Source organism: Vicugna pacos, chromosome 12 (genome assembly GCF_048564905.1).
Source record: "Vicugna pacos chromosome 12, VicPac4, whole genome shotgun sequence".
NCBI lineage: Eukaryota > Metazoa > Chordata > Mammalia > Artiodactyla > Camelidae > Vicugna > Vicugna pacos.
Window position 1 is genome coordinate 15,615,110 of NC_132998.1, and position 271,875 is coordinate 15,886,984.

A 271,875-nucleotide genomic window follows, 5' to 3' on the forward strand; every position below is an offset into this window, starting at 1 on the left:
AGAGATATAACAACCAAATACAATAGTAAAAGCTTGATTGGGTTCTAGATCAGAAATTAAATAATTATGAAAGACATTTTGGTGTCAAGTGAAAAAGTCTGGTAATACTGAATTACATTTCTTGGTTGTGATATTGTTATTGTGGGGTTATGAAGGCGACTATTTTATTCTTGAGATAAACATGCTGAAGTATTTAGGGATGATGTGTTATGTGTTGTGATTTCTTCAGTTTAATTTCAAACGCTTCAACTCAAAATGTGTGTGTGTGTGTGTCCGTGGAGAGAGAGGATTAAGCAAGCAAATGTGGCAAAACATTAATAATCTGGGTGAAGGGTAGAAAGGTTTTTGTATATTATTATTCCAACTTTTTGTGTTTGAAAATTTTCAAAATTAAAAGTTGGGAGGAAAAAATATAAACACTGAAGTTTTTAACCATTAAATAAAGCAGCAACGTAATATTCTAGCAGCAAAGCTAAGCAAAGATCAGGTTCCTTCCTTTGGTTCCAGGAAGACTCTTCCTACCCCATAGTTCCCACGTGTACATGTCTCCGCTTCTACTGGTGGACAGAGTTTAATTAGTGTCTCTGTTTCCGAATTTCTGAAAGGCAGAATCTAGTTAATCTGACTTTTAGTTCCAGTTTCATCTGGTTCTGGATCACTCAGTGGCAGTCAGGGTGTTTGGATCCTTTTTCGGTTCAAACAACTGTGAGGTGGGGCCCTTCCCCACAAATGGGAGGGAAGATTGAAGGTGCTTGCTGGCCAGGCTCTGTGGAAGGAGCCCACTGTGATGGAGCGTGGCTCCTGAGATTCACTGACATCAAGTATGGGTACGAGTTTGCCAGAAAAGGACAGTTGAGTGAGTAGCGTACTCAGATACCAGTAGGCTATGCTTAGGCATTAGCCTCCAAGGGGCTAGTGTCTCTACATTTTAACAAGATGTAACTCTCAGAAAAGAAAAAAAAAAATGAACACCCAAACAAACATATGCATATTTATTTATTAATAAGTTTCACATTTATTCTAGTCTACTGGTATCTTATAAAACACCTGCAAAGATAGAAATTAACATGTATGAGATAAAATTAAATAGAAATCAAATTCCATATACTTCCTTCTCTCCGGTGTTTTATGTGCTCCATTTTACAACCACTTTGGTGGTTGACGGTTAACACTGGGACTCCTTTATGGGCGTCTACATGTCTATTTCCTTATTGATACCTGAAGAAGCTTTTAATTTGATTTTATAAAGCAAAAAAAATGAAAATTTTAAATTTATGTACTTTAAAATAAATTGTATATAGTTTTCATAAATAATGTTTCTTTTCCCCCATCCACGTCTCAAGGTCATTGATATCTGTATCCTTTCTCAGAATGAAATAGGTACCTTAGCTTGCTCTTCCCCCAATTAATCTCTACTTCTCTCTCCCAGCTCCCCTCCATTTCGGTATGAACTTTTCATTACACTTTCATGATGTACTTTTATGGGAGTATTAGTTGGTCATTGTTTAGTCTAGTGATCTGCAAACTTTTTTGCACTTGATCTTAGCCAAAAAGTTAAGAAGTGATTGTTTGAAAACTTTTTTGATCATATGTCTTTATTAGTTAAAAAAAAAAAACTATGACCATGCACATGTACATACACTTAATTTTAAATTATATTATGCTATATTAATAGATTGTATACATTGTAAAAATTTAACAAGGATAGAATTTTTTAAAGAAAGTAGATTAAAAATAAATGCAAGTAAATGTTTTAATATCTTCTTATAGCACATCACCTGTTTTAGTCAAGGTATTGGCTTACACAACTGTGAAGGTTGGCTAGTCCAAAATCTTCAGGGAGACTGGCAGGCTAAAGACTCAGTGAAGAATTGATGTTGTCTTTCAAGTCCAAAGGTAGTCTTCTGGCACAATTACTTCTTCCTCAGGGGAGGTCAGTCTTTTTCTTAAAGCCTTCAACTGATTGGATGAGGTCCACCCACATTATGGAGGGCAATCTGCTTTACTTGATATCTACTGACTTAATGTTAATCTCATCTAAAAAATACCTCCGAAGCAACATCCAGACATGTTTGACTGAAATTCTGTGTACTGTGGGCTACTGAGATTGACACATAAAATTAACGATTATACCACTGTAACCTCTTATGTTGGCCTGGCTCTCATTTGTCATGCTCTGGAGCCCTGGTTTGACAAACAATAACATTTACTTAGTTATTGATGTTACTTGTTTTGATCTTGGATTGATTAATCTTCTCATTGGATTGTTTCCCCTGAGTGTGATTTCAAAGTGGTTCACGTGGTAAACTTTTTTTTTTTAACATTTTTTCATTCAGTTATAGTCATTTTACAGTGTTGTGTCAAATTCCAGTGTAGTGCACAATTTTTCAGTTATACATGAACATATATATATTCATTGTCACTTTTTTTTTTGCTGTGAGCTAACACAAGATCTTGTATATATTTCCCTGTGCTACACAGTATAATCTTGTTTATCTGTTCTACATTTTGAAATCTCAGTCTGTCCCTTCCCACTCCCCATCCCTTTGGCAACCACAAGTTTGTATTCTATGTCTAAGAGTCTGTTTCTGCTTTGTATTTTATGTTCCTTTTTTTTTTTTTTTTTTAGATTCTACATATGAGCGATCTCATATGGTGTTTTTCTTTCTCTTTCTGGCTTACTTCACTTAGAATGACATTCTCCAGGAACATCCATGTTGCTGTAAGTGGCATTATGTTGTCAGTTTTTATGGCTGAATAGTATTCCATTATATAAATACACCACCTTTTCTTTATCCAGTCATCTCTTGATGGGCATTTAGGCTGTTTCCATGTCTTGGCTATTGTAAATAGTGCTGCTATGAACATTGGGGTGCAGGTGTCATTTTGAAGTAGGGTTCCTTCTGGATGTATGCCCAGGAGTGGGATTCCTGGGTCATATGGTGAGTCTATTCCTAGTCTTCTGAGGACTCTCCATACTGTTTTCCACAGTGGCTGCACCAAACTGCATTCCCACCAGCAGTGTAGGAAGGTTCCCTTTTCTCCACAGCCTCTTCAGCATTTGTCATTTGTGGACTTTTGATGGCCATTCTGCCTGGTATGAGGTGATACCTCATTGTAGTTTTGATTTGCATTTCTCTGATAATTAGTGATATTGAGCATTTTTTATGTGCCTGTTAATTATTTGTATTTCTTCCTTGGAGAATTGCTTGTTTAGGTCTTTTGCCCATGTTTGGATTGGGTGGTTTGTATTTTTCTTATTAAGTCGTATGAGCTGCTTATATATTCTGGAGATCAAGCCTTTGTCAGTTTCATTTGCAAAAATTCTCTCCCATTCCGTAGGTTGTCTTTTTGTTTTACTTCTGGTTTCCTTTGCTGTGCAGAAGCTTGTAAGTTTCATTAGGTCCCATTTGTTTATTCTTGCTTTTGTTTCTATTGCTTGGGTAGACTGTTCTAGGAGAACATTTTTGAGATGTATGTCAGATAATGTTTTGCCTGTGTTTTCTTCTAGGAGGTTTATTGTATCTTGTCTTATGTTTAAGTCTTTGATCCATTTTGAGTTTATTTTTCTGTGTAAGGGAATGTTCTAGCTTCATTGATTTACATGCTGCTGTCCAGTTTTCTCGGCACCATTCGTGGAAGAGACTGTCTTTATTCCATTGTATATACTTGCCTCCTTTGTCGAAGATTAGTTGTCCGAAAGTTTGTGCATTCATTTCTGGGCTCTCTGTTCTGTTCCATTGGTCCATATGTCTGTTTTTGTACTGTTACCATGTTGTTTTGATGACTGTAGCTCTGTGGTATTGTCTGAAGTCTGGGAGAGTTATTTCTCCAGCCTCTTTCTTTTTTTTCAGTAATGTTTTGGCAATTCTAGGTCTTTTGTGGTTCCATATAAATTATATTATGATTTGTTCTAATTCTGTGAAATATGTCCTGGGTAATTTGATAGGGATTGCATTAAATCTTTAGATTGCCTTGGGCAGTACGACCATTTTAACAATATTGACTCTTCCAATCCAGGAGCATGGGCTATCTTTCCATTTTTTTAAAGTCTTCTTTAATTTCCTTAATCAATGTTTTATAGTTTTCCATGTATAAATCTTTCACCTCCTTGGTTAGATTTATTCCTAGGTATTTTATTACTTTGGGTGCTATTTTAAAGGGGATTGTTTCTTTACTTTCTTTTTCTATTGATTCATCATTAGTGTAAAGCAATGCAACTGATATTTGAACGTTAATCTTGTAACCTGCTACCTTGCTGAATTCTTTGATTATTTCTAGTAGTTTTTTTGTGGACCTTTTAGGGTTTTCTATATATAGTATCATGTCATCTGCATATAGTGACACTTTTACCTCTTCTTTTCCAATTTGGGTCCCTTTTATTTCTCTCTCTTGCCTGATTTCTGTGGCTAAACTTCTTAATTATGCTTGAGAACATCTTTATTATGCCCTCACATCCAAACAGTAGTTTAGCTGGATATAAAATCGTAGCTTCAGTAAATGTTGTTTTCCACCAAAACTTTGAAAACATCGCCCATTACTGTCTTGCACTGAGCACTGTTGCTTTTGAGAAGTCTGATATCAGTCTGATTCTTGTTTCTATGCAGGTGATCTGTCTTTCTCATTAGCAGACCTTTTATAATATTCCCTTTGCCTTTGACGTGCTCAAATTTCACCGTAATGAATTTAGTTGTAAGTTTTTTTCTGGTGCTTTCTGTGAGTTCTGGTCTCTGTGAGTTCTTTAAATTTGAGGTTTTACATATTTTTCATTCTCGGTCATTATTTCTTCCAATATTTCCTGCCCTGCCCTTCCATTCCAATCAACTTTTATCTCCTTCTGGGGCTACTGTTATATAGATCTCGACATTTTTACTGCTTTCCTCCATATCTTTGAAATTTGTTTTTTATGCTTTCCCTCTTTAGTCCTTTATGATGTTTTTCAACCTGGTTTTTCAGCTCACCAATTTGTTCTTTGGTTCTGTTTATTCTGCCACTCAGTTCATTGATTGAGTTGTTTCTTTTAACAGCAATATTTTTTATATCCAGTGTCTCCAATTGGTTTTCCTTCAGATTGCCTTTCCTGCTTCATATTTCTAGGTGTCCTCCCTTTCTAATATTCTCTCCCCTCTCTGAGGATTTTTATTTTGCATATTTAAAATTCTTGTTCTGTCTGATCAGTTAATTCTACTTTCTCTTACATAAGCTGTTTACTTTGTCAGCTTTGTTTTGCAGAGTGTGTGCTCCTCAGGTGTCTTATTTAATTCTCCCGGGAGTTCATATTCACTGTGCTCTCCAGGTACCCCAGCTGGTGCTGTGTACGTGGAAGCAGACAGGCAGGAAGCCCAGGCCTTAGCTTATGTCCACCTAAATGAATGAATTCAGATGTAGAACCACTGGTATTGTAATCATTCTCTTTTATCTCCCCCTAAATACACAGACATACATACAGACACACTCCAGGGGCCCCGCCATCAGGGAGCACAACCTCCCAGTAAAATCCTACCTCTTTTCCCAAGGCTACCCCCCGCAATATTATAATTGACTCATAGTGGAGAGAAGATGCTTAGGGGCCAGTGAGCCCACCTGTATCTGTGATCACCCACCCCTCACCCCAACCAGGATCTGCTACTGCCCTGACTAGAGTTGGGCTGATGTGACTGTTTGCAGCTCCCACAATGGCCATGGGACAAGTCTAGAAGAATGTGGGGCATGCAAAAAAAGCACAAACACAAACCTACTTCCAGCGTATCCCCATCCCTGCTATCCGGCTCTCCTTTGTGCTAGGCTGTCACTTCATCCTCAAACTGGGATTCAACTACATGTGTCTCCCTGAAGATTTCTTACTGTCCCAGGATCCATTAACCAGTCTCTTGGTGGTGGAAAATTTAGAGTTGAGGGTCAGAGGAGGGAGTCGATGCTCTTGTGCCATCTTGCTTTGCTGGTGCCAATCGTCAGAAATCTGCATTTAAATGCAGAGTGGAGGCCAGAAATACTGTGGGATGTTGGTGTTGGTGGTGCACAGGTTCTCCTTCTTCTATGTTGCACTAGCTCTGCCTCGTGTCCTTCCTCCTACGTTGTACTGAGTCTGCCTCGTTCAAGGACTTGTTCGGTATTCCAGGCTTGGCTACACGAGGCCCATCACTTCTTTTCTTAGGGAGCTCTGTCAATCTCTGTAGCCACTGTTGCTCAAAATCCAGTCCTTAATTTGGAGCATTCCATTGTATTCAAATTCATCTGGTTCAAGAGCTTTTGTCCTGACCTCTGGAGAAGCTGTGAATGTTCTAAAGTTACATGTAAAATTTGTGACTATGTGGAGGGGGTTTGTAGCTTTCATCATATGCTGAAAGGAATTTGCATACTTTGAAAAGATAAGCATTAATACCCCCAATTGTTTCCACTCCTATTTGCTATTTCACAAATGGATTAGCTAGAACTCCTGGAGGTGTGGCTCTTCTCTGCAAAATGTGGGGACAGATTAGCTAAAGGAGGAGGGGAAGAGAGGAAGGCAATGAACAGAGGCGGGCGGCCTAATGGCGAAGAGCATGGACTTGTGAATGAGATTTCCTAGATTTTGAACCCTGCCTTGCTGATTTACTAACTGCATAACCTTTGACAAATGACTTAGCCTCAGTTTTTGTAAAGGAGACATGAAAATAGTGACTTTTTTTATACATCATAGGGTTGTTTTGAAATGAAAGGAAATTAAAAAATTAGAAGCACATAGCATGGTGCCTGGCATCAAGTATGTAACTGCAATTATTTTTATTACTACCAAACCTCCAGAGTTTCTCACTTAGGGGACCTAGAGGATAATGATGCCATGAGTATTCATTCTTGTATCATATGTAGGCCCACCCCAGTGCCTTACACATCAAAGGAATTCCTGAAACGTTTGTTGAGTGGAACACAATTAAATCTGTGTCGAACTTCTGATAATCTCTTCCTTTCCTTTCATTCAATTTGCAAACCTTTTTCTAGCTCCCTCTCTCTACTTTAGGACATTCCACTGGATCTCTAAGAAACCAGAAATCCTGGGATCCAAGCTGGTGCATTCTAGGAGATGAAGAGAAGAAAACTAGGGAAGTCCATGTTTACACATTAGCCAAAGTGTTTTTTTTTAAAATCTCCTATGGGGTGAGAGAGGAGTGGAAGTGTCTACCAGCAAAAGGTGAATCATAAAAGTTGTAAGTAGTCTAAGAGAAAAATGTATTTATTTTTAATGTTTCCTAGAGAGAAGTCTACAAACAAGCATTTTGAGTACTTCTTGTATTCAGAAATTGCTCTGGGAAAAAAAAGTTAAAACAGAGGATACCAAAGAAATTGAGAACTTGGTTTCTGTCTGTATGAGTCAGGGTTCTCCAGAGAAACAGAACCAGTAGAATGTGTGTATATTTAGAAAGAGATTTATTTTAAGGAGTTGGCTCATGAGATCATGGAGATTGGCAAGTCCTGAGACTGCTTGGTGGGCCAGCAGGCTGGACCCAGAGAAGGGTTGATGCTGTGAAGTCCAAAGGCTTGTCAGACTTAAGACCCAGGAAAGAGTCAATGCTGTAGTTCAAATTCAAGTTCAAGTCCCTTCTCAGGAACAGGTCTATTCAGGCCTTTAACTGATTAGATGAGGCCCACCCACACTATGGAAGACAGTATGTTTCACTCAGAGTCCACTGACTTGAATGTTAATCTCATATAAAACCCCTCACAGAATAATGTTTGATCTGGGCACCTTGGCCTGACCAAGTTACACATAAAATTAATCATCACACTCTCTTAAAGTAGATGAAGAGAAAAGCTTGGGGTCACACACAGAGCAATAAAGAAGAATGAATAAGGGCAGGTTTTAGATTCTGAAGACTTGAGTTCAAATCCCACTTCCATCCATTGGTAACTAGGTGGGGACCTTGAGGGAAATATGACAGATGCTCAAATCAGGAAAACTTGAAATTAAAGTGAATTTTCACTTTTCTAGTCAGAGAACCTCAAAAATGTGTTTTTGGTCAATTTTATGTAAACATAGGAAAAAGGATTCAGTAGTAAGATATAGTTTGTAATATTTACTTATTTAGCTACATGTGCCTATTTAAATTCTATTATATATGAAATAATATTAATTTAGAAATATTGCTTTTTTTCAGTCTTCATGAAATACTGTAATTCAGACTCAAAGTATCTTTATTGTTCCTTTGGCCATTTTCTGAGCTGCAGCACATGGTTTTTTTGTTTTATATCTTCCCATCAATCCAAATTGTGCAAGAATCCTAAGCTTACTGAATCTGTTTGATCCTGTCACTAGAACATCTATCCCATTCTGTGAGTGCAAATTTGCATAACATTAGGGAAGTGGATTTTTAAATTCATTAGGTGAACAAGCATTATGTTTACAACATAACCTCTCAGAGTGATTAAAAAGACTTGAATCATGAGTTTTATTAGCTGTCTTCCTGGAGTAATTAATAAATCTGGGTTAAACATCTTTTCTTCTTTTTTCAAAAAAAAAAGCAATCTTATCACATTACTTTCACAAGCATCCCAAACTAGCAGCAGTTGTGATCATTTCAGGTAAATATGTCCTTCTCATACTGTTTTGATGTTCCAAATTTAGTACTGAAACAGTACCCCATAGTATAGGAAGACTTTCTATACAATTGAATATGAAGGGACTTTTTTGATGGATCATTTTGGGAAAATGGGTATTTGGATGTATATAGTTTTTATTTTTATTTTTTATGGGGATAATGGCAGTAATCACCTCATTGGGTTGTAATGAAGATTAAATGAGATCATTTAAGTAAATCTATTGTACAGCATCCAATACATTGTAAGGGCTCTAGAAGGTTAATTATTATTATTATAATTAATAATAAGCAATGTGACAGAATATTATAGATGCTCCCTTCTTGTTCCATAGTGAGTGAGAAACAAGCTAAAACATGGGCTTGGAATGCTACTTTCCTCCTTTCTCCAGGGTACGTTAGTTTCCAGCCTTGGTTTGACTCTGCAGCCTCCCTCAAAGCTGCTGGATTTCACCGGGGTCCATAATGCACCAAGGATGTCACCACCATTTGCATCCTTCTGCCTGTATCTCATCAGGAAGCAATAAAATCCGGTTTTGTCCCTGTTTGTCTTGCCATATTCGGACAGCTGTACTTCCTAAGTAACCCCTGCTGCGTATAGGCGGCTTGGACTTCTTAACACAACCCAAGATCAGGGTCCTGGGGATATGATTAGTTAGCGGGAAATAATCGTGCCTCCTTTGAAAGGGCACAGACGTCTTTCTTTTCCTCAGCCCCATTGGCAAAATTGAGCTAGATAACACCACCTTCAGAAATCGTTTTTGGTTAAAACTTCTCAAAACACAGAAACAGAGAGAAAAGAACCCTCCAACCTCCTTGGTAAAAAATATTAGTGGCAGAGTCATTATTTTAGCACTTCTGTAGTTTCAGTTTTCAGGGGAAGGGGGAAATATCTTGTGTCACCCTGTTGGTCTCTCTATTTTTATCCTGAAACTATGAAAAGACCAGCCAATTACAAGAATGACAGCCAACTTGGAATTTTTCCCATAACTGTTACCTTCTGCATTCCATAAATTTAAAGATCGATCTGAGAACAACTTGTGTTGCGGTGTGATTCAAGGAAGTGCGATTATTAGGGTGAATCAGGAGAACCTGACGATGTGATTTCTTGTCACATTAAAGGAAGTACTCTCCTTATGGTTTATAGAATGAAGGGTACTTTCAGGCAATTTGGCTCAAGTTTGGAGAATATTTCACTATGAGAATGGATTTTAGCTTGACATGGACAGCAGGCAGACAGATGTGTATCAAATAGCTCTACCGCATGTGAAAATTAATTTTTCACAACCAGAAAGATATAAATATAGTAATGTTTCTCATTTTAAAGTGTCATTTACATCAACTAGAAATGTGATATTTTAGGGGAAAAATTCACAGTCTATGAATAGCATTGCCTTGGAGTTCTCAGCTGTGGGTAAGTGGACAATGGTGGTGGAGATTCCTTTCCCTGAATATAAGCTTCAGTCTCGCTGTCCGTGCAACATTTGCTTTTGGTTGTCTTGAAGGCACATTTCACTCATCCTTCTCTCTTCCAGACTTGGTCCTTTCCCCTGCATTTCCCCTCTTTGTACAAGGCATATTTATCCATTTGACTGAGCAAAGCATAAACCCAGGAATTGTCTTAGACACCTGCATCTTCCTCACCTACTTATCCAATTCATCTTTCCTCTTCTGTCCACTTTTCTTCCTCTCCACTGTGACCATCCTAGTCCAAGTCACCATCTAAAGTCACTGGACTTACTGCCTTCCCCTTGTGTGTTGAAATGTACCCAGGATTTGTGTAAATCAGGTATAAGACCTGCAGACACAGAGAGCACTGCCACAAAGAAGCAGTGGATAGTCACAGGTCTCTAGAAATAGGAAGCATGACACACCACTTGGGGGCCCCCATGGGAAGCATCAGGACTGGCTGGGAGGCAAAGGGAGTGAGGGGAAAATGTGGGCAAGAGTCTTTATTTTGGTTTCCGTAGGAAGAAATCAGCAAAGCAGGGTAAGCAGGCTTAGGATGGGCTACTGTGAATAATTTCAGTGAGTTCTGGGGCACAGGAGCTGTCCCTGGGTATCTGTTACCTGTCCCTGGGGGTGATTAGGGCAGGTGGAGAGTGGACCAGAGTCCAAGAGCTAGCAAAGGTGGTGGGGGGTCCAGGCTTTGGACTGGTTGCTTTGCACGGGAGAGGAGCACCTGCAGCGGAGTCCTTTACCATCTCTAGAAATTGTCTAGCACTGGGAGGGGCAGTCTCTCCAGGGTCAGCAAAGCCCAAATGTCAAAACGTCAGAAACACCTGATTCATACACCTTGTAACTAGTCTCCTTGTATCTAACCTCACCCACCAGAGTGAGAGATCCTTCAAAAATACAGATCTGAAGACATTTACTTCTTGGTCCCAAATCCATCAATAGCTCCCATTGCAATTCCTAGAAGTCCTGAAGGAGATGGCCCCTACCTACCTACCTATTGGGCCTCATTTGGCAGCCTTCTCCCTCATTAGACCCCAGAATGTGAGCTTGCTTTCAGTTCTTTAAATGTGCCGTATTCCCCACCCCAGGCCTTTGCTGGTATAGTTGTCTCTGAGTGGAACATTCTAACTCACTTCCTCTTCCCTGATTGCGCTGGAGCTCTCAGCTGAAGCATCACTTCCTCAGTGCAGGCTTCCCCTCCATCCCCGGGCCAGGTCATGCCATGTCCCCGGTTTTAGACTCTCACAGCATCTTATGACCCTCCTTCAGCGCACTTGTATTCATCAAAGCTTGGGATTATATGCTATTTGTATCATTAATTTCTGCTCCCTTGGATAAAGGCAGGACTGTGTCCATTTGACTCCCGTTCTGTTCCTGATTCCTAGCAAAGTGTCTCTATAAATACTGAAGCCTTCAATAAATGTATGTTGAATGATTGAATAAATGCCAGTCCTGGTTTAGGATCTAGACAATGTTTTCAACTTAAAGACTGAGTTGGATAAACAGAAATGGCCTTCCTTAGACTGCTTTAGAAAAAGCACTCAAAGCCGGTGCATAATTGCTCTGAGTGATGTGTTATCGGAAGTGATGGGAGCCATACCAAACTGTGTCTACTGGGCACTGTGTGTCGTGGCAATAAGACATTGGACATGATTTGGAACCTGAAGGAAATAGACTGTGAAAAGTCATAAATATAGGGAAGTTTTTTCCCGTCTCATGAGGCTCATCGGAAAATTGCTCTTAGTGGCCAATGGTATGTTTTATGGTCTCTTCAGGGAAGATAAGATAAAGTGGTCTGCAGGAAGATCTTTTTAGATCATGTACAGAGAAGGAAAGTTTGACTTGCTTTTCTTTTAATCATGCTTTATAAAAATTTATAAAAGCCTGACACAATGTTAACCATTTCCTAGATGTTTATTATGAGGAAAGAACCCTAAAAAAACAAGCATCTATACACTGGGTTAGTTACAATCAGACTCGGGCTCTGGATTGTCTAGAAAGAGTGATCAGATTTCAAATTTTAAAAAAGACAGAGGTTGTCAAACGAGTAACCGAGAATAACTAAAGTGCCACAGGACAGAGCAGACAATTCCCTGTCAAGAAGGCTTTACTCACCGAACGGGAGATGTCAAAGCTCTTTCTTTTATATCATTCCTGAAGGCACGATGGCATTTTAGGACCTTTTTTTATAGTACGACTCTCCTCTTCCCCAATTACCCACTTCTTCCTTTCCAAGGCTTATCTTCTCTTTGCGTAGAGGAAGCCATACAAAAACTTGATCAGGTGAAGCAGAGAATTGAAGTAATGAACCAGATCAGATGTTGCAACTGGCTGGTCAGTGGTGGCTGTGGTGAATATGTGATCTGCAGAATACTTTTGCATGCCCTGCAAAAGGTGTTAAGTTTTGTGAATAGTTTGCAACACTTAAAATTGAGACTCCACATGAACATTCATATCTTTGTTTGAAAAATGGGGCCCCGTGTGAGCCCCGAGCCTACGCTCCTTCGTGGTCCTGTTGCTCCTGCTGAGCAGAGCCGTTCTCCAGGGCACACACCCAGGGTGCCAGTATCCCTACTTGTTACATTTTTTTTTTTGTATTAACTTTCTGGCCCCTGCAGGCACTGGTCTTCATGAGTCTTAAAATATATGATACATTACATTAATTACATGACAGTTACATTGATTCTCCATTTGCTCTGACTGTAGAGAGGGTCTTTCTCCAGCCTAATTCACATACAGGGGTCCTTTCTGAAATCCAGGAGACCAGCACAATTTACAGTCAGAGGAATGCAATGCCATTATCTTGTGGGTCACCTCTCTGTGAAACTTACATCACTCTCTGATATACATCCCACATAATAACACCTTATTCTCGTAAAGATTTAAAAAACTTACTTCTTGTAAAATTGTCAAGTGTTCTCTTGATATTTATGGCAAAAGAAGAAGGGTGACTGGGTTACTTAATTCCTAAGACCTAACAGATGGCATGCAATGGCTATTTATAAATGTCACTGGACTGTCACCTTATTCTTTGAATACCCTAGGTAACTTAGCTTGTGAATACCCTAAAGTTCTTACAAGAAAAATCACCAATGGGCAAGATACCTACGTAGAAGCTAGTTTGTGACTGTCTGCTTTACCTTCCACTTCTAGATTCTCTGTCAAGTAGCTGGCATAAAATTAGAGTAATTAGGCAACTTAGGACCATAAGGAAGTGAAATAAAAATATGGGTCAGGAAAATCAGTGTATAAATAAGTAAATCAAGAACTACACTGTATCTTCAGCTAGTATTCCGTGGGACAAAACCTTTCCAATGTTAGTATGTCCTTACTCTTCTTACTTACTTACAGAGTGATGAGAAGTCGAGTTCTGGAAATTGGATTATTTTCCACTGTATCTTTAGCACAGAGAAACTAGTACACATAGGCACCCAGTGAAGTGGGAAACTAAAAGTGACTTTTTAGACACACAAACATATATACACACAAATGAGCTATAGTCATTTTTTGTGAAGGACACATCAAGGTTATTGAAGTAAACTTAGAGGTAACTTAGACTACTTTAAAAAAAATACTGAATTTAATAATTGGGTACATTGGCTTGATTTATGTTAAAAACTCTTAAGCTCCCAAAATGTACATTTCTCCACTCTTATCCATGGACCTATGATTTTGTGTCAAACCATAGCATCTCTCCTTCTTGTGCCATTCTTTACTTTCAACCTTAGAACATTGCTCTGCATTCAGTAGGATTTTTTATCTCAATATTTATTGACTGGCAAACTATTCTCAGCCAATTTGAATAGTTCTGTCAACAAAATACTTATGTGCAGGGCTGCTGATTTGGTTGGGTCCTGCATAAAACTGCCTGGCCCAAAGAGCTTGAAATGCAGTGTCTTGGTGGTTGCAGGGAGCCTCATCATCTGATCTGTCCTTCTAACTGGTCACCTTCCTCTCCTCCTGTTGTTACTTCTCTTCCACATTGACCAGCATGGCCGCCTCACTCTATTTCTATAACTTATGTGCTCAGGTGCCTACCACAGACTTGGGCTGTCTTCCATATTTCTTTTGTTCAAAAACATAAAGATTTCCAGTTTCTAGTTCCACACGCAAGGCTTCTAGGATCCTTAAGAAAAGAGAGGACACATGGCAAGCTGCTACCTCCAAGTTTGGAGAGACATGCAGGCAAATACAGGCTTACTAGAGCAGAGACTCACAAGTGGAAACTGCCACAGGAACCAGTGCTGGAGCAAGAAAACCTGGGCTGTAATGGATAGATATTAATCCAGCTACATCAATAATCACTTCAAACATTAATATTCTAAATGCATTGGTTCAGGGTGGAGGGTATAGCTCAGGGATTGAACACACACTTAGCATGCATGAGGTCCTGGGTTCAATCTCCAGTACCTCCATTAAGAAAAAAGAAAGAAAGAAAGAAAGAAATGTAGTTATTAGGGATGGGGGTAAAGCTCAGTGGTAGAGTATGTGCTTAGCATGCACAAGGTCCTGGGTTCAATCCCTGATCCTTCCATTTGGAAAAAAAAGATATTCAAAGAATAACTGAAAATATAAATCCATCCCTAGGGGCAATATTGTTTTCTTTTTAAATTCAGAAACAAAATCAGTCATCTCAGGAGGAAATAAAAGAAGTGTCTTAATGGGGACCCACTCCCATCTTTCACAAATTTCCCCAGAATTTTGTTTTAGATAAGATGAGAGACTATCACAAAGACAGTTTCTTTCCTACTTAGCAGCAAGTTAGAATAAGTTTTGTGATCTTTTTGTTTTCTAAAAATGCATCATTAATTTCACATTTTAAAGAAGACACTGAGCCCTAGTGGTTACGAATAGAATTAAGTGTATTTTCAAAGACTCAAATTCCAAGAACTGAGGCCAAGGTAAATTCATTCTTCTGGATCATGGTTGAATATTTCCACTAAGTAATTTTCCCAACTCTACTTTTGCCTTAAAGAAATAAATGTATACCTGGTAGATGAGCCAGTGCACTAGGATCATTTTATCTTCTTTTAAAAAAGGACCCAAATATCTGGATCACGTTGTGGACAGGGAGTTCCTTGAGTTTAGCTTCATAATACTTTTTATGTGCTTTTCCTTCTGTACATTTCTAGCAATATTTGAGCCTTCTTTAAGTTTTATACACTCGAAAACTTACTATAATGTATAATCAACTAATTAAAGGGATTAATTATAAAAAGCAATCTTATGAATTTCACATTTTCATTGTTTCTAATTAAAAAATAATATGTTCATTGTACAAATCTCAACATCTGTATAGTAAAAAATAGAAATTTCCCTTCCTTTCACTCCAATTTTACATGCCAGAGATAACCTGGTTAACATTTTGACATGTTATCTTTTCAGATTTTGTTTTCCTACTCACATAGAAACATATATATAAATATATTTTAATTTAGTTTAATCTTTATTGTGAAAATTTTCAAAGTTGAGGAAATCAGAATATTATAATAAGCCAACATAAACCTTTCACCCAACTTGAACTGTTTCAATTTTTCCTCAGTCTTGCTTCATCCACATTCCCACCCACTTACTTCCATCCCTCACTGGGTTATTTGTGGAAAAAAAAAATAAGGCATAGTATTTCATTAGTAAATACTTTAGTATTTATCTCTAAAAGATAAAGACTTTTAAGAACCACACCTAAAATTTTCTAAATAAATAACTTCAATAACATGAAATAGTGTTCAAGTATTCCGAACTATACTAGATATAATGCTAGTTTCTTGCAGAAAAAATTAAGTAAATAATAGACGAAAGAACATTGTTGGGATCCATTGGGATCTTTGAGCTTATGTTTTACACCCCTATTAATTTATAAACTTCTACTATCTGAGGCCAGTCTTAAAGCTCACTTCTTCCTCCATAAATGACTATTAATATCACCTATCTTTTCATTTGAGTATTTTCCAATCCTATATCATCAGTGAAATGCCTCTTAATTCCTTCTGCCCGTTTTTTTGATTGAATTGTTTTTCTGTTTGTTCCTTAATTTTACTGTGGAGTTTTGCTATGGGCTTAAGATATGAGTCCTTTGTCAGATGTGTGGTTTGCAAATATTTTCTCCCTTGCTCTAGCTTGTCTTTTTAGCCTCTCAACAGGTTCTTTCATATAGCAAAAGTTTTTCATTTTGATGAAGTCCGACATGCTGATTTTCTTCCTTTATGGATCATGCTTTTGGTGTCAAGTCTAAGAAGTCACCACTCAGCCTTAGCTCCCCACGGTTTCTCCTAAGCTATCATCTAAAAGTTTTATAGTTTATGTTTTGCATGAAGGTCTATGATTCATTTTGAGTTAATTTTTGCATAAGGTGTAAGACTTCGGTCAAGGTTCATTTTTTCTATGCCTATCCAATTGCCCCAGTACCATTGGTTGAAAAGACTACTTTTTCAAAAATAGCTTTTTGCATCTTTGTCAAAAATCAATTGCCTGTTCTTGGGTGGGGCTGTTTCTGGGTTTTCTATTCTGTTCCATTGACTTATGTGTCTATTGACTAATATACATTTTATGTAATGTTTCTAAATATTTCCTACTATACAACCTAGTCTCCTGTCTATAGTTCATTGCTGTCCTCACCAGGGACTCTTAGCATTATGTTCTTGGTGTACTTTTTTTTTTTTTTGTCTATGAAGAAGATATAGAGAATCTTGAATATTCTATTTAATTGTATTTTGTGAATTTCCTCTTGAAGAATCTAGTCTCCTTATTAAGGTCTCACCATTGAGTATGTTAGATGTGGGCTTTTCATATGTAGCATTTATTATGTTGCGGTTGTTATCTTTTATTCCTAGTTTGTTAAGTGTTTATATCATGAATAGGTGTTAAATTTTCTCAGATGCTTTTTCTGCATAAATTGAGATGATCATGGGTTCCCTTCACCTTTATTCTATTACTGTGTTATATTTCATTGATTAATATTTATATGTTGAACCATCCTTGCATTCCAGGAATACATCCCACTTGGTCATAGTGTATAATGCTTTAAAATGTGCTGTTAAGTTCTGTCTGCTGGTATTTTCTTGAGAATTTTAGCAGCAGTATTTGTCAGGGATATTGGTCTGCAGTTTTCCTGCAGTGTCTTTGTCAGGATTTGGTATCAGTGTAATGCTGGCATCATAAAATGAGTGTGGAAGTGTTCCCTCCTCTTCAATTTTTTGGAAGAGTTTGGGGAGAATTAGTGTTAATTCTTTAAATGTTTGGTAGACTTCACAAGTGAAATCTTCTGGTCCTGAGCTTTTATTTGTTGGAAGTTTTTTGATTACTGATTCAGTCTCCTCTAACTAGTTTTGGAAGTTCAGATTTTCTATTTCTATATGGTTCAATCTTGGTAGGTTTTGTGATTCTAGGAATTTGTCCATTTCATTTGAGATATCCAATTTGTTGGTGTACAATTTTTCATAATGCTCTCGTTTAATATTTTTTAATTCTGTAAATTTTATTGTAATATCCCTTTTTATTTATGATTTTAGTTATTTGAGTCTCTCTCTCTTTTTTCCATAGTCAATCTAGCAAAAAGTTTATCCATCTTGTTTATGTTTTCAATGAACCAACCCTTGGTTTTATTGATTTTTCTCTATAGTTTTTCAGTTCTCATTTTGAATATATCTGCTTGAATCTTTATTATTAACTTCCTGCCACTAGTTTTGCCTTTAGTTTGTTCTTTTTCAGTTCTTCAAGGTGTAAATTGTTGATTTGGGAATCTTTCTTTTTTTAATATAAGCATTTGCAGGTATAAATTTCCTTCTTGGTACTACTTTTACAGAATCCCCAAGTTTTATATGCTAGGTTTTCATTTTCATTTGTCTCAATTTTTCTAAATTTTCTTATGATTCCTTCTCTGATCCATGGGTTGTTTAAGGCTTTTAGTTCCACACATTAGTGGGTCTTCCAGTTTTTCATCTGCTATTGATACCTAGTTTCATTCCATTTTGATTTAAAAGATTATTTGTATGATTTCAATCTTTTTAAACTTATTAAGACATTTTTGTGGCCTGACATATAGTGCAACCTGGAGAATATTCCATAGGTACTAGAGAAAAATGTGTTTTGCTATTGTGGAGTGGAGTTTTCTATATGTACCTGTTAGGTTCAACTGACTTATAATGTTGTTCAAGTCCTCTATTTCCTTATGACCTTCTGTCTTGTTGTTCTACCTGTTATTGAAAGTGTTATTGATGTCTCCTACTATTATTCTAGAGCTGTCTACTTCTCCCTTCAATTTTGTCAATGTTTGCTTCATCTATGTAGGAGCTTTGATGTTTGGTACATATATCTGTATAAACTATATTTGTATAACAACTCAATTGAAAAATAGGCAGAAGACCTGAATAAACATTTTGCCAAATAAGACATACAGATGGCCAACAAACACATGAAAAAGATGCTCAACATCACGAATCATCAGAGAAATGCAAATCAAAACCACAGTGAGGCATCACCTCACACCTGTCAGAATGGTCATCAGAAAGAACACAAATAACAAATGTTGGCAGGGATATGGAGAAAAGGAATCCCTTGTATACTGTTGGTGGGAATGTAAATTGGTTGTAGCCACTGTGGAAAACAGTATGGAGGTTCCTCAAAAAGCTAAAAATGGAACTACCATATGATCCTTGGTGTATACACACACACACACGTACACATACACACATACATACAATGGAATACTAATCAGCCATAAAAAAGGAAAAGTTGCCATTTACAACAACTAATACAACATAATACCCTGGACTTGCAGGGTATTATGCTTGGCGAAGTAAGTCAGACAGAGAAAGACAAATACTGTATGATATCACTTATACGTGGAATCTAAAAAATACAACAAGTTATAAACTAGTGAATATAACAAAAAAGAAACAGATGTATAGAGAACAAACTAGTGGTTACCAGTGGGGAGACGGAAGGGGGAAGGGCACGATAGGGGTAGGAGATTAGGAGGTACAAACTACTATGTACAAAATAAGTAAGCTGCAAGGATATATTATACAGCACAGGGAATGTAGCGAATATTTATAACAACTATAAACTGAGCATACCTTTTAAAAATTGTGAATTACTATGTTGTACACCTGAAATGTATATAGTATGTAAGTTAACTATACTTCAATTAAAAAATAACAATATACATTTATTTATATTTGTCCATATATTTACTTTCAACAAAGAATTTTATATTTTCATATGATTTCAAGTTACTGTCTAGTAGCCCTTAATTTCGATCTGAAGGACTCCTTTTAGGATTTCTTATGGAGCTGATCTAGTGGTAATGAACACAGTTTTTGTTTCTCTGGGAATATCTTGATTTCTTCCTCATTTTCAAAGGATAGATTTTATGCATATAGTATTCCCAATTGACAGCTTTTTTCCCCTATATTTAAATATATTATCCCACTGCCTTCTGGGCTGCAAGATTTCTGCTGAGAAATCCATTGATAATGTTGAGGACCCCATTTGTTTGTTTTCTATAATTTCTGTCTCTTTGTTGATATTCTCACTTTGTTCCTTTATGATTTTCCTGGTGGTGTTAGTCCATGCTCTCCTTTAGCTCACTGAGCAGACTGAAGACAGGTATTTGAAAGTTTTTGCTGAGTAGGTCTGAGGCCTGTGATTCTTTAGTTTCAGTTTCTGGAGTATTCTATTTCTTTTGAACTGGGCATGTTTCCCTGTTGCTTTGCATGCGTTGTCATCTTTTGTTGAAAAGTGGACATCTGAAACAGCATCACCTCTCCCAGTCTTTGTGGATTGGCTCTGTGGAGCAGTAAACCTTCGTCAGTCAGTTCAGTGTGAGGGTCCAGGGCTCAGGCCTTTCTGGAGGTGTGTCTTCCCTTAGCCTATGTGTGTGCTTTCCCCCCTCAATTTCCCCATGTACACAGCTGCTTCTAGATGTCTTAATTTTCTGCATCTCACCCCTGCCTCTTTTCACACCCTTGGATGTTCTGTTGTCTTCCTCTGCCCATAATCTCTTGACGCAGGCATCCACGGTTCTGCAGTCTTCCTGCAGCTCTTAGGCACCACAGTGTCCACCGCTGCTTCCAGAAGCCTCCAAGCTGATTTCCAAACGATGCCAACATTCCTGTCTCTGCCCCAAGTAACGTGAGACAGAAACCAGACCGCCAGGTATCCCCAGGACAAGCCAGAACAGCACAAGCAAGTCCCACTCTTTCCTTTCCGTCCCAAGGGAGGAACCAGGAACTGGTCATCTTCCTCCCAACCACACCGCAGCGCACTGGGGAGGAGGTAGGGCAAAGGTGGAAAGAAACGCCCTGACATTTCCTCCCCTTGGGAGTGTGACTTTTTCTTGGTGAGGCATTTTCTTGTTGCAGCTTTTTAGCTGGTGTAGAGAATTCTCCGAAAGCTACTTTGGTTTGTAAGTTGTTTATTTGGTGTTCCTGCAGGAGAATGAAGGCGTCAAGCTTACTAATCTGCCATCTTGCTGATGTCACCCTGCTGTATAAATCTTTTGAAAAAGTAAGTAACCTTCTATCTCTTTTGGAAATATGTCATAAAGAAATTGAATAAATAAAATTAAATTTGCATCATTTAAGAGGGAAACAACTTATAGGATATTGATGTATTTGTTGAGTAGAAGTTTTTCATGAGAGTTTAATGCTCAGAGAAAGTGCAAACAGGTACCAAAGAACCAGTAAATGACATTGGTTTAAATAACTATAGACATGGGGGACAAGATGTTTAAAAAGGACCTCCAGATAGTCTTTAGTTAAATAGAAAGTTACAAGGCACTATTTAGGGACTGTGTTGTAATATTTGGAGATTAATTAATTGGCGCTAAAGAGTTTTTGTGTTGCGAAGGAGGCTTTGTGTCAGTTAGGAGTATGTTCATTTGCAAGAAAGAAAATACTATCTATCAGTGGTTTAAGAAATTTGGTGACTTTTTCTAATACAGGAAGTCTGGGGATAGAAAGATTCAGGCATTGGTTCAGTAGCTCAATGATACCAGAGCGTGTGTCTGCAGTCCTCTGGGCTGACACTCGTGCTTGCAAGTAAGTTCCCGCTGCCCCTTGTTCCAAGCAGGAAGAAAGGGAAAGTTGGTCCAGTTATCAGACCCTTTATCAGGAATGCACACATTTCCCAGGAATCCCTGGGGGACTTCAGATTACAGCTTACTGGCCATAACACGGTCATATGGCCTTCTTTGCTACAGAGGACACAGGAAAAGTGAGTTTTACATTTTTTCAGCCCATGCTGTGAAAGATGGCAAGAGAGAAAGGGAGTGGGGATGGGTGTTGAGTAAGTTTAGAGCTTCCCCAGGGGCACTTAATGAGTAAGGTCCCACTGGTCCTCAGGTAAGTAAGCAAGAAATCCTATGCCTTTATTTCATCACAGTTTTCTTCCATGTCCAGCATATTCTGATCAAGAGATGCATACCCAAAGTGTGTTTCTCAGTGTCTGTTTTAAGATGAGGTTTTATAATTTGGAACAAAAGTATATATTACTTTCCTCCCTATTAACAATTTTAATAATATTACAACCTTTTTATTAACTCATTCAACCAACATCTACTATGCATTATCTATGTGCTAGAATTATGGTAGATACAGATAATTCAGAGATGAATAAGATAAAATCCAAACCTCAAGTAGTTCATAGTCAAGAATATAACACTTTAATGTAGACAGTTATATACATATAATGATAATTTATTTATAAAAAGAGCATCGATGATCGTATGTGATAGTATGTGTATCCAGCTCTGGTGAATACATATTCTCAGTCTGCAGACAGTCTTTTGAGTTTGAAGGTTTTGCTAGGAGATCCAGGGAGACAGGTTGAGAGATTATTCAAAGTTCCTTGGGTAAAAGTCATTTTGTAATGACACTTCTTTTCTTTAATCTTTATAGTGTCCCTGAAGTCACTGAAGTCTGTAGGTCTTTCAAATAAGTCTGGCTTACCCAACTCGACAATAATACAGTAGTTTGAATTTAGGTACCCACGCTATGCTTGAAAACTAACAGTGTGATTGGCATTGAGTTTTATGTCTTGAGAGAACTGTGCGTTACTCTGCCTGCTTCACTGGAGGTACCTGGGCTCTGAGTAACAGTAAGAATATGAGTCAGAACTGCACCTGGCAGCCTGAGGCATTCCTTTTTAGGGTCGCTGAGATCTGCTGCTCTCAAAACACGTGACATGGAATCGTCCCCCATTCTCTGATTTCAGCAACTCACAACTGCCTGCAATCATGAGAAACTTAATTCCTCTTCTTGGTTAGGAATCTTTCCCCCTTCTACATGAGACCAGGACATGGCATTAAAGCTTGCTGTTCTTTGCCTATACTTTGGGACTCTGTGTCTCTGTGGGAAAGTCCTTCATGCAGAATAGAAGTCCACGAACTCTAGCCCATGGGACAAATACTGTAGTGACATAACCTGTGAGCTCTTGAAGTGCAATGGTCGAGTCAAAGAGTTGTAACAAAGACTGTCTCATCTGCAAAGTCTAAAATGTTTACTATTTGGTCCTTCATAGGAAAATTTTGCCAATCTCTGATTTAGAAGAACAATCGCCACCTCTGGACATAGTAAAGAAATCTCTCATCACACTAATATACTTTACTAAGCAAATTGGGATTGCAGATCAGTTGTCAATCTACCTGGTGTTGGGACCATGACACCACGGCTCAGCACAGTGGGAAGCAAACATTTTTTGGCAGCAGGAATGTTTTTTTCTGGAATGCTCTCTAAGGTCCCTTGGGTGGTCTGTAAGTTCTGCCGCTGTTAAGTTGGCCTCAGTCTCAGCCTTTACCATCCACGTGTCCATGCTCCTGGTTTGAAGGATTCTGTGTCCTTGCTGGGAGGAGCTCTGTATGGCCCAGAAGGTTCACTGTTCCCATCTGAGTAAATGGCACTGATCATCCTACAAACCGAACACCTGCATGTCAGCCAGGACCACTTTTTCTTTCCCTTATCCACACATTCAGTCCACCACCAAGCTCTATCAGTACCATCTCCTAGAAGTCTTGTCCAAGTGTCCTTAGCGTTTCCTTCACACCGCCACCTCCCTACCCTAATGTTACTAGCACCTGGACTCCTGGGAAATCTTCCCAATGGTATCTTTATTCACTCTTGCTCTCCTCCCACCCTCCAGCGAGAGCTGGGGAAACCATAAAGCAGCTAGAATAGGCATTTAAGAACATGAATCTAGTGCGAGATTCCCTGATTTCATATCCCTCAGGGTTTTCCCATCGATTGCTTCTTCAGTGCATCTTGTACTCTCGCTGCCTAGAACCCAACCCCACTGGGCTCCATGCAGTTCCTACCTCAGGGCCTCCATGCCTGCTGTTCCCTGCCGTCTCCTTGCCATTGCCCAACTACTCCATTTTATTTTTTATTTCTTGGTTTTCATTTATAAAGCGAAATACTGAGTCCTTATTATGTTGCAGGTACTGTGTTAAGAACTCAGCAGACAGGTGGAAAGAAGACATAATAGTGTCCCATAGACTTTATAATCTGAGGATACAGACATGAAGCAGATTACCCTCAAAGAAGGAATTAATTACTAGTGAGATATGTGTTAGGAAGTTGAAATATAGGAAGATTTCAGAGAATAAAACAGCGGTATTGCTCTAACCTTGAGGGTACAGAAAACTCCTTGTGAAAGTGATATTTAAGCTGAACCTCATAGGATGAGTAATTCTCTAGGTAGGAGAGAGAAGAAAATTCCAAGCCAAGAGAAAGGCATATACAAAGGTCCTGAGGCTGAAAAGAATTGAAAGAGACCCAGTTCCAGAGCATGGAGAGTAAGAGAAACAATGGCTTATGATAAGCTGAACATAAAGGGAGGGTCCAGATGATGCAGGGTCTCGTAGGTCATTTTGGCCATTGAGGAATTTAGGCTTAATTGTCCCTTCCTCTGGAAACCTTCCTTTACTCCCCAAGTTGGGTGAGGCAACCAGCCCCATCCCCAGTTCTGACATCACACACACATTGTTCCATAGTTTCTCTTCTTCGCTGGTCCTGTTGCCTTGTCTGTTTTCCCTGCTAGTCCAAGAGCTCCAGGAAGGCGAAAACTTTGTGTCTCCTTCACTGCTGTTTCCTCTGTGCCTAGCACAGTGCTTGGAATATGACAGGAGCTCAATACATACGTGTTGAATGAATGAATGACCCTCCTTCTTTTCTGTCACTGTCCCATCCTGGGCTCTCCTAGGGCTTCCCAAAAGTATGAAGGTCACCAGCTATTCTGGCTATGGTCCTACCTGTTTTTGGATCTTTCTCCTTGATCATTGGGATAGCCTCTTATCTGCTTTCCTGATTTCCATTCTCTTGCCTCCCCAGCCCATCCTCCCCCCTGCTACTTAAAACTACTATCCTAGAGTAAAATTTGGAGCATGTCTTTAAAAAAAAAAACTTTTATCCTCAAATACCCTCCGTCACTCCTCACTGCCTCCAGAATAAAATTCAGACTCCCTTGCTGCTGTCCTAGACCCTCCATGCATTGGCGCTGGCCCATCTTTCCAGTCTCATCCGTTCCTCATTTCACATATCCTGAGCGCCAATCATAGCAGACTTCCCACAGATCCTCAAATATGCCCCATTCTGATTATTGTACCAACCAGGAATGCCCTTCTCTCCCTTCTCTGCCTGTCAACATTTGGCTCATCCTTTGCCCACCCACCTGAATCCTAGCATCCTGGTTTTTTTGGCCCTATGTCCATAACCCAGTGGTTCTCAGTGTGGTCCCTGACCAGCAGCAAACTTAGATGTGGAAATTCCCAGGTCCCACCACAGACTTGGAAAACTCTGGGGTTGGAGCAATCTGTGGTTAAAGAAGTCTTCCAGGTGATTCTTATGCACAATAATGTTGGAGAGTCACCGCCCAAAAACATTGCTGTATTTCTAGTTTAGGATTTTATTTTTTATTTTATTTTATTTTATTTTATTTTATTTTATTTTATTTTTTATTTATTTATTTTATTTTATTTATTTTATTTTATTTTATTTTATAGATAAGAAAACTGAGACTCAGAAAAGTTAGGTACTTTTGCCTAAAATCACTCAGCTAGGACCAGAATTTTAACCGAGGGGATCTGACTTCATTTAGTTTAGGATTTTAGATCACATTAAGTTGTTAGCTTCTCATTAGAATAAATGGCCTTAAGGCAAGGACCAGATCTTGTCTATTTTACCTCTACCACAGCGAACAAAGGGGCAATAAAGTACTACTGTGCTGAGTAGTTGAATAGTCCTTCTATTCATAACACAATTTAGGGTTTCCTCCCCTGCAAATAAATTTATTTGGAAAGGAAGAGATATTTTATATTATATTATATTATATTATATTATATTATATTATATTATACTATATATTATATAGTATATGTTACATATATATTATATTATATTAATTATATTATATTATCATACATCACATTGCAGTCTACTATATTACATACATATCTCACTATAGCAATTCACTCACTTGTAACATTCTTGATGTTGAATCCTGGACTTGAATTGCAGGAATCTAAGAACAAAGTGTTCTAAGGGGAGACTGATTTGTCTTGCCTAATTAGAATTTAGGAGTTTCAGCAGTGCTTCTCAGCCTTTAATGTGAATATGAATCACTTGGGTATCTTTTAAACTATAATTTCTGATTCAGAGGCCCGAGAGGCTGCATTTCTCTCAAGCTCCCAGGTGACGCTGATGCTGCTGGTCTGAGTGGACCGCGGAGGGAATTTTACACACACTCTATCTTCCTGCAAACTGGCTTTGCAGCTTAACTTCTCGCAAAGGGAGATTTAGTGTGAAGTACAACTTCCTTGTGGTATTTTTAATCAGGCGTGGGTCACAGGCCCCAGCCGATGGTTCTCAACCCTAGTTGTGCTTTTGAATCACCCGGAGGTGCTTTTAAAAAGCACCGGTGCCTAGGCCCTGCTCTCTGAGAGCCAGATTTAGTGAACCCCAGCCCTCGGCAATGAAGTAAAACAGATGCATAACTTGCTGCTCTGTTCTACACAGCAGATCCGTGAGAAATGCGCCCTTGAGAAGTTTTTCTAAGTAATAAGATGGTACCATGCATATTAAGAAGGTCTTAACATTAAAATTATTAAAAGGAAAAATAAAGGCAAACCTAGTTTTCAATATAAGTAGGTGGTGATAGACCATCTGCTTCTTAAGTTGAAAACCCAAGACTAGGGTGCTAGGATGTGCGCCTTTCTCTGGAAACACTCCTAAGGTCATTTGTAAGAGCAGAAATCTTGCATACGTGCCTGGATGATGAGGTGGGCCATCATTATTCGTGCAGCATGTCACATTTTCAGGTACTAAGTTGCAGTAGATTGGATTCTGCTCCAATTCTTTAATTCCCTCCTTGTTATAGAATTACGAGCCATCCATGCCCTCGCTTTGGGTTTGTGCAGTGCCTCCTGCAAATGCAGGGAGAGCATATTTTCTTGTCTCACTGATGTTGGGCCAGACCAATAGAAGGTCACAATAGAGACTTTAAATGTTCTTGAGTGGTTTTGCTTGGCTTCTTAGGCTGCTGCCAGTCCACAATAAGATCACACTCAGGAAAGCAGAGGTTCTGAATGACCCCCCGCCCCAAGATCTGGGGTGCAGCTCAGACATCTGCATTTGTTAAATGTAATGCATAGATAAGTCACTGAACTTTGGGTTTGAAGGACTAGAAAGTAAAACAGATAACGTAGCTACATTTTGTCCGGTATACTTAAGATCTCTTGACCAATTAAACATCTGAATTTCTGTGGTGAAGGCATTGTTTAATTGTAAAACAAAGTCATGGTGGTTAGGGCTTTGTAAAATTGAAGTATTCTATATAATGATTTTATTTTGAGAATGTGACTTTTTGTTTAAATTGTTGTTTCTTCTATGAAATGATAGTCATAGTTGGTTAGCTGGGTTTTTTTTTTCCTTACTTAGCAAAATTAAAATTTGGAAATTGACAGTTGGAAGTGTTATGTATGTTTCTGATTTGGTGGGGTGCAGGGGTGAGTGCAGATTTTTTACGATATATGAGAAACCAAAAGCTAGGGAACATCTTTACAGTCTGTTAATAACTTTGCTCAATGTGGGTAAATCAAACATAGAAGCAGAGGATTAAACCAACCTGTAGTTAAGCGTCCTTCCCCACGTCTGATAGGACAAGGACAAGCAAAATATGCCCTAAGAGAAACCCATGCTAATTAGGTGCTATCCCTTAAGGCCATATTTTGTCGTGTGTGTGTGTGTGTGTGTGTGTGTGTGTGTGTGTGTGTGTGTGTGTGTGTGTGTGTGTGTGTATGAACTTCATCGTAGTTGATGAGGCTTCTCTGCAGAAATCAAGGATGGATAAAATAGATTTTAGCCAAGAAAATGCAGCATTTACAGTAAACCACACCTAATCATGTAAGTGTCAAAATGAACCTTCTTAACAGTTAGTGTTACGAAGTTTTCTAAAATGATCAGCTGTTAATTCCTCTGTCTGGGCTGTCTTGCTGACTGTCAAAATAAAGGTAATATCACCTGATATATTTTCAATATTAAAAAAAAATTGGCAACCTCTTCACAAGTAGTCAGTGTGCAGAAGTGAGACAAACTGTACCTGCTGGCTATGAATAGATTCCCTTCTTTATTTTTTGGAGGGACGTGAACTCCTTCAAACCAGGCAGCTGGGGTGTGGCAGAAGCACACTGCACAGGGACGCAGGGACAGGCAAGGCCTGCCACCTCTGTGGCCTTGGATGTGACATTTAATCTCTCTGGGCCTCAGTTTATTTATCTACAAAAGGAAGGGTTTACATTAAGTGGTCTTAAGGACTTTACCAGATATGAAATTCTATGATATTGTATTCCATTTGTATAACAATATCTCCAGATGGAGAGGGAAAAAAATGAGGTTTGGCCAAGTTACTCCTCACCACCTTCTTAGTAAGGCAGTAATTTTGCAAATGAGGAACCACAGAAAGGTGAATTAACATGCCCCAAATCACACAAAACCTTTACACTTGGTCTTTTGAATCTAGAACTTTAAAAATAAATATAGATCTATTTTTTCAGAAGAGCAGATTCAAAAAATTCCTATTATCTAGATTTGGGGCAGATAGTAAAATTATTTTTACCCTTTTAACATGGATTCTTAGTTCTGGGGAAATTTTTCTGATTTACAATTAAAATAAACTATTTCTAAGTATTAAGTGTCCTGACTTTGAGAAGTCTTTACATCTTCCCTTTAAAAGATAAACAAAAACCAATTCAGTAAGCTAAGAAACTACTCCTTGGTTTTTTTTCCCAGTTGTTATTAGGTGTACGTGTGTGTGCCCGTGTGAGAGGAAGAGGTTAACATAATCTTGTTTCCTCCCATCCCTTTTTATTCACATTCATTATAGTACGGGAATTATCTGAGGTCTATAAAACGTGGTCCAAGGGAAACCCTGTCATCCTCAGTTTTCAGATACAGATTGAAACACAGAGGTGTTAACTGACTTTCTCAAGGTCACACAGAAAATTACAATCAAGGCTGGGATTAGGATCTAAGTTTCCTGACCCACATGCTGTACTCCATTAGGCTCTTCTTTCCCAGAGTCAGTTTAGACTCCCAACTCCTTTGCAGGAAGGACTTAGGAACTCTTAGGAAACCAATTTTCTAATAATCACTGGGGCACAGGTGGCATTTCCAGGAACAGACGATGGATTTTGAATAGGAACTTAGTTTATTCACCAGGAAAATAAACTAAGGTGTGAGGACAGCCAGGACTTTCACACTGATTCAGTTTTATCTCTTGGGCTGACCACGCCACTTCCAGCAAACATTCGTTTTTAATCTGGTGCTGTCTCTGGGACTAATGCTCAATGGCCTAAAGACCTTGTGTCTTCTAGATTTTTTTTTTTTTTTGGCTTAGTAAAAGCAAATTTCTGCATATTTTATAAAAACTCCTTTGCCAGTACGGCACACATGGTATTGAAACAAGCTTCCCCAACCCTAAGTAGAAGCTTGTTTTATTACACTGCACATTTCCTAAAGCTCACACTAATTAAATGTATTTTGTACTTCGTTAGTACAACAAACAACTATCTGTACTCAAGATTTATGGTCGTGTACTGCGGTGGTTGACGAGCGTATCAGCGTTTCAATTTTCAGATGCGTTTCAGAGGTTTAGAGCTTATTGAGAAAATTGACTGCAGCTGAAAACCTGGCCAAGCCTCCTCTTACACGGGCCAGCCTGGGCCCGCCCTCGGGCTTCTGGCTCCTTTTTCTGGAACAGCTGCGGGGGAGGGGAGCGGAGTGAGGAGTGGAAGGCGGGAGGGAAAGGAGGCTGGATGAGGAGAGTGGAGCGCATCCCTTTCTCAGCGCTCCCACCGGCCGCTGGAATCTGCCCTCGGTGGGGGAGAGGAACCTTCTTCTCTGCCTCATGCGCACAGTAAGTGGACGGAGGCCCAGCCTGGCTTCCCGGGCGCCCCATTAGCAAGGCGGCCAGGTGTTGGCTTGCGGAAAACCCTGGCAGCTTTTCCCCTTTGTTTATTATGTTTTAAGCAAAGATTTCAGGGTGGGTTGGTTGGTTGGTTGGTTATTTTTTTGGTTTGGTTTTCATTGGTTTCGTTGGTTTGGTTTGGTTTGGTTTCCCAGCTGCGGGTGTTCAAGATATAGATGTATTATGACCCTTGAAGGCATTGGGGCTTTTTCCTGCCAGCTTGTCCCTCAACTTTTCCGAAGGGAGGGCCGGGGACAGTAACACAGTTACTCTGACTAGTGGCCTCTCAACCCAGGTATCCGACATTCCTGCTCTGCGCGTTTAATTGTACTCTGCCTGGGACCGTAAAAAAGCCGTTTCCAAAAAACAAAAAAAACTGAGGAGAGTTGACCTATTATCTTTTTACTAGTTCACCAGGATGGTCCTGGTGGTAGACTAGGAACTCAGGAACTCCTGTAGCGTATCGTGAACGCTGAAAAGCAAAGAATCCCAGGGGCCATTTGGTTGCAAGCGGCAGGACCTGACGGACACCAGTTTAAGCAAATGGGATTGAAGACCTGGAAGTTCAGCTGAACCCAGTGAGAACGTGGAATTGGAGACGCTAGGACGGCTTTGGGAAGCAAGATTCCCGTTCTTCCCATCTCTCTCTCCCCCTAGTGTATGTCATTTCCCCTCTTCTGGGACATCTGCTTCGCCCTCTGCTTCTCTCTGGGGTCACTTTCTCTCCGTTTATTCATCTATTCACACAGCCCCCGAACTCCCAGCCTTGAGGGTCGCCACTTCCACTGGAGTGACTCTCCGCTTGCGGGGACTACCACCAATTACTACAGTTTTGCTCCCTCAGTTTATTAAGAGGCCCCAGTTAACTCCTCTTGGGTCAGATGTCCAGCCCACTCCGAATGGGTTTGGATGGGTGTGGCGGCAGCATGACTACTACATACACTGCCTACGTTTGCAGAGTCTGTGAGGGCAACCTCGCCAAAGAAGAGCTTGTTGACTGGGCGTCCCGTTTCCCATTCCAGTTGTGACATAGTGGGAGCCAGTGTTTCTCTCTCTCTCTCTCTCTCTCATACAGAGAAAGTGGTTTAACGACAAGCAAGTGGTATCACATGTGAAGTGTGGCTAATACGAAATAGTTGAGTTCAGTGATTCTTAAGCATTAGAGGGCATAAACACCCTTGGAGGATCTGTTAAAAATGTGTATGCCAGGGCTGCCCCCCCCCCCCAGAGATCCTGATGAGTGGCCTAGCAAACAGGAGTCAGTACTGTTTAATAAGCCCTTCAGGTGAGTCCACTGAAAGTGGTCCACGCACCTTGTTTTGAGAAGCCCTGGTTTCTCAGGTCGAGTCTTCAAGTGTGTTCAGGTGGAACACGTGGTAGTGATGAAGGGTTTCTTTGATACTTCGTTATGTTCGTACCTAAGGACTTCTGATTCCCTCAGAATGACCTGAACAGGTTAGGGAGTGGGAATGGATTGCATTGTACACCTGCACTTCAACTGGGATTTAGTGATGTGGGTGTACAAACAGTTCAGGAGCCAATTCAGAGAAACCCCAAGTGCTTTCATTTCACTAGATGTAGTTCCTGTCTGTAAAATGAAGAGTAAATTAATTATGAGGTAACATGGTCGTATTCCAGTCAGCGGCACAGTGAAACATGCCAGGGTTCATTTCATCTGCCCACCTGGGAGGACTGATACTAAACCATCAGGAGTGACGTGAGGGAAGTTTCAGTGCCATTACTCCTGTCTCACAGGAGCATCATCAGAAAGGATAATTTAATTTCTTTCATCCTGTTTCTAGGGTTTCATACCGTCCTGAAAATGCTAATTTTTTAATTTAAATTAAAAAAATTTATTGGTGTAGTTGATTTAGAATGTTAGTTTCAGGTGTACAGCAAAGTGATTCAGTTATGCATATATATATTTATATATAATTTTTCAGATTCTTTTCCACTATACGTTATTACAAGAAACTGAATATAGTTCCCTGTATTATATAGTAGGTCCTTGTTGTTTATCTGTTTTATGTATAGTAATGCTAATTTTAAAGAGCACAGATTTATAAGTTTTCACCCCTGAAGTTAAAAAATACCCTCCACATTTGCAAGCTTGCTGCTTCCCGTGTGTTTAAGAAGGGTTTCAAGTTTGCTGTTGGCTCGTGTATCTACCTTCTAACATCCAGGGTTCAGCTTGCTTTATTGCATGGAGAAAACAAAGCAGTGGAGGAAGAATGGAATTAAAAGGAAATTAAGATATGAGCTGTGTACAGCCAAGTACATCATCTTCCTTCCACATGAAGCACAGAGGGTGGTTTTTTCCAGGCACACATAGGCGCGTGGCACCTGTGTTCATTTAAATGATTACGCATTCAACACAATTTGAATGTGTGGCTGTGCAATCATTTGAATCGCTCATTATACATTAAAATAAACTGACACAAACACAACTCATTCTCTGCTGCTTTTGAGAAACCAAGTAAATTAAATGAAGGATCGAAATGTAGGTGATGCGAGGCTGAAGACTTGACATACAGGAGAGTCAGAAAATTCAAAATTCTGTCTTTGACCATGATCAGATAACTTCCAGTGCTGGTGTGCAGTAAGAAAGGCAGTAAAAGGAAGGAGTGTGTCTAACCCCTGCTGGGGACCACCAGGCCTGGGGCTCCCAGACTACTGATTCCTCAGTGGACTCGTGGCACTAGCCCAGAGGACCACGTAGCACAAAGGGGAACAGCAGGGGAAAACAGTAAGAAATAAAGGCAAGTGGAAAGAACATAGTCCTCAGGGGAAGCACAAGTGTCTGGCCAAGCTCTCCCATTGTAACTGTGGGTGCTGCTGCTTCTTTTTTTATGGCTCATGCAGTGATTTCTACAACCTACTTGAATGGGGCTTCCGACCGCATCGGTCCCCTGAAACTGTGTTTCAAGGTTTATCATTTTGCCAAATCCAAATGTCCCTTCTTTCTTACCTTTCTTGACCTGTCAGCATTTGAAATGGATGCCCCCCGCCTCCTACCTGGAACATCTTCTCTTGCCTTCTACAGTAACACACAATTCTAGTTTTCTTTCTTCCTCATGACAGTTCCTCCTAAGTCTCCTCCGCCTTCTCCCCTAATCAGTATTTAAATGATTGACAAGTACCAGAGCTTGGTTTGGGAGCTGCTGCCTTTCTCTTTCTAGGAGCTCATATGCAGTCTTAGGCATGCATGCAGATGAATCCAGACTTTTAAATCCAAGCCCAAAAGCATCCCTAAACTCCACATTTATATATCCAATGCTTGCTTGATATTCTGTCTCGGAAGTCTTATTGAGAGAGACAAATATCACATGATACCACTTATGAGGAATCTAAAAAAAGATGAAAATTTTATTTACAAACCAGAAATAGACTCACAGACACAGAAAACAAACTATGGTTACCAAAGGAGAAAGAAGGGGAGGGATAAATTAGGAGTTGGGATTAACAGATATACACTACCATATATAAAATGGATAAACAAGGACCTACTGTATAGTGCAGGGAACTATATTCAATTTTTTATAATCTATAATGGAAAAGAATCTGAAAATTATGTATATATATATATATATATATATATATGTATAACTGAGTCACTTTGCTGCACACCTGAATCTAACATAAATCAACTACACTTCAATAAAAAAAAAATCAAACTTAAAACCCGGTGAAAACAACTCTTAGTTTTATGCTGACCTCTTCTAAATAATATCTTCATCCACCTAGTTGCTCAAGCAGAAAATGTAAGAGTTATTCTCCACTCCTGTTTCTCCCTCTTCATCCCACATCCAATTCATTAGCAAGTCCATTCAAGAGATTTGCAAATATTAACTGCTATATATAAAAATAGATAAAAAACCAAATTTCTCCTGTATAGCACAGGAAACTATATTTGGTATCTTGTAATAACCTTTTAATGAAAAAGAATATGAAAACAAATATATGTAAATATATGCACGACGGGGACATTATACTGTACACCTGAAAGTGACATATTGTAATTGATTATACTTCAATTTGAAAAAAAGACTACATCCAAAATGGTTCCCCAATCCACTAGGCACCATTATCCTTCACTCATGACTGTGGTAGCTAACAGGTTTCTCTCCTTCTAGTTGTAGCCAGAATGTTCTTTCCCCCTAATTTTCTCTGTCTTTACTGATATCACCCTTGTCAGTCGGCCATCGGTTTTTCCTGGCTAATACATTTGCCTTTTAACTGATCTCCTAACTCTGCAACCAAAGGAGCCCTTTAAATACAAATGAGTTTTGACATTTCCTATAGCAGCTTCCTATTGCATTTAGAATAAAATGTGAGCTTATCATGGTATACAAAGCCTTGAAAAACCTATTTCTGAATCTTAGGACCACATTTTCTACAGTTCTTAATTTCACAGAATGCTCTCTTAAAAACCTAGATCAGATTTTGTCATTCCCCAGATTAAGAACCTTCAAAGTCTAGTTATCCTCGCCACATTGTACAATGTTATGTCTGTTAAGAATATTTTTGGCTCCAAGTAATGGAAAAACTGATTAATGGTCCCTTAAACAAAAAGGGATTATTTCTTCTCACAGAACAAGCAGGCTTAAGTAGGCAGTTGGTGATTCTGGTGCAGCAGTTTAATGATTCCATGAAGTGCTCAGATTATTTTTTTTCTCTGCCATCCTTAGTATGTTAGCATTTGACCTATGCCTGTTGCCTCATGGACCCAAGATGGCTCTTACAGCTCCAGACATCACATACATAACATCCATGTTCAAAGTAAGAGAAAAGTAGAAGAGACAGGAGCTTATCAGCAAACTCGTTCCTGCTCCAGGGCCTTTGCATGTACTATTTCTTCCAGCTGGAATGAGTTTTGCTCAGTTTTTCCATAAGGTTTGTGCCTTATAACTGCTCGAGTGGCAACACAAATGTCATCTCAGAGAGGTGAATTACTAATTCAAAGTAGTGCCTCCTGATTTTTTACCATAATTATCTGTTTGTTTCCTTATTGAAATCTGCATTAGTTTCCTGGGGCTGCTGTAACAAAGGATCACAGGCTGGTTGCTTTATTGTCTTAGTTAAGGCTGCTATCACAAAACAGCCTGAGGCTCTACTCTCAAGACTTAACTACCTTTCAAAGGCCCGTCTCCACATGCCATCACATCGGGGACCAGGGTTTCAATTTTGGAGGACATCAGTCCATAGCACCTAAACAACAGAAATACATTGTCTCATTCCGTCTGGAGGCTAGAAGGCCGAGGTCAAGGTGTCAGCAGGGCTGGTACCTTCTGAAGGCTGTGAGGGGAGGAGCTTTCAGGCTTCTTGCTTGGCTTGTCGCTGGCCGTCTTCCTCCTGGGTGGGGCCCTCAAATCATCTTCCCTTTGTAAACGTCTGTATCCAAATTTCCCATTCTTGCAACAACATCAGTCATGTTGGATTAGGGTTCACCCTAATGACCTCATTTTATCTTGATTACTTCTGTAAAGACTCTATTTCCAAATAAGATCATATTCTGAGGTACTGGGGGTTATAAATATGGGGAGAGGGCACAATTCAACCCCAAACAAACTCAAGAAATATATGCTGAATAGATGGACTTTAATCACAGCCGCCGTTTACTGACTTTACAACGTGCCAGGTGCTACCTGAAGTACTTTATCCTGTCCCCTTTAATTCGCACAGTAACCCAATGAAGAGGGATGTGACATGTATTCTTTTAGAAATGAAAAAGCCACAGTGAGAGATACAGTGAGTAGTTTAGCACTAGAGCGGAGGCAAGGAAGAAATAAAGACTGGGATGTCTCCAGCAAAGTGAGGAAAACGTCCTTTGAGACGTCTTCATTACCTTTGGTTGATTACATTGGATCCTGAGTAGACAAGGAAGACTGAAATGGAGCGTTTACATAGGGGTCAGCAAACTTGTTTCTGCAAAGTATGCATTTTAGATTTCCAAGCTGCGTGGTTTCTGTCACAGTCACTCCACTCTGCCATTGTAGTATGAAGCAGCCGCAGATAATACCTAGACAAATGACTGGTTTCATTCCAATAAAACTTTATTTACAAAAGCCGGCGGCTAGCCAGACTTGAACTGTGGGCCATAGTCTGTAAGAGCCATGGTTAAGGAAATTTTCACTTTGATTTTTTTTTCCTTTTGCTTTCCGGAAAGGAAATTGACTTTATGAATTTAGAAAATGTGTGCTGACCTGATGTCTTTAAGATGCCCAGCGTTTGCGTCCATCTTTTGGAGAAGGTTATACGAAAGCATACAAAACCTGAGAGGGCTACTCGGAGTCCTCAGACGTCCCCTGTAACGTTCTCCCCTCTGGGAAATTCTTGTCACCTCCTGTTACGGTGTGCACTTACTCCCCTGGCTACGGTGGAGGAGAGATCAAAGGACAGAGGGGCGAAGCCTGTCGATCCTGTTTCATTCCTGGCTGAGGGATGGACAGACATGGGGCTGGGGCGCCGGTTACTTCAATTCACCATGAGTTGTTTTCTTTCCTGATGAGATCAGAAAACAAATCTTACCTCTCTCAGGATATAGTCCTTCTTAAACCGTACAGGTAACCTGGATAAACAGACTTGACAAGAAGGCAGGTCAGAGCGACCTGATTTAGGGGTGCTGAAGAATTCTCCTCCCTTGCCTGACCATTTCTATATTTTGAATTTGTGAGTCCCTGTGCCCCTTGTCAGACTGATTTTTCCCCCTCTTCTCACTGTCTGCCCTGCACCACTCTGGTCTTTGATCTAGACTCAGAGCAAAATGAAGTTTCCCATCTGCCTTACCCTCCACCCCCAGGAGCAGTGTCTTTAAGGACCCATGTGTGTTTTTTTTTTTTAAATCCATCTCATTTTAAGTAGTTTACTATCAAAGCAACCTGGAAAGCAAAGAAGAAATAGCAGAAGTGAACATGGGAGTTATACGCCTAATAGTGGACCCTGATCTAAGACTCCTCTATGTTCCCATTTTCTTTTTTTAAAGAAAAAAAATTAAGATTTATTACAACAGTCACACGTGGGCCTATAATTTTGGCTGTGTGAGAGACTAAATATGTTGAACAGCCACCCAACACAGAACTGCTAGGAATGCTAGATAAGATATAACAAACACCCTTTAAACACAGAGCTGAAATCATAAGAATATGAGAGAAATCTCCAGGGGCCGGAAACAAGAGAGGAGCTGGACACCTGTGTGGCAAGTCCATCCTGAAGCAGTGACCTCCTGGGGAACACCTGTCAATTCTAATAAACAGGAGGCTTTCATTTTAACAGTTGAACAGGGGATAAAAGATGAGGCTTTAGACCCACGCAGGATGGGGGAATTGGAGCTTAGAGACTCCTTCACAGGTAGGACCTTATGGGATATATTCTACATGAAATAATGGACTAGAAAAAAGTTTACCTGCTGGCAAAGAGAAGTGGCAAGGACACTTGCTGATCGTGACCCAAGCTCCAGGTTGGAAAAAAACCCCATCTTTTCTGTTGTAATCAAGGCCTTCCCGTGTGTGGGCTTGGGACTTGAATTTTTACTACCTGAATGGCTAGGGAACTCTAGTTTGAGGAATTAAAGTGGTTCTGGTTTGAGAGGACCTCGGGGCATCTGGAAAAAGCAAGCGCATGTCCCTCAAGGAGGCTTGCCTCTCTACTCAGGCTCTGCAGGATTCTTACAGATTGAACCCCAAGTCTGACTTCAGAGTTCAGAATTTCAAAACACGTAGGAAACGAACCATTATGTGTGACAATGTTAGCAGAAACAACAAAAAGCAAAATTAGATCTCCAAGACCTTCTGATGTTAAATGATTAGATAAAGGATATGAGTTACACAGATTTAACGTGTCCTTTTGCCAGTACCATACTGATTACCGTACCTTCATAGTTAAGTTTTGAAATCAAAAAGTGTGAATCCTCTAACTTTGTTCTTCATTTTCAAGATTCTTATGGGTGTCTGGGGTCCCCTGAGATTCCATAGGAATTTTACGATGGATTTTCCTAATTCTACAAACAATATTACTGGGATTTTGATAGAAACTATTGAATCTGTACATCGCTTTGGGTAGTACTGACATTTTAACAATATTGAGTCTTTGAATCCATGAGAGGATCTTTCCCTTTATTGGTGTCTAATTTCTTTCAGCAGTGATTTCTGGTTGTCAGTGTATAAGTCTCACCTTCTTAGTTAAGTTTGTTCCTGCATATTTCATTTGTTTTGATGCTATTATAAGTGGAATTCTTTTCTTAATTTTCTTTTCAGATTTTTCATTGCTAATGCATAGAATGGCAACTGATTTTTGTGTGTCAATTTTGTATCTTGTAAATTTGCTGAGTTAATTTATTCTAGTAATTTCTTTGTGGCGTCTTTAGGGTTTTTCTCTATAGAAGATCATATCATCTGCAACCAGAGATAATTTTACTTCTTCCTTTCCAGTTTGGATGCCTTTGGTTGGTCTGGTCTTGTTCTTTCTCTCTTCCTCTCTCTTTTGCCTAGTTACTCTGTTTAGGACTTCTAGTGCTATGTTGAATGGAAGCGATGAAATGAGGCACCCTTGTCTTGTTCCTGATCCTGGAGGGAAAGCTATTAGCCTTTCACTGTTGAGTATGATGCTAGCTGTGGGCTTTTCATATGTGGCCTTTATTATATTAAGTTAGTTACCTTTTATTCCTAGTTCGTTGAATGTTTATGTCATGAAAAGGTGTTCAATTTTCTCAAATGATTTTTCTGCATTGAGATGATCATGGGTCCCCCCCCCCTTACTCTGCTGAAGTGGTGTATTACATTTGATTAGTAGTTGTATGTTGAATCATCCTTGCATTTTAGGAATAAATCCCACTTGGTCATGGTGTATAGTTTGTTTAACGTGCTGTTGAATTCTGTCTACCGATACTTTCTTGAGGATTTTAGTAGAAATATTCACAAGGAATATTGGTCTGCAGTGTTCTTTTCTTGTGTCTTTGTCAGGATTTGGTATCAGTTTAATGCTGACCTCATAAAATGAGTTAGGTAATAGTCTTCAATTTTTGGAAGAGTTTGAGGAAGATTGGTGTTAATACTTCTGTGTGTTTCTAGTAATTATTCCATTTCATCTAGGATACCTAATTTGATGTACAATTGTTCATAGTACTCTTTTATAACACTTTTTATTTCTATAAAATCTATTGTAATGTCCTCTCTTTAGTTAAATTTGAGTCTCCTCTTTTTAGTCACCCTAGCTAAAGTTTTGTCAGTTTTGTTGATTTTTTGAACAACCAACTCTTGGTTTCATTGATTTTTCTCTATTAGTTTTTTATTCTCTGTTTTGCTTATCTCTGTTCTAATGTTTATTTCTTTCCCTCTACTAGCTTTGGGTTTCACTTCTTATTTTTTAGTACAAGTTGTAGTTAGGTTTGATTTGATATTGTGTTTCTTTTTTAATATAAGCATTTACTGCTATGAATTTTCTGCTTAGCACTGTGTTTGCTGACTTGTATAAATTTTGGTATGCTGTGTTTTCCTTTTCATTTGTCTCAGGCTGTTTCTTAATTTTCCTTGTGACTTCTTCATTAACCCAAAGGTTAAAAGTGTGTTGTTAAATTTCTATATATTTTTATGTTTTTCATTTTCCTTCTGCTATTGATTTCAGATTTCATTTATTATTAGAAAAGATACTTTGTATGATCTCAATTTTCCAAAATTCATTAAGGCTTGTTTTTCGGGCTGACATATGGTCCATCCTGCATGTATATTTACAGAAAATGTGTGTTCTGCTATTGTTGGATGAAGTGTTCTATACATGTCTGTTGGATCCAGTTAATCTATAATGTCATTCAACTCCTCTATTTATTGATCCTCTGTCTGGCTGTTCTATCTATTATTGAAGGTGGGACATTGAAATAATCTACTGTAATTGTAGAGCTGTCTGTTTCTCCTTTCTGTTCTGTCACTGCTTCACATATTTTGGAGCGCTGATGTTTGCTGCAGATATGTTTGTAATTGTTAAATCTTCTTGGTGAATTGACCCTTTTGTCATTTTACAGTGTCTTTCTTTGTTTCTTATAAGAGTTTTTGACTTTAAGTCTATTTTTGTCTGATACTAGAATAGTGTCTCCTGCTCTCTTTTGGTTACTATTTGCATAGAGTATCTTTTCCATCCTCTCATTTTCAGCCTGTGTGTGACCTTAGATCTACTGAAGACATCATGTAGTTGGATCCTGCTTTTAAATTCATTCTGCCTATCTGTTTTTGGATTGGGGAACACAGTCCACTTAAGTTGAAAGTCACTACTGATGGAAGGATTTTCTATTGCCATTTTTTTGCTTGTTTGTTTTCTGAATGTCTTACGGCTTTTCTGTCTCTCATTGCCCTCCTTTGTGGTAATCGCTTTTTGTAGTGACACGTTTTGATTTCCTTCCCATTTTCTTTTGCGTATATTCTATAGATACTCTTTTTATGGTTACCATGGAGATTACATATAACATCCTAATATATAGCAATTTATTTTCTTTTTCATTGAATTATAATTAACATACAATATTATATTAGTTTCAAGTGTATAACACTGTGATTTGATATTTTTATACATTATGAAATAATCATACAACTATTTGAAACTGTTACTAACTTAAATTCAGGTGCATACAAAAACTACTCCTTTATAATCTGCCCCCTTTGTTATTTCTCAAAAATTAAATCTCTATACAATGTATTTATATATATTTATCTAATGTATAAATATATAAAATGTGTATATATTATATGTATATGTGCATATAATTATGTATATTATATGTATAAATATATAAATTTATACTGTTAAATCTTTATGTAATGTGCCTATTAACATAGATTCATGATAACTTTTTGTGCATTTTCTTTTAAATCTGTAGAATAATAAGTAGAATTATGAAACAAAATTTTGATAATACTGATTTTTATACTTGTCCATGTATTTACATTTAGCAGGACACTATTTTTTGTGGCTCTGAGTAACTGTCTGGTGTCCTTTTGTTTCAACTTGAACTCCTTTTAGCATTTCTTGTAGGGCAGGCCTAGTGGTAATGAACTGCCTCTGTTTTTATTTATCTGGAGGGTCCTAATTTCTATCTCCATTTTTGAAGGATAGTTTTGCCAGATAAAGAATTATGTGCTGACTGTTTTTCTCTCATAGCACTTTAAATGTATCATCTACATGCTTTCTGGCCTGTTTCTGCTGAGAAATCTGCTGGTAATCTTGAGGATCCATTGTATATGATACCATTTTTCTCTTGTTCCTTTCAAGATTCTCTGTACTCAACTTTAGACAACTTGATTATACTGTGTCTCAGTGTGAATGTTTTCTGGTTTTTTCAACTTGGAGTTCATTGAGTTTCTTATATTTGTATATCTATGTTTTTCCTCAGATTTAGGAAATTTTTGGCCATATTTGTTCAATAAGCTATCTGACTGTCTTTCTTTTCCTTCTGGGGTTTCCATCCTGTATATGTGGTCCGCTTGGTGGTACCCAGAAGTCCCTTAGGCTCTGTTCACTTTTCTTCATTTTTTTTTTTTTTGTTCCTCTTGATAGTTTTAAATGACCTATTTTCAAGGCTGCTGTTTTCTGTCTGTCTGGGCCTGCTATTGAATCTCTAATGATTTTTAAAGTTTCTTTTATTGTTTTAAGCTCCAGAATTGGTTTCTTTTACATAATTTTCATATCTTTCTTGATATGCACATTTTATTCCAGTATAATTTTCCAGATTTCCTTTAGTTGTTTGTACATCGTTTCCTTTAGCTTTTTTAGGACAGTTGTTTTAAAGTCTTTGTTTAGCAAATCCAAAGCTGTTTTTCTCTCTTCTCTTCCTCCCTCCCTCCCTCTCTTTCTTTCTTTCTTAACACAAAGCTGTTTTTCTTTAGGGTTGGTTTCTGGATATTTATGTTGTCCCCTTGAATGGCCCATATTAACCTGTTTCTTTGGTTTTTTTTTTTTCCTTCTTACAGCTGTGTTTAATCGTTTTTCTACATGATTTATAGAATGGTCAGAACATTCAGGGAGAGCAATGTTATGAACATGGAGAGCCAGTAGCACTCCTAGAACATTTTATTTTTTTAGCTTTATTGAGATATAATTGACATATAACATTGTAAGTTTAAGGTATACAAGATGTTGATTTGATATGCTGATATATTATAAAATGATTACCACCATAGTGTTTGCTAAAACCTCCATCATGTCACATAATTACCATTTTTATTTGTATTGAGAACATTTAAGATCTATTTTCTAAGCAACTTTCAAGTATATAATACAGGATTATTAACTATAATCACCATACTGTACACTAGATCCCCAGAATTTATTCATCTTATAACAGGAAGTTTGTATTCTTTGACTAACATGTTTTCACTTCTCCCACCCCCAATTCCAGCCACTGCCATTCTGACTCTCCATTTTTATGAGTTTGGCTTTCAAAAAAAATCCGTAGATAAGTGATATCATATAGTATTTATCTTTCTCTGTCTGACTTATTTCACTTCACATAATGCCCTCAAGTTTCATCAAAGTTGCCACAAATGAAAGGATTTTCTTCTTTCTCATGGCTGAGTAATATTCCATGGTAACTTTATACCACATCTTCTTTATCCATTAATTAGTAGAAAGACATTTAGGTTGTTTCCATATGTTAACTATTGTGAATAATGCTGCAGTAAACATGGGAGTTCAGATATCTCTTTGAGATCTCACTTTAATTTCTTTTGGATATATACCCACTTAGGTTGCTAGATCATGTGATAGTCCTATTTTAAAATTTTTGAGAATCTCCATATTGTTTCCCATAGTGGCTGCACCAACTTACATTCCAACAAACAGTGTATGAGGGTTCCCTTTTTTCCACATTCTTGCCAATGCTTGTTCCTTGTTTTTTATTTTTGTTTGTGTTTGTTTGTTTGTGTTTGCTTGACAATAACCATTCTAACATATGTGAGGTAATACCTCATTTAGTTTTGATTTGCATTTCTATGATGGTTAGTGATGTTGAGTACCTTTTCGTGTACCTGTGGGCCATTTGTATGTTTTCTTGGGGAAAAATGTTTATTCAGATCCTTTGCCCACTCTTTGATTGGGTTTTTTGTGTTTTTAATATTGAGTTGTATGCATTCTTTGTATATTTTCTCTGATACATGATTTGCAAAGATTTTCTCCCATCCCATAGGTTGCCTTTTCATTTTGTTGTTGGTTTTCTTTTGCTGAGCAGAAATTTTAGTTTGATGTCATTCCACTTATTAATTTTTGCTTATGTTGCTTGTGCTTTTGGGTTTCATATCCAAAATATTGTTGCCAGGACTGATTTCAAGGAGCATTTCCCTACGTTTTCTTCTAGGAGCTTTCCAGTTTTAGTTTTTAAGTTAGCCTTCAATCCATTTAGAGTTAATTTTGTAAGTGATATAAAATGAGGGTCTTAATTTCATTCTTCTGCCTGTGATTATCCAGTTTTCCTATTTGTGAAGAGACTGTTCTTTCCCCATTGAGTGTCTTGGCCTCTTTGTCAAGTATTAGTTGACCGTCTAAGTTAGAGTTTACTTCTTTTTTTTTTTTTAAAGAGCTTTATTGGATAAAATTTTTCTATGGTTTAGCCTATATACTGTGCATTTTGAAATATGGTACATACCTGAAAAGGATTCTGAGAAAAATAATCATTGTTTCTCTACATACATTTAAGTGAATGGGATTTAAAATAAATACTGTCATTCTGATTTCAAAAATCAAAGATCAAATGCAAGGAAAAACAGCCAATAAGTGACTTTCCTACAAGGGAAGAGTTTGATGATGACTCCCATTGACAGGAATGTGCTTGCTGTCCTCTTGCCTCCTTCTCTTCCTTTTTGTCCTCTTTGTTTTAACAGTGGTTCAGGAGTTTATTTCTTCTTATTAGATAATTACAGTTGCCCCTTGGTATTCCTTCAAGTTAGGACATACTTTCAGGGTCTCAATTCTGTTCCATTGGTTTATGTATCCAGTTTATCCAGGACCATACTATCTTGATTAATGTAGCTTTGTAGTACAGTTTGAGGTCAGGAAGTGTGATGCTCCCCACTTTGTTTTTCTTTTTCAAGACTGCCTTGGCTATTTGGGGTCTTTTGTGATTGCATACAGAGTTGAATGGGTTTTTTTTTTTTCTATTTCTACGGAAAATGCCATTGAACTTTTGATAGGGATTGCATTCAATCTATAGATGGCTTTGGGTAGTATGGGCATTTTAACAAATTCTTCTGACCATGAACACTGGCTGTGTTTTCATTTGTTTGCATCTTCATCAGTTTCTTTCTTTTTCATCAAAGTCTTGTAGTTTTCAGTGTACAAATCTTTTATCTCCTTTGTTAAATTTATTCCTATTAATTTTATTGTTTTTGATGATACTGTGAATGGAATTTTTTTTTTTTTGCAGTTAGATTGTTTATTAAGGTGATATTTCTCAGGATTAAAGAACCTGTAACAATTCTCAGTGTGTGGTTGTGATCCTGAAATTGTTGGCTATGTTAAACTAAGAAACAAAATCAAAAAGCACAGGTACTTGGCAGTTCTTTTTCCTGACTTCCTGCACTCATTCTGTATCTACTGTTATCTTCTTTAAGTTAGGAATAACTAGGCAAACTCTCTGAAAATTTATTATTCATTTCTTTAGTGATGTTCACAAGGTTGAGTTATTGTTTTCTCACTTTATAAATGTTACTTAGTCATGTGGCTTATGGAGAATTATGGGAGATCTAAATAGGTTTTTTTGCATGTTTAGGTCTAGTCATATTGAATAATCATGTGTTTAGTGTATGCGATAAAGTTCTAAAGCTGTGAGAGACATGTAAATAATACATTTTTCTGAAAAGGACTCCTTACTTCACCTCCCAATCCTCCCTTGAATGGAATTGTTTTTTCTTTTTTCAGGTAATTTACTCTTTATATATAGAAATATTACTGAGTTTTGTATATTGATTTTGTGTCCTGATATTTTACTTAATTTTTTGACTAGCTCTAACAGTTTTTTTGGTGGAGTCTTTAGGATTTTCTGTATGTAAGATTATATCATCTGCAAACAAAGACAATTTTACTTGTCCAATTTGGCTGCTATTTATTTATTTGCTTATTTTTCCTGATTGCTCCAATTAGGGCTTCCACTACTGTGCTGAATAGGAGTGGTAAAACAGGAGGGTAAAAGTGGGCATCCTTGTCTTGTTCTTGATCTCAGAGGAGAAACTTTCAACCTTTTACCACGGAGTATGATGTTAGGTGTGGGCTTGTCACGTATGATCTTTATCGTGTTGAGATACTTTCCTTGTACTCAATATATTGAGAGTTTTTATTATGGAAGGATGTTGCATATTATCAAGTGCTTTTTCTGCATTTATTGAGATGCTCATATAATTTGCATCTTTCATTATATTAATGTGGTGTATCACATTTATTAATTTGTGAACCATCCTTGCATTCTGGGGATAAATTCTTATTGATCAGAATGTACGATTCTTTCAATGTACTGCTGAACTCAGTTTGCTAATATTTTGTTGAGAATTTTTGCATCTATATTTATCAGGGAATTTGGTCTGTAGTTTTCTTGTAATATTCTTAACTGATTGTGGTATCAGGTAATGCTGGCCTTGTAAAACTAATTGGGAACTGTTTGCTCGCCTTCATTTTTTGGAAGAGTTTGAGGGGGATTGGTGTTAATTCTTTCTTAAATGTTTAGTAGAATTCACTAGTAAAACCATCTGATGTTGGACTGTCCTTTGTTGGGAGGCTTTAAATCACTTATTCAGTCTTATTGTTACTGGGCTGTTTAGATTTTCTGTTTCTTCATGATTCAGATTTGAAGATTGTTTCTAAAAATGCATCGATTTCTTCTAGGTTATCCGATTTGGTATATAATTGTTCATAGTAGCCTTATTCTTTCTCTTATTCTTTATATTTCTGTGGCATTAATTGTAATGTCTCTTTCATTTCTAATTTTGTATTTTTGAGAGTTCTTTTTTTCTTAGTCTATCTAAAGGTTTTCAGTTTTGCTTATATTTTCAAAAAAGCCCTTAGTTTTATTTACCTTTTAAATTGGTCTCTATTTCATTTATTTCTGCTCTGATCTTTGTCATTTCCTTTCTTTGTTAACTTTGGTCTTTGTTCTTTTTGTAGTTTATTTAGGTATAAATTTAGGTTGTTTATTTGAAATCTTCCTTCCTCCCTCCTTCCCTCCCTCTTTCTTTCCTTCTTTCCTCTTTTCTTCCCCCCTTTTCTTTTTTTCTTTCATGTAGTATTTATCTCTTTAAAGTTTCCTCTTGGGACTGCTTTGCAGCATCCAATAGGTTTTTGTTACGTTGCTTGTCAATTTTCATTTATTTAAAGATATTTTTGGATTAAAAAATGTCGTCTTTGAGCCACTGATTATTCAGGAGTGTGTTGTTTAATTTTCACATCTTTGTGCATTTTTCGTTGTTCCTTTTATTGCTGTTTGCTAGCTTCATATCACTGTCGTCAGAAAAGATACTAAGTATGACTTTAGTCTTCTTAAATTTCCTAGGACTTGTTTTGTGACCTATCATGATATATCCTAGAGAATGTTCCATAGGAAATTGAGAAGAATGTGGAATGCTCTGTTGAATGGAATGTTCTGTACATGTCTGTTAGGTTCATCTGATCTAAAGCATGGTTCCAGTCCAATGTTTTCTTCTTGATTTTTCTCCCCAGATGATCTATCCATGATTGAAAGTGGGGTATTGAATTCCCTACTATTATTGTATTGTTTTTCTTTTAGATCTGTTAGTATTTACCTAATTTATTTAGGTGCTCCAATGTTGTGTGCATATTTACTTACAATTGTATGTTTTTGATGAATTGACCCCTTTATCATTACATAAATGACCTTCTTTACCTCTTATTACTGTTTTTGGCTTAATGTCTGTTTTGTCTGATATAAGTATAGCTACCTGTGCTCTCTTTTGGCTTCCACTTGTATTGAATATCTCTTTCTATCCCTTCACTTTGAGCCTATATGTGTCCTTAAAGCTGAAGTGAGTCTCTTATAGATGGCATATATAGCATATAGAAACTGTTCTTGATATTATGCAATTAAGGTCAGACGATCAAATATTAAATGTCACAACATTTTATCCCTTAGGTAAGAAAGAAATTAAACTCAAACTACCTTTTAAGTATGAAAGTAGCATAAAGGCATTTTAGACTAAAAAGTAAAACAAAACTTAAATTAAACAAACTTAGAATGTAATAACCACCACACCAACCAACAAACAAAAACTCTACATGTAAAAAGTATGGGTTGCAGCTCAAATGAGATTTAGAAGGAAACTTAATGGTCCTAAATGCCAGTATTAGAATATTAGTGAGCCAAGCAACACTACTCTATCTCCAGTATGTAAAATAATGCCTGTCACACAATAGACACACAAATATTTGTCAAATGAATTGTCTAATGAATCTGACTTAAGAGATTAGATAAAGTAAACTTGAAGAAGATAGCAAAGAATAAAATAGACTTATTGAATAGACAATAAAGGCATAATAGAATGAGACAATAAAGTCAAAATTTGCTTCTTTCAAAAATCTGATTTCATGAATGAACATATGTCAAATATGGCAATCAAATCATATCTTGCATATCGTGGTACATACTGTTTCCAGCTAGGCTGAATGAAAATGAGAGCCAACATTCACTTTTTTTTAAATTGAAGTACAGTCAGTTACAATGTGCCAATTTCTAGTGTACAGCACAATGTCCCAGTCATGACATATATACATACACATATTCATTTTCATTAAAGGTTATTACAAGATATTGAACATAGTTCCCTGTGCTATACAGAAGGAACACTTTTTTTTAAAATCTATTTTTATATATATTGGCTAACATTTGCAAATCTCAAACTCTCAAATTTGTCCCTTCCCATGCCCCTTCCCAGTAACCATAAGATTGTTTACTATGTCTTTGAGTCTGTTTCTGTTTTGTAGATGAGTTCATTAGTGTCCTTTTTCCCCCTTTTTTTAGATCCCACATATGAGTGATATCATATGCTATTTTTCTTTCTCTTTCTGGCTTACTTCACTTAAAATGAGATTCTCCAGGTCCATCCATGTTGCTGCAAATGGCATTATTTTATTCTTTTTTATGGCTAAGTAGTATTCCATTATATAAATATGCCACATCTTCTTAATCGAGTCATCTGCCAATGGACATTTAGGTTGTTTCCATGTCTTGGCTAACATTGTAAGTAGTGTTGCTGTGAACGTGGGGTGCATGTATCTTTTTGAATTAAGGTTCCCTCTGGATATATGCCCAGGAGTGGGACTGCTGGATCATGTAAGTCTATTTTTAGTCTCTTGAGGAATCTCCATACTGTTTTCTATAGTGGCTGCACCAAACTACATTCCCACCAACAGCATGGGATTCCCTTTTCTCCACGCTCTCTCTAGCATTTATTGTTTGTGGACTTTTGAATGATGGCCATTCTGACTGGTGTGAGGTGATACCTCATTGTGGTTTTGATTTGCATTTCTCTGATAATTAGCAAACATTTGAGCATTTTTTCATGTGCCTATTGGCCATTTGTATGTCTTCATTGGAGAATTTCTTGTTAGGTCTTCTGCCCATTTTGGGATTGGTTGTTTGTTTTATTTTGTTATTAAGTTGTATGAACTATTTATATATTCTGAAAATTAAGCCTTTGTCAGTTGCATCATTTGCAAATATTTTCTCCCATTCCATAGGTTGTAGTTTTGTTTTGCTAATGATTTCCTTTACTTTCCAAAAGCTTTTAAGTTTAATTAGGTCTTATTTATTTTCGGTCTAAGTTTTATCACCTGGGTAGATTGTCTTAGAGAACACTGCTGAGATTTATGCCAGATAATGTTTTGCCTATGTTTTCTCCTAGGAGATTTATTGCGTCTTATCTTATATTTAAGTCTTTAAGCCATTTTGTGTTTATTTTTGTGTATGGTGTGAGGACCTGTTCTAACTTCATTGATTTACATGCTGCTGTCCAGTTTTCCCAACACCACTTGCTGAAGAGACTTTTTTTTATTGCATATTTTTGCTTCCTTTGTCAAAGATTAATTGACCATAGGTCTGTGGGTTTATTTCTGGGTGCTCTATTCTGTTCCATTGATTCCTGTGTCTGTTTTTATGCCAATACCATGCTGTTTTGGTTACTGTAGCTCTGTAGTATTGTCTGAAGTCTGGGAGGATTATTCCTCTAGCTTTGTTCTTTTTCTTCAATATTGTTTTAGCAATTCTGGGTCTTCTGTGATTCCATATAAATTTTAGGATTATTTGTTCTAATTCTGTGAAAAATGTCTTGGGTAATTTGATAGGGATCACATTAAATCTGTAAATTGCTTTGGGTAGTATGGCCATTTGAAAAATATTGATTCTTCCAATCTAAGAGCATGGGTTATTTTTAAAGTCATCTTTAATTTCCTTAAGCAGTGTTTTGTAGTTCTCTGTGTTTAAGTCTTTCACCTCCTTGGTGAGATTTATTCCTAAGTATTTTATTTGGATGCAATTTTAAAAGGGATTATTTCTTTACTTTATTTTCCTGTTATCTTATTGTTAGTATAAAGAAATGCAACTGATTCTGTATGTTAATTTTGGATCCTGCTACCTTGCTGAATTCTTTTATCAGCTTTGGTAGTTTTTGTGTGGAGCTTTTAGGCTTTTCTATATATAGTATCATGTCATCCGCATATAGTGACAATTTTACCTCTTTCAATGTGAATCCCTTTTATTTCTTCTTCTTGCCTGATTGCTGTGGCTAGGACTTTCAAGACTATGTTGAATAGACGTAGTGAGAGTGAGCATCCTTGTCTTGTTCCAGATTTTAGTGGGAAGGCCTTCAGTTTTTCCACTGCTGAGTATTATGCTGGCTGCAGGTTTGTCATAAATAGTTTTTATTATGTTAAGATGTGTTCCCTCTGTACCCACTTTGGTTAAGTTTTTAGCACAAATGGGTGTTTAATTTCATCAAATGCTTTGTCTGCATCTATTGAGATGATCATGTGATTTTTGTCCTTTCTTTTGTTGATGTGGTGTATCACACTGATTGATTTGCACCAGTATTTACTTTTGAGTGTTTGTTTGAAGGCCCAAATTCAAATGCTCATGTGCTCAGATGGATATAAAAAAATACATTTTCCTCCTTGTTTGAAGGAAATATATTTAATGGGCTTGCTCCCTGCATATGGCTTACAGGAGCAATGTACAAGATGTCTTTGCACTGGGCCTCTACACGGCACCAGGACTGGACTGGGAGTTCCAACCGCTGTTTTGCACGCCAGTCCTCTAATAGTGCTGGATCACCCATCCTCCTTGGGGACCCCAGGATTTCCAAGCAAAACAGCCTGGAATGCGAAATATATACACAAATGTGTGCTAACTGGGTTAAAATATACAAAAGAAGCTGTAGCAGGCCTCATCAAACTGTGCAGCCTAGGACAGACAGCTGGGGGAAAAAATGACTAATAAGAGCTCAGCAGGCTTCAGGCAGGGATGAGGGGTTTGTTGGAGCAGAAGCACCAATGCAGCCCTTATGCTGAAGTGAAGCTTCAAGAAAGGTCATTGATATTGGCCAGAAGATGAATTTTACATGCAGCTGAGAGTAGAAGGGGCATATTGGTCTTTCCTGCCACTGTCGCACTTGGAGTTTTATGGTCCAAATCCAACATGAATGCAATGGTAGGCTCTGGTTCCAATTTTTACTATGATAAAATAGAGTTTCTTATACTTTTAGTCAGTAACACCCTTCATACTGTTAAAATATTGAAAGCCCCCCAAAATGTTCATTTATATGAATAACATTGATTACTATTCAGTGTATTAGAAACTAAAACTAAGAAAATGGAAACATTTACTTAATTTAACAGTAACAGTAAACCCATTGCATGTGAAACATAAAATGCTTTAATGAAAAATAACTGTTTCAAAATGTGAGAATAGTGCATTGTTTTATAGTTATTTTTCATTGTTTTAGTTTGAATGTCTGGCTTAATAGAAAGCAGCTGGATGCTCATGACTGTTGCTGTGTTCAGTCTGTGGCCATATCTCACGTTCTGTAGCCTCTGGAAATTCTTCTGTACACGCATAAGAAAATGAGAGTAAAAGGGGCAAAAAGTCTTCATATTATTATGAAAATAGTTCTGATTTTGTGGACTTCCTGAAAAGGTCTCAGACAACCCCCCCCCCCGCAAAGGAACCTAGACCACACTTTGAGAACCACTATTCTAGAATCTCATGGCTGAAAAAGTGCTTTCAATGTATGTCAGTATTTCACATATGGGGAAGGGTATAGCTCAAGTAGTAGAGTGCTTGCTTAGCATACACAAGGTCCTGGGTTCAACCCCCAGTACCTCCTCTAAAAAATAAATAAGTAAATCTAACTACAACCCCCCCACCAAAAATTTGAGTTTTCCATCCAAGTTCCAATGAAGAGGGGAAAGCAAAGGTTATCACCTAGGGGTCTAGATGAGGCAGCTCACCATAAACGTACAATTCCTTTGAAGATTGTTATTTTGTACTAAGGATGCACTCACATTTGACATTCAATTATGTATCTGTGTTTGTCTGAATACAGTCATTTCTCCCTTAATCATTGAAACACCTCCAAGAAGATGCCTCATGTTCATCCTGTGGTCTCTCATACTTCCTGGCACACTGAATGCAGTGTGGGACATTAGGGACTTCAGAATGGCACTGACTGGTGGGAACTGTGTAGCCCCATTTCACAGATTAAGAAGCTGGAGCTGAGAGAGGTAGAAATGAAGACCAACCAAACGACAACAAGCAAGGGCTATGTATTCTGAGCTCGCTGTCGCGAGGGAGCCAGACACTTGTACTGTGGCAGACTCCAAGGCAGGCAGAAGAAGGGAAAACTTGATAGTGGACCAAAGAGAAGGCTTCAGGTGTGCCCCGCTTGGAGACTGTGTTGTGGGGAAGCTAGAGGTGGGCGACTAGAAGCAGTGCGTTCTGTGTGATTGGTGAGAGGTGCATATTTGGCTTTTTCCGGTTGGTCCTAAGTTGGAAGTACGGATAAAAATTAGGGATGCTGTCTGTTATTAACCAAGTCCTGGCCATTTGGGGCTGATTGTTTTGGGGGCTATCATTTGCTTCCTGGACTGACGATAAAACAGGCTAGGCTTCCTACCAGTGTGGCTGGCTTCTTGGTCTGATTATTACAGATAAGGGGCTGGTTTCCTGGGCTGGTCGCTGCAGGTTGTGGGTCAGCGTTCTATTTTCGTATATAGTCTGGCCATTGTCCACTTGTATATTTAGTGTCCCAGTGATGAAGGGTGACAAGGGAGCACATGGCCTAAATGGCTCTGTCAAAGGTGTCCTCGCAAGAGAAGGGCAGGACAAAGTCTGCGTCTCCTCCACGTGATGGCCTCTCGGCCACAGTTGGTTAGAAAACAGGAGTACTTAAAAAGGAACTGGAATGGCCAATTTATAACTGTTAGCTCGGATATTTTAAAGCATTTCATTAAGTTTGCAAGTGGTATCAAACATTCAAAGGCTTTTAAAAAGTGGTAAAATCTGCTAAATTTATGGAAATAGGATGTGGGCTCAACTTAAAAAACTGAAGGAAAGAACTAGCTTTTCTGCTCTGTAACTTTAATATACTGAGTATAATTCTTTAAAAGCAAAGCAGATCCCTGAAGTTTCTTTTGGGCAAAAAGGCTGCCCTTGATCCCCTAACTCACATGTCCTGGGACCTTTGGGGACTGGGCTGGGCTGAGGTGACAGCGGGACCTAGGTTTCCTGCACAGTCTTCTTACACAGCTGGGGATTTTTAAGCAACAGGTTGCATTTCTTTTTAAATCATGTATTTTATCATTAAAAAAAAGTTACTTAAAATTTCCTTGCAATAAAATTATGCTGGCAGTGAGATTATGTATAGGTGGACACCTGGCATGGGACCCGTTGGGTCAGATAAATACCAATTATTTAAGACTTCATCATCCCCACTAAATGAGAAGGGGGTACTCTGCTCAAGAAATGAACTTCTTGTGGCTCCTTTGCTGGATTTAAAAACGCTTTAAATCCATTTCTTTGTTTTCTATGGAGGGAAGAACAACAGTATTAGTACTCATCCCAAGAGCATCATTTATAGATCAGAAAATGCTTCTTCCTGTGGGTCCAGCTATAGACTATGTTTGACTTAGTTTTACTGGAAGCCTAATGAGGTTTAAGCTGGTCAAAGAAAAAAAAATTCACAGGATGGAATGAGTTAAAATCTGGATTCTATGTTATCCAGGAATTTTAAAAAAGAGGTTGGTTTTTGTAATGAGATTTTCCCCTTTCTATTCTTTTCCATTATGTCCCCTTTCTGTACCTAGGGCCACAGCAGGTCCCAACAGAGCCTTCTGAGCCTTCTTAGAGATGTGCCCTCTCTGGGTGACAATGCCCCATGTCAGGTGACATGCCCCAGGTACCACATGCAGAAGCATCTTCATGCAGTTAGAGAAAAGGACCTCTCCCCTCCTGGCTGATGCAGCCTGACCCTGGCACGCCTGGTCTCCAGGCCTGGTGCCCTGTGCAGGTCTCAATCCCAGCAACTGTAGGCAGCAGCCCTGGCTGAAACTCTGTCCCCAATTTTCCCCAGAAAATACATGTTTCAACATAATGCAGGCTATGAAAACTTTCAGATCTAATCCACATAAAAGTGCACATCTGTTATCTGAGTGACACATAATTGGTAAATAGCAGATACACATTTGTTCTTTCCTAAAAAAAATTAAGACAATTACAAATCCAACCATAGTATTTTTTAAAATGAATTTATTAAAATGCTCATAACTATAAAAGAATATTAAAATGCACAGAAACTTGCAAAATATTACAAACTTTACATCTTATGCCACAGTGTATGAAAAGCATCATAAATATTTCAGTTGTGTTTTCGTTAAGCCGCTCACACATTTTACCTTTTCAAACATCTTATAATATGAATGCGAGAAATAGTATAACAAGTGTTTCAACAACAGAGCCCATTCGGCTCCCCCAATTGTGAACGAATGTTTTCTGAAATTCAAGATGCACGTGCAATTCGAGGAGAAGGCTTTGGGTGACAAAACAGTTTACAAGATGGTCTTGTTTAGTTTCCAAACAAAAACAAAATCTTTCCCTTCCTAGTGACATAACTAAAATATCTGTGGGATATTTAAAGGAAGATCCCCTGAGTATTTTGGTCTGATGCTTCAATCCGTTAAAATTCACAGGCATCACAAAAGGATCAAAACTAAAATTTCTCTAGTGGTTAACACCAGGCAGGTCTAGGGCCAGATTTTCCTTTCAGCGGTCACCCATCTCACCCAGCCAGTTTTCCAGGGTGCAGCCTCTGCTCCCATTTACTGATCCAGCCCACAAGTGCCTGCAGACAGCCCCACTTCCTCACCACCGACAAGTCAGCAATAGACTTATGTGAACACTGTCAGTGCCACAGGTGCCCTGGGTCCCCGCCACAACCTGGCCATTTGGGGACTATTGGCAGTGTTCTACATCACATTCACTATCTTTAAAAATGTAGAGGTTAATTTTTTTCCCTCCTGTCCACAGAAGCACATTTTAAACTATGAAGGCGGTTTATGAAGGATGATTTATGAAAACATAAATGCACCATTCTTTTAAAGTTGTATTGTATACACAAGGAGATAAGGCAAAAACGTTTCCTTTCCTAGGAGTCCAGAAACAGCAGATCCAACACTAGCAGATAGTCCTACATGTCAGAGAAGAGGAGAGGTAACATGAGAAGCAGCAGCCCCAATTCCAGGAGCAGGATCCCAGGTGAGCAGGGGAAGCGACAGTGGTACCCATCTGGGCTGTGGTGGATGGAACATCTCCCCATCGGGAAGAAATTCATTTGTAGCTCCCTGTGCAGCCTGACCTCACGTGACCTGTCGTGAGCACTCTCTGATCGCATCCTTACCATTATCAGGAAAGTTAGTGAAATGCTGTCCCTGATCCATTGGGACAATTCCAAAGTCCGGAATACTGTTTTGATGGATCCTACATAAATACTGGGATTTTCAGGGTTTTTGTTTGTAACATTCTTGGCAGGCATTTAGAATTCTGACCTGGAATTAAGCTACTCTATTACTACAAGCCTGGAAATCTCACTTAAAATTCAGTGCCTCCTTTTTCTCCGCGGCTGGGATTCCAAGTGGCTTGGCTCTTGTGGCACCTGGGCATTTAGCAGCATCCCAGTGGGTGGCAGCCCATCTAGCGAGAGCCCAGCGCCAGACACCCTCTCCTGTACCCAGTCCTGCCCTGTTACCAGTCACACGCAGTAAAGACTGTCCAGCTGAATAAATCGAGGGCAAGATGTGCATGGTAGGGCAGGAGTTCCGCAGGAAGTTACCTCCAGCTGACGTCAGGGTTGGTCACCAAACCACTTTCTTTTCTCACCCTTAATTGCCTGATTAGCTTGAGGGGAGGCTGGAAATTCAAATCCAATCCAGTCTCTTTTCTTGATTGGGAATAATCTGGGTATATTCCATCTCTCCCTCTCGCTCCCTGGAATTCTCCTCTGGTGCAAACATGCAATTAGAACAAGTTCCTGGGCTGGGAGTAAGAGAAGGGAGGGTGTGCTGAGCAGATGCTCTGCTGTGCTGATCACTCGGACGGACATGCAGAATCCCAACGGAAAGGCAAGGCGCTCTCCACGGTCACACTGAACGCTGTTCTCCAGACATGTGCAGCACTGTCTGGTCACAGCGGTGCGCGTGGTTTGTAATGCTCTCCTTTCTGGATCCGATGGATAAAGGGCAACTGGTGGGAACTTGATGCGCTTATCTTTTCCAAACTGTTGATAAATACAGAATTTTTGGAAAGAAACTACAAATCCTTTAGAAGAGGTAATTATCCTGATCAGTATGAGTTACAATCCTATTCCAACCTGTAAACTTCCCTGCTTTTGTTGTCTTATTCCCTGGAGATCTGCAAAGCAGTCAACATTGAGTAGGCGCAGGACATTATACCAGTGCTCCTGGAAGATGAAAGGTGTCGCTGTGAATTAGCACAAATATGCCTCAGAACCTTGCTATCTTTATCCCAATCCATTATGAGTCTTTCTCTGAGATGGAAAGAGGCCAAGATGAAGACTGAAACTATTTCCTCTTATTACCTGAGGTTTCTTTTTCTGTAGGGATGTGTTAATACACCTAAATATTGTGAAGTCTTGAGTCTATATGCCACTTAATACAGCATTCAAGCTGAATTCTGCATTAGCTGTTTTTAATCACATGACAGCTAGCATGTCTAGTCTTTAATGATGGTACTGTAAGGGAAAGATAACTTTGGAACAGATCTGGCAAAAGTGAAGAACTGAAACCCTGCCTAAAAGTAAAAAAGATCATGTGCTTGAGAACAGAAAGGAATGGAAGTCATCAATGGAGGAAAAAAATCCATTCTGCTTTGAGTCATCAATGGAGGAAAAAAATCCATTCTGCTTTGGTAGGGGCTGCTTTTAAGCAAGTGAAGAAACTTTTTTTCTGTGTTGCTAAAAAATACCAATTTATCGAAAAAAAAGTAACATTTCAGGTTTTCCAGGTGATTAGCTTTATGCCCTTCTTGATCTAAATTTTGCATTTTCAGTTCCTGCATCGCTCGCTGAAACTGAAAAGTAAACTGCATGAAAATGGCCATTGTTAAGACTCATGTCTGCCAAAGTGATTTAACTTAAAACATTCTCATTAGTGATTCATAATATATTTGGACAGAGCTACATTCTTTAAAGTGCTTCTCAGAACATAAAGCTCTTAGTCTACTTTTGGTCGTAAATTGTTGTCCACCACTTCTACCATCCGCTCAGCTATGACCCCCATATTTTTCGTCATATCTTTGAGGTGGTTCTCATGAAGGAGCTTTTGGGTTAGGTATTTTTCTCTCTTGATCTTGCTCTTCGTGCTTTTCGAGACATCGGGAATCGCATACGAAATGAAAAATTTCACAGAGTAGATGATATGCTGAGGAAGGAGAGAAAAAAAGAAAGTCACACGCTGAGTTCCTTCCGTTTATTTTTGTCGGTCACTGTAGCAGTAAATCAGGACAGGGTGGTGGGCATTACACATCCAATCTCTCCCACCACGATGTGGCTCTGCCAAGGAGCTGCATTTTGTTACCTTGTAAGTTTTAAGAATACTATTTGATACATAGAAGATATCTAATATCTATAATATACTCACCATGACACTGACAGTGCTTTAATATTTTTGTGTTGCTTTCCTATCTCATTCCCAGGCCTATTCCCCAAAGATAAACACTAACCCATGTGAGTATGTATCATCTTCTTTTATTATATGTCCATATCCCCAAACAGTATCTTGTTCAGTTTTGCTATATTTGAGCTTTATAAAAGTAGTATGAGACTATATAGTACAGTCTTTTGAAAATTACTTTTTTCACTTGAAATTAGTTTCTAAGATTCATCAACATTATTGTGCATAACCGATGTCCATTTCTTACCACTTCTGTGTACTGTTCCACTGTGTTAACACACTATGGTTTGTTTGTTCCCCTATCAGGAGGTACTGGGTTTGTGTCTAGTTTTTATATTAGAAACAGTGATGCTGGGAATGTTTCTTGCACTTGGATTCTGGAGAATTTTGGGGGGGAGTTTCTCAAGAGTGTGCAACAAGGAGTGGAATGGCCAAGACCCTCTGTTACATGAATGTTCAATTTTACAAGATGGTACCAAGTATTTTCCAAAGCAGTCATGCAGGCTTACACACCCATCAGCAGTGGGTAACGGTTTCAGTTGCTCTACATCCTTGTCTGCACTTATTATCATCATTTTTTTAAAATCAAAATTGTGATTATGAAATGGACTCTCACTTTGGTCTGACTTTGCATTTTCCTGAAGACTCATAAGGTTGAAAACCTTTTTATTTATTGACTTCAAAAATCTCTAACCTGGCAAGACGATAGAGATAATATAGAATTAACATAATGAGAAACAAATTATACATAGTGTTCAGAAGTGATAAGAGCTATGGGAAAAAAAGTGCTATGAGCTAAGTAAAGCAGAGTAACAGTTATTCATGAGTGTTATGGTGGGAGGTAAATTTTATATTGATTTCATATAGATTAGTCTGGATATGCCTCACTGAGCAAAGACTTTAAGGAGGTGAGGGAGTTCGCTACGCAGACGTCAGGAGGAAAGACATTCTGGGCGTAGGGAACAGCCCGTACAGAGTCCACAGGGTGGAAGCCTGCAGAATGTACTCCAGGAAGGCTGAGAGAAGTGACATCAGGGAGGTAGCGTGGCCGGATTGTGTTGGGTCGTGTATGTCACTGTAAGGACTTTGGCTTTTCCTCTGAGTGGGCTATGAAGACAATAGGGGGTCCAGTTAGGAGACTGTTGCCCTAATTCTGGCAAGAAATGATGGTGGCTCATTCTGGAGGACAGCAGCAGAGTTGGTAAGAAGTGGTAAGATTTGTGATATATTTGCAAAGGAAAAGCCAACAGGACTGCATTTAGGATAAGCTGGGGAGAGAAAACGAGGAGGACTCCAAGAATTCTGGCCTGAGCAACTGCTGAGATGGAGCTGCCATAATTGGGGGGGGGTAACTGTGGAGCTAGGGAGGAGAACATTAGAAGTGGATTTAAGAACATATGGGAATTGAGGGCAGTCAGTCTGAGGTATCTGTTAGATAGCCAAATGCAGTTGGATTGATGGGTTGAGCTCAGAAGAGAGGTGTTCTGGAGATACCCATTAGTGAATCATGTAAGGTAACACTTAGAGCCTGCAGACTGCATGAGATCACCAAGGCTGGGAGTATCGAGAAAAGAAGGTGGCAACCAAGGAATGAACTCCAGATCATTAGTGAAGGAACTAAGAAGGGGCTGCCTAGTGAGGCAGGAAGAAAGGCAAAAGAAAAAAAAAGTGTTTTCTTAGGTGCCAAGTGAGGAAGAGTTTTGATGATCAGCTGTGTCAAGTGTTTCGCGTAAGTTAGGTAATGTGAGAGTGGAGAGGAGAGAGAGATTAGTGAGTATGAATGATGAAAATTAGAGTAAAGAGGCAAAAGCTGATACAGGAAAGAGGTTTTTTCCCCCATCTATTTCTGAGGTAGGTGACACTGATAGACATGCAGATTTTCTGTGTTACACCACCGTTGCATTTTTGGGAGAAAGCCAGTGTGGTATGGTGTCATCTTTTGAAAATATATTGCGAGATTCACTCTGCACATTTTAGAAAGATCTTTGCATCTATGTAATAAGTAAGATTGGTTTATAACTGTCCTTTTCTTTGTATTCTTGCCTGATTTGAGGATCTGAAGAGTTGGTATTTCCTTTTTCTGATCTCTGGAGGAGTTTGTATAAGATAGAAATGATTTGTTCTAGAAAGTTTGTTATCACTCTCCTAGAAAACCATCTGGCCTGGTGTTTTCATTGTGGAAAGATTTTTTTCAATTACACAAAAAGTTTTGCTCTAATTTGAGGTTTCCTGTTACCTTCCTTATCATTTTAAAGATATCAGACTCCTCCCTTCTGGCTTCCATGTTGCTATTAAAAAAAATCTACTCTCATTCTAATCTTAATTTTCTTTGTCAGTCATCTGTGTTTTTTCTCTGGTTACTTTTAAGATCTTATCTTTGATGTGCTGCATTTTCCTCATGGTCCATATAAATGCAGACTTCTTTGTTATCGCTTCTGCTTAATACTTACGCTTTCTGCTCTGTGAACAGATGTCTTTCACTGATGCTGGAAAAATTTTAGTCAATAATTCTTCAGATACTGCCTTTCCATTAACCATTTTTTGCTTTTTTTGAAAGTTAGTCCTCATTCTGTCTTCCATGTCACTTTTCGTATCTCCCTGTGATGTGCTAGTGGTAATTTTTTTCAGACCTGTCTTCCAGTATACTAATTCTTTTCAAAAACTATAGTTTTATTTCTAAAAGTTCTATTTAAATATTTTTCAAAACTGCCGTGAAATTTTTTTATAGTTTATTATTTCATTACTGTCATTTATTTCTTTAAATATTTTCATATATAGTTAGTTTATTCCTTACCTGGTAATTGAAACTCAAAGTTATTGAGGGTCCAAATCATTTTTTTTGGATGAATCTCATTCTTTTAATTTTCATTGTTCATCTTTGATTGTAAGCTCATATTTGATTATCTTGAGCTGAGAAGACACTTTTCTCTAGAGAAGATAGGCACTTCCTTCTGCTCTGAGACAAGTCTAGCCCTTTGTGGGGCCCCTGGCAGAACCCAGGAGTCTGAAGCTCAGCCGTCCCACCTCACTGCTGACCCCCAGCTCGGCCTCCCTGAGCTTTGAGGTGGAGACACCAGTAACGGCACTGAACTTCAGGGCACTGCTGCTCTAGTTTAGCGCATCATCTTTTTTTCCTCTTTGTAGATTTCTCTTCCCTTCCAGTAAGCTCAAAACTGCAAAGGAACTTATCTTTTCAGCTGATTCTAAATAGTGACATGGCCTCTGACAGTATCTAGTCCACCATGATAGCAAAAGGAGACATCTAAACATTTTGGCAGCTAGATACTTGAATATGAACTAGTGACTCTTGCTGGTATATTGGATACTGCACTTCAGGAATCCATTTATGGTGGTGAACTAATGATTATTTTCTTCTATAGCTGTTAAAAAAATACCAGAAAAATTATCAAAGCCTGTCCCACTCCTTTCTCGCTAACAGATTTTGATTTTATTCAGAGCAAACCAAATACCTCTCATCTCATCCTACTTTGCTGCTAGGAGGAACCAAGTGCTATAGATCTGGCCAATGAGATGTGGGTGAGTCTGCTCTGGGGGCTTCTGGCAGAACATTTTCTTTCCTAACAAATAGGAACGGATAAGGCTAGCATCACCTTCTCCTTCTTCTCCGCCCACCCGGAACTTATAATTGTTACCTGGAGTTGTGGTAGTCACACTGCAGTCATAAAGTGACACTCAGTGAGAGAGTTGGAGATACGGTCCTCACATCAGGGAGCTGGTACTGATTCAGGAACCACCACCTACCTCTAATGCAGTTTGTTATGTGAGAAAAATCAGCCCTTATTTGCTTAAGCCACTATAGGTGGGTTTTTTCTGTTTCCTGCAGCTAAATGTAATCCTAACTGACCACATCCATCAAGTAGCTTTTGAAGTTTCAGAATTTAGTATCAGTTATTCAGTCCGTGGAAGAAGCAAAGTTGGCTAGATCAATTTCAAACTTATAGCTGCCTTAAGTCACTTTCCAGAGCTAGTAAATGTAGGGGTATAAAAAACTATTGTAAGAAGGTATACTGTGAATGTGCAATAAAAAAATAATACAAATAAAACTGATACAGCAATAAAATTTCTTCAGGGTAGATATCACATCTTATTTGTCTTGAATAAGCCCCTTCACAGCCCAGTGTGCAGCCCAGTGCCCTCCATACTCCCCCCGCAAAAGGCCTTCAATTAATGCTAAATTGAATTGAATCCCCTAGTACACAACATGCTTTTACCTTTTAAAGCAGATAGCCTTCATTTAATTACTGAGAGCATTATGGGTATTCTCAGGTCAAATCTGATTAGTAAGTGTCCTAAAATAATTATTAGCAAGAGATAAGAGCATCCTGTATATTTTAAGTCAGAGTCAGCAATACTTAAAGCTAATAAAAGGTCTGCCCGTATATCTGCCTTGTGAACTATTTCAGAGGATACTTTTCCTACCTCCGTGACAATGATGAAAGCCAGCTTGGCTGCGATCACATGCCAGTAGTAGATGTTGTGTTTATACTCCTGTGGGTGTCCGGGAGGGTGCCGGAAATCACGATACCTGGAAACAAAGTGGAGGCGTATCAGGAGGTGATTCTTTTTGATCAGTTAAAAAGTTTGTATTTAATGCACCTCTTTTAAATCAAACATCATACACATTTTATCCAAGAGTTTAGTTTGATGACGAAGACTCTAGTAACACTTCATTAAACTTACAAGAGGAAGAAGATGATAATGGATAATGATGGATTTAAGAAGTATCTTGAGTTTTTTTTTGGCTGAGAGTTTTAACCCTGCTTTCTCGAGCAAAACTAAAACTGAGCATATTTTCAGAAACATGCTTACCAACGTATTTATATAATGCTATCATCAGAGCTCACTCAGCTGTGGGGCTATACTTCCCCAAAGAGAATCCTACCTACTTTTTATAGTTTCCTTACCTAATTTCCTTGGTTCAGATGTCATGTGCTTCAGGTAGCATAGCTCTAATTTTCTACCCGTAACCTATTAGACTTAGAAGTTTAATTAGTCTTTAGAATTATGTAAAGTAAGAGTAAGCAGAGGCAGTGTGGGATTCTGACGATGCTCCACTATGTGTGACTTGGAAACACTTTTCTTACTTGTGTTGTTGGAGAGTTTGAATCAGAGAAGGCTTTGAGGAGATGAACTCAGTAATTTTAAAGCCTCCATTAGGATTAAGACTCTGACTGGAAGAAAAAAAAGAAACCCTCTAAAACACGTAGTCAACAAACCTCATCAGTTGGTAATTTTGTTGATGTGCACCATCCACAATGGATCTTACCAGCCATTACAATAAATGCAGAGAGCTTTGGAATACTTGTAGAGAATGCTGCTAGGCTAGGCTGAGGTACTTACCTTGTTTGTGCTGGTATTGCTTTGTTAAGTGACTGCTCGTTTGTCATCATTCAGGATCATCAGGATGTGCTTAAATAACACATTAGTCATAACAACTGAGTAAGAGTTTTCTCCTGGATCCATCTCCCTGTAATCACTTAACTCTCATTTTAAAAGGTTGCTTTATGGTTTGGTTTGAAAGTTCTAACCCTAGTCTGTACTAACTTTTATACCTTACCCTTTTTTTTAAGTTTATTGAAAAGAAAACTAGGAAAAAAAAAAAACAAAACCACCTCTAGCAGTTGTGATACCGAACAGAATTATATTGCAACAAAAGTCCTATAAAAGATGAGGTGCATTTTTAAACACCAATAAACAGAACTTGCCTGCACGAGGTATGGTCACCAAGCCCAGTGTATGGGTTGTCCTTGTTTTTGTTTTTGAAGTCCACGATGTTGAAGTAGGAGAGGGTGTTGTTGATGTAGCCCTCCATGGTGTAGTTCAGGTGGTCCCCATAGGGCGGGACGGAGAAGGACCAGTAATACACCAGGCGGGGGATCATTTCTGATGTGAAAGCGATGATCATGGCCTACGTCGGGAGGAAAACAGTAAACGGAGCGTTAATTTAGAGCCTTTATAGTTATGGTTAACAGACATGCCAGAATTACATTTTCAGCAGTAGATTTTTTTTTTAAAGATTCAGAAACCTTAATTCTTTCTTGTCAAATGGATATAGATAGTGAATGTCTTAAAATCTTTGAGCAGCTGCTTTGAAGTAGAATAGTTACTTTGCTTTTGGTCTTTAACCTAAGGGAATATCCAGAAGTCCAGTGGCAGTTCAAAAGCAAGGGCCTGATCCTTGCCTATTATGTCTGTTAAGTACAGTAAGCATAATTGTAGACTAGGGTACTGTGGATAACTCAAGAGCTGCTTGCATGTATTAACTTCATTTTCAAAAATTAGAATATAATGAAAAGCAATCAACCTTGGAGATCTATTTGATATAACTTAATCTTTAAGAATATAGAATATGTAACGCTTACTAAAATAAGTTGGCTTTACAGAATTCCTTTGTCGATAAATGACTGATTTAAAAACTGCTTTTTATCATTTGCTTCTTAAAAATAGAATATTAATTACATAAAATATATTTTCCTTCAGATTCATACTTTTTCCCTGTACAATCTTGACTTGTTTAGATAAGTCAACCCATAGTCTGGTTTATTTTAAACACTCAGTATATGCTTCTGTCTGCTCCTGTATTAGCAAGAATTCTTTATTACTTTTAATAAAATGTAGTAGCAGGAAGCTGTACTGGGATTGATCCATCCACACAGTCAAGCAATGATACCTATTTTGTGAGATCTAGTGTCTAAGCCTCTCAACTTCCAAAAGATTACATGGATAAAGTTAAAAACATTATAAATTATTAACTAACAAAGTTTAGTGTGTTCCTGGATTGTCAGTCTTAAATTTGGATGTGAAGCTCTTATGAATTACATGAATTTTCTCCAAAGTTCTTTAATTTGCACTTTAAACTCTCCAGTAAAAAAAAATTGGGTTGAAGGAAGGAGAAAGTCGAGAACAGACTTCAATCCGAATTCTATGGGAATAAACAAAGCTAAATGTTTCAGTCATTTTTTGAAGCAGAAGAACAGACATGTTCTCTGCACATGATTTTAATAGTCTTCATCTGAACATATGGTTTAGACACTGTGAGACCACAAGCCAACAAACAAGATCTCAGGCAAAGCAAGAAAAACAACTAAGGGGCTTTTCTATTGCAAAATTTCCCCCCACTAGAACCAGCTTTGTCATTTCCTCTGATGTGAAATCTCTGGGTGTATGCGTGCTTGCCTGGTGGTGGTGGAAGGCAAAAATATTTCACTTTTCCCAGATTTCAATAGATTAAAATTTCCTGTTATCATTTAATTCAACTCTAGCCTTTTGCAGAATCACCTGCAGATGTGCTTCTGGAAGCAACAAAAATTCCAACAAGGAAGATGATTCTATTGTCTCCTGACAAGATACTTTTCCTCCCAAATTGAGCAGCTCTGAGACACACTGCAGGAGTACAGATAGATGCAGTGTGCTTCATTTCCCATGCTGTTCTGACACAATTTTCCATTTATATCAAAATAAATTAAAATCGGTCTTCAATAGCAGATGCTCTGGCATGATACCACAATGTCATTTCCGCTTATTTATCGAGCCAGCGCAGCTTTGGAATGAATGATTTTATACCAAACTCCTGCTTGATGCCCTGTCATCTCCCTGGTGGCTGTTCCCTTCTTCCTAAAAGTTCTCCTGTTATGGGCAGTTAGCCTTTGCTCTGCACATTTGATTGGAAAGGCACAAATTAAGTATGTGAGGGGGATGACACACTTACTTAATTCTTACTTACATTACATATATACAAACACACAGGACTTGCATCTTGTAAGCTGTAACTTCCTAATATGGGCAAAAGGATGGTCTATAGTTTAATCAATGATTCTAATAAGCGGTTTTTCTAGGGTGTAATAAACCAATGCCTGAGTTATAAGACAGAACAACTGGATAAGAATCAGTGGCACCCATCAGTGGGTGCACGTGTGCCTGTGTGTGCACACACGTGCCAGTGCACATGGAGCAGCCTTGGAGACACAGCCAGCACTCCATCTGTGCTGATGGAGCAAAGCCGTGCTGGGGAGATGAGGAAAAGGTGCCTAACACGATCAAGCCAGGACGCTTGAGTAATGGGGAGTAGGAGTCAATTGAATTTTCTGGTTAGCTGAAGGTCAAACAAAAACCCTTTTAGTTTCAAACCTCGTTGCTAAAAATTTTCTGAAAGCGCAGGAGCCCGCTTTCCTGCCTTGCTTAGTGTCGTATAGCATATTGAACATGACAGATTCATACTTTACTGACTATGGAACTGGAAAGGCCTCACTGTCATTTCTGAACATCAGTCTATGTTTTGCAGCACAGTGGATACTGAAAGTAGGGTGATTTGAGTCAGTGGAAACGGACATAACCTAGCAGTCATTTTCTGTGTGTGATTTGCCAACTTCCTCCAAGAAGTAGGGATAGCAAGCAAATCAGATAAATTGAGGGTTCTTGGGGCGGGGGCTGGGTTGGGGTGACAGCTGGGTGGTCCCAGGTAACTTGTGTTACAGTGTAAAACTGTGACTGTGATCTAGACAGTGACACATTGTCAAGTTCTTGTGCCTCTAGCTTTGATACCTGGCCAAGTCTACGCAGCCAGTGTTAAAGACGGTAACTAACATTCCCTGAGGACCAGGCTCTGTGACTTCCATGCGTTAACTCACTGAATTCCTTAAGTACCCTTTGTGGTACATAACAGTCTTAAAATATGGGGCAGGGAATTGTTCTGTTTGCAGAGAATGAAGTGAAGCCCTGAAATGTTAAAGCCTGGCCCGAGATCATGCAGCTGGGAAGTGCCCAGCACGTCCCCTCACCCAGGAGCCTGGCCCACAGCCACTGCCGGACTCTGTTCTGTTTGTACGAGTACTCGTGGGAAAAGGCCAGGGACTCAGGGCCAGTGTGACTTGATTAAGAAATTCAAACTGGGAGAGCCTTTTGTTGGGGACTGTGACCCGGGAGTGAAACTGGCAGTGAAGTAAGGGAGGAAATAGCTCTGGCTGAGCTCCCTGCTGCACTATGAGGGCAGGGAAGGAGGGAGGATGTTCAGACTGGTCCATGATCATTACAGGTTGTAAACAGTGAGTTCTGTTCCCTCACAGCTCAGACACACGCAGGGCATGAGGATGCTTAGCTAATGACCAACAGTGGGGTGGGGAGGAGAGACGGGACCACCTCCTGGAAGAGCCTCTGCCCCAGGGGACCAGGAAGGTAACGGATGACTGGGGATGCACAAAGTGTTTCTACCCCATCATCAGGGAGTTCCTACTTTAAACTGATAGTCTGGAATATATATATAGTAAGAGACGGTGGAATGACTGCTCTTGTTTTAGGTTCTTCAAACTCTAAGTGGATAGATTTCTATCTCCATTATACAAGCGCTACTGGATAACTTTTATAGTCATGTAAGGATTAAAAGAGTTAGTACTTATTAATGCTGTTACCATGTTTCTGTTGAATTAACACTTAAGCAATAGTATGATGGTCATGCTTCTTAGCTGCCTCTGTAAGAGGTCTTGTAAGTGACAAATAATAATTATAAAGAAAATACATTAAAAGTAGTAACAATTACAGTTATAACAACTATGTTGTTTATAAGGATGATGGTATTAGCATCTCCCTCCCATATTAAACAATCTGAACACTGGCTTCCTTAGGAAGCGACGCAAATGCATTTTTAGAATTTTCAAGGTCTTTACCCCGGGAAGCCTTCTTACTCACATTGGTCACCACAGCCAGAATTGCTATTCCTTGCATGATGGGCTGCCACGCTCCGATGTCCTGCGCTTTTTCTGGCACCATGCGTCTGTACTGGGTAGTCAGTTTCCATGCGTCCACTCTGATTTCCAGTATATTGTTCACCAGAGCCAACAGTGGGGCCAGTGGAAAAGAGGCCACAAATAAGGTGACGAACCCAAACTGAATAACTGTCAATGGAATGGACACACATCATGGAGCGGTGGATGGATGGAAGGACCACACACATTCCTTTACTCTTGTAAAGAAAGAGAAAGGCAAATGGCGAACTAAATCCCAAAGAGAAAAGACATTCATGGCAATAATAATGTTCAACAGTGAAAGAATCCAAACAAAAGACAAATATAAAATCTCTGGGAAGACAACTAATGACAGTCTGTTTCTTTCACACATATATGCTTAAGGGGAATAACATACTTAAAAATCTTTAACCAACCATAGTTATTTGCTGCTAATAAACTAGGGATGCTCGAAGCACGTTATTCATTCTCAGTGTTGAAATAATACAGTCTTGGAAGATGATTTGTAATTAAGGATTAAAAAAAGGAATATTGTGGAAGTATCTAACAATTTAAAAAGAAATAGGAAATGTACCTTTGGGAAAAGCTCTGCGTAGAGAATGTTGGAAATATGCTGAAAATAGGCAAGTGAGCACGCTCCCCTGAGCCTGGGAAGGCGAGTGCAGCACATTCAGAGTCTGTGAAGTTATTACAAGTCACAGAAATGTATGCAATTAAAGTGTCTTATTAATAAGCAAAATATCCTTCTTCAGGAATTTTTATCTTGATACTGTTGGTCTGTGTGGTCACAGGAAGTCAAGATTGTGGTGGCGGCTTAGAGGGTCTTACCTCTTTGTCTGTAGTTTACACGGCGTTGCTATAGATGGAGCAGCAGAGATGTGGGGTAAGCTGTACCACGGGGTGGGGTTAGAAATGATCAGGCCAGAGACCTAAAAGGCGTTTAAAGTAAACTAGTACAGGGATGTAACTAAGACAGTGGCTGAGAGGTAAATTTATAGTTCCTTTAGGGTTGTTGCTCAGCCAAGGGATAGGGACCACTCTGGCCAGGAAGGGCAAGACTGTGCAGGGGGTGGTTGGGTAGGAGAAGCTGATGTTTGCTTCTGACCTGAGAGGCAGGGATGTGCTGCAGAAAAGCAGACAGGCAAGGACCAGAACTGGTGATGCCATAGAGTCAGCAGCATGGCACCGAACAGTGATGTCAATATAACCCACCTAACCCTACATGAACTCATCCACCTACAGGGGCCAGGCAAGTAACAGAAATGCGTGGAGGGGGTGCAGTAACTGGCAAGTGGATATTCTAATGAAACGCACCACTCACAGTCACCATATTGGAACAACAGCCCCACGCTGTGGATATCCTCTTTCAAGAGAAGCCAGAAATTAGGACTTTCTTAGCAGTCAACCCAGTTCAGAACCCAGAAAAGACACCATTTATAATGACAACAAAGGCACACACTATTTAGAAAAAGTTAGTGAAAAATGTTAAGACGGTTGTGATAAATGACTTAACAAAGAAAAACAATGATGACTGGATGAACGGTAGGATGCACCATACTCTTCATTGAGCAGACTCAAGTTTGGGGACTGAAGCAAATTTATTTTCCAAAATAAAATTTAGAATTCAAATGCAAATTTAATTAATAATCCCAAATGGATTTAAGAAAAAAAGCTGAAAGGTGATCCTAAAGTTCTTCCAGAAATATACACAAATATACAAGTAAAATAATGAGGAGGGATGTCTGAATTCGTAGTGTTAGGGACATTCTGAAAAAAAGATAAAATAGGACCAGCTCTAGGAGGTATTAATCTATGGTCATGGAAACAGCTCAGAAATAGTGCATTGACAGTATGAATGAAATAGATTTCAAGAATAGATGCAGATATTTATAGGATTTTAGTAATATTGTAAAGCTGACACTTCAAATCAGTGGATTCAAGTATTGGAGTAATTAGCTAAATCATTGGAAGACCTGGTACAGAGTCCTCACTTTTGACATTAAAATAAATTCCAGATAGATTTTTTTAATTAAAAAAAATCAGGAAAAACCCCAACATGGTTTATTTTAATCTGTTCAGATTTTCAAGTGAGAAGAACTTTCTAAAAAGCTTTTGGAACCAAGACCAACAACAAAGGCCGATCAACTCAGCAAGGCCAGAAACACTCACTGTAAAAACAAAAATAACCCTCGCCTGACCCTCTCTCATGACCCTGTATTGCTCTCTGATACATTCTACACTTTCTTCTTCCCTTTAAAGTCACGTTTCTTGGAGAAGTTCCTACAGCGATGACTGAGCCAAAGCTCCAAGCTGGACATCCTCCGTGGCCCTCACTGCGGCACTCAAACAGGAGTTGCCCTGTTGGCGGCTGCGTATTCCAAAGCCAGTGGACATTTTCAGTCCCTGTTTATTTGATCACCAGGTAGCTATTGATATGGCCAAATATTTTCCTCTCTGTGGAATGTTTTCCCCTTTGATTTTTGTTTTACCTAAATAATTTTAAACAGCCAAGGGAGAAAAGTGTGTATGTACTTAGGCATACACACAGATCTGGTTTTTTAAAGGCTAAGTGTAGTCCTCCTTCTCTTTCTCCCTGCAGTCTTGGCAATTAAAGGTGGGCTTTAGCTCTTGCTTTTCTGACCCCCACACCCACCTTTCTCATTATGCTCCTTTTAATCAGTGTTCAAATCCCTCTTAAGCCAGGTTGCAGCCTTCCCTGTGTTGGCACGAGTCTCCACTAGTTTTCTCCCAGCTGTTCTGCTATTCCTCTTTCTCTTGGTGGATTTCTCTTCTCCCATTTGCCCTGTACATGTCCCTTTTCCCCAGGTCCTCATCGTCACTTCTCTGCTTAGCGTGCCTGAATCGCCCCGGGGCCTCACTCGCAGCTCCTCTGAGCTCCCGACTGGTGAATCCAGCCTAACAACGGACATCACCCCTCAGATGTCCCACAGACACCTCACACTCAAAATACCCATCATGGAACCATTTCCTCTCTTTATATACCACCCTGCAGATTCGGTCTCCGGAAGGTTAGCTCAGCGACTCTACGCCTCACCTGCCATTCCAGTCACCTCTGCAACACTTACCAAGTCTGTCTCCCGAATCTCCATTCCTATGCCCACAGCCTCTCTGCAGGCGTGCATCACTTGGTGTCTACGTTACCTGGGGTGGCCCCCTGAAATATCTTCTTCTCCCCAAATACAGGCCTCCTCCCAAAATAGTCCATTCTGCTTCCGGAATAATCGGCTCATTTCAACATAAACATCATGCAATTCTCTTGCTCACAAATATTCCAATATATCCCTGTTTCTTTAAGGGCAAGTTCAAGTCCCCCGGCTAAGCACACAAGACCCATCATGACAGAGGCCTTGCGTACCTGATCTTCCCACCTATGGATCCTTTGTTCTAGCCCTACTTGTCATTCTTCAATCTGGCCAAGCTGTTTCACGCCCGTGTACTCTTAAATGTCTCTACCTCTTTGCATGAAGCATTCATTCCCTCCACCACACGTTAGAGAGCTAACTTCCATTCACCTTACAAAATCCAGTTCAAATATCTCCAGCTCTAGGAAGTCTCATTTGTGTTCACATGCTTATAGTACCACCAACTACTCACCATCCTTCAGCTGGCCTGGTGCATGCAGACACCAAGTCTTACCTGTCTCGAGTCTCCCCAGCAATTGATACAGTGTTTGGCACACCAGGTGCTCAGTGTTTGTTGGATGGATGGATGGATGGTTGAATGAGTACAGAGATGAGAGGACTACACACCCTCCCCAGTTACTCAGCTGCCATTTTGGAAGGTTCATCCTGCAGAGACGAGGAAACGTCAGTGCAGGTGGTGGGCAGACGCAGAGCAGAGGTGAGGGTGTGGGGGAGACAGGCCTGGTCCTGGAGAGCGTGGGGGGGGCAGCACTGGAGAGAGACGGAATGAAGGGGGTGGGTGCAAGGAGATGCTGAAGAACAATTGATATTAACTGGAGAAAATTAAATGGAGAAAATATTACATGAAGCGAAGATCAAGTGAACTCAGCAAGGGTGGAAGAGGCAGTACCAGAGACAAAGGGGGCTCACTTCATCACTCACTGCATTTCACTTAGGGCACCAGCCCACGGGGAAGGCACCGCCAAATTCTCGAGAGACTGGTGTTTGCGCTGTGTAGTGAGTGCTCTAAGTACAAAACGGTATCTTATGGCTTCCAGATTTTAAGGCTGACAGACTATTTCTCTTATGTCCCATGTCTGAGTTCTCAGAAGTCAGGATCATTCGCTGGTGGAGCTGGGGGGAAGCAATTTTGGTTAATACCCCCAGGGTTACTCTAATCTCAAAGGATGGTGGGGAATTCATTAAAAAATAAAAAAGGAATTTCACTCAAAAAAAACATATGCCATATGGAACTTGGTGGGGGCCATGGAGGCAGTGTTACCATAAACTCAGCTCACAGTTGTATGTGTGTGTTAAATCTCCAAGCACAAGTCACTTAAACGTGTATGAGGACTAGGGTCCAGGCAGTGGTGCTTTGGACCAGGGCTGGAAGATGCAAAGGCCTGACTACTGTCTCCAACAGGATCAAGTCTAGCCAGGGAGCACAATGGACACAGGGACAGAATCACACACCATCAAGACAGGAGTCAAGTGCGATTAATGCCTAGAGAGGAGAGCAGAAAATCTGGGTAAAAAGTGGAGGGTTCCTGCTGAGGCTTGGCAGGAATCCCTCCAGGCAGAGGAGGAGACCAGGGCTGGTGGCTGGGTGCGAGGCCTAACTCAGCAAGGGTGGAGGGCTCCTGGGTTCATCTGTCCAAAGTGTTCCCCTTCAATAGCTGAGAGGTATAACTAAAAAGGCAGGCAGGGGTGTCATTAATGATTATGGGGAAAATTGGAAGGAGGAAGCTGTGGTCAGGAGATCACCACCAAAGGCACTCTATTTTAGAGGAACAAAAATAATTCAGAAAGCACTTGGAAATTCTATCTCCCACGAACCAAAAGAGCAAAAAATAAGTTTCACTCTGGTGTTGAATACAGAATAACTCAGAAACTGATTAATTTTTCTAGTTCATTAGCAATTATTTAGATAATAGGAAAACAATTTAATAAACCTGAAAAATGTCTCTATAATAGCTGTTATTCCATCCTTTCTTGCAGGGTAGGGGGAGGCTGATTTCTTAATTGGTAATTATTTTCATGAGACTCTGAAGTTCCAAAAGTCCTATCAGTTTCTCCCCAAAGCATACAACTTCCTTTCAATGCCCTTTATTTGACTAACTACAGAACAATAACTTTTTTCCAAGGCTCTTTTTTTGTGTGTGTGTTAAGATAACAAATGATATTCTGTCTCCAGAATGTTGTTATTATTAATGCTGATAATCGGTCCAATAAGAAATATTTACAATTATGACTCATTTTGGAAAAACAGGTCATTGGCTTACAGTCCTTTTGAAAATCAGCAGAATAAACAAATAGCTTCTACACCCTTAATGGAACCTAACAAAAGCAAAAAATGAAATTCAAATCAGACTCCAGGCTGCAAGGCATTGTTGACTGAAGACGCTGCAAGATGAACCTTTCACTCACTGAAGGAAGCAGATGCGTTTCCATGTATAATGTATATTTTTAAAAGCAATTATTTTATATATAGAATGTGATTTAATAATAAAACAAACAAAACCTCCCTCTATCTGCAGACTTATAAACAGGGAGCACAAAGGGGTGTCTTTGCAAACAGGAACCCCTATGCATAAATGCAAAGCCTGTCAACCAAAATCCTCTCCTGTTCTCCCAAGCTTAAAAAAAACTGTAATTCAAGGCAATGGTGAGCTGAAAGGGCACAGATACAAAACACGTACATTGTTAGCCTTCTGGTAGATAAGAGCGTGCCATGCATAATAGAAAAGATGACGTTTACTATGGAAATTTATTTTGAGATGCATCCATTTAAAGGCAACCGAAAGCTCAAAAACAAGTTCAACCGAAGAGAAAGAGAGACCAAGCAGATAGTACAGGAATGGACAAAGACGTTGGAGAAGGAAGGGATCTGTGCTCAACCTTAATTTCAGACCAGCAAATTCGTCCTGAGTTCAAGCCAGTGATGTGCCATGAGGTCACTCAAGGAACCAGGCAGAAACCATCGGCCAGAGGAAATAGGGACAATATCAAAGGCAGGTGTGAGATGTGGAAGGGGTGACCCTGTGACCCTTGCTGCCACGAGGCAGGCTGCTCCCGCGGGCTTTCTGCACAGGCTGGCTGGCTCACATGACTCTGCTTAGAAGGGTATCAGCCAACAGCTGTGCTGCATGGACTCCAGCCCGAGCTGAGTCACGTCTAATAATAGTTCTGAGTTCATTCTTAGACAACATGGTCAGAACGCTCTGAGAATGAACGGTGGAGACGTACCTCAATGAATATTCCATTTCATTCCTTGGCAGTAAATCTTCAGCTTTGTACAAAATAAATATTGACAGAGATACACACAGTCACCTTATTTGAAAGCCTGATTGTATAATTTTATCTAATGGAGAAAAACGGACTCCATTTAGCTATGCTGGATAATTATTTGGCTCAATGACAGATGCTTCTGAGATCTAAAACATGTTCTAGTATAATGGATAGCACCAAAAACTTCACTAATGACTTACTCATTTCAAGGTATTCATAAAATAATCCCAGCTTGCCCATGGGCTGCAGATGGTAGTCCTGTTCCCATCGTGGGGTGTTCTTTTCTGCTCCCGAAACTGTGCGATACCGTCCAATGAGATTCATGACCCAGCTGCCAGAAAGACCAAATTATAAAGCAGAGTATTATCAGATCAAGGTCATAAAAGTATTACTGATATTTCAAGCTGAACACATCATCTTCCCAAGAATTTAATTTCTTGTTTTCAGGCAGAATTTCTTTTTATTGCTGCCTCCCTACCCCCAAATACTCTGAAAAACAGTACTGACTACGTACCTGGGTTTATCGAAATTGTAACAACTGTTATTTTATCTCCTACCTCTTTTTCAGGTGGGCATTTTAGTTCTTAGAAGATACTTTCCCTCATTTGATTGTCTCCCCCCACCCCGTTTCTCTGCTACTATTCAACATGGTCTTTCCGGTCTGAAAATCATCAGAAAAAATAAAAGAAAGAAAGACGGGGTCCGTGAGCTGGTGATAAGTGCTGTGGGGGAAAATAAACAGGGCGAGGAATGGAGAGTGTTTGCACTTGTGGTAGGGAGGAGTGGGGACAGGGCAGTGATCTTCGAATAAGGCAAAGGAGGAGGCAAAGGGGTGGGCAACGGAGGGGGAGAGGGAACGGTGATCACAGGCCTGGAGGCCCCTCACGCTGGACAGACAGCACGTAGGCAGGTGTGGTCCAGAGCGAAGAGGAAATAAGTTTCGTGGTTTTGGGGGTGAAGCCTAAGAGACTGCAATGAGGATATGGGTGTTGTTCCCTCGTAAGGAAGTAGGGAGCCATGGAGGGTCACTGAGCAGAAAGGTGATACTCTTGACATTGGATCAAACAGGTCCAAGCCCCTAAGTTAAGCTGAACAAATCAAGGGCCAAAGAAGTGATGCGCCCCCTCGAAGTCAGCGCAGAGCTTGGAGGAAACACAGCCTCGACTCGCAGCCCCACGCTCTGCCCCTCCTGGATGCTGTCCCACACAGCTGTCAGGAGTCTCTTAGGTTATCTTTTTTCCTCTCTCAGAGGCTTGGGGGCCAAGTGAATGCTTCCCCCTTTTTCGAATGGCAGTTTGTCCTAAAAAGAAATTGGAGTTGGCAGTGAAACAAGGCGCGCACCTGTAGCCTACAGAGCTGTTGTCCCCGAAAGCAACAGCTGGCGCGTGGTTGCCTCGCGGAGTTCAGCAGAAGAGGCAGAGCAACAACAAACAACTTAGCATCGGCTGAGCTATGGCTGATTGCACCGCACATGTGTATGGATTTCAAATTTGGACAGTGAGGAGGCTTCACATGAAAGGCAAGTGTATACACTGAGCACACATGTGTGTATACATACACACACAGACACACACAGAGTATAAGCTGTGACTTGTAAACAGCTGACCCTGCTGGCTTCCTGCTGCCTCTGATCTCAGCGTTAACTGTTTGCTGACTATGCCCCCAGGTTCGCTGTGGGGAGATTTTTCTGCAACGGAACATGCCCTTGGCTTCACCACTTTCCCCACTTCTTTCATTGACAGTAGGGGAAGAGCAGGGGGCTCTGGGAAGTGGCGGGGGATACGGACTCAAGACACCGTTGAATCTGAATCCACACTTCATGGCTTATTCATTATTTGACTTCAGTTATGTTCAAAATGCAACTGTTGCAAATCTCAAAAGATGATTTACACTTACTGCTGAGGCAAAATTTTGGTAGTTAGTAGACCCACCACTGGATCCTCTAATTTAACATGTTCTTCCTGTAATTCAGATGTTACTCTATCACAAATTTCCATTTCTATATTTTGATATCTGCTTCTCAGTACAATTATCTTCCTTTTTTACCCTCTAAATTTTGTGATTTTAAGACATTTTTCTGAGAAGGGGTCTGCAGGCTTTTTACCTACGATAAATTGATAAAGAGATCCAGGAGACCAAAACCACATTTAATTCCTGAGATAAACTCAACTCTGTCATACATATGGCTAGATTTAGTTTGCAAATACTTTGTTTAGAAAATTTTTGCATCAAACAGCAAGGTCCTACTGTATAGCACAGGGAACTACATTCAGTACCTTGTAATGGCCTATATAAATGAAAAAGAATATGAAAAGGAGTATGTATATAGGATAAAGGAATATATAGGAATATATAAAGGAATATACACATATATTCCTGTAACTATTCAAGTCTGAGGTTTGGCCAGAAACCCGCAGCTTGACACACATTTCAGGGGCCCTGAGGGCCACACTTGTCCATCACCCTTCATGGCGCCCAAACTCTGGAGTCTCCTGGTTGACTTTTTGCTCTGCCTCACACTTCTTGCCTCAGCCTCTTGTGGAATCCTCTCCACGCCCCAGAGAAGCAGGTCTTTTACTATCGGGGACCCAAGTCCATCATGGTTTGGATTCAGGATGAAACTTCCATCCTGGCTTACACGGCTAACTCATCTGGCGCTTCCTCCTTGTACTGAACTGCCCTCCCCCGCCGACAGTATTAGGTCGTATTAGAAGTCCCGACTGGTTTGTTTTCCTGAGCTCAGACTCTGAGCCTCTTGTCCAGTCTTGCTGAGTGGGACCACTCATCTATGGCAGAATATCTTGGGTTGTCGTCTACCCATCACTGTCCTCGGTCTTTTGGGTTTTCTGATGGATTATGGTTCTCTTGCAGGGATATTAATTTGCACATGAGACTCACCTATAGACCTTTCAAAGAAAATACAGACACTGGATCCTTCCTCCCCTGGCCGAGACTGGAAGCGTTCTCCCTCTAGCAGGGGTTACAAAATCATTTGCTTGGGAATTGACCACACATATTAGCATAAACACAATAAATTGCCTTTTACTCAGTACTTACCGTGTGCTCCATACCTCATTTTGTCTTTGTACCTTCACTATCACATTTAATCTCTATACTATAGATAATCACCATTTCTGCTGAGGACATTCCCTTTTGCTAATCTTGAATACAAGTATCCTTGATTCTCTGAATCTATTTCATTCCTGAGTTTCCTGTTCCTGAATTTAAACAGTGGGCGAGGGACACCTGTATTTAAGATTTCTCGCATTATATGTCTCTGACTCATCCTCTAACCAAATCATATCTGGAGAAGAGAGATTTTCTCTTTTAAGCATTTGCCTCTTCTTATTATATAAGTAGTGATACCCATTGTGGAAAATGCAGAAAATATAATAAAGGAAGAAAATTACAGCCATACATTATCTAAACACCAAAGGACAATGCTATGGCATTCTGGACATTTAACTATTTTTCTTAACATTTCATCATAAAATTTCTCCAGGGCAAGTTGCTTAACCCTGAAATTGTATTAGCCTTTTGTCAAGTGCAGAATAAAATTCCCAGAAATGGCCCCAGTATCAAAATAGTATGTGAGGCCGGGAAGGCCCACAGGGCTCTGAGCTTATTCTGAGTCCAACAAACAATGCTATTAATTTACTAACGTCACACATTCGATGCCTGTGAGTCACTCATTCACTCAGCTGGCTCGGACGGAGCACCTACTAAGTACCAGGTGCCGATCCAAGTGCTGGAGAGACCCCAGAGGGAGCCTGGATCACAGCGTCACTGTCCTTCATTGCCCCCCGAATCCTAGTCAAGGACCCCATGTGGAATTGAGGGGTGGAGGCAGGTGAGTTTATGGTGAAATTCATTTCATGTTCCTTTGGACATATTTAAATGGCATGAAAATAGTCGCTGACTTTGATAAGCTTTCTTTTCCCTTCCTTTGTATTTTTGAGGACAGGTGTAGTTTTGGGGTAGCAAGAGTGACTGACAGATCTTTGGTATGTCAGGATTTTATATGAAAAAGTAAGAAGGAAACTGGCACCTTATACAAAGAGAAGAGGCAGTGATGAGAACACAGGCCACCCTCGAACTTGGCTAACATTCAGCATTCCTGGTTTTCAAACAAGGGAAACATAATTCAAAACATACTCCCTAAATATTTTAGGCCCCAGCAGAAACATATGGAGGCAAAATCCAGCTCACTGGAACCTACAACAATGTGCTTACTTAAGTGAAGGTATAAACAGACCACAGATACTATAATATATCCTTTACTTTAAACTATTTCATGTGAGCAAGTTTCATTTCACATGAATTTCTCAGGGCCAATTTAGGAAATATATCCTCCTTAATTGGTTAAAATAGCTCACTGACAACCAGAGTCATCAAAATTTAGTGTTAAATAATTAACCTGTTTCCTTCAGGAAATGCTTCTGAGTAATCTGAGTTAAGTATTTCCTCCATCTGATCTATTTCTTTTCACATAGAAACAGTATTATTTGCACACGACCTACTTTTAGTCCTCTGGAAAAATCTGACTGTGAGCTCAGGGTAAGGGTTGTCTACTGCACAGTAGGGCAAAAAAAGATTCATTTCACAGCCAAGATCACAATCTTTGTTTTTTTGCGGGGGGGGGGGGGGTGGTGAGCTGGGGGACAAGGGAGACATCATTGTTTAGAGACAGACCCCGATAATTCATACTGAAGCTGGAAGATGGAGCCCTTGTGAAGAAATGTGGAGGGACACACTGACACCCAAAGGTGTTTGCAGAAACAGAAAGAAAGAAAAAGAAAGAAAGAAAGAATTTAACTGCTCTATAAAGAGAATGGGCAGAAACTTGGTAATGAGGGAGACAGAAGAAAGGTTAGGGAAGGGAGGAGAAACAAAGGGAAGTTGGATGTGGTGGGCAGAATCGCAGGACTCTGGAGCCTACAATGAAGGGTGATAAGGAAAAAAAAGTTCAAAAAGTTTAAAAAAATAAAAAAGTTAAAAATAGTTTAAAAATATAAAAAAAGAAGTAAAAAAAAAAAAGAAATTCCCAGGTTTATAGTGGCACCAAAGACTTTAAAATGGAGGGTTTTTTTATTTTACAGTTCAAGATGTTTGAGTTTCTCCTCCATGCCCCGAACATCAGTAAGGCCTGCTTGTGTGAGTGGCTTTGGGGGACACCACGGAGAGGGCTGTGCTCTGCGTTCAGGTTGGCCAGGAGCAGAATGCTGGTGTGGAAGGCAAGACAAGAAGAGAGATTTAACAGCTTTGTGAGAATAGAAACTCAGAGCCAGCAATTACCTTAAAAAGGTTAGCGTGGTAGGCAGAAAATGGTTCCCCCTAAAGATGTCCATGCCCTAATCCCCAGAACATATGAAGATGTTAGGTTCCCTGGCAAAGGGGGACTAAGGTTGCTAACCAGCCGACTCTAAGAGACACGAGCTGGATTATCCAGGTGGGCCCAGTGTAATCACCAGGGTCGTTAGAGGAGGAAGAGGGAGGCAGAAGAGGGGAGAGGAGTGAGAGGAGACGTGACCACAGAATAAGAGTCAGAGGCACACAACCTTGCTGACCTTGAGAGGCAGAAAAGAGGTCACAGGCCAAGAGACGCAGGTTGCCTCTAGGAGCCAGAAGAGGCAAAGATACAGATTACCCCGGGGCCTTCATAAAGAAACAGCCCTGCCAACACCTTGACTTCAGCAGACTTCTGAGTTCCAGAACCATAAGAGATTAAATTTGTCTTGTTTGGTGGGGACTTTTCCTTTTTTCTTCCCACTACCGTAACGTTTCGGGATGTTTGTTACAGCAGCAATAGAAAACGAATACAGTAAGCTGCTTGAAATGCACAGAAACTGCAGATAACATTGGACTGTCCACTTTGATATGGGATTGGGCTTATGTGGAATTAAAAGGACAGTGTGACCTTAGCAAACATCTGTTTTTCTCATTTTTAGGAAGAGAACAGTAAGTCAAAACCTCTGTAGTTATTATTTTAGACAACTGTCTCTTAAAATGTTATGTAACCCTGCACCTTAGGACCCCAAGAGAGCCTCTGTCCTTAGAAGCACATGGGTTCAGAGAGATGGGGTCTTACATCTGAGTCCCACAGTGGCCTCTTATTGGCAATACGAGCTTGGGCAAATCATTTACCCTCTTTAAGCCACAGAATATTCATCTGCAAAAGGGGGACAAGAATAAGGATTGTTTGGATGCTTAAATTACACACACACACACGTATAGCACTTAATACAGTGACTGGCACATACTAGGCACTCAACAGATTCCTATTACTGATTTTTAAATGCATGTTTAAAAGGAGGAGAAAGCTGTGGGAAGTTGTGGAAAAACTTAGTTCATGGCCCCAACAAGGGCCATCTCCCAAAGGGCTCTGATCAGCCACCAATGAGCAATAAGCATTAACTGCAGCAGTTGGGGATTTAAGTCAAATATAAAGGGGGAAGTTTTTAAACATAACTGTGAAACACTGGGTATGTTTACACTGTTGGCTGGATCATCTCATCTGGAGACCTTTAATAAGCAGAGTGTCCCCTGTTTTAGAGATGGGCACGCAGCTACGTGGACCACGCAGGGAAATGACTTGGCTGGGTGGGCCGCTCTCACCCCACGATCACACGACTCAGTACTCACGGAAGTAACACCTCTTGTATGTTGTTCCAGATTGCTTTTCCTCCCATGATTATTGTCAGCTGTGTCGTCAGTTCAAGGAGACAGCCACCTGGGTCACACTGGAATATTAAAAAAATCTCATTTAAATTTTAGGTAGGTCTCACATGAAATAAAGTCATTCATTTTATTTTTTCTGATAATCTTGTTTAGGCTAAAAAATAATCCCTAGGGAATAGACAATGAAGACCCTTTTTATTGGACAACTGAGAGAAAACATGAAACAGCTTAGACTATCAACAGAACACAATACTGTATGCACACCTCTTCATTTCTGTATTTTCCCAGCCAATACACCGGATCTCCCGGATAACCCACAAATTTGCCCTTAAAGAACGCGATGTAGAAACACGAAGAGTAGTAGTTGACAAACTGGAATAGGAACATCTTCATGGTCAGGCTGTTCTCATAGTCAGTCTGGGTCCTTGGGAGCTCTGTAGTTAGAATGAAGCAAAGTTAAGACTGTAAAACACTAACCAGCTTTAAGACCCTAATCAAAGCCACCGATACATGGTTAACATGGTAAAAAACAAAAATACAATTCACACTGTTTCCATTTAAGCTGTTTTGAATTCCTTAACATAGCTACTTTGTTAATTCCAAGTGTACACACTGTTGTAAGAGTTTCTCCCCACCATGAACACCATATCCCACAAGACAAAAAAATAGTCAGCCGTTCCTTAGAATTTATAAGCACAATAGTATCCAATGGGCAAGAACTGTCTTCTCTCAGGTATAAGCTGACAGAAAATTACTTTTGAACATCCTGCTAAATGATATTCTCTTGTCCCCCTGAATGGCAATAAGGTAGGACTGTTCAAGAAAACAAAACAAAACAGGGGGCAACTTGCTAGAAGCATTCGGGGAAGACAAAATGGGTCATCCTCCTGGTTTCGAGTTTAAATCGGTCTTAACATTTTCAGAAGATGACCGCTGAGCAGACCTTTTGGAGAACGACCCAGCCACATGCAGCATGTGGGAAGCACTTAACTTGGGCCACTAAGCTGCTGCCTGGGATACAAGCCAGAGAGAAGAAACATTTATTATAAAAGCCACAGCTGATGAGAATGGAGCTATATTAATATGAACAGCATGGAGGGAAGACACGTAACAATGTCATTACTTGTCCTCTCCATAAGGCCGGAACACATTTGCCACTGGAACCATGACCCTCTTCCACTTATTTGCAATAAAGAGACTATTTACTTTCAACAATAGGGTACATGATCTAATGTAATTGAAAATATTATTCAGCACTGATCTGTTTACACAGAGCTTGGACATTATAATACTTGCTTTGTCCCTTTTACTAATGCAAAGCTGGAGCTAATTCACTTCTTGTACAGAGAAAATATGTTTACACTTGAAATTTTCTAAAGACTGTAATATACTGGAATTGAAGTGCCTAAAAGATACAGTCTCTGTTTTGACCTGGTTCTAAAACTGGCGTAGAAATGACCTCGGCTACAGTAGGAGCTTACCAAAGTTAGTAATCATGATTGCCACTTTCTCATATATGGTGTTCAGGATCATGATGATGATAAAACTGATGAGGGAAGCAGTGATGGACGTGGCCATCTGCGGAGTCAGGTACTTCTGGATGGGGTCTGTTCCATTCAGGTTCTTGGGAAGTTTGGCAGAAAATACAATGAACACTGAGAGCCTGTAGACAATGATCCCAATAACTGAAGCAATGATCAACAGGATCTGAAAGCACAATAAACACAGCAGCATGAGACTCACCAGTGATCATACTTGTACACAGAAAAATTGCCCCCGCCCCACGTGTAAACGGACAACGTGCATGTGCTGTAGATCTCACACAGATGTGAGAAGTGATGTACATCTTACATAAATGCCACGAGAGACGTGAATATCAGGCATGTTAAATTTCAGAGGAGGAGGAATGATGGACGTCAAAAAGAATTAGTGCATCCACGAACGTAACACGCTAACAGCAGGAGCAGCTGTGTGCAAGGCATGGGGAGTATGTGGGGACTCTCTTTTCTGTGAATTTTTCTGTAACCTAAAACCACTGAAGAAGTCCTGCTAGAGTATATCTTCGAATGGGGTGAAAATGGAGTAACTGGTGGCATGTTCTTTTGGAGACAAGTCTGTGATAGCAGAACCGATGAAAAACATCACTTGTACATCTATAGAATTACTTAGGTTATGAATGAGTTGTAACCCATGAAGGGGATATGCTTCCTTTCAAGGGAGAACCTGTCACTGATTTGGGGGCCAGCAGGTGCTAGCTGTCATCTTCATTCTGAATAGGACCAGTGAAGCTTCGGAGATGCCCTGAGGGAACCCCTGGAAATGGCAGTGGGGTCTCTGTTGATAAAAGCTCACGTGCTTTTCATACTCCTTGAGATCTTACACTGGCAGCTTATTCATAATACCTGCATTTGCACAGGATTCAGTTCCCTAATCCATTGTAGTTCTGACTGTGTGAACCCAAGGGCAGCAGGGGTGTCTGAAGTATAATTTGCACGTGGCTGGCAGGGTTTCACTTCCTCAGTAGGCAGGTTTTTTTTCTGGCCACTGAAGAACGAACATTAAAGGTTTCGTTTTTAAACTGTTTTCCCTCCATCTGCCTTCTTGGTCATAGTCCAGAAGCATGTGCTCAGTGTCCCTGGCTGCTCCTGATGGCTGCCCCGAGAGAGAAAACTACAAAGAACGTGAATTTCAGGACTAAGCGAACCTCATCGTGTTGTTTACAGTAACAGCGGAAGGCTGGCTTGCACCTGCAGGGAACAGCAGAGGGAGCGTTTACAAGCCCCTCCTGGAGCCACACTCCTGCATCTGGATCCCAGCTCCGCTGCTAGGCTGCTAGTTGTGTGACCTTGTGCAAATTACTTAACCTCTGAGGCCTTCGATCTCCTCACCCATATAATGGGGGGATAATAATAGCAACTTACAGGATTATTGTGACGAGTGGATGAGTTACTACAGGTGAAAACAATTAGAACATTAACCCCAGGCACGTGAAAAATTCTACCTAAGTATTAGCTACGATTATGGTGACCAAAGTGTTAAGAAGGTGTTTTTCTTACATTTTAAGCCATCAGTTCGTAGAGAAAACATTTTATTTCCTCCTCTACTCTCTCTCGTTATCTTCTTTTCTTCACAGTTAAGGCCTCATGCTTGTGAAAGGAGTAACGTATTTTTGGTGTGTGTATGATTAAATGTGAAAATTAGTTAAGGCTGAGAAAAATGTATTACAGAAGGTATATCGAGCCTTCCTCTCTTGTACAGCACATATAGTCTATTTAAATAGTATGTATTTTTTTAAAAAGTCTGCATAATAATTTTTAAAATTATATATTAAGTCATCATAATAGTTAAGATTCTTTAAACGCTTACTGTTGCTTCAGCACACATCTATTTTTTTAAATCCTCACAATCACCCTATGGGGAAGGTAGTATTATATATCTTTTACAGATGAGGAAATAGAGCCACACAGAGATGATGCAATTTGCCCCAAATGAAGCAACTATTAAGTCAAAGAACTGAAATACAGAGCCCAAAGACACATTAACCTCTGTATAGCACTGCCTCCTGCATGGTCTGTGAAATGAATTCTAATTCATTTCAGAACTTTTACCAACTTAACATGTTTCCATTTTTCTTCCGAGCACTTAATGGGTTCAGTATTTCTTAGGAGACACGAAAGCTTTTCATTCTCCTTCCTCAAGTTTCTTCTTACATATCATCTTTTCTGATCATAACTTTAATATCCACTCATTATAGAAAATTTGAAAGTACCCACTAGTGGACAGATCTGCTGTCTTGCATCTGTCCCCAGTCTCAGAAAAGGACCCAGATTTTGCTTTAGGATAAATAACCTCCCCTCTGTTTTTAGTCCTGTGGTTTGGGCTCAAAAAAATTGCCCCACCCTCCCCGAGGCGCCAGAGGTAGATCCTAGTTGGTTTCAAACAAATAGGTGTCTCATTCTATTGGCCTCAGCACACGATTTGAGGATTGGCAAATAACCCAGTAAGAGCCACTGCAGTGTGAGGAGATATATGCTGGTGCCCATGTGAATGATAAACTTCCTCTGTCAAGAGAGGAAGCTGCCAAAAGAGACCTTTCTCGGCTTGGAGGGATGTGAGATCTGGGATGCCGAGTTCCGAGAAGCAGCACGCTGGGACACCATTGGACAAAGAATGAATACAGGACAAAACCAGCCCTTGACATCATCTGGGCTACAGTATCTCTCCTTGCCTGAAGCCAGACCTCAGACCTGAGGTTTTCAGTTATAGGAAACAACAAATCCCACCCATCCCCATTTTTTGGTGGTTGTTTACACCCATTAGAGATTGATTTTCTGTCACCTACAGTTGAAAGACTCCAACTCAGAAAATGAAGAATAAAAAATAAAAATAAGAAAAATGTATCTACCTATAGGCATAATCCCTTCAGAACTACCTATTGTTTGCATATTAAAAATCACTTCACATAATTTTATTCCAAGCCTATCATAATCATAAAACTTTGACATGTCATAAAATATTTTTATGGACACACTTTTTCATGGCTGCATAATATTATACTATAAGAAAGGTTGGAAGGAGAATATTTTGGCTGAGATTTTATGTATATACATATGCACATATATAAAAATGTATATACTTTATATATATATATAAATATAAATATGTCTGTGACTTACATCCATACTGACTTCCCTGCCACTTTGAAATACTTCCTGATTGAAAGTTTTTCAAAGCTGAATTAGTAGATTAAAGCATATGAATATTTTTGACTCTTGATATGAACTGCCAGACTGCTTTCTAAGAAGGCTGGAGGAGTACACCAGAAACTAACACAGCATTGTAAACCAACCACACTTCACAAAAGATACCCAGTGGCCCAGGTATGAGAGCTGCTGATCACTGGCACTTCATCGTCATAAACACAGAGCCTTATCACTTGAGAGGTGAAAAACTGTATTTCATTTTGATGTGCACTGATTGAATTACCACTGGGGCTTGACATCTATTTTTCCCTTTGTAAGTGTGTATTCATCTTCTCTGCCTTCTTCGCTCCTGAGATTTTTTGGTGTTATCTTAGAAGTGATCTGAACTCTCTGTGTTGAAGAAATTAGCCCCTTGTCAGATTTGTTAACAAATACATCCTCTGGTGTTTTGTTTAAACTGCGGATGCTTCTGATGCATGGAAATCTTCATATATTTTCCTCCAAAACTTCTCCCACATCTAGAGATTGTATATTCATCCATATTTATTTCTAGTTGTTTTCTTTTTATCATGTTACTTTTTAAAATGTTTCTGGAATTTATCTCAGTATATGGTTCACTGTATGATTTCAATCTTTTCTTTTCCCGCCAAATAGCTAACAAGTGTTCCATTTACTGAATAATCTTTATTTCTCTCCCTGATTTGTAATGCCTTCCATCTCATATAGAAGTTATTATTTCTATCAGAGCCCATATCTGGACTTCCTATTCTCTGATCTGGCTATTCTTGAGCTAGTAAAACTCTCATTGTCTTACTAATTATTACATTACATTATATAATTTTATTAACAGTAAACCCCAAATTAATTTTATAAGTTCTGATATTTTTGAGATATGGTCTTTTTATCTAGAATCATGTGTTTAAAGCTTCTTTTATGTCTTTTAGTAGTTTCATTTATTTATTTTTTGGATAGTTCCTTCTAGCCTTCTGTTAGGCTATTCTTAGACATTTTACCTTAGTTGTTACTCTTGGAAAATTTTAGACTTCTCAATGCCTCCCATCTGGTCTCTCCATCAGACACTGGAAAATCCTGAACCACTGATCTGATTTAAACAAATGAGGTGGAAAAAACTGGGAGCAGCACTGTGAGCAGAAGAGACTGTGAAACCTCCAGAGTGGCTCTGATGTTCTCTGGAAACAATTTTCTCTCTGAGACTACATAGTTTCCAGCTTGACTTTTAGTTTTCTCAGCACTTAAAATTAGATATTAAAAAGCTTGTGGCAGGTTCTTACCCAGAAAAAGACAGCACTTGCACAAAGGGTTATACGAATACACTTTCCCCAGGTGGTAAAGGGAACACGCTCTTCTTCCTAATTAAAACAAACAGACAACAACAACAAAAAACAACTTTAGTCAATCAATGGATTACACCAATGAAATGATTTTTCTCCTAACTGGTCACTAAATCCTAAGCTTAATTTAAAAAAAAAAAATTAGTTTTCAGACAGCCTCCTTATCCACAATTGCATGGGTTTCTTTTTTTTTAATCTGTTAACGATGTCAAACATACACACAACAAAACACGTACAGTGTTCATTTTAATACTATTTTTTGAAAATGCACATGTGAACAGTAAACTGTTTCCCTGCCATGGTCTGAGCTTAGGGGTCTGGGTACCTGACGAGGCCAAGCCGTAAAGCTCTACTCCTGAGCTTGCCTTAGATTTCAGAAGTCAGTGTAATGACAGCCTAGAGTCCGTGCAGGATGGAAAGTTTCACAGGTGTCTGCAGCTAACTGGTCTCCACTGTGTGTTTCTTGGTTGAGCTTTATGTATAAACTAGCTACAACTCGCAATTTTTACTTTCCACTTTAGAGTTTAGATCTTTTGTTTTTAGAGATGAAATCAATTAAGACTCAAGATTTACCTGGGTATAAAAGCAGCTATAGTATAATAGCTGGAAATAAGTACCTGGCCTTTACTCTGTGCCAGGTAGTCTCCCAAGTAGATTCTGTACATTAACTCGACCCGTCCTTACCACAGTCATGAGGAAGCAACTCTCTTAATCTTATTTTATAGGAAACCATGGCACAGAGAAGTTAAGTTGCCCAAGATCACTCAGGCAACAAGTTGCTGTGTTCACACATTAATTTAGGCAATTTCATTCCCAAGGTCTCACTACCACACTGTTGGCCTCTCTAGACAATGGCACATGCATTCACAATTAAAGTAAAATACTTAAATTAAAAAACTAAAAAATATATATATAAACAACTTTTTAAATAAGGAAGAACAATAAAGAGAAATGAGCCTACATCTTCAATTTTTCAACAAGCATGTCCCAGTGGAAATTTAAACTTATTAGTTGGCAATTTTAAATTAAAAATTGGCAGTTTAAGTGACCAAAATGGTTTTTCTTCAGTATTTTTTGTATGCTGCCAATATGATACATTTTTGTTTTTTACTACTCAAAAACATTACGAACATCTAATTTTGTCTAACTTTCAGCTTTCATTTCTGAACGTACAATCTTTCACCAACACAACCTGACCATCTTCAGTCATAAACAATGGGGACTATTCATAATGGAGATTGTTAGAAGCTTGTTACCCTGTAAAAGACAAATGTCACCTTCTGTTGGTAACTGAACCTCATTTTTTTCCATTTATAAAAAGAGGAGGTTGAACTGCTCCCTCCAGACCTTTTCAGTGCCAACATTCTGTAAATCTGTGATTCAATTTATAAAATCTATAGTTGGAGACATTTTCAGATGCTCCTGGTAAAAGCATTTTCTTTTCAAGAGTTATTCGTACTCACAACATACTGTCCTGCTGCTGCTGACTGCAAATACCATCAGCTCTGAATTATCTTGGCTGATGGAAAGAAGCAATAATGCAGATGACTCAAAAAATCATCTTTCACGGCTCTGGAACGCTTATACAAAGATATGTAGGGTTTTTTTAAAATTTTGCAGCAGCAGTAAATTTACCTTTCCAATAATATAAAATGTCTAGCTCAGTGCCCGAACACAGTTGGCCTCTCAACAAAGGTTTCCCTACTTCCTCTACCCTTTTCTCCAACTTTAGGATGAGAGCCACGCTGCTCTGTGCACATCCCAACCAGAAGGGGGAGCAGTGACCGAGGCTTAGTTCAAGACAAAGGGGCAGCTAGTCTACGATGAAAAGGAGGCGGCAATAATGAAGGCACATGTGAAAAAGTGAGAATCAGCCATAAAAACCGTGTCTTTCCTTCTACATCTATGTCATAGAGTCTAATTTTTTTTGCATTTTTTTATCGGTCTTATGAAAGGACACCAATCTTTTCTTACACATTTATATCAGTCTTTTTTTTTAAAATTTTTGCTGTTATTATGAAGGAAGGACCACACTTCTCTTCTGTGTCCACCATTCTAAGCAGTGCTCCTTCACCTTGGCTGCACATTAGAATCACCAGGGGAGCTTTAAAACATTCCCTGTGCCAGAACGCACCCCAGGCCACTAAGTACCGTCTGAGTTTGTAGTGATGGAACCCGGGCACCAACATCTTTTAAGGTCTCCTGGCGATTCCGATGTGCAGCCAAGGCTGGGAAGCCCTGCAACCAACAGACTGAAGTGCGTCTCAGTAGCGCCCGCTTTACCTGGGTAATCTCATTTATCACCACGTGCGTACACCGCGCCTCGTATTCTGGCCGGGGTTGTTCTTCCTGCTGCAACTCAACTGTGTCCCATTCGTACTCAAGTTCTGCCTGGCGCCGCTTCCAGAACTCCAGAAACAAGGTGACTGACAGAGAGACCAGCAGAATGTGGATCTTCAGTGAGGGACCGATGCTTCAGACATCTGTACTTAATTATTACCCTTAACACTTCGGTACATAGTCAATAAAATCACATTTTATTTATAGGCAATACTAAAGAGAAAAATGAGTTAATGCTTTTTTGTTTTTAGAAAAAAAATGTAGATAATTTACTGAACTTGTGAAAACAGACTCTACTTCAGGGGAAAGGTAGTAATGTGATGGGCAGAGGCAGGTGACTGTCTAACGCTAAAGCATCTGCTAACAGCAGGTTATTGCCCACTAAAAACACAAGTATCAGGGGAATGGTGGGTATAGCTCAGTGCTAGAGCACGTGCTTAGCATGCACAAAGTCCTGGGTTCAAGCCCCAGTACCTCCATTTAAAAAAAGTTTTAAAAAAGCACAAGTAACTGTCATAATTTAAAAGTGGTACACGGTCCACCCTCCAGTCTGCTCCTCCTCACGTCCCTCTCTCTCCTGTCCAAAGGACCTGAGGTGGGGGGGGGGACAAGAATGCTTTAGTAGCCCCTGCATTTCTGTTTTCCACCACCCCAGTCACCCCAAGTTAAAATAATATTCTTAAATATGGAAAACTGCCATTTTTCTCAATCTTCAGTAAAGTATGAGTAATTTTTAGAAATCGTTTTTCTGTTTTAAGACTTGGAACTTCAAATAGTAGATAAAAACAACATGAAATGTTCGTTGAACACGTGGCTTCAGGGTAAATCCCCCAAGCCCTTCTTCCAACCAGACTGTTACCCCTGGACCCTTCCTACAGAGCAATTCCGGAATAACCACTGCCCCCTCCATCATTGTATGTGAGTCTCTACTCTCTGAGAAGAGAGAAAAAAGACAGTGCCCGCTTCCAGGAGCTCCTGGGCGCACAGGAGTCATAGTGAAGTGATGGTTATGGAAGCGTGGTAAGAGGGCTTTGGATAAGAGTCAGCACAGGGTGCTCTGGGCACAGAGAGCCAGAACTGTACCCAAGGCTGTTCCAGAGGGACCACCGTGCTGAGTTCTGAGATGCCCTAGAGGTGATCAGTGAAGGCAGAATGTTAAGGCCATTTCCCCCTGTGGAGCAGCACATGCAAAGGCGAGAGACGAGAGACAGCCAGGTCCCTTCCAGGATCCGCAGACAGTCTAGAAGTGAGCGCAGGGTGTGGCAGGCGGGGGAGGCAGCCAGGTGGAGAGATCGCAGGCGCACATCACAAAGGACTCTGTGTGCCTTCAAGGTGGAGGAGACATGGAAGGTGGTCTAGAAAGGAACTAGACAGAGGCAGGGAGACCTACTGGCAGATACATGGTGAGGCCTGCCTCGGCTCGGCCGGAAGGAGAGAGAAGACAGCATTTCAGCAGGTGGACGGATTGGCCGCAGGTGTGATGGAAGGGGGAGGAAGAGGTCAAAGATGCCGGCTAGCTTTCTGGCTTTGGCAGTGTCCTAAATTCTGGTGCCATTCCCTGAAAGAAGAAGGGCAGGAAGAGGGGCAAGTCATGAGAGGAGACAACTGATTCAGTCTGGCTGGGTGCCTGTGGGCTCCAGGACAGATGTCCGGTAGGCAAATAAAAGTCTAGAAATCGGGAAAAAGTCCTAGGCTGAGCCACAAACTCTTCCCATTTCAAGAGGTTAACTGGGGCGTGAGTGGACAAGCTGGCGAGATGAAGTGTGGAGGGGGCCTTTGTGTTGTTTCTTGTTTTCTAAATACTTCTCTTTTTTTGTGGGGGGGCGGTAATTAGCTTTATTTATTTATTTTAATGGAGGGACTGGGGATTGAATCCAGGACCTCGTGCATGCTAAGCACGTGCTCTACCACTGAGCCATACCCTCCCCACCTTTTTTTTTTGTTTTTGGACATTAGCCCTACTGAGCAGTCCAGGTGGAGCACCAACCCGGAGAGCCTTGGAGATAAGATGCAGAGAGCCTTGGGGCAGAGAGCAAGGAGAAGCCGCCTGGGGCCCTGCAGACCCCGCCAGGGGCGGCCGGAGACGCAGGGCGCCTCGGAAGGGCTGCGAGGAACGTGGACTCAACACTCCCCGGTGGCGAAGACAACAAACACGTTTAAAGCACCCGCTTCCCGGCGGTGTCTGTTCTGACTTTACTAATTTTCCAACGATACTGAGTGAGAGTAGAAATAATCGACACTGTAACCAAGTTCGAATGCTGGTTCTGAGCATTTTTAGCTGTGTGATTACTGGTTAAGAGGCTTCAGCTTTCCGAGCCTGTCTGCCATGTGTAAAACAGGGGACCTAAGACCTTCCTCGTAGGCTGTTGTGAGCTTAATGACATAACATCTATAAAGGCCCTCCCGACCCTCGGAGGTCACTGCTGTTACTGTCCCCATTTGGGACACCAAGAAACAGAGGCACAGAAAGCTTCAAACATTTGCCCAAGATTAAGGTTGGGGTCAGGAATCAAACCAATTCATCTTCTTACAAACAACATGGCACTGCCCACGCTCCCTGCTCCAAACCTCCCCTTGGCTCGGTCCCGTGGCGCCTGCCCTGCTTAGATGTCATCACTGCCTGCCTTCCCGGTGTCTGACCCCAGCATTCCTCCCTCCATCCCACACACCGCCTCTGTGGGCACACCAACCCTCAGGAGGCCATTGCTGTGGCTACTCGGATGTTTACAAGGAAACACAGGTGGCAGCCCAGCTTTTTCCTATAGATGCCACTGCCAGTGGAGGCAAAGAGCTCACAGTCAGTGGGGGAGGCCATTTCTGGTCTCCTTGGCTCGGGAACTGGACAGAATCTAGTCCCCCTCTGCAACTTTGAAATCCAGTATGAGAGCTATGTAAGGCCATCTGGCCTCTTGACATAGAAATGATGCCCCTGCAGTTGTACTGAACATTGTGATCTCCTGGCTCCACCAGGGAGCAGAGGCCATGGCCTGTTGTCCACCAAGTTCCGTCTCCTTGCACAACAGCTACAGTGGGATGAGTTAACGCTGGACTGGGAAATCTACAAAGCCCTTGGGTATTATTTCCCGACACTCTCAGGTCACCTAAATGCCCCAGATCCTCCAAGTAAACAACTCGTAAGAGAAACTGAGCTGGCTCGCCTGTCAGACCCCTGATGGCAGGACTGATCTGGCTTCTCCTGCTCTCTGGATGGTCCTCTTTCTCCTCCTGTGTGCCCTTTCCTGATTGAAAGAGCCTGTTCTTTGTTTATGGGTAAGGGAGTATTTGTGGCTCCCTGACCATAAATAAAACCCTCAAAAATAGAGCTCTTGGTGAGAATGGACGCGTGGCACCCACGTCTCATGAGCTCAGCTACCCCACAGCCTCATCTTGCCAAGACCGCAGCCAACGCCAGGGGCCCCTGCTGTTGAGCGCGGGGTCTGGAGAGCAATGCCTCCACCACTGAGAAGCTGCCCGCCACTTGCGCCCTTGGCCCCATCCGGGGGGAGGTGACGCATCCATGGGCTGAGAGCCTTGAGGGCACGAAGTGACGGTGGACCAAGCCGTGACTGGCCGGTCCTGCTCCCCACGTGACCCACGTTAGCCTCATGTGCAGAAAATCCCCAAAGAGGCCCCACCTATAAGCCAACTGTCCTCAGGCCACCTAGGAAGCAGCACATTATACACAGTGCGCCACCCACTCACTGAAGTCCCTGAGGCTCACAGCTCCTTGGCGTGACACTAGGCACCCCCATCCAACAGAAGACCCTTACTTTTCAAGTGGCTTGAGAATTCTACTGCTGACACTACCTTCCATCCTCCACCCATGAAGTCCTTTCCACTCTGTCCCCTGCTCTGCAACTATGAAACCAGTGCAGTGCTCCTTCATGAGACAGGAGGAAAGGGGGCCGGGCACGGCCATTAAAAGGACACAGCAGTTAGCACCAAGATGGTGGAAGATCTGACTCCCAGTAGACCTTGAGCTTCAATATACACTCACTGAAATACAGCAGGATGCTAAACGGCACTCCCACAGGTGCCAGGACGGTTCCAAGGCTGACCATGCAAGGTCAAAGGGTGAGTGGCCCAGTTCCTGGGAACCCCAGCCCCTGCCCCAAAGTGGTTGGAATAATCCTCCCACTTGTCGGCATATGAAGTTACCAAGCCCATAAAAACTAACCGCCCTACGCCTCGCAGCTGCCCTCCCTTCTAGGGAGACGCCCGCGCTCAGTCTACGGAGTGAGTATCTACTTTACTTTAAACTGGAGCACCCAACCCCCAAGCTTGTGGCCTTTCTCTTGCCTTCTGAGACAGCCTGCACTCTGTCTATGCAGTGTGTATCTCTCTGAATAAATCTACCTTTTCTGAACTGTGGCTCGCTCTTGAATTTCTTCCTGTGCGAAGCCAAGGACCCACACTTGGTGAGGCACATCCCAGGGACCCAGCTGAGACCTGGGATACGGCCATCCTCTCCCCCACATTTTCCTGTATCATACGTTCCTCCCCCAAAGGGCAGGCTTTACCCCCTATGCTGACCTCACCTTGTGTGCTCCGAAATAGACAGCACTCATGCGTCCTGACCTGGATCTGCTTCTGTGTGTATCATTTCTCATGTCCACCAGAACGCCACCTTCATGAGGGCAGGGATTTGCTTCTGTTCACAGAGGAAGCACCAGCACACCACACGTGCTGGAGAAGTGTCAGCTGAATGAATGAGCTGTGGGAAGTCCTGGGAATTCCACGTGGGACTCCTAGCCACCCAGGGGGCCCAGCTGACTCCAGCTGCTCCCTGCTCTGCATGACTGACCTCTAGCCACCACTCTCTGCTCTGCCCATCACTTGGGCCGGGATGAGCTGAGATGAGGATATACCCTGGAGAATGTGATGGCTGGTTAGTGAGGTTGTAGCAGCTCTTGCCCCTGGACTGCTGGGGGTTATTCAGGACGGACAGACTGAAGGAAGCGCCGTGTGCACTGCCCTACCCAAAAGTCACTTCAAGCACCAGGACCGCACACCTGGGGAAACACTGGTCCTTTCCAACCTAAGGAGAGGGACGACGGGTGAGAAGAGGGTCTCTGTCTATTAACAGTCTCTTTCCGAGCCCAGCCTGGAAGAAGCTCTTTAAGCCACTTTGAGTATCTTCCTTGTGTTGCCGTAATCCCTCCAGATTTTGTCATTTTGATCTAGGTATTAGAAATACAGGTGTTCTTGAAATTTGTATTGATTTTCAATGAAGAAAATCCTCAGTTTCCTTCTCTGCTAAGAAAATTACTGCCCTTCATGTAAAAAAGCAGCTTCCTTTCATTCTGTTTTACAAGAATCTGTGATGCGGGACTTGAAAGTTGCGCTGTGCTTTAGCACCGACAGGTGGGCAGGGACGAGACGACAGGACTGAGCTCGTACGGCGGGAAGGCTGGGACTGTCTTATTCCTGCTACAGAAGGACGGGTCCGTATCTGTGAGGGGGAGGTAGGACCAAGGATGGGAAACCAGCATTTTCTAACCCGTTTCTATTTTTCAGAGTCCCAGATAAGACACTGCAATTGTATCAATAAAAATAAGTACGTCTGCGTCCCTCGAAAAGCGCGCTGTGACTTTATTACTACACATGGCATTTTCTCACTGACCTAAGGGCTGATGACAGCCAAATCATTGGCACGGCTCTTATTCTGTGCTCATCCCCTTTTTGTCTTTGGAGCCTCAGGTAATTTGCCTCCTCTCCCTGAGTGTCATTTTCCTCATCTTTCAAATTGGGAGTGTAACTGCCATTCATTGGCTCAGTGTCCATCCAGCAACAGGAGATGGCTTATGAAAACAAAAAAAGCAATATAGCAATTCTAATCTGTGTTCCCTTCCTCCTCCTCCCTGAACTCGGACATACAGGGTAAAAAATGGCATCTTTTACTAAGTCCTGAACTTAAGAAGGAGCAGTTCTGATGAAGTCAGAGGAGTGCCATGTAAGCAAGAAATGACCTGGTGAAAAAGAATGAGCTGCCAGCAGATCCTCAAAACCCATAAGGGTGCAAACCCTGGGAGCTACAGGCATGGGTGGGAGTTTCTTAGTTCCCCATTTCACAAAGCCAAGAACTTTTCAGTGTCTTTCAGGGTCCATGAAAGACACTGATAGCCCAGTACAGCCGCGCCACGTCTTGGAGTACGCCGGGGCCACATTGCCGCGACTTATGATGCTGTGTGTCCCAGAGCGAGAGCCCTGGGGCCGGGGGTGACTGTGTCTGAGGCTGGACAGGAATTTCCTGTTCTGTCTCTTTTGCTCTCTCTCTTCCTGCAGCAAAACAACTGGGAGGACTCCAGTGGGGAGCACTGCACCCACGTTCTCTGGCCAACCACACACCATGCAGCTCTAGCTGATCGGGGAGAGAGAGGACTGTTCTATGAGCATATATACACCAAAGGCAGGCAGAAGGCTGCCCGCGACCTTGGGAATCCAAACCAGCTTGTCCTCTTAATCAGGATATTAGACATCTAAAGAAAGTATGCACCAGATAAAGATGACGCCCATAGACGGCGCTGCTGGTTATGTCCAGCATAAGTCCAAGGCACACTCTGGTAGATGGGAGCGTTCTGGTTGCTTTAAGAGTTTGCTGCTGAAGGGCTGGGACATTTCATCGGGCCTTGAGACTCTCCAGACCTCTTTACTCACAAAGGCAGACAAGGTAGATGACCCAGCTCAGCCTTTATTCCAGCTTCCTAACCAAAAGGCTACGAGGCTGAAAACACATTTGTCAGACTCTCCTGCAGCAAAGGTTCCAGATGTGGCTTTAAAAATGCCCATCAGAGTTCAACATATGCAAATATTAACTACCATATATAAAAATAGATTAAAAAATAAATGTCTTCTGTATAGCACAGGGAACTATATTCAATATCTCATAATAACCTTTAATGAAAAAGAGTGTGAAAATGAAGTCATACATATATATGTATGACTGGAACGCTGTGCTGTACACCAGAAATTGACACATGGTAACTGACAATACTTCAATGAAAAAAAATATATATATATCTATTAAAAAAAATGCCCATCAGCGGCATCTGAGCGTCACTGAAATCAGAAACCCAGATGAATGGAGGCAGAGGTGGTTGGAGGAGCTATGTTATTTTGCTAGGGTGGATGCAGCTGGCATGGGAGAGATCTAGAAGGAATGGCTGCAACAGCCATTTACTGATCTGCAGGTGACTTAGGGTAATTGCTTCTTGAAATCCTCCCCTCCCCTCCTGATGAGCCAGGTGTCTGGCGTTTTTCTGGAAATCACTAGGCCCAGCCTAGAACACAAAGGTAAAAATTAAAAACTGCAGTCAGGCAGTGAAGACGCTGGCAGGAAGCATCGGACAAAAGTAGGTCAGAAACAACAAGGAATGGGGAGGAGAGAGAATGTGTGCTGAGAACCCTGACTTCAGCGGTGGGTTGTCGGTGGTGAGGACCCTGAGTCAGTATGAGAAGATGGATTGGTGTGGGCTAAGAAGGTGGCCATTGTTCAGACAAGTGTGAGATGTGGACTGTATTTATTAGAAGAGGTTTTTTTCCCCTTCAACTTTGATCATTTCTAGGGAGCAGAAAAATACTCCGCCACAAACGTCTAAGTGCAAAAGAGGTGCTACGGAATGACAGTGGTATGAAAAATTTCAGTTTTGCAATTTCAGGCTTTCCTTAATGAGGTTCACAGCAGTAGCTCTCATAAGGCAGAGGTAACAAGAAAGGCAATATAAGGTACTTAAAGTCATCATCATACGTACATATCCTTGAAGATACACATATGGTGCTATGAGCGGGGCCGAAATGTTTTCTGCATTCTAAAATCCGATGAAATAAAATCACTAGCTCATTATGCCTGGCAGTTCTATAAACATGATGTAGTTAATGATCACAGAAAGCAAGATCGGCTAGGAAATTTGAGATCTGTCTTTTTCAGTGTCAAAGTTAATGTCTTTTGTTTTATTTAAAAAGTATTTTTTTAAATTAGGGCTGCCAGCATCCATTGGTATACAGGGTTCAATAGATGTGTGCAGGTGTTCTAGACTGAATCAGAGCGAAGACTGAGGTTTAGACAGTAGTTAAACATCTCGCCCGTGTGATCGGCACCTGCGCTCTTACTGGGGATTAAAAAAAAAACAATGTATTTTACAATGGAGGAGTACAGAGGATATTAGTTTTTAAACTTGATCTTTATTCTTCAGTGTGGCAAATATTAGCTAGTGTTTGGTCCTCAGCCAAAACATGCTAAATGTCTGAATGACACTGTGACTTGTTATGTAAGTTTGGCCATCTTACAGTTTACTCCGCAGGAGTGGCAACTGATAATCTCTTAAAAGTGTCCAAAATAATTGGCCTGTCTGTTCTGTGATTCATTTGGGGACCCTTCCTGGGCATAACCACTGCAGAAGAGAAATCCCATCAAGGACACCTAGAAAGACCGGTTATCCATACGTGTTGTGGGGGTTGATGTCTTGTCTTCTCCAAAATTAAGAGACTTGGTTCTGTTTCTTCCCCGACCTACCCACACCCTGAACTCTATTTTCCCCTTGACTCACACAGTGAAATTGGAAATGCATCTATCTTTGAACCTGGAAATTTTTTCTTCAGTGGTAGAACATTTACATCAGTTAAACATGCAAAAGTCTGCATTTAAAGATGATTATTGCCTTATTACATTAATGATGCTCTTCAAAGTAAATACTATAAACATAGAATTAAAGCTTCTATATACAAATTATATTCTTTAGGATCCTATCTGTTCTATGTATTAAACAGAATGTTATTATAAGAGTAGCTGCACACATTAACTATTCACTCATACAGACGTGTACAAAGAAGAATCCTGGAATCTGGAATCCTGGTGTTGCTGCTTTTCCCGAACTCCAACCCCATGAAAGTTAGGTTTGGTCACAGCTATGGGGGCTGTTCCAATCATGGTTCCCAATAAACATGGCCTTCCTGCATCCAAGCCCTCGGGCCGTCCCCCCACCTCCTATTGTTGGGTTGACCACGATTTGTTTTGGTTGATGGCAATTTTGCAAACTTGATGCAATCGCAGGCTTAAAAGATGCCTGCACGCTGGGGCTTCTCCTCTCTTGCTTCTCTTTGGAGCCCTAAAACCCCCCTGTGGATAGTCCTGGGCCAGCCCCCTGGAGGATGAGCGACTGCGTGGAGCAAGATGAAGCCAGTCCAGCCAAGCCCCACAGACCAAGCCAGGCAATTCAAAGCACTGAAAGTGGGTTACTTCGACAACCTAAATAAAACTGTACAATGCCATGAAGTCAGGTGCTTGTATGATCTTAGGGCTTGTTTGCTTATTTTTGGTTAAAAGGCGAAAGAAAACTGAAAAAAATGAACATAACTTACCCCAGACCCCCATGAATACTGCAAAGACTAGGGTTCCAAAACTGTCAAAGATGCACAATTTCTGGAAAACACAATAATGACATATAAATGAATCACGTCCTTCACTTACTGGAGTTCAGCAAATACGCAACGCCTTGTATGTGCTACAGTCTGGGAATTTCTTTTAAAGCCGTTTCCTAGTTTGACAACCAGCATATCTACTACACACTGACAGATGGGATTTCTTATTTTCTTGAAAGCAAGCAGCCTTTGTTGTATTTACCAGAGTACATTTTCCAAAGGCATCTTTCCATATCATGATACAGAAACAGGCACAGCTGCTAAGATTCCACTCGGTTTAAAGCCTCTCACAGGCTTTACAGACTATCATGGTGGATTTGAGGAAACAGAATGGCTTGATGAATACAACCAACTCCAAGCAACTTTTAGATTTACGATTTGTACCTTACCATCCCACCCTGGTCAGAGCGTAAGTTCCTGAATTCCTCCTCTTCACGAAGCTGGGGTTTGTTTTGAGATGGCTCTCTCCCAGAAAAGCTCTCTCTCCCTCAGATCCAATGATGAGTTTTCTCCCGTCACTGACAGATGCTTCCATTAGAATAAGGGAGCACGGGCGCTTTTCTTGACTTTGCAAAGACGGCAGTGATCATGAATGTGCCAACTACAAACTGGCACTTGCCATCTGCCCCCCTACAAGGACTGGATCACGCTGGCGCTTGCCTTCTACCTCTGCTTGGATTAAGTCACGAGCCGCTGCAGCCTCTGACCTCCAATATCCTGAAAGGTGTTCAGGGTGGAGTTCAGGAATGAGCTGCTCTGTGCTCTGGGAAAGCTGGCAGAATGTGCCTTCAGTTAGATATTTTCAGGAGAAGACTTTATAAGCCCAAATTCTTCTGTCTCCTCATATCTAGAAAAGCACTAAAATTATTAAAGGTGACATCTGCTCCTTGTGACCAGCAGGAAGCCTCTGTCTAAATGTGTGCTTAACTGTATGCACCCCCTTCACTAAAATCATGTATTATACTGAGTTCCCCCCGCCTCTTCAGGGCAGCTCCTCAGAGCTATCTGAGATGCTGTCTCCCGGGCTAGAGTCCTCATTTTGCCCCAAATAAAACTTAACCCACAACTCTCACGTTGTGTGATTTTATTTGTCAACTGATGAATACATGACATACTCTGTTTACTAGTTCTGCTAAGTTTCATCTTTTTATTAGTGTACAAACAGTCTATCTCCCTCTACAAATGCCTGGAAAAATCTTTCAATTAGGTACCAATTTTTCATGAGTGAGCATTTTTATATCTCCTGAAAAAGTCCATAAAGTTAACGGAAGAAAGTAGCAAACAAAATATCAACTTTACGCTCGATCATATAAAAAGTAAAGATCACATGGTAGAAAAAGAAGCTATAGGCTAAAAAAAAAAAGCAAACTTTTCAATGTTAAAGAAAATTCAAAGCTGATTCTAAGGAAAACTACTTTTTTAAGGTAAACTTTATACTGATGTAAAACGGGTAAACATTCATCTATGTAAAATATTAGTTAAGTTATTTTTGTAAAACAATATCCACCTACCCATCTTCTCATACATCCTATTTCCAAAGCATACAGATGCCGCTCAAACTTCCACTTACATCCTGGGCAGAAAGCACAGTCCCAGATTGTCTGTCATCCAATTACTCCTCTCAAAACTCCAGCTCAAGGAAGACAAAATTAACACACAAGTGACCTCTCTTGGGAGCAATGCTCCCCACCTATTCCTTCAGCCCTGGGACTCCACAGAACACAGACTTCAAATCTTGCAGCCGCGACTCTCACGGAACCATCTTTCCTAAGTTGTCGTTTAATGTCATGCCTTAGCCCTTATTGAAAATTATTATAAGAAAGTCCTATGAGACACAGTTCTGCATGTTGTAATTTATTGAGGATTCTAATCCAGTGTCACTCTTTTAGGCATCAGTGCAAGCCTCTCTCTACTCGATACCTCCCTTCTTGCCCTGATACGTCTACCCACCCACTCCAGAAAGAAACAATCCTACTTGTGATTTCTTCACCCTATTAGGCTGAGAGGAAAAAGAAAAAGAAAAAGAAAAAAAAAAAAAAACAACTGGAAGCACATCTGTCAGTGCTGGAGAGAAAAACAGGAGCCACAAGAAAAAGGAGGGTTTACTGCCAACGCCGAGTTCCTCCCAGCTGCCAGGCTCAAGACGAGAGGTGTGCCCTGCTCTCCGATGAAAGGGAGTTAGGGGGCCTGGATGGGGTCACCGTGTTTGCCACATGTGTAAGAATCAAGGAACCAAGAGAAAGAATAAGGTGGTCGACCTTTCTGCTCTACGTGCCTCAGAAGCAACATGGAGGCCAGAAGTAGGAGAGAAGATAAGCAGGGAGCCTTCTCGATTAAGACGCTGAGCTTGCCTCCTCGGCAGGATGGCAGAGAGGGAAAGCCAGCCGTGGTCACGACGGCCCCAGGCAGCACGCTGGTTCAGTCAGCTGGCTAGGACACGGTAATGGCAAGGAATGCCGATTTGCTGTCGGCCTCTGACTTTGTCAGTTACCAGGTGGGAGACCTTAAGCAGATTATTTCATCTCTCAGATCTCAGTGTTTTAATCTGTAAAATGGAGGTAACACCTCTTCTGCCTGTCTTACAGGATTGTTTTTTGTGTCAAAAGTGATAATACAGTCCAAGAATTTTGCTAAGCATAAACCATGAAGTGGCACCACTGTAATAGCAGTGTATCCAATTAAAATGTAAGACTTACATGGATTGAGTTTCTGATATGCTGAGGTCATAGAAAGATTCCTCAACTTTCATGGCAGAACTAGGGGATGAAGGAAAGATCAGGACAAGGGTGTCTACCACGTATGTCAAAGTTGTCAGGAAAACTCTGAACCAAGCGGACTACCTTTCTTCCTGTCTGGAGTTTCTGGCGTGCCTTTCAGTAAGCTCCCTCCAGTCTCAGTGCTTTTTCCTAAACCTCCTGGATTCCAAGAAGTCCTCTAGCTCAAGGCCATCTGCATGTTTAAGGGGAACCAGATGTGTGTTGTGGGAACATTTTTGAGACAAAGTGAATAACTTATCATTTGTAGACAAAAACTTTCTTACGCGTATTTATAAATTCACTTTAAATCTGACCAGCAGCGTCTTTAAAAATCCATGCAGAGTTTCAGCACGCTTTCAAAGAGGGAAAACACAGTACAAATTTCAGGTTTCCATCCACCTGAATTAAGGAAAATACTTACAATAGTAAACCTATTAAATAGTACTTATGAGATAAGACGGGTTTGAGATTTCTGCTTTGATTATTTGAAATACTCAAAATAGTTTCAATTCCACAGTTTCTCACTGACCCTCCAGGCAATTTTAGATAAGCCTTTTAATTTCAATTTGTTGTTTTCAAAAGAGGAATAAACACATGCATTTCGTACCTATCTTTTCAAATGAAATCTATCTTTCATATCTCAGTTGAAAATTACCTTTCTAAATTCCTCAGAGGAAAAAAAATTTAATCACTATGTTGTGCTAAAGTTATTAGAAGAATAAAAATCTTCCATTACTTGAAAATGTTTGGGAAAAAAATACCTTTGAGGACTCGCAAGTAGCATTGAGCTTCCAGAATGGACAAAGCCTGTCACACTGAGGACACATTATGATCTTGCCGCCAATATCAGGATCACAGACTTCTTTGCTAAAGAACAGAGAAAAATAAAATTTAATTTAAAAGAACTTTAATGAACAGGACTTTTCACCAGCAGGATAAAAATCCAACATCTGTTCATAAGAAAACGAAATTCTTGTAAAACTAGGAATAGAAATGCACTTCATTAACCTGATAAAATCTTGCTACATAAAACCTATAAAAAATCATACTTAATGGTAAACTGCTGAAAGTACTTCCTTTAGATCAGAAACAAGACGATGGGTCCTGCTATCCCCACTTCTTTGCAGTGGAGGTCCCTGCCAGCACAGTAAGTCAAGAAAAATAAAGATAGAAGGAATGGCAATGAAGAAAACCTGCTCTCCCTAACAGATTCCATAACTGTCGACACTGGACAACTCAGTAGAACCTGCAAATAAATTATGAGACTAAATGAGTTTAGTAAGTTTGCAGGACACAAAGTCAGTATACAACATATATACACGGTCACAAGAAGAAATTGGGTCTCGAAAGATCTACAACAATTAGGAATTAATTTTTTAAAATACCATTTTTCAATAGCTTAAAAAATGTGAAGAGCCTAGGAATAAATCTAATTCAAAATGTATGAAATTTATATGGAGAAAAATGATAAAACTGTTCTGAAAGAGTGAAGAAGACCTGTATAAATGGGTACATTATCATGCTCATAATTTGGAAGAATCAATATTTGAAGATGTCATTTCTCTCTTATTTGAGCTGTAAATTCAATAGACGAGCGTAGGGCTCAGAAGGGTCAAGACGCTCCTTAAGAACAAGGTGCTGTGGGGATGGATTAAGAAAAACCGACCTAGAGGGCAAAATCAGGAGTTAAGAAAAAGACCTCTGCATTCCCCAAAACTGACATATAACAGGCAGAGTTGGCCCAACAAACCAGTAAGGTGAGAACTGACATTTCAACAAACAGGGAATGGAATACCCATACAAAAAAAGGTGAAACTGAACCCCTAAATCCTACCATAGACAAACCAATTCCAGGTAGAAAATAAAAATGCAACAGTACCAACTTATCAAAAAAATAGATTATCTAGATAACCTGGGGGTAAGGAGAAATTCTACTAATGGAAAACAAAAAAGCATAAATCATAAAGGAAAATATCGATACACTGAAAATCCTTAAAAGTGAGAACTTCATTAAAACACCACAGAAAGGAAAAAAAAAATAGCCACAGACTAGTAGAAGTTTTGCAACATGTAAAAATGACCAAGAGCTATTCGTGAGAGCTGTTCTAAAAAATTCCTACAAATTACTAAGAAAAAAAACAGCGAACTGACAACAGGTTTGCACACTGCTCCCTGTAGGAGAAGCCATGCAGATGGACTCTTATGTGAATGGGGTTGGAGTTGTAGAATTAGTTAGCCTTGCAAATAACTCAGTTAAAAACAAATGCGCATGGGATACACGTCTAGATTATCTGAGTAAAGACCTTGGAAAACTTGCTCCTCTATAAAGCAATGACACTGGCAAAATTTGTCAAAATTAACCTCTGTAGAGCTCTGGAACTTAAACAAAGGCTTCCAGCAATCCAAGAAGTGTTTATTTGAGGGAAAAAAGCTAAATCTCCATAAGATAGTGAGCTTTGTGGCATTATAACTTGATCTATCACCATGTCCTCACCTAAATGGTGGCCTTTAGAAGCAACAGTCTCACAATCAGGGCAGCCGAACAGCCACTAAAGGGGCAGAAGTGGTTTGAAGTTGTACAAAAAACCCATCCCCAGTGAACTGTTGCTATTTGACCTATCTCAAACTCATGCTGTGCAAACAGCCCTATCCCCAGAGTGTTCGTTAAAAACAATTAGCAGAAATCATTTAATATTACAATTGCCTCAGGCAGTGGTACCAGCAGAGACTAACTAGATGCTGACTAGAAAACTTCGAGGCAAAATTGAGTAATGAGACATTCTAGGGGTGGAGGTAGAGTTAAAAAAAAGCTCCAAAAAATTCTGGGAATTGTAGAAGGCCATACGCATGTGTGGCACATGGCAAGGAAAGACCTGAGAAAACCTTAAGCCTTCAACTCTGGCTGACCTTGAGGTTCTGCATAAGTAAGAAGTAAAGGCTACGGAAGAGCTGCAGACTGCCTGCCGGTGCTGAGGGCATCCCTCAGCACGCAGACACACAGCCACCTGGCAACAGCTCAAACAATGATTGGCTCCAGGCATTTAGAGAAATCACTGTCCAATCGTTATTACAATGATGACAACCAGGCTTTCTGCACACATACAGATCTCATGGCCATGCATGATAAAGAATACAGACTTTACAGAATTTGCTCAGGAAAGTAACTAAATAAATTGCAGCAGCAGCAATGACAATGGAAGCAGCAATAAACCCTGAAGATGAGGAAAATCTGGCTTTCAGATCTGCCACGTTATAATATTTAAAATGCCCAGTTTTCATCAGAAAATGACAAGATACACAAAGAAACAGAAAAGTTTGGCCAAAACACAGGGGAAAAAGCAATCAATAGAAACTCCCTGAGGATGTCCAGACACTGGATTTACCACACAAAGACATGAATAAGCAATTATACATATGTTCAAAGAACTAACAGAAACCATGCCTAAAGAATTAAAGTATGTGAACATCTCATTGTACAGAGAATATAAATAGATAAAAATTATTTAAAAGAAATTCTAGAGATACAAAGAAAATGACTATAATGAAAAATTCACTGCAGAGTTTTCTCTGTAGATATGTACTGGTTGAAGAAAAAGTCAGCTAACTTAAAACTAGTGAGATTATCCAGTCTGTGGGAACAGAAAGAAAAAGGAATGACAAAAAATGAGCACAGTGTCAGGGATGGGTGGACACACACAATGGGAGCGCCAGAAGCAAGGAGAGGAAAACAAGGGACAGAAAGAATATTAAAAGAAAGAATGGCTGAAAAACTTCCCAAATTTGATGCAAACATTAATTTGTACCTCCCAGCAGCTCAACAAATTCCACGCAGAATGAACTTAGTTAGAGACATCCAAACACAGGCGTATCAGACTCAGTGTGTCAAAAGACAAGAGCAAAGAATCTTGGCAGCAGAAAGAGAAAAGTGACTCAGCATACACAAAGGCTCCTCAGTAAGACAAACAGTTGATTTCTCATCAAAAACCATGCAGGCCAAGGCAGTGGGATGGTATCATCCAAGAGATAAAAGGAGAAGATGGTCACCAAGTATTCTATATCCAGCAAAGCAATTCTTCAGAAAAATTAAAGAAGAAATTAAGACACTCTGAAAGAATCCATTGCTAGCAGGCCTGCTCTACAAGAAATACTAAGGATAGTCCAGCAGGTGTAAATGAAAGGACACTCACCTGAAAATATAAAGAGCACTAGTAGAGGTGACTACATGAGTGAAAAAATAGAACAGTATAAATATAGTTTTACAGGTAACTGTTTTCTCCTATTTGATGTAAAAGATAACTGCAGAAAACAATACTTATGAAACTGTGTGGACAGGCTTATAAATGCATAAAGATATAATTTGTATGACAATAACAGCACGAGGAGGAGGGACAAGACTGACACCAAAGCAAAGGTTTTGTGTACTACTGAAATTAAGCTGGCATTCATGTGAACTAGATTGCTTTAAAACAAGATGTCAATTATAATCTCCAGGGCAACCACTTAAGAAAATACCAAAAGAGAAGAAGAAGGAAAAAAGGTAAAATAAATAACAAATTAAAATGGTGTATTAGAAAATACCTATTTTGTACAAAAAAGGTAGTAATAGAGGAATGGGGGAAAAAAGACACAAGAATATAGAAAACAGACAGCAGATGTAACTTCAACATGATCAGAAATTACATTAATGTAAACGAATTAAACATTCCAATCAAAATACAAAAGGCAGAAATAAATGGAATAGAGAACAGATGAACAGAGAAAAACCAACAAAAAAGAAAAGTTGGTTCTTTGAAAAGATCGACACAATTGACAAATTTTTCGCTAGTACTGAAGAGAAAAAGAGAGAAGATTCAAATTGCTAAAATTAGAAATGAAAGGAGGGACATTGCTACTGACTTTACAAAAATAAAAAGGAATATAAGGGAATAATACCATGAATGATTGTATGGTCAACAAATGAGATAATCTAGATGAAATGGATACATTCCAAGAAGGACATAAATGACTGGAGCTAATTCAAGGAGAAACAGAAAACTCGAATAGCCCCACGGTAAGTAGAGTGACTGACTCAGTAATCCAAAAACTTCCCCCAGGGAAGTGCAAGGCCCACGTGAGTTCTATCAACTACTTAAAGAAAAAAAAAAATCAACGCTTCACTAACTTGTCTGAAAATAAAGAGGTGGGAACACTTTCCAATTCATTCTATGAGACCAGTGTTACACTGATACCAAAACTAGACAAAGGCGTCACAAGAAAACCACAGACTACTATCTCTTATGAATATAAATGCAAAAATCCTCAACAAAATACAAGCAAATCAAATCCACTAACACATAAAACAGACCACAATCAAGTGGGATGTATCCAGGAATGCAAGGGTAGCTCAACATATAAAAATCAATTCATGTAATATGCCATATTAATAGAATAATGGACAAAAACGAGGAATGGAAGAGAACTTCCTCAACTTGACAAAGAACGTCTATGAAAAACCTAGAGCAAAGATCACACTTAGTGGTGACAGACTGAATACTTTCCTCCCAAGATCAACATTGTACTAGAGGTTCTAGTCAAAGCAACCAGACAAAGAAAATAAATTAAAGCCTCTAGATTAGAAAGAAAGAAATAAAACTATTTCTATTCCAAATGACATGATATTGTAAATTGAAATCATAAGGAATCCACCAAAAAACCTATTAGAATTATTAAGCCAGTCCCCCATAGTTGTAAGACACAAATCAATATATAAAAAAGTAATTATATTTCTATACAACAGCGATGAATAATCTGAAAATAAAATGAAGGAAACACTTTCATTTATAACAGCATCAAAAAGAATAAAATATTTAGAATAAATCTGAGAAAAAAGTGTGAAACTTGTATACTGAAAACTATAAAATGCTATTGAGAGACGTTAAAGATGACCTAAAATAAATGGAAAGCTGTTCTGTGTTCATGGATCAGAAGCCTTATTATTGTTCAGACGGCAGTCGTCCTCAAAATGACCTATAGACTCAAGGCAATTCTGGCTTTTTTGCAGAAATGAACAAGCTGATCCTACAATTAATATGGAAATGCAAGATACCCAGAATACTCAAAACAATTTTGAAAAAGAACAAAGATTTGAAGTTTGCAATTTCAAAACTCACTAACAAAACTACAGTAATCAATATAGTGTGTTACTTGCCTAAAGGACAAACAAACAGATCGACAGGAAAGAATTGAGAGTCCATAAACAAACTCTTAGATGTAGCCAATTAATTTTTGACAAAGGTGCCAAGACAATCCAATGGGGAAAAAATAATCTTTACAAAAATGGTGCTGGGACACCTGAATATACGCCTGGAAAGAAAGTTGAACCTTTACCTTATGCTGTTTACAAAAATTAACTCAAAATAAATCACAGATCTAAAACTCCAAAACTTTTAGAAGATGAACACTGAGAAAATCTTCACGACTTTGTAATTACAAATGCTTTCTAAGAAATGACACCAAAAGTACAAGCAACAGAAGAAAAAAAATCAGGTAAATGGAACTTCATTAAAATTAAAAACTTTTGTGCTTCAAAGGACATCAAGAAAGTAAGAAGACAGTCCACAGAATGGGTGAAAATACTTGCAGTATTTTTCCCTGATAAGGGACTTTTATCCAGAATAGACAAAGAATACTGAAAACTCGACAACACAAAGACAAATACAATTCTTGTGGTAGCTCACAGCGAAAGGGAATGTGACAATGAATATATGTATGTTCATATGTGGCTGAAAAATTGTGCTCTACGCTGGAATTTGACACAACATTGTAAAGTGACTATAACTCAATTAAAAAAAAGGTTAAAAAAAAAGAATAAATGTAAAAACAAAAATTAAAGAAAAAGACAAATACAATTGAAACAGGCAGAGAATTTGAATAGATGTTTCTCCAAAGACGACATACGAATGGCAAATAAGCCCATGAAAAGATGGTCAGCATCAGTAGGCATTAGGGAAACAGAAATCAAAAACACAATGACATACCACTTCATACCAACTAGGATGACAAATATATATGATATGTAAATATGTAAATATATATATATGTGTGTATAATATATACATCTATATAAATATATATATTTATATATATCTATAAATCTATAAAATATATATCTCTCTCTAAATATGTATATATATGTGTATGTGTGTGTATACACACACACACACACACACATACACACCCAGTAATAACAAGTGTTGATGAGGATGTGGAGAGACTGGAATCCTCATGTATTACTACTGGGAATGTAAAATGGTGCAGTCACTTTAAAAAATACTTTGACAACTCCTCAAAATGTTAAAAGTAGAATATCTCCCAGCAATTCCATTTTTTGATATATTCTCAAGAGAACTGAAAACATGTGTTCACACAAAAAAACTTGTCCATGAGCATTCAGGGCAGAATTATTCATCATAGCTAAAAAGTGGGAACAATTCAGATGTCAACTGATGGATGGAGAGGCAATGTGGTGTATTTATAACAATGGCATATTACGTGAACACAAAAAGGAACGGTGTACAGATAATACGCTATACCATGGATGAGCCTTGACAACGTCACACTAAATGAAAGAGGACAATCACAAAAGGCTGCATACTGAATGATTCTACTCATCTGAAATGCCCAGAATAGGCAAATCCCTAGAGACAGAAAGTAGAGTGGCAGAAAGTAGAGGGGCTAAGGGAAAGGAAGGTTAGGGAGTGACTACTAAAGGGTACTGGTTCCTTTCGGGGATGATGAAAATGTTCTAAAATCAGTGGTGATGGTTGCACAACGCTGTGAATGCACTTAAAACCCCTAATGCACACTTTCAAAGGGTGCATTTGATGGCATGTGAATTACATCTCCATAAAGCTGTTATTCTTAAAGGATGCATAAGGTTTAAACGGGCCTTTTATAAAAGAGGAAACACCTCTGGTATCCTCTGCTTATGCAAACGTATTTTCAAAAGCACACAGAAGTCAGTCATATTTTGTAGGGATACAAGTATATGTGAAAAAGAATATACAGTGTATGCTAAGGAATGATAAAAATCAGTATTTAGTGTGGTGGTTACTTCCAGAGTGGAAAGTGAGGGGATGAAATTGAACAAAGCACTTCGTGGGTAACAGGTATGTTCTTTTTCTTAAACTGAGTGATGGATCATTATCCCTTACAGCTTAAATACATATTCTATTCTTGTGAATCTACTCAGTATGGAATATTAACTGAAAATTTTTAGCAGGTAGAGCTCAGCAGTAGAGCGCATGCTTAGCACACACAAGGTCCTGGGTTCAATCCCCAGTACCTTCATGGAAAAAAAAAAAGATTAAAAAATATTTAAAATGCATATATTTTAAATATTTCAACACCACTTAAAAATTATATAAACAGAGCCCAAATAGTTTTGAGCACAGGGAGATTATCCCCAAGACACCCCCCACCTCTACCCCCTAAATCTTCTGTAAATTAATCTGTGTCAAAGAGTAGGAAATTTGTGGTGTGACTGTCATTTCCTAAAATGAATTATAATGAGAACAACTGCCATGCAAGAACCTTATAAAAACACCACCTTTTCACTTTGCCGCTGTATTTCTGAGATGCCTTTTTCTGGTTGGAACAATATATGAGACAATGGAGAAGCCAAAGACAAATTTAGGCAAAAGACATCAACATTCAGCCTTTGGCCCTAAACTCTTTTTTGGTGAAGAGAGGAGAGTACTTCCAACACCATCTGCAGCTTTGTACCTAAGAAGCCATGCTGGGCACACACCCTCAGAATCCTGTTAAACAGAACAGATAATGATGCCTATACATCAGAGCTGCTGTGTACGCTTCTGCCTCCGGAGCCAGGCTGATCGGCTCAGGGCTAGAAAAATTTGGTCATCAGCTCATCGCTGGTGCCCAGAAATGTGGATCTGGCCGTCACATCTGGACAGAGGCCAGATGAACAAGAGACAATGCCCGGTTCGGTGCTGCACCCCTCTGGAGGTTGAGACCACCAAAAGCAAAGGACTAATCACACAGCTGAGAACAGTGATGGTGAAATTCAGTGTTCTGGCATCCACGTATTTCCCTTTAGACAGTGCAGCTGGTGTTTTAATTTCGACATCAGGCACAAACTAATTCTTTATCACTTTTTTCCCCTCCTAACACTTAAGGGTTATCATTTTGTTTTTCAAGTAAAACAAAAACAAAATATTGTTCATTTGAGTTTTTCAACATGTATCTCTTCATATATATTAAGAAGTCATTTCTAAACACATAAAAGCACCAGTTTGAGCAGTTTTGCCATTGAAACCGTGAGGAAATCAGAGCTGCTCTTGGCCCACATCTGTAAGGGCTGAGGGGAGCATTCCTCTGGGGGCCAGAAGTTCAAGGATGATCCTCCCTCAAGACCTCCTTTCTTTTTCAAACAAAGTCTTATCTTAAGATATTGGAGTGTTTCCTAAGGGTAATATTCCTGTCAGAGGTTGGGCTGCGTTATCTAAGAAAAATTTTTTTCCACTTAGTTATTATGCTCAGGACAAAAGGGATACATCATCCAAAGCAGAAAGTGCTCTGCAATGAGTCTTCTTTTACTAAACCAGTCGGAGACCCTGAAAATCAATTTATGTCTAGTCAACTTTTCAGCACAGTAACAAGGAATAAAGAGAAGTTACCTCCAGGTACAGTTATTTTGATTAAAATATCCGTAGAGAAAGCAAGCCACGCCCACGACTGCTGCCAGGAGGAGCATCTGAGTGTAATAGCCCAGCCAAGCAAAGTAGATTCCAATCTTCTCTCCATAGTATTTCCTGCAAAGACAGAAGGCAGTTTCAGAAGACACATAATCACTCTGTAGCTTCATCCTCATATTAATTTCTTTCTTCTTTTTTTTTTTCTTTGGGGGGGGGCGTAATGAGGTTTATTTATTTGTTTTTTAAATGGAGGCATTGGGGATTGAACCCAGGGCCTCATGCATGCTAGGCATGCACTCTACCACTGAGCTATATCCTCCCTCCATCGTATTAATTTCCGATTCTAAACAAAGGGGGCTTTAAGTTTAAACCTCTGACTCAATTCACACTTAAAACATATGCGTTTTCAGAGCAGACCCTGAATTCTACCGTGAAATAAGAAGTATTTTACACATCACGGAAGTACTGATCACTGGTTCGTGTGTGGAAGCAAGATAAATTAGAGCAGAGTGAAGGCGGGGACAAGGCCGACTATGGAGCAGATACAGAGTATCGTCATCACTCGCTGGAAAGGCTGGCAAGTTCAACAAATTCCCCCAAAGACTGTTCTTAACAAATGAAAGTCAACAACTGGCTCAGTTATCTGCTCTGCTTTATCTCGGGAACTTCCCTGGAGCCAATGCAAGGTAAACCACAGATAATAAGAAAAACGGCTAATAATGACAACAGCTAGGAGTGCAAGGTCTCTCTGAGCAAAATATTTATAAGACTCATTGTGAGAATGGGAGAGGGCAGGAGGGATGTGACTGAGGAAGGTACTGCCCTGTATTCTTTTTATCTAGCAAGTCTATTGTTCCTAGGTTTTAGAAACTCTTGGATGTTTCTCAGTTAATCTGGAGTAGATGGAAGAGGCCAGGGAGGCAAGATTAGAAGAAAGGAGGCAGGGCATGAAGCGGCGCCAGGCTGGTCCTGAAAGGGAGACGGACACAGACAGGCAGACACAGAGGGTTTAGGGATGAAGGGGAACAATGAGACAGCTGTTCAGGTGTCTTAGCTGGTTCACTTCTGACTCAGCAGTGGTCAGTAAAACCTGTGGATTTCCTCAGCTCTGAGGACTCTCTGAGGCTTCCGGCTCAGCCTGGAGCTGGGCTGAGCTCCGTGGGCTTAGCCTCGGGGGGACTCAGCTCTGAGAACAGCCTGGAGTCCTGGAACACTTCACGCAGGAACCCGCTTGGGCTGGACCAGCGCTCACAGGGCAGCTGTGAGACCAGCTCCATCGTCAGAGACCTGGGCGTGGACCATTCCATGGGGAAAAATTAGGGCTAAGCCTGATGCGGAAGCAGGAGATGGGAGGGACCAAGTGTGTTCATTCTCCTATGGCCGGGGCTTTGTGGCCTGGCTCACAGATGGCAGGCTCAGGATGGTGTCTGGGAGAGAAAACCCTGGCAGTGGGTTTGAGATGCCTTGGACTCTTTCCTGATAGGCTTTTTGTAATACATTCTTATCAACTATCCGCCCTGGAAATGCCACAGTCAAAACTGAAAGCATGTTAGAAGTTGCCTGCTCCAGCTGCCCAATGGTAAACACATCCTGCTACAGTTAGAGAGCCAGTCAGGCAGCCTCTGTCTGGATACGTACAGTGACAGGGGGTTCATTACTTACGAAGGTTACATCGTCAGTACGAAGGTCAGAAAGAATTTTTGAATCTTAAACAAAACAGATGCCTGCCTCCTAAATCCTTGCTGAAAGGCTGGGAATAATGAGGATCCCCTCAAATGTAGTACTGTCTGATCATTCTCTCTCTCTGCCAAAAAAACCCCAATTCTTAACATCAATTTTTCAAAATTCAGCTTTGATTTGTTTTTATCAAAGTTATACCATACATTCATTAAAGAGTCCAACAGTTCTAGAACACCGACTGTAAAAAGGAGCAGTTCCCAACAGCCTCCCCCACTTCCCGGCCAGAAGCAACCACGTTCAGCTCCTACTGCTGACTCCTGGAATATTTACCCCCTAGCTCTAAATAATGTACTTGCAGTGTACCCTACGGACTTTTTCAGTTCTACGTATGACCTACATGACTCTGTTTTGGAAGATGAGGATCAAGCTCTCTGTCAAACCCCATCTCCCATACACACCCAAACCTCCATTCTTCCATCCTCTTGACACAATTACATTATAATTTTGATCAGCTCAATATCCTTGCTTTACACTATTAGGACTCAGTACAGACCGTTCACAGCTGTAGCAAGCTGTCTGCTAGGTTTTCTTTTTTTCTTCCCCACTTCGTTTTTCCAGGAGTTAATAATTGTCTTGGTGGTTCATAGCTTAGTTTTCTGTGCCCTTATAAACTATTCAACCCCAGACCTCCCCCTGATGGATAACTTTCTCACTGCTTTCTAACACATTGTCTATAAGATTTCATCTCCTTGAATAAATCTCTTCAGATCTCCTTCAACCTGGAGTAATGACATGCTAGTCTTGTCAGAGAGCTCAAGGGTCACTGGTGGGAAGCAACAAAGGGAGCATGTGGACCAGGAGCAGGGAGCAGTTCAATGTACTTTCCTGAGCAAAATATACTTAAAAAAATGGGAAAATTGTTTTCTTTACTTACAAACACACACACACACACACACACACACACACACACACACACCCTGAAAGACCATAAAGAATGATTAAAAAGCCATCAAACTCATCGCCCGTCAAATACTATATAACAAAAAACAAAAATAACAGAATGGAGACATCATATAAATATGAACCTCGAGGGGGATGGGGTGTAGCTCGGTGGTAGAGTGTGTGCTCAGCATGCATGAGGTCCTGGCTTCCATCGCCAGTACCTCCATTAGAAAAAAAAATAGTTAAAAAAGAAAAGAAAAAAATATTAACTTCAAATATTTACATATGTACAAACACCCTCTTTTAAAACTGTATTCTACAGGATAACCCGAGTTCGTGACAGAAAGTGCCTCTTCGTGACTGTGATCCTGGTGATAAATGAGGGAGGAAATTAGAGTATGACCACACGAAATAAAATCCCTTAGGAAACAATGAGTCTAGGTGACAATCATTAATGGCTGCTGTCATCACGAAAAAAGAGAGACAACGGGACATCATGCACCTTGTGACAGAAGTACGGAACTCCACGTAACAAGTGTCCTCGCACAAAGCTGAACCTCAGTGAGATCGAGCTTTTCGGGGAGGATCAAATCACTTAGCTAAGCAAATACACAGGACGGAGAAACCAGTCTAACACCACAAAGGAGAATGAAATCAGCCGAACAGAAAATAGAGAAACCCCTCAACAATTGCAAGGAAAACAAGAGAGAAACGGGAAAATGACGGATTAGAAACCATTTGAGAGATGTTACTTGTGACATCTGAACCTTGTCTGGGTCCTGATTTCAACCCCAAAACTACTTAAAAATATATGTTTTTGTGACAATCAGGGAATTATTTCATAACCCTTAACAAAAGGAATCTTCCAATTGTATATAAAAGAGATCTTGTCATTTCACGAATCAAAGGTTAAGCGGTGTAGGATTTTCTTCAAAATGATCCAGGAGGTGGGGGAGCGGAGGAGGTGGAGATAAAAGATGAAACAACAGTGATTCCGAGTTTATAATTTCTGGAGCTGGGTGACGGATACAGGCAGGCTGGCTGTGCTGTTCTCTCTACTTCTGTACATGTTTGAAACTTTCCATAAAATGTGAAACAAACAAAAACACTTCACAGTGTTTTAAAACTCTCACTTTGAAGGTTAAGAGGTTTGCCCAGGGAGGTGGGCACCTGCATGGGGCACTGAGATTAGAACAGGCCCCTGGCTCCAGGCCGACCTGGGGCTACCCTGACCCTCCTCTTCTCCTCCTCACTGTCCACATCCAGCCCATAACCATGTCCTGTCAATCCCACTCCCCAAACGCATTCCACACTGGCTCCCACCATCTCTCATCTGGCCCGCTCCCAGGGCCCCCTACCCGGCCTCCCTGCTTCCTGGGCCCCTGCAATCCGTTTCTCCACACTATCTTTGCAAAATGTGAGCGAGACAAAATTACTAAAGTGCTTACACTATCATGGCTGCTTCTCACTGCACTCAGAGTCTACACTCCTTTCCGGGCTCCCGACACCCTTCTAAACCTCGCGTCTCATCGTTCTCACCAGCGCTGGCTTTCAACATCTCCTCAAACCTGCCGAGTGCATTTGTGCCTTGGGGCCACTGGACAAGCTGCCTCTGTTTCTGGGGTGACTTTTCTCAGATCCTCAAAGTCTGGCCTCCTTTTCACCATCCACACCTCAGCTCACAATGTCACCTACTCAAAGATAGCTTTCTCGACTCACTTCCCCCACGTCTCCCCATCTCAACACTGTGTTATTGCCGTCATTTCAATCAGACACTTTGTTTCCTTATTTGTTTGCTTCTTTTTGTTTGCTCGGTTGTTCTTGGTCTCCCTGTCCCCAGCAGCCTTGTCTAAACAACAGAAGCTCCCGGGGAGCAGCCGACACTGGTGCTTCGAGAAGACACACGCTGAGCGCGATGTTACAGTCACTGGCACAGTGAAACAGTATTGAACGGCAGATACAGCAAAGCAGGGAGAATTTCTAGCTCTTACTATATAATTCAAGCAAAATGTAACATTTACTCCTGTTGAATGAAGAATTTGGGGGGTCTTTGGTTCCCAGTTCCTGGAAGGCAACCTCTGAAGCCTTGAACTTTCCCAAGGTAGGAGTGTCTTTGTTATTCGTGGTGGACCCTTGGATGGCCTGTGCTCATGAGGTGACTCAGGGTGGGGACTGGCCAGCCAGAGACACCAACCATGTGATTAGAGGGTTGGGGCTTTGAGCTGTGTGATAGCTGAGCGACCGCCGGGGCAGGAAGGGGCTGAAGGGTCAGGGTTAAGGCAAGGTTCAAGTTAGGGTTAGGGTTCGGGTTGGCTGTGTAGGTAGTGACTCAACCAATCGTGCTTTTGTAATAAAGCCGCCAATAAAAACTTAGGGCAACGAAGCTCAGAGCTCCCGTGAGCTTCCTGGTTGGTAACACTCGTGGAGGACTGTCGCACTTAGACACCACAAGGGCAACCCTGAGCCCTTCCCACTGGAGCGCTCTCCACCACAGCTCACCTGATGAGATCCAAGGGCTGCTTCTTGTATATGCTTCGAGGATGAGCCCACTCTCTGTACAGAAGGTACCGTTCATTGGGGCAGCTGAGGTCCTTTGACGGAGTGCTGAAGTTGCACTGGGAAGCAGAAGCAAACAGGTGAGCGTCACAATCACCGTGTGTTCACATGTTCCACTGATAAAACATGGTGCTAACAAATTATAAGGGGACTTCATTTGCCAGAAGGGATGGAAGTACCACATAATTTTTCATAATTCTCAACCAGGGGTAGTATTAACCCCATGAGGGTCATCTGTGAATGTGGGTGGAAAGGAACGCTTGGACGTTGCACCACAGGTACCTGGTGAGAGCCCTGCAGATGCTCAGTGTCCTACAAGCTGGCCAGTCCTAAACAGGAAAAAAATTAGGTCCCCAAGTGCCCAAACCGCCACAGTTGAGGAACACCTGATGGTCCAGCCCCCTCCTTGGACACCCAGGGGAACCAGGGACTCTGGCTGGTTAGGGGCAGGATCAATTCTAAAACCCAGGCTTTTTTGCCCCACAATTCAGTAGTTATTCTGTGAGAGCACATGGAATATAAACAACAAAGAAACCTGACATGATGTTATACATTTAGCTTAGTCAAGAAACAAAGCTTAAATCCAGTCATTCTTCTTCCCACCTGACTCACTTTCCTTCCCCCATTACTAGAACCAGATTATCACCCGCCCAGCCTTCACACGGGTCCTGACTCGTGTAAGTGGTTACCTCCCTCCCAAACACCACGAGATTATTCCTTAACCTGGACGTGGGACCAGCAATTACAAGAGGCATTAGTGGAAAAGAACTGGTTGTGTGCAGACGCCAACTAAGTACCGTAGAATCCTGGCGTCCCATATGACTAATCATGACAGCTCTTTGCAAGTGTCCCCAAAGTTCATTTCAGGCTCTCATTGCTAATTTTGCTGGGACACAAATATAAAACACGTGGACTACCAGGCTGGACTGCTATGCTGGGTCTCTGAGCCAGGAAGCTCAGGGTCTGCTTCTCCACCCAGCTCCCTGCTCTCTGTCCATGCATGTGTATCAAGCAGCTGTTTAGTGTCCTTGTTTTAATCTTGTACAGTCCATTTCAGTACTGTTTTCATCCACAAATACGTATACCACACAGTAGTAATGATCAATCTCCGTCTTTGTTTTCTTTGGTCTTAAGATATCGAATATAACAAAGTCACAGAGCGCTATAATATAGTATTTCCTTTATTTCAATGGCAGAATTTATTTAAAGAGCTTAGATATAATATCCTTACATTTATGGCATCATTAAGGGTCTGAAGCAGTCACATTATAAAAATTTCATTTCATGAGATGCTATCAGCTAGAGAAGTGCTCTAGAATTTGAGGGGTTGCTGTCATCTCAGAACGGAGTCCCTAAAAAATGTCAATACTCTGCAGTATTGCCATCGTGACAAGAACCCAGACAGATGCCTTTTTGAAAGCCCTGTGATATCTAGTGCACAGCCAGAAAATGGTATTTCAGAGGGGAACGGCCTGAATTACAGAAAATGATAAATGAAATGGTCTGACATGTATCTCTCTTACAAAGAACTAATACTTTTTTGGTCGATAATAACATCTTCCAGTAATTATGAAAAGAGCTGACAGATATATAGTACTTACTACATGCCAGGGCTGTTCTAACATTGACATGGATTCATTCATCCCCACAGCAACTCTACGAGGTAGGTACTATCATTATACCCATTTTACTGATGAGGAAGTTGATAAACAGAGAGGCTAAATGATTTTCACAAGGTCAATCAGTGAGAAACTGGCACAGCAGGTGTTCCAGCCTGAGTCTATGCTCTTGGCCACTGCTTTCTTTTTTTTTTTTTTTGGTGAGGGGGTAGATAATTAGGTAATATTGGTAGGAGGTGGGGGGTGGGGGGGTAATTAGGTTTATTTATTTATGTTAGAGGAGGTACTGGGGACTGAACCCAGGACCTTATGTGTGCTAAACATGCACGTTATCATTTGAACCAAACCCTCCCTTCTTGAGTCTGTGCTCTTAACTGCTAATCCACACTGCCCCACACATTAACTATGGGGGAGCTACAGTTTGTTCATTCATTCACTCACTCATTTAAGCTCAGGGTCTTCCCTGTGCCTGGGATTCAGAAGTGAACAATACAACATGATTCCTGCCCTACATGAGCTTGTACCCTTCTGATACATTGTCTTCATTTTACCCAGGAAAAAACAAAGTCAAGAAGATTAGCCCTTTCCTGTTAACACCGGAGGATACGTGAGGCGCTTGATTTCATTTTTGCCATTTGACTTACATCATGGAGAGGGAAAGCTGCCTTGTAGATCCCGGAGCTCACAAGCTTGTTAATCCCGAACTTTTTAACATTGTCCGTTATTTGATACTTGATCCGAGAAAGGATGAAGTAAACCTAAAAAGATGCCGAAAGAGAGTGTGTGGTTTATACAGGGAAACTAACCAGCCACTGTTTACTGTCTTAACAGGAATCTGTAGGCGCATTTCTTTTCTTTCTCTCTCTCTCTCTTTTTTTTTTGGCAGCTTTTAAAAACCAAACTAAACCACTAAATAATTCAACAGCAGGTTCTAAATCACCCCCAGGACAGCAGCTAAACTTGGTTTAGACTTACAATGCGGCTTCTGGTGGCTGGATTGAAGAATGTATCTCTATCCTGAATATAAAAGTCATTCATGCGGCTCTTCTCAAACGGGGCGGTGAAGAACTCCTGCTCTGGCTTGATGATACTCTCATCCACCTGGAGGACTTTGGTAAACCAGTTGAAATTACCGAAGGCTGAGGACCGGGTTTTCAGATCATTGGGCTTCAGAGGCAATTTGATGTGCATTATCTCAGCGTACGTACACAGCACCTCCCACGGGGCGTGCACTTTTACAAATACAAGCTTGTCATCCAACACCTGTATTGGGGAGAATGAACACACAAACCAGGATACCAACTATGTTCGCATGTTTAGTGCACAGATTTTTCTTATGTTGCTGGTAGTTAAAACATGTGTGCAAACATGCACACACGTGACACTGGTAAAAGTGAAGATGCAACAAAAATAGATTTGCAAACCATCGTACATTTTTGCCTTAAAGATAATTTCTTTGTTCAAATTATTGAAAAAGTAATTAAAGTCCTTATAGTTCTTTCATAAAATTACCAATGTTTTAGATGAAGAAAAGCAAACTTGTTAATTTTTAGTCCGAATTAGTAAATAAAAATAAAAATACTAGAATATTCACTGCAGTGGTGCTGCAATGACAATTTTTTAAATTTCTCATACCTAGAAGAGGACTATTTAATGTATTACGTATCTGTTCAAGATAGTGTTATACAGCCATTAAAAAGGATTTAAAAGAATTATATTTATTGATATGGAATACGTAATAAAAGGAAAAAGCAAAAAAACTGAAATAATTTTTGTTTTTGGAAGGGAAAAACATCTATATTTGAGCAAAAAAATGTTTAGAAGGATTATAAGATTATTTATGGATAAGTAAGGTATAGATGATTTTTAATTACACTATTCTTTCATTTTCTAATTATTTTTGGTAAACTATTATTTGTATAATAAAAAAGTCTTTAAAAAGGTTCTTGAGTAAGTATATTAATACATATATTTATGACTACATTCTTTGGCTATTAAAAAAGCTTTGGATCTGAAACATACATTCCAAAAGGCAGATTCTGACTGACCCCCCTCCCAGCCCACAGCGAAGGCGTGGCTGGGGTGACATGTTTCAGATGCCATTGCAGCATTCCAAGTAACATGCAGGCTCCCAGCCGAGGGCTGCAAAGGGACTGACACTTACTGATCTGGTTGCTTCCAGCTGCAGGCCATCACAGATGAGGTTAGATTCATAGGCTCGTCTTTTTCTCTGTCAAAAGAAATCAGAAAATATGTTAGGCTTTTAGTTTTACCAAGGGAACAAGAAGTTGTTTGTTTTTTTATACAAAAAAATAAAAATAAAAACAAACCAATTTGAACCTGAGGAAAAGACATTTGCTCAAAACAACACAGGAGCAGTGAAGGCGCTCTGGCTGGCGGGGGCCTGTGAGTGGGTTGGATTTCTCACATGGAATTCCCTTGGCACTCCAGAAGGCCCTTGGGTTGTCCCTGTGGGTTTGTGACCATTTGCGGTGTGCAGAAGTCTCTGGCTTTGCCACAATTCCAAGGCTTTTTTTGGCTTACGAAAGGTTTTACACTCAAATGGAGTTTTTTTGAGTCCTAGTCACGGATGTCATTTACCAGAGTTATAGTCCAGATCTGACACGCTAGACTTTTAAAATCTTGCAGACTTTCAAATAGTTCAGGTTTGGATGTGTATCCACCTCTGCAGGCCTTGACCAAATTCGATAAAACCAGCTAGGCAAGTTCGGCAAAATGCAAAGAAATTTTTCTCTCTGCAAGACTGAAATGTCTGCGAAGCTATAAAAACTTCTGCATCTACAAAAATAGGGAATTAATTCATCAGTAACATATCTGTCCAGATTATGCAGACATTTAAAAAGATACTGTATTTACTGCTATCAAATTCTATCTAGCTTCTGCCGAATTGTGTCCTAAACTGTGCGGAAAGTATATAAAGGTAGAGACTTTTTGCCCTTTTAAGAGAAAAAGGAACCTCCTACACTGCTGGTGGGAATGTAAACAGGTGCAGCCACTAAGGAGGACAGTATGGAGATTTCTTAAGAAACTAAAAATAGACTTACTGTGTGACCCAGCAATCCCACTCCTGGGCATATGTCTTGAGAAAAATATAATTCAAAAAGACACATGCACCCCAATGTTCATAGCATATTTACATATAGTCAAGACATGGAAACAGCCTAAATGTCCACTGACAGAAGACTGGATAAAGTTGTGGTATATTATATATATATACACGCACACACATACACACACATATATACATACACACACATACATATGTGTGCGCACAATGGAATACTACTCAGCCACAAAAAATAAACGAATGCCATTTGCAGCAACAATGGATGGACCTGGAGATTGTCATTCTAAGTGAAGCAAGACAGAAAGAGAAAGAAAAATGCCATATATCACTAATATGTGGAATCTAAAGAAAAGGACATAAACGAACTTATTTACAAAACAGAAACAGACTCACAGACATGGAGAACAAACTTATGGTTACCAGGGGGGTAAGGAAAGGAAAGGTAGGAAAGGAAAACTTGGGAACTTGAAAATTGTACCTCTTAGGGAGTGATAGAAATGTTAGCTGTCTCGACTGTGGTGGTGGTTTCATGGGTGTGTACAGCTATCAAAATTCATCAAATTATACATCTGAAATATGTGTAGTTTACTGTGCAGGAACCAGACCACAATAAAGGTGTTTAAAAAAAGAGAGAATGCTTTTTGATGATGAAGCAGTTAATGCTGTTTTATGAAAAGAAGAAAATGAGTAGACAGAGGGGTTAAGCACACAGGGTCTGAAATTTAAGACTGCCTGGGTTCAAATCTGGGGCCACTAACTTACTAGCTTTGACCCTTGGCAGGAAACCTAAATTCTCCTGCCTTATTTTCTTCACCTATAAAATGGAGAAAAACCTCACTGGCTTCCTTCTGAGGTTCTCATGAGGTTATGTGATTTAAACCATATAAAGTAGAATTTCTATCTCTAGTAATCACAGGAGGTGAACTGGACCAATTCTCCCACTGAAGACAACTGAAAATGCTGGATTAAAATTAGTTTTTAACTTCAGCGGTTAACAAGATAGAGAGAAATTACTGGATCAAAGCCTAGGTGAGCCAGTGGGCCAACAGTCAGGCCAGTCTGCTCAGCGGGCACCACTCAGGATCGGCCAGCTGTGAATGGGTGGAGGGGGCGCGGAGCTGCTGGGCTACAGATGGTGCCTAGAACACAGAAAGCACCTAGTAAATGTGTGAAAAAGTCAAAGGCGAAAAGGTGAAAAAATAGACCTGGCATCTGACTAAATGTGAGTCAAGTGGAATCCCTAATATATTTTGTGAAATTATCAGAAACAGAATATTGCTTTATTTTTAAACATTTAATAAATGGTGACCTAGTCCTTACCGTGCTGTTCTAAGAGCTTTACAGATATAATACACTTGACTGCTTGTTATGACTTGAGCATATAATAGTCACTTAGAGGAAAGGCGACAAGTGCTATGGGTCCCCTATAAATGAATAAGCCAAACCTGCTTAGAAATTTCTAGCCCAGTGAGATGAGGGCCACGGTGGGGGGGCTGGAGGTGAGGCTTTCCCACTCCGCTCCCAGCAGGCGGCTGCCCGCTCTAGCTGCCTCCTCCCACCCCCCACATTCCCAATCTCTGCAATTCACCGGCTATGTTTTTCAGCCTTTTCCACCCCAACCCACCCTATCCCCAACCTCAACTTGGGAAGCAGGTTCAGACCCACCCTGCTTCATACCCAAGCTATGTTTCTTCACTCGAGACCCTAATCTTCGTATTTTGATTCCTGCATGGCCGCCTAGTCCCTGTTCCTGACGGCTTGTTTCTTTCCTATTCTGTAAAAGCGTTTTTGATCCTTCAAACAACGCTTGATGGAGTGCTTGGCACAGAGTATACGCCCAGTACGTGTGTGTTGAAAGAATATACTCAACAAACACTTGCGAATTCACTCCACAAACATTTCCTGAGACCATCCTTCAAAGTGTGGAAGATTCAAAGAATTTAAAATAATCTGCTGTAGAGAACTACAGAGAAACTCAGCGTCCAGTGACCTAGAACTTTCCCCAAAACAGGACTGGAACATTCATTCATGTATTTATAGCACTGTAATGGACATCTGACATTCTTTCTTTTTTAACTTAAAAAAATTCTTTTAAGTTAAAAAAAAATTGGGGCGGGTAATTAGGTTTGTTTATTTTTGTACTAGGAGGTACTAGGGATTGAACCCATGTCGTGCATGCTAAGCACACACTCTACCACTGAGCTGTACCCTCCCCCCTTCCAGGCTTGTATGTCCGACCCTTCGAAAGAGCCTGTGAGCTCCCCAACATACTTCTGATAAATTCCTTGTCTGCTTAAATTAGAGCTCACTTCTGTTACTTGTCAGCAAGAATCCCAATGGAGTAACCACGAACTAGGGAAGACCTGCTAGCCTAAAACCTAAATCGCTGTGCAGTGGAGGGAGGGGTGTTCTCCTAGACCGGACACTCTGACTTCCTCTCCTGCAGGGGAGGTGACTCAGCCTGAGGCTGTACAAGGGGCAACCCGGACTGTCTCACTAGTGGGTCACAAACAGGCTCCAACTGTCTTCTGTATCCTCCAGAAGTCAATTAGGAATAATTGCAGGTAGGACGTGAAGGCTCAGACCCAAGGATTTTAGCTCTTAGGAACAAATATCCTTCTAGTTAAAAGAGGAGGAGGATCCATCAAAACAGGGGCTTCTCTGGTGGCTTAATGGGTATATGAACAATGAAGTGCTGATAAGAAAGACATCACGTGACTATACTAACTGGCCTTATTAGAATTTCTTGGCTCCCATCACAGGCCCACCATGACGCACAACTGCCCCCTTTCTGGCCACCACTCTTCCACTGAGGAACTGTTTCAAATGTTGAAGGTGCTCCTCGCCCTTGACACCTAACTCCCAGGCCAGCAGACTCTGCAGGTGACCTCGCCTCATTCCTCTAATGGCAGCCACGCCTGGTGAACGCCAGCACGTGTCTTTCTTCCTACTCATAATCAGGTGGAAGCCACCTCTCTTCTGGGTGTCAGGAGATTCTATCTTTTACTTATCTTTCCTCAAGCTTGCTTCAGCTTCTTTTCTCCAGTCTCTTATCTTCATTGCTTTCACTCAGCCAACAAGCACCTTAAGTGTTTCCCATCTTTAAGATTATTAAATTCTTCCACAGCCCTGGCTACTGTGGAGTTATACCATTCCTACTCCTGGAGATGTCTGTCTTTTAATCTTGATCTCTTTAGCACTAAGAAGTGGTCTATAACAAAATACACATGCAATAAATGTCTGGTGAAAGAATGAGTAAGTGAGTGTGGATGGTGGATTGATAGCTGCCTGTTACACAGGAACTGACTGAGGAATACAGATTAGTGCAGTGAAGGAACTGGGCTCCTCTTCCCTGAGCCCCAACGCCTCCAAATTGTCCATGAACTTTTACTTACGAGAGTTACAGGACATGATGGAGAAGGAGAGACATAGCTGAGTTCTGAGGTATGCTAGCACCAAATGGCTCCAGGGCATCCAGAGCAGGAAGTGATTTCCAGACTCCTTGGAGTTTGAATCACAAGATGACAAATGGGGGATGGTTCAGAGAACCTGGAATGAACCAGCCCCACAAGAGGACAGTTCTGTCCTCAGACATACCGAACACAAATTACGCCTGTCTTGGTTGTATCAACTGCATGGTCTGTGACCACGATAAGCCATACAGTGCAGGTTAGACGTGGTCCATGGTGGGATTTCTAAACTGAGGGCATAACTCCTCATCACCTCATGAGACTCTCCACTCTTAGATTTCAGTTTTAACAATTGCCCCTCCAGCTCTTATAGTATTGCTTTTCCTTTTTCTTCTGGCATAATGGTTAGATTCTGAGTCAAAATTCACTTCTTGGTTCTGCCATTTGCTAGCTCTGCAACATTGGGCAAATGAACTTTGCAAGTATTAGTGGCTTCGTCTCAAAGATGGGATGACAAAGAGCTTTACCTTGAGGATTTTTTTTTTTATTTTTTAGGATTAAATGCCGTGAGGGGTATAAAGCCCTCAGCATGATGCTGACACATAATATGCCCTGTAGACACGTTAGCCATCATTATCTTCTTTCTCTGCCTTCAAGTTTGCTCAGCTTCCCTTATTCCTTAAAAACAAAAACAAAAAAAAAACAGCCAAAACAAAGAAAACCCTTCTCTACCCTGTAAGCTTTAGAGGCTCATGTCTTTTTTTTTTTTAAATGCCAAACATATGAACAAAAATAGGCAACTTCAACACACTTGGCTTCCACAATGTGCGCCCACTGACATCTTAATCCCTCCAATGGGATACCAATGACACTATTTTACCTGGACTCCAGGAAATGGATCTTAATGCTGAGTCATTTAGCCCCCCCTCTTCTTGACTCCTTATGCCACTAGGTTGTCCTGGTCCTCAGACTACCTTCTTTGATCTAATGGATGTATACCCTTTTCATTCTCTAAAGAAAGAATTAATATTGTTAAAATGGTCATACTACCCAACGCAATCTACAGATTTAATGCAATCCCTATCAAATTACCCTGACATTTTTCACAGAACTAGAACAAATAATCCTGAAATTTATCTGGAAGCACAAGAGAACCAGAATTGCCAAAGCAATCCTGAGCAAAAATAACAAAGCTGGAGATATAATTCCTCTAGACTTCAGACTATACTTCAAAGCTAAGGTAATCAAAACCACATGATATTGGCACAAAAACAGACATAGATCAATGGAACAGAATAGAGAGCCCAGAAATAAACCCAAGCATTTATGGCCAACTAATCTATGACAAAGGAAGCAAGAATATTCAATGGAGAAGACAGTCTCTTCAACAAGTGGTGCTGGGTAGCTGGACAGATACATGCAAGACAATGAAATTACATTCCCTCACATCACATACACAAAGAAGCTCAAAATGGTTTAAAGACTTAAATGCAAGACATGTCACCATAAAACTCCTTGAATAGAATAGGGGAAATGCTCTGACATAAATCATAGCAATATTTTCTTAGATTAGTCTCCAAGGAGAAAGAAATAAAAGCAAAAACAAACAAATGAGACCTAATCAAACTTAAAACCTTTTGCACAGCAAAGGGAACCATCAACAAAACAAAAAGACAACCTAGAGAATGGCTGAAAATATTTGCAAATGACACGACCGACAAGGGTTAAATTTCCAGAATATACAAACACTTCATATAACTCAATATAAAAAAAAGAATCCAATTAAAAAATGGGCATAAGAATCATTTTTCTAAAGAAGACACTCAGATGGCTAATAGGCATATGAGAAGATGTCCAACATCACTAATCATCAGAGAGATTCAAATCAGAGCCACAATGAGGTATCACCTCACACCTGTCAGAACAGCCATCATCAAAACAGTCTACAAATAACAAATGCTGGAAAGGATGTGGAGAAAAGAGACCCCTCCTACACTGTTGGTGGGAATGGAATGTAAATTGGTGGAGCCACTGTGAAAACAGTATGGAGATTCCTCAAAAAGCTAAAAGTAGAATTATATATTATCCAGCAATTCCACTCTTGGGTATATATCTGGAAAAAAACAAACTCTAATTTGAAAACATATACACACCCCAATGTTTATAACAGCACTATTTACAACAGCCAAGACACGGAAGCAACCCAAGTGCCCAGCAACAGACAACTGGCTTAAGAAGATGTGGTGTGTGGGTGGGTGTGTGTGTGTGTGTAATGGAGTATCACTCAGTCATAAAAAGAAAATATCGCCACCTGCAGCAATGTGGATGGACCTAGAGAATATTACGCTTGGTGAAATAAGTCAGACAGAAAAAGACAAATACTGTATGATATCACCGATATATAGAGCTTTAAAACATAATACAAATGAATGCGCATACAAAACAGAATCAGACTATTTAACTAATCTCAAATAGTTGGATATTTAAGTTGTTTCTAATTTTTCACAATTATAAAAATCCTTGTAGAACGATCTTTGTGCATCCTCCTCAGGATGAAGTCCTAGAAGCAGAACTGTGAAAGAGTGCATGCAATTTTAAGTTCTTTAATATATACTGCCACTCCGCCTTCCAGAAAGGTTGCACTAATTTACCCTGCTTTAGTTCTTATTTGCTTCTTTACAAAGAACCCCTGAGATTTTTGCCTGATTTCTCTCGATAACTGGGAGAGCCTGCAGTTGGTTCAGGACGCCCTCTATTTTACTGCTAACTATAAATACTTGAATAGCTGAATCAAGGACAGGACATCTCTATTTGCTTAAATGTGTTCATCTGTCACCTCAGTGTTACTTTAATAAGACAGTTCTCCTTATTTCCCTTTGGCGTGGCAATTCACAGAGAACTAGTGGAATATTTTAAAAATTGATCAAACCAGCTTCCTCGGTTTGTCAGGTAGCTAAAGTAAATTAGCATATGTGCCCTATTTGTCAAGCAGGCACATATCAGGAAAAGACTGCTTACTTAAGAAAAGATTGCTTAAATCTATTTAATATGAAATCATCAGCTTTACTTCTTCGTAGCATTTACACTTGGATAAGTAACAGTGTTCTTGACATTTAAAAAAATTAGGGTAGAGCTGTCTTCCATGTTCAAAATGAAAGAAAATTAATATTGCATATTGCCTGACATAATCACTGCTCAATAAATGTTTGTTGAATACATGAACATCTGAGGATACCCAATTCTTAACTAAAAATTATCTATGTGCCTTGTTGGAAACCTTACACGTAAGAACCTAACCTATGTTTCTAGTCTATGATCTATATTTGGCAGCACAAAATGACTGTACCAGACTCACTGGCTCTGAAAAAAAGCTCAGTCATACGTTAGACTGTGCTGTAAATGCCTCTGTCTCTAGGGGATCAAATTCACTGGCGCTGCAACCTGGATTTTTTTTTTTTTTTACCTTTTTCTAGGAAAGCCAAAGTGACTATAATCATTAAAGACCTGTGTACATCACAGGAAGATGTATGTGATCTATTACTGTTGGTGGAGAAAGGTACTGGGGGTTCAAAGCAAAGAAGGACAAGATCATTTATCCCATCTCAGAAATGGGAAATTTTATTCCTACTTCTTTTGAGAGATTAATAAAGCTGTCAGAGGAAAAAGAAAAAAGAATAAAGCAATCAAAATCACAAAGGACAGACTGGCGTAATTAAGGAAGCTTTCTGTCCCCTAAGCACCTGAGATTACACATCTCATTTGGCTTAATAAAGTCATTGTTGGAAAGGACTCGCTTGTGAATTACACAGTAATAACACTGATTTTAAACACCAATTTCTACGATTTTCTTTATGTCGCTCAGCTTTTATGCATAAAAAGCAGGGGCTGCAGTATCCAAGAAACAGTATTACTGAATACACTGTGATGATAATAAATCAGCACAAATCAGTTGGGATTAATGGTATATAGGCATCGATTAACTTCAAATATTCTTCCAGCTTTGTTAGGCAAAATACTGATGGGAACATCATTGTCTTTTTCAACTTTGCCAGTCTTTCTTACGCCTAAGGATACGGGTAAGATGGATAAGAATGAAGCCAAAGGTACTTAATTTGTGCAAAAAATTACTGTCTAATTACTCTAAATGTTTCTTATTAGTTATATATCATGTGCTCAAGAAGGTTTGCTAAACAGGAATAAATTATTTCATGCGGACTTAATTTAAATTCACATGTGGGTGATAAAACATTTAATGCTAGTGGACCAATCTGATGAGGAATTTAACTCAGGTAGGTAATGTACGTTCACGAGGGGACAGAAAACAGACAAGCATCTACATAGTAGGCAAAGAATGGAAGTGAATATTTAGCCGAAGTTCGTTTCCAACATTTCTTTTTAAATTAACATTAATTACAAAAATAAATAAGCAAATGGTAACTTGGAAAATTTCTGAGAAGGAAAAAAAAAAAGTCACCTATTATCCTCTGCTGAGATAACTACTGTAAACATCTCAGGGTAGTGTTCTCCAAACTAACCTACCCGCTTATATGAACAACGTGGAGCGCTTGCTTAAAATGCAGATTCGGGGGCCCCTCTCCTGGAGATTCTGGCTCAGCAGGGCCAGGATGGAGCCTGCGTTATCTAGTTTTAACAAGCAAAGCAGAGGACTCTTATCATCAGAAGAGTTTCAGAAATACTGGTTTTTAGGACACATCATTTCTGTGCACATAAGCGGCTGTTCTTTGTGATTATTTATCCCCTCCTTCAAGCTTGTTTTTTACGAGAATTCAGTATTGTTGATTGTTCCCAATCCTTCACGCTTTTACAGATGAGCCTTTAAAAAAGTGAGACATAGGTCACTGTTGGGACCAGGGCAAATAACAGCTTCATCATTCAGAACCAACTCACAAGGACCGATCAGGAAAAGGGTTTTCTCTTCTCCACATCTTTGTGAGATGAAATGAAATAATCAAATTTTACTGTTCAGGTTTTCACTAGTCTTCTTTGTTTGCTTGCCTGTTTTTAAGGATTGGGCCCAAGGACACTTCCCATTTTGGAAACAGGAAGCAAGATTTGGATTCACTGCTCTTGTGCTGAGTACTCAAAAATAAAACCGAATATGCTTATACCAGCAACACGTTTCGTAGCTGTAATCTGAAACTGCTGATTCTAATTTAATTTATTCCTTTTAACCTACAATCTTAGTATAAGCAAGTAGGGTGTCAAGGAAAGAGATGAAAATATAGAGAGCTCCTCTCTGCTTTCATCTAAAACATTAAGTAGGTGCAGGTAAACCTGATTTCATTTCTGAAAACAGAAGATTTAACACCTACTAAAAGTTACCTGAGCAAGTGAAACCACCCAACACTGGTTGACATCATATAGCCTAATATTGTTCATGGACTATTTGTGGCAAATGTGTCATTTCCAGGAATTTTAAAATGCTATTCTGATTCCTTATAATCCCCTTCTGCCATCCCTTTATTTCTTCTATTTGGAGAACATATGCCAATGTTAAGTTGACTGAGTCATGCCCTCCCTTTATGAGGCTCCATGGGATAAATTTCTTTCTGGGGGAATTTTTAGACATAAAAACATCACATTTCTTTTGAACAATCAGTTTTGTTTTTATTGTATTGAAACTTTAGACTATGTTACTGATAATATCCCCTTATTTCTTAGGCTACTAGGAAACTCAGAGGCAAATCTGCAGCTGAACTCTAACTTCTGAAAAGGACCTTATGGTTGATAATAAATCATTTTGTTTATTACTTTGACACAAGGCTTCATTTTATTTTTCTGGCTTTTACATTTCTGTCACTCTGATTTCCTCATCTAATTACTTTTATTCTTGGTATGTTTCTGTAAGTGACCTCAAATACTTTTTAATGAATTATGAATAAATAACCTACGTTAACATAGTATTAGCACAAATAAGTAAAGACTATAAAAATGATACACTGCATGCTGAAGACAATAATGTTGTCTGAGTTATCTACACCATTAGTTATCATGTTATTAACCACAAATAATCACAAACTTAATGCATATGGGACTTAATGAGAAATCAAGCCATGTGACCACCTTGATACCAAAGGAAAAAAAAGCATCTGATCAATTTTAAAAACCCATTATAAAAACTCAGATAGCAATCTAGGACTAGAAGGGAACTCCTTTAACTTTTAAAAGAAAGCTATCAAAAATTTATAGGCCATATGATATTTCATGGTGAAATTTCAGAAACATTCCCAGTGAAATCAGGAACAGTGGTGAAATACAGTCGTGACTACTGTATGTTACTGGTTTTATTCAAGAGGTGCCAGCCATTGCACTTGGACAAGAAAAAGAATGAAGTATAAAGAAAGGTACAACAAAACTGTCATTTGTAGACAATATGGTCTTCTTTTGAGAAAACTTTAAACAAGCAGAAGAAGCTATGAGAACTAAAAAGGTTACCAAGTTTCCTAGATAGAACTTAGGAAAGTGAACAGACTTCTCTTTTAACAATATACACAATAATAAATCACAAACTGCACTTTAGAATGTATCTGACAACAGTAACAAAAACTTAAACAGTTAATAAAAATGTGTAAGATCCTCATAGGGAGTATTATAACCTTACTAAAGAATGTAAAATGTCAATAAATGGAGCGACATACTGTGTCCATTATATTAGAACTTTCTGATGAAATTTTAAACATTTCCAAAGAGATCTCATCCAGCTTTTAGGTAAACAGTTCCAGCCTCAGGAAAACTCATCTAAAATAACGGGTAACAGTTTAAAAAGCTCACAGGATCTGTAACCAATTAGTCAGTTGTCTCACATTAATTGAAAGTTTGGATATAATTTAACGCACTCACTCATTTTTTGGGAAATTCTCTTATTCTATAGTCCCCACTGGCCAGATTCTTTGGCCATAAACTAAGAATTCTTAAGGTCAGATATACCATACGAATTTATACTGCCATGTACAAACTTTTCATCAACTTCAAGGAAATCAATTTTCTATCAGCTTTTAAAAATGGATTCTGCTGATAAAAAAGTAAATAAATTACACACATTTGAGATTGCTTACACTGTTTTGTGCTATCTAGACCTTTCTTGTGCTACCTAGACCTTTATACCCTCTTTCACCATCATCTGAATTATACCAATACTTGGTCATAAGCACATCTGTTTCAAGGGAGGCTAAGTGTCAGACAAAACGAAATTCAGAGTAAATCAGCTCTGCCACTTGTTGGCAGTTCTAGAAAAAGGAAATGGAAGAAAGAAGCATTGCTAACAAAATGGAGAAGGAGGAGTTGCGGAAGTATTTGGGAATTTGTTTTAATAAAAACACTTCTGTTCTTCCCAATATAGATCAAACATATGTAGATACATTCAATCACGTGCTGTGCCAGACGTTGCTGGCTACCTACTGAACAGCCCTTCTCCCCTTCCTCATCACTAAGAAAAGCCTGATGTTCTTCAGATATTGGGTGACCAGGTGATTCAAGAGAAGAAACACAAGTGTTGATCAGTCAGTGCTAATGATGGTAACTCCATTCATCTTGCCCATATTTGGTTTGGGAATGGAACAGTGATAGACAACAAAATGTGAAAGGAAGTCTGCGTAGGGCCCTTCTAGGGGAGCTTTCTTCCTCCTTCAAAAAAACCACAAGAAGAAGCATTCGCTCTGCCTCTGGATGCCTGGAGATGCGGCAAATATCCTGCAACAAAGTGGAGCCAGTTTAAGAACAGCCAACATTTTGAGGACGGTGGGGCATAGGATGGAGCGAGCCTCGATCCCTGAGGACCTCACTAAGCCAATAAATCCTCTAACTCAGAAATGCTCCTGCCTCTGGGCTATTTCTTAAACGAGAGAATTATTATTTCCTATTAGCATTTAAGCCATTTTGAGTTTGCTTTTCCTGTTACTCACAGTAAAAAAACAAACAAAAACATTCGAACCGATCCTGTGCCAAGAACAGCAGTCCTGGCAAAATGCGTGCTTTATTACTGGAACAACCGATAACCATCCCCCGAGGCGTAATCTAAATGTAAATAGTTTATGCTTTTTAAAGGGAGGCGTGAGGTTTGAAGTATTTTCACTAATATGAGGGGACAAAGTTGCATGACAGTTGGAGGGTTGGCCAGAAAAGTACTTTCTCTTTGGCTCCTGTGAAGAGGCAGCCTTTTCTTCCTTACGCTTCTGATGTTTGAAGCCCTATCACTTCTATCTTTCCCCATCTCTTAAAAAGAATGCAACAATACTTTTAGATCAGCCTCTGGCAAAGTCAACCTTAGTGTTGTTTTAGAAAGTCAATATGATTTAGACACCATTTTTCCTCCCTCTCAAAGAAAAGAGGCTTTTGAAATAGCCTTTCCTTGGTGTCGTCCTAAATCCTGAATAAGGCCTGCCAGGGAGCATGACAGAACTCACAAATGTTTCTCCAGTTAATAAAAATGTGATTCCAAAGCTCAGCTTTGAATTCTAGTGGCGTCTATATTGAATAGTGTGTACAAACAGAGACTCAAAACACTTCAAAGCACAGCTTATGAAAACCAACATCATGGTATACCAATCAGTAAGCTCAGGAATTGCCAAAATTGTTAATTTTTACCCCCTCCTGGTTTAGAAGAGTTACCCAGGGACCTACATTTCTGTGTAGAGCAACTGCAGATCTTATTAATCATGTAAGCAGCTCTGGGGCCCCTTCACCACAGCAGAGCAGCTTTCATCTAAAACCAGAACTGCTTCCTTTATACTATAATGGGTTAGATTTGTTTACCCTACTTTATGTAGTGCTGGGTCCAGTTCTATTGGCATGTGATGCTTAATGAATATTTGATGATGGTGATTCTGACTACATAAAAGACATCTTAGTGTCCACAGGAAAATGATAAAATACTCTAAGCTGTTTCATTCTAATGATGAAATTGTATAATAACAGAGGAGATTCACGCCATTTCATACCAGTACATTGTTTTAAGAAAACTCCAGATAAAAGTGAAGAATATCTATTATCTAATATATGCTGAAAATTTATATAACATCTCTCTGTATACTATTTTATTGAATTCTAACCATAATCCTAGGGGCGAGGCATTGGGATCCCCATTTTCCTAGATCTAAGATGCCATCAGTTCTTTCGTGAGCCAATATTTTATGCACCAATAAGAAAAAATTCAGCCAATCAAATTATGATACACTATTTGTAAGATGTACCCTGATTTCAGAGATGTCAAAATGTAAAAATAACAGGCTTCCCCAAAGTAATAATACAATATGATACTGATAAGGAAACCCACCCCAGTCACACCATCAGTTAGCAGCTATGGCCAAAGTCAAGCCAGCTGTCCGCCAAAATCTTGTGTTCCCTTTTCATAATGTGGAGTTCCTACTGAGCAATGGCTACCCAGCCAAAAACTACTTTCCACCTTCCTGAGCTCTGACCAGCAGAATGTGAACGTGACTGATAGAGTCACTTCCAGTCCGAAGAGGGCAAGAAGCACGAGAACTTTCTTCACCTGCTCTCATCCTGTCTAACACTTATGCTGATACCCAGGGTGACCTCGGAAACCACCTGCTGAATACGGCAAAGCCTCTGTGTCAGCCTGGGTTCCTGAATGACTGCAGGGAACAGAGTCCCACCCATCCCCACAAACCACTGTGCCAAGCAGGGATGCCACATCTGACTGACATGAGCAACACATAAACCTTTATGCTGTTAAGCCACTGTAATTCAGGGCTAGTTTGTGACCTCAACTAGAATTACTCCAAATAATACATCAGCAGGATTAGAATTTGAATGTCAGGCTCCAGAGCCTGGGCTCATTCTGTGACACCATGCAAATACAAGCCTTGGAACTTACCCTTCCCAAAATAAACAAAAAACCCCAAATAAAATAGGACTGATTGCTTCATTTTAAGCAGCTTTCATCACTTAGTCTGAAAGAATAGGCAGAAATCAACAGATTTAAGAACGATAGATTTTGGAGAGAAAGTTCAAAGAAAGACAATTAAAGGTGTGTGTGTGTAACTCCCATATAGCACGGGTGTGAGAAAAAACAAAAACAAAGAATGAGGAGTGATTTTCAAAGTGGGTAAAAGTGGCACTGGCAGGTATGCTTTTTTTTTTGACCTGTTTTAGTTTAATGCCATTTATGTTCTGGTAAAGAAGTTCCAGGTAGTTGTTATAACCCTAGCCTACTAAATGGCTCAGTGTCTTGAGATAAAGATGGCCCTGTCAGCAAAGGGAAGGGGAGGAGGAGCAGCTTGACTGGCCTTGAGTGAAAGGGAGGAAGGGAGGTGACAGAAAGTGGGAGAGCTCGAGGGCCCAGGTTGAGATTCAAGACAAGAGTTTGAACCATAGCAACACCAGCTCTTAGACTAGAGTCCATGACCTTGGGCACTCATTTCATTTAGCCTCTCTAAGGCTGACTCTGTCATCCAGAATGGTATAATGACAGGCCCCTGATAGGTTGTTCTGAGAATTAAATACGAAAATGCATGCCACATGCACACCCTGAATGCTAGTTGTTTTTACACTGGCTGTCAGCATTAATCATTAGTTCCTTTTCATACCTGGTTGCAAATAGCTAAGTGTGCGTTTAATGTAAATCTCTTCCACAGATAGAAAGTGCAATTCCTGGGAAGAGAGTCTACCTTCAGCTTAAGAGCATAAGGAAGTTTGTTTCAAACTTAAGTTTAAAAAAAAAAAATTTTTTTTGTTACCAGACCTTGAGGGAACGATGAACAGAGAAAGTATGAAGGTGTGTTTGTTCTATGGTATTTCAAACCCCAGTTTCACTTTATCACTTACATAAAAATAGTACTTTACGGTTTTCGTTTCACAATATTATAAGGAATAAAAAGAAAGGAAAATAGGATTTAAAAAACTCACCCTTTGTTTCTCATTGTAACCCTTCTTATTAGTCTCTTTCTTACTTTCATCTTCATAGACTAGAACAAAGTCTATTCTTCGCTGGCCATCATTGAAAAAGAGGGAGTCAGGTTTTCCATTAAATTCTTCCTGTGTAGAACAGAAAAACAAATTTTAGCACAGTTTCTTGAAAAATGCCAATTTGTAAGTGTTTCCTTTCTACCCTTAATAGGTACATCAATGTTTATACAGAAAGACAAATGAATCTATTATTGTCTACTTGACCAAGAGGGCAAGGTCACCGTCTTTGCAAGCACCGTCTGTCCTTGGTGAAAGGAAGTCCTTGAGTTGAACAGGTTAGCATCATTCTACAGACAGATGGGAAAGTACCAGCAGTATGACTGTAACACTATTAGCCCAGAATGATTCCCACTTCACACAGCAAAAAAAAAAAAAAAAAAAAAGTATCAAGTTTGGAAATGAACACAGTAAAGAGGTACCTATCTGAAGGACTGAAGTTCATTTAACAAGAGAAAAAAAAATCTAAGCCAAAACACTGTTTATGAAAATCTCATCCTTTCTATGTCATATTTTCTAAACTTTTCTCCAGTTTTCATGACTTCTCTCTGGACCTCACCACTCTATAGACAAAGTGTGATTTTAGAACTTCAAACAAATGCCAGAAAATGCATTAATACACACAAAAGATACACTGGTGGCTGAGATTTGTCCCCAAATCCACAAAAGATAACCCCCTCACTCTTAGCAAAAAATAAACAAATAAATTCTAGCAAGAAGAACAGATAAATGTGTCTTTAGAGATTAAAAGCCCTGTGGGCTTAAAAACAAAGACATAATGGCAAAACACAGACCTAATACAGTTTAAAACCATCTTTATTATCATACGAATTTGGATAGAACCGTTTTAATTTGCTCTAAACAAAGACTTCAGTTTGTGTTTCTCACACAGCTGGTCGGGATGCTTATGTGAATTTTGTTGTTTAAGGATCAGAATACTTTTTAACTGATAAGTAATACTTTAAAATTTTTCCATTTTTTTCATTAAAAATTCATGGAGAGATTGCACTTAGCAGTCATTTGGTGGGACCACTTAATCATTAAATGTGATTAATTCTCTGCATTCAGCATCAATCAGTACACGAATCACCTTATTTTACCACCATAACTTTCTTTTTTTCCTACACTTCTGAGATGCATTATTTTAATCTTTTTTAATTAAACAAATTTTTTACACACCTACATAATATATATTTTCAATTTCTTTTTCATTACAGCTCATTACAAGAAATTTAATATAGTTCCCTGTGCTATACAGAAGAAAGCTGTTGTTTACCTATTTTACATATAGTGGTTAGTATCTGTGATCCAGTCAATTTCTAATGACAGTTTGGAGTCTGTATTTTATCTGCTCATGGCCACCACCCTCTAGAATCCCAAGGATACTAGATTCCACCATGTAGCGTTCACTTAACTCATCTGCCGCAACCCGACCTCGTGGTGTACCTTCAAGACTGAAGTGGTTAAAAGGACTGTGTTCATTTGTCGTTATCTCAAAATAAACAAAAACAACGCTATGACCACTGTGGAAGACTGACCTAACTACCTCTGTCTTTAACTTTGGCTCTGATGTTTTATACTTGGGAAGAAGAGAAGACATGCTTGGTCTGAGAAATAAGAGCTTGGCAGAGTAGTGTTGGAGCGAGGGAAGAAGAAAGGTCAGGTGTGACTCACTCCAGTGATGTGTTCCAGGTCTCCCTCCTCCTCTCAGCTGGCTTCTCTCCTTCTCTTATTTGTAGGGCATCTCCTTCAACAAAAGAGCCCAAAGAGGGGAGGATCCTTCTTAACCAAATTAGGTTAAAAATGCAAGCAGCAAAATTACTCTGCTTGAATCTGTGGATTCAACCAAACTTGGATTAAAACTATTTTTTAAAAAATTCCAGAAAGTTCCAAAAAGCAAAGCTTGAACTTGCCAGGTGCCAGCAACTATTCACATAACCTTTACATTGTATTCACAACTATTTACATAGCCCTGACACTGTAGCAGGTATTATATTAATCTAAAGATGAACAAAGGACATGGGAAGATGGGCATTCGTTATACGCAAATACTACGCCATTTTATAGAAGGGACTTGAGCATCCGAAGATTTTCGTATCCGCAAGGGGTCCTAGAACCAATCCCCCGTGAATACCAAGGGATGACTGAAATTACTCAGGAAGAAAACTTCTCAAAAGAAATCTCAGAATGCAGTAAGGCATTAAACTTCTCCTTGAATAGAATGCTTCAGGTATATGAAGGGTCACATGATGATTACATGATGGTGAGGTCTGTCTTCTGGGTGGAGAAAGAATGGCTGAGGAGGGAGAGGACGTGGGGAAAGGGCTGCCTGACTGTAACTTCGCGGCATCAGGTCTGCTGCAGGTGAGCAGCTCCCCTTACTAAGCACCCTTCGGGCACCAGCACTTGGTGAGTCCAGGAAATAGCCTGCTGCTCAACCTCTGTCCAACCTCACGCTTCTCAAGTGTCTACAAAACGTGTCCTCAAATAAACCCTGCAAAACCAAGACTGGAAGTCCCATCTCACAACAGAGACATTTACTCCTAGGGCTTAAAATGCTCAATTTAAATTATTCGTACAAGATCTGGATACAAAGCAATCAGATTGGGATCTTTGCTCCAACGCTTGTTTATGTTAAGGGTGTTGGAAACTTGGCCTTGTATAGCAAGTGATACCATCTGATTGGATCTCTAGAAAATCCAGTCTAGTCCTGCCCTGATATGGTTGTCATTTACTGTGAGACTGGAGAGAATTTCAGGCGTATTTGAGTTAATGGTCTCAACCTTCACATGAAGAAGGACACCAGAATGGTTTATTGTCTAACAATGAAAGTTGAGGGATTACACTATGAAAAATAAACAATGTCAAAACACTCACATAATTAATTTAAAGAGCAATTGATATGTGAATGCGGGAAAAAAAAAGCTGGCTCTCTACAGTCTCTAAGACTAGCAAAACAGAGTGGTTAATTTCAAGAAGAGCACAACAGAAAGAAAAAAGAACTGAACTTTAATCATAGGAGAAAACTAAAGTGAAAATATAGGATTTTCCATTTTTCAGTAAAGCCTGAACCCCCACACATAGCAAGTTCTAGGGTAACAAAAGCTTAGAAGCAAAAGCCTTTAGGTAAATATTTAGATCTCACAAAATATAGACAATAAATGAAATTTTATCTATATGCCATGCAGTTATAAATGAGATTATCTTCTGAAGTGTTTTCCCTGACTCTAGCTGAGTCCAGGCAGATTCAAGGCACAGGTAATAGTTGAACTTTTTTTTCCTTTACACAGTTAATGCAGCATTACTGCAGAGACAAAATGAGGTCAATTTTTCTTCCTTTGATTTCGACCATCTCCTCAGTCTGGAAGCCTGGAAGCCTAAGATATAGAGTGAGTAAGAAAACTCAAAGTACAAAGAAAAGTGCCAAGACCTGCAGGTATGGGAGGCTGGATGCTGAAGGTGGGAAGGCTGGTATTAAGAGAAGCAGGGATGGGAGAAAAGGAAGCACCATGTGAGAAATAAGGTAAGGAGAAGTGCAGGGACCCAGGAGGGAACGTCCAGGAAGTCAGCCCAGTCAATGGCATGCTGGGGGGGGGGGGGATGAGCAAACATATTTTTGACCAGACATTCAAGAATGTGTTGATAGGAAAGAGATGCCGTGGAAAAGGAGTTCATTCAAGGAGGGGGTGTATCTAGAAGTGGAGGCTCCAAGTCAGTTACAGAGTCCAGTGTGTCAGGGTGTCCCGAGAACATTCCTTGTTGGTGACTTTATGACAATCAAGACAAACTCAGGAGTGACCCAGAACGACACGTGTGCCAATCACAGAGTCTCCCTCCTCACTCTGTTAACCACACTATTAACTTCTGGAGGCCAGTGGCCAAGCTCTGGTTCCACCCAGAGTTCTCTGCTGAGCCTCGGCATTTAGCAGGAGCTTGGTTTACTTTTATCTTAGGGGAAAAAAAAATTGTTTCTCTTTTTTTATGATAAAAAATAATATAAACTCAATACAAAAAATTCTGAAGACACAGAACAGTATAAAGGAATAAGCAAGTCATCTATGTAATCCCACCTCCCAGAGATGAGATGAACCTCTTAATATTTTGTATGTCTCTCTCTCAGACACACACACACATTCACTAAAATGATACCACACTATACGTACTGTTTTACAAACATCCATCACAGACATTTTTCTAGCTTGATATAAAGCTCTGTATCATCATGTTTAAAAGCTGCAATGTAATTTAAACAGTTGCTCCACTGATGAACACGTAAGTTGTTTCCAATTTGTTGCTTTTATAAACACTGAGGCAGTGAGCATCTTTGTACATATGTATCTGTGCACATGTGCAATTACTATTTCTGTAGGCTAAAGAGAGGCAGATTTCAAAGGACATGGCCTTTTTAGAGGTTTCTTGATATACAGGTTGCTAAATTGTCATCCAAAATATTTATAAAAATCAACACTTCCACCAGCAGAGCATGAAAGTGCCTTTCCATCACTAGAGTCCACTCTTTTTCACTTTTCCCCTGGTAGTCAAGATACACATATTTTTCATTTGCACCTTTTCATTAGAGAGCGCTAACATTTTTATGGGTACCGCCCAGTTGAATTACTGCTTTTCTGAAATGCCAATGACCACTGTTGACCTCACTGAACGATCTTACTATTTAATCCCTTTTCAGTAGATTCTCTTGGGTTTTACTGATGAGATGCTGCAGACCACGCAGGCAAACGAGCAAGTGGGTGAACGGTAATACAGAAGCAACCCACAGCGTTACTTCCTAAAAGGAAAAGGGGAAGTACTCCAGGGCGCTGTCTGCCAGTCCTGGCCTCAACAATGCCGACATGTTTGCTGACATGTAGACATTTAACTGGAATGTGTGATACCAGCTTTAGAAGGTCACTGCCCCCTGGACACACTTCCCATCAGAGTTTCCATGCCCCCTGTATAACTGCCAAATACCAGTATACATTTTGACTCACACATTTCTTCAGAATACAGAACTCACTGCTTATTCAGTTTATTAATGATTTTTGTTGCAAGTTAAAAACTGATGTACAAATTTTTCAAAAATCATCCTGCTATTTTATATTTGTAAATGGCTATCACTAGTTACCAAATAGTGGAACTGGCTATTTTCAGTCATTTCCCATCAGAGAGAGATGGAGCTCGTTTATAAATAACATTGGATTGTGCCTTAAATGTTGCTTTTTTTTTTTTTTTTTTTACTGTTATACACACGAGGGAATGTTCACATGCCAGCGGCTTCCTGATTTGGTCTGTGTGTTTTGCCTTTGTTTCCCTTTGCCTGCGTTAAAGGAAACTCTAGGGTTTTATTATTAGAACACCACAGTTCAAACGCAGGGTGAGGGCGAAGGCATGATGCCTTGAACATAATTATTATTAAATATTTCCCTCTAGCCCGTGCCGAGGAAGCAGTCACTTTAGCAAATGGAGTTCTCACGTGTTTTTAAATATTATGGTCTTAAAATTTATGAACTGGGCTAGAGGAAATGTGAACACAGAACTCTGAAATGACCTTTCAAATAAAACTTCCTTAGAAGGAGCTAAGGAACCAGAGCAGATGGTAAGTTTCCCATGGCGGGAAGATGCTTATTCAAGAGCTTTCTCAGAGACGAGGGACGCGGGGCGAACCTCTCCTTACACCCTCAGTTAAGAGTTGGGTTTGGGATTCGCATTAGCATGACTTCGAACTTTCTGTGCTTTCCTGTTTTCCCACAGGCATTCCACCATTTTAAAAGCCCCAGCTGGCCTTTTTTAAAGGTGATCTGCCGAAAAGAGGAGGCATGAGTAAAGACGAGTCAAAAAAAGGAAAACAAAAAACAAAAAAACCCGTGGCAATGCCTGCAGGGGATGTTTCCACACTTTTCCTTTTCTAGAAGAAGTTATTTTTTTGCACTGTTCTCATCTGGTAGCGGTAACACTGGCAAAAGAAATTCGAGTGAGATTCAGCTCTAAGATATTCCCAATAAAGTCAGGAATGAGAAAGTGATGGATGTGATAAGACAAGTCACGTGGTACAAGAGGGCATTTGCGAGAGAATGACTACCCTCCCCGAGGTGACCTCCCCGAAGTGCCTTGCTTTGCTTTAATACCCTGCTTGGATTCCACAGCAATCCGTTCACTGTGAACGTTTTTGAACCCAGCAGTGCTTTGAACCTAGTAGTAGCATTTTCAGTTTGTACCACCTCCTCAGGAAGAAAGTGCAGTAGGATTTCCACGCGGGCAAAACGGTAGCCCTAAATGACATTTTTTGATATTTAAGAAACTGCTCCCAATCTCATGTTCTGGAGTCAGAAACACAGTAACATCACTATAACCAATCCTTCATGACTCACTGGCCTTTCCCAGTGTCCTAGCTACAATTTTAAGATCCTTAGACATAAGGAACAACCATTTTAGTTTGACTTCATAACCGTTGGTTCCCTTCTACCTACCCTCCTGTTCTTCTTAATTAATCTTATTTCAATAGCGTATCTATTTTCAGTGCTTGGAAGATTAACTGGTTACGACTCAAAAATTGAAACTGGTGGTTCCCATTTACCAAATCCACAGCTGTGAACTGCCCCCTTTTCTCAGTCACCCGAGATGCCTGGCATCTGGGTCCCCAGGCCCTGAGATGTTACGCCTTTGAATGAAGAACCAATCTCACAGATGGTGATCATCATCTGAGAATAAACAGAAAAGGGAGTGTCAAGATATTGCTATTCAGACCGTCAAGCTGAAGGCGACACATGAAGTAGAAGTGAGGGCGTAACTAAGGCAACAAGTGTTCAGGTCTCTACTGGGTTCCGGGTAATTCTTCTGCAGACTCCCTCAAAATTACAGTCCATCACTCCCGCAGAGCTCCTCATCTCTCGCAGGAGGTCTCCAATCCCAGCCTAAGAATTGGCCTGAGTTATTTTCAGCTGCTCAGGGTCTGCAGCACAAGCGTCCTGGCATCAACTGTAACTCCCCCGTCAGACTATGTCCCATGTGTGCCTCGGCCGTAACCTCAGACCACTTCTCTGGGAATCAAAAAAAAACCCCAAAAAACCAAGAGCATCTAGTGCCCAGCAAAGGATTGTGACAACTCCTGTCACCTGGTTAATGCTTTATAAAGACATGACTTTTTCTCTTTTAACTCAAGAAGCCGTTTACAAGAGTGGCTGTTCTTTGTGGTAACAGAACGAGGTATTTCCAAAACAAAATTTAAAAACCCAAATGACCCCTTTAAAACAATGGCACAGAAATGTTTCAAACTGACTATAGATGATAAATAACACATTACAAGATCCTCCCTCCCATCAGTTACTGGGAATTCTCAAGAAAGAAAGTGCTCTGAGGAAATGAGGTTTCTGATGAAGTTTATACCAATTTAAAAATGGTTACATCAACGTTTTGGTGCTCAAAGTTTTCTCAAATATAGTGCACAGTATTTTTTTGATTTCTTAAAGAGAGGATGTTGAACACAACTATTATTATTACTACTACTATTATTATTATTTAGGAGGTAAAAATGAAGGGAGCCCCCCAAAAGAATAAAGAACATGGGCTTTGCTGTCTGGCAGAGCTGGATCAGAGCTGGGTTCAAATCACAGCTCTGCCGCATACAACCAGCTGTGTGCCTTTGTGTGTAGCTTATCTCTTGCAAAATTTATTCCTCTGTAAAAAGGGGGAAATCGTAGAAAGAAATGCAGGGTCATGGTGAGGAGTGAGTGAGACGATGCCTGTAAAACAACAGCACAGAGCCTGGAACACAGCAGAAGCGCAGTAATTGTCAGCTTTTGGTGCTCTCTGAATGGGAACCAGTTCTTCATCGGTAACTCGCTGTGTTAAGTACATTCATACACTTTATTAATCATTAGGAAACGCCCACCTGCGTCTTGCTTTTTCTCTCTGCCATTCCCCAGACTATGAGAAGTCACCTCTTCTGCTATCAATTTACCTGTCTTTAATAGGTATTCCACTTCCCTCTTACTGACTGCTTATATCTGCTTTGAATTGGGCAACCAGATTAACTGAACCCATTGAGTTTCTCTGAAATTAAGCCTTGGTGCTTTGGATTTGGATGTCGCAGGCTTTCTTGCTTTCTTCAGGTTCTGAGTAAACTGTGATTGAAGCAAAACGCCCCACCCCAGAAATGAATAAAATATGGTAAAAGTTAATATATCACTCCTCTTCCCCCATCACTTTCAAAAGAGGTCTTATGACATCTGGCATCAAACAGAATGAAAATAGTAAGATTAATGAATTATAAATAGAGATCGAGATTTAAAAAAAAGAATGCAATAACATGGATGGCCTTTGAGAGTATTACGCTAAGTGAAATAAGTTACAGAAAGACAGCTATTGTATGGTATCACTTATGTGTGGGATCTAAAAATAAAACAAACTAGTGAAAATAACGAAAAAGAAACAGACCCACATATAGAAAACAAAATAGGGGTTACCAGTGCGGAGAGGGCAGTGGGAAGGGGCAAGACAGGTGGGAGATTCAGAGGTACAAACTTTATGTATAAAATAGATAAGCTACAGGGATGTATTATACAGCACAGGGAACATAACCAGTATTTTACAGTAACTATAAACGGAGTATTACCTTTAAAAATTGTGGATCACTATGTTGTACATTCATAACACATAATATTGTACATCAACTATACCTCAATCTAAATAAATAAAATAGAGGTAGAGCATCAGGGCCAGACAACGTAGGGGGAAGAAATGCACTAGCCATTGGGACAATTGTTGTGACTTTAACATGACATTGGCACAAGGCCTCCTTGGCAACAGGGCAAAAAGGAAATGTGTTCAATGATTCAGTCCTTGTTGTCAGAAAAAAGGAAGCACTCTGACTTTCGGTGAAGGAACAACGTTTCATGTGAGATCTTACACAGAAACTCCCAGTTTTTGTCCATTTCCCTAAGAGGCAAGGTCCTTGGCAAGGACCTGAGGTTATAAAATGTAATTTACTGGCAACCTTTGACTTTTTTTGTCTCTAGTTCCTGCACGGCTTCTTCTTTTGAAGCAATTCGTCTGCAGCTCCCTCTGTTTCGTCGGTCGCCATCCCGCTCATCTGTGCTCTTGACCCTAACCGACTAGATGACAATTAATATCCCAGCCCATCTCCTTCCATCCCTTTGTTCCGTTTTGCCAACTGAATTTCTGCACTGCAACTGTATGGATGTTCCTAAACCAACGTGCTCAAGTCACAGGATTCAAAAGCCTTCAGTTACTCCCAGTGTCCTCTGGAGAAAGTGCACACTTTTCAGGTGGGTATTCAGATCCCTCATGATCTGATTCTATCCTGCATTTTACTATCTGACCCTCCCACCCAACCGTGCTTTCTCAGTGTTTTGACTATATCCTGTTGCTTCCTGCGTCTACTTTGCTCCCGTGACTTGCCTTTCTGAAATCCCTTTCCCTTCTCCTTCCCATCTATCCAAACTTAATTCTCCTCCAAGGTCTAATTCACACAGCCTTCCTAACAACTTGGCTTTAGGTTTCTTTTTCCCGCACCAGACTCCTGTCCATGCTAACGGACGTGTGTTCTGTGGACTTCTGATGCGTGAGACCCTTTCTAGGGGGTCCACGAGGTCACAAGCATCTTTATAATAACACTAAGATGTTATTCATTTCTCTCACTGTGTAAATACCTGCAATGATGGTGCCAAAGCAATGGTGGGTAAAACTGCCAGTGTCCCAGCACAACTCGGCAGTGGTACCAATGAGTCATCATTGTATTCTACACCACCACACACTCATAGCAAAAAAAAAAAAAAAAAAAAAAAAAATCGCTTCACTTAAGATGGTTCTTGATGGAGCCATGACCATTACTAACTTTATTAAATCCTGACCCTTGAGGACACAATGTTTAACATTCTGTGTGAAGAAATGGAATAAAGCACTTCCGGCACACATCACAGTAGGATGGGGGTCTTAAAAAACAGCGCTGTGCGATTTTTGAGTTGCCAAGTCTTTCTGTAGACACCACTTTTCCTTGACAGATGACAGACACAAAATTCAGTTACACAGGCTTGGGTATTTGGCAGCTATTTTTTCCGAAAATGAACAAAGTGAAACTGTCGTTTCAAGGAAAACAACAGACAATATTTATTGCTAATGACAAAAACTCGAGCTTTCAAGCAAGAACATATTAGAATTTAAGATGACATGCATGTGCCACTGGAAACTTGACAGCTTCCCAATATTCAGTGGCTTTTCTGATGAGACTGGAGGTGTGTTAACAAATGGTATTTTTTTTTCATATTGTATAATGAAATGGGTCAACATTTGTAAGAGCTACTTAACCCAGTGAACCAATATTTTCCAACTGCCCCATGCATGATGCTAAGAGTCATGCTTGAGTAAAGATTCAATTGAAATGTGAGATTTTTTTTTCTCCCTATTCCTATGTTGCCCCTCCCTCTTCCCTCTCCCCACTGGTAATGACTAACTAGCTTGTTCTCTATATCTGTGAGTCAGCCTCTTTTTTGTTTTAGTCACTAGTTTGTTGTATTTTTTAGATTCTACATTTAAGTGATCTCATACAGTATTTATCTTTCTCTGTCTGACTTCTTTCACTTAGCATAATGCCGTCCAAGTCCACCCATGTTGCTGCAAATGACAAAATTTCATTTTCTTATGGCTGAGTATTATTCCATTGTGTGTGTATGTGTATCAATCACGATCTTTATCCATTCACCTGTTGATGGACACTTAGGTTGCTTCCATATCTTGGCAACTGTAAATAATGCTGCTGTGAACACTGGGGTGCATGTATCTTTTTGAATTAGTGTTTTTGTTTCTTTTGGATGTATACCCAGGAGTGGAATTACTGGGTTATATGGTAGTTCTATTTTTAGTTTTTCACAGTGGCTGCACCAATTTACATTCCCACCAACAGTGTAGAAGGGTTCCCTTTTCTCCACATCCTTGTCAACATTTGTTATTTGTGTTCTTTTTGATGATTGCCATTCTGACAGGTGTGAGATGATATCGCATTGTGGTTTTGATCTGCATCACCCTGATTAGCGATGGTGAACATCATTTCATGTGCCTGGACAGCTACTTGCAAAAGAATGAAATTAGAACATTCTCTAACACCATATACAAAAATAAACTCAAAAATAGACTAAACACCTACTTGTAAGACAAAAGTAAAATCAAAAATAGATTAAACACCTAAATAAAATTAAAAAATAGATTAAAGCTCCTAGAGGAAAACACAGGGAGAATACTTTTTGACATAAATCACAGCAATAATTTTGTGGATCCACCTCCTAACAACCAAAGGAAACAAAAGCAAAAATAAATAAATGAGAGAGATCTCATTAAGCTTAAAAGCTTTTGCACAGCAAAGGAAACCACTGACAAAAAGAAAAGACAGCTTAATGAACTGGAGAAGATATTTGCAATTGATATGATGGATAAGGGGTTAATATCCAACATGTATAAACAGCTCACACAACAAAAGACAAACAACCCAATTAAAAAATGGGCAGAAGAACTGAATAGACGTGTTTCCAAAGAGGAAATGCAGATGGCCAACAGGCACAGGAAAAGATACAAGACAGGTTTTTAATACACAAAAATTCACTGAAATGGTTTTATATTTCACATCACAACCAATCTTTAACACACTACTACTTGCTGAATTTTAATGTGGTATCAGAGAAGAATATCGACAATTCCCTGAAAAGTCTTAAAATACTCCCCTCTTTTCTAACTACCTCTTTGAGTAAGGCTGCATCTGTTTCATATACGTCAGTCAAAACAACATATTGCAACTTTAACCGAAGTCCAAAAAAGCAATGTAAGAATCCAGCTGTCTTCTCTTAAAAAGATCTGTAAAATATATAGAATAATGTCACCCTTCTTACTAATGTTTTTGTTTTAGAAAAGTCAATTTTTATAAAAATATTCTTAATGCACATTGAGTTTATTATTGGTTACGTTTAAATAAATTAATAAACATTTAATTTTTTCAGTTTCATGGTCTAAGACTATCAACATCTAATACACAAAAAATTGCTCTTTGGAGTCAATACCTTATTGAGTATAAAGTGTAAGAATATAAAAGTTTAGAACTGCTGTTCCATAGCATTCATTTTGGCTCTCATCTTGCATTATATAAATTGTAAGGGTATGATGCAATATATATAGTGTAATGCCATTTAACCATTTTTATGTATACATACTATCATTTTAGTTGGATTATAATAATAAAAGGGAAAAACTTTTTTTGTTTTTAACCTGTTACACCTAGGAAAGTAAGCCATAGACACTTGCTAAATTGACTTGCGATAACATATGTAAGCCAAAGTGTTTAACAGAACCACCTTGTTCAAGTTCTACAAAGTTTGTCTTGTCAGTTTCCAAAGGCTGTGCCAGATGGCCTGGAAAATTTACAACCACATTCTACCCCAAGGCCATTGTCAGCTTCCACATTCCTTTAATGTTATTAATGGTTACATCGTATTCCATCAGAGTAAAATGTTCTCCTCCTGTCTTTGCACCTGCAGTTCCCACTTCCTAGAATCTCCTTCCTTCCCCTTCCTTGGCTCACTCCTCTTTATGGAGTCCTTTCCTCACCTCCCTGGTTAGCTTTAGGTCTCCTCATACTCTCTCAGAGCACCTTATACCCGTCTTTAAAGGTCATGCCTCACCATCTTAATTGCCTAATTATTTGTGTAATTATTTGATTAATGCCTGTCTCTCTCACTAGAATATATGCCCCAAGGGATATTTCAGTGAAATTTCTCAACTGTGCCTGCTTAACAGGGTTACAGAAATATTCAGTGGATAAATATTATTAAATAAATCAACTGAAATTAATTAACCCTTTATCCTGTGACACTTCGTGAGATGACAGCTAAAGCAACAGTGGGGAAATTCCACTACACAGCACAGAAAACACTTCCCCGGCTTCCGCCCACCCTGCCCTGGGACGACCAGAGTCGTCTACTAACTGGACTGCTGGCTTCCTGTTTCCTCTTCCCGTGCCTCCTGGATACTCCTGCCGGATTGCTCTCTCTATAGCTGCACTGTCCAATATGGTAGCTATTAGCCACACATGGCTATTTAATTTACATGAATTAGAATTAAACAAAATTAAAAATTCAGTCCCCCGTCTCACTAGCCATATTTCAAGTGTCTCCACAACCACGGGTAGCTAAGTGGCTCTCATGCTGGAGAGCACGGAGACAGAACAGATGGAAACAATCAGAGGCTGTTCTGTTGGACAGCGATGCTACTATAGCATTGCTGTTTCAGCTCAAAAGTCCAAACTCTTAGTCTAATGCTGCTGCATTTGACCCTGAACTGTTTTTTAACTTCATCTCTTCCCACTCCCCTAGATCAACTCTCTGCTTGATGCAAACTGGGCACACCTCATGCACCTGCACTTTCGTTTCCTGGTTTACGGCATGCTATCAGGATACCCTCCACCGTGATCATTAGGTTTATGCATCAGCCCGCCTGGGCTCTGGTACCCGGTGATGCAATCAAGCATGAAGCTAAGTGTGGCCGTGGGAGCATTTTGTAGATCTGGTTAACATCCACAATCAGATGACTTTAAGTACAGGAAATTATCCTCAATGGTCTGAGTGGGACTCATCCAATCAGTTCACAAGCCTTAAGAGAAAAACCTAGGCTTTGCTGAGAAAAAGAAATTCCACCGCTAAATCAGTGTCAACGTCTCCCCAAGAGTTTCCGGTCTACCCTTCCTGCCACTGTGCCCTACAGATTAGACCCCACAACTGTGGAAGCAGATTCTTTGAGATAAATCTCTTTAATAAATTTTTGTCTTTATGTGTATGTGAATATAGATATACACGTGTACATACGTGTACACACATACACACGTCTGTGTGTGTATGTGTGTATCCTACTGGCTCTGTTTTCTGGTAAAAACTTGATTGGTACTGAAAACTTGATTTCAGTACTTACTGAAATATATCCTTCAAGGCTGAGCTATGCACCACATCCTTCAAAAATACAAACATGGTTTGGTGCAGCCATTATGAAAAACAGTATGGAGATTCCTTAAAAAACTAAAAATAGAGTTACCCTATGATCCAGCAATCCCACTTCTGGGGATATATCCAGAGGGTACTCTAATTTGAAAAGACACATGCACCCCAATGTTCTTAGCAGCACTATATACAACAGCCAAGATACAGAAGCAACTTAAATGTCCATTGACAACTGACTGGATAAAGATGTGGTGTATATACACAATGGAATACTACTCAGCCATAAAAGAGAGTAAAATAATGCCATTTGCAGCAATGTGGATGGACTTGGAGATATCATAGTAAGTTATATAAGCCAGAAAGAGAAAGAAAAATACCATATGATATCACTTATATGTGGAATCTAAAAAAAATGACACAAATGAGCTTATTTATAAAACAGAAACAGTCTCACAGACATAGAAAACAAACTTAAGGTTACGAGGGGGAGAAGAGGGTGGAGGGATAAAGTGGGAGTTCAAGATTTGCAGATTCTAACCACTATATATATATATATATACATAAAATAGATAAACAACAAGATCTCACTGTATAGCACAGGGAACTATATTCAGTATCTTGTAGTAACCTATAGTGAAAAATATGAAAAGGAATATATGCATGTATATGTATGACTGAAATATGATGCTGTACACCAGAAATTGACACAACAAATAAACTGTGTTTCAATTAAAAAAATAAAAGTAAAAAAACCAAAAATACAAACCTGATTTTTTCAAAGACAGTGATTCTTAGATCTGTGAACTTTATGTAAACATATTCAGCTTCTTCATGTAAACACAGGCAAGAGCAAGATCAGCACATGAAGGCGGAGCCTGAGCTTTCACGTTTCAAGAGTTTCTCCAGTAACTCGGACACGCAGCTGGGATGGAGAACTCTTGACCAGACTGAACTGTCTGGCACCTTTGCTGTAAGTGCTACTGAACTCTTTGCACACGACACCCCGTCTTACATCCCTTCAACCAGCCAACCAACCAGCGTCCGCTGCATGACTAACATTTGTCAGATACAATAAGACAATGTGCAGAGGACAGAAGTGACAACATATTCACTCTTGGCCTTGAGGGTCAACACTGAGATACCCTGCTTGGTATTCCTTGAAGCACATCGATTAATAAATATTACATGATGGAATCAGTAAAAAATCTTACTGCAAAATTTAGTGAAGCTGATAGCGGTTTATTCAAAATAGCGCAGAATTTAAATAGCTTATTTCTAGTTCAAATGAAAATTCTATTAGCGAGTGTTAGCAAGTGCCCTGTATATTTATTTATTAATAGACTGCCCTGCTGGTATTTTGTGACGCTGCTGGGTCTGATTAATTCTCACCCCACGGATGATCTGGTAGGCACCGAGGTGCCTCTACTAAGTCCTTTCTCAGGGGCGTAAGTTACGGAGGCTCCTGTGGGCTCCTCCAAGGAGAGTGGAACCAATTCCTGATGCCAACACAGTCTGACTTCATCTGAAAGGGAAGGAGGAGGGGTTTGGCTGGGCTGAGCCATGCAGGGTTGTGGCCGGTTCAGGGCTGGCTGGCCCCGCGTCTGCCATGCTGTGCCAACTATAAGCCAATCCATAAATCTCAGCTAAGACTTCTCACTGTATTCTTCTTTTATGAGCTCGCTTTTAAGAAAGCTAAAATGCTTTTCAATCACTGTGCAGTCACTGAACAACACTCCTGTGAGGAAACCTGCTGCTGATTTTTCCGCCTTTTATACATGAGGAGACAGGTCCTAAAACGAAAATCGACTTGCCCACAAAAGGACTGAGAGCAGAGCCGCGTGGGAGGAGAAGGCTCCCGATTCCCTGGAATTCCTTCCACGCGCAGCTTCCTGGGGGCTACTTTTAGAAGGACTTTCCCTTACAAAACAAGAATTTTTTTTTTAAAGTAAAAACACTTTTCAAAGTCACAGAAGTGACTCACCTCACTTACCTCTTTCTTCTTCACCTTTCTTCCTTCCTCTTTCACAAGACAGTATATTTACTTTTTAGAAACACTTAAGGCTAAAGGAAGTACACGAAATGGTGGTGATGCCACTGGCATCGCTAAACGATCCAGCAAAATTTTCAATCGGTGTTTTTATCCTAAGGGATTCGGGCTTAGCAGGCACATTTTACCCCAGCTACAAGCATAGTCCTGACTTGATATATTCTAATTCATACTAACATCATCAAGATCCATATTATTGGTTTGCCCATTATCATTAATGAAAATGCTCTTTGGTTGTTATTACAATCTGTCAGGTCACATTAATCTACATTTCAAAAAGTGACTTCGGAGAAGGTACCGTAAATGCATTTTCCTTTTGAAGGAGCCATTAGGGTTTTCAGGGTAAAAGCGTATTTATAGTTTTTTTTTTTTTAAACCAGAGACAGACTTAAGGAATACATGTCAGATTTACAGTAAAATCCTTTTTTTTTTTTAATTGAAGTATAGTCAGCTACAATGTGTCAATTTCTGGTGTACAGCACAACTTCCCAGTCATGCATATACATACATATATTCGTTTTCATATTGTTTCATTAAAGGTTATTATAAGATATTGAACATAGTTCCCTGTGCTATACAGAAGAAATTTGTTGTGTTGGTTTTTTTTTTTTTACCTATTTTTATATATAGTGGTTAACATTTGCAAATCTCAAACTCCCAGATTTATCCCTTCCACCCCCAAAACTACACCTTTTATTATTATTGTTGAAATAAGGAAAACTGAAGTTAACTATTGGGACTTCAGGAATAAAAGAATTTCAAATCATCTTTCCAAAGCCCTTTAAGCCTCCCAAATTAAGAGTTCAAAATATGGGAGGGACTTGGGTGGGTGGGTAGCGCACATGCTTAGCATGTGTGAGGTCCTCGGTTCAATCCCCAATACCTCCATTAAAAAAAAAATTTTTTTTTTAAATATGGGAGGGACAGCTATAGTTGAAATCCTACTAGGCCCCCTTTCCAATTTTCTAGGAATTCTGTGAATTCATATTGTGTATACATTTCTACCAAGTTCTGTGTTTCTCTTTAAATTTTCATGGCAACTTTTTACATTAATGCCATTTTTAGGTCATGGCACGGTCAGGTTATTTACCAGCAGACTCTCAGCTTTAACTCCATTCTTTTGCTTCTGTGAACCTTTTTGGCCATTACTGTGATATGCTTCTAGGTGACTTATAATCAAATGAGTTCCACAGTAAATACTGCTATCACATCTCTATTCAGAATGCCCAGGGCTCCCTGCTTTCCTCATGCGTGTTTTTGTCAAATTAATTTTGACATTCCCCAGATAACAGATAGCTCGCTGAATTTCAAATGGGATACATCGTCGGGGCAGGAATTCACAAAGCATTTTACAGTCAAGGGTTTCTGAAAACAGGGGAATAAAACCAGGTAGGATGAATAGTGTTATATGGCGGAAAGGATTTTAATCAACTACATAATTTGGCTGCTGCAGATAATAGGATGAAAAAATGAAATGAAAGCAACGCAGATTCGTCAATGAGCCCCACGTGCCTCACTGAGGTGGTATGTTCCCAGGAACATCCTCCTTTCCCCATTTTCCATCAGCTCCCAAGTCCTGCTACACATGAAACATGCATGTCCTGCCTTTCCTGTCCCACTGGAGTGTTCAAACATTCATCACCTCCTGCCTAGATGGTTATCCAGTCTGTCTGTATTTGAACCACTCTGAGGAACTAAGGTATTTTAATTAGGAGAATGTCTTTCTACTGAAATGAAGTCTTGTCTGCCTATATACATCTTCTCTTCACGGATCTTAACACTGCATTTTGCAACTTCATCCAAAAATGACCACTGTTAGGTGGTCAAACATTTAAACTTGTTGTCACGTTCGTGTCTGTGTCAGGATTCACCGCCTTGCACATCTTTCTCCTCTGAATGTGCTTCTCTTTAAGATGGAGCACTCATTTGGGGGAGGGGATAGCTCAAGTGGTAGAGCGCATGCTTAGCAGGCATGAGGTCCTGGGTTCAATCCCCAGTACCTCCTCTAAAAATAAAAAATGAAATAAATAAACCTAACTACCTCTCCCCACCCTAAAACAACAACAAAATTAAAAATGGAGCACCCAGACTGGGAGGGGGCTTTACCAATTTTGACGGGAGACGTCTAGTACTTCCTTTGTTGTGGACACATAGGGTCAGATGTGACCTGGATTTGCATGAACTTTCTGACACTGTTACTACATGTTCGATTCATACGGAGTTTAATTAACCAAATACCCGGCTTCTTCAAGGGGTCAGTCATTAGCCTCGGCTCTGATGATCTTTCCTGAAGCAGGTGCTGTTTATGAATTGGGAGCAGGAGCTTGCTTTAATTCCCATTGATTTCTGTCTCCTCTAGAAATTGATTCCCAGCCACCATTCCACAGTCCTGGTAAGATCAATTGCCCAGATGAAGCACACTCTCACTAGACCCACATTTCTTCATTCTATATTTAAATGCGATTTTTTTTCCACGCTCCTTGCTAGACTCAAAACACACAAAATGTCTGCGGCTTTTTCCTGTTCTACGAGTCTAATAACGCCCACTTACAAAAAAAAACAAAAGAACAGAAAAAGGGTAATATGCTCTCAGCTTGACATGACTTATTTTTATTGAACTCATGTTGGGCTCCTGACAACCTTTTCTTTCTTTTTCTTTCTTTCTTTTTTTTTTTTTTAAACATTCACAATCCACCTGGCTTTAAAACAAAACAAAACAACTCAGATGTAATATTCCTGGAGATTAACACTCCAGCTTCACTGTCTCCGTCTATCAGAATCTATGCCCACCTTCCACTCTAAGCCCATCCATTTTTGAAAAGTGCCACGTTTGTCCCTCCCGCTACTTCCCGGCACCCGCCCCAGTCCCTGTATCACCTCAAGATTACCAACTGTGGTTCCATGAGTAAATCTGTTAAGTTTTTTTTTTTGAAAATATTTTTATTGAAGTGCAGTTGATTTACAATGTTAGTTTCAGGTGCACAGCAAAGTCATTCAGTTATATACATGTATTCTTTTCCATTATAGGTTACTATAAGAAATTGCATATAGTTCCCTATGGTATACAGTAGGTCCTTGTTTACCTATTTTATACATTGTGATGCGTGTCTGTTTGGGGATTAACAGACACATAGAAGCTCTTTTAATTAGATTCCTCTCTAAAACAGTCTTGTGCGGCATGGGCTTTGATAGCCCCTTACCAGGGCTGGAACACTTCAATGCAAAGATGACCTTCATTAGCAGGAAGGATCAAGGCAGTAACATCGGAGCTGGTACGCTCCTTTTCCGTGTCATCTTGTACCATTACCTCGGGGACCCATCCCTGCTTCTTCAGGGTCTCACAGAACTCAGAATCCACCCTTCTCTCCTCCACCCTCATGCTAAGCATTTGTTCACAAGCCTCAACTCACTCACTCTGGACTTCAGCTTTATTTGCACTTAAAAATTCTTTTTAATTTAAATTTATTTTATTTTTTAAATTATTTTGGGGGGGTGAAGGGGGAGATAAAAAAATAAACTTAATTAAGTGGAGGTACTGGGGACTGAACCCACGATCTCCTGTATGTTAAGCACGCACTCTACCACTGAGCTATACCCTCCCTCCATTCGCACTTTTTTAGTAATAATGGGAAAAAATAAGATTGGAGTGTTCCAGAGATTTATTAGCACAGAATAATCTGTTAGCCCTCTACGTTAAACTGACTTTAGCTAGTCTGGCCTGGCTGGGCGTGGAAGCCAGCCTACTCACCATTTATGACTGTTTCTCTGGGAAAATGCATTCTGCATTCCAGAGAAGTGACTCAAAGAAATTTCTGACTGAGATCGTTGCGTCTTGGCGGGCCTATTTTTGCTCCTACCCCCTCATCCTAACAAATCCACAAACGTAGTGTCTGAATCAGCCACAGAAAACAGATGAGTAGGTCCCCTTCCTCCATATTCAGGCAAAGTACACACTTCATCACCTTTTTCTCTTAAATGCACAAAAAGCTTCCAACGCTGAAATGCCATGTGAATTCCCACCACCGCCGTCGGCCAATCTAAGCAAGTCTACTAGCCAAGTTATCTTTGATCTCATTTCTCCCTTTTGAGTCCTTCTGCCAAATCAATGTTCCTTTGTTTGGTTTTCTTTTTCAGTGGAGTTTCTTTTCTTCTCGTTTGGTAAACTTAGTACTGAAAACTACAAGGCAAAGCCACCCTGTTCCCTCTGCCTATAGAAGGCACAAGAGCGTATCCAAGTACAGAAACACTTGAATGGAAGAGTCTGTTTGATTCCCAGTCCTCTGGATCCTAAAGATCCTGGGAGTTTGCGACAGACCTTGGGATTTTAGTTGGGTTCCTGGGATTAGTCAGAAAGACCTTGCGCTGGCCATCAAATACACCATCTCTTTCAGCAGCCCAGCACCAATGCAGTTGCCAGAGGACCATTTAGACTAAGAAATAACCAAGACAGAGCCTGGATTTATGGGGTGAAAAACAAAGATTAAAATGGATCCTTGAACCCACTTTGGAACAAAACATGCAAACAAAAATCTGCAGGCCCTTGGGCAGCTGGCTCTGACTTTTCCTTCGCACCATCCACACCTCAGGGCAAAGAAGGAAGGCTGACGCTCTCCTGGTTCTGTGTGTGACTTCTAGACCCTTACTCTCCAATGTTCTTGTGGGAAAACAGTTCCCCTTAGGGCCATGCAACTAGAAGACACCCTCGGAGACTCCTATAGCCTAGTACCTCCTACTGCCCCGCTGCTGCTCCTGCTTCACTGAAAGTCTCGCCCCGGCTCACACCTCCCCCTCCCTTCGGGGTCCTGTCTCAGGCCGGAAGGACATCTGCATCCACAGACATGACCCGTGCAGCTTGGCCCCTCAGTGACTTGACCCTTTATCTCCAGTGATCCCCTCCCTTTTGTGCATTAACTGCCATGGTCCCACGCTGGGCCCTGTCATCACTTGAAAACTCTCCATTCCAAAGTCACTCAAGAATCCATCCCTCTTTCTGAACACAGCATTGTCTTCTTATTTCACAATGACCTCAGAGGCTCCACGAGTTTTTCTAATCAACCAGCAAGATCCTCTTTTACTTCCGTCTTTTACTTAAGGCTGCATTTCCCAGTTCATCCTTTCAGTAACACACTCTTGCTACCACTTTTTCCATCTTGCCCATCGAGCAAAGCCCCGAGGCCGGCTAGCTGCTTCTCTGGTGCCTGAGTGATGCCGGAGAAAGCCCCAGCGGGGCGGCTTGAATCACTGCAAATCCAGGCTCCTCGGCCCCACACAGGCTGTCACCACTTCCCGGAAAGCCGAGAACTTTTTCTAGGTTTCTTCAGGTCAGTTTGGTCCCCCGCTTGCCACAACTACTTCCAAGTGCCAACTCCCCCACCCCCTCCAGGGTTCTCTTCACTCTCAGCGCTGAGACTTGAAGCTGGCAGGTGGGAACTCCCTCAGCCTCTCTCCATCAAACCCCTAAAGCAACAGCCTCAGCTCTCGGCACCTGCACCTCAGGAGATGCCGCTCCTCCTGCGTAAAGCTGACTCCTCCACATCGACAGACCATTTTCTCTAGAGGCAACTGTCCCTCTCAGGGATAATTCCTACCAACATTTAAACCTGTTCAAGTCTCCCCAATTGACAGAGGAAATCATCCCGGGCCCTCATATTCTCCCCCTGGTTCTCTCTCATTCTCCAGCCCTTCAAATTCCTTGAAAGAGAGGTTAGTACTGTCTGCTTCCTTTCTTCCTGCTCATCCCATAATCCAGTCTAATCTGGACGAGAGGAGCACCCCAGCCCTGCCTAGGAACAGCTCTATCAAAGGACAGCGGGGACCTCAACGCCTTTTCAGTATTCATCTCACTCTGTGGTTCTCAAGTAGGGACGATTCTGCTCCCAGGGGACACGTGGCAATGTCTGGAGGTATTTGGTTTCTACAACCAGGGAGAGGGTGCTTTGCATCCCAAATGATGTCACCAAGCCAGACTGTATCATTAATGCTATGAAATCAGAGGATGTGGGCTACTGGTCTTCCTCAAGGTCGGACCTCTCTGTCACACAGAGGAATCCAAAATGGCTCTACAAACGTCACACACACACACACACACAGCTGAAGAAAACCCCTGTAGATTGAGTTGGCCCAGTTTTACTCTGAGCTGCAGGATCAGTTCCAGAACTGGCTTATCACACTGTGGGTGTAGTTAAGCCATATTTTTAAAACAAAGGCAATTTAATCTATTTTTTTTAAGTGCTGCTAAACAGCCCACAATGCACAGGACAGGCTCTCCACAACAAAGAGAAATCCAGCCCCAGATGTCAGCGCTGCTGAGGTTAAAAAATCCTCACAGGACAGCCCCTTCGCAACACCTCAATCCCCTCCCCGCCTCACCCGCTTCTGGACTTCTATCCTGTCTCGCCGCAGACTGCATCTCAGCCATCTCCTGACCTTTGAGTCGCTGCCCCTTCCTCCTTGGAGATTTATGCCTTGGCACCTGTTACTTCTCCATCACACTCCTCCTGATGCAATTCTTGGGAGTTTCTCTATTCACAAATGTCATCCTTCCCACACCCTGTACTTGCAACCCCTTCCTGCCTCAGCCCCGAGTTCCAGTGCTCCTATCCCAGACCCTGTGTGTACCGGTCGCTGCAACTCCTCCATCAATGATAAACATCTGACTCTCACACTGCTGCCTCCTGTTTTTCCAGTTCACTCTCTCCAATACCCTAAACTCCCCAAATTACCAAACCCCACCAGGGCCTAAATCTACTGATCCTCTTGGCTCACCTTCCTCGTGTCTGTGGTCCTCTACTCTTGCAAACACCCTGTAACTCTCTTACCTTTGTCTTGCTTTGCTGAACTGACTTGGAAAAACCCCACGAGCAGTTAAATCAAACACTGCCTACTCCACATCTGCTCCCCACCCCAAGCTGGGCTTGAATGGGCAAAGCAGCTAATCTCAGGTGGTCTCTTAGGGCCGCCAGGCAATCATGTGACGTTACCCTGTGCATTCACTCTCAGATGACCGTCTTGTGCCCTCTTCCCCTCTCCAGATCTCTTCTCCTTCCTCAGTCTTAGCATCAGCCTCATTGATAAATGAGAAGCAATCAAGAAAACACTTCAACAAGCTCCTACTGGCAAATCGACTGAACCAATCCCACCTGGGTCCCAATACACTGGCTGCCCTCCTACGTGCAAGAATGAGTCCTCTCTACAGCTATGAGTAGATGCCAACTCCTCCTTCCATAAGGAGGAGATTCCATCCCCTTCCTCACCTCTCAAGGACACCACTCCAGGAATTCTGCCCCCTCACTCCTGCACCGTCAGCTTCTCTCCCTATTGGATTACTTCCATCACTTTATAAACAGTATCTTCAGCAAATGGTGTTGGGAAAACTGGACAGCAGCATGTAAAACAATGAAGCTAGAACACACCCTTACACCATATACAAAAATCAACTCAAAATGGATTAAAGACTTAAACATAAGACAAGATACAATAAACCTCCTAGAGGAAAACATAGGCAAAACATTATCTGACATACATTTCAAAAATTTTCTCCTAGAAGAAATAAAAGCAAGAATAAACAAATGGGACCTAATGAAACTTACAAGCTTCTGCAGAGCAAAGGAAACCAGAAATAAAACAAGAAGAAAACCTACGGAATGGGAGAAAATTTTTGCAAGTGAAACCGACAAAGGCTTGATCTCCAAAATATATAAGCAGCTCATACGACTCAATAAGAAAAAAATAAACAACCCAATCCAAAAATGGGCAGAAGACCTAAATGAGCAATTCTCCAAGGAAGACATACAAATGATCAAAAAGCACATGAAAAAATGTTCAATATCACTAATTATCAGAGAAATGCAAATCAAAACTACAATGAGGTATCACCTCACACCAGTCAGAATGGCCGTCATTCAAAAATCCACAAATGACAAATGCTGGAGAGGCTGCGGAGAAAGGGGAACCCTCCTACACCGCTGGTGGGAATGCAGTTTGGTGCAGCCACTATGGAAAACAGTGTGGAGATTCCTCAAAAGACTAGGAATAGATTTACCATATGACCCAGGAATCCCACTCCTGGGCTTGTATCCAGAAGGAAATCTACTTCAGGATGACACCTGCACTCCAATGTTCATAGCAGCACTGTTTACAATAGCCAAAACATGGAAACAGCCTAAATGTCCATCAACAGGTGACTGGATAAAGAAGATGTGGTATATTTATACAATGGAATACTACTCAGCCATAAAAACCGACAACATAACGCCATCTGCAGCAACATGGATGCTCCTTGAGAATGTCATTCTAAGTGAAGTAAGCCAGAAAGAGAAAGAAAAATACCATATGAGACTGCTCATATGTGGAATCTAAAAAACAAAAACAAAAACAAACAAACAAAAACAAAGCATAAATACAGGACAGAAATAGACTCATGGACAGAGAATACAGACTTGTGGTTACCAGGGGGGTAGAGGGTGGGAAGGGATAGACTGGGATTTCAAAACTGTAGAATAGATAAACAAGATTACACTGTATAGCACAGGGAAATATACACAAAATGTTACGATAAATCACAGAGAAAAAAATGTGACAATGAGTGTGTATATGTCCATGAATGACTGAAAAATTGCGCTGAACACTGGAATTTGACACAACATTGTAAAATGATTATAAATCAATAAAAATGTTAAAAACAACAACAACAAAAAACAGTAATTCCTGCCATCTTAAAACAAACTGGATAAATTTTAAAAAATCTCTTCAACCAAATCCCCTTCCAGATAATACCTCCTTCCTCTGTATTCTTTTTTTAATTATAGTTGATTTACAATGTTGTGTTAGTTTCAGGCGCACAGCAAAGTGATTCGTTATACATATATGTGTATGAATCTGAATTTTCAGATTCTTTTCCATTATAGGTTATTATAAGATATGGAATATAGTTCCCTGTGCTATTCTCACAGTTTACCTATTTTGTATACAGTGGTTTGTATATGTTAATCCCAAGCTCCGAATTCATTCAATTACTCATTTCTCTGTATTCTCGACCAGCAACCATTTTGGAAAGTTGTTATCTAAATTCCAGCATCCAATGCCTCCTCTCCCATTCTATTTTAAATCCCCTCTGATGAGTTTTTGGATCCCACCACTCAGCTTAGACCTCTCTCGTCAAGCTCTCTTCCCGATGGCGAAATCCAGGCCTCGTCCCCATCAGCAGTATTTGCTCATTCCTTCCTACTTGCTGCTTTCTTCCTTTGGCTTCCAGGACTCCCCTTGTTTTTCTCCACCTCCCTTGCTCCTGCTTCTAAGCCTCCTGTGCCGATGCTTCCTCATCTCTCCAAGACCTGTAAACACCTGGAGCCCCCAGGGCTCTGGCCAGGATGGCTTCTTCATTCTATCTCCCTCCCTCCCTTTCCTCTCTCCTTCAGTGCCATGGCTTTAAATACCGACTATGTCCTGACAGCTCCCAGATTCTCTAAGCTAGATGCCTCTCATGGACTTGGACTGTGTATCTACCATCTCGACTCGGTGTCTCAAACTTCACACATCCAGAACAGAACTTGGTTTTCCTCTGACTCTTCTCCCCTCTAACTACTCCTTCCACAGGCTTCCAGGTCAAACATCCTGGAGCCATCCTTGATTGTTCTCTCTCACACACCTCACGTCTGATGTCTCAGCAAATCCTGTCGGTTCTACTTTCAAAACATACCGAGAAGTTGAGTATGTCTCACGGCTGCCATAATTCACACTCGGGACCAAGCCCCACATCACCTCTCCCCTGGATTTCTGAAAAGTCCAACAGACCTCCCTGCTGCTGACCGCGTTCCCCATCATCTGTTCTCACAACAGCCAAAGCGATCCTGGAGAAACACAGATGAGGTTGGGTAAAGCCACTCTGTGGCTCAAAACTCCCCAGTTTATTCTCCCAGGGGTCACCCTCAAATAACTCCCCAACTCACTCAGAGTGAAACCAAAGTGTTTACAATCTCCTACAAAGTCCCCACCATCTACTATTCTCACGATCCTTCCTTCCCCTCCAGCCACACTGGCCTCCTTCCGTTTCAAACATACCACAAACTCCCATCTCAAGACCTGTTTTATGCTCTTTCCTTCTGCCTGGAATGCTCTTCATCTGGATTTCCAAATAGTCTGCTCCAGCACCCCAGCTTTTAGGTGTTCCCACTGGTCACCTCCTCCGTGACGTATGCCCTGGACACCTCGTCAAACCTGTAACCAACTCCCTCTGCAACGCACACATAGAACCCTTCCTTCAATTCTCTTTGAAGGACCCACCATCATGTAACCTGTCATACATTTTAGTTGTTTTATGTCTCACCTACCAAAATTTAAGCTCCACGAGTGCAGGGGTATTTTGTATTTGTTCACCATACTGCTTAAAATAGTAGACATCAAATCATTTGTTAATTGAGTTTAATATTTTAACTTCCTTAAGGATCACATCTATTTTTTTTCCCCACATCTATTTTCATTCAGTGAAAGACAATCAAATTTGAATTTCAGGAGATCAACTGTATTCTCCCCTCAAAAAGGGAACCACACAAAATTCCAAATGACATAATTACTCTCCAGACGCCTCCTCTCTGCATAACCACGAGTGCTGAACGAAGGGGGCATGCATTTACTCCACTCTAATCCCCATCTTCCTGAGTCTGTCTTCCTTTTCTAAATCCTGTGGTTTCTCATCATTTCCCCTGGTTTATCCTCTTGTAATCCTAATACTCGTTTGCCAGCCTAGACTCTTCCTGGTTATTTATGCCAAATTTGGTAGACACGAAACAAAGAGAAATAGCCTCAAGCATGAGACAGGAGGTGGAAGGAATCCTCCTGTCTTTAAAAAGCCAGGAGAGTCAGACATAAATCTCAAGTTCTGGAAAGGCTGGAAAAGAGGGCATTATTAATCGAGACATAGATGGTAAAATTTAACTCCTTAGCCTTCTCTTTCTTCCCATGTGTTTTCATGTTTGCTGCAGCTTGGTTTCTGTAGAGCTGGCTGCAAGCAAATTCACCATTACTAGCTCCCAGGTCCTCCCCAGGCCCCATCCCTTGGCCCATGTGTACATAGGCAATCAGGCCCATTTCAGTGCCTGAGTCAGTGCCAACATAGGCAGGGTTTCTAGAAAGAGCCTTGATCGCTACCCAACCTTCTTCCCTACTAATCCCTCAATCCCCAGGTCTTTTTCCCACTCTTTGGGGCTTGGGATCAACCTGGGGTCTGCTGCGCCAGCTATGACGGCGGAGCCCCTGCACTGACACCTCAGATCACCTCTGCTCTTGACGACATCTGGGACTGGGAGCACGAGTGGAGAGCCCGGGATGCCCCACATCTGCGTGCACCACACTGCAGGACAACCTCTACCTGCTCCGTCACCACGTGGAGGGCTCCCTATCCTTGGGTCTAACCAGTCTGCCTACGTCTGCAGTCTCGACTTCTAAGTCTGAGCTCCACGAGTCTATCTGGGTCTCTGGTACTCAGTTCCCAGCCTCCCTCTGTGCTTCATGTCAATTACATATCAATACTACTCGGGGGGAAAAAATGGCACGGGAAAAGAGTCAGCATAAAATATTAAGTTAGTAATGCAGGTTATAAAAGAAATTTTCATTGTGCTTAAACAAAAGACTGAACCATGATTGAGATGGTCTCCCACCGTAGTGAGGTCACCAAGTTACCCTCATGGGGTCAGCATCGAGCCAGGTCCTTTTCACTTTAGCCCTCACCCACACATCCACGGACTAATAATGACAAGGATTTTGTTCTCCCTCTCGGCCAGACTATATAAATACACCCTGCTGTATGAAAAACACTGGGCTCTTGATCCTTCTGAAATCCGAACTATTTGAGGGCCAAGCCTGAGTAAACATGGGTGACGCCTTGCCTGATTTCAGTTCTACTTGATTTCAGTTCAACTCAGCCGACTGCAGCTGGACCTTCCAAAATGCCACAGGGAGAATAGTATTCTGATTTTTCTGCTCCTCTTACTCTTCTCTGTCTTCTCTGTTTTCAGTTTTGCTTTGCTTCTGGGTACTTTTTGCTCCTAGGTTTATACTGTTGTCCCTGTTTCTAACTTAAAGTTTTTTGGGGGGAGGGGGAGGTAATTAAGTTAAATTATTTATTTTTTAATGGAGGTAGTGGAGACTGTACCCAGGACACCATGCATGCTAAACATGTGCTCTACCACCAAGCTGTCCCCTCCCCCTGACCCCAGTTTAAAATTTTGGTGTGGATCAGCTTACCTGGCTTTGTCCTGGCATGTACCCAATCCGTCTGTCTGCCCAAGCAGACCCATCCGTTCTTACTGATGTTGTAACATTCTGCCTCCCAGAGAGGCTACCCTTAAATATTACACCTGATTCCCTCGAGGACCCTATTCTCAAGGTGGCTTCCACACCTCCTGTTTGTTTACCATGGAGACAGTAGTTTGGGAAATGTATGTTTACTGGGAGTCCACGGGCTAGAGAGATGCTGAGGAGCAAACATGAGCAGCTATGTACGTCCTATACCAAGACGCGGTGGGCAATGAGCATCAGACGTGTGAAAATCTATAAGGCACAAGAAAATCAGAGTCCTCCCTGAACACAGTATGAACACATAATTAGAGAAAGAGAACAGCCAGATATAGAGATCTGATCTCAACCACACATAGAAGGAAACTGTGATGGACCATTTCGGCTCCACCAAAGTGCTCTAAACAAATGACCCTAGGTATTCTTCAGAAATGACAGTGAAAAATAAAAATATGGGGATTTAGTCTAAAAGTCTCCTTTTAATGTAGATATTCTCAGACTCACTGTTAAGACAAGTGTCTCACAGAGAAAGACAAATGTCATATGGTATCACTTATATATGGAATCTAAAACATGATACAAATGAACGTATTTACAAACTGGAAAGACTCACAGGCATAGGGAAAAAAACTATGGGGGGAAGGGAAAAGGGGTGGGGAGATAAATTAGGAGTTTGGGATTAACATACTACTGTATATAAAATAGATAAACAACAAGGACTTACTGTATAGCACAGGGAACTATGTTCACTATCTTTGAATAACCTATAATGGAAAAGAATCTGGAAAAGAATATATATATATGTATACGTCTGACTGAATCACTAGCTGCACACCTGAAACTAACACGACATTGTGAATCAACGACACTTCAGTTTAAAAAAAAAAAAAGACAAGTGTCTCAAAACAGGAAGCATATTCTGTGGTCTCTGAGGTGCATTCCTAGTCCTTCTAGCCTAGACTCACCAGTCTTCACACCTTGAAAAGGGTTCAAAGTGGTGGGTCGAGAAATTAACACTGAAAGTAGAAGAAGGTGACCAGCCTAATTCCCGGCGCAGACTGTGGAAGACACTGCTGAGGCATGCCAATCTCAAACATCACTATATACTACAATCTGTTCTTGAGAAAAATACTTATATTTTCACACACGGACTTGGTGTAAAGTACATATGTGTTTACCAAGCACACCGACGCCTCAACTGCCCACAGCTCTTTTTAGACGACATATGTTGCTTAAAGATTATCAGCAAAAGGCGGCTAGAAAATAACAAAACAGCGAAGGGCCAGCTCCATGAGTCTGTACCAGGATCAAACCTACATGTGAAATATCTGTGTCAGTTCTGCTTTGGGACTGTAACGGCGGAAGTCAGAAGAAAAAAAAAACTCAAAACTGCTCTGCTCCTTTAAGATGCGGAAATATCAGTGAGCATTCACAATTTTCCTCCACTGAAAAGCGCGCTGAATATAATAGGGAAGTCATTGAATACCATGCCTTTCTATTATATCCAAGTGATTTTCGCAGTAGGCAATCTGCTAGTACACCACAGGAGTCCCACACTTTGAAGTAAAATGGCATTGTGGATAGAGTCTCATGTGCGATCCTTTTTCAGTCCAGAGCACTGCCTCGTTTTCTTACTCTTGGCTGAATTGAGTGGGCAATCCACAGAGAGTGAGGGAGAAGAGGAAAAACACATAATAAGGTTTTTTTTGGCCATTATCAATAATATAATTCTGCTCTGTCAATTACTGGAGTGGAGTCGTGACTATATATCATATTTCGAAAATAAACTTAAAAAAAAAGATTCTTCCATCGCTAAAGTGGTAGACAAACCATTTACTGCAGCAGGGGACAAAAATCAGTAAATCTCGGTAGATCCTGGCATGTTTTCCTTACACATCTGGTGCAATAATGTGGAATATGAGTCAGAGAAACACTTCTTCCCATCCCCCGCCTCACATGAGCCTAATATAAAATCTATTTAGGAAGGACACTCTGCACCAGGCATCCTATATGCCTAATTTTCTTTAAACAAGGCATTAATAAAATCACGCTAGCATCTAATAAGATTTTTAATTCCTTGAGGGTAGGAACCATGGCTAATCGTTAATGAGTCTAATTTAGTGAAGAGCATTTAGTTCCCTTCTTGGCAGAAACCACCAACAGACTATTCCTGGCCCTACAAGATGTATCCGTACGGGTTGTGTTACTGAAGGCTCCAGAACGAAACGGACAGCAGACTGGTCAGTGTTCCTGGATGCGCTCAAAGAAGACAGGTTTCCAGAGTTACTGCAGAAAATGACAGCAGGGGTATCGAAGAATGAAAGGGGAGTTTTGGAAGCACGCTGCCATTTTCCTGTGGAATGAGTTCCCATTTGCCATTACAAATATGTAAAGAACTAGCTTACGGAGCATGATGCCAAGACACTGAGGTTCAGCAACCTGCTCCTCACAGGACCAGAGCTTTGCACACACAGTCACTGCCAGGGAGACCTGTGCCAGATCCAGAGCCACTAAAGGCAGGAATTCATTTTTATTACAAAAAAGAAAAGAAAGAGAAGAAAACCCCTCTTTGTCCACTTTGTGAGAAATCTCTAGCCAGCTGATACAAATTTAAGACAGAGTAGTCGTACTCACAAACTCTGGGGTTCGGAAATCCTGCTGACTCTCCAGTGTTCCAAAACCGGAGACAATTGTCTGTTCGAGGTTTTCCAAGACTGAAAACAAACAAACAAATAATTTAATAAATGAGCCTGAATTCTTGTTGGCTCACATATTTTTTGCTTTTAAATCAGCAGCACTGGCTTAACAACTCTTTTTCATCATCTGTGTCACACTTACAGGTTTACATTATTTTTTAAATTTTTCATTTATTTTTAAATTTTTATTTATTTATTTTATTAGCAGTGGTACTGGGGATTAAACCAGAACCTCACGCACGCTAAGCACACACTCCACCACTAAAGCTATGTTCCCCCTGCCTCCCCCCAGGTTTACAGTATTGAACACTTCCCACTATCAGGGACACATTCAGCACCTGTTCATCTACTGGACAATGCCATGCTTGTAGGATATTAGGTCTCAAAATGCACTAGGCTAGATCCTCCATGGGAAATCATTTAGCTCCTACATGGAAGGACACAGCAACTAAATGTTATAAAACCCTAGCCCAGAACACTTTAGCCTATTGGTGCTCTGTTTTCTACTGCATCTCAGGGAACTGATGTGGACTCATTTTAGGGTTGTGAGTTTCTGTTTTAAAAATCTGTTGAATAGCACTGTCTGATAGAAAGATGCTCGGAGCCAAACGTAATATTCTAGTAGATACATTAAGAAAATTAAAAAGAAACAGGTAAGATTAATTTGAGCCGGAAGATTTATTTAGCCTGCCATACTCAGATACTCACTTCAACATGTGCGTTCAATATAAAAAATTACCCGTGAAATATTTTACATATTTTCAGAACCAAGCCTTAGAAATGCAATGTGCATGTTATTCTCACAACACATCTCCGTTTAGACTAGAGATGGGACCAGTGGTTACTGCACTGGACAGCACTGTGTTAGAAGGATAAAGGAACCAAAGCCAGAAGGTGAGTCATCCTGTAAGACACTGGTCTCATCTTTTTTTTTTTTCTTTAATTGAAGTATAGTCAGTTTATAATGTTGTGTCAATTTCTGGTGTACAGCATGTTTCAGTCATACACAGACATACACATATTCCTTTTCACACTAGTCTCATCTTGTAAACAAGTTCCTGACATGAATAAGAGGGACTATTCCACATTAAAAGATATCGGGCCAAAACAAACATTTGCAGTGTGTGTGGTTCTGGAGTAGATCCCGGTTTAAACAATCCAGATGTAAAAGCCTTAAAAACAAATTGGGAAAATGTGAATATCAATCAGTGTTGGATTGTATTAGTATCGGTAAGTGCAGCAAGGTAATTTTGGCTGTGTAGAAAAAGTGTTGTTAATTACACTTAGCATTCTTAAATATTTAAATAAAAATTAGTAAACCTTTAAATAAATATTCTCACTTCTCAACAGATTTTTGTCTCCAATAAATCAATAACGTGAAAAAGGCAGACTGTTAGAGATTTAAAGAGCCCTAAGAAACATAACTCCAGTGTGCGTTTTCCCCACACCAACAAACAATTCAGTTCTGACACTGTCCACCTGAAGACAGCATCACATTCCTCAGGTTAAGGGCTCAGTCCCACAAGACTGCCCCTACTTCAGATGCCAATTGGAAGTCCAGGTTGTCACCTGTGCTTCTGACCGACTGGCTATAAATCAGAGGTTCCCACCACACTCTCCAGGGGTTCAATTAATTTCCTAGAGTGGCTCACAGAACTCAGAGGAACATTTTCTTACATTTATGAGGTTCCTATAAAGGGAAATTTAAAGGATAGAGATGCAGAGTCGGATGAAGAGGTGCAGGGGCAAGGTGTGCGGGACGAGGTGCAGAGCTTCCACGCCCTCTCCAGGCACACTGCTCTCCCCACATCACCACGCTCTCACCAACCTGGAGTTCTCCAGACCCTGTCTTTTTGGGTTTTTATGGAGGCTTCATTACAAAGACATGGCTGATTGATGATCATTGGCCACTGGCAACTGATTCACCTTGCCCCTCTCCCCAGCTGGGGGCAGGGGGGTTGAGAGTGAAAGTTTCTATTCTGGGATCACTGGGTGGGTTCCCCTGGCAGCCAGCCCCCTCCCTTGGTTATCTAGGGGATTTCCTAGTCACCTCATTAACATAACAAAGGCATTTTTTTAATCCCTCTTATCACTTAGAAAATTCCAAGAGTTTTCAAAAATAGTCCTGTGCCAGGAACCAAGGAAGACCCAAAATATATTTCTTATTATAAATCACAATGTCATTAGAAATATGTGGTACTCAACTATATCCTAACTTAGACAAACCAGCTGTAAAGAGCATTTATCAAAACCAGGAGGGGGCGAGGGGGACAGTATAGCTCAGTGGTAGAGAACCAGCTTAGCATGCATGAGGTCCTGGATTCAATCTCCAGTACCTCCATTAAAATTAATACATTAAATTTTAAAAAATTAATTACCCCCTCCCCAAAAAAAGACTGCTTAAAGAATAAATTAATTAAAAACATAGGAGGATTGAGTATGGAATAAGCATTATGTTAAGAAATTACTTTTCATTTTATGAAGTGTGATGTTATCTTAGTTTTGCAGTGACTATTTTTCGAATGCATATTAATTTTTTAAAATCTATTGGAGGCTTTTGTGAAAGAGAAGGCTGGGTCCCTGACGATCCGGAAACGTCCTCTTCAGTAGCCCAAAAGAAAGCTGGGCATGTATAGGGGAGAGATCGCTAACTGACTGACTGAAAAAACTAAAACATCAGCCAACAACTCAGTTATTTAGGTCTGGCGCATCACTCACTAAGAAACATCCCAGTGTCTGGATTCGATTTTAGCTTCACTCAATCTTGCCACTAAACCCATACCATTGTAAGCCTATGAACTGCAAGAAAATGCCAGTAGAAAAGGCCACACAAACAAGTGATCCTAAAGCTTCCGAAAAAACTGAGTTCATCCCAGAACCACTACATGTGAGCCAGAAGCACAAACAGGAAACAGATGAGGTGAGCTGCAAGCAGAGCCCTGGGGTTAAGGTGCTTGCCCCTGAGAGCTCCAGGGAGGTGACGGCCGTTACTGCACAGTCTGTCACACTCAGGGAATTGTAAGGGAATGGACTAGTTATCCGGACATCAGAACAGTGGTCCAAGATAATTACATTCTTGACAGACCGCCTTTAAAACGTGCTAAAATGTGTTTATGCAATTGGCTATGGGGCTGAGTTTTAAACTGGTGTCTTGCAGCTTGGTTCACAGTAAAAATACGAGACCTAACCTTTTTATAGCATTAAGACAGATATTGAGAAAAGTGCATCTGTGACGCTTATGATTCTTTTTTTTTTTTCCTGGCAGAACTAGCAAGTCAATGAAACATAATACTTGCAGGCATTTCTTTTTTTTTTTTTTTAATGAGTACCACAAATCTGATGGAGTGACTTGACTTCTGCATCTTATCTGGATTCCTTTGTAATCAGCTCCCAGTTTATTTATTATGTATCTGGGGTCAACAGATGGGACAGAGCTTCTATGGTTGATTTTTTTCTTTTTTTTTCCCCCTAATGAAAGGAGAGACTTAAAAAAGTACAAATTTTGCCTAAAGAAGAGGAGACAGAAGATGTATCACCCAGATGTTCTATCAAATTAAGGCATCTAGGCAGCTTGACAGGATTTATGAGAGAAAATATAGAACTACTTATAGTTTTAGTTATTCTGTTGGTAATGGAAACTAATAGATTCACTGGTTAATGTCAAACACAAAGGAGAAACTGTAAATTTGAGTGAATAAAACAGAAATGGCTTTATTGAAACATTATCTAGGTAGAATGAAGCTGCAGCTGTTGCTCCCACAATCTAACACAGTACTGAGAAGCAGATGATTTATGATGCTAATATGATAATGACACCTCCCTACCGAGGGGCTCCAGGGACTGTCTGATAGTCCCATTTCTGGTAACCTAACACAGCTGAAAAAGTTCATTTCTTAGCAAAAATAAAACAGTCGAAATCATGATGACACTTGAGGGCTTTTGATTAAAATAGGGGCAGAATCAGAGGGAAAAAAAATCCTAAAAAGGCAAAAATGTCTATTTGATTTTCTTCTTAATAAGTCATTTTTAATGTAGTATTTGAAAGGCGTGTTTCGTATCACCATAATGGTTGCCCTACACAACAGAAGTACAACCTTGAATGGCATCATGATTAGCGCCTTTCATCTCGGCACTTGGGATATAAAAAGCATTTGGGACCACTATGTTCTCTGCTTGTCAAAAAGCTGATGAGAGAACTCAGAACTGGCTATTCTAATATGAAAAAACTCCGGTCTTGACATGTCCATGAAATTTTGCATGGATGCAATATGAACGTGCAATTGAAAGTCAGGTTCAGCAAACCTTCATCACCTAGTTTATATATATTTTGCACACTCATTGTGGTCTTAGGCCCTGGGGATACCAAGAAGAACCAGACAAAGTTCTCTCTTCTGGAGGAAAGGAGTTTGAGACATGATAAATGCTGCTTTTAAAATAATGAGTAAGGGCTAAGCAAGACAGATGGTGTATTGTAAGAATACCGAAGAAAACATTGTGCACACATATATCAACTGGCTGACTGCGGACAAAACTCAAATAATTAAGACTTTAGGTCAAAAGAAACCCACTAAATAATACTTTTCCTAAACTGAATAGTATTTAATCATTTAACAGTTAGTCAAAAATAAAAGAAATTTAAACAAATTTTTTAAAACTTTGATCAATGCAGTCACTACAGTAAGACTGAAGCAATAAGGCCATCGGTGGTCCTAGTCCTGACACACATGAAGGGCCCAACAGGAATGTCTAGAAGTCCAGTCACACTAACGGATTAGCATCAGAACAGTTAAGACGTCACCGGAAAGCTGCAGTTCACATGATTACTTGTCTATCAATTAGAAATGGAAACCATCCAGTTGCAAAAGAGATAACTTCTACAGTAAGGATGATTGAGATTTACTTACAATGGCCAATAAAAAGAGCCATTATCTACATTTCATAGCTTAGATAATCTATTATCCATCAGAAAACACAAAACAACCTCTTGGGAAACTCATGGGTAAGACCCAAAGTGCCTGATAAGCAGTGCCCCAGCAATAAAAATCATCAGAACTGGGCATCCACATTTTATCCTTTATCTAACTTTATAGCACCAGCATGGCAGGTCGGCAGGTTGTTGGCAGGTTGTTGGGTCCAAGTGACATGTCTGTTATGGTGATTGGTTGTGACTGAGATGGTCAGAGACATAGCAAGTATATAAGAGACAGCAGGTTAAGAGGGACCACGGCCTGGTGCAAGGGGCACTGGGCATGGATTAAGGGGACTGACTGAGTTGATCTTCAACTTAACTGCACAATCTTCGGCAATCACTTATTCTTGGTTTGTTTATCTGAAACTAATGATAAAATTACTTGCCCTGGTTATCTCACAGGTTATACAGAGAACACAAATGACAATTCAAAAGTATGTTGTTAAAAACAAACCACTATCTAAATACAAATTAAGTTCATGTACACAGAACCTAATCAAATCATGTGATTTGAAGAAATAAATGTAAGCGGAAATATCCTGACTGTGCTATCATGTGCCTGGCACTTCTAAAGGTCTAATCTTACTTAATCTTGTTTTTATCCTCATTTTCACAGACGATGAAAAAATGGGAGGTTATTAGCTGCTTGAAGTCACTAGAAGTGATCTGAGTCTGTCTGATTCCAAAGTTGCACATGTTTTTGAATACACTAATGTCTCCTAAGCTGCTCTGAATAATTCCAGGGGGGCCCCTGATGCTAAATGTAAGTTGATAAGAAATTAAAATTGTGAGTATACGTTTAAAAAGTACTAACAACAGACTAACGTATCTTGAAAAACAAATAATGAAAAAAGCAATGCAGTGAAATTTATTTATATAGCGCCCACAACTAGAAGACTTAATGGAAAAGCTCCACAAAATAAACAAAAATATTTTGGCAAGTGGCAAAAGATATTCATGTGCCAATGGTAGGTGATATGAGTACAAAACACAAGATGAGGGGGGAGGGTATAGCTCAAGTGGTAGAGCGCATGCTTAGCATGCATGAGGTCCTGGGTTCAATCCCCAGTACCCCCTCTAAGAATAAATAAGTCAATCTAATTACCTCCCCCCACAAAAAAAAGAAAAAAAAATTAAGCAAAAACCAAGATGAATAGAGTATAGAAACTGTTCTCAGAAATTTCATGACCCACTAAATGTACAATTAAAAAATGTTAAAAGAATGGCCCAAATCACCTTAGAAACGAAGATGTGTTCACATATCCAGACTGGGCAGGATGTCTAGTCATCTGCCAGGTAGTCCTATACCTGACACTCTCTTCTCCCATTTGACCAGCCGTCTCTGAAAACTGGCTCTCAGCATACATCTGATGTTTGACCTGAATACCAGCACTCCCCCAAAATACTGATTTTTAAAGCAACCACACACGCGGGCCACCATTCTTGGCACTCCAAATTTCCAGGCACCATGTGAGCCTGTCCAGTCTCCTTCCTCACATCGCTTACAGCTAAGCCTACACCCCAGGTCCTGCATCGCCCTCTGGTAGTCATATTTGGTCTCCAGGTTCACGTCTCTTTGGCCTCAGTTTAACAGGATCTACTATATTTTGGTGACAATTAAACAGGGGGAAAAAAATCTATTTTCCACATTATCTAGAGGTTGTAAGCTTAGAGATGACAGGCCTTGTAATATTATATGAGACTCTAAATTGGGATAAAACGTCATTATTAATGAAGAGAAAGTTAATAATGAAACATAAAACGCAAAGGCAGTAGAGTTCCCAGGCTAAGATGGCTGTACTTTACTATCCAGGGCAGTGAACTTGAATTGTTAAGACCTCTGCACAGAATAACCCTGTGGCTTCACTTAAACCTAAATCTCAGTTTCCTCCTCAGTAAAATGCAGATTATAATACCTACATCAGAAAGTCATTGTGGAGAGTAAATTAACTGAAACAAAGATAAAAGTGACTCGGAAACTGTTGAGTACTATATAAATTGGGGGTACTTTTTTTAAAACTTCAATCTTTAATAAATGTTGGCATCCTTTACCTTGTCAGGAACCAATTTCCCCTTCTAACTTTTTACCCTGACTATCCCTACCATTTTCATTTCCTTTTTTGTAATAAAATAAATTTAAACAAAGGAAAAAGATAATATTAATTCAGCAAATATTTTTGAGAGCCCTCAATGTCCTGAGCTCTGTTGGCTATTGCTTTCAACAGAAAGAAATGTGAATCAGGAAATGTCTCCTCACTTTTCTGAATCTGGTGAATCAATCTCTTACCACACCTTGTGACTGTCATATAAACTCGATGACTATAATATTTAAATGAAAAACTATGGCATTCTCCTCTAATCACTCCCAGAATGCAAATTCCCAATTCAGTTTGATGGTTTCTGTTAGAGTTCTGTTTTTCCATCTACAGAAAGACAGAAGTGTGCTCTCTCTTTCTCAATTTCTCTCTCTTTCTCTCAGATAATTCTGGAAGTGAAAAAATTTGTTAGAGTAAGAACATTTGGGGGGGGGGACTCATGATGGGGACCTAGTACTACCTATCAAGCAATTTAAAAGTTAATAAATATTTCCCCTACATTATGGTAAAAGAGCCTTGTTTCAAAGTCCCACTGTAGCATCTGCCTTCTTGATTAATGTATTAGCATCAGATTCAACCTAGAATCTGAGGCCATTCTTGACTTTTCTCTTTCCCCTACTCCCGACATTTGGTCAGTCACCAAGTTTTCTCCTTTTTCAGTTCAACCTTATCCTAAGTACATTCTGTCCGGAATGCACCTCCCCTCACCTCCACTTTACCCTGTCTTTAAATTTTCATTTTAATGTCACCATTTATGTACGAGGTTAAGTGAGTTGCCTCCACCTCATGCTTTTACAGCGCTTAGCATGTCCAGTAAAACCTGTCATATCACTGTAGGAGGTGGCCAGAAACTGAATTGCGGCATCATTAGCTTTTAAAACACAGTATTTTGGGTGGGGAAGGATGGTATAGCTCAGTGGCAGAGCGCGTACTTAGCATGCACAGGGTCCTGGGTTCGATCCCCAGTACCTCCATTAAAATAAGTAAATAAATAAACTCTAATTACCGCCCCCAAAACAATAATAAATAAATAAATAATTTTAAAATATAGTATTTTTCAGTTGGTCTTCTAGTTAGAGTGTGGAAAAGAAATAAAAGTGAGTAGATAATCATAAACAAATTTGCAGCTTATACTGAACAGAGTTCCAAAGAATCACATAGTTGTTTCTCTCTCACAACTGGCCACCTCCACAGAAGGTAACATCCGGGGAAAACATACATGTCTATCCCTCTCCTCACACCGTATGGTCATCACTTGCTTTCTTCTCCACTGGTCCATCAGCTCCTGGAGGGCAAGCCATTATCTTACTCTACTTTGTTTCCTCAAAACCTGAAACAGTACTTAGCGTATTATAGATGCCCCATAAGTGAGTGAACAAATGATGGAATGAATGATGAACTCTTTGTCACTCTAGAAATGTTACTAATGTTCTTCAGTTCCCTCTGAAAGCAACTAAATTACCAATGTAATAAGAGAGTTTTTATATTTCCAGAAACATTGCATTGGGTCACACGGAGATACAGTCACACACGAAACAGCACAGTGTCCCTGCAAGATAACATTCTTCATATATTTGGGCAGTATTTATGAAAAGGAGGGACTCAGCCTCTCCTGCACCCTGCCCACCGCTCCAGCAATGTCTCAAACAGGAACGTGTTTCTACCCGCAGCACAGAAGACTCCACAGCAGAATGGAAGGGGGACAAGTTCAAGGAGTCCTTTGGGCATCTCACCCTCCCAACCCTAGCCCAAGAGGCAACTCTATCCACAAATAACAACATCCCTGAGAAGAGCGCCGTAAACGCGATGTTCTCCATCTGGTTACCCTCCCGGGGTGTGTAGTGTCATTTTTGCTCCTCTTACGCACTGCCTTTCCCTATTTCCGCAATCCTCTCCCAATAATTTAGCTCTAAAAAATGTCCCTGGAAGTTAAACACATCTCCTTTTGAAGAGCTGGGAACAATCCTCACATTATTCATTCTCACATCATCCCAACCACATTAGCTAATACTTTAATAGAAAAGCCCGATAGTATCACAAACCTAGTGGATTCTAACTGAATTTATTAGTTTCTTTATCATCTAAAAAAGCTGTTTTATAGTAACATATGTACATCATAACGATTACCATTTAAATAATTCTTAAATGTACAATTTGCTGGCATTAATTCTGTTCATAATGTTGCACAACTGTAACCAGTTTCCAAAACATTTTTTAAAATCATTTCTGAGACTGTAACCATTAAGCAATAACTCCCCATTTCCTCCTCCCCTAGTTCATAGTAACCGCTAACCTACTTTCAGTCTCTATGAATTTGCCTATTCTAGATATTTCCTGCGAGCAGAATCATAAAATATTTGTCCTTTTGTTTCTGGTGCTTGTTTCACTTAGCATAATGATGTCAAGGTTCATCCATGTATATCAGAATGGCACCCTTTTTCTGGCTGAATAATATTCCATTGTCTGTATATACCACATTTTGTTTATCCATTCATCTGTTGATGAACACTTGGGTTGTTTCTACCTTTCAGCTACTGTAAATAGTACTGCAATGAACAATGGTGTATAAATATCTGTTTGCATCTCTGTTTTCAACTCTTCTGTGTATATATCTAGTAGCAGAATTGCTGAATCATGTGGTAATTTTATGTTTAGCTTTTTGAGAAACCACCTAATTGTTTTCTGCAGTGACTGCACTATTTTACTTTCCCATCAGCAATGTATGAGGGTGTCAATTTCTCACCAGTACTTGTTACTTTGTTACTTTAAAAAAAGAAAAAAAGCTAGCCAACCTAGCAGGTGTGAACTGGTGTTGTGGTTCAGATTTGCATTTCCCTAATGACAGATGATGCTGAGCATCTTTTCCTGTGCTACTGATCATTTGTAGATCTTCTCTGAAGAAAGGTCTACTCAAGTCCTTTGCTCATTTTTTAACTGGGTGGTTTGTCTTTTTGTTGAGACATAGGAGTTCATTATATACATTCTGGACAGTCAAGCCTTAAGAGATATATTATTTCCAAATGTTTCTCCTACTCTGTTATCTTTTCACTTTCTTGATAATACCCTTTGATGCACTAAAGTTTTTATTTTGATAAAGTCCAATTTATCTATTTTGTTGTTATTGTTGTCCATGCTTTTGGTGTTATGTCCAAGAATCCATTGCCAAATCCAAAGTCACAAAGGTTTACCTCTATGTTCTTCTAACAGTTTATGGCTTTGGCTCTTACATTTAGGGTTTTGATCCATTTTAAGTTAACTTTTATAGGGAACGTGAGGTTGGGGTCCAACTACATTTTTTTGGCAACACCGTTTGTTAAAAAGACTCTTTTTTCCTCGTTGAGTGTACTTGGCACTCTTCTTAAAAATCAACTGGCCATTTCTGGCCAATTTCTGGACTCTCAATTTTATTCTGTTGGATTTCACGTTTACCCATATGCTAGTATCACACTGTTCTGATTACTGTAGCAGCTTTGCAGTAAGTTTTGAAATCAGTAAATGTGGATCTTTTGACTTTGTTCTTTTTCGAAATCGTTTTGGCTATTCAGGCCCTCTTGCAATTCCGTGTGAATTTGAGTCTTCCCCATTTCTGCAACCTTTACCATTTTAACAAACATATTTAAAATTTTTTAGATCTAATAACATTAGCAATAATCAATCATAAAACTGAAGATGAATTCTTATTCAATTTTACCATTTTGGTATTGTTTTTTAAAAGCTTGGCTAAGACAGTTATCTTCTATAAAGGACAAATGGTATTAATTATATAAGTTTCCAACATCTTGGAAAGCTATCACTATTGCTTCACAGTCCAGTTGGTTTAGGTCTCTTAAGACCCCCAGGGTTCCCACTGGAATACCACCCTGAGTTTGCAGTTGGCTATAGCTCAGCGGAAACTTGGTTCTAGTCACTGACTTGTCAGTTTCCAGATTACAATGATTATACATGTCCAGGGGACGAAAGAAGACACCACACTTAAATTTCCATTGTCTTTAAACTCAAAGCACATTTGAGTCATAACTTCATGCTTCACCTACCAGAGTAGGCCTGATTTTAAAATCAGTTTTTGAAGCAGAGGGATGAGAACATAGAAAGGCAAGGGAAAAAAAAAAAAAAAACAAAAACACTATCAATCCACATTCCTTTATTCAAAACCTTTGATGCCAAAACCTTTGTGCTTCAGAATTCTTCCTCCTCAGGGGAGTCTGGGACAGCACCTCTTAGTCAAACATGGTCATGTTTTGCAGCCAAAAATGTGAACAGTCACTATAAGTGGGTGGAATAAAAAATATGTTCTCATGTTGGTTGAGGTCAGATTTTTTTCATCAGATCTGTTAGGTTTTGTAAAATAAATTACCAAAAAAAGTTTTTTTCCTGACACTTTTTGGGTTTTGAATTGTGAGTAAGGAATTGTGAAGGTCTAACTACTAAGGATGTCATTAGCACATAATAACAGAAGAGCTCAAAACTCTATTATAGCTGCTCATCACATGCACACAGAGCAAAAGGCTTCCAGTTGCCTTAGCGTGAGAGACTAGGAAGGAAGGACCCCTAGATTTTCATCACCTCCCATCACCTCACAAGCTGAGAGTTTAGCAAATCAGTATTTCTCCCCAGTAATCAGCGACAAATAAACTCTAATCCAGAAAGTAAACCTTAAATTTGCATAAAAGGAGAACCGAAATTGATATAAATTGATCATTTTTAATGATCAAATTGACAGAAAATAGTTATCACTACCTAATATTAGCAAAGGCACAGGGAACAGATACAGATATTGCTGGTGTCAGGTTAAGTTTCTAGGTAGCAATCTGGCAAATGTACCAAAGGCTTTAATATTATTCACACCCTTTGATTTGATAATTCTATTTCTGGGAAACAATATTTGCTTCCTTAAATCAACTAGGATAGAGTTCTATGATATTATATTAATTATATATGATATTATATAAATACAATCATTTAGATTAATTTTGTAGGAGAATATTCATGACATGGAAAATTTTAATAATGTATTTCAATGAGGAAAAGTAAATTATAAAACTGTATATATTATATACCCAAAAGAATTGAAATCAGGAATTCAAACTAATATTTGAACACCCATGTTCATAGCAGTATTATTCATAATAACCAATAGGGAGATGCAATACAAGTGCCCATCTATAAACAAAACATACAATGGAATATTATTTAGCCCTAAAAAGTAAATTCTGACATGGATGAACCCTAAGGATATTATGCTAAGTGAAATAAGCCAGTCACAAAAAGCCAAATACTATATGATTCCATTTACATGAGTTCCACGGAGTACTCAAATTCAGAGAGACAGAAAACAAAACGATGGTTGCCAGAGGCTGGGAGGAGGAAGGAATGGGGAGTTATTATTAGTGGGTGTAGAGTTTCAGTTTTGCAAGATGAAGTTCTGCTGATGGATGGTTGCACAACAATGTGCATGTACTTAATGTTACTGAACCATTCACTTAAAAATGGTTACAATGGTACATTTTAGGCTATGCATAGTTTACTACAATGAAAAAAAAAAAGAGTAGTTAAAAAAAAATCTGCTAACAACTGTAGATGAGACTGTACCAAGCTGCAGGGGCTGGGGTTCTTTGATGAGCAGAAACAAGATCTGTGACATGCTCTATCCTCCTTAGTAGAAACCTCTCTAAAGGCTCAAGTCCACGACCGCTGTCAGCAGTGGTGGGTGTGGGGGGGGCTCCCATGGTGCTTGGGTTTTCATCACTACATTTTAACTCTCCCCTTTGCCATGAGCCATTTTCCAATAAACTGAAGAGTATACAACTGACCAAAAGATAATGGGTGGTGGAAGAGCAGATGTTTTTTTTTTTTCTTAATACTTGTCTATGTTTTGCAAACCTGATACAGTGGACATATACAAAACATGAACATGTCAAGAAGCATCTCAATATTAACATATTCAGACCAAGGTTACTAATTTCCACCTTCCACTGTGTCTTCTACCCGTCCCCGCAAAAGACTTGCTATACCCCAAGTCTTCCCCATCTTGGCAACTGGCCCCCAAATTCATCAAATTCATCAGACCAAAATTGGTGGAATCCTCCCTTTCCTTCATACCCCCCACATTCAGTTCCTCGATAATCCCATCAGTTGAATGTCCAAAATCTACCCAGAAACCAGCTATTTCTCCCCATTCCCACAGGCCCAGATAATAATAGCTAACACTTAAAAGAGTGCTCAATATATTCCAGGGCCTGTTTCATAGCTAAGTTCTTCTTTTCTATGAACCCATCTCATCCTCACAACAGCCCTGTAGGGTAAATGTAAGTATTATAGTTACTTTTATATCACTGATGAAGAGGCACAGAGAAGTCAAGTACTTTGCCCAAGATCACACAGCTCACCAGAAGGAAAAGCCTAATTTGAACCCAGGAGCCCACAGGCTATACTTGTAACTACTACATTACACTGCCCTTGGCCTTGGATAGCTTGCTGTTTTCCCTTATTCAGTCTCTGTTCAATATCCCTGCCTCAGAGACACTGTCCCTGAAATTCTAACTTAAACAGCCCCAGAGCAGAGCGACTGTTCTTTGTCACCTTCCCCTGCTGTACTTTCCTTTAGCATTTAATTAATAGTTGCTGAATTATTATAAATTATGTGAGTTCCATGATGGCCGAAATGTTGCCTTGTCTGTAGCTGAATCCCAGGCACCTAGAATAGAGCCAGGGCCATAGGAGGGACGCCACGATTTTCTGCTGAGTGATGACCAAATGGATGCTTAACTTCTCTAAGGTTGGCTGCTGGAGTCAGAAAGACCTAAACTCAAATCCCAGACCCATCACTTCCTAACTATGCAAACTTGGGCAGCTTATTCAACCATTCTATGCCTCAGTCTACCCTGAACATTGGGGCCAACAGTACTTCTGAGACAGGAGGGAAGGGGGGAGGACACAGCTGTTAAAGGAATGACATAGCAATTAAAGATATGACCCCAGTAGACCTTGAGCCTCGTAATACACTCAGTAATATACTGGCATGGAAAATGGCATACTCACAGGGGCAATGACAGTTTCTAGCCTGACCGTAAAATGTCAAAAAGTGGGCAGTGTCCCAGTAACTGGGAATCCCAGCCCCTTCCCCAAAGTAGCTGGAATAATCCTATGAAGTTACTGCGCCCATAAAAACTAACAACATGGCACCCCACAGACTCTCGCTCTGTCTCGCCTTTGGAGATGGACTGCACTCTGTCTATGAAGTACCTCTGAATAAATCTGCCTTCACTCTACCATGACTCCCTCTTGAATTCTTTCCTGTGCGATGCCAAGGACCCTCACTTGGTGGGGTGCATCCCAGGGACGAGCCCAAGACGTGGGACATGACCATCCTCTCACACCCCATTTTCCTGTATCACTTCCTCTCAGGGTTGTTTTGCAGAAGAGATCAGCTGTGGCATGTGAAATGTTTAGCACAGCACCAGCACATGGTAAACCTAGATAAATATTAGCTATAAGCATTACGCAATAAAAAAGGGGGAAAATGTTATGTTTGAACCTTCTGGAAGTTCTTTTCAATTTTTAAAAAGGGGCCTAGTCTTCGGGGTATGCCGAGAAATAAAAATGCTGTCAATAGTTTATTAAATGTTCCATCGTATCAAAAATTAGGAAAGTGTATGTAAATTCAGTCTAATACTGAAAATGAAGAAGACGCAAGAAAACTCCCATGTTTAATGCATTCTCTGCTGTTCTATGATTTAGACATTTCTAAATCATGCTCATGTACTTAAATTTTGAATGTGCGGGTACATTTTTTAAGCCATCAGTTAAATAACAGACTAAGACAACAAAAAAGTCCTTCCAAATGAATCAGTTTTTAATAGTTCAGGATATTATTTTAGGCTAAAGAGAACTGAATGCCTCTACAGTGAAGGTGATTAAATCTCCACTGCCCATTGTGCTCCCACTGTTCAGGGAAACGCGATGAAAGAGTTCAGGGGGAGAAAAAAGAGTCCAGAGCAACTCCAGCAACAAAAGCTCATCCTCTCCCCTGATCGCCCTTCCGTAGCCCAGTGGTCTCGGGGGACAGCTCAGAAGTGGGGCACCCAGCCCCGGCCCTGGTCATTCCCTTCTGCTGAAGGCGTGGCAAGGGCCATGGCCATCCTAACTACAGAGGACAGTGAATGTGCTATTAATAGGTGGCTGTTTGAGGGAGATGCAGACTTGGGATGGGGAGGGAGAAACTGCGGTAAGAAGCATTTGGCCCCGTGCCCCATGGTACCAATCTCTGTCTATAGGACTGCAGCCTCAAGACCAGCACCAGCGCCTCTCTCGATGGTCCCAGGGATGTGGGTGATCCCAAGCCATCACTCTCAGAATCTTCTGAGCACAGCATTGCTTAGCTGTGAATCTCACGCTTTAAAAGGTTTGAACCCATGCTGTTTGCTCCACAAATAACCAGCTCCTCATGTGTCTTCTTTCATTACGCTTTGATTGCGTAACTTGAAATACTAGTTTGGTTGCCAGCTTGTAAGGACCTCCTGGGAGTCTCCCTGGTAGGCGGGGGTGGGGCATGGTGACAGGGGAGGCGGGCAGACCCAAACAGGAACATTTCATTCCAACTTGGGAGCTCTTTTATGGGTTGGAAAGCCATTTCTGTTTAGAATCCCATCAGGACCCTCCAGCTAGCCAGATGCAGCTACGGTGGTTTGGGCATTTTACTCTAGAAAACACCAGAGTAGTTCTTGAGATTTCAAAAACAAGCAGATCGCTTGAACATAGCTAAATCACCTTAAAGCTGCAAAGTAGTTACATTTCCTCAAAATATGCATTTAACGTGCTAATTGCAGAAATAATAATACAAATGCCTGCCTCTTCCTAGGGAGTGAGCAGTAGTCCAGAGACCCCTCCCAGGATCAAATGTCTGAAGCTACCCAGTCCTTTGTGAGCTCGTCTCATGCCTGTTTTTGTCCTGGTCCTTCCTTTCCACGTCCCAAGTTTATACAAACATCAGACTTTCAGACAAAATATTATCTTACCATTTTTTTCTTAGCATGCAACTTGAGCTAAGCACTAAAGCTGGTCTTAGAGATGTAAAAATGGCCATTAGGACACTGGCATGTAAAGGCTTTAGGAAAATAAACATACAAGTGGCCCAGAGAGAAGAGATGCCTGCACAGGGCTGGGGAGCAGAAGAGATTCCTGAGCCGGGCTGGCTTGGTCTGGGAGAGGCCGCCCCTAAAACCAGTCTGAGTCCGGAGGCAATAGGAGACCATCTAAGGCGCTGCTCTGATAGGAAAATCCAGACTGGAGGAGCTAACATAAGGATGGTAGTCGTGGGAACGAACAGAATTAGATGAAGTCCAGTGATATTAAGGCCTTAGAATCAACAGGCTGATTAGAGAGGAAGGTAGGGGATGCCTCAACTAGCAGACCTGTCTGGTTTGGGCATCTGGGTTCACTAAGCTAGCAGGACCTTTCATATCTCCAAATCCTCCTTCACTAATTTCAGTAGGAAATCTTAATCTTTCATTTTGCAGAGAAAGTAGAAAACTAGATGCTTCCAGGCAGAAACATCGCTAAGTCCCACTGCCAAGTCAACCAAGCTACATTCATTTATTCATTCAGCCAGCAAGTACTTGTTGAGCGCCTGGCACGTGCCGGCACTGGGGGTACAGAGAGGCTGAGGACCCTGCGCCCCCGCCCCCACCCCTCCACCCCGTCCACCCTGCTCAGCCTAAAGCCCCTCCCGTGCCTTCGGTTCCATTCCCACTGGCCTTTTCATGACAGAATATTCGGCACTTCTTCTTGTGACTTCAATCCACTCTTTATTTGCCCCTTACTGATATTTTTCATACTCAAAATTCTTCCATCTTAAGGAAAAAAAAAAGCCTCTCTGCCTGGGCAACGTAGCAGTACCGAAATGCCAAATGCACACGCTCTCTGACTCCACAATTCCGCTTTAGGAACTTGTTTCACAGAAATTCCTGGACACGTATGAACACAAGTGATACGCAAGCGATACGTTCAGAGTCGCATTATGAAAGGGAGCAAAAATGCCTAAATAAAACTTAAATAAATATCAAGAGTATATCCAATACTGCGGCACAACAGAACACTACACATCTGCTTTATACAGTGAGATGTCTAAAATACGGATAAAAACACAAGCTTTAGCAGATCATATAACAATAAACCCAATCTTTGAAAAGTAAATAATTAAAAGTGTGTGTATATGGTACATGTGCACAGAAAAATCTTTAAAGACACTCCCCAAATTATTAACAGTGGTTACATATGAGGGAATGTGATTATGGAAGTTATTCTCAATCATATTTTTTAATGTTTACAATTTTTAACAATGAGTCCATATGCTTTGGTAAGCAGAATAAAACGATAAAGATAAGAGGCTATCATAAAAGGAAAAAGCAACCAGCCCATGAGCCTTTCCCTCTGCAGCTGTTGAAGGTAACAGAGTCCAAAATCCCTACCACCACCGCCAGGGCTCTGGGTGAGCTGGCTCCTCCGACGGGGGTCCAGCCGGCTCCGGGCTCCCGCTAAGGTCATGTGTGAGTTGCACGCAGCTGAACCTCATGCCCATTTCACACTTTTGTCTTATCTGAGTCTCCACAGCCACTGGCACCGCTGACCACGACTTCCGTGAAGACTCTCTTCTCTTGCAGGTTTTTCTGCTCCCTCTGGTCTCCTCTGTTGGTGCCTCCCCCCTACCTGGGCCTTTACTTCTGAAAATACTCAGGACTCCACCTGAGGCCCACTCTGCTGTCATCTACCCTATGGCATCTGCTAACACCTTTAGGCTAAAGGTTCCAAGTGCAGTGCTCAAATTCATATGTCTCTTCTGAACTCCAGATTCATACATCCAACTGCCAGTGGGACACCTCCACTTGGAAAACGTGACATCAAGCATCTGACACGGAGCGTTTGCACAGGACTTCCGTGTACACACACGCAGCTATTTCTCCACTATTCTGGTTTCAGTAAATGACACCATCTATTCAGCTGGTCAAGCCAGAAAGCTGGGTGTCCACCTGGACTCCCCTCTCTCGCTCATCCCCACGGCCAACACTCACCACCCTGTGGTGCTCTGATTTCTGATTCTGTCCACATCCTCTTAGCATCTCACACTGCCAAGCCCCCAGAAGCCCTTATCATGACTACAGCACTCATCTGCTGACCCACCAGCAACTTCCGCCCCCTCCCAATCCCTTCTCCCTTCAGCAGTCACAGTAGCCTTTGAAAATGCAATTCTGACTCAGTACTTTTCTGCTTTAAACCCTTTTGTGGCTTCCCATTAAGAAGTGCCTTTCAAATTTATGACAACAAGCATGTGTTATTTCTGTAATAGAGGAAAGAAGAATGGTAATTTTTAAAGAAGTTAGGTTAAAAAGAGACTTAGCAGGTGAGGGAATGTTGTATAGCTCAGGGGTACAGTGCGTGCCTAGCAGGCATGAGGTCCTGGATTTAATCCCCAGTACTTTCGTTAAAAAATAAATAAGTAAATCAAAACCTAATTACCTCCCCCCACCTTACAGTCTAAAAGTATAAAAAAAATAAAAGTCTAAGAAAAATAAAATGAAGTCTAAAAAGAGAGAGAGACTATAAGTATCATGAGAACAGGGGTTATGGCTGTTTAGTCTGAAGGAGACCTTCCGTGCCTAGCCAAGGTCTTTGTGCACAATTGGCCCTCATAAATGTCAACTGTCTAAAAGAATTAGATGCAGCAGAACCTAGGATGGCCAAAGGGTTGAGGAAGGTATACTTTTGTCTGTTGTGCCTTGTTTTGCAAGATGAAATATGCATCCCCATGATGTATGTTACAGATTCATACACACACGCACACGTTGATGGAAAAGATTGAAAGAAAAATACCCAGGTGGGATCACTGATGGAGAGAAGCAAGGGAGAGGGGTTAACCTTAACCAGAAAAGCAAAGATGAGTGTAAACAAAACTTTATATATGCATCACACACACACACACTTTTTTTTTTTTAAGGGAAGGAGAGAAAAGAAATTGAGGCAATACCCCCTGAAGGTTTCCATTTCCTCTCTGATTTAAGAAGATGCTCTGCTAAGAATGAGGGGGAAGGGTGTGACATAAAGACAAGAGGAAAGCAGTGAGAGCTGGAAAACGTTTCTTTGATTGGTAAGAGCATCAGCTGGCGTGGTGTGCGGGGTTCAGTTTCTGTTCTGCTGTTTTATCCCTGAGCTCTGCGAATGCTCAGGACTCTGATTCTCTCTCTGGCCCCCTGCTCCTGAGATAACAGCTCCCCAGAGTCAGAACTAGAATCAAGGTATCATCATAACCTGGAGAACAAGATGGTTCCTCCGCCCCGCCCCACGGAGATTCTGTCTCAGGAACCCGGGTGGGGGGGCTCTGATGGCTCGGAGGAACCGCACCTTGGTCTCTGCACCACAAGGTCACCGGCCTCACAGATTACATTTTCTCCCCAGCCGTTGTACTGGCCACTGCTGAGCACACGGCGTTAGCGATCACACCCGCCAGCCAAAACCACAGTGACACACGGCATCCACTCTGTCTCTCCATCTAACTGAGAAACAGCAACATGAAGGAGGGAGAAAATACAGATGAACTATTGTCTCCTCACACACGGCTTGGATGGGAAGGACACATTTCCTGGGGGGGCAGTACCAGGATAGCATCCCTGCCAGAGAGTGAAAGGGGAAAAACAGATCTCTTTCTCTTTTACCTCTAGTCTTTCTGGCTCAAAACTAACATTTTATCTAGCTATCGAGAACACGAATCCAAGTATGCTTGGGAGCTGAACTGCTATCCGCTGAAAATAGCCAAAGAATTAAGAATTTTTTAACCTTTTAACAGTTTCTTGTTCATGAAATACAGGCTGCTGTTTTACTGGAGACTAACGACATCAGAGTTGCAGAGACCAACTGGCAAATACAAGGAAACGCTCACATTTTGCGTTTCCTCAGTTGGCTGCCCCAACCGTGTTTCCTAGTCGAGTGTTCGGTCACACAGGATTATCTCAATTTCTTAGAAATGAAATCAACCTACAGGTACAAAGAGACCTTAAAATGATTGATTTCAATTCCCAGGTCTTCTAGATGAGGAAATGATGATGAGAGAGATTGCTCAAGATTAAACAGTTTGTAGGAAATCTGGGGCTAGAATCCACGTCTCCCAACTCCCAGTGCAGAGAACTTGCCTCCACACCCCACTCGGACTGTGAGTGAGGGAAGAAGTGACGATGGTGTGATCATTAACAATCATTTGAAGCTGGAGTACCGAACGCATGCATTTAGTCCTGCTCCCTCCTCAAATCCAAGAACATAAAGAGAAAAAGGCAAAGACCACAGAATTAGAGTGATACAATTTTGGAAGAATGAGAACAGAGAGACAAGTGGCACCTGGCTGAACAGACTGGAGAAAGCTCAGTCCCAAACTGGGACCACCGAGAAGCAATTCCATGGCAGTGACAAACCCCCCAGAGGCTGAGGGACTGGAGGCATCAGGTTCCTCTGGAAGCAGGGGTGAGTGTGGGGCAGAGAAATGGCTAAAAGTCAGTTTAAGAAGTTAAAAGACACCTGATCTTCTCCCTCACTCCTTGAAGACAAGTGATTGCCTCTAAACCCCCCAGGGACCATCCGGGAGAAGACAGGAAGTGGATTCTCTGGAAACAGTCAATACAGGATCTTCGGACTGGAGGATTCTAGGCATAGCTGGGGATGGGGACTCCATGCTGAGAGATTACACAAAAACTACTGCTGAATGGTGGGGTCCCCCGTCTTCTACTTAGCTTTCTGACCACTCATATTTTCTCTGCAGAGTCCAATCAGAAAACAAACAAAAACTAAACCCAAAGGTACTACCATCAGGATTTCCTAAACAAAACAAAGACAAAAAGCCCAGCCAGGTTTCCCTAGAATGACGCCACAGACTGCAAACCCCAGCCACTAATCTAAAAAAGGAGGGAACAGCACGACTTCCCAGAGTCTAAGGTAAGCACCTAACAGAGAAACAGCAAAGCAACTTGGAGGAGAGAGAAAAATCACAGGAAGAAGAAACTAAAAATAAAATAAAAATAAAATAAAATAAAATACTCTAGCATCTTCAGAGATCCATGAAATAAAGACAAGATGTTATTAAAGACAGAAATATTAAGAGAACAAAAACAGCTCATAGAAATTAAAATGATGGCAGATTATAGACTCAACAGGTGGCTTGAAAGATACAATTCAGGAATATCCAAGAAAGCTGAACAGGACTACGGAGATGGAAACCAGCAATGATGGAGACTTGGGGGCCGACACAGGCTCACTAACATCCGAGTTAACAGAGTGTTCAAGGTCAAAGAAACTGGAAGGGAAGTCACTGTAATCTCCAGAATTGAAGGACGTCTTTCCCCCAGAACTAAAGGACACTATTTTCTGTTTAAAGAAAGGACAGGAGTGGGGATGGGGGAGAACGGGGTTTCCACAGTGAAAAGGCCAGTTTCCAGTGTATGAAAATGCAGACAGACCTACACCAACACACATCAATATGGAATTTCCAGAGAAGGAGTCCTCATACAAAGGATTTTAAGCCAGAATGGTAGGAACTTCTCAAAAGCAACTCTGGATGGCAGAGGTTTCAAAACTCTGAGACCACGTGATTTCTACCTTAGAATGATAAACTCAGTCAAGCCATCCATCAAAGGTCAGGGAGAACAAAGTTATTGACAGACCTGCAAGTCTCAGAAAATTACCTCTTACACCCATTTTCTGTAAGAAACTGGAGAATGTGCTCCACCAAAATGAAGCCATAAACCAACAAAGAGTTCAGTTGTAAGTTCCAGAGACTGACGGCTCCACTGCAAGACAAGCAGAAGGGAGTCCTCAAGTGGGCAGTGAAGGGGGAGTCCGAGCTGTTCTGTGGCCGAGATCGTAACCTGGACAGAGAGGTCAGGAGGCTCTGGGAGGAGGTGCCCTCAAAGATGAACTTGGTAGATTCTCTATGTGGTTGACTAATTTGGAGAGATTTACCACTGGGGTAGGGTCTGGGGTTGAATATTTCTAAGTACATCAAAAATGAAGAGATTTTTAAAAATCAATATCCACTTGTAGTCTTGAGAGGAAAAGTAATCAGATGATATTACAGGGCTCCGCTGTAGAAAGTATGACACAGTTATAATAAATACTGCATATTGATCTCACCCAAATTACTCAACATGATTACGACTGGGATGATGGGAGCTGTAAAGGTTTGTGTGAGAAGGGGAAAGGCTCAGGGGTAAGTGAAAGGGAGCTAAATACTCTCTTTTTCATCAATAGATAAGTCCTCAAAAAGAAAAAAAAAATCAATAAGTAACAACACAAGTACCTTAATGAAAGATATAGAAGTAATTACTAAAATAATCAGCTGAAGTTGAAATCACGTGCCTCTGGGGAATAGACAACGAAAGGGGAGAGGCTGCTGGATTTCATAACAGATCTTGAAGCATTAATTTTCTAATTATATGAACTTTAGCAACTATACAAAACTTAGACAAAAATTAAAACTTAATTTTTTTTCCCCTTGGGGAAAAAAAAAAATGAAGGCGGAGACTCATGTCAAACATCTCATGAGATGACACGTACCAACATCAGAATCCCTGTTCAGGAGTCTATCACGTGTCAGGCACTGGACTGGATGCAGAAAATACAGCAGAAAACGTTAACAAGACAGAAAATGTCTCTTTTCAGAGAATTTACATTCTAGAATAACAATTAACATAGATAATTTCAAAACAACTGACTCTGCTCAGTGACAAGGAAATAACATTAGGATGGAAAATAAGAGAGGGCAGTATTTTCGGCAGCGGGTCAAAAGAGGTTCCCTGGAAGGCGATATTTAGATTGAGACCGGAAGGGTGAGATGGAGTTGACCCCAAAAGACTGAAAAAAGAACTCAAGGGGGCGGGGGCGGGGGGAAGTATGCCAATGATTCTGAAGCAGAAAATATCTTGGTGTGTTGAAGGATATGATGATATCCTTGAAGGATGAAGAAAGTGGTCGGTGTGACTGTAGAGTGAAGAGGTGGGAGGCTGGGGAACACAACGAGGTTGAAGAGGAGGCGGGGGACATGACACACGCACTGACAGGTGAGCAGTGCGGGGCATCCCAGCACTGGAGAGCACTCTGCTGTGAAAAGAGCCCGAACTACAGACCGGTTATTAGACACTGCTGAGCTCCAGGTGACAGAGCTGGCCTAAGACAGTGGTCGCGGAGACAGAGAAGACACATTCAAAATACATTCTGGAGGTAGAGCTGAAAGTCCTGGGGGAAGGGAGGTCAATGACGGAGAAACGCAGGATGACCCCCAGGTTTCTGACTCTGGAACTTGGGAGGATGGTGGTATATTTACTGAGACAGCAAAGACGGGATGTGGAGAGGCAGGTTCAGCGTGATGGGATATGGATGGGAATCAAGAGTCCCTCCTTGGGCATGAGACATCGAGGAGGCAGTGGCAGGTGGGGTCTGGAGCTCAGAAGCGGTCTGTGTTGGAAATTTACGTACACTGAGGAGTCATCAGCTCATTAACGGCATATAAAGCCCTGGAAATAGATGAGTGTGTAGAGTGAGACGTGGGTCTAAGCCGCACCTGGAAGAAATCTCAATAGTCAGAGGTCCCCAGAAAGACATGCCAGCGAAGGATCAAGGAAGGGCTAGTAGGGAAAATAGAAACCAAGTTAGGAAGAAATTTCAAGCACAGAATGAAAAACTGTGCTTGAAGCTACTCACAGGTCTGGTAAGACAGGATAGGAATGTATCGACTGCAAGCAGTAACACAGAGATCTTGAATGAGAAATTTCACAAGAGTGATGCGGAAAGATACCAGGCTGTCAGAGTGAAGAGAAAATGAGTAATGACGAGCTACAGTCCGTCTAGATAACATCTTAGAAATGCTGCCTTTAAACGGAACAGAGAAATGAGGTGAGAGATGGAGAGGAATCTCAGGGTCTAGGAAGGTGCTCAGCTCTTTAATTTTTAATTCTCTTACCCTTTCAGTCATTCAGGAAAATACTTACTGAACACCAGAACAACATCCTTAGGGAGTTTATGATCTACCAGGAGACAGAGGCAATAAACAAATACACATATAGGAATTTCTGGTGGAGAGAAACGCATTAAAAACAGATAAAGCAGGTCAAGGGGAGAGAGAGTAAGAGTGGTATCATAGAAGGGTGAGTCAGGGCTGCCAGCTCGGAGCGGGTGGCATTTGAGGGAGAAATGAATAAAGTGCAGGAGCGGGCATCTTGGACAGGAAGCGGGTGGGAGGTGAGAGGAGGTGGACAGTGCTGCAGGTGGAAAGGGGGACGGGGCGGGTGGGGGAGGAGGGGTGCATGGCAAGGGGCAGAGAGGCCGATATGGCTGGGGCACCTTGAGAGACAGGCAGGGTGGGAAGGGATGGGGACAGACGTGTAGCAGGGGCTTTAAGTGCAACAGGGTTGAGAGACTGAACTGTACACAGCCTGCAGGGAAGCCACTGCAGGTAGCACAGAATTGTAACCCAGAAGAATCACTGTGCTGCTGTGTGAACTCAGACCAGGAGATGCGCAAGTGGGGGCTCACTTAGTAAGAAGCGGCTGCAGAAGGCCCGGCAAGACGTGGCGGTGGCCTGGGCTCCAGTTTAGGAGAAGGGGTGGGAGGTTAGGAGCACATAGAGTTGGGATGGATGCTAATGGCTCTAACAGGAGGTGGGAGAGAAAGGCAGGGATCCAGGATGACTTCAGGCTTTTGGCTGAGCAACTGAGTAGATTTGCTGCTGAGATGAGGAACGCTGGAAGACGTGAAGGATTGGAAAACCAATCAAGAATCTGATTTTGGACAGAAAGAGACTCACAGACATAGAAAACAAACTATGGTTCCCAAAGGGGAAAGGGCAGGGGGTAAGGAGGGATAAATTAAAAGTTTGGGATTAACACATACACACTACTATATACAAAACAGGTAAACAACAAGGTCCTACTGTATAGCACAGGGAACTATATTCAATATCTGGTAAATCTATAATGGAAAAGAATCTGAAAAAGAATATATATAACATATATATCATATTTACCTATCATATATATATATATATATCCGAATCACTCTGCTGTACACCTGAAACTAACACAATATTGTAAATTTATATTTCAATCAAAAAAGAATTTTGGACCTAAATTTGACATGTCTATTAGACAACCAAGTAGAGCAGTAAAACAGGCAGCTGAAAAGCAAGGGAGAGACCGGGACTGGAGACAAGTATGTGACGGCACCAGCACACAGACTTCAGGTATGCAAGGCCCCGGAAATGAAGGCGATCTCCTCAGGAGTGAGTTAAGATGGGGAAGAGGTCAGAGAAAAAAGCCCTCAGCACTCCAAAGTCTAGAGGCCAGAGACGGGTAGAGTGGGTCCAGCAGAGGAGACGGAAAAAACAAGGGAGTTGTGAGCAGAAGCAAGATGGAGAAGCATCACAGAAGCCAAGTAAAGAATTTCAGGAAGGAGGGAGTGGCGGACTGTGCCCAGGGCTGCTGGGACGTGCCTGAGCTCTGGGATAAAGTGCCAGAGGCCTCTGTGACTCACGATGAATGAGCAAGGCTCTGAGATAACATTCCTTCCCTAGAAGTGTATTCAGACAACGTAGTTATCTGGAATAGGAAGTCTCCGTTTCTCTGGAACACCAAGGCTCTGTTCTCACGAATGCTTCATCACGGATCCTCCCAGCAAGCAACCCAGGAGACCCCTGCGCCTGTGAAATGGAAACAGCTCTGATGCGTGAGCCTGAAAAGTGGAGAAGCAGACCAGCGTCCAAAGCAAAGAGAATCCGATGTGACAGGGAAGGCCGGGACTCTTCGACAGATTTCTCCATTTTTCTAACTCACAGCCTAGAAGAGGAAAATGAATGAAATCATCCCTCCCATCTCACATACCCACAGACTCCGCAGAACAACTGAATTATTGTTCCTAAGCCTTGCCTCCCCTCGCCCATGATTCTTGGTTCATGTTGCAGCTCCTGACTTTTTAAATCATGTTTAATGAGGTTTAACTTCCTTACAGCAAAAATGGACCTTTTCTAAGTTGGATGCCCTTTGACAATTTAGTGTCATAGAGCCACCACCACAGTAAAGATAGAGTATTTCCATCACCCCAAAAAGTTCCTTCTTGTCCCTCTGCAGTCAATCTCCTCTGCTCTTCTAGTCCTTGGCAAGCAATGATCTGATTTCTGTCTCTAGAGTTTTGCCTTTACAGAACGCCGTAGAAATGGAACAAAAAATATGCAGGCTTTTGTGTCTGGTTTTTTCACTTAGCACTATGCCTTTGAGACGTGTCCATGTTGTTACTCCCATCAGTAATTTGTTCCTTTTTGCTGCTAAATAGTGTTCCACAGTATAGATGTACCAGGGTTTTTCCGTTCCACAGCTAATGGACATTTGAGTTGTTTCCAGGTTTTAGCTATTACTGTTAAGCAACAGTAATTTTTTGGCACGAAAGAGCTCTCTGCAAGAGACCCCTTTGGTCTTGTCACTAACCTTAAACCAGGCACCCCCACGCTCTACTCAGCCGCAGCCTTAGCGCAACTTTTAAATCTTTTGATCACACGATACCTTGCCGAACCTGTTGGTTTTCTGGTTTTCTCCATAAATCAAACAAGTAGAAATGGAGAATAATTAACAGATGACCAGATCTCTTCCCTGGCTTTCCCCTCAGTAACCTGGCAAACAATCTGTGTGAACAAGACAGCATCTAAAGAAAAGATCACGAGAAGTTGAGAAGCCCACACACCGTGGGGATGGCCTCACCTCTGACCCCTCATCTCAATGATTAGTTGAGATTACTTTCCTTTTTTCCCTTTAAAAACGTTCATGGCCGAGCAGAATCTTCCGAGATGGTCAGCTATTATGAGTAAAACTTCTCTGAACGTTTGCTAAAATATCTTATGTGGACACAGGTTTTCATTTCTCTTGGGTCAGTACTTAGAAGAGGGATGGCTGGACCAGGTAGCATCTAGCTTTCGTCCGCTAAGAAGAGCTAACACGTCTTGAGCACTAACTTTGCATCACGCAACGTTCTAAGCTCTTTACAGGCCTGACAATATGTAGATCTTAAAACAGCAATCAAGTGATGACTGGTCCCGTCTTACTGAGGAGGAAACTGAGGTGCAAGGAGGTCAGGTCCCTTGCTCGCCATCTCACCGCTAGTGGGTAGCGGAACCAGGATCCTCACACTCAGGCACTGCCCGGCAGAGCACAAATCATCAACCATTTCTGCCTTGCTGCCTCCCTCAAGTCAAACACGTCATGCTTGAGAGAAGTATCCCAGAATTCGACCTGACACTCTATGTCTTTTGACCAAAAATAGCCACTGCTGAGTGCACTCCTCTCCTCCTTAATTAAATCATGACAACGAGTACACAGGAACTCTCGCAGGGTCGCTGCAATAACGTGCCGTTTTGAGGTCAGAACTTTATAGGACATTATGAGGAAGTGCTTTTAACTGTGTCACAGAACTTTATAAATGTTAACTCACTGGTGTTTAATAACAACTCCAGGGGAAGCTACAGTCAGCCCTCCACCACCCGGCACATACTCATGGTTAATGACAAGGCTCCTCCGGAGATGTCTCCACTCTCACGACATAAGAGGCCATGTTTGGGGGAAAAATTCAAGGACTCTGGAATCAAACACATCTGGATGCAAATTCTGGCTCTCCTCCCTAGTGGAGAGGTGCATGCAGACCTCCTCACATGCAAAACCTGGTGGGGATGGGTCCTAATTCGCAGGCAGTCATGTAAAAATACTGAACACTGTATCTTACATATTTAATAAACCCTTCCTTTCCCTCCTTCCCTTCCTCTTCCAGAATATATCACTGAGCCTCTGAAATTAGTGAGAGAGAAGTTGGTTACTTAGCAAAAACCTTTACTGGTTTAATTTTTCACTGGAAGAGCAGCAAAGGAGACTGTTATGAGGTGGTTCTTTAAAATTTCTTATCTTAAAGAAAAAGTTATGCAAACTTTGCACTTTATTCCACAATATATTCAAAATCATTTTAATATGACAATGGTATACATTTACCTCCAGCTAAATGACTTAGCTTTCTCTGGAAATTTCAAAGGATATTTATTTCAGGAAGATTTCCACTGATAAATGGTGTCTTCGCTCACACTTACCTGCAATGTGAAGACTCCGAATTACAAACCATGAACCTACAAAGTCTTACCAAGACTTCAAAATGATCTCATACACTCAGGTCAATATTGGCTACTGTCCGCAATATTTTATCATCTCAACATCTACCTGACAATACAGCCCAGTTTGCAGTCCTGACTCCAAAAACATTTCACTCTGAATTCTCCAAACAAGAAAAATACCTACTTTCTGTTACCCCTATATGGAGCCTCCTGGCCACCTATAAATCATAGAGATACTGGCTGTAGTCTGCTCTCTGAGACTAAGCTCTGTTACGGCTACTAGAGTAAACATACACACTGTAAATTTGGAAACATTTTTCAGTTAACAATAAGACATGGTTACAAGCATGACCTTAAGTAAACTGGGATGACAGAAGAGTGGTAAGTTTTTTGTTGTTGTTGTTTTATTTTCAGTTTTTTATATATATATATTACTATATAATATTATATGTATATTACATATATATTTTTTCAGATTATTTTCCATTGTGGGTTATTACAAGATATTGAATGTAGTTCCCTGTGCTACACAGTAAATCCTTGTTGCTTATCTATTTTATGTATAGTAGTTGTATCCAATAATCTCATACTCCTAATTTATCCTCTCCCCCATCTCTACTCCCTTTGGTAACCACAAATTTGTTTTGCATGTCTGTGAGTCTGTTTATATTTTGTAAATACCTTCATTTGTAACAGTTTTTCAGATTCCACATATAAGCAATATCATATAATACCTTTCTCTGTCTGACTGACTTCACTTAGTATGATAATCTCTAGGTCCAGTCATGTTGCTATAAATGGCAGTATTTCTTTCTTTTTTATGGCTGAGTGGTATTCCATTGTGTGTGTCTGTGTGTGTGTGTGTATGTGTATATATACGTACATATATATATAAATACCACTTCTTCTTAAAACAATCGTCTGTTGATAGGCACTTGGATTGTTTCCATGTCTTGGCTATTGTAAATAGAGCTGCTTTGAACACTGGGTGCATGTATGTTTTCGAATCAGAGTTCTTGTCTTTTCAGATATATGCCCAGGAGTGGGATTGCTGGATCATATAGTAGCTCTAGCTTTTTTTTTTTTTTTTTTAAGGAATCTCCATACTGTTCTCCATTACAGCGGCACCAATTTACATTCCCACTGACAGTGGAATGTTATTTGTTTTATATATTTAGGTGTTCCTGTATTGGGTGCATATATGTTACTAAGTGTTATATCCTCTTCTTGTATTGACCCCTTTATCATTATATAGTGTCCTTCTTTGTCTTTCCTTATGAACTTTGTTTTAGTCTATTTTGTCTGATATGAGTATTGCTACTCCCACTTTCTTGTCATTTCCATTTGCAGGAAATATCTTTTTCCATTCCTCTACTTTCAATCTATATGTGTCTTTCAGCCCAAAGTGAGTCTCTTATTGGCAGTATACTGTATGTTCTTTTTTTTTTTTCTGTTCAATCTACTACTCTATAACTTTTGATGGGAGCATTTAGTCTATTGACATTTTAAGTGATTATTGATAATACCAATGTTCACAGCAGCACTATTTATAATAGCCAAGACATGGAAACAACCTAAATGTCCATCAACAGATGACTGGATAAAGAAGCTGTGGGATATTTATACAATGGAATACTATTCAGCCATTAAAATGACAACATAATGCCATTTGCAGCAATATGGATGTCCCTGGAGAATTTCATTCTAAGTGAAGTAAGCCAGAAAGAGAAAGAAAAATACCATATGATATCACTTATATGTGGAATCTCAAAAAAAAAAAAAGACAAATTAACTTAAATATAAAACAGAAACAGACTCACAGACATAGAATACAAACTTGTGGTTGCCAGTGGGGGAGGGGGTGGGAAGGGACAGACTAGGAGTTCAAGATTTGTAGATACTGACTGGTATACATAAAACAGATAAACAAGTTTATACTGTATAGCACAGGGAAACATATTCAAGTTCTTATAGTAGCTCACGGTGAAAAAGAGTATGAAAATGAATATATGTATATTCATGCATGACTGAAAAATTGTGCTGTACACCAGAAATTGACAGAACACTGCAAACTGACTATAACTCAAAAAATTTTAAAAATACAGTGATTATTGATAAATATGTACTTATCACCATTTTAAACCTTGTTTTCCAGTGCGTTTTTTAGTTCTTTGTTCATTTCTTCTTCTTTTTGCTTTCCCATTTGTGGATTGACGGTTTCCTTTTGTATTATGCTTGCATTGTCTTCTTTCTGGTTTTTGTGAATCTGTTCTCTATTTTTGACTTGTGGTTACCCTGGTTTTCAAGTATGTTAACTAATAACCATATCTACTGGTTTTAAACGAATAGTCACGTTAAGTCCTGACCCACAGCACAGTAAGTGGTAGACAGGTAACAATAACCTTTGCTTTCAGAAGCTATTTTCAACAGCTAGTATATAAAAGTGGATTATTTTTAGCAATCCATGTGGGCTACTTGGTGAATAAAACGTTAGGGAACTTCAATTCAACAAGTATTATCTGGGCCCCTACTATATACCAGCAAGTTTCCAAAAGGACAAGAAAGATATGAGCCTTGTCCTTCTAGAGCTGACAGTCCGAAGAGAAAAGTAAGCAAGGACGTTGTTCAAACATAAAGGAAGGACATCTTACCCAGACTGGAAGGGAGGACAGTGTGAGGAGCCATTAAAGGCCTCTTGGAGGCAGGAACTTCACCTGAAGGATGAGGAGGCATCAATAAATACAACAAACAAATATAAGGGGGACGGGTTAGGCCACGGAAAGTCCAGTCGGAGGCATCAGACCGAAGTCCCAGATCTGCTTCTGCAACAGCCAGGATCTGACTTTGAGGAAGCCACTTGAACTTGCTAGTTCTCCTTTTCCTTATCTCTGATGTGGTACGGCTAGATTGCGTCAGTGGACCTTAACTCTCGCTGTGCATCAGAATCATCTGGGTGCTTTCTAAGAATCCTGGATACCTCCCCCTAGAAATGTGGTTTTAGTGGATGGGGCGGCAGGGTTTCTTGCAATAGCTTTCCAGGTGATTCTAGCCCGCAGCCAGGGCTGAGAACCCCTGGCTGAGAGGAGCTCTCAAGCCTGTGGTTCCTCAGTCCTGAGTGGCTAATAACATCTTCCCAGTGTAGGCTGCATTCCAGACAATTATGCAAGAATCTCTGGGGGTGGGACTCAGGCATCAGTATTTTTGAAAGTTCCCAGGCTGACTGCCAGTTGCAGCCCAGGTGGAGAACCACTGTCCGAGGCCCTCTCACGACTTCAGTTTCCTATAGGGCCGTTGAAGGATGGGAAAAGGAGGGAAAGGGAAGCACATAAGTTTCTCCCATGAGGATAAGAATACTTATGTCAAATTAAAAAGAGTGAATCCCAAAGCCACCGATTTTGATTTTTAAATAGAGCTGTACCACACAGTAGGGTTGATTTTGGACATACGCCTAAATCATGCTGATGCATGACAGGTAAAAAAACATCCATTCCAAAATGCTCTTGGTTCCAAACTGAGAACTCCATGGACCGCATCTATAAAATGACTCCATCTGGAGCGTGTTCTCGGCAATACTTAGAATCTGATTTGCATGGCTGACTGTAATACAAACATTACCTTCCCTACCTCCAAGGTTACTTAAATCCATTTATTAGGCAATGGTGAACTAAACAAACAGTAATTAGAAACAATCCAGACTACCTTTTAAATCTGCTGCTAAATTACATTTTTCCTGCATCAGAGCTCATACACCCAGCATGTCTACAAGCGTCATGAAACCAAAGCCTCAGAAATATTTACATGAATAAGGGCATAAGCTACCTCTGGGCCCTGGCATTGGATTCTGCAGGGAAGTAAGGGCTGCTTAAGAAGCGGGCTGTTCACTGCCGTTATTTCTCACATCTGGGTAAATAAAGCACTGCCCACAGGTGGTTAGAAATCCCAGGAGAAAATGAACTCTCTGGGGGTCTGGAAATGAAGAGTACCTCTGACAGGCCACCTCATTTCCTGAAATGAGTCAGAAATGAAAGCAATTCTTCAGAAAAGAACATGTGCACCATGGCGGGGCTTATGAAGGAATGCCAGTCGGTACCTGTGGCCGGGCGGCTGACCTGGGGCAGAGGGGAGGGCCTGGAGAACAGGGCTGCGGGACCACCGCACTGCACCTCGTCTCGGAGCTGCTGCTGCGAGCTTGGAGGGCCCGCCGATCCCCTGAGCAGCCGGGCAGCCTGGTCTCAGCTGTGCATCGCGATGAGCGGGAAGAATGCTCGCATTCCATTAGAAAGCTGGCCCCTCGCCAAGGGGCTGAAGCAGCCAGGAAGGACTCATGTGTCATTGTGGACACGGAAACAGCGATTCCTACATGCAGAACTACTTTACCTAACTAAAAATAGTCTGTGCCTGTTGATTCAGAGGCCTCTCTTCCTGCGGAGGAAGGACTGCTGTAGAGAGATGACCTCAGGCCGCCCAGGGAAGCCCTACCTTTCCCAGTGCGCAGGAAGGGCAGGTCCTGGTGGAGGGGCAGGGGCTGCAGGTTAAAGACAAACACATCTCCCAGCAACAGCCCCAGTAGGAACCAACAAACAGGAAGGCGAGAAACAAAGGCTGCTTTCACCAAAACCCAACGCCAGTTATTTATTTATTTTTGAGAAGGGACGTGGCATGTTTATTGATTTATTTAAAAAAAATTTTTTTTGGCTAGTTATTTTTATTAGGTGGCCTGTTACTATTCTTTCCATAATGGCTACTTAAAAGAGATCCAACCCCATTGTTTATAATGGGCGGGGAGGCTGGAAACAACCTCCATGCCCATTCATAGATGACTCGTTGAAATCTGCTACATACGCAATGGAGCATTACGTAGTCATGCAATACAGAGCGTGTGCGGATACACAGAGATCTGTACTCTGTATACTCTGTATGATACATTAAGACACGAGAGAAAACCGTGCCTGGACTCTGTAAACATTTATGTAAATGTATTTAGAGAAGCTGCCTTATGCAGAGGGAGGGGGTGAGTTCAGCATCATTCTTCCTTCAACATCCTCAGCGCAGTCTGAAGTACCTTTCTGTTACCTGCCACCCCACCGCTGCTACCTAACAGTAACTAGGAAGGCCATTTTTGGTTTCTTCTCTGTACTAGTCTCTCTCTGTGTAATTTAAAACAAATGACCATTATTTTAAATAGATGCTATGGGCTGAACTGTTTCTCCTCAAAATTCATATGCAGTAGCCCTAACTACCAGCGCCTCAGAATGTGACTATATTTGGAGATGAGCCTTTAAGATGATGAAGTTGAAATGAGGCTGTCAGAGTGGCCTAATCCGATCTGATTGGTGTCCTTGTAAGAAGTGGAAGTATGGACACATGGGGAGACCTCAGGGATGTCTGCACGCAGAGGAGAGGCCATTGGAGGGCACAATGAGAAGGGGGAATCCACAAGCCAAGGAGAGAGGCCTCAGAGGACACGAGACTGGCCGTGGACTTCCAGGCTTCAGAACTGTGAGAAAATAAATTCTGTTCTTTAAGCCGCTCGGTCTGGCATTTTGCAGGGAAGTCCTAGCGAATAACAGTACATGCAGACCTTGTTTTGTTGCGCCTCACTTTGCTATGCTTTGCAGGTACTGCTTTTTTTTTTTTTTTTTTTTTTTTTTTACAAATTGAAGGCTTGTGGAAACCCTGCATCAAGCACGTCTATTGCTGCCACTCTTTTAACAGCACATGGTCATTGCATGTCTCTGTGTCACATTTTGGTAATCCTCACAGTATTTCGAACTTTTCCATTATTATTACATTTGTTATGGTGACCTGTGATCAGTGATCTTTGATGTTACTACAGTCATTGTTTTGGTGCAACAAAAATTTGCACCCACATAAGACGGCGAACTTTGTGTGCACTGACTGCTCCACTGACCGGCCATTCACAGTCCTCTCTTCCTCTCCCTGGGCCTCCCTGAGACACAACGATATTGAAATTAAGCCAGTGACTAACCTTACGATGGCCTCTAAGTGTTCAAGTGAAAGGAAGGGTCAATCACTGCAGCAAACTTCACTGTTGTGTTATTTTAAGAAAATGCCACAGCTCCACCCCCCAGCCTTCAGGGACTACCACCCTGATCAGTCCACAGACAGTCATCCACATCAAGGCAAAACCTTCCACCAGCAAAAAGATAACAACTTGCTGAAGCTCAGATGATGGTCAGCATTGCTTAGCAATAAGGTATTTTCGAATAAAGGGATGTACATTGGGTTTTTTTTTACACATAATGCTATTGCACACTTAACACACACACTATAGCACAGTAGAGTGTAAATGTAACTTTTATATGCACTTGGGAACCCCGAAACGTGTGACTCGCTTTACTGTGATGCCCGCTTCATTGTGGTGGTCTGGAACACGACCCGCAGTACCTCCGAGGTGCGCTTGTATGTAAGTAAGGAGAAGGATGCAATTCAACTTATGGAGTGTGGAGAGAGGCATTCAAAAACGTCTTCAGCGGGTCAAAACCCCACTCTGTCTGCCGTGATGCAGACAGCCTCATCTGGCATGTGAAGATGTTTGGGCTCACGTGCTTCTGACTCAATCCGGGTGACCCCACTTAGTGGCGTGAGCAGGACTAGAACAGGTGACCTCCCTCAGCCAGGACTCAGTCTTCCCATGCCTCTTATCTATGATGGACTTTCAAACCAATCCTGTGACTCGAAGGGCGAGCGCCCGAGATCTTTTATTAGTGTCTTTTAAAGGCTTGGCTTCTCCCATTCAATGTCTTTCTTTCTATGCTGATTACTAATGAAAAAGAAGGTGTAACCATAATTTTATTGATTCAATTAAAAAAAAAAGATTTGGAACAAGGGTTTTTTTTTTTAATCCAGAAAAACAAACAGTATGCTATAATTATGCACCAACCTAATTTTTCATACTTTAATATACGTGCTCACAAGCCACAGATTAATATACTAAAAGTATGGTAGTCCAGAGTGAAAATTTCTTTATGAACTTTCATAGATTTTTACAAATTTATCAATCCTCCCTTTAAAAATTAGAGTGTAGAGATCAATGATGTATTAAAAACCACAGACTTTACCTGCAGAATCTATAACCCAGAAGTGAGCGAAGATTCAGGCACACGAAAAGACCAAAACTCGAAGATACGGGCTAGGAGACATAAGCCATTGGGTGTAAGACAGGCTCAAGGATGTATTGTACAGCATGGGGAACATAGCCAATATTTTGTGCTAAATGGAAAGTAGCCTTTACAAATTGTATACAAATTGTTTTATAAATTTACACGTATTTGTAGAGTGAATACATTAATAAAAGGAAAAAGTCAAAGACTGGAAAAAAAAATCTGAAGACACATATTGGGTACAGTCAGTTCAGGCTACACTCAGAGGAAGGCAGAGTCATCTTTGCCTTCAATGGCTGGGGAAAGTTTCAGCCTAGGCAAGAGCTCTAAACCAGCCTGGGATCAGACACACAAAGGTTAAGGAGAAGTGCCTTCTGTCCAGTTCTGTCTTGCCACTGAGCATAAAGGTCTGAAGGCAAGAACTGTGCACCTAAGATCCTGACAGAGTGCCTGGCAAACAGCAGCGTGTGCCCGTATCGGGGGGTGGGGGAGGAACAAGTGGGAAAGGACACGGTGTGTTCACTGGAGGGTAGGTCTGTAGTGCAGGTTCTTGTAAGGAGGCCATGGATATAAAGTTAAAGAAGTTGGGGCCGAATTAATCTGTGACAAAGGAGGCAAGAATATACAATGGAGAAAAGACAGTCTCTTTGATGAGTGGTGATGGGAACACTGGACGGCTACATGTAAAAGAATGAAATTAGAACATTCTCTAACACCGTAAAAAATAAATTCAAAATGGATTAAAGACGCAAACGTAAGACTGGAAACCATAAAACTTGAAGAGGAAAACATAGGCATAATACCCCTCGACATAAATTATAGCAATATTTTTTTGGATCTGTCTCTAAAAACAAAGGAAACAAAAGCAAAAATTAACAAATGGACCTAATTAAATTTAAAAGCTTTTGCACAGCAAAGGGAACCATCGCCAAAATGAAAAGACAACCTACTGAATGGGAGGAAATATTTGCAAATGATATGGCCGATAAGGGATGAATATCCAACACATATAAACAGCTCATACAACTCAACGTCAAAAAACAAACAATTAAAAATGGGCAGAAGACATTTTTCCGAAAAGGACATGCAGATGGCCAATAGACGCATGAAAAGACGCTCAACATCACTAATCATCAGAGAAATGCAAATCAGAACTACAGTAAGATATCACCTCACACCTGTCAGAATGGCCATCATCCAAAAAAAAACAAAAGGCCTCAGCCTCCTAATCCACAAAATGGGCATCATGTAACCCATCTTCATAGGGTGGTGTGAATACTAAACTGGACCTAACACATGGCCTAAAGAACTTAAGAAATATAATTGCTATGATTATCATAGTTGCCATTCCACACTGAAAGACAGAGAAGGCAATGAGCAAGAGACCACGTGTGCGGTGCAGATCCAGGGTCCCCGTGGGCTCTCAAGTCCCTTAAACAGGCTGCTGTCTGTTTTGGAAGTGGAGTGCCCTGCATTTATTCCATAGTTCTCCAGCACGTAATACCTCAATACAGTACGCCCAACACAGGAAAATCAGATGTCTAATATGATCTTCAAAATCAAGATACTCCTATCGCTTCTCGGCCTTTTGGCTAAGATCAAGTGCAAAATCAAGATAACTCCAAAATCAATTTTTATGTTGCTTTTGTATAAAAGTAACTATCCAGGTTAATGTTAATCAGTTTTGAAACACTAAATTAATAGACTCAGCCATAAATCCAGGAAAACCATTTTCATGATGAAAATTACCAAGGCCTTTTTAATTAAGGATGGAATTGCCAACATAAAAGACTTAAGATAAATGAGGAATTGTTCCTTTCTCTCATAAATGAAAAGACCTGATAGCTCTGTGAATTACTTTTGAGATACTGATTACCAGAAATTGTTTTGAATCTAAACTACAGGATTTTCCAACAGCATTATAATCACTTCGTGCTGGGGCTGGCAGCCTCAGACCAAATTCAGTGCTCTGGCTTTTTAAGTTCCTTTTTCTAATTATTATCAGAGGGCTCATGGTCCTATTTTTGGGGTCATTATGTAGATATAAGCTCTACTGAACATAACAGAACTTTGTCTAACACAAAGCAATGCTAACTTTTTTTGTGGTGGTGGGGGTGGTCAATTTGACCTTGGAAGGAGAATTTATTACACATAAAAAAGTATACGCACATTTACATAAATACATACAGGTGTATTCATGACAAAGCTTGACCGACTAATCGTTATCTGATACGAAATTAACACATCAGAGATCTGTGCTAATATTCCTACTGTCAACCTACATTCTCTATTTAAAAACTGTTTACTCTTTGGCCCTGAACCAGGTTTCTACATTCACTATATCACTGGAGGGTATATTACTTCTTAAAATTAATTTAATGACACCTGCACCCCAATGTTCATAGCAGCATTATTTACAATAGCCGAGACATGGAAACAGCCTAAATGTCCGTCAACAGATGACTGGATAAAGATGTGGTATATTTATACAATGGAATACTACTCAGCCATAAAAACTGACAACATAATGCCATTTGCAGCAACATGGATGCTCCTGGAGAATGTCATTCTAAGTGAAGTAAGCTAGAAAGAGAAAGAAAAATACCATATGAGATCGCTCATATGTGGAATCTAAAAAAAAACAAACAAACAAAGCATAAATACAAAACAGAAATAGGCTCACAGACATAGAATATAAACTTGTAGTTCCAAGGGGGCGGAGGGTGGGAAGAGATAGACCGGGATTTCAAAATTGTAGAATAGATAAACAAGATTATACTGTATAGCACAGGGAAATATACACAAGATCTTATGGTAGCTCACAGAGAAAAAAATGTGACAATGAATATACACATGTTCACGTATAACTGAAAAACTGTGCTCTACACTGGAATTTGACACAACATTGTAAAATGATTATAAATCAATAAAAATGTTAAAAAATTAAATAAAATAAAAATTCAAAAAAAATTTAACTGATTAGGCCAGAGCCAAGAGAAACTTTCCAATAAACAATGAGGCCAAGATGCAGAGTGCAGTCAGCAGTGAGACACATTAGCAGGCGAAATAAAGAATGTGAAAACCAATATATGTATGAACACGCATGACTGGGACACTGTGCTGTACACAAGAAACTGACACATTGTAACTGACTGTACTTCAATTAAAAAAAAAAAAAAACTAGCAGGCTAAGAACGCAAACACATCAGCGTATGTGGTGCCTGTCGATCGATGTTGGCCAGCACAGATGTGTATTCAACACTGAAAATGAATGACACCGTAGAAGAAAACAGCAGAGAACAAAACCAGGAATTTACAAGTGGGAAGAAGAAAATTCCTGGAAGGAGAGGAACAGAGGCCAAGCAACACGGGGAGGAAAAGGTGCGACCACCAGACAGACCTTGGTTTACTCAACTGGTTTCCTTCAGAATGTTTCTTAACTTCTCTAGGCCTCAGAAAATCTTTACCTGTGGTCTGAACAGGGCAGCTGCTATGATATCCAACAGTCTCTTCCAGTCTGGATAATAAACCAGAAGTTTGTTTCGATGATAAACAGATACTTTTTAAAAACTTTTAATAGGCTACTTTTATTTCACAGTGGGCTTCATGCTCACAAATCTGGAGTTTCCCAGAACGGAGCCAAGCTTGTCAGCCTACGCGTGGAGCACAGCCAGAAGCATGAGTCAAACCAAAGCCTCTGAAATCAGTACAAACGGCTAGACAGCTTGAACATCACCTGCACCACAATGTCCACCTGGGCCACCATCCCTTTTCCTCTGCCCTCCCGAGCTCTTCCCAGGTGGATACACTCATTACTCAACCCCAGTGCCTCCCATAATCCTGCCAAATGCAAGTGAGACACTCGTCTATAAAAAAGTTAGGACTCATTGGGTGTAACAGGCAATGAAAGTGGTGGCGGCTCCTAACCTTGAGAACAGCACAGTGGATAACCACCACCAGTGTTTGGAGAGGGTACCTCTTACTGCCCTGTTTACCGTGAGTAATCCAGCAATTCTGCTTTTCAAAAGCTTCATAAAATAACCTGAAATGTGAACAACTAGTTGTACCTACAGTTACAGCTAGTTATCTCACAGTATTATTTATAACAGCAAGATAACCTGCTCCAGGCTAGATCTGCAGTAATCAAGGGATGATTACATAAACGGTACCCAAGTTAGGCTCGCTTCCTGAATGCTCCTAGCCCCTGTGCTCACGCTGTGCAGGACTCACACTGCCTGCTTATGAACAATCCCATCACCAGATTTAAGGTCCTAGAGGAGGAAATTTAAGGTCACCACATTTAAGGTCCATGGTGAGCACAAAACTAGTTATCTGTTGAATGTTTGCTAGCAAATGTTTCCAAGTAAATTCTGTATAGTGGAGTACTATGCAGCTATTAGATGTGGTTTGTGAAGTCCCTATTAAGCATAGGGACTGCTGATGATGAAAAAGTCCTGGAGATAGAGAGTGTTAAATGTACATAATGAATCTGTACATTTGAAAATGGGTAAAATGGTTAATTTTATGTTCTGTATTTTTTACAATGAAAAATAAAATAAACATTAGGGAATTCTTAGGAGGCAAGTTAACTGAAAAGACAGGATACTGTGTATTTTCAGTTTACTATGCAAAATCATGAATTTTTAAAGGCTAGAAAGAAGCACACTAAGATATTCATGTTTGGTTTATCCTTGATTTGTAGGCTTAGAGGTGATTTTTGTTTTATTTGCAATTTTCCAAAATCTCTACAATGGCCCACCTTTAGTCATCCTTTAATATCCACCAGGGATCGGTTCCAGGACCCCCCCCAGATACCCAAATCCATGGATGCTCAAGTCCCTTATATAAAAATGACTGCATACAACCTACACACATCCTCCTGATACTTTAAATCATCTCTGGATTACTTATAATACCTAATACAAGGTAGATGATATGTAAATAGTTGCTGGCTCCTGGCCAATTCAAGTTTTGCTTTTCGGAACTTTCTGGAATTTTTTTTTTTTCCCAAATAGTTTTGATCCACGGTTGGTTGAATTTGCAGATGCAGAACCTGTGGATAGAGAGGGCTGACTGACTGTGCAACGCTTACAACCAGAAACAGGGACGGCACAGCAGATGTCTGGGATGGGAAGGTGTGGTTACCAACAGGTTTAATCTGAACAGGAATCATTCCCCTTGTTGTGGCTCCTTCATGTACTTGTGTACTGCACACCATCTGTGCTTGCCTTCACTGCAGAGATAACCCAAAGGCCTGCCGCTGGAGTCAAAATTTTATTATACTGAAATGTTTTTTGTTTTTTTTTTTTTTTTTTTTGCTATGCCAAAAGCATGCATCACACATTTGCTATCCCAGACATAAGGCTTTGTCCAGGCTGAGAAATGGCAATCGAAGGTTGTTTTGGACATAGAGGTGCCAAACTGGATCAAATGCACAGTTGTTCTCAGAGGCAAAGACTTTCCGGACCTGGGAGGGACCGGTCTGGAACGCCTCATAGAGAACGAGGCATCCAGACGGCCTCAGTAAACACTGGATTCATCACATTTATGGATCTGCTGGAAGCAAGGCCTTTGGAGTCACACGGACTCAGGACTGAAGTTACACATGACACAGACCTAGCACTGCCACCTGTGACTGTCATCTGGGGTGCTCCTGGCCTTGGGTTCCCCACAAGTAAGTGACGATAATATCAGCCCCTTGGCTATTAAATGGAATGATGTTTGCAAATCAGAGATGCAGGAAAAGCCAGAGCCTGTTGTCATAGGTGTTCAACCAGCATCACTGGCTTCCTTCCCCTCCCTTCTGCAGCTCAAATGTCTGATCCGGGAAAGCAACAGCATAAGTGACTTGAATGATGAAAATGACCAACTGTCTGTAATGAATAACGCTAACGCGGACAGGAGTACAAGAAGGTATTTCAACAATCTTTTAATTTACCCAACTCAACTCGGAGGCCCTTATGATACAGTTGAAAACAATCTTCCTATCCTTTGTTCCTTGGTCATAGGAAAATACCAGTCACTAGTCTCTGTGCATTTCATCCACCTGAGACCCTGAAGCTACCCTTCACTTTGTTCTTCAGTGTCCCCATTTTTAAATCTTTCACTCCTTTAACCATGTTTGTGGCTCCTCCGAGCCCTGGGCAAGTTCCCCCCACGCTGTTAGCAGGGGGCCCTCCCGACTCCTCTGAGCAGGCCTGAGCTGCGCTTAAGGCAGGCACCTGGTCCACGCATCCCAGCATGGAGCTTTGGAAAATACAACAAATCGCTATGCTTCTGAAGGTTCCTAGACTTTGGGCGTCTGATGGGGGGCGGGTAGGTGCTCCCGAAACAGATCCAAGTGTGACCGGCAGTGCCCTCCACATCTGCTTCCGTAACCTTTGTCTTTTGCTTTGCCTGGTCGCCACCAACATACTTTAGCAAGCTGATCGCTTCGGAGATTGCATCAGATTCGAGGCTGCGTCAAATCCCTCCCTTCAAACGGGCAGCCTCTATCTTTACGGAAGATCTGCAGCCTTCCTTGATTAGCTCTTTTACTTATGTGCCTCTCTGGGTCAAGGAGGAAAGGAACCAAGCAAAGGATGATAGAAATCTGCAGCTGTTTGGGGTTTCCTTTGTGCAGGCTGAACTATAGGCACCCCACTACCTTCTGGCTAGAAAGCTCGAGTGCATTCCTTCAATAAACATGTCCTGAGCCCTGCGCTAAGTGCTGGGTATTCAAAAACAAGGTCACCCCAGTGCAGTATGTTCCAGAACAAAGGTGCGTACAGGGTATCATTATAGCAGGGGACACTGGGTCTCCCTGGACAGGGTTCGAGGAGTCGGGTAGTTCACACATCTCTTGCTGGTCACTGAGGAATGAATGAGCTGACCCACACTGTCCCTGGGGACATTAATGCCATTGCAGTCTTTTGTTGTTGTTTTTGAATTGAAGTATACTTGATTTACAACGTTGTGTTAGTTTTTGATGTACAGCACTGTGATTCAGTCATTGCAGGCTTTTAATGCAGTCTCTCTAATCCCATTGGCCTCCACCACTCATTGCTTCGGTTACTGTACCTGCTTTCTTGTTCTCCTCACATACCCGCTTCCTTATCTGCAGAATAAAACATATGTGCTTCCATTCTCTTCCCATTCTTTCAACCCCACAATGTTTCCTGCCCTGGAGGGTTGCTCTGACTATCAGAGAAAGACCACTGGAATGGCTTAGGTGGAGCCAACAAAGAGGCAGGAATGAACCTGCTTGATGCAAGGAGCTAGAAAAACATGCGGAACCATTCTAAGCAGTGCTAACTGTGACCAGGTCTCCAGTGGCCCCAGCATGTGAGTCACCGCCCTGTGGATGCTCAGGGGCACTCCCATCAGCTCCATCTGGAGACCATCTATCTTCAAATCACTTTCTGTCCTCCACCCCTTGCCTCACCCATTTCCACTGGTATAATATTTGTCAAGAGAGTGGTTGTTAACCTTTCATAGGCCATGCAGCTCTTTGGGAAATTGTGGTGAAATTTAAGGACCCTCTCTCTAGAAAAAATCTCAGAAGCACAGAAACAAAACGTATACAGTTTCTGGGGATTCGCCAACTCCTGAAGCCCATACATGGAACACCAGGAGGGGACATGCCGTTCAGCTTGAGTATCTTTTGAGCTTCTACCATGTGCTAAGCACTTTGGAGACCCCGACTCAAACTCAACTCGTCACCGTTCTCAGGGCCGTTCTCCCACGCCCAGCCTGGAACACTGGTTCCCACTTCTCTGCCCAGGAGACACCTTCGTGTATTTACGTGCCTTTCTCCTCCCACGAGATTATAAGCAACCTGAGGGCACGGACTGTAACTTAACCATCTCTTATTTCCAGCTTCTAGTAAAGTTCTCATTCTGGAGAAACACAGCCCACTGAGGGAAACAGACGCAAAACCAGATCATTTTTTAACACCAAGGTCCTAATGCTCAACCTGATGGGCTGAGTGATTTTTAAGCTAAATCTTAAAGGAGGAGTGCTAATAAGTGAGAAAAAGTTAGGAGTGGACACGATAGATGGAGGGGCAGGCAGGCAGGCAGGCAGGAAACAGCGGGTACCAGGAATAAAGTAATTCAGGACTCATGGTGACCAGAAAGGCAGGCAGGAGCAAGCTCTCAGAGATGACAGAGGAGCAGTAAAGACGGAAGAAGCTACGAAGGGCACTCCAGGAGGTGGAGGATGCTTGAATTTACTTCGTAAAAGAATGAAGTCACTGAAAGCCTTTTCTTTCTTCCCTACTTGAAAAGTAACAGATGACAGGTGTAGAAAATGGGAGAAAAGTCATAAACACTTATAACCCCACCATGCTGAGACCACCCCTATCACTAGCCTTTCATCTTTACAGATTACATAAACACGTACACAGGTGTGTGTGACACTGGTTTTCACGCACCTTTCATCCAGCTCACGTTTATTAAGCATTTGCTACATATCAGACATTGTGCTAAATACGCTACACACATTCTGTCATTATGTCATTTAATACTCACACAAATTCTTAGAGGCAGTTTCTATAGTAATGCCATTTTAAAGAGGAAAACATAGTAAAGGTTGGGGGTGGGGGGTAGTATGTTCAAGACCAACCAGCTAATGGATGTAGCAGAGCTGAGAGTCAACATCAAGTTTTCTCACTGCAAAGACCACACTTTTACGCCTCAGTTGTTCTTACTTATTCTCACTCATTTAATGTATAAGATGAGTGTGATCATTTTATCCAGTTTTCTCATAAAAACTTCTTTGGGATCTTGATTAGCATTGTAAGAAACCGGAAAAACAAACCTAGGAAGCAAGAGGACTTGACTACTGTCTCCCCAGACAGGGAGGACCCCAATCCCCAGCCACTGACTTCAACCTTCTGCAGTCTCAGTAAAGCCTGCCGTTTTCTTCCTTGAAGGCTTGTAAGCTTATTAGGAGGGTGACATGTTCAGATACACCTGGTGGACAGATGAATCTGGCAACAGTATGAAAAGGTGGGTGTGAGAAGACTGGAAGGCTGAAATACACACTAAGAGATGTGAACGCAGTCCACATGAGAGACACGGAAATCTAGGACCGAGGCAGTGATATTTGGGATGGAGGAGGAGCGAATGGACTCAGAAAACACAGGAGACGGAATTTAAAGAACTGGATGTAGAGGAAAAGTAGCAGCAAGGTGACGTGAGGAGATGGAGGAGGACGGGGAAGGTGGGTGGGGGGTGTCATTCACTGGGAGAGGGGCCACCGGAAGAGATGCGTTTTTCAGTGTGTGCATTTTGAGGTGTGGAATAATGAGTCTGATTGTGAACATCAGGTCACTGAACACACTCGGAGTGCCTACTTTATGTGTGACTTACAGGTGACTTGCTGGATGCTGGGGGAATCAGCGCGGACCAGGCTGAGGAGGTCACAGGCCAGGGTGGAGTCAGGTTAACAGAGCGAATGAGAACTAAGGAAGCACAGAGGGGAATGCGTCCTGGTGGAGATGGCCCAGAGGAGGGTCTGACGGCCACAGGTTGGCCAGACCCCATAAACTTCAGGTGGGCATGAGAATGCCCTCAGAAAGCACGTACACAGACGGAGAAGAGGAGTGGACGCAGGTCGGCGCTCTAAATAACATCAGGGCTTTAAGTCAAGCAGCGGAAACAGGAGACTAAAAAGGACCATCAGACACAAGAGGACGGCCAAGAGAGCCCAGAGCCAAGAGAGCCCAGATTCCAGAAGACAAGAGGAGAGCAGAAGGAAGCAGAGCCCATCCTGAGACCATCTCACCCTTGGACTTTTCAGGAAGAATGATTGTTTTTTTTTAACTCAAAGGTCACTCCGTTGACTTTAAACGTTAAACAGAATCAGAGAAAAAGTCCATGATGAGGATAAGAATTTATATCCCCTGGCTGCCTCTCAGAGCTTTATCCACCAGCCATATGGAGTTGATGATTAATATTCAGCAGGAAGTGAATTTATAATCACGAGCCTGCCATTCAAATGTGAAGAGAAATGTTTTCTGCTCAGTACACCCAATAATACATTAATGTCTCTCCAGTTTAAAATACATTTATGAATAATTTTATACATTTTATAAATTTCCTGGCAGGAATGATAATAGAACAATCTATTTTCACTGCTATGTGAAACAAAAAAGAGGATGGAAAGGTTCAGTTAATCAAGGAAGTTAATATGCTTTATAATAAATATCAAACAGTCATTACTTGGGTGATACAAAGGGTGGCTGAGGTCAAAAGATGATTATAATAACAAGAGTTTGTGCCCATATTTATTCTCTGTCAGTTGCTTACATTTGCATAAGAAGTTTCCACTACTCATGAATTTTTCACATTAGAATGCTAGAAATCAAATTTGTTTTTTGATTTATATATAGGTAGTTATAAATACGATTTTATAATGATTAACAGTAGTAACAATCCAATAGATGGAAAACACTAGCCCTTCCACGGCACCAATGCAATGACACACAGACAGATATAAAAATAAATTACCTTCACTGCCTTAGGTAAATGTGGTTCAGAAAGCCAGGAAAGCACCAGGGTGATTGCAGTGGCAGTGTTTGATAAAGCCTGGAAAGGCAAAATACTGTGAGTTCTTCATCCTTTGTCATCGTTGTCAATAGTATGAATGCATGTGTATGTGTACACAACATATGCACACTCAAATTGATGGCATCCTGATCATAAGAAAACTAATTTCTTTTTTTAATATCTTCGTTTGCTTTTGTGGGGAGGTAATTAGGTTTATTTATTTTTTTAATGGAGGAACTAGGGATTGAATCCAGAACCTCGTGCATGCTAAGCACAGGCTCTACCACTAAGCTATACCATCCCACTCTGATCATATGAAGAGATGCAACAACTTCAAGACTGCAGTGGGGAGATGTGGGGCCAGAAGGAGGTGTAAGATCCATCCACCCAGGGACTGATGAACCACCACCCAGAACTGGGAGTCAGAACTAATAAAGACTGTAATTCAACAAAATGAAAATGAACTAGGGATGACTGTCCTAAATTGAGAAGAATCCTTTGGCTCCATGATGGTCTTCTGACATCCTATGACTCCTTCAGGAATAATGTCCATTATGACTTCCTCCAACAACATTTCTACGTTTACTGGAGGAAAGAATTCCAAGGAAGAGGGAGAATATAGCAGTGATGGCTAATCTTCTCTCAGTAGTCAAAGGTGACCAAGATTAAGGGCTTCCAATACACTGAACACTCAATAAATACCAGAAGAATAAAATCAGAGAAGGAAGGAGAAAGGCAAGAAATAAACGAATAAAGGACAGAAAAAGTGCTATAAAATTAAGAACATTCTAGCAAACAGGAGTAAACTTTTACTGAGTTGGATAATCTGGACACGCATAAAGTAGGGTAACAATTTTTAGTGTCTACAGTGTAAGAGATGGTCACTCAAAATGCCAAGTTTAACTAAAGAAACTAGCTTATTCTCAACTATAAAATATGTAAAGGAGTTAAAAATTTGATGACTCAAATCTCGATCAGAGCTGTTTTAAAATATGATTAATTCATGGCATGACATTCAGATAAAAATTACACTAGAACCAGGAAACTTTGCTTGTATGCATTCAACTATATTGAGTTTGTTTGTTTCTAGGACAACTTCACCCTAATGCAATTTCTCCTTCATTTTCAACTGATAACAGGTCTCCTCTTTTGTATTTACAATTTTGGGAAACACCTATACTGCATTTAATTGTAAGTATAGCTACTGAAAAAAGTTAAATGTCACCATTTTATGTTCACGCCCAAGTGTGATACACACTTGATTAGCCAAATTAAAAAAATTACTGAAACTAAACTGCACTTATATTATTTTCAAAAAAAATCTGACAATATAGAGTTGGTTCTGTAAGTATAAGCAGTTGCTTTCAACATACTTGTCCAGTCCTGTGCAGCCCTGTCTTCTGAGAGAAAGCGCTGCATAGTGGTCAAGGGCATGGGCTCGGTTCAATTCCCAGATCAGCCCCTTGCTAATTTTATGACCTTGACAAGTTACCTAGTCTTTCTGGGCCTCGGTTTCTTCACTTGTAAAAATGTCATCATAAGAGTATCTAACAAACCAAGGTTGTTGTGAGCAATAAATGCATTAGTGTGAAGAGCTTAGAAGACTGCCTGGCACACAGCACATACGCAGTAAAGACTGGCTTATGATTACATTATCACCATTACCATCATCATCATTATAATTATCATCTATTTTGTGGGCTTTCCATGAAGCAAAAGTCAACTCCGGTCCGAGTGCTCAGGTCTCACCCACAATCAGTTCTCACATGATACCATATTTTCAGCACAACATAGGTAGAATGTAAGACCTGTGTGTGCTTTTGGTGAACTCGAAGAGACAATAATTAGTCAAAGGCTGGTGAGTGGGAGATACAGGTATTCTGACTCTTGTCGATGCTCCTTTAATCTTGGTGGGCTTTCATTAAACTACACCAACAGTCACAAAAATAAAGCCATAAAAAAATCAATAACTCACCTAGTGGTATATTTCCCCACAGATCACAGTAAAAGCAAAAGTGATATATCAGAAACATCCAGTTGTACAGTTTTGTGGCCTCGATTCTTTGGCCGCACGTGAGAGTGAGAGCCATGTGAAAACACGACAGGAAAAGTCACCTTCACTGGGTCAAAGCTGTGTGCTAGCAGGTTCTGCCTCCCAGGTAACAGCCACCAACATCCCCATCCTCTCCCTCCCACTACTTCTGGCCCCTCCTCCAGGAGGCGTGGACAACTGTGTTACACATCTGGGTTTCCAGAATCTTGGTGTAACCTTCCCCAGCTCTCCAGACTCTGACTCGTAGGTTTTTCCCAACTGCCCTCCCCTTTCTGTACCACCCAGCATCCATCAACCTTCTCATTCAGAAGATTGGTAAATTTTCTGGAATAATTATGTGCAGAGTTCTAAAGGCCTTTTGCAAATCTGAAGGGTAAACCAAACATTACTAGCCTCATTTTAAGAGTTATTAATATACAATTATGGAATCAGCAAGCTGGGGGGAATCAGATATAATCTAGGTTAAACCGCTCATTTGATAGATATGGAAACTAGGACACTGACACCTATAGCCAAAGTAACAACTCACTCAAGGCAACCTAACGCGTCCATATAACTTTTAAGGCACTCATTAAGAAACAACTTAATTACACATTTTCATGTTTCAATGTGCTAAGAGGTGAATCATCTAAATCCAGGTTGTTAATGACACTGCATATCTTCTCACCTGTAATCAGGCAGACTTAGAATAACACTTAAGCTTTCTAAATCCCGGGCTTCTTCTGTGGACCCCCCATTTCACATTTCATCGTTACTCACGACATCAACATGCCTCTCAAAGATGATTTTCAAGCAATGAATAATCGTATATGGTTAAGATCTCTATTTTCTATTTTCTCTTCTCTGCAGCTGGACCAGGGCAGGGCTTGGTGGGAGATGGGACACGAGCTTGGAATCCCCCTGAGTTCAACGGGGACAGCCCAGCGGGAAGCAGTGAGGTGAGGTTAATCCGTAAGGCTCGCTTCTTTTGCTAAGATGGGCTCTGCCTTAAAAAAGACATACGCATCATCTTATATTTACCGAAAGGAAATCTTTATTATATGTTTAATAGGCTAAGTCAAAAGTAAATTCATAGACAAATAAACAAGAAATCACTGTACTTTTCAATTCTCTGGACTCAACTTCTTTTCCTTATAGACAGATTTAAGTTGGTAGAATCATGCTATAAAACCTTCCAGACACTTCTGAGGGGCCAAGGTAAGAAAGCTCATTGTTTACAACATGTAGCATGTCTATGCCTAGATGGGGACATACCCAGAGGGGTATAACCCAAGACCAGTTTTCACCAGTGTATAATGCTTAAAGTCAGAGTCCATTCTGATTAGCTGGTGCCTACATCATATTGCCTGTTAAATATTTTTTTCTTTCACTCCTGAGAAAAACAAAATGTTAACAGACATTGTCTGAGGTGCCATCATTTTTTCTTTCTCTGATAGTCTCATTTTCTTCCAGTGATAATGTAATACTTACAATTAAACAAATATAATATGAAATAACCTGAATTACAGAATGCTCTCTACTCCCCATAAGGATCTTGATTTATGTTATCTGGTCTCCGGAATATCTCACTATCAATAAAGCAGAACAAGGAAGGGTGGCCAGTTTAAAAAAGAAACAATATGCCTTTAATAAAAGGCTAATTAATAAAAGACAATAAGCCTTTAATAAAACACTAATTAATCAAAGGCTAATAAAAGTATTAATTACGTCAGCATCTGCAGAGTAAGCAAGAAAAACGCAGCGGTAACTTTTTTCTTTGAGCACTCTCAAGAGAAAGATATTGACAACTGAATGAGTCAGGAATCATTATTTCCTGTTGTGTGAAGGTTTCCACAAATCTCCAAAGCTAGACAGAAGATTATAAAGATCAAGTCCTCACTGCAATTTTCCCCTTCAGAGACAAAATTTATATTTACATTTAAGTGTGTCAGAGACCAAACCATTATATATAAAATGTAATGAAATAACATAACAACACTTTTTAAAAAATAAAATAAATGCTAATTTCCCCCACCACTTCCTTACCGTTAACTTTGAGCCCAGGTAAAATGGGAGAGTCTTTTTGGCCAATAGCAGCTAAATGCCCTGCTGTGAAGGCTGTTCCCGACCTGGTGACCTGGCACAAGTGCCCCACTTTCAAGTTTTTGTGTTGCAACAATACTAAGCTTTATGGGCCTGAGTAACAAAACCCCTTCACAGCAGTGAAATGAGTGTTTAATGAGAACACTGACTGTCAGCCAAATTTTAGCATGTGCCCCTGTCTAAGAAGCAATGGAGAGAGGTCATTTCTTATATACTGCATCTAACAAAAATAGCAGTTAAAAAAAATTACCAAAAATAAAATTAAATAAAAATAAAAATTTAAAAATCACCTAGACTTTAAAAAAAAATGAGTAAGCATATTTGGAGAGGCAGATACGTTTGTATTTGACCACTTTCCTGTAATATTTGCTTCGTAATGTCTTTAAACCCTTTGCAATACCACTGTTATGGTCAGGATAAGACAGGTGTCCAGGAGAGATAAGTTCAAAGTGTTTTCACTTAACTTTAAAATTGCAGAAACACAATGCAAGGAATCAGGCAGTTTAGCTGTTTGATCATAAATTACTCTCGGTTTTCCACCTGCTGAAATGGTTTCTCTGTGATTTCTGACATGACTTCTCTGTGCACTCAGCCAGCTGCAGCTGGCACTACTGCCCACCCCCCCTCCGCCCCATCAAACAACCACACAGTAGAAGTAAGAAGGCTGGGAGGCGGAGGATGGAACTCAAGCACTGGAGCATGTGCTTAGCGTGCACGAGGTCCTGGGTTCAATCTATAATAAATAATAAACCTAATAACCCACCCCGCCTAAATAAATAAAAATACAATTAAAAAAAAAATAAGACTGGGAAACATCTGGTCAACTTCACACCAAGTCAAGCCCTTAGAATATGCTCTCCAACTCCACCTTCCAAGATTTCAGAATCTTCACACTACATAACAATAATTTTATATATCATATAACAGTAACAACAATTTTTTTTAAAGTTTCAGCAGTGGTTGAGGGGATATAGGCTGAACAAATAAAACACAAGTTTAAAAAATTAAATGAATAAGCAAATACTACTGAAGACTGGGCAAGAAAAAGGAATGGACAAGTAGGGTGTCAATTTTGGTCACCAGCATTCTCTCCCAGGGCATAAGGATGACTTTTTCATCTTGCCAATATTTCAAGAAGGCTATATTTAAAATAACAAGTTTTACCACAGCTGAACCACAGTCAAATAGCAAGTTTTACCACAGTTAATAGGACTATAGCAAATTGAAAATAAGGCCATTAATTCCTTGAAACCCCTCTCATTAGGTGGTGGAGGCTCTTCCCCCTCCCCGTGAATCTGGGCAGGCTGGTGGCTGCTTCCTTCAGCAGAGCAGGATGGAAATGGTGCTTGGGACTTCGGAAGGCCAAGCCATTAGAGGCCATGCAGCTCCCGTCTTGGCCACTGGCATGCTGGTCTCTGAGCCCTGGGTTGCCCTGTCCTAAGTCCCACTGCCTTGAGGCTGCCATGGTGAAAAGCATTCTCATGAACGGCTCCGGCTGAGCCCAGCCTTCCAGACTTCCTGCTAAGGTCAGAGAAACATGAGTGAAGCCGTCTTGGACATGACTGTCTGCCAGCAGAGTACCTACTCAGAGCTGTGGCTGAATCTCTGTCTAAAATCACAAGATGGAATTAATTGGCTGTTGCTCTAAGTCACTAAGCTCTAGGACAGTTTGTCATGTAGTAACTAACTATGTAGAGAATCAGAATTTGGAAGGGACTTTAAAGATTTGCTGGTGAAACACTCTGTTTGCTTTTGCGGAAACTGAGATCCAGGCTAGTTAAGTGTCCAAGATCACTAGTTAGCAACGGGTTTAAAACCAGAAACCAGGTCTCCAGGCTCCCAGGTCGGTTCTTTCAAGGAGCCCACCTTGGTTTCATCACTTTCTAGCTCCACACTTTCATCTCGTTATGTGGGAACTCAAAAAGTACCACGGCATGTTCTCAGAAGTTCTATCTTCTATTTTTTAAAAGTTAAGGACAATTCTGGCATATTTTCTTTCTCACATCTTTATCTTAAACATTTTCCTTGGGTCAAACTAGGGAAGAATTGCTATTTGGAGAGTATGGAATAAAACTTCTGACTGGAATTTGCTTCAGTAACATGGACAGTAGTGTTAGCATCAAGAAATATGCATAAGATTTCACCTTTTTATTCTCATTTCACATGAAATATCTCCAAGGTAAACCTTGGTGTTAATTTGGATAAAAAGAAGTTTTCACATATTGAGGCATGGGGAAGTCATTCTGGCTTATACATGACTTAACTCAAATCTTGTGCTAATTAGAACAGCCTGTTTGGGGCCCATGAAACATACATGTACATCTGCTTTAATTATTCAAGAAAAGGGCACACTGACCAGAAGTAAAGACTAATCTTTATTTTTAACATCGACAATCAAAACTACAATGAGGTATCACCTCACACCAGGCAGAATGGCCATCATTCAAAAGTCCACAAATGACAAATGCTGGAGAGGCTGTGGGTAAAAGGGAACCCTCCTACACTGCTGGTGGGGATGCAGTTTGGTGCAGCCACTGTGGAAAACAGTATGGAGATTCCTCAAAAGACTAGGAATAGACTTACCATATGACCCAGGAATCCCGCTCCTGGGCATATATCCAGAAGGAACCCTACTTCAAAAGGACATCTGCACCCCAATGTTCATAGCAGCACTATTTGCAATAGCCAAGACAAGGAAACAGCCTAAATGTCCATCAACAGATGACTGGATAAAGATGTGGTATATTTATACAATGGAATACTATTCAGCCATAAAAACTGACAACATAATACCATTTGCAGCGACATGGATGTTCCTGGAGAATGTCATTCTAAGTGAAGTAAGCCATAAAGAGAAAGAAAAATACCATATGAGATCACTCATATATGGAATCTAAAAAAAAACAAAACAAAACAAATACAAAACAGAAACAGACTCACAGACATAGAATACAAACTTGTGGTTGCCAAGGGGGCAGAGGGTGGGAAGGGATAAACTGGAATTTCAAAATGTAGAATAGATAAACAAGATTATACTGTATAGCACAGGAAAATATATACAAGATCTTGAGGTAGCTCACAGAGAAAAAAATGTGACAATGAATTATATATACATTCATATATAACTGAAAAATTGTGCTCTACACTGAAATTTGACACATTGTAAAATGATTATAAATCAATAAAAAATGTTAAAAAAAAAAAAAGATTAAATGCCTTCCTTCTTGGGTTGCCAATGCTGGTACCCCTTCGATGATAAGGCCATAATGACTCACTCCATACACGTAGATCTGGTGGGGTTTTTTTTTTTTTTTTTTTGGAAACCTTGAAGGATTCCCTAATTTGTTTGATGTTCTTTGTTCTGACAAGATATAAAACTGTGCTTCGTCAGAGCAGATCCTCAGAGCTATCTGAGAGGCTTTAGTCCTCAATCTGGCACAAATAAAATTCTTTCTATTTCTATTATAGGTTGTTTGATTATTTTCAGCAACACTGTCTTCTAGTACTTACATGGTCAATGTTTTGCTCCAACTTGTTAAGACAATCTATGACCTTTTCCTAGATGTAGTAACACAGGTCTTGAGTTTTATTTCTTTAGTCAGCTGAAATACATGTTAAAAGGCAACACTAAGGAAGCATCCCAAGGTTAGCCTTTCATGTGCACAGTTCACAGGGAGCATTTGCCGGTGCTCTTTCAGCTCCATATGAACCTGAAAGTCGAAATTAATGATCTGCTCAGTCAGATGCTTTCTCATTAAGTACTTCAGTCTTTTGGATACTGTGTTCATTAAACTGTTAATTAGTAAAGAAAAGAAGACAATTCCAAAGATAAAGAACAAGTTCTGGCAGCCATTTAAAAGGAACAGTAGATAAGATATTGGTGTGCAGGCAACTGGCACACCGTTAAGTATCTAAAGGTCAGGTGGCCATAAATGACTGGATGATTTGGAGAATCCTCAGTGTCTAACAGTTTCCTCCAGAAGAAGCTCTAAAATTACATGAAGTATTATCCAGATTTTTGAAAGTCAAGTTTATCGCCTGATGGAAGACGAAGAAGATTCTGCTTCTTCCCTTAACAAACCTACAGCCTCCGTATCCTATTCTCAACGCAAAAATGAGATCCCTAAAATGCCTTACACTGGCAAGGCTTGCCCTGCCAATGAATTTGTTCTGAGGGAAAAAAAAAAAAAAACCCACAAGTTTTCTGATTTTGCAAGCCTTTATAAACTTGTAGAATATTTATTAAACCAAATTCAAAATGGCAGGCTACGATCCGAAGGAATAAACATCTCAGAAGAATTACTCAAGAGGAAATGCTGATCACAATTTAAACAATATTAGTGAATATCTCATGAACATGATACAAACGAGGCAAATTTCCTGTGTAGTGTACTCTTTCCTATGATCAGATAGTTTCTGAATCATAGATTTTGTGATTCTGCTTCTTTGATCTGGAAATTGCAGCTTCAGTTCAAACTCAGGTATTGTATCTACAAGGTACTCTAGGTCCAGGGCATCACAGCATTCAGCACCTGGGGCAATGCTCCGCGTCAGCTTCCAATTCTAAAGTTTTCAAAGTAGTTTAACATCTACACTTATCACTTCACTCTTGCAAAAATTCCTAGGTGATACTGTTAGAACAGGCAGATAGCTAGATATGAGCAGAGAAAGGGGGACGCAGACCAAATGGCAAGAATTGGGCAGAAAGGAGGGGCACAGGCCAAATGCAGGAAACCACACATCATGTAAGCACCAGGGGTCCCTGGGCAGAGAAAGAAAAGCAGGCACCTTTGGGCTGGTAAGTGGTCACACCTTTTGGGGTGATGACTGGTCTGGAGATGAACAAAGAAAGGTGAGAAAAGGCAGGAATTTAGTGCCTGAATGTAACCTTTTGCTCATTATGTCCTCACCTCAATAAAATTAGCCTTCCAGATTAGAAGTACTCATCATGCACCGATGCCATGACACTTCCGATCCTGACTAAAGACAAAAATCCCTCCTCCCTTTGGGAAGGTGGAGTTGGGATGATAATCAGGGAACATGACCCCAAACCCTTCCCTCCCCAGTGAATATTCCGCCCATTCATTTTTACACCCTATGTAACTAACTTGCCAAAGAAACTCAGGGCAGCCGCTCACCTGAGCCTTCCCCTTGGGAGTGTATTATCCATCCTTTAATAAATTCTCTCTTTACTTTTTTAACCACTACATCTTGTCCCTGAATTCTTTCTGGGAGGGGACAAGAACCTGGAACACTGGTTACATCCACAGGCAACAGTACCACCAGTAAGTATTATTATAATTTTAAGACAACTTGAAGACCAGTGAGGTTGAGCTACGTCACTGGACTAACAATCCTGACCTCACAGTACCCGCTTCCATTTCCACAGCTTACTCATCCTCAAGAAAGGAAGAATTATAAATGGCAGGTCTTACTTTCGGCCGAGGCTGGCCAAATGAGCCCAGACCAGACACCCCTGAACTGGAGCAGCATTCTAAGACAGACTCAGCAGGGACCCACACACACTGGTTAGCGGCACAACTCTTTGTTTAAATGCCTTTGCCAGTGTCTTCGTCCATATTCCTTCAGGTCAACTGACTCCAAATTCCTGGGTTTGTTTCTCCTAAAACGTTTGGCTATCATGAGACACATTTTCATTACTACCTCATGTATATTCCCTATAAACACAAAGAAAGTTCGGCCATCCTATTTATCTAAATTGAGTAACAGAACAGTGTAGTCACCGAAGTTCACGGTCACACAGCACTTCGGTGTCCTGACCCATAAAATGGGTGTCCTGCCAACCTTACATGACTGTCGTAAGAATTAAGTGAGACAAAAATGTGTTGACTACGAGTGCCACGGCGACACAAAATGAAGCTATTGCTATTTATATACGCACAGTGGGGGCAGGGTGGGGGATAACTTTACAGCAGTGTTTATCAAACTTTTTCCTCATTAACGCCAAGGATTCACTATCATATCCAGATCAGCCTTCCACCTAGGGAGAAATTAGCAGGATTTTCAAGTGGATGAAACAAAACTAATGGCAATGAGAGTCTCATGAAATAAAATCCATAATCCCCCAGTCCATTAGCTAATCAAATATTTATACTGTTCTTATTTTATTTTTCATTCTTATATCCACAACTAGACTGTCCAGGAATCGGCATAATGATTGAGCCTAAGTTCCAATCCTACTTTCACCATTTACTTGCCGTGACTTTAGTGAACTACTTAACTTTCCAGATCCTCAATTTTATCATACATAGAAAGGGTACTATAATAGCACCTAACAGCATTATTACAATTATTAAATGTATTAATAAATATAGTATTTATTATTATACAGGGTACTGTATAAATGTTACTCTTTTAATGCACTGTCTAGTTTTTAATACTGACAGTCATAGAGCAGACACAATAAATCCTGACTGATGGATTAGAAAGCAGGATGAACATGTGAAGTCATCCGGTCTACCCTCATAGGCAGCAAGGCTACATCAGAACAATCAGATCAATCACTGCTTTGTCTATTTTTAAAGATTCTTAAGGACATGTCTATATTTGAACCTCATTACGTATTTAACAATCTATACCATTAGGTTAATTATAAGAATGAATTCCCTAAATCCACTGGGATTGCCCCTAAATTCATTTCCACAGCTGGCCTCTCTACATTATTACAGACTATTGGTCAGCTTTCTTTTTCAAAACCCAGCCACCTCAGCCCCGTTACTCCTTCCTCAGGGTTAGCAATGTTTATTTTCATTTGAATTCCCAAGTGTAGAAATATTTCAGGCATACACTGACCTAGGTTAAAACACTCTTGAAGAACTCAAAGAGGATTACACTGGAAAGTGGAAGAAAACCAAAAACCACAAAGTAAACTTTCAATAGGTTTCAGTCTTGCATGCACTGGCTCCAAAGAATGCCACTGATTCAACAATTCTGATCGAAACTATTTATTGTAGAAGGTAAACAAATATATTCATTTTTATTCATCCCTATTATAATATTATGAAAACTGAGCCCCAGTAAAAACTGAATAAAGTCACTTGAGGAATAAAATCAATTACAGACACACTGTGTACTTACACTCAGACAGACTTGGAAATTCAGCGCTTTAAGCTAATTTCCCTCTTGGTATTTTCAGACCTAATTCAATAGCACAAGTAATGCTTATTAGTAATATTAATGTGCCATATGCTAGCTCTGTCAACTGAATGTTCTTCTTGGTTTTTTTTTTTTTTTTTTGACTAAAATGTCAATCTAACGTCTGGAATCCCACCCAAGAGAATCTAAGCAAAATTACAATGAACAAATTCATTCTACAGGCATAATAATTAGCCAGGGGCCCACTCATGAATGTGTATAATTAAGTTCTTATACACATTATAATAATTTGAAATCATGAGATTTGCATAATTTGGCTAATATAAACAGCTACTAGTCCCAGGCACTGTACAAAGTCCTTTAAGTATATTATCTCATTTTATCTTTACAATGAGAAAAAAATGGCTCAGAGATTCAACAACTTACTTAAGGTTGCACAACGAGTATCAGAGTAGATTTAAATTCAGTCATTCTAACATCACAAAGCCCTTCCCAACGAGCCTTGTCTACTGCTTCGTACTAGAGAGACATTTGAGAAACATTTGTGGTAACACAGAGAAAAAACAGATTAAACCAGAAACATCTTTTCTGCAAACAGCTACTAATACCACCAAACCAAGGAGAGAGAGGAGGTCTCTAATGAAGACCCCCCAAAAAATATATTTTAATTTTTTTGTTTGTTCTTCAAAGAGCAGTAGAAAATATCTCATATCTCCAATTTTTATATTAAGGGCAAACTATTTGATTATTATGAGTATTAAAAATTACATTTCAGTACATTGAACGGACAGATTATTTCACCAGTTTTAATAGGTAAGAAAAGTTCAAAAGAAATGTACACGTTAGATAAACAACAAGGTCCTACTGTACAGCACGGGGAACTGCATTCAGTACCTGGTAATAGCCTATAATGAGAAAGAATATGAAAAGGAATATATACATGTATAAATAAATCACTATGCTATACACTGGAAATTAGCACAGCATTATAAATCAAAACAAACACCAAATTAAAAAAAAAAAAAGAAATGTACCCCTTCCTCATTTTAATGCAAAAGGCTTCAGCAGCTCCCCTGTTGTCCAGGGCGCATCAGCACAGCTGGTAGCTCACATCCACAGTGGTGGTCTCAGGGAAGGGCATATAATCCCATCAGAGCTATTTGCTGGGATTTCTAGGGAAGAGAAGTTACCTGAACCCTTTCTTTCCGCGGGTGACACGGAGAAAGGCCAGAAACAGGTGGGAAACCACCACTGCCCTCAGCTGTAAGGGGAGAGCTGGAGCTGCCGGAGTGCCCTCCATGAAACCTGAGGGCAAGGCTGGTTCCCGAACCTAAAACCACCTCTGAACCGTTCACTCGTTGCACTGATGAATTCCCTTGATTATTCAGGCCATTTGGCTTACTTGTCCCCTATGACCAAAGACTCCTAATTCAAACAGAAAGTCAGAAGTCAAGGTGGGTGGGTATAGCTCAATGGTAGAGTGTGTGCTCAGCATTCACAAGGTTGGGTTCAATCCCCAGTCCCTCCATTAAAGTAAATAAATAAATAAACCTAATTACCTCCCCTCCCTGCTCCCCCCCAAAATAGATAAAATAAAATTTAAAAAAAAAAACAAAGTGAGTCTTCAGAAAGCACAACCTTAAAAACATTCTGTTAAAAAAAAAAAGATTTGCATCTGATGCCTCCTAGGTTCTGCCACAACAGGGTTAAGAGTGTTCTGCCCGCGCGTTCATCTTAGCCAATTTCCCTCTCCTAAGGCAGATCAGACGCCTCTTCCCTTCACAGACAGCGGCTGCCATTTCCAAAGACAGTCAGCCTGGCCCCAGGAAGATCCGGGAGGAGACTGTGGAGGCGGCCCGGGAGGAATGAGGCTGCCAGGGTGGACCAAGTGCCTGGACTAAATAGCCCCCGTGCGGGAGCCAGGAGGAGGGCCACCTGCCAGAGGATGTGGTCACCAACAAATGTGGAGGCAGCCGGGCATGCGGGTTCAGGCACACCGTCAGCGTCAGGGAGGGAAGGGAAAAACCAAGAGTGGTTCTCCAACTTGTTGGGTTCCCGGCCCATATTCAAATATTGGAAACACTGACCAGGACACTTTTCTTAAAGCAGTGCATGCAGAAGCTTGAGAAAATAGCCGTTTTTCATATTGAAGAATGGGGAAGGGAGGTTTATAGGCTCAGCCATCAGCACGTTCTGCTGAGTGCCAGCTCTGCTCAGATATCCCGCGGCTCCACTAGGTCCCTCCCGGGCACTGGGAGCTGCTTTTGAATAGAACTGTTTACCGCCAGGCCCGGATTTCTACTGAGCCCAGGAGGTGGTTTTCTTACATTCCAGTCAACCCTTGATCTTTCTTAGGCGCAGGGAAGCAGTTAGGTCTCCTATCTCTCTCTGCAGGAAACCGGATCCCACTCAGAGCAGCCAGCAAAGCATGACTAATAATGTGGGGTGAAAAGAAATATACTTTGACCGCAATTGAGGGCCCAAGATTTAAGGTACCACCGTGAGGGAGGCAGGGAGCAAGGGAACCCAAACCAGGGCCTGTTGCCTAGAGACATCTTTAAAAGCTTAAAATTAACATCTTGTTGGCCTTAGGTGATACTTTTGCTTGAGTACCGGAAAAGGCCACCCTGAAGGAATACAAAGGCCTGACCAGATCTAATCTATGTGACCACATTGTTTACAGGTCTCGTTTTTTTCCATCTGGCTTGACTACATTTTTTTGAGGGTCCCTAGTTACCTAATTTGAGCCAGACCACTGTATTTGAGGGTCCCGAGTTACCTGATTTTGTTTTTGCAGCATGCTTGTTCCACAGAGCAGAACAGAGCTGGAAACCAAGAAGGAAAAGAGCAGCCAGCGGAAAGGGGACAAGAAGCACCAAAGACAACGAAGAAAAGGACCGGAGCGGGGGTTCTTCCGAAAAGCCACCTGGGCTGATGGCTCCCTCACTTAGAGTCTTTCCACCTGAGTGTGTTTTCCTCTTTTGAGCAAAAAAGCAGCTTTCACTCTGCCCCTTTGTCTCCACTGTGAATTCTTTCACGGCCAGAAGACAAGAACACACTCTTCAGGGTTTTCCCCCTCTTTTAGGGGGCTTCCGCGGCCACTAACACCTGGTAGACAGCTAAAGAAAGGAAGGGAGGTACAGCTCACATTATTAACTCGAGGGACACGAGCAGACCATGATCAGGGCCAGCTACAGGCAGTGGGCAGGGAGCACCACACAGGGGGAGCAAGTATCCAAACTGAAACACAAACCAAGGTTAGAGCTGCACTGATACTAGTGCTGATTTTTCAAATCCTTCTTGCCTGGAGTCAGAATTGGTCCCAGAGACTGCTGAGTGGCTGAGTCAGGAGGTGGAGCTCAAGGGGGTGGGGGGTGGGGTCTGTGAAGGCTGGAATCCAGGCAGAGTCTAAGAGCCTGCTTTAACCCAAGCAGTGGGGATGACTAACAGTAGAAACCAGACTCGAGAACTCGTGAGTCACCCTCAAGGGAAACCACCGCTCGCGTCAGTAACTTCTCTGGGAACTTGGAACACATGTGTTAGAACAAATATTTTAGAATCTAATATCTTGCACCAACAAGACTGAATCACTCCTACATTTTGGATGGGTCACAGTTACTGTTTCTGTTCTCAGAGCTCTTCAGTTACCAGAGGAGGCTAATAATTCCGGCTTAGAATATTTTTAGCAGTTAAAAAACAGCAGTAGGAATTGACCTTTTGGAAAAGTGAATTATTACACTGGAACTCCTGACACTGAGGGAGAGTGTCCACAATCAGTGCCCCCTGGACCAGCTGTCATTCCCATCAGTAAAATCGTCAGGGGACCGATGCTCAGAATGAACGTGCTGCTTGGTTTTGCGATCAGAGCAGAGCAATTAAAATCCGAATTTCTATAAACCAGGTATGAGTTCACTTTCCTCACACATTCCCTTCCAACTTAAAGAAAACATTCGCTAATTTCCTATTAGAGACAAGGCATTGTATGAGCTTCTAAAAAAGATGGCAAACTTGCACAGATAACAAAGAAACCAAATAAATACCTGGCTGTAGAGTAAAAATAGAATTAAAAGGTTAAGTATTGTTAGCTTGCTCCTTATCAGAGATGTGATCCGTCAAGATTCCATTCAAAATGTTTCTTTCCAGACATCCTTATAGTTGAAATAAGCCAGAAATAAGCCACTGCTACTGACACCCACAACAACATGGATGCAATTTCAAAAATGTTATGCTAAGTGAAAGAGGCCAGATACACGAAAGACTATATTCTACACGGTTCCATTTGTATGAAGTTTAAGAACAGGTGAAAGCAGTCAATGGTAGCAAATGTCACTAAATGTTTGCCTGGCCTGGGGGGGGAACAGCCTGACCTGAAAGGATGATGGAAATGTTTTCTGTCTTGTTTTTGGTAGGCAGGCATAGTACTGCCCAAACTTACCAAACTGAACAGTTAACCGTGCATTTTACAGTATGTGAAATATGCCTTTTAAATGTTAAAAAAAAAAAAAGCAAACACCACTGTACTAGGAATAGAGGGTTCAAATAAAAGCATGGCAAAGGGTTAATGATCGTATCCCTTATACTTGATGGCATTTATAAAGAAAATGTTCTATTTGAAAGGAATGAGCTGTAACGGATATAACAATACGTTTAACAGCGCAGTCGTATCGCCTGCTAGATTTCAGTCGTGTAAGAAAGATCCTAACGCAGAAAAATAACAGGATCTTTCAACAGTAAATGAAAACAATTTGCATCTGTTTCTTCTGCCCTATGAACTGAAAACCAAACCAGTTTTAAGTTGCATCTTCCATATTACTCTGTTTCTTAGCAGGGTACTCTGGCTATCCACAGGGAAGGAATTCTGGAGGGTGATTCTCTAGTATTTGGGCTTTTCAAGGGGAGAATTCTTGAGCGAGCATCTCAGAGTCCCTGTGGGGCTTGTCCACCCTCACACAAATTCTGATTCATGCCTCGGGGGCGAGGCTTTGACTACCCAGCCAAAGTCAGTCACTTCCTAACAGGAAGGAGTCACACCCTCCGTGAGCAGGGCAGAACGACTAGAGAACAAGTTTCTGGCTGAGAATCTAGAAAAGGGACTCTTGCTGGCTCCTCGCCCCTTGTAAGTCAAGAGAGGAAAGGGCGGAGTGCAGGGAACAGAGGTACTTGCTCCATCTCTTGCCTCTTCCTTGATCGACTCGGGCTGGGGGGGGGGGAGGCACAGAATTGCTTGTGCCCAGCCTCTCCTTCTCCTTTAACTGAAGTTAGAAGATTACGCTAAGCTGAGCTACAAAGAAAGAATAAAAGGAACTGGGAGTGACCTACCAAGTTTCCCTGCTTTCCAACCCAGGGCTCACATGTTAGCCAACCTACCAAGGAATAAAGAGGCACAGGACCGAGGGTGCAGCACCGGAGCTCCTTGCTCACCTTTGCAAGGTGCGTTAACATCTGTAGAAATCAGTGCAAACAAAACTTCCGCCTGGAGGATTTCCCCCAGTACAGCTGGAGTCGTGAGCCCAAAAATACGTGCGGTATTTTACACATTACTCTAATGTGCATCGTGCGCCTTCTCAGAGACCTGCCTTTTCCCCTTCACTCTTTTAATTTTTAATTAAAGAAAAAATGTTTGGAGGGGTTGAATTAAGTTTATTACTTTATTTGTAAAGGAGGGACTGGGGATTGAACCCATGACCTCGTGCATGCTAAGCACATGCTCCATCACTGAGCTCCACCCTTCCCACTGGAGACTTGCTTTTTAAAGATTAGACTCTAAGGCCATGCTGTTTTCAGACTGATGAGCATAAGAGCTGCCGTTGTTACCCAGCCCCCTGAACCGGCTTTGGATCCCCCCACCCAGGTCTGTCTTCAGCTGTGCTCTCCTGGTTCCGGCTCTTTCTGAACTATCTTTAAATATAATTTGCTGGTATCTGTGGGCATGTTTGTCACCCCTTGCCAGCAGGCCTACTCGTCCAGGGCAGAGGCCATTTCTTCTGTCTTGTGTATTCAGTTCCTAGCACCTGGCACAGAGAAGGCGCTGGATAGACATTAGGTAAGTCAATGGATTTCCAGATGTGTTTTCTGGGCTTTACTTGATCACTTATTAGAATATAAACGCCACTGAAGATGGGACCTCCTCTACCTGGTTCTGTACCCTCAGACCTTAAATAGCTCATGACCCAAACAGGGTCTTCAGAGAGCGTGAGATGAGATCAAGCCAGTGCTCTGCGCTAAACGAAATCTCTATGCGCATGGCTTTTTTAAAATGCAGTAGACCTGATTTATGAAGGCCACAGCTAGCAAATCCCATGATCATCTTTCAAAGAGGTTTTTGTGTGTGTGCCAAATAAGCCAGTCAAGATTGTGATTGAGCAAATCAGTATTTTGAAGAGTAAAACAAGCCACTAGCCACAGTTTAGGCAACTGTAACTCAGGAAAACCATGATTACCCCATTGCTCAAAAGCCCTTTGCTGTGTTGCTTTCCCTTCGAGCGGATGACTAGGGCTCTTAGACATGTTCACGTCTCCTCTGTGATTTGCAAGCTGCAAGATGCCTGTTATAGAAGTATGTACCCACTGGGTACTAAATACTATCTAAATTTAAATGCAGGCAGGAAATACGAGCCTGGTCTGGCATCTTCCGGCTGGAGTGCAGGCTGAAACCCAGTGGACAGCAAGAAGTGAGACCCTAAGTGCAGAAACTGAAGGATGGAATCTTGGCTTTTATTGAAAAGTCACTTCTAGGAAAGGCTGACCGATTAAGCAAATAACCTTAAACTCTACTTTATCTGGGGATAAAAACAGCCTTCTTCCTTTCATTCTGCTCTCACCTACCCAAAAGGGATGGAATGCCTAACTTTTCTTAGGTCTGATGCTGCTGGAGGGAGCCTGGCAGCGTTGAATTTGTAACAGCTGGGTACTGGCTGAACCATTCCTAAACTTCAGACTTACAAAATGAGAGATGTTGTTTCACATGCCTACTTTGCCAATTAGGTAGAGATTATTTTATTTATTTATATCACTCGATTCAAAACAATTCAGACCATAAGGGGAGCCATTTCTTTGTGTGTTCTTATCTTCTGTTCTGTCATTTTGAGCTGTATCACATCCATCTCTTTTAACAGGCTTTATGTGACTTCAAACTTTTCAATAAGCTAACAGACACTTCAGTCTTGCAGGCAAATTAAATATTTCAGAATTTTTCCGTTTAAAATAACTGACCATTCACATGATAAGCAGAATTATCTGTTTAAAAACCACATATTCTACTAAGTTTGTTTCATTAAAAGTTCACACAAACAGTATCAAGAACATTACCCTTTAGACCTTAATACAAGATACTTTCAAAATCTTAAACTTGCTAGATGAAGAAATGCTCTTATTTCTTACATATTTTCTTTAATGTAAAGGCTATCACATGTACCATTTAAATTTCATTATGAATCTTTGTCCTGTATTCTCTTACCCTTCTCCCTAAAATTCTATATATTCAAAGGGATCCTATTGTAATATGCATCTACTGGAAAATCCAATTTAGGTTTTGCCAGTCACTTATATGTCTCCATTTTTAGTTGTTTCATGATGACTGCCACTATTATTTATTGGTCTCTTATGTGCCAGGAACTGTCCCTCATCCTTTTATACATTAATATTAAACCTTAAAACAATCCTATAAACTATCATTACCTCTTCTGTATTATTACATCTACTGCATCTTTCTGATATGGAAACCAAGGCTCCATAGTTTTATGAACCTGCCCAAGAGTTGATCTATAACCAAAGTCCTACCTTCCCAATCATACCACACAGCTCTTCAATAATCGATAACTTTCATTCATATACTCATTCATTCAACAAGAATTATTGATCATCCACTCTGTGCCAGGCATTATTCTGCTCACTGAGGGGACAGTTCTCAAGAACTCAAGCCCACAGTTTAATGAAAAAGACAGAAAGTGATAATGAGCTGTATAAATGGAAGAAAGGTAAAATCTCTAAGAAAAATAAGAAGAGACACATTAACATAACATTAACAACATTAGCTCATAATTATGGAAGGCTTTTAGTGTATCAGGCACCCCAGTCCTGCAAGGTAAGCTTTTTAAAAATTATGCCATTTTTGACACAATCACCCTTGAAGTAGGTTCTAATATCAGCTCCCTTTCACAGAAGAGTAGAAAATTGTATCACTCAAGGTGACACAGCTAGTGAACGTCTGGGCAAGAGTCTAAACTCATGTCTGTCTAAAACTTAAGTTTAAGCAGTGGTGGTCTCCATCTCTGCAGACCCAGGCTAAGCGTCTGATGAAAGTCCTGGGACAGAGGCAGGATAATGGACTCTGAGGAGGATGACTGGTAAGCCGAGGCATAAGAGATGGAGCTGATGTGGGATAAATAAAAAGGACCACAGGCCGGCAGAGGGGTCCCTCTCCCTCATTACAGACATTCGCAGTCCAACAGGACGCCAGCCCACGCCCCTGGCCAAGGGGAGGCTGTCTGTAACAGGTGGCAGAAATGATCTTGCAACCCAGGGAAGAGTCATTCTTTCATCTTCAGCCTAAGTACCTCTAATGATATTCAGGTCTTCACCTGCAAATGCAAACCTTAAAAAAAGATCACTTTCACCTGATCCCTAATACCTACACTTGTCCAGGCTTTTGGTGGGGAGGGGGGGTGGGGGGCTGCCTGGGGCCTCATCTCTCCTCCCCTCCAGATCCAAGTGGATGCAGATTCTCAAGGCATCCCGCAGCCCCCTGGGAGTGGGGTTTGGGTATGTGGGGTCACAAGGGGGCTGAGAAGGTCCTCTCTCAGAGACCTGGGATCATCAATCTCCAATTCTAGAAGACATTTAGAGGATGAGGGGCCAGAACTGCCACTGCCTGCGTATACAGTGGTCACAGACTGGGAAGGCGGCGGTGGGGAGGACGTCTAAGGCAAATAGGTTTTGCACATCAGGTCTGCAATCACTGCCCTCACACGCCTCATGACTGCCCTCCCCCACTGACTGAACTCTCTGATCCTCCACGTTTCTCCAATTTTACCAAATTGGAACCAAGGAGAACGCTGAGTGCTGAGAATCTCATCATTAATCTTTCCTCTGTTCTGCGATATACAGGAGGCTCAATTTTATTCTCTTAGAAGTCTTCTTCCTCACTTCTTGTGCACACAATTACACAATGACACAGGGGAACATACATCCTCTGGTAAGAACTGCCTGACAGCAGTTGGGAGAACGGGATAAGCCACAGGTACGATCGATGGAAATTGAATCATTAATTTATAAGCCATTTATTAGGCGCCTACTGTCAGCCACTGGAACCTTTTGCTAAAATTCCCTGAGATTCCCCCTGGAATAGGTTTCCGGGAATTTGAAGAACATTGTCATTCTGTCTGAAGATCAGTAAAAGTACAGGAAAACACACACGCCATAATTATCTCTTTGCAGAACCCAGACACTATTTTTCAACTCTTTTATCTTTAAACACACGTGTCTGCTGCACAGCCACGGTCACGATCACCCTTAACTTGACACTTAGTGGGCAGTTCCTGCATCCGTAATGTGACACAGAGCAACATGAAACAGCAGAGGGAGGACTTCAAGCTCTCTGACGTTAAGAGCAGCAGTTCCCCTGACTGCTTTTAAATAAAAGAATTCATTACGAAGGTGAGATTGGAACTCGCCACTCCTGGAGTGTGAGTGAAAAGGCCCCACACCCAGCCCAGTACGGGCTACCTAGCTTCCTCCTGGCAACCCCACAGGGCTGAAAAGACAGGCTCAGAGAAGCCAAGAAACTTGCCCCAGGTGACAGATTCTAAGTGACAAAGCCAACCGATAATTCCGGTCTTCCGACTGCAAGCCTGGCCTCTGCCCCCTCACAGCTCTGCAGCAGCACCGCCAGCATGTGCTCTTTCTTTTTTTTTTATTCTCTCCTGTCCTCTTTAGGGATTAATTCTCCCCAGATGCTTTAAACTGGCTGCTTCTTAGAATGGATGCTAATTAATTTTAGTTGTATTTTAAAATCTCCTACTTTCCCTAAGTGGCATCTAAGATCAGCGAACTTGTACTTTGTTTCTTTACTATTTGCATTTCTTAGAAACAAAGGTGGGTTTCATTTGTTGGTTTTTCTTTCTGTCTTTTTCTTTTTTTTTGGAAAAAAGTATGTTTTACAGAGATTGAGCATTCAGCACGTGTTTAACAAGTAACAGTAGAAGGAAATAAAATGATACAACAAATGAATGTCATTGTTTAAAATCACAAATTATAACAAAAACATTTAAAATAATGTTAAGAGTCTGGCTGAGTTTTATATGTGGGGAGAGTGTATTATTTTTGTTCAGAACCTAATGGGGAGAATTTTTTCCTAAAAACTTAGCACAGATCAGGAAAAAAAATTTTTTTAAACATGCTTCAGGTTGTGCATGTGATGCCACAAGAAAAATCTAACCATCATCTTGTCTGTGCAAAGCCAAAGGCTGTTTTTCAAATGTCTAGAATGTCTGAAGAAATCATTAAAAAAAAAATCAATTATGTAAACACAATGTTAGTTTATAGAAAACAAGCTTTATAAACAAGCCTATAATTTGCATAATTGTACTCTGTGAAAGAACGCCTACTTACATGACTTTGACCTTTGGCTAAAGTTCTGCCAAAGTAAAAAATTATAGAAAAGAGAATTTTAATGACCATATCCTTTTTTTCCCCCTAATTTCAAGTATTTGTATTTTTAAATAATGTGGGAAATAGTAGCGTTTCAATGTGCTAGACTGAAAGCTTTAAATATAAAAGCAACATCTGGACTTCACAAAAGAATATTTTTTTCTTTCATTTGTATTTTTAGCGGCTGAATGACTTACGACAGCAAGTTCTTTCAATTAGTATTCAGACACGTAGCCAGGGCAGTAATAAATACCATGGCAGAGTAAATTGCCTATTAACCCTTCAACTTGTCTTCTATGCAAACGTTCCATCTGATTTGGGGCTGAATAGTATTTGGCTTGCTCTTTGGTATGTGTCCAAAATTTTCCATCGTTGACATTTTCATCCAGGATTCTTTAAACTGGCTGCTTCTTGGGATGGATGCTAATTAAATTTAGTTGCATTTTTTTTAAAGCAAGACAAAAACTAAAGGAAAAGCAATCATGACATAAGACGATCACTTGACTGTATTAAATTCTCCCGATCTCGATATTCATATATGAGGTACCAGTCAATCAAGAAGGACATTTCCTAGGTTGAAAGTAATTGGAAATGATGTTTTTCTGTTCTAAAACTAGCGATTTTTGCACAGACCCAGCCTGGACTGATTTGTATCAAAAGCAGATCAAGCAGTTTAAATCGTATAGCAAACAAAGCTTCCCATTACAATCTAAAAAACAGTCCTTTAACAAATGTTTGAGACTATGTGCAAAGCACCACCATATGCAGGCTGTTGGGCACAAAGGGAAATAAGATAGCCCTTCTCCCTCTGAGATTATAAGCTTTTTGTTAAGATGTACTGAAGTGGCTAGGGTACAAACTGATAAGTACGATGACAAGAAAACCTAAAGTGTTAGCTAGAGTGGAAACTTCCATGAAATACCATGATTTGAATCTAACTTGCTACAAATAACACTTTGAGAGTTCAAGACCATCCTTTTACTTAAAGCTAAGACTGTGGGGTTCTTAACAACATATTATAATCTCCCCACAAGAATGTCAAAATTTCTCAGAGGGAAAACTTCACAGGAGCTTTTAGTCTAAATTTCTTGGTTTCTAAAAGAAAAAAAAAAATACATGCACAGCAATCAACACATGTGACTGTTGCAAACCCCTGAGCAAAAAAAAAAAAAAAGGGTGTGTGTCTAGAACTCTTCCTCTTTTAGAACTGTGTTTGTGTCAGACCCAAAGAAAAATGACACGTAGAAGAAGAGGGAACCTCTTTGGAAAGCAATTATTTGACTCGAGAGTGAGAACATGGATGATAAATCGTGACTCTGGATTTGGAACTGAAAATAACAAAAGGTTTATGAAACAGGGTAAGACTGACTATGCTCAGAGAGAAAGACTTAAAGATGAGTTTGCTTTGTTGTGCTTTTTTACCTGTCATGACCCTGGTAGAGGGGATGGACAGACGGGGACACACACACACACATACACACCCCATATACATATGAGTCCCTGTCATAGCAAATAAGGCAGAGGCAGCAAGCACCAAGGTTCATTTTTTGAGAAGTCATGGCACATTCAGGGATGCCCACTGTTGTAGCCCCATCCCCTCACCTATCTTCTCTTCCCTCCAGGGCAGGCGCAGGCACCATCTCTGTAGAGCCATCCAGGACTCCCCTAAGCAAGGTTACATGCTTTGTCCTTGGTACCACCATGGACCCAGGTACACATCTTGACTACAGCATTAATCCCAGAGGACAGCAATTATCTATTCACGTATCTGCCTCCTTCCTAGACAGTGAGGTACTGGGGGTCGGGGACCACAGAACCGAGCAGAGTGTCTGGAGGAATACACACAATCAACATTTTTATAACAGGTGACTGAGGACATCTCAAAGTGCTAAAGAAGAGAATTCGACGAGGGACAGAAAAACCACTAAGCATCACGTTTATTATTTAAAAGAGTAATTCATTACTTCCTTCTTTCAACAGTGATTTGCTTGGCTTCCACTGAATATCAAGCACCATTCCAGGCACTAAGGACAAAGCTTAAAACACAAAGCACACAAAATATCAGCCTTCGGAAAGCTTACATTTCAGAAGAGGTGGAAGAAGAGAGAATTTTCTCAAATTACAGTAATGGAATGTCTACAGCATTTGAGATGTCTTGTGTCATCTACAATCAGTCTCCAAGAAATTTACATTCCAATTGGGGGGTAATTAATGCAAAAACAATGAACAACAAATATACAATGCGAATGCCCATGGTGTCAAACAGAAAAATAAAGGGTGTGAGCATTATCAGCAGGTGCTTTGGGCTAGAGGATCATAGTTTTCTGCGTTTGTGATGAGTTTGGAAGGAGGCGGAGCTGCTGAGAAAGGAGAGTCTGGTATTACCTGGAAGGGGTGTGGTCTGAGCCAAAGCAGAGGACAAAAGTGTAAGGCTTATTGGAACAATACAAAATTCTCTCCTCCTACACCTCCTGCTACTACTTTCCACCTAATCACTCAGCTCAAGTCCAATAGTGACCCCGGACTCCTCTCTGCCTGCTGGAAGCATCTGGTCCCCAGACCTTACAGATGGTGCCTCTCTCATAAGCTCTCAGACCCACTGTGCTCTGTTCCCAGGGCCACTACAGGCCATTTCTGAACGTGACAGCCAAAAATGCCTACCCCTCCCATCTCTCCTCCCCAACCATTTTCCAATGCACTGCCAGGGAGATCTTTCCAAAAGCAAACTTGAGCCTTGTCCTCCTTTCCTGATAATGTTTCAGGAGCTCCAAATCACCTTCGGGGGGAAATCAAAAGCCCTTACAACGTGCACAAGATTCTTCAGGGTCCCGCCCCTCCCTGCTTTCCCAGCCTGGTGACTGCTCGCTTCCATCACAGGAACTACTTGGAACTCCAGAGTCTCCTCTGCCTGCCTGGTTCTTTAACCCCCAGCCCAGCAGTCTCTTCTGTGACACTGTCTTCCATCCTCATCCATGGCTGTGTACATACCTCAATAATGTGTACACTGACTGCAAGTGGCTGGTTCCGTGGAACCTGTATCTCCAAGGCCAAGGCTTACTCATTCGTAGTCTCCCAACACCCATTTCAGCACCTCACCCTAGACCGAGCACAGAAGGTTTGTGCAATTAACGTTGATAAAGCAAAAATGGTGCCTGGATCAGACGTGCAAGTGATTAAACATAAAGTTCATAGTGAGGGGATAGATTCAGCATAGGAAGATCAGCCTATATAAAAATGTGACAGTGAAAAGGGAGCCAACAAAGACACTTGAGAGGAGCAGACCATCATCTCTCAGGGGTAATGGGCCTCTGCCCACCCATCCCCCACCCCAATGACATGACCGTGAGCTGTGGGGGCCCGAGAGGAAACTCTACCACGGATAGACTGGGATGTCGCCTGCCACTTCAGTAAACAAAGGATGTTGCTGTCAGAAAGCCACCAACCACTGCAGCCACCCCAATGATGCACCCTGAAGGAGACTCAGGATGGAGAACAGCAGGACCCTGGCCCTAGACAGCTAACATGCATTTCAAAGCAACGATTTCAATAAACCCAGACTCTTGCATTTTCCAATACAAAGAAAAGCACTAAAATCATTAACTGGAGATGTCTGTTTTTTTGTGATTAGTCTTTGGATGTTCAACTACATATTTTTTTTTTCCAGCAAAAAGCTCCTATACATCCTGGCTCCTCCCTTACCTCTGCAACAGTCCCTCAGAGATATCTGAGAAGCCATTATCCCAGGCCACAGTTCTTAGTAAGGCCCCTGAACAAAACGGAATTCTCAACTTCTAGGTTGTTTAACTTCCTTCTTTTCTGAGAGCACTTTTCTTCCCTCAGCCAAGTGTGAACTATGGAAATGCAGGAAACAAAATAAAACAGCATACTAAATATCTACATTCTGGCTATAAAAGATACTTCAATAACTTTCTACATCCACAGAAAGATGCTGAATTCAATTCACTGATTAATTGGGGCGGGGCAGGGTGGAGGGGGTGCTGTGTTCCTGAAGGCAAGGCAGCTGAAAACCCTCTTCCGCACACGAGGTGCAGAGAACCTGCCTCAACCAGTGACCTCCCCCAGCACCAGTGCAATAAAGGCCATAAGCCAAGTATTCCCTGCCTCTACTGCCTGGATGTAACACCTGTGGATGGTTGTTGGCGCTGATTTCTTTCCTTCTTTCTCGGCATGTGCGCGTGGTTTTGATCACCTTGCTTTTTTTGGGGGGGGGGGCGGTGGTTAATTAGCTCCATTTATCTTAATGCAGGTACTGGGGACTGAACCCAGGCCCTCGGGCATGCGCTCTGCCACTGAGCTAAATCCCCTTCCCCACAACTGGAGCTGATTTAGATAATAAGCAGCCTTTTGCAAAAATGCTCTCATGCCAGCAGGCTGCCTCTTTTACAAACCTTTGGGCACAATTTCTGGCGGCCACGAGTTAAGTAAATACGGAAAAGACACCCACAGTGAGATGTACCGTCTTTGATTCTCTAGATTGGTTCAGGCCAAACAAGAAAGCAATCCTTACACTTAAAGTACTCAACGATGCTTCAAGAGCAAGCAGAAACCTACAAGTAAAAACCAAAATCAAAACAGCCTTGAATCCCAGTCTACGAGAGGCCCCACTTCCACATATGTCTATGATGTAACCAGGAACCACATCTAGTTTACATAGTTTTTTGGTCTCTTGCAAATTAACTGATTCACATCAAAATAACTCTTGCTCTGAATTACAAAGTTACTAATTATAGAGATTTCATAGAAATCTTTAGTACCTGAGTGGGCTTTAAATTATACAACTATAAGTAGTGACAATCAAGTACTAGGAGAAATACGATAGTCAACAGCTTTAACGTAGCCCTGCATTACAAAACTAGAGACAGAGGTTAAAATTATCATCTTCATTTCACCAGTCTCCTCTCCCACAGTTGGAAAGTATAATTATTTCATAAAAGGCTGTATGCCATCAGCCTACTTCTGATCATCTCTATAAAGGCTTAATATTTTACAATGACATAAACTTTTCACTGGCATATGAAACATTTCCCCTTGATATGAAATCACTGCAACCCACATTAAATTTGCATAGCAACCCCAAATTGCTTGGACCTATTTAAATGATCTTTGTTGACTGACATAAAATATGTCAATTTGATCCCTATACACATTCAAGTATTAATATTAGTAGACTATGGAGGAGGGATGAAGGAGAGGTAGAGAGATTTAACTTTTCCTTAAGTACAGCTATGCTGTTTGACAAGAGAACCAGCATAAACTGCATCTGTAATTAAAAAGTTAAAAAGCCACACACTTAAGGTGAATTTTATGACACCTCGTCAGGTAAACATAGACTAGACCAAGTTGGTTTTCTTTCTAAACTGAGATGTACTGATGGGACAGTGGGAAAAAAAAGCTGAGTCTCTTGCTTCAATTTCCATTTGAGTTTTCACCCATATTTATTTACAGCTGTCAATGTAAACAGTGACACCTCACCTCACAATAGTCAAGAGTATTTTCCCATGAAACAGACTGGGCTAATTTTATTATAACTTTTTAAAGTTAGTTCCTATGTTTTATATTTTTATGTAATCATGATTTACTACGAAAACCTGCTAAACAGCATTCTACGTTATTGACAGGGGGGTCACCAGGTGGAAAGCGCATTAATCTGCACAGGTCCTGCAAGTCAGAAAACCTGGGTCTGAATCTTAATTAGCTGTGAGGCAGATCAACCTATGAGCTCTGCTTTCCTCACCTGTAAAAAAACAATACTATTTGCTCCCTCTGTAAGGATGGACACCTAATAAATTGTTCTCAAATGAATAAAAGGTGAATCTAAACCATAGAGTGTAATCCTTTCTATTCAATTTGTCTTTGCATTTAAATGAGCAGTGCCAATAATAGCCAAGATACAGAAAGAACTTACTTGTCTACAGATAAATGGATAAAGATGATGTGGTATAGATATACAATGGAGTATTATTCAGACATGATAAAGAAGGAAATTCTGCCATTTGCAATAACATGGATAGAACTTGAGGGCATTATACTAAGAGAAATAAATCAGACAGGAATAGAGAAATCACGTAAGTGAAATATAAAAAAAAGGTGAACTCACAGAAATAGAATGGGGGGGGCGGGAAGATGTTGGCCAAAGGGTACACTTCCAATTATAAGATGATTAAGTTCTGGGAACCTAATGTACTGTATAGTGATGATAGTTAATAATACTGCATCATATGCTCGGAAGTTGCTAAGAGAAGATCTTAAATGTTCTCACCACAAAAAAGAAACGGTAACTAAGCGACGTGGTGGAGGTGTTAGCAAACTCTGATAGTACTCATTCTGCAACACATAAACGTATCAAATCAACACGTTGAATACCTTAAACTTACACATTGTTACATGTCAAATTATATCTCAATAGAGCTGGAAATATCAGAAAAATAAATAAGCAGTAACTAAAATATGAACCAAAAACTAAACCTAACTACTAAATTAAGTTACTTCTAAAGTTATCAGAGAAGAATATATTAGACTATGTTAGAGAATATATTAGATAAGAATATATTAGAGAAGATTAGTGCACGAGCAGGAACTGTTACGTTATTTAAACTGATTTGGCGTCCAGGAAACTGAGTCGGAGTCTGCCTGGTAATTTAATTGCCAGTCTTCTGGAGGGACCCAATATGTAATCATTCCCCGACAGTATTCTCTTTAGGGACCTGATTTTTTCCCCCACTCCTTCAACCGTTTAACCCTTCCACACCCCCTCCCATCCCTTCTGTTTGTTTAACTCTTAGCTCTCCCTTCCTTTCGTCCACTATTGCTAAGCGTTTGTAACTAACTGGAAGTGGGGCACCCCAGGCTTGCCCCCAAGCTCCGGGGGCCCTCTGGACGGGTAGAAATGCCCTGCGGTCCAGCCTGCCAAGGGCTCCCCCCTCCCATCACTCCCCCCCACGGGCGCTGCGGATGGAAAAAGGATCCTGGCCCGCGACCCGGGGTCACAAATCCGTTCCCGGGCCGCCCCACCCAGCCCTCGCCCTCCGTCCGGGAGCCGCGCTTCTGCTTTCGCCTTAAGGACGATTCAGGCGGGTCACACCCCTGCTCCCCGAACCCGCAGCGCGCTCCCCGAACCCCGCCCACAGGCTCGCCGCCCGCGCCGACTCCCCGGAATCCCCCGCGCCGCTTCGAGCCGGAGGAAATGACCCAAAAGTTGTTGTTCTGAGTCAAGACTTCCGCGCGCGGGGGCGTCCCCGTATCTACCGTGACCATTTGGGAGCCGCGCCCCTTGCCCGTCCCGAAACTGATCTGGGGACCCGCGCGTGCCCCGCGCCTCCCGGCCTTCCCGGGGGCCGCCCGCGCGCCCGCCGCGAGCCGAGTCGGGAGGCTGCCGGTCCGCCGCAAAAAGCCGCCGCATTGCGGCCCCGAGCCGGCGGCGCGGGCTTCCTCCTCCCGGTCTCCCGCTGCCCGAGCTCCTCGGAGCGGCCGAGCGTCCCCGCAAATCTCCACCAGGAGGGTGCGGTGCCCAAACGCAGTCCCCGACTGTTGCCCGCGTCGCCTCCGGCTTTCGAGTGCAGACGCGGGGCCCCGCGCCGGCCCATCCGGAGAACCCCTTGCTTACCGATATCCCCATCCTCGTCTTCGTCGTCCTCCAGCTCCATTTCTAGCAGAACGTCCCTGGTCATCATTTGCATGGCTCCCCGCGAAAGCGGCTCGGAAACTGGCGGGAAGTTGGGGGCTCCCGGGGTCCCGAACGACGGCGCTCTGCCGGGGCCAGGGGCCAGCGCCCAGGCGGGGACGGCGGGGCGCGTCTGGCTCCCGGCTCAGGGGCCGCAGTGCTCAGCCCGCGCTCCGGGAAGCCGAGCCCAGGCGGCCGCCAACCCGAGCCCTGCGCCCGAGGCAACCTCTGGCCACCCGAGCCGGGCCCGGCCACTGAGCATGCCCAGTGAGCGCCGAGGCTCGTCGCGGAATGATTGAACTTCCCTGGGTTTACGAGGCTCTCAGAAGGAAGTCGGGAGAAGAGAGGGAGCAGCTGGCGTCCGCGTTGGGCACGCGAGAGAACTCGCGGAAGGGGGAGGGGAGAGCCCGCGAGGGTGGGAGTGGACAGGGTTCCCCAAACTTTGCCCCCGGACGAGGCGGCTTTCTGTTCCAAGGTCATACATGGGCACGTCCTGGGGCCGGCTTTCTTTGACATCAGTTACGGAGAGGGGAGAAACGCTGCTGCAGCTCACAGGAAGGACCCCGAAGGCGAGCACGTCTGGGTAGTGTTTAAAGGCGACGTGGAGCCAATGGAGGACCTTAAAGTATCAATTACTCTGACTCCAAAGGCGGGGAACGTGTGTTCTGTAGGGGGATGGGGAGGGGGAGAGTACAGAGAAAAGAGCCAAAACTCTTAGATAAGAAACAACGGAAGAAAAGAGACCAAGAGAGCGAGATGTGAAGAAACATGTTTACAAAAGGCAGGAGGATTTCCGCATAAAGTGAGGTTAGGAGGCGGGAGAAGCGCCCCCTACCCACGCCCGCAGAAGCGCACCAGGGAGTGGTCGGAAGATGATCACCGAGCGAGCGGAGATTTGGGGCCTCCAGAGCTTAGTGCTTGGTGTCACACAGGCAAAGGAAGTAAAGACCGCCACTGTGATTAGGTGTAAACTCTAAAGCAGTATGACACACAGTCAAAACGAGAGGAAACAAAGTACCGAATTAAAGCTGAGGCAGAGTGTAAGAATGCATTCCTGGAGACCACAGGCAGCCAGAGCACAAATGCAAAGGGATTTCCGCTTTTAAGACACATGGGGTTGCTTGAACGGTGGGTTCCTAGGATTGTGCATCTGCAGATGTTTTTTTAAAGAAGCTGGTGAATTCAGATGGGTCCATTTTCAGTTCTCAAAAGGGCTAGAGGGCGCATTTGAAATCCTTATTATAGTCATTGTCCCCCTAACATTTACTGACATTTTTCCACTTAAATTCCAGAATTATTATAATAATAAGAATAAATATTAAGATAACACTAAATCTATGCATTGTATTCTCCTATATACTTATTTCCGATATTTTCATATGAATAAAGCGTTAAGACCAACCATAAGTAAGAGTGGGAAGACAGCTATGAATATGCATTATAAGACATGAGAAAATTACTTTTTAGAAAACATCCAGGAAACATTGTACTAATTTCGTAAGAAAATTTTTGAAAAGAAATATTAAAAAACATTTTAATATAAAGGGAAACCAACACAGTACTCTGAAAATAGGAGGGGGAAACAATAAAAGATGAGAGGATAAAGAAGAAAAAATGAGGAGAAAAGACTGTTTTCTTTTAGCGAACTCTTTCCCCAGTACTTATGGGACCTACTAAAATAGAAACTCCAGAGGTATTTGGTTACATGATTTGTTTTCACGATTTTCATTTAACAAATGCATATGGTAGTTTTTGTGTGCTAGACAGAGTTCTAAATGTTTTATGTTCAGTCATTTAATCCTCAAAACGGCCCTAGAAGTTGTTACCACTCTTTCACTCAGGCACAGGGTGGTTGAGTAACTTGTCCAAAATCACACAGGGAGTCAGTGGCCGAGCTGGGTTTCAAACCCAAGCAGTTTGTTCCAGAATTTGTGCTTTTAGCCACTTTATAAACCACTTCCAGAGACATTTCTGAATCTGTTTTAAAAATTCACTTTTTCCCCCCACCAATTCTAAGCTCGTAAAGCCTCATCAACTCTCTGCCATGGTTCTCTCACTAAATAGTCTGGTTCTTATGTCCGAAGACTGCTCAAAGTTAGCAGTTAGAAAACTCTCGTGGATGATTTTGTGGCAGGTTTCAATGAGCCATTTGAAATTCTTCACAGATTTTAGAGTTTACATTTTTCTTGCTTGATAGATGTTGCAGGCCTTATATGGAAAAGTAACTGTTGCTAGAAGGGAAATGAATTATTTACTTCAGTTAGCTGTAAGTCTATTCTTAGTAAATTCCATTCTTTCATTTAATTCATTTTATTTCTTGCAGCTTCTTTCATGCATTATTTTTTTCAACTGAGTAATATATGCTTCAAAAATAATCAGAGTTAATAGGCCTATGTATGAACCACACCCTTGACTCTCAAACATTGTCATCTACGTCATGAATAACTTATGAAATAAAATGTGCCTAACAGTCTATGGCCAGGTTATAGGATTTGCAAAGCTTTTCCAAGTAGGGGATCATAAACCAAGTACTTTCTTCTTCATTGGTCTTCTGATTAACTGCCACCTTTGTCTGGCCACAGGATGGACCATCTTTCACTGCGCATCCTTTAAATATTGATGTTTCTAGGGATTCCATACTCAGGCCTCTTTTCTTCTCATCTTTCTCTACTGAACTCATTCAGTTTTATAACTTCACTATCTTTCTAAGCAGGGTCAGTTTCTTGCATACTAACAGTTCGTTCACACAGGGTCCTGCACTCAAAAGGGCTTAATGCTTGAGGTCTTAATGCTCTGTGGTTGCCGGTTTGAAATTCTTAATAACATTATCTTTGGGTTTTTTGTTTTGCAAGTTAAGTCCAATGTGAGAGTGGAGCATGCCTTGGTTCACATGCTGTCCTGCCTCCTGTGACCTCTCTGCCTCCTTGGGATAGGTTCTCAGCTCCACTCCCATCCCTCACCCCCACCATTTTCTGGCATCTCAGCCCTGCCCACCCTCCTCCTCACCAGCACCAGGGACCAGGACCACCAGGACCAGGGGAAACTGGGCACAGGCACAGGAAAAGTCAGGGTCGTGTGTGTGCACCCATGGTGTCTTAGGGCAGGCATGGCGGCAGCTGTCCTGGACCGGCAGTGCCACAGTGCACTCAGTGGGCAACTCGGTAGGGATGAGCCTCTTACCTGTGCTGGGGCATCCTGGCATGGAAGCTGCAATCTCTTGGAGATTGTCCCTCCAACATGGTTTGGAGAGGCCATGGGAAAGGGAGATATCTGGTTCAACCTCCCCACCCTTAGCCAGAAGGTCCTACAAATTGATGGGATGAGGACAGAACAGCTGATGGGCCCCAAGGGCTCTTTGAACAACATGATACAGGAAACATGTGGGGCGGGAGAGGATAGCTGTGTCCCAGGTCTCAGTCGAGTCCCTGAGATGTGCCCAGCTAAGTGAGGGTCCTTGTCTTCAAGCAAGAAAGAATTCAAGAGTGAACCCCAGTAGACTCAAGGTAGATTTATTCAGAGGGATATATATATATATATGTAAATATATGTAGACAGAGTGCAGGCCATCTCCGAAGGCCAAAGAGGCCACGAGGCATGAAGGTGGGTGTTTAAAGTAAAAGCAGATACACACTCCATAGAAGAGTGTGGGCCACCTCAAAAAGGTGAGAGAGAGGCAAGAGAAAAAGCCATGAGGCTCAGGGTTGATTTTTATGGGCTTGGAGGCTAACAAGTGGGAGGATTTTTCCAACTACTTTGAGGAAGGGGCTGGGATTCCTGGGAACTAGGCCATCACCCACTTTTTGACCTTTTATGGTCAGCCTTGAAGCTGTCATGGCACCAGTGGGAGTACCATTTAGCATGCTGCTGTATTACAGTGAGCGTATGTTGATACACAAGGTCTACTGGGAGTTGAATCTTCCACCATCCTGGTGTTAACTGCTGTGTCATTCTTTTAATGGCTGTGCCCTGCCCTCTTCCCTCCTGTCTCAAAGGGACCCTGCATTTTCATTTTGCACTGTGCCCTGCAAATTGTATAGCTGGCCCTGATCCTAAGGTCTTTATTTCCAGCCCAGATCTCTCTTCTGTGTTGCCAATGGCACATCTGTGCATGCTGGACATCTCCACTTGGATATTTCTTCAGACACTTCACATTCAGCTGATCCAAAACCAAATATATAATCTCTGCCCCAAAACTGTTTTCCAAAATCCAGGAATGGTACTGACTAGTTACACAAACCAATCATTTGAGAATCATTTTAACTCCTTCCTCTCTCTCTCATCCCCCATATCCACCCAGTGGTTAAATCTTGTGGTTATCTACCTGCAGGGTACTACAAACATATTCTGTATTTGTTATCTATTGTTACATTGCCACATAACCCCACAGCGTGACATTTTGGCAAAGACTTGAAGGAAGCAAGAGATTAAGACATACAATTATCTGAGAGAGTGGAGCATTTAGGGAGAGAGAAAAGCAAGTACAAGCGTTCCAAAGAGAATTATCACAACAAGGTAAACACACTCTACTTCAATAAAAAATAATACTAATAAATTTTAAAAAGAGCTTAGTAAAGCATCTGGCACATATTAAGTTCTCAATAAATGTTAGCTACTATTGAAAAAAAAAGTTCCAATGAGAACCAGCAAAGAGGTCATGACAACTGTGGCATAACCGATTACCCCAAATTTCGTGGCTTAGAGCAACGATAAATGCATTATCTCACATAGTTTCTGGGGTCAGGAATTTGGAACAGCACAGTCAAGGGGTTCTGGCCTGCATCCTCTCGAAGTTCTAGTCAAGATGTTGGCGAGGGCTTTCGTCACCTGAAAGCAGGACTAGTGCTGTAGGTCTGCTCCTACGATGGTTCACAGTCAAGATAGTTCACTTGCAACTGGTGCTTCTTGTTAGCAGACACCTCAGTTCCTTCCTACACCGGCTGCCTGCAGGCTTCTTGAGCATCCTGATGACATCACACATCTTCCCCGAGCAATTCAAAGGAGTGGGCAAGGTAGAAGCCACAGCATCCGGTATGGCCCAGCCTTGGAAATCAGGCATCGTCATTTCTGCCATCGGTTACACAGGTCCATCAGCTCAACTCACTGAGGGAGGGGCTTCTACGGAGCATGAAGACCAGAGGCAGGGATCTTTGGGAGCCAGCCTGGAGTCTGGCTGCCAGCCATCTCCACCATCACTGTTCTGATACAGACCCCCATCATTCTTCATTCTGAGTTACTGAGAACTGTATGCTGGCCGGTTGCCTGGGTGTTGGGGCTTCAATAGTAAAAACAAAAGACAAAGACAGACAACATCCCTGCCCTCACGACCTTCCATTCCAGTGAATAAAGACAAATAAACGTGCTTATTTATCTCTACCCCCTGGAATTCCCAGATAAATAAGTACATTCGTCTTACTTGTCTCTAACAGCGATAGAGAATGATGGTTGGGGGAAGGATCGGTATGGAGTGGTTAGGGAGAGCCTCCATGTTAAGCTGACATTTTAGCAGAGGCCTGCAGAAAGTGAGGGACCAAGACAGGTCAGTCCCTGACAGAACAGAGTTTAGAAGAGGCAAATGCATGCAGCAAGGTGCATGGGCCTGGAGATCATCATGCTAAGTGAAGTAAGTCAGACAGAAAAAGACAAAAACACCATGTAATATCACTTAAATGTGGAATCTAAAAAAAAAAAAAAGACACAAATGAACTTATTTACAAAACAGAAACAGACTCACAGACACAGAAAACAAACTCATGGTTACCGAAGAGGAAGGGTCAGGGGTGGGAGGGAAAAATTAGGACTTTGGGATTTGCAGATACTAACCACTATGTATAAAGTAAACAGCAAGATCCTACTGTAGAACGCAGGGAACTATATTCAATATCTTGTAATAGCCTACAATGAAAAAGAATATGAAAAAGAATATATATATAAACGTACAACTGAATCACTATGCTGTACACCAGAAACTAACACAACATTGTAAATCAACTAGACTTCAATTTCAAAAAAAAAAAAAGAGGTAACTGGAAGTGTAAAAGCCTTGAGGACAAGCATGCTTAGTGTCTTCAAGAGAAGCAGAGAGGCCACAGTGACTGCAGCGTGAGTGATGGAGGAGGAGAGTGGGAGGAGGTCAGGCTTGGTGGGGGAGGGGGGAGCTGAGAGTCAATTTTGCCATCAGCAAGACATCGGGTTTTACTCTGAATAAGGTGGCGAGACTTTGGAAAGTTTTGAGTAAGTGAATAGCAGAATTTAACTTACATTTAAAAGAATGTTTCTGACTGCTTTATGGAAAACAGACTATCAAGAGGAGGTATAGAAGAAGGGAGGCAGGTGAGAGATGAGTTCTTTAACTGAGACAAGGGATGATGGTCTTGAACCAAAGTGGTAGTGGTAGACATGGACTGTAGATATGTTTTGAGGGTAGATCTGAGAAGACTTTCTGATGTACTATATGGATATGAGGAGAAAAGGGAGTCCAGGCTGTTGCCAAAGTTTTGACCTGAGTAACTAGGAGAATGGAGTTGCTGTTTTTGAGATGTGGAAGACCACAGGACAGTAAGGGTGGTGGAGTTTGGGTTTAGACCCATACATTTGAGTTCGAAATTAGACATCCACGTGAAGATGTCCAGTAGTCATGAGTCTGGAGTTTGGAGGAGAAATCTGCACTGGAGATAGAAACTTAGGACTGGATAAGATTGCTTGGAAAGTTAATCTATATAAAGAGATAAGTCAGAGAACTAAGCTCTAGGACTCTCCATTCCCAAACTTGCACTGGGAAAATGAGGGAAACTAGCAAAGGAGACTGAGATTTCCAGTGAGGAATGAGGAAAAACAAAATAGGATGAGGTTCAGTTAAATTTTTTTCAAAAAAAGGAGGAAATGATCTCCTCTGTCAAATGAACCTGGTACGGTGACTCTGTAAGACGTCATATTCTCCTGTACCTGGAACAGTTTTCTTCAGGTGTGAAGAGAACTGATCACTGGGTTTAGTAATGGAAAGTCATCAGTGACCTCACAGTTTCACAGGAGTGGTAGGGGACAAAAGTCTGGAATGAGTTCTCCAATGTGTTTTTTCCAACATCACCAAACAATTCTCCAGTTGTCAGTGGACGCTTGACTGTGTATCCTACAATTAACTCAATTCTGACACTATTTACCTGGAGATAATTTCCGGTCACCCAAGGTAAGTGCTTAGTCCCACAAAATTGCACTCCCTCCCCCTACTTCAGATGCCAATTACAGGTCCAGGTGGTCACCTGTGCATCTGACCAACATGCTGCAGATTAGAGGTTCCCACAACTTGGGTTTGATTAATTTGTTAGAGCTGCTCACGGAACTCAAGAGAAACATTTACTTACGTTTACCAGCTTATTAGAAGCGGTCTGTAAAGAATACAGATGAATAGCCAGACGAAGAAGTGCGTAAGGCGAGATTCAGAAGGGTCCTGACTATAGAAGGCTTTGTCCCCATGGGACCTGGGTGCACCATCCTCCCAGCCTCTGGATGTGTTTACCAACCTGGAAGCTTATCAAATCTTGTTTTCAGGAGTTTTTTATGGAGCCTAATCTGCAGCACCTGCCTCCTTTCCCTTCTCAGAGGTCAGTGGGTAGGGATGAGATTTCCAGCACTCTACATGGTCTTTCTCGTGACCAGCCCCAACCTAGGCTATCTAGGGGCGTCGCCCTAGGGCACCTCATTAGCATGAGCTCGAAAGGGGATCCTCATGAAGGACGAAAGACACTCCCATCACTCAGAAAAGTCTAAGGGTTTGAGGTTTGTGCCAAGAACTGGGGACAAAGACCAAATGTATCCCTTCACATACCACAAGTCACAGGAGGATGAGGAAAGGGAGGGAGTGGTAACAATGACTACAGACAACTCTTTGGAGGAGACTTGAAACTCTTTGAGACACATGAATTTCTAAACTTCTAGATCTACCTCCAGTTGGATTCTAATAGGCAGCTAAAATTTCAAATCCAAAATGTTAAAAAAATATATAGAATAGATAAACAAGATTATACTGTATAGCGCGGGGAAATATATACAAGATCTTGTGGTAGCTCACAGAGAAAAAACAAATGTGACAATGAATATATATATATGTTCATGTATAAGTGAAAAATTGTGCTCTACACTGGAATTTGACACAACAATGTAAAATGATTATAAGTCAATAAAAAATGTTAAAAAAAATTTTTTTAAATAAAAAATAAATAAAATAAAATAAAATAAAATAAAATTTCAAGTCCAAAGTCAAACTCCTGATCTTCCTCCAAAATTCTGGTCCACCCATAACCTTCTCCATCTCAGATAATCAAAACTCCATCCCTCTGATTGCTCAGGCCCCAAACCCTGGAGTCATCTTTGATTCCCCTCTTTCTTGTATACCCTATCTCCAAGCCATCAGCAGATCCTTTTAAGCCCATCACAATATATATCTAGAACCGGACCACTACACACCACCTTCACCACAAACATCTCGTCTGTGACATCATCCTCTTTTACCTGGATTATTTTTCTATCTGGTTTCCCTACTTCCACCTTCGTCTCCCTAGAGTCCACTCTTGACACAGTAGCCAAAGTGATGCTAAAAGCATCACCAGGAGTCAGATCATATTACTCTCTGCTCCACAACAGCTCCCCATTCTAACTATAGGAAAATCTGAAGTATTTACCAAGCCACATTATTTAAATTGCAAAATCTCCAGAGTCACTCCGTATGGTTGTGCAAGATGTTTATTCTACCCAGATGTCTGGTCAAGGGCAATAAAGTGAAGCCTGGAATGTAGCACAGACTCTGCTTGCCAAGCCGCGTCTTGTCTTGGGGCAAGACTCTGTCTATGCAAGTTCCATATAGGTTGTCAGCCACCCAGTAGTCACCTCGACATGTGTATTCCCCACTCTCTTACTTTGCCTTATTTTCTCCTTATCTCCTAGCTCCCTTTTACATACCACATGATTTGTTTACTTATTCTGTGTATTATCTGTCCTCACCAACTAAAAGCTGAGTTCATAAGAGCAGTGCTTTTGTCTTTTGTTCACTACCATATTCCCAGCACACAGCAGGCACTTAAAATTGAGTTGCATTTTTCTGTATAAGGTAGTGGAGAAATGCAGTAGTACACAGAAGGGTATGTGGAGCCAAGAGAGGGAAAGGTTTAAGGTGGGAGACAGGAGGGAAATTCACTGTCATACTGTCTTCAGATAAGTGAAATTGATGAGCTCCAGTCCACCATGGAGATATCGGCTGTACAAAGCAAGACAAAATTTCCATCGCAAATACCGTAGAGAAGACAAGGATACAGATGCAAGTGTACCGGGAAATGTATTGGTAGGAGCTGCGGAAGCTATCTTTCTCCTCTCAAATGTTTGTTTTGAAAGCGTTCCGAGATACAGAAAAATTAAAAGAATAGTGTAACAGACATCTATCCATTCACCACCAAGCTTCAGCAATTGTGAATGTTCTGTTGTATTTGTTTGATCTGTTTGTCTCTCTCTATATATTACATTGAATCAAGTTAATGTTGCAGACCTCATGACATGTCATCTCCACATAATACATTCACATAGTATTTTCCTCATACCAACTAATAGCCAATCCATATCCAAGTCTCAGAGACTTTTAAAGGCTGAGGCTTTTATACAAGCACTCAGTCACATTTCACACACTGCAACTGATTATATTCCTCAACTTTTTTCCCCACTGACTTTGACTTTTTCAAGAGAAGAGAACAGCTGTGGATGACTTTTTTCCCCATACGCTATGGCTCAATGTGTAGTATTTCCTATAGATCAGACATTAAGTCACAGGCTTTTAGTTGAACGTTTTGGGCAAGAACCTGGCACAGAAGATGCTATGTTTTTCATGCAGCATTACAGTAGGAGGTGTGCACTGGCAGACTGTTCTACCGTTACTGGTGCTAAGTTAGATCATGAGGCTACATGGCAAACGCCTGATCTTTTCATTAGATCAAGCTTCGAACCCGGGCAGTCTGACCCCAGGGTTTGTGCCTCTCACCACTTTGCTATATTGCCTCTCTAGCTAAGAGCTAGATAAATTAGGAGTTTGGGATTAACAAATACACGTTACTATAGAGGAAATATTTAAACAACAAGGACCTACTGTATAGTACAGGGAACTGTATTCAATTTCCTGTAATAACATAAAAAAGATTCTGAAAAGAAAAAAGTATGTATGTATGTATACATATAACTGAATCACTTTGCTGTACACCTGAAACTAACACTGGAAATCAACTACACTTCAATAAAAAATAAAAAATAAAAAATAATTAAAAATTAGGGTTAGAACTGCCTGCACTGCTGGACTGGGTTAGAGCCACAGTGGGAGGACAGGGAGGTTAGTGGTGAGCAGGATGCTTTCTTAAAAAAGAGACTTTTCTTCTTGGTTTTTATTCTGTGGGTTTTTTGTTTGTTGGTTTTTGTTTTTTTGCTTATGAAATTGGGTGAAGGTCAACAGCTTTGCCAATAGCTAGTCCTCATCTGCTGCACAGAATGGAAAATATCAAGTAGCCTCGAATGTTCATGTGCCCAGTTTAACCAGTTTAATCCTATAAAATCTAAATCACTACTGGTGCGGAGGGGACAACATGGATTTCTATAACACAACTCTCGAAGTTACTTTGATTTTAATCCCATTTTAAAAATATATAACACTTCGTGAAGCTAGGTGAGGGATCAGGGAATAAAATGACATGAGAGTCCCACGTGTAGAGGTTAGAAATAACTTCTCTAACGCCCAGAGCAGTGGTTTAGGGAAGTGGACGAACCACATCCAGGCATGATTCCTCATGGCCCTTCGACTGGCTGCACCGTCTTCATTTTCACTCGCACTTAATTCACAAATAATTTTGTGAGTGAAAATGGAGTAAAAATCCCCTTTGCTAGAACATTGCTAGATATTTTTATAATTGACAGAAGAAGCATGTCTTATGACTGTAGTCAATTCACAGAACTAATTAAGCCTTCTTGGTATCTTTGCCTCATTTACTGAGCCCAGTGGCCTACTGAAAATATTTACTATCTGATCCTTTACAGAAAGAGTTTGCCAACCCCTGGTGTATACTGTCCCTCCTCTTGACCTAACTTCTGGAATATATATTCTATTTCTGAGATAGAGCTGTTTCAGTAGGTAAAAAGTCTGCACAAATGGGTATTTCTAAATAACCGCTTATTTATGTGTTGATTTTTCCCTCATTATTTTCAGCAATTTCACATCTCCCTCCCAAAGATGATTGTGTGAGAAATCACAAAATATTTCACAGAATTAGCAGCCAATTCGAAGCGAGTGCTCTACTGGGATGTTACTGACACGTGTTAAACGTCCTTTTGCATAAGACGTGGGACAAAACGGTGCCCAAGAATGGAGTGGTGAATGTTAAGTTTTCCCTCCAAACTGGCCCTGAGGCCTCTCAGCATCCAGGAACGGAAGAGCCAAGTGCCGGAGTCTCTGCCCTTTCTTCCAGGCCTTGGCAGAAGTCAGTTCACCCACCCCGGGCAGCATGCCTGTCACCTTTGCTCTGCTTCCTGAGTCCCCTGGCACAGTTCTTGGTGGGTGATGCCGAGGTTTGTCCCTTCCTGTGCTGAACCGGACAGTCCGCCTTCACGTGCACTCCATTCTTTGAATCTTCCTCAAACGTCTTCAGGAGTCCCAGCAGCTTCTCATCAGTGACGGGCTCCCGGGGCCACTCCCGCTGCTGTCTGGGCTGCAGCCTTTGAGAGCTCTGAGGCTTTACACGTGATACGTTCACCTTTCCCTCTGCCTTGAGGTTCTCTTAGGGCAGTAGCTTTGTACAGACATCTCTCATGTGTTTCCACTGGCATCTCTGCCTGAGTATGAAAGTGCGTGGGGCCAGATGGCCGGGAGGCAGCGGCAGGGACAGGAGAACTAGCGTGGATATGGCACACCCAGCTGGGAGTGGACGAAGTTGCAGACTGAAAGCTGTTTTTTTTTAATTGGAGTAAAAAACATATAACATAAAATGTACCATCTTAGCCATTTTTAAGTATGTGTTTCAGAGTGTTCTGTACATTCGTTGTTGTGCAACAGCTCTCTAGAACTTTCTCATCTTGCAAAACTGAAATGCTATATTCATTGAACAAGTCCCATTTCCCCTACCCCCAGCCCCTGGCAAATACCTTTCTCCTTTCTGTTCCTATGAGTTTAACTTTAGATGCCTCATATACATGGAATCATACAGCGTTTGTTTTTACAACTGTCTTTTTTCACTTAATATAATGTCTTCAAGGTCTGGAAGCCATCTTTTGATAATTCTGAGTTTCTCGAATAGAAAACACAGGTCATGAGCAGGGGATGAGAAGGTGGAAAGAGGTTTAAGCAGAGAGAAGCTCTGAAATTGTATCTAAGATAGCTGGAAAGTAAACAAACGAGGGAAACAGCATAGGATGACACCAGAGACCCACATGAGGCCATGAATTTAAAGTGAAACCTGCTAGCATGGTCCTGTTGTTTTTCCAGGCACATTCTGATACTCGGGTCCATATATCACCTAGGTGTACAATTGAATATGACTAGGGTTGAATTTTGCAAGGTCAACAGAGAGAGATGGTGGGAGTTGATGATACAAGCAAGGGGATCTTTCAACAATGCATTATAGGGTCCAAAAGATGAAACAGTGAGGACACGACTGAACAGAAGTGGTGAGATCAGAAGACTGAATATTCCGGCAGTGTGGGACTGCTGGATTTGCTGCAGCTCTCTCTCACCTGGATTCCTGCTGAAGCCTCCTTACCAGTTTTCTTCTTCTTTCCAATCCGTTCTCCCTCTTGTGGTCAGAAATGATCCCTTTGATGTGAAAATTGGATGGAATCACTCCTTTCAAATTCCCCAAGGGATTCCCATAGCACTGTGGACAGTGGCTAACTTTTTCATGACTTGAGGTCCTGTGTATATATCTCAAGCCTCATTCTCCACACTTTTTCAGCATCTCCAATATCTCCAGCACCGTTTGTGTCAACAGCTAGGACAGTGCCTGGTACATAATAGGTGCTTACTAAGTGTTGCTGTCAGACTGGTTTTGAAAGGTTTGTTGAATTACTGACATATGGATCCTCTAGAGCAACCTTTCAGTTTAGGATTCTAGTCCTTTGATGGGTCCTGGTTAAAAGAAAAAAAATTTAAAAAACTAAAAAGAAGAAGAAGGAGGAGGAGGAAGAGGATGAGGGAGGGAGAGGGGAGGGGGAACAGGAGGAGGAGAAAATAGAGTTTGGTGGCCAAATACATTACTCCCCACCGTGCCCCTCTGAGACACTCACAAGGCCTCACAGAAGCCCTCTTGAAATGAATTCTGTTTATTTTTATCTAACAAAGCATGTCTTAACTGTATTTGAGCATGGGGCCCTCTTTTCAAATTGGTGGGAGAATATAAAACACTACTGGGATCTTTCTGTGCTCCAAACAATATGCTCCAATAACAGAGGCAAAACCTTCTATGGGGTATGCATATGTGAAAAGAATTTAAAATCTCTACAAACATATAGGCCGGTGTCTCCTGTTTGACCCAACAGCGAAGCCACGGATGGCATATTGTGTTTTCTGCAGGGTGGCACCGCCTTGTCCTTGATCATCAGATGTGCTGTGTCCCTTGCTCCTCCAAAGGCTGTCCCCAGTGAAGCTGTCACCGGTCTCTGTGTCAAAGGCGCAGGAGAGCTGGCTGTGGATTCCAACCCTACTGTTGGAAGGGGAACAACTGTGCAGGCAATAAGGAATTATTGTCCATTTCTTGGATTCCAGAAGTGAGAGCTCAACCAGACAACACAAATTCAAATGAACTTTTCAACCAATAGCAAAGTTTTTGTCTAGTAATTTAGGCAAAGTATAGTGTTCCTAAATAATCATAAATGTATGACATATTTTCTATTTTGAAATCAACTTGGAGAATATTCATTCTTTTTCTGTGTATTTTTTGCATGCGCGGATTACTAAGGAAGTTTGTTTCACGCTCATTTAGTACCACGTTTGGCACAGTTTGGTTTGACCAGCTGTTGGGTGCTGTCACATCTCCTTCAAGTGGAAAACTGACTCCATTTAAAAAACTAGGTGTGAGAGGAGGAAGTTACAGAGCTTCTTTCTCATGAGGAGTTTCTCTGACCTAAATCTGTGTCCCTTCACACTTCTGTCCCTGGGCTGCCCCCAACCCGCTCTGTGTACCCTTCCCTGCCGCTCCCACTCCGGTCTCTCATGCACAGAGAGGTAAGAAAATGGAAAAGAGGCTTAGTGTTTGTTTGGTTTTTTAATCAAAGGCCTGCAAGTTCCAAAACGTCACTGGCTCCATGATACTTTTTTCTCCTCTTTTCACTAAGTCAGCGATTTAAACCCTCTTCCACCTCCCCAGCTCTCCCCTTCCTCAAATGCATTTCCCTTATTATCTTTTCTTATAGGTTCTAATTTGAGAACAACTTCTTTTTTTCTATCAAGATAACGCAAACCTCGGAAGACACAAGGTTCAGATAAGGGAAGGTTGTGCAGGGCACATTCTTCTTTGTCTGTGTATCTCACCACCAGCTGGGGTAGCTGTGGGGTGGCCGTGACATCTACATGGGTGCAAAGCACTCACGTACAGATGCAGTCATGGCCCTAGAGAACCAATTGTAATTGAAGGCAGATTCTATGACTGTCCTCTGTGGCGACAGCTTCTCACCAAAGGGTGTCCGCAAGTTCAGATTCAGGATGGTTAAGACCTAAGAGCATCTTCTTCCCACATCCAGGGACAGAACTGGACAGAAACCGATATGGTTTCCAAATGCCCACTCTGAACCGAGTCTACCTTTGTGATTCAGGTTAGAGAAAAAGAGGAACAAATGGTAAGAGAAGGAAGGGGTTAAAATGAAAGAAAGAAGATGGAAAGAAAAGAGTACTAATTAAAAGTGTTACTAAAGTACACACCATCATGGATGTCTCAGACCCGGTACAATATTTACAAATAATACTTGCAAACCTGGGAACATATACACAGATGATGTTTAATACAAATAAGTATTAATTTTTTTTTTGAGTTGAGGTGGATCTTGAGAAGAAATATAGAAGGATAGTCAGTTACAAGTTTAGTCTTTTCCCAAATCAGCCAGTAGTCCAAAGGTAGCACACAGGAAGAATTTCTGAATCGAAACAGAGAAAAGATTTTCATCTGGAAATTTGCATCCTCACATGCCATTTTAATATGCAAATAGCTCTGCAAAAGCACCCAACCAAAACCTAGTCAGCCAGTATCTCATCAGATGGTTGCAAAGAAACAAAATGCCTCCAAAAATAGCTGAGTAGGTAAGTTGGGAGGGAAGCTACGCTGGGGAGGAAAACTCTGCCCTCTTTAGAATTTCGTCTTGAGTCAGTCCTAACCAAGCCAACGCAGGCACAGGGAAATTAGCTCTGCTGATCCTCTTGCTGAAGAGCAGGTGACTTATCTTGCTGAAGATCAGTGACTCCTCTGTTGCTCCTACATTTATGATGAAAATGTAAAGGGCACTGCCAATCAGCTCAAGTGAGAACACGACAGCCCGGCTGCTGGCTTCTTCCTTTGTCTCCTCTCTAGTGTAAACACCACCCAGGGCTAAAGGCTGGAGACTTGTTCATCTGGCCACTTAACCAAGACTTTTTAAAGAAAATTATTTAGATTTTTTTTCTATAAAGTTCCAAAAGTTCTAGTTACATCACAGACCACTGGAATAAAATGGGGGGTGGGAGTACTTTAAAACAGTGTATACCCTCTCAGAAGTGAGGAATGGGAAAAACTCCTGCTGCTGGAAGGGTTGTGTAATACTTACACAAATCTGTAAAATAAACAAAAAAAATTCAAACTTCCTTCTCCTTCAGCTTGTTTTTCTTCATCCACTGGTGCACAGATATCTTTCTTATCTCAAAGTCTGCTCTCAAAAACGAGGATTTCTCTAGGTTGAAAGTAAAAAAGACCTCAAAAGGTGGACCCAGCAAAGCCTGTGTTTGGTGCGAATTTTGACTCTGCTCCTTTTAAACTGAGTCAGCTTGGGCAAGTTGCTTCACTTTGCCCGTCAGCTTCCTCCTTCCTTGGGTCAGGGGGAGGGCAGGGGAGTGATCAAGATAAGGATAGCTAACTCACATTTTACACCGGTGTTCTCCGCGCTCGACAAACATTTTGTCTTAGTATGTGCTAAGCGCTTGGGATACAGGGGTAGACAAGACAGAACTGGTCCTTGAGAAGCTTATGGCCTGATGAAACCTGTAAGTGCCTACTGTATACGTACGTCATGCATTTGCCCGGGACTCCCACATACACGGCATCCACTGATCCTCACAACAGGAGTGTTGTCACTCAGGATTCCTGAGCACTCCTGACCTCTGCTCTGAATGGTCTGTGGAGTAGCTGTTCTTTCAATAAATATTAAAGGTGCCAGGCACTGTGTTGGCACAGGAGATTGAACGGGGAACCTTGTGCTGGATCAACTGGACCTCATCTGATTAACACAATTATTTCCTGAGTTTATTCAAACATCACGTGGAGTGTCTTAGAGTGTCTCCTATACAGTGCAAACCATGTTATTCAACTGTTTGACATTCAGTCTCTGTGCTGTCTAGATTCATTGAAAAGGTGCATAAAACACACGTTCCTAAGTGGCTGAAGGGAAGACAACACGTATGTATCAGGTACCTTTCATCTGCCAGGCTCTGGTCCCCCTGTGCATTTCTTCATTTAGTTTTCACAACAAGGGTATGATGTAGGCATTATCCTGTTTACAGAAGAAGAAACTGATGTTCAGAGCGGTTAAACACGAAGGACTTCTTAACAAGTGTATATTTGAGGATATAGTCTGAACTGCTGTAATGAAGAGACCAGAAAATATATGACTTCATTAAATAAATTCATGTTTATTTCTCAACAGCCCCAATGTGAGCATTTCAGGTTGTTGGAGCAGCTCTGTTCCATAAAGGGATCCAGGTTCCCGTTCCATAAAGGGATCCAGGTTCCCTTTCCATTGCTACTGCCGTCTCCTGCATGGCCAAAACTGAGTCACCACCATATACGTGGTCCAACCCATGGGAAGGGAAAAGAAAATACACGGGGCAAGTAGCTTTGTTCTGAAGGAGATGACCTAGAAATTGTGGAAATCCCTTCTGCTCACATCCTACTATCTGAACGTAGGTGTTTGGCCACACCCACCTGCAAGGGAGGCTGGGAAATGTAGTCTATAGTGGGGCAGTCATGTGCTCTGCTAGAACGTAGGATATTTTAGTAAAACGTAAGTTGACAATGAGCACTTAGAGCAGTCAGCAGACTCTGGCATAGCTAGTAGGTGATGAAGCAGGAATTCATCACCTACTTGCTTGAATCCAATACCATGCCACTCTCTTTTAGACACAAGAGCTAAAGAAACCTGCCTCTCCATCCATTTCTCTGCAGTGCAGAATAATAATAATAGTAATAATAGTAATAGTAATAATAATAATAATAAAAATAATAATTTTATTATTATAATTTAGGAGCAAGCAACTGGAATCGCAACTTCTCAGAAATATAGGGGCATTGTTTCATCAACTTTTCTTCCTATAGATGCCAATATTATTTTCCCCCAGTTTTCTTGGAAATATCTCAGGCTTGCAGCAGCCTGGCCTTGTGACTCATGTGAACTACTTGTTAAACAAGTTACAGAAAAAAGAAAGAAAAAAATATAGTCACTTCAAAGAACTGCCATCTCTTTGCCAAATCTGTTACGAGGAGATCTTTTAAAGATAGGACAGTGCAGCAAACCATAGGTCTGGTTAAAATTGGATAATGCAGGAAGAGTCAATCAGACGGAGTGAAATGGCTTTTTTTAAATAAAAAGTTTCTTTGTCCCCATCACCCCTACAAACAGGGACCCTTGAAACTATTTCTGAGGATGAAAAAGGAATAAACCGTGTTTTCATTTTCTTGGCAAAGAAAGAAAGAGTGGTTGTTTTTAAAAGCAGAGGAACTGTCTTTCTAGTTTAGAACAGAAAAAATGTCATGTCCATTTTGACCTACTGTCTCTACAACATGGCAAGCTTTGTTTTTATTTTTATTTTTTCATCTTCATAAGTAAATTCAATTCTTGTAATAGAGTGATGTATCACATCAGTGGATAACTCAAAATCCTAGGTGCCTTTAAGGCTGGCCTTCTCATTGTAAAACATGCACTTTTTCTTTTTTTTCCCTCTGCACTTGATGGATAATCACTAAATATAAGGTACTTCTCTGGGCCACAGTCACCACAAAACCTGTTTCCTTCTTTTACTCTTTCTTAGTCCCTGAAATCTTGTCTCCCATCTTTGATACAATCATTCCATAGTGTGTTCTAAAAGGGAAGTATATTTAATATCTTACAATAACCTATAATGATAAAGAATAAGAAAAAGAACACATACATGTATTACCGAATCAATATGCTACACACCAGAAACTAACACAACATTGTATACCAACTATATGTCAATGAAATAAACAAATATAGATAAACAAATAGACAAAAGATGGCTAATGATCTCCCGGTTGGCAAACTCAGCATTTATATACTCCGACCACACTTTGTAGCCTTTGATCCTAACAAACACCTCCTTTCTTTTAGCAACTCTCATTTTTACAAATTCGAATTTCTAAAAAAATTTGCCCTTGACCCTCAGTTCTCGCTTTCCCTCTCCAACAGCCCATTCCTTTCCGGGCTCTTCTCTCCCATTGCTTCACCTGCACCCTCTACACTACGGTTTAGGATTGCGCATCTAATTCCTGGACCATGGGGAGAATGGATTTGCGAACCCAACCCCTGTCTCAGATCTGCTGGCCTCTCCTGCACTCTGCTTCTACCTGAATCCCACACGAATCTCCTGAGAGCGCTACTTTCGTTCTATCAATTTCCTGCTCAAGGAATCTTCGATAACTCCCTGATGACAAAGTCCTAATACCTTGCTCTACTTTTTACTTCGCCGTGTGCCAGACATGCTTTTAACTCTTGGATGAGCATACCTTTCTCACCCCATGTACAAGTTCATCTCCTTCTTTTTACATCCAAAGCAACCACTGTAGTTCAAACAGCCACCACCTCTTACCAGGATATTACCAGTAACTCCTAACTGGTCTCTCTGCTTCTATTCTTGTCTTCCTACACTGCGTTCTCCACAGCTAGAGTGATCTTTTAAGAAGTGAAAGGCTTCTGCAATAGCTATTCTCCAATGAATCACGTCTCTCAGAAGAACAACCCAGCAGCTGAGCCAGGTCAACGCCCAGAATTGTGAGGGATAATAAAACTGTTACTGTTTTAACATGCTAAGTTTTGAGGTGCTTTGTTATATAGCAATGGTTATCTGCAACACTTAAAATTAAATTCAGCTCCTCCTCACAGCAGCCTGTGAAGTTGTTCAGGATCAGGTTCCTGCCCCTCTCTTGGACCTCAAATTCTATTCTGCTCAACATGATCCACCATATTGGTTTGTATCTGTCCCTCATACATGCAGCATTAGCACATCCACCAGGACCTCTGCCTGGAATGTGTCCACATGCCCAGAAAGCCTTCCCAGACAGCCCATTTTTGTCCTACCCTCCACTGCTCCCTCCTTGTCCTACGCTCCACCCTACTCTCTATCATGTCTTTTTTTTTTTGGTTTCAAAGAAAGTATCACTTTCGGAAAAATAACTATTTATTTACTTGCTTATTGTCTATCTTTCCTTCTCACTTCCTCTAGAACATAAGCTTCAAGAGGGCAGGTACTACGTCTGTCTTGTCAACCAGATGGAGATTTCCCAACAAAGTCATGAGGTTTATGCTCAGAGACCCTCACTTGTATGCACCTCTTCAAAAACCCTATCTTTAATTTTACTTTTACTTTCAAAACCAAAAGATATTTATTTTTCCAGTTTAATTGAGACAAAATTGACACATAACATTATACAAGATTAAGGCATACAGCACAGTGATGTGACTTACATCATGAAATGATTATCAAAATAAGTTTAGTGAACATCCATCATCTCATACAGATACAAAATTAAAGAAATAGGAACAATTTTTTCCCTGCAACGAGAATTTTAGGATTTACTCTCTGAACAACTTTCATATATAGTATACAGCAGTGTTAATTCTATGTATCAGGTTGTACATTACATCGCTGGTCCTTATGTATCTTACTACTTTAAGTTCGTCCCTTTTGACTGCCTTCATCCAGTTCCCCCTCCCCACAACCTGTCCCCGCCACCTCTGGGAACCACAAATCTGATCTCTTTTTCTACTTGTTTGTTTGTTTTTGAAGTAGAAATGCCTACAACACTAGTTCCTGTTTCACAACAGAGTGATTTAATATTTCTATACATTTGAAAGTGATCGCCGTGATAAATCTAGTTACTGTCACCAGACGAATATATTGCATAGTTATCGACTGTATTCCCCACACTGTGCATTCCAAACTTGTGACTCATTTATTTTGAAGCTAGAAGCTTGTACCTCTTGACCTCCCTCACCTATTTTTCTGGTCTTGGGAGCTCAAAGTGGGGCTCAGACCCCTCACTCTTCAGGGAGAATCTCTATAATTGTAATTATCCTCCCCCAATTTGTGGGTGACCCAATCGGGGGCTTGGATCTTGACTATAACATGACTTTGCCCTTCCTACTCATCTTGTTGTGGTTCCTTCTTTGTATCTTTAGTCATAGATCTTTTCTGCTAGCCTTCTGGTCTTTCTCATCAAAAATTGTTCTGTAAGTAGTTGTAATTTTGTTGTGCCTGTGAGATGAGATAAGCTCAGAATTTCCCTACTCTACCATCTTGGCCACTCTCTGCCTATATTTAATTTCGTATTTGTAATTTTGTACCCTTTTTCTTAAAGAGGGCTCTCCAAATTGTTTGATCTTCAGGCCCCACACAATCTGGCCCCACCTTTGTTAATTACTGTATTCCTGGGGCCTGGAATGGTGCCTAGCAGGTAACACTCAATAAAGGTCTACAAATGAATGAATGACGTCTGGCATTTTGTAGGAATTCTGAATGTGTCTTCCCATTCCAGGGAGGGAATTTCTGTTCCTCTTACATCCGTTCTGTAGTTTGCTTCCACGTTAAACTTCTTAAAATAACACCTCCATCCCATCACTTCCCTATCCTAGAAATCTTCAACAACTGGCACATGAATGGAGAATAAAGTTCAAACCTCAGCCTGCCATTCAAGGCCTGCGACAGCTTGCTTTTCCACCCTTATCTCCTACTTCTTATCTTCATGAACATCCAACACAGACAGACAGATTTTTTATCACTCCATGAGCATCCTTACACCTTCCACACCACAAACCTTCACATTAGCTGTTTACATCATCTGGAGATCAACTTCCCTTTAATCTTGGTCATCTAGGACTCTTATTCCTACTTTAAGACCCTTCTCCATGAAATATTCCCAGGTGCCGGCAGAGCCAGTTTTCTCTCCCTTTTCTGAACCCTGGCCAGTAACCATTCTGTTACTCAGAACTGCCTTTTATTACTAACTATCTTCTATTGTATCTGGTTCTATCCACCCATTTGGAGTATTCAAGCACTCTACCCAGGGATCATATTCTCATTGGAGCCATCCCCAGTTTAGAAGCCCCAGTGGAGACTGAAGAGGCCCTGGGGAGGAATTTGGAGCCAAATCGGAAGAAATAACAGAATTTGACAGCTTCCCTGGAACCAAATAAAATCACCAGAAATGGGAACAGAAAAGAAATAAAGTCATGTAAGAATGGCAATACAATCCTTAATGTTAAGTTCCTAAGTGATGAATTCTTCATGGCAGCTCTATACCCATAGCAGTTCTTGAAAAGAACTTAGAATTGGCTGCAAGATTGTACCTCCAAAAGGTCTTAGAGCGTAGCAGCTGGTAATGTGGTGACCGTGGTGGTGGTGATGACAAAGGCAAAGCTTCCACTCTTTAAGATGGGTGAGACATTGGTATCGTTCAGTGGGGTCCCTTCCTGCATGAGTAGAATATATTCTGTTACTGCTTTCTATGTTAGACACCAAAGGAAACAATGTTTTTCCAAAGGAAAGTATAATCTATATTTCATTTTTTTTTAATGGCTACATTTTTCCCGAAGGCATAATGGAAGAGACTTCTTCGAACAATATATTTCTGGAAGAGGAAGTACTTTTAAGAAATAAGGAAGAGCTTTTGTTTCCTGCCAGCATCAGGCTTTTTTGTCTTCTTTTGTGTGTGTTTCAGTGGTGGGCAAAACAACAGTACTTTAGTAGAAGTTAAAATTACAGCCTTAAAAAAAAATCTACTCAAATACTGTATTTTATTTCCAATTGTATAGACTCATTTCCAATTGGGCTTAATCTTTTCCAGGCTTCTTATTGCTTTCTCTTCCAGTTTCCACTGTGAAATGATATTTTTAGTCTCTTTTGCCCTCTGTTGAATTGCCCTGGTAATAACAGTAACCGGCAAAATGCTAGTTCTCTAGCATGTAGGGGAAGACATAAATATTTGATCTCAGATCAGTGGTGTGTGTAATTGTTGCTATAGAGAAAATCTTAGATTGCTGTCCAAATCTGGAGGCCTATTAAAATTTGATTTCTGGGTCTTCTTCATATATAGATAAAGGTCAGGACATCTCATCGCATGTAAGTTAACCCTTTCCTGGTCCTATGGCAAACAAAATACTGTCTCTACAGTTAGAGAACAGGAGGAAACACAACTCAAGCAGAGGAACCATATTTAGATATTAGATGGTAATTCCTTCAATGAACTCTAAAAAATTCAAGAAAGAAATACCGAGGGAAACTGTAGGTTGTCTTCTCTAGATATAATTATAGACTCTTATTTGCATATTTTTCCGTTATTCATATTGCTAATTTCTACAAAGTCACAGAAAAGCAAAATAAAAGAAAAAATAGATATGAAGGCAATTCTGTATTAGCTTGCCTTTATAAACACTTTAAAAAATTGAGTCGATACTAAAAAACTGGAAAACAGTGGTTTCCTATCAAGTAAATACTGTTTACATATTGCACTTACAAAATCCCATCTTAAAAAGAAAGTGTAAACCAACCGTTCTCAGGGTAAAAATGGCAGAAGTATGATATATGAAGTTTTTCCTCCTGATGCTTACAATCACAATTGTAAATGGGATTTGGCTACTGGTTGACTCATCTCGTTATATCCAGATGAATGAAGGACTAACGAAGTAGATAATCCTGAAGCTTAATTTTGTACATTAGTTTCTAAGTCTCTCAGCTGTACCCAAAGCTGTTATGGTAACACGATTAACTGATCTACCTTCTACCTCTTCTGTGTTCCCTCTTTTCCCTTTGATAGGGTGGATGTCAATCCCAAAAGGAAAAAAAGTTTAGCAGAGTATAAATACAGGTGAGCTAGGAGGGCTAGCTAGACATATACATCTTCCCCAAGATAAGTCAAGATGGACCAAAAGGGACATCTAAGAAGAAATCTCATGAGATTTTTAGGAATCTGAGATTCTCCTGGTGGCATGTGTCATCCAAAAAGATTTCCCTATTAAGATTTAAGATAGGAGAGCCTCAAACTACTAGTCTAAGAAACTAGAGTCAAACAATCTAAAATTCCAGGGAGGGAGGGTATAGCTCAGTGGGAAGAGCGCATGCTTAGCACGCAGGAGGGAGGTCCTGGGTTCAGGCCCAGTGCCTCCATTACAAACAAAACAAAACAAAATGAAGAAGAAAAACAAATAAAACTTCAACATTGGATGTGCCACTTTATTGCTGTGTGATCTTAAGCAAGTTTTTTTTTCATCCTTTAAGTCTCAATTTTCTCATCTGTATAATGAGAAAGATAAAATTTCAGAGAGTTGTTCTGAAGATTAAATGAGATAATATCTGTAAAATCCTAGGGGAAGACCTGGCCGAATAGACTTTTGATTAATATTAGTTATTATTAGCATCGTCACACGATTGTGATTCTCAACCTTGTCTTTATTGCTTTTAGCATTAATAATAAAGATAATAGCAGTAGACTTCACAGTTAAGTACACGTAACTTTCCCTAGGCATTTGCTGGGAAAGAAAGTGATGAGGAAGTCTGACTTCTGTGCATGCTTCCTCCCAATTCAATACTGTGTTTGAGGCTGTGACCCAGAACAGGGTCCACAAGATTCCTTTGCAACCTCCAGGGACACCATCTGGTCCTAAGCCTCCTGCACATTTTCTAAGCAGGGATCAGAGCTGCTCAGGCAATTGATCGGCCAGGAGCCATGGAAGCCTTGAGCTGTCAGAGAAGAAGTTCTTTGTTTCAGATATGCACAGTCCTGGTTTGGGCCAAGAAACAGAATGAGAAACCTATTGGACTTTGAAATTTTTTTCACTTGGAAAATGGTCACAAAACCCTGGGTCTCAAGAGTCAGACAGGATGAGCTTAGTCTTGTCAACACATATGCATAATTCTGAAGTAACAAGTAGCAATTTGTTTCAAATATAAATTATATATTTAATTTAAGTATAAATTGGAAATAAGTTTTTTTTTTCCTTTTCTTGTTGAGGGGTACCAGCCATCCACATTCAATTACCATTGCCTTTTTTTTTTTTTTTCTTTGCGGAAAGGGGAGGGAGCTGTGTGGAAATAAACTGTCTACTCCATGAAACAGTAGCTCCTCTTTCAGATGCTCTTTGTGGGTGATACATCCAGGTAAGGAAGGGGACCCTGAATTTGGAAGAGATAACCTCTAAGAACAAAGGAACTGTTACTAACATGTACCAGGGAGCCTTGGAAAGTCTGAGCTAGCTGACCAGGGTTGACACTTTATCAATTACACTGTAATCTGTCTGAAGAAAGACTAAGTTATAAAGGGAAGTGAAGAAGGCTGAAAATCAAGGAGGCTAAAATCATCAATTCTTTTTCTTTTTCTCAAGAGATAAAAATGGAATCTGAAAAACTAGTGTGAACTAATATTAACTAGAATATCACAGGCATGTTTCTGAGGAGGTGGGATGGCATCCCAAGCTTTTATGATTTGAACCACATCTCTTCCTCAATGTTACTCCTTCCTCCCTTCCTCCTTCTCTCCTTCTTTCTTTTTTAAAATTTAGTTAATACCTATTGAATGGCTGCTACATGAGAAATACTGCACTAAGCACCTTGGTCACAAAAATGAGACACCATCCTCAGCCAGCTTCAATATTACGGTAACAAGGAAAGAATGCATATTTTTTTAATGCCACCTAATTAATTAGGATTTTGATTTACACGTCAGTCTGGGATGATTTGTTTAACGCGAGTCCCCAAGAAACTGATTATCTAGGTACTTGGACCAAATTGAGCTTCAGAACCCAGCAAGCGGAGAACCAAACCTGGTCCCTGAAGATGCACTGAGGCGCTGTGACCCAGGGCGCTGCCTCTGGGTGCTCAGCGGGCATCTCTGTTTCTGAAAACTCTAGCCTGCTCTCATTAATTTCAGCAGGAGGAAGTTCTTCAGCCCATCCATACATATCACCATACAGACACATTTGTTGAAAAACAGGAAAAAATGGACATTGATTTTGTTTTTGTTTTTGTTTTTAATGGCAGTACCTGTCGACCTGCCCCTCGTGGTATGCATGGAACGTAAAGTAGCAGGCAGAAGCTGCTAGTAGCAGAGACGAATGTCAGGAGACTATTTCAAATTACAGAAATTGGCATTAAGAAGCAGTGGATATAGTCCAACAGCTAAAGAAATTATAATTAAAACAATGATTTCACAGCATCAATCATGCTCTTTACATCCTCAAATTCAAAAACTCATCCTATAATATCTTTATTATTTTAATCCCGAAATTACCCAAGGCATGGATCTAAATCTAACCGTGGGATTATAAATGTCTTGAAAAGCCATGAAGTCCTTCACAAATTATTCATTTACTCAAGATTAAGTGTTATACTGGCTATTCTGTTCTCTAATAAATCCTATCATTGATTATTTGTACAAAGGATTTACACATTTGACTACATTTTGAGCTTGCTGCTTATGAAGTCCTAAGCCCTTAAAAGATGAGGTTAAAAAATGGCTTGGAATAACATATTTTACATGAATTAAATGCTTCAAAAACAACTGTAAAAGAAGCCAATCCAACTGCATCTACTTAAAATTGCTAAATTGAGTTCCATCTATGTGGTTCAAAATTGTCCTCTCTTTTATTTTGCAACTTTTACCTGGTAGTTAGGAATCATTTGGTTTCCTTAATTACTCTGACCCCACGGTGGGAACAGGAATAAGACAGGACAAACACTCCCTGACACACTTCTGCAGAAAGCTCACCTTGGGCTTTGAAATGCCTGCCAAACAGGTCCCCAAGGCTTTCTTGTTCTGGCCTCTCTTTCTCCCTGGCAGGATTCTGGAACTGATCAATAGAGGTTTCTCTCTGAAGGCCATGGCTCAAGTTGAAAAAGACTTCAACCAGGGGTAGATACCTAGATCCTTTGCACCTAACGAATGCATGTTCATTAATTTTAAAAAAGTTTGCTTTTCTCATTGTAATTCATTCCAATGACAATAGTAATAACCAATACCACTGTTAAAAAGATTAGCTTTGTCAACCGAGTAATTAGCATGTATATCTTAAATACTTGACTTGTTATAAATCCACCTCCTTTCGGAACACAGAAAATCATTACATGTATTAGGCTCATTAAGGTCACAAAGGTTTTACAAAGAAAACAGTCAAGGACATGCTTAAAATAGCTAAAATTGGGAAGTACGCCCTACGTGGTGAGCACTATGTCAAATGCTGTTAACTCATTTAATCTTTTTAAAATATAACCCATTTGTTGTTGTTGTTGCGGGGGAGGTAATTAGGTTTATTTATTTACTTACTTTTTTCTTTTTAATGGACGGACTGGGGATGGAACCCAGGACCTCGTGCATGCTAAGCACACACTCTCCCACTGAGCTCTACCCTACCCCCCAACTCACTGAATCTCGACAACAGGTTTGGAACATAGATATTACTATCCTCCCCGTTTTAGAGATGAAGAAAGTGGAATCACAGAGATGAAGCGGTTTTCCCACAGCAGCTCACAGCACCAAGCGCTGAACCCAGGCCGTCTGGCTCCAGTGCCAGAACCCCTTCACCATTCAGCTGCGTCGCCGATACGAAGTCAGAAGAGAAACCAGGGATTGTTTGTTTGGGTGCTTTTTGAGACACATGACCCCTGTTTTCCCAGGCCTGTGGGAAACACTAATGTCACAAAACAGCACTGGTGGGCGGAGTCTATATCACGCCAAGAACAGAAAGGGGGCTTACCCGTCAGACTTCAAATGTTCTGGTCCCACCAAGACGGTCTATGGGAGACAGAGGGGTCATATCCGGCTGCTGGTCAACAGTTGTCGCCCTGCAACCATCTGATTGTTGTCTGCTTTTCGCGTGAACCCGCCCAAAGGGAGAGAAGGCTGTGATCACAGAGATATGAGTGCTCTGACCCCTGAGACAGCCATGTCTCCTTACAAATTAACAAACTGATATTTATCTGCACGTGCCCTGCAGATAAAATTGGCCACATCACATCCCCCATTATATGCAAGGGGAAGTAGCACGCCCTGGCTGTGCTCCGAGTCCCTCCCTGTCCCTACCCTCCCACTGATCTTGGACCCACACACTGTGTCTTAGAATGGAGCCTCCCCGGGTGGCTCCATCTTTTCTCAAACACATAGACCTGGGGTGACCCACTTCTGGGTTCCCAGCCCATATCCCCTAGCACTTCAGGCCCTCTAAGTGGGTCACAGTCTCAACAAAACCCTAAAACGGTAACAGTAGATCTGCCAGAATCCTGGCATGGCTATGATGAGGACACCGAAGAGTCTGGATGACAATCAAGGGGCAGCGATGAGCTGGGGATGAGCAGGACCAAGCCCACTGCTCCCGATTCCAGTTCTGTGCTGCCTCCTAGTGGTCTAACCCTAACAGCCCTACTTCAAAGGCAGAGGACAGAAATGTTCTGTCCCTCAGAAGAAGAAACAGAAGAAACTGATTCACAGAACAGGAGTTGAATCCAAAAGAAATCTTCTTGCACCTATTTTACACTAGTTTTCAAACCAGTCCTTCCAAGTATTTTTAGGAATGACGACGCTATAGAGAATCCTTTTCATTTAACTAAAATGGCATGACTGCTTTACAGATAAATTTAAAAGGTCCGTTGGAGGATTATTTGGTGCTTTAAAAGGTGGGGAAAAAAAAAAAGCATACTATCTTTTGAAATACAGTGTAGTATGTGCCACTGGCAAACTATTTTTGAAGGACACCCCAGAATTTTAGCATTCTGCCTTTCTATATGGTATTGTTTGTAAATGTTATTGACCTTCCAGCCTGTGAGAAGGACTCAAATATTGGCAATATAAAACTGCCATCTAAAAACAGTGTTTCTCTTTAAAATATTTCAAAGGCATGGACTGCACTTGGTGTATGTTCTTTTCAGTCTCTTCTGACATGTTCCTAATAATACACGTGGATACAAATATCATGTGACAATATGTCGAGTGGAATTGCCACTTTCAATCTGCAGCTCTAGAGATAATTGTCCAAAATTTCACATATATAAATCCCCATATATATATAATATACATACACACACATGCTCACACATATATACATATGCATGTGTATATAATTATACATTAATTACTATATTCTACTACTTATTACAAAGTTATGTGAAGGGAGAGGCATTCTGCTCAAAAGCAGACCCACAGATTGTGTAGGATTCAAGTTAAAAACCTGAGTGTAACCTCTCCAAATTCACAAGCCAAGAACGAAACATCAATGTCCTATTTCTTCAGTTTATCCTGAGAGAGGGAGGGTTCTGGTCACTTAAAACTCTGCAAAATCTAAGTTTAAATCAAGTTTCACAAAGCACCTGCTACGGCAACAAATGTGAACCCCAGAGGGAAACGGCGGTTCTGTGAACGCCAATTCTTGATTGCAATCTACAATATGGTCTGGGGACCAACTGTTCTTGACAACAGGTGCAACAGATGGTGTCACTCTCCAGCACTCCCCCAGATGCCTTGTTCTGCCCTTTCATCAGTGGGCAAAGATGCCACCACTCAGTTTGGTGAATTGTGTTCATCTCAGAGGGCAGAGGGCTTTGGTTTTGGCTTCCTCTCCAATGGCCTGGTGTTTCACGGTGAAGGGACCGGGAAACTGTCAGGTCACACTGCTGTCTCTAGGCCAGGAGAAAAAGAAACAGCTCAGCCTGAGGCCTGGGATCTGCTGAGACGTGCTGGGTGTGGTGGTTTCCGTTTCATAGGTTCATCGAAATAGGATTTCCTCTGCTTTGGAAATAATGATGTCGATTGTAGAGGAGAAGAGATATTCTACCTATTAAGTCATGGCAATGTTTGCAGGATGCTCTGACCAAACTCTGCTAAAGGCAGGAAGGCCGAAAATATATAATGAAGGGACTCCAATTTAGTACAATAGATGAATCCAGTCGCACATAATAATTGATATCAGAATAATCTGATTCTAAATAATCAGAATCATCTAGGAAAAGAAAAATGAGTGGAGGCTTAGAAACAGGATTTATTTAAAAAGTGAGAATTTAGAATCCCTGTTTTTTTTAATTGAAATACAGTTGATTTACAATGTTGTGTTAGTATCAGGTGTACAACAAACCAATTCAGTTTTATATGTATATATAAAAATGTATGTATATATATTCTTTTCAGATTCTTTTCCAATATAGGTTATTAGGATATTAAACATTGTTCCCTGTGCTATACAGTAGGTCCTTGTTATTTATCTATTTTATATATATAGTTGTTTGTATCTGTTAATCCCAAACTCCTAACTCCCTCCCCTTCTTTCCCCTTTGGTAACCATAGTCTATTTCTAGTTTGTAAATAAGTTCATTTGTATCTTTTTTTTTAAGATTCCACATAAAAGTGACATCTGATATTCGTCTTTCTCTGTCTGACTTACTTCACTTAGTATGATCATCTCTAGGTCCATCTATGCTGCTGCAAATGGTATTATTTCATTCTTTTTTATGGCTGAGTAATATAGAAGCCCAGATTTTAAGTCTGAACAGTGACTTAAACTACTCCGAAAGCATGAATTGTTTTGATAATGTCAAAGATGTAGGCAGTCACCTATTTCCACATCCATTACTTATACATTAGAGCAGGGAGGCTTCGAGATGTAAACGACATAAAGAAAATCTTTCTTACCATAAACAGTATTATACTTCATTGGTTTACCAAAGGAAAAGGCAGTGCAGGGACACAGCACAGAGTTTTAGCAGAGGTAAAATGCCCAGTGAGGTCACGGGAATCCCTAATATAACTTGCCTCATGGATGTCAAATAGCTTTGCCCTAAGTGCTCTCAGTAATAAGAAAATCACCATCTCAAAGGGCAAGCCATTCCGTTTTCAAATAACTTGAACTATTAGACTGTTCTTTCTCATTTTAAGGTGAAATCTATCCCCTGGAACTTCTATGCCTTGATCCACCCTCTGAAGCTATAAAAATACAATTTTTTCCCCTTCTATGTAATAGTCCACTAGATACTCAAAGTTCACTATTACATTCTGCCTAAGCCTCTCCCCTTTCCTGGATAAACATCCTATTTCCTCAGAGTACTCATAACATAATCAATAATCTTTTCCCCTCATTCTTCCTCCCCTGACTGTGCTCAAATTTGATCTTTTGAAATCTCTAACGTATTCCTATGTCCTGAAACCCTCTCTTCCTCTTTTATCTTTGAGTGTCTTCTCTTAACAACAAGCAGGCACGCATACACCCTCCGTTACCTTCTAGTTTTCATCCTATTTCTCTCCTTTGCTTTGAAGTTTTTGAAAAAGCATTTTGCACTCAGTTTTCCCACTTCCTCCCTGCCAGAGCCACCGCAGCCTGGCTTCTGTCTTTATGTCCCGCTGACGTCGCGTGTGATAACATCACCGCTGACCTGAGGGTGAGTCGGCAAAATGGCCCAAGCAATGGTGTCAGACAGACATGGCTTCTTGGGTGCACCACTTGCCGCCTGTGTCACCTTGGCAATGTATTTGACTTCTCTCAGCCTTAAGTTTCCTCATTGATAAAACAGATTGTGATGAGGACCAAATAAGACAATGTAAGAAAAGGGTCAAAGCACCGGGCGCACAGCGGGCACTCAGCCTCTGGGGGCGTCATCCTTCCTGTTACTATTATTGCTCTCACCAGGGGCTGTCAGACTTCAGGGTGGGTCAGAATCACCTGCTAAGTCTGTTAAAACAGATGCCTGAGCGGCGGTACAGTGTGGCTCAAGTGGTAGAGCACGTGCCTAGTATGCACAAGGTCCTGGGCTCAACCCTCGGCACCTCCTCCAGAAATAAACAAGTAAACCAAATCCCCCCCCAAAAAAACATACCAGA

General features: G+C 40.9%; 1 protein-coding gene across 2 annotated transcripts; it reads right to left on the reverse strand.

Annotated features, from left to right (window-relative positions):
- Positions 1 to 53,239: 53,239 nt before the first annotated feature.
- On the reverse strand, positions 53,240 to 240,992 carry ANO6 (anoctamin 6). Of its 2 annotated transcripts, XM_072972942.1 has the most exons (21): positions 240,491 to 240,992; positions 195,964 to 196,026; positions 165,020 to 165,099; positions 134,006 to 134,134; positions 118,785 to 118,850; positions 117,596 to 117,883; positions 117,265 to 117,378; positions 114,945 to 115,060; positions 109,806 to 109,940; positions 100,890 to 100,995; positions 97,313 to 97,373; positions 87,899 to 88,041; positions 85,556 to 85,633; positions 81,042 to 81,267; positions 79,825 to 79,994; positions 79,525 to 79,622; positions 73,083 to 73,213; positions 66,396 to 66,601; positions 62,420 to 62,622; positions 61,134 to 61,239; positions 53,240 to 56,441 (listed from the first exon to the last, which is right to left on the reverse strand). In XM_072972942.1, the coding sequence occupies exons 1-21, from the start codon at positions 240,561 to 240,563 to the stop codon at positions 56,235 to 56,237; spliced, it is 2,799 nt and encodes a 932-aa protein (XP_072829043.1). In that variant the 5' UTR covers positions 240,564 to 240,992; the 3' UTR covers positions 53,240 to 56,234. The 2 variants fall into 2 exon arrangements, with proteins under 2 accessions (XP_072829043.1, XP_072829044.1); XM_072972943.1 differs by lacking the exon at positions 195,964 to 196,026 and having other exon boundaries at positions 240,491 to 240,991.
- Positions 240,993 to 271,875: the final 30,883 nt, after the last annotated feature.

What these genes read in the sequence shown, in the direction of transcription:
- ANO6 (XM_072972942.1), bottom strand. Translation starts at nt 240,563, where the DNA reads ATGCAAATGATGACCAGGGACGTTCTGCTAGAAATGGAGCTGGAGGAC. An exon ending in CTACTTGCGAGTCCTCAAAG is followed by an intron (nt 97,374 to 100,889) that starts GTATTTTTTTCC and finishes TGTGTTTTCCAG; the next exon opens with AAATTGTGCATCTTTGACAG. An exon ending in TTATGAATACCTTGAAATGA is followed by an intron (nt 66,602 to 73,082) that starts GTAAGTCATTAG and finishes TTCCATTGACAG; the next exon opens with TTATTCAGTTTGGGTTCGTC.